Source organism: Maniola hyperantus, chromosome 14 (assembly GCF_902806685.2).
Source record: "Maniola hyperantus chromosome 14, iAphHyp1.2, whole genome shotgun sequence".
NCBI classification, from domain to species: Eukaryota; Metazoa; Arthropoda; class Insecta; order Lepidoptera; family Nymphalidae; genus Maniola; species Maniola hyperantus.
The window spans coordinates 9,477,079-9,765,436 of record NC_048549.1 but is presented as its reverse complement, the minus strand read 5'-3'; the positions used below and the strand labels follow the sequence as shown (position 1 = coordinate 9,765,436).

Here is a 288,358-nt window from a genome sequence, read left to right as displayed (position 1 = left end):
AATAATTGGGTAGCCAACATGGTTGACCATGTGATCCATTACAAATGTAAGCGTGGCAATTACAAAGATGAATTAGCCCAGGGATCCATAAAATCAAGTTGATTTGCGCCGGTTTGAACAGCTTTAAACCTTTAAACCCAATCTAACCGATCATGATTTAATAATCGCCAGCACGGATCTCCTCTCAGAAAAAGAATGGTTTGGCCATGTGCGGATTGGCAGACTTCACACTTGAGAATATTATGGAGAACTATCAAGTATCCAGCTTTACCTACCCGTAAAAATTTCGATAAAATTTGACCTTTTACTAATAAAATTGTATTAGAAATTATGTCATCCATTGCCAGACAGTATGGTAGCAACCCCCTGCCAGACGCCTTTAAAGTTTAATAAATTATGAACATTTAACTGTGACTGACGGGAGTTCCCACAAGTGTCTGGCAATGCCTGATGTGAAAAATTGACTTTATAGTTTGACGTAAGATTTTTTATATGATCCAAACGTTTGTTTGGACATTTATCCAAACAAACGTTCCTACCAGTGTTGGGGACAAAACGCAGATAAACTTTCAGCTTTTATAAAATAAGGAAGGTCTGGCACGTGCTAAGTCTCTCTCTAGTTGTAGCTACGTAGTCAATCATCGCCCGCGATGCGTAGTGGCGTAGTACAATAATCGGCCGCCGACAGTCGGCTTCTACGCATAACGTAGCAAATTAGCGGTTTGGTGGAAAAGAAAAGTTCAATAAGTATCTTGTATGGAAAAGCAGTAAATTGCGTAGCTTTCGTTCACAGTCAGCGGCTGACAATACGTTGGGTGTAAATGCGCGCTAAAGTTACAGTCTGTTGTAAGTGGATTCGAAGACAACAAAGTTAAAAAGTAATAAAGACTTTATTGCCCTCGTAATAATATAACTCACTATCTTATCTCCGTGGTGCCATTAACTAGCACTTGGAAAACGTAATTCAGTGAATAACGCGTAACATTTAACTCCTCACGCGCCATTTTAACTTTTTGTGTCAAATTTCATATCAAAAGTACGATTTTAGTCCTTATTTAAAAGGTGCCGTACTTTTGCCATGGCAGCTGACCCACAGATTTTAAATGGTGGGTGAGGAGTCATTTTATACGGACTATTAAGTACCTACTCATTTATTCATGCAGCACCTACACTTTGTTTATACCGTTACAAGTAAGCCTTTGGCTGCGATCTCACTGAGCGGTAAGTGATGATCCTGTCTAACATAGCAGCAGGCTTGGAAGGGGCATGGCAATTTTGTTAAACCCATACCCCATATCAGTCTCTACGCAGTATCGTACCGGAACGCTAATAAGCCATGATTTTCTTCTTCTACCGACGCTTCTTTTTCCCTCAATTTTTGCCCATCATGCCTGAAGGAGGTGGTTATATCTGAAGCTGAGATCTATAGAGTGTAGACACTTTGACTCTGCCATTTTGTCAAACTTTGACATTCTAAAATCCCTAGGGATTTTTAAAAAGGGGAGGAGCTTTTTGATTTATCGGGATAAAAAATAGCCTATACCCGTAATCCGTATAGGTACGGAGCGTAAGATACCTCTTAACCTATGTCATTTACCGTTATAGGTACAAGCTATCTCTGTAGCAAAATCTTGAAAAGCTAGCAGACCAATAGGCAGACAGACACAGTTTAGCATTTATAATAATTACTAGATTATTCTCGCGACTTCGTCTGCGTTGACTACACAAATTTCAAACCCCTATTTCACCTCCTTAGGGGCTGAATTTTCAAAAATCATTTCTTAGCGGATGCCTACGTCAAAATAGCTATCTGCATGCCAAATTTCAGCCCGATCCGTCCAGTAGTTTGAGCTGTGCGTTGATAGATCAGTCAGTCAGATAGTCGCCTTTTCGTTTTATATATTTAGATTATATATGGATAAATATAGGCTAGTGTTTACACCAAATTTTCATTAAAATATTACCGTATTTGGCTCGTTGTTCACTTGTTTTGCATGTAAAATACAACATTTGGCAAATTATCTAATGAGATTCATATAGTTTGGTCAACGTCGACCTTTCATAATCATCCTGATTTGCTAGCTCTATTTACATAGACAATTATTTTAACAAAATATGTAAATTTTAGTTAAGGTTGATTTAACATGTTGTTCCCATGTTTTCCGAATCTAAATCCCAAAATTAATAACCATCATAATAATATATGATAATATGATCAGTCGAGAATCAAATAGGTAAATCTCAGACTTTAGTCAGATACATTGTGTAACAGATAGACTAACAAATTGTTTGCTAACTTGCTGATGCCTTGGATTTTGTCCGCGTGAATTTAGGTTTTTAAAATTTTGTATGAACTCTTTGATTTTCCGGGATGAAAAGAAAGGAAGAAGGAAAACTTTTTATTTGATAACCAATGAGCCTCAAAACTCGATTACATTAATCTTCCATATCCACATATATTCCATATACGAGTAACAATATATTTATATACTAGCTGATGCCCACGATTTCGTCCGCGTGGATTTACATTTTTCAAAATCCCGCGGGAACTCTTTGATCTTCCGGGATAAAAGTAGCCTATGTGTTAATCCAGTTAATCTATCTTCATTCCAAATTTCATCTAAATCCGTTCAGCCGTTTTTGCGTGATTGAGTAACAAACATCCAAACATCCACACTTTCACATTTATAATATTAGTAGGAAGTAGGATTAAAGTAAGAGTAATGTGTGGCCAAATGAAGATCTCCCACTCAGCTGCAGCAAGCTGCAGCGCTGGTTTTCAGTGGGAGCCTTACAAAGTAACCTATGTCTTCTCTCAAAGGGTTTGTTTTTAGGTTTGACTTGCAAAACAAAAAAAAAACAAGTTTGAAATGATTAAGTCATTATAATTTTGTATTCAGTTTATTAAGCTACAACTTTAATACCCCCAATTTTTTAACAACGCGAGTTTTATTTTAGCGTTCATAAATTATCCCTTTTCTCCGCAAATGTGTCGCTAGCATTTAAAAATCCATCATAATAAGTGGCAAGTCACCGCCACGCCATTTATATGCTGTCAGGAAGAGCGACAGTCCAGCTATGTGGATTCATAATAAAATTAGTTACATGGATAGAGAAGTGATCCACTTTTTATAACAATCTGTGTAATAATACTAGTATATGAGGGGGGCAGTACATCATCATCAACAACCAATAGACGTCCACTGCTGGACACAGGTCTCTTGTAGGGTCTTCCACACGCCACGGTCTTGCCGCGGCCTGAATCCAATGGTTCCCTGCGACTCCATCTGTCCCTATCTCTCGCCAGCCTGGTCCAGGTGTTTCCCGCTAACTCAGCAATGTCATCGTGCCAGCGACGCCTCGGCCGGCCTATCGGTCGGCGCGCGTCACATGGATACCTATGCAGAATTTTTTCCGTCCAACACCCAGTCAAATATTTTATTTGCAATATATCGTGAACTTTTACAAAATCTAGTATAGTTTTTTTATATTTTCTTCGGCTATTTTTTTTTGTAGTATCATATCAGTAATCATTAGTTTTCGTTCTTGCTAGCGTTCTGGTTACATCCTGTATAAAATTTACGCTTGATTCCACCATTCAAATAACAAACTCCGATATATTCTCATTGAAATGTAGAGTACAAACGTTCGTCCCGCCATATTCGATTGTAACACTACCGCAAAACCAATTACAAAGATGGATTACGCTAACTACCTACAGATTCGGGCTTCAATTTGTGGGATATATTTTAATCCCTATCCACGTATGGTACGTGAATGATTGGCTCGAATTTTGAACTCGATCCCGTTAAATGAAAATTAATTTTAGTGCGGTAGTGTAAATTATGAAATCTATATTGATGAGCAGCGATACGTTCGGGATATCTTTTACAAATGAGACAAGCTCATTTTCAAAGCTTCCGTACCCAAAGGGTGAAACGGGACTGGGGCTAGAATTCATTATTAAAGAAAATAATTTAAAAATTATGATTTTTTATTAATTTTTAACATAATTAATTATTAACGTCATGCTGTACGGAAGGCGAATAATGACGTCACAATCCGTAAACGACAATTAATATTTTTCAATTATTTAAAATAAAAATAGCTGGAATTTCGGCTGGAATTTTTTAAAATGAATAATATTTGTTTTTTACGTATTGTGACGTCATTAATCGCTTTCCGTTGCATGCATGATATGCAAATATCATAATTTATTAAATTATTCTCTTTAATAATAAATTCTAGCCCCATAAACTACCACTATACAAAAAATCACTTCATGTTATTACTACAGTCCGAGACCCTATTACCTGGTGGTCATAATGCAGTCTAGGATGGAAGTAGGCTAACGTGAAACGGGTACGGCAGTTTAATTAAACCTGGGTGAATTTTAATCGTACCGCACCGTATGGCTAAATCGCTTGGCGGCACGTCTTTACCTATAACTAGTCTCGGCCGAAGCCTCCAGAGACAAACGATAAATTAGAACGAAATAAATAACGCATGCGGAATTCCGCTTTTGTTCTTGGTCTTAATATTTTTCTAATAATTATTAGACCAAGGACAAAAGCGATTCACGAATACCGCCACTAAACACACCAGAATATTATGATAGTACACCAAACAAATATTGATTTTTTACCTTAGAATCTAAATTTTAATTTAATTTTATATTTGACCTCTGTAATAATATGGGTACAATTTGCCTGAAATAAATAACATTAAATAAAATTATTATTAAAAGCGGAACTCCGCATGCGTTATTTATTTTGTTCTAATTTTTCGTTTGTCTCTGGAGGCTTCGGCCGAGACAATGTTATGTATTTAACGCAGTTCAATTAAAACACAACATCAAAAAAGGCTTTAAAAGCGAAACCAAACGTTTGTTACAAATACATTTATTTACAATGCTTTTGAAAAATCTGGATTTATACAGCTTATGCAGATGCAGCGGTTTTTCGTTTTGCTTGCGATCATTATTTCGTTTCAATGTTTACCTACCAACTGTTTTATCACTATCGATATTACAAATGCGAATGTGTGTTGGTTTGTTAGTTTGTCCTTTAATTACGTCGCAACGGAGCAACGGATTGACGTGATTTTTTTCATCGGTATAGTTAAAAACCGCGAAAGTGGCATAGGCTACTTTTTATCACAGAAAATCAAAGAGTTCCCACGAGTTTTTTTAAAAACTAAATCCACGCGGATGAAGTCGCAGATAACTGCAAAGTGATCTAGATGGCATTAACAGTCGCTTCAGTACTGAGTGAACATACATATCACAAACGTCACTGGCAGCAAGCGAAACCGTGGCCTAGCGGTCAAGGCGTCGCGTCGGGCGCGAACCCAGAAGACGCCGGGTCAGGTCCTGCCGGTTTCGCAATTTTTGATATGTATTTAAAAATTATTTAGTGCTTCTATTTGTGCCTAGCCTCATTATCACAATATATTGTTCCTCTGGGGTAAACAGCCTTAAGAAACATTTCTTAGGTATAAGTAGGGTATAACCAAGATAAATAAAAGGGTAGATATGACCCATTTCAAAAAGTCACGTTTGTTAAGAGGGCGTAAAATGTCACATGCAATAGTGTTCATGACATTTCAGAGATGGCCGAATATTTAAAGGTTATCCAAATGAGCTGTGATTTATGTAGACATTATAAAAACATGGTGTCATTCGGGGTAGAATATTATTTCACGTAAAGGTTAAGAGGAGCTTGATATTATGAATTTACTAATAGGTACTTCTCGTCTGAGTTGGACGTTTAGAATAATTTCAACTTTATTATAATTTATGCATAATATTAAGAAGAATCATCATCCAAACCTGCGCGACCAAAGGGACTACGAAGCGGGAACGTCAGCCGCGCAACGGTCGCCTCCCACGATATCAAAGGTGCCATTCACAGTTCACACTGACGCAACAACAGTCGCATAGATGTGCACGTAAGATTCGCATCGCTGACGTTCCTGCATCACGTTCCGCATCCCGCATTCATTAACGCGTAGGAAGCGTAGCCGTAGCTTTAGCATGACCATGTCCCATGCGCTATCACAGTATCAGACATTATAGTGCGGTGGCGGGTGGCGACATTACCTTAATACGCAATGTGTCAAAATGGGACATCTCCACACCTAAGTAAGTCATACACACTGACACATAAGTACCTAAACACTTCCAAACGAAGAGATTTTCGCAGGCTAACGGCAATTCCTGAATCCAGCGGCTCCCTGCAACTCTTCTGATGTCGTCCATCCACCTAGTGGAGGATCTTCCAACGCTGCGTCTTCCGGTGCGAGGTCGCCATTCCAGCACCTTGGGACCCCAACGTCTATCGGTTGTACGAACTATGTGCCCTGCCTATTGCCACTTCAGCTTCGCAACCCGTTTAGCTATGTCGGTTATTCTAGTTCTCCTACAGATGTCCTCATTTCTGATTTGATCACGTAGAGAAACTCCAAGCATAGCTCTCTCCATCACCCGCTAAGTGACTCTGAGCTTTCAGGTGGATTCAGGCAGCGCAAAACCATGGCGTGTGGAAGTCCCTACAAGAGCTCTATGTCCAGCAGTGGACGTCTATTGGTTGATGATGATGATGATGAACGGCAATTACGTCATCCGAGTTCTATCCGTCATCCGTGAGAATACCAGCGACTATCTACGACATATGTCATAAGCTCCTATTCAAAACAAAAAGGAACGTATTTTCACGGACTCGGATCGGATGAGTGCGTAACCGCCGTAATGTTACTTATAGCTGAGACTTGAATCCACCTTGAAACACTGTCATACGTCAAGGAATAAAACTGATGACAAGTAAGCTCACGACTTGTCCCGTAGGTAATCATTGTCTTGGTGTCGTGCTAAGGTACCGCAATTTCTATTATCCCCAGTAAACCCCTACCATATAAATAGGGTGAGAGCAATGCACAGCACCATTTACACTTAAAAGCTTAGCGTTTGAAATGCAATTGGTTAGGTCGTTTTAAAAACCACATAAGTCACACAATTTGAATTTTTCAGAAATCAATAAAAACTATGTCATTCACAAGTAAACGAATTTTGAAGGACTTTTTTGGACTAAATATAGTTTTTGATATTTATAATATGATTGAAATATTGAATAATCTTTATAATTTTGAAATAATAATAGTTGAAAAACCTGCAAAACTGTTCTTGACTTATGTTGTTTTAGCAAGAAACCAATTTGAACAAAACAGTTATGTTTAATCAATATTTTGAAAGTTATAATCTATGAACATGTTATTTAAAACATCTTCATGATTTTATGACAGTAAGTATCTAATGATATATTTTATCTATCATTCTCCTCTTCAACATTTGCAGGCTTGCTAAATATTATGTTATTATAAAATTACATATATACTTAATGCTCTTCTAGAATGATATCTTGAACACATTTTGTGCTTGCTTTGCTTTGCATAAGTACTGAATGTCAATTACGCGAAATTGTTTGAAGAGGAAGGAATGTTCTGACTAGTGACTTACATGGGGTTCACTCAGAATATGCGTTTACTTTTAAGGAAGCGTTTGCATCAATAAAAGTATTTTTGAGAAAAACTTGACTTATGTGGTTTTTGAAATGACCGATTGAACTGGTAAACTAGGAAGGCGAAGCGTTGGCTATGAAGTGGTAATCACCGAACTTTGGCGATAAATTTATGTTTAAGTTACTTAGGTCAAAATTGTTTCTAAGTTTGTCATCAACTAAGCGTTGTAAATTGGATTTTAATGCAGTTTTCAGCAATATAAATGTATAGAACATTTTCACGAAAAAAGTTTATACATACAGGTATCATACATACAAATCGCCTGTTTCCATCTACAACGCGTTATTTCAAAACGTTGATTTTTGAAAAAAAAAAAAAGAAATTTGTTAGGTCTATAGACTCTTATAGGATTTAACTTGAGAGATAATAAGTCAGAATACATTCATACTCTAATTATCTTCTGACGGTTTCACTTCTACTTTAGTTTGTCCTTTTTTATGATACGGATTTAGTCTATACAATAGGAATCCATAGGTTACAACTAACAAAAAAAAAAAGAGTTTTCATACTAAATTTTCAAAGTCCATTAGCACGGAAAAGCATTCATCATGCACCCGAATGCTTTCGGAAAATGCTTTTATATTTTTGAAATCATATCAAGTTTTATGCCTTGCCTGAGTTATGCGGGCTGATTAAATTTCAAGGGCTCTTAATGGCGTCGTAAATCAGTACCAACACCCGCTCTATTTCTGATGTGGAGTAAGATGATTCCTTGAGCGGAAATGATAATATATTTATAATGTTTTTCGTTTATAAGCTTTCTTTTATAGAGATTTTAAAAGGTTTATGTTTCAAATGTTTGGCAATATCTGTATAATATTTGTAATATGTAAAGGGAAATGGTGACTGACTGACATGACTGACAACGCACAGCTCAAACTACTTGAACGATCGGGCTGAAATTTGGCATGCAGATATTCGTAATATTTAGTTTTATTGGGTTATTACTTAAATTTATGGACTTAAGCAAAAAAAAATTAATTTTAAAGTAATGCTAAAAAGAACTATGAATAATTATTCAAATTAAGAACAATTTTGTTAATGCCTAGTTCTTGAGCGGGAATAACCAGACATGTGTTTATAGTTTTTTATTCCGAAAAGGCAAATCAAAGATTCAATCTGAAAAGGCAGATTTTTGTAGTCTTATATTGGAATGCCTTATATTCATGTCCATTGTCCATTCCCATTCATCCTTTGTACGTTTGGATAAACATGTTTTTATAATACTGTTTTGTTCTCACTGTATAGGAGTTTTCAAATAACAAAAAGATACATAGTACAATAAATTCAAATAAAGAATTGATATGCGTAAATATGCAACTGAATATCTGAATCAAAATATAAAATTACTGAAGGGAAATTTTCAATAAATCTGGACTTGTTCATGAACAAAATAATAGCATTTTCAATTTTCAGAGTAAGATATCTCTACCAAGTGGGATATGATATGAAGGGATTTTACCTGTACATTCTAAAACAGATTTTTATTTGTTCTTCATGAACGCACAACGCACCGCGCAATGTCTCGCGTCTTCTTACCTTACGAAACCTTAGATTCAATGGTATGACAGGTGGTTGCTGGCGGTGCAACACATTTTGCTTTTATCAACGGTCAAAGTTTAATGGTAACCATACTATAAATTTAACCGCCTGTCATGCAACTGGACCTTAACAGATTTCTTACCAAATCCTTTCAAGTTCTATAATTGCAATTTCTGTCTTATAGCTTACTAGATTCTACCCTCGTCTTCGTCCGCGTTAATTTGGGTTTTTGAAAATCCCGCAGGAACTCTTTGATTTTCCGGGATAAAAATAGCCTTTGACCTTCCCCGGGACGCAAGCTATCTCTATACCAAATTTCATCGAAATCGGTAAAACAGATGGGCCGTGAAAACCTAGCAGACTGACAAACAGACACACTTTCGCATTTATAATATTAGTATGGATATACACAATACATAGACCTTCGTTTCTATCATGCTAAAGTGAAGTAAAAAAAAGAATAGAGAGATTATCGTAGATGCAATAAAATATCTTAACAAATTTATCGCCCACAATATCTCAGAGATAAATCGCAATCACACACCACGCGTTTAAATTAATTGCGTTAATCGATACCGAATTCAAATACCAAGCCAATCATTCATGGTGGTATACGTGAACAGGGATTAAAATATAACGGCTAACAAATTGGAGCTCCAATCTCTACGCAGTTAGAATAATCCATCTCTGTGATTAGTTTTTGTGGCTATGTTACAATCAGCTGGGGTGTATTTTTTGTGCGAAAGCTTTAGTACATACTGAATACCTATAAGCTTTTAACCATGTCGACTAATGGTAAGAAATATATTCAACATATTCCTATATACACGAATGGTAGAAATTTGTATTCAACGTATCCCTATCTACACGAGTATAATATAAACGGAGAAACATACTAACTGACATATCAATTTATAGTTCAAATTGGTGGTCCTCTATCCATACCAATCCATACTATCCATACTTAATATTATAAATGCGAAAGTGTGTATGTCTGTCCGTCTGTCTGTCTGCTAGCTTTTCACGGCCCAACAGTTCAACCAATTTTGATGAAAATTGGTACAGAGTTAGCTTACATCCCGAGGAAGGACATAGGCTACTTTTTATCCCGGAAAATCAAAGAGGTCCCGGGAGATTTTTAAAAACCTAAATCCATGCGAATGAAGTCACGGGCATCATCTAGTAGATTCATCAACATCATTATCATCATCAACCGATAGACGTCCACTGCTGGACATAGGTCTCTTGTAGGTACTTCCACGCGCCACGGTCTTGCGCCGCCTGAATCCAGCGGCTCCCTGCTACTCGTCTGATGTCGTCCATCCACCTAGTGGGGGGTCTTCCAACGCTGCGTCTTCCAGTGTGAGGTCGCCATTCCAGCACCTAGAGACCCCAATGTCTATCGGTTTTACGAACTATGTGCACACATCTAATAGAGTCTAATAGTAAAAATCTGCTGCAGAGCCGAAAAACCTAAACTGCTATCCAACAAATTTTTATAAAAAAAATTGGATACCTACTGTTTTCATATCCTGCAACTAAGCTATTACTCTTCTTGACATCGAAAAATTGTGTAGCGCTGACTTGCTTCCTATTACGATGGGTTTTTAATGGAGACACATTTTGGAGGTGTGATTTATGAACATTAAAACAAGGATTGCTGTAACAAAAAAGTAAAGAACATCGAGTAGATTATTGAAAGTACATGAACATAATATAAAAAATTGCATTACTAACTGACTAACAGACAGAATTATAGTTGACAACTAATAAATAGGCCTTCAACGCGTAGAAGATAATTCTGAACTTTTAAAAAATTCAAATTTTTATTTAATTTTCTACTAGCTGATGCCCGCGGTCCGCGACGCGTCCGCGTGGATTAGTTTTTAAAAATTCCGTGTAAACCATCGATATAAATGACAAGATATGCCCAAGCGTACAAAAATTTTCACGGTTTTGGAACCAAATAAGTCAGCGCCACCTCTTAGATACTTAATGAACGACCCATTTGAAATCCAGACGTCACTGAGGTTGAATTGGTGCAATGGCCCTGTCCAATAGAAGTAATATATTAGTCAATGGTGTAAACTCTTTAATATTTTCCGGGACCAAAAGTAGACAATGTCACTTTCTGGTCTTTATCTATAGGTATCACTACAAAAAATTACTGCGATCCGTTGCTCCATTGCTACGTGATTGAAGGACAAACAAACACACTTTCGCATTAATAATATGTGTAGCGATAGGATAGGAACTATTTCAAAATACCATCGGAAACGAGATGGACAAAATTTGCCCCAGGCTGAACTATGCCTATCATGAACTTAGTGCCACGACTGCAAAACAATATACTACTTTTTTTTTCTTAAAATAGAAGATTTTTACTATTAAATGGCAGATATATCATCTCTGTACATTCTGGGGCACGCCTCCATACAACTTTTGTCCATCTCCTTTAAGGCGCTATAAACAGCTTTCTCGAAATATAAAAGTAATATAACTTGATACCTTATTTCAAGCTATTCCCTGAGCGACGATTCAAAACGCTCTGGAGCTAGAAGTGGTGACGTCACGGTTTATAAATCATGTTTAATAGTCGTGGATAATGCTGCGCGGTAGCTGCGTAATTTTGTGGCACTAGTAATTATTACACGCTTGAGATTCATGTTACACACAAGCAAATACTCAAAAAATTTTTTACAAAAAAAATAAAAACCGACTTCGATACACAAACACTAAAAATTGAAAAATAATTTAATTTATTACCGAATATATTATGTATACAAGAGTTAATATAGTTCCATAATAATACTTTTTGGTGCCGGTGCCAATTAGCTTTAGCTGCGCGAATCGTCTAGACTTCATATTTTAATGAGACTCCACAATGGCACCTCATTGGCACCGACCTTGGACGATTTAACCTATGGACTTGTAACGCGCCTAATATTACGAATAAAAATTTCTGTCACTTTTGGTGCGGGACGAGGAAACACTACATAGACAACTTGACACACTCACTCAACAAAGGTTTGTGTCATTATTAACACACACATATCTAAATCTTCAACACTACTACATTTTACGCACACTAATAAGTTATATACATCAACATACAAAGACATTACGAGTGTAAGACAGTCAAATTGATTTGCGATGCTACCGTATCGATATTTTAAAATATATCGATAGTTTTTCAGAAACAAAAGTAGAAGTAAGAAATTATTACTCGTATTTAATTACTTAAAACCAGTGTTTGGTAAGCGTAGCGTATTCTTGCATACATTCACCTCACTTAATAGGTAATTATCCCAAAAACTAATAATGCAACGTAAAAATAAGAAAAATATTTATTTAAAAAATATGCACATACTTTTTTACTTATTTTATATCATTTTTAATCTTTTGTATTTTTTTATATAACGAAATTTTCATTTAAAATTTCGATAGTGAAAATGTGCTTATTAATGACTTATATTATTATATAACACACACACACACACACACTTATATTATTATCACAGAAATCGACCAGTTTTATTACAAGTATAGGTAGCGAAAAAATTGTGGTAATTAATAATAACTATTCTTTACTTGACTTGAAGACGGTAATTTAGTCGTTAATAATAAAGAAAATGTTTACATCGATATCGATAATCGAACCGCAATCACTATCGTACTACTACGTAATTTCATGCTGTTCACGCGTATTCAAATTTTAATCTAATTTGTATTTATCGAGGGTTGCAATTGTTTAGAAAAAACAAAATATAGTCTCGTGAGGAGTATGACTCGTTTCTACCGAATTATTACGTACTCAATTACTGAATCGGTAAAGTTCTCGATTGTTATTTTATTATAATAATTTATGTAATTTAATTTATAGAAAGCGTTTATTACACCAAAAATACTTACTTATGAAATGAAATTCCATCTTTTTGTAAATTTGATGTGTTTGATTTGTTCTTGCACTCACTAACGGCACAAACAGGCATTTTTCACCCAGCGTGTAAGACGTCGTCACACATCGAAAACGATTCTGACAATGACAAAATCGATTCCGCAAACAGTGTTTATAAACGCAGTGGATTAAAAATCCATTTCTATTGACAGAGGGGAATAATCATGCGAGGCGCGTCCTTAGGTTAAATCGTCCAAGGCACCGACCCCAAAAAATATTATTATGGAACTATATTAACTCTTGTATACATAATATATTCGGTAATAAATTAAATTATTTTTCAATTTTTAGTGTTTGTGTATCGAAGTCGGTTTTTATTTTTTTTTGTAAAAAATTTTTATTTCACAATTTTTAGTGGCCCCATGGAATTATGCTATGACTGGTTAAAAATCTACTGTTTACGAAGCTATTACACTGATCGCGAGCAATTTACTCTTATCCGTTGAGGAGTTTCAGTATCTATCTTCGAAGATGTTCATCAGATCTTCACCAAATTTAAATGGGACCAACTTTGAAGTATACCCTTTCAAACAAAAAAAGAATTTTCAAAATCGGTTCAGGCGTCTTCGTGTAATCGGGGAACATACATAAAAAAAAAAAAAAAAAGATTCCGACGAATTGAGAACCTCCTCCTTTTTTTGAAGTCGGTTAAAAAGGAAGATTTAGTTAGCTGATGCCCGCGACTTCGTTCGCGTGGATTTACGTTTTTCAAAATCCCGCGAGAACTCTTTGATTTTCCGGGATAAAAAGTAGCCTATGTCTTAATCCAGCGTATAATGTATCTCCATTCCAAATTTCAGCCAAATCCGTCCAGTAGTTTTTGGGTGAAGGAGTAACACACACACACACACACACACACACGCGCGCGCGCATACAAACTTTCGCCTTTATAATATTACCTATAGTCGGGATAGTCGGGATAAAGGTGATTGCAGAAGCAGGCATTAAGTACTTTTAACGAGCTTAGTATTTCATGACCTATACAGGGTGTAACCAGAACGCTGGAAAAAACGAAGACAGATGATAGTATCTACTGATGATTACTGATATGATGCCATAAAAAATGCGAAAAAAGATATAAAAAATCCTATAAATAAAACATCTGACTGACACTAGAGGTCAACGAACGTTGCGTAAGTAGGCCCATCGGAGTCAATGCCGCATCGTAGGCATTGCATTGACCCGAGTTTTGCATGCTGTACGCAAGTTTGAAAATTGCGGGGCCGTCTGTCTGCCTGTCTGTCTGTCTGCTCGCCTTTCACGGCCCATCCGTTCAACCGATTTTGATGAAATTTGGATTGGATTTTTAAAAACCAAAATCGCGGGCATCATCTAGTACCTACTGAATAAAAATACATATCTCTTTCGGCATTTGGCAGTAAGTGAACCGTGGCCTAGGTCACAAATCCTGTTCTCTGCGTCACGTGTCTCTTTCTACACGATTCCACACGAATAACTATAATCAGTAATTTCAGGCTCTCTGTCTCTTGAAGCATGGATGCATCAAATTGACTCTCAAGCCGCGTGACGTCACGGCTTATAAATCATATTTAATCGTCGGAAATAAACCTACGGGGGCGCTACGTAATTCCGTAGCATTCATTATTATACACTTGAGAATCCCGTATTCCGTTACGCTCAGAATATTCGGTTCAAAGTCTTTACGCGGAATTCTGGGCTCCTGTGTTACGGTTCAGCGGTTTTGAATTACATAATTGCTGCACGAATATTTTCATAATAAAATAAATTATTAATATACTTATTCTTTTGAGTATTTCGCTCAAATAAAAAATTCTCTCTCACTCTCTTTCTCTCGAATAAATTGAACGTAGAGGAAAAATTAAGTGGAATAAGCTATCTGTATGGCAAATTTCAATCCGATCTGTCCCGCAGTATAGTTTGAGCAATGCGTTGATAGACCAGTCAGACAGACAGTCACCTTTTCGTTTTATATAATACTAACTTATGCTCGCGACTTTGTTCGCGTGGACTTCACAAATTTCAAACCCCTATTTCACCCTCTTAGGTGTTGAATTTTCAAAAATCCTTTCTTAGCGAATGCCTACGTCATAATAGCTATCTGCATGCCAAATTCCAGCCCGATCCGCCAGTAGATTAAGCTGTGCGTTGATAGATCAGTCAGTCAGTTAGTCAATCAGTTAGTCAGACAGTCACCTTTTCCTTTTATATATATTAAGACTAACTTATGCCCGTTTCAAACCCCCATTTCACCCTCTTAAGGATTGAATTTTCAAAAATGCTTTCTTAGCGGATGCCTACGTCATAATAGCTATTATTTGCATGCCAAATTTCAGCCCTATCCATCCAGTAGCTTAAGCTGTGTGTTGATAGATCAGTCTTGAAGAATTTGTTTTGTTAAAATAAAGATCAGAAGCTAACGATATAACACGGATATCGAATAATGGTATAAAAATAACCACAAAGCAGAAAGTAATCCGTCGGTCGGTCAGCGGTCTATAAATAACGACGTTATTATTACACGAGACTTAACCAAAAGATAACATCTTAAACCGAGGCTTGTTCCTGTGGATTCCAATAGACTTAATTACAAGTAGGTAGTCGATATTCGTCCTTGTATTATGTATTTCGGTTACAAAATACAATAAGTGGATGAAAATAATTACTTACTTATTATGATTAACTTTTGGGCGTTCGTAAAATCTTTTGCGTACCTCCTATAGTACGCGACAGGTCGAAATAGCAATCGGGGATTTGCTAAATAATTGCTATCTCGACCTATGTACGACTGTCGCGTATGCCTACTAAAATATTTTTTTTAAACTTTCTATTAGTTTCACTATTTCAAGCCACGGGCATCAGCTAGTGTTAAAATAAAAATAATTTCTTAGAAAGGCTTAGGCCCCAGGCTTAGAATTTTCCACCCTTTACCATGCCCTTTACATAAATCAGGGTTAAGTAGGTAAACCTAATTTTTTCAACTCGCAAACTGAATAATAACGATGTAAAAACAGGATACCCAACAATATAATTTTGCGGTTTTTCTTAAAACGGTCCTCTTTTAAATATTCATCCGATACTTCTAAAGTTTCGTACCCATAATCTTTGTTAACTTTTCAAAGTTGTTCGGAACTTCGCGGACAGAATAAACAAATACGGAAAACTGTAAATCTTCTCTTGTTGTCTAAGATGTTATATAGTATGCATTTAATTATAGAGGAAAACAAAATAGATCTTTCAGTCTCAACATTATGAGAAGGGCTTGCTTGCTCAAGGCATAATCAATTCTTGCACTAGTTGCAACTTGCAATAACTACTTAAGTCAATTAACCCAGGAATGCCCGAATTATTTTTTTCTTGTTTTTCTTTAATTTGGACTCGGAATATTGTTCAATTAAGGGTCCTTAATGACATGATTTTAGTCATTTTTTTAAATAAATGGGAAGTTAGAAAAAGCAACTTGCAATAACTACTTAAGTCAATTAATGAATGTATGCCTAAAGTATGACGACCATATTGTTATCTTGGAAAGCACTTACTTAAATCATTTGAGTCGTGTCGTGTCGTGTCGTTGGTCTGGTTTATTGTATTTTGGTGTGTTGGAGTTTTTTTGAAGGAACCCGTTGAAATTTCTCAACATTCGATCTTATTGCGGGTCTAAGCCATTAAAGAAGCGTACATGCTAAACCAAAATTCTAGTTTGTAATTCAATCACATTATAGGTACAGTTTTATAAAATGTTCGCGACTTCGTCCGCGTGGACTACACAAAATTCAAACCCCTATTTATCCCCTTACGGGTTGAATTTTCAAAAATCCTTTCTTAGCGGATGCCTACGTCACAATAGCTATCTGCAAACCAAATTTCAGCCCGATCCGTCCAGTAGTTTAAGCTGTGCGTTGATAGATCGATCAGTCAGTCAGTCAGTCAGTCACCTTTTCCTTTTATATATTTAGATAAGTAAGTAGCTGATTTCAGCGACTTAGTCTGTGTGGATCTGGGTTTTGGATCCATTGGAATTTCTCAAATTACTTTCTTACTAATATTAAAATTTCATACTTTGAAAATTGTAGTTTCAAAAATGATTAACATTGGAAATCTGTTTTGAAACATACGTTGTGTTAAATGTAACTAATCTTATCTAAATTACTTCAAATCCTGATCCAAGAGTTATTAGCTATCAGAAATTGTCGTTGTTTTCGTGATAGAAAACTATGAGCAGTCACGATATTGTACGGATCACGATTTGCTTGTAAACAGTATATATGAACTAGGTGAGCTTAAAGCAATAAGTATTTGTTTACTACACCCTTTACATGAAGTATTAGCTCTTTATAAGCATTCTAATGTAAATTTAAGTGTGCGACTCTTATTCCTTTATAATAAGGAAGATTTGGTTTTGACTGCAATCTTACCTGATGAAAATTAATGAGGTACGATGTAAAACACTTAGGGTGAAATCTATAGAGCGCACTTTGACTTTACTAAGACAAGATTCAGTTGAAACGAGACAGATTTATGCCGCCAGTATAACGCTGTCTCGTTTTAACAGTGTCTTAAGTCTGAGCAAAGTCAAAGTGCGCTCTATAGATCTCAGCCTTAGATACCTACTCAAAAAAGGGTTTACCCTTTATTCTACAAGCATCTAAGTAGGTAGTCTGGTAATCGTTGTAGTGAAGAGGTATATTTAAAGCACTTGCATTGCCTTTAGCAATCTAAATATATAAAATGAAAACGTGACTGACTGACTGACTGACTGATCTATCAACGCACAGCTCAAACTACTGGGCGGATCGGATTGAAATTTGGCATGCAAATAGCTATTATGACGTAGGTATCCGCACGTAGGTATCCGCTAAGGAAGGATTTTTGAAAACTCAACCCCTAAGGGGGCGAAATAGGGGTTTGAAATTTGTGGACTTAGTCCACGTGAACGAAGTCGCGAGCTAGTAAATAAGATAAAAGGAAAAGTTGACTGACTGACTGATCTATCAACGCACAGCTCAATATACCTACTGGATGTAGGATGATGAGACGGGCTGGGCATGCAAATAGCTATTTTGACGTAGACATCCGCTACGAAAGTATTTGAAAATTCAATCCCCAAGGTGTACTACGTAGTAGTACTTCCAACTTCTTTAGGTAAAATAGAGGTTTGAAATTTGTGTAGTCCACACGGACGAAGTCGCAGGCTAGTGCAGTATATTTTCCACTAGATGAAGCCCCCGACTTCGTCCGCGTGGATTTCGGTTTTTAAAAAAACCCGTGGGAACTGTTTGATTATCCGGGATGCCTATGTCCTTTCCCGGGATGCAAGCTATATCTGTACCTACCAAATTTCGTCAAAATCGGTTGAACGGTTGGGCCGTGAAAGGCTAGCAGACAGACAGACAGACACACTTTCACATTTATAATATTAAAGTATGGATTATTTGCAACCCATGGTAGCCGCGTTGGACACATTTCCGTCACATATTCTGTTGGTTTAAACTTTAAAGTATCACAGCGGATCCCAAAGTAAACTGTAAACATTTACATTATCCAATTCGAGGAGAGCGTTTAATCATTCGGTAACTGCAACGATCGTAATCACGAAATACTCGCATGATCCCAAAATAAACGCAAAAGCATTGATGCAAAACTCCAAAGATATACATTTGTTAGACAGATTATTATTATTGTAACTTGTAAATTTTACCAATTTTACATCCATATCCATGTCTGTCTTAATATTATCAGTCCCCATATTATAAATGCGAAAGTGTATTTGTTTGTTGGGTTATCCTTCAATCACGTCGCTACGGAGCAACGGATCGACGTGATTTTTGCATGGATATATTATAGTTAAAGTGTAAGAGAGGAGAGTAACATAGGCTACTTTTTCTAAATCCAAGAGTTCCCACGGGATTTTTATAAACACCTGATTTCACGCAGATGATGTCGCGGGGATCAGCTAGTTATTATTATTATAAATGCGAAAGTATGTTTGTCTACTAGTTTTTCACAGCCTATCTACATATTTAACCGTTTTTGACGAAATTTTACACGAAGATAAAGGTATCTTATGGAAAGATATAGGCTACTTTTTATCGCGTAAGATTAAAAAAATTCACGGGATTTAAATAGAAACTAAATCCACGCAGACAAACATCGTGAGGAAACCTGCTTGCCTACAAGGTATGTGAAGTCTGCCAATCCACAAGCCAGCGTGGTAGACCCTTCTCGTTCTGAGAGGAGACCTGCAGTGAGCTGGCGATGGATGCATCATGATGATTGAATAACGGAGACTGTATGTCTAGAAAAAAGCTGTGATAGCCTAGTGGCTAGGGCGTCCACCTCCTAATCGGAGGTCGGGAGTTCGATCCCGGGCCTCTAACTTCTCGGAGTTATGGGCGTTTTAAGAAACTAAATATCACTTGCATTAACAGTAAAGGAAAACATCGAGAGGAAACCTGCATGCCTGAAAGTTCTCCATAATTTTCTCAAAGATGTGTGAAGTCTGCCAATCTGCACTTGACCAGCGTGGTAGCCAGTGGTGGTGGTGGTGGTGGTGGCCAGGTGGCCAAATTCCGTCTCAGTCTGAGAAGGATTTTTGGGCATAAAATCATTAGTATACAATATCATCACCATGATGATCAATTTATCGCGTGCTTTTTAGTAAGCCCGCGGTGTGTTGATCATCATGATGACAATGTATACTAATGGTTTTAAGCTTATTTCGTGATTTAACGACATATTTTAATGTAGATAACGGGTACATACCATGATAATTAAGTCCCATCTTGACCACGACCCGTGTAATTGGGTTGAAATATCGACAAATAAAAACATCAAATAAATCGTGGTATGTATCCGATATCTACATCAAAAAAAGATGATGATGTATGTCTAGAATTGACTATATCAATGGGCCATACGCATCAATCAACACGGGTGTAATGTGGGTGTAATGAACCGCGAGCTTAATATCGCTTTTGTAATGAACATAAGACTGGAGTGAAAACAAATAGCCTCAATTTCTCAGCGGGTAAAGGAGCGGACTGAAACTCAAAAGGTCGGCGGTTCAAACCCCACCCGTTGCACTATTGTCGTACTTATTGGAATCGGAATATTCTGAATCCTAATCGAATCGGAAAAAATAATCTCATCTGAAAGCTTCCGTGGTGTAGCTAAGTTACGTAAATAGTAAAAGTTATATTAAGACAAGGTTTTAGTGGAATATTAATTCTTCGCCTGTGCAAAGCCTAGGAGGGTCGCTATCGCTAATATTTATAAATTATTAATCATTAATATTAATAAATAATAATAATAATAATAAATTTATATCAAAGAATTATCACAGACAGCTATACCAACGCCAGCTTATTTCTACAAAAATATGTGATCAATTTATTTCTATCATAATATCAGGATTCGATAAATTTTAAATTACTATCATGCTTGTCTGACTTATTTTATACAGTGTCAACTAATTAGCAATTAAACGGAAATTACATTGACGAAAGCTTTTAAATGTTAATACCAAACACGAAAATTTTAACGATCTTGTACCTATTACTCCGATAATAATTTTCATTTGAAATGAGCCAATTAATGGAATTTGTAGGTATAATTACGTAGTTCACACAGTACGAAGGGTTAATAATTAAGTAGGTAAGTATTATGTATAATTGGTACGAAATTGTAATTTGTACCGTGATTGAGGCAATGATTGCGTCGAGAAAATTAACCAACAGGTATTAATTTACACGAAATTGGGACAAAATAATCTGTACAAATGAATACTTGTTAAGTATTAGGTATGTCTTATAATGTGCCGCTATTCGTGTAAATTGGTATGCCGATTGAGAAATTAATGTGGGTATTAGAGCTTTAATGTAGTATTAAGAGCGATTTATATAAATTATGATCGTTTAAAAAACAAGAAAATGCTTGCTAGCTTTTGTTAATAATACTATTTATCGTTATTAACTATATACATAATTTCCAAGATTATGGCTTACATTTTAATAACTAGTTCTTTTATTTCTATAAATTATATACCTATCTTTGAATTTGGAGACCTCTTTTTAAGATCTCTGTGTAGTATGACTCATTGCTGAGGAATTTGCCTTTCCATTAATCACATTATAGTCTCATAATATGTCTTAGGATAGTAGGAAGTCCAGGTCCTTCCGCACATGAATCAATTATGAGTCCTATTTCAACTCTTAGGTCTTTAAAATGACCTTGGTTCAGTAGAAAGTTCATCGAAAAACTCCTCCAAAGAACACTGGTTACCCGGTTAATAATAAGGATATAAACCGGTCAAGTGCAAGTTGGAGTTGTATAAAATTTATGATTTATTTATTTATTTATGTATTGGAGGGTTCCGTACCTAATATTGTACTTACTTAGAAGAAATAACACTTTTTAAATATTTTTTTTGTGCTGTGACTACAAATTCACGTTTTCCGATTTTCCCTTCACTTATGCTTTACGGCATTGCTACCTGCCAAATTTCATGATTCTAGATCAACAGGAAGTACCCTATAGGTTTTGATTGCCACGGGTCTTGACAGATAGACAGATGGACAGACCGACAGACAGGCAGTAAACGAAGTGATCCTAAGTATAAGGTTTCCTTTTTTTCTCTGGAGATATGGAACCCTAAAAAGGTATTTATAAGAACTAGTTACAATATTATATGATGATAAATAGGTACAGGTTACAGTATCAATACTCAATTGGTATAATACCTGAGTATAAATCACTTGGAATTAAGCTGTCAGTACTCAATGCATCGAGATAAACCATACGCCGACCTTCGGTAGGCGTTTGTGGTCACGACATTCCTACAATTACTGTCCCATGTTGTATTGGTAAAGGAAGATAATGTTTTTATTAATAACATACTCACCTTGAGCCGTGATAGCCTAGTGATTAAGACGTCGGCCTCCTATCGAGGGGTCGGCAATTCGATTCCGGGAACACGATTCTAACTTTTTGGAGCTATGTGCGCTTTAGGTAAGCAGTTATATTTTAACGGCAAAGAAAATCATTTTATTTTATTTATTTACACTTAATTGCACACAACACAACGTAAACATTGAAAAAACATACAAGGATCTTAATCTAATAGCTGTAGCATGCAAAGGCGGCCTCATCGCTAAAGCGATCTCTTCCAGGCAACCTTTGACGAAAGGAATCACGAAAGCACGGGTTGGTGCGGCAGCCGGAAATCATCCTGAGGAAACTTGCATGCCTGAGAGTGAACGATCTCCTCTCAGAATAAAAAGGATTTGGGCATAATCTACCACGTAGGCCAAGTTCGGATTGGCAGATTTGACACACCTTTGAGAACATTATGGAGAATGTTTATTTATTTTATGTTCTCAAAGGTGTGTCAAATCTGCCAATCCAAACTTGGTAGACGTGGCCAACGTGGTAGACGGAAGTGGTGGTGGAACGTGGTGGTGGAAGCCCCAAACCCCCAGCCCCTTTTTTATTCTGAGAGAAAACCGTTCTTAGTAGTAAGCCAGCGATGGATAAGCCAGCGATTGATCATGATATCGATAAACATTAAAGTGTAACTTACTAGATGTTACCAGTGTAATGCCCTGACAGGGCCTCATGTAAATATAGCTTTAAGTTATGTAGCTTTAAGTATTGTACGATTGTAAGATGTACACAAAAGCAAATGAATCAATGAAAGTGACTCCGTGTGGATTTAGGTTTTTAAAAATTTCGTGAGAACTCTTTAATTTATTGGCATAAAAATTCCCAGGTCTTTAACTTTATCCACACAAAAAATCACATCGATCCAATGCACCATTGCAACGTTATTGAAGGACAAACCAACACACAACCCCATTTTTGAATATATATTATCTGTAATAATTTGCTAATCCAAATTTTCATGCATAAAGTTGCAAGACTGCATTGCGGCTCCTTGGGGTTTACAGTTTACTCTTGCTTCTATCCAAAACTAAATATAATATTCATATATTTTATTTACTTTTTCTCTTTCTTTAGTTCTTTACAATTCTCTAACTTGGCATGCAAGTCGTATGTCAAGGGTCCTTGTGTTTCGTCCAAAGAGTTACTTATCCTAGATTTTTACAAAACGCCTAGCCTGTTCTGTGCATTTGTAGCTCGAAATATGAGGTCAGTGCCATGGTAGCAAAAAACAATAGTTATATTATATCACCACACGAGTAGATATATCTCACTACCCATGTAATAAAAACAAAAGTGTGTTTGTTTGTTGATTTTTTGGTTTAACGACAAAATCAAAATCATTGTTTTTAGTAGTATATTATATCAATAATTAAAAGTACATTTTTATAACGTAAAAGTTATAAATCATCAGGTATCAAACATTCTTTCCTCGTGGTATGTTTATTAAAACAACTTTTTATTGCTGTAACGATGAAATATTGTGCGTCGTTATTAACAATGCCCTTAATAAATTAATTGTATCCGCAGGGCCTGGGGCGTACATTTGAAGAACTGCCGGCAAAATTGATATAAATTTAAAATTATCGTTTCCGGAGAAGGTTTTAGCGGTTACTTAATAGGACTGTTATTTATTAGGAAGATATATTCAAGCCGGCTTATTCTATCCGTAATTATTTCGTAAACGAAAATTATAAAGATTAATTCAATTTTAAATAGGTATTTAAATAATTAATAACGAGAGATAGTGAAATAATCTTAAAGATTTTACCTAAACGTAATTTGAAAGGCGCATTGAGACAGATTCGATAGGGAGCGGAGTGGCACTCCGCCAGGACAATGCTACTCTAACATTATTGCTTCTACTAAAGTATGCTGGTAGTATTCTATAAACGCACAGCTTTAGCATCACATCACTACATCTCTCGCAGCACCGCAGTGACCACGACCCGAGCAATTGGGTTGAAATATCGACAAATAAAAACAAAAATTAATCGTGGTATGTACCCGTTTTATACATTAAAATATTAGCATCAACGCTAAAACAGCGACGAAACGGACATAATATCTGAAACAGCTGTTGCAGATGGACTCAAGGTAAGATGACTATTGAAATTGAAGCCATGTCACTAGAACAATGTTAAATATGCACGTGGAAGGAGAAAAGAGGAGAGGACGGCCAAAGAAAAGGTGGAAAAATTGCGTAAAAAAGGATATGATACTTACTAGAGCAACGATGACCATTGAAGTTGAAGCGATCTAATTCGCTGATCAAATCTACCAATTGGTAGCTATAGCCATAACTAGCTACACCTCACTGCTGGAAAGGCAGTAAGCATCACACTTTGGCGTAAGTATCACACTTTTCTGCTTCAACGACGAACTCAATGACGAGTTCATCGTCTTAGAGAATGAATCGACTGGAAGATGTTTCGTCTTGTGCTATTACAGTGTTAAATTGAATTCTAATTTCAATGCCTTCCTTCTGCCAATATGCAAATGGAGTGGTGAGAAGACTTGTTCCCTGCGAATTGTATTACTTCATTATCTAATCCAACTACGGGAGAATTTATAGTCTACATACCTACTCGTGTTGTCCAAATATCCTTAGGTCTACTCTGGATCTGTATTCTGTATCCTTAAATTTACTGAGTAGGTATCTATTACTTACGAGATTTTGGAAAATAGGAGTTTCATATACACCAAAAAACTTTTAACTCTATCATGCTCTAACTTTTTTTCTCTATGAGTAATCTTTATCTTTGTAAAGTGACAATTGCAGGGTTCTTATAAAGGCTGTTTTAGCCTAGTGGTTAGGACGTCCGCCTCCTAATCGGAGGTTTGGGGTTCTATCCCGAGCATGGACCTCTAACTTTCCGGAGTTATGTGCGTTTTGAATTATTAAATATTACTTGCTGTAACGGTGAAGGAAATCATCGTGAGAAAACCTGCATGCCTGAGAGTTCTCTATAATGTTCTCAAAGGTGTGTGAAGTCTACTAATCCGCACTTGGCCAGCGTGCCAAACCCAAACCCTTCTCATTCTAATAGGAGACGGACCGTGCTCAGTAGTGAACCGGCGATGGGTTAATCATGATCAACATCGTACTAGAATTGGAATATATACGTTAAAACAATGTGTTCATGGTGCAAAGTGGTGTCACGCTGCACGATTGCTGCAGTAGTGGAATGTGTGTTATTCTACCATGCAGTCCTGTCGCACGCCACAATATCGCAGCATCAATATGCCATCTCAACCTGTCGCATTGCACGCCAGAGCAATCTCTGGCGTACAGTACGCGGCAGAAAACGATGTAGATCGGCTTTAAGAATGTCATTTTGGCTTTGTAGAGCGTTGTCTCACTCACACCTATATAGAAAGAAAGAAAGAAAGAAAGAAAAACGTTTATTTTTTAAGGCTGTACCACACATTACCATTATTAGGTTAGGTTATCCCGGCGCCTCTTATACTTGAGTAGTAAAGTCAAAAGACCTCAAGTAGAAGAAGCGCCGGAATAAACCATGTCATGTGTGGCACAACCCGAAAAAAAAGGTCCCTACTCAGCATAAATGCCATATGTCTTGCACAAGTACAAAAACATACAGCGCTGGTTTTCAGTAGGAACCCTAATTCGGGTGGCGCCACGGAATTATTTCAATTGTACTTATCTAATCTATCTATTCTATATGTTAATAATATATACAAATTCACACATATTATACTTACTTATATATATATATATACATATATATAATATATGACGTTTTGTCGGTCTCAACGACACAGACAATGCTCTACAAATCCACTATCTCCTTCTAAAGGTCGATGTACATTATTCTCTGCCGCGTACCGTAATTGAAGTTTTAAATGAGCATCGTTATACTATAAGTACGCGACAGGTTGAGATGGCAATCGGAGTATGAGGCGGAGGGACGCCCCGCACACCCGCACGTCACCCGCGCTCGCCCTAACCGGGTTAGCGCAGAGGCTATACGGGGCATTCCCTCCCCGATTGCCATCTCGGCCTGTCGCGTAAAACTTCAACTACTTAAATTTATTGCAGGCTGACTCCTGCTCTCTATTTTTTGTATTCTATAGAAATAGATTAAGTTAGACTTATTTCAAGTTTTAGTAACACAAACGCGTTCTAGCTCAGAACTGTTGCGGAATAAATTTGAATTTCTAAGAATCGTTCGTTAGCTAATTGAACGTTTAAGGCAGTTCTCGTTGCATTAAACAACGCATGGTTAATTGAGATCCTTTTGATTTCAATTACGCAAATAAGTAGCGACCAGAAGACATTAATTGGTGGAATTATAAATTTACCCGACGATCTCTATGTAATACGAACCAGATTAAATGTCATCATGATCAACCCATCACTAGCCCACGACTGAGTACGGGTCTCCTCTCAGAATAAGAATGGTTTAGGCCACAGTCCGCCACGCTTGCCTAGTGGGAATTGGCAGACTTCTCACACCTTTGGGAATATTGTGGAGAACTCTCAGGTATGCATGTTTCCTCAGGATGTTTACATTCACCGTCAAAGCAAGTGACATTTAGGCTGAAATCTATAGAGCGCACTTTGACTTTGCTCAGACTTAAGATTGAGTTAAAACGAGACAGATTTATGTGAGAGATATAGCTCCGTCTCGTTTTAACTCTGTCTTAAGTCTAAGCTAAGTCAGATTGCGCTCTATAGATCTCACCCTTAATTGCTTAAAACGCACATAACTCCGAAAAGTTAAAGCTACTAAAACTGTGGATCGAATAGAGTTGTTTGGCTTATTTTAAAATGCACAATTTTTAATTTCAAGTTCCAGCTCGTTTCTTGTTTTGAACTTTATATTATTCGTATTCAAAATATTGAAAATATACAAAAGATTTGAACTGTTATACTAATTCTTAAAAACCGAAATAAAAGAAGCATAAATCATTTTGCAAAATTTTTAAGTGAAGACGTCAAAAAACAATTACTGTGTTAGCAGTCTGGCCCATCTTGCAAAAAATAAAACAAACAGGAGGAAAACCACATCTTATTCTTAATTATGATAACATTAATTATCATTTTGACAATTTGACTTTGACCCCTCAATCATTAAACAAGTATTCATCAGGATGATGCTGCAGCCACTCTGGTATTACAATGAAAAAAGTCTGTATGTTATCTTTTTAAGCCCAAATCACTAAACCCAGTTTTATTTTCAGAAGAGCTGTGAAGTGTCTTAGCCCTTAGGCGCTTCCCAGTCAACAAAGTGCTCCATTCATCCATTTGTTTTAATTTTTGCTATTAGATCCCCATCCAAAATGTTTGAAATTTCGCTTTATTAGTAGGTATACCACGGATCCATCAAACCATATAACCATGAAAACATTACACCGACTATACAAAAAAAACTGATGAATTGCCTAATGGCAAACCATTTACATACATTTGATAAGCTTTCCTCTCTTACGTAATGATTTTAAGTATCCTAAATTCCGAACCGTATTAATAGAATATTAGCATTCATGAATTCCTAATACAACAAGCCGAACACAAATCCTAAACTATAAATACTTCAGCTTAAACAATGGGCTCGATATTCCCAAAGGCAGATCAGAATGACGGATAATATAATTAGAAGTAATTCCACTAGAATAATAGAAGGTGCGCCAAAGGAAATGCATTAGTCCTTTAACTGATAGGTAGGAGTAGCGCTTCGTTTACGATGCAGGCGGAATATTAAAGCTATTTGATATTGAGTACTTACCCGCTGCGAATGCTGTGTAATATAGTACTATTGAGGTATTAATTACTGAGATTCGATACTATGTTAATGTTGTTATTATTGAGTTATGAATCACCAATTTCCAGATGCGTCAAGCTTTTAATAATATTTATATTATTTAATTTTTTCCTTTTTAGTACATCGAAGTCTTGAGTTAAAAAGTCTTTTTACGTTTTCTTTTAGCATCTAAGAAGTTTATGTATCTTAAAGTTGCTCCTATCATGACTCATTAACTTAAAAAATACATATGTTGTGATTGTCTCAGAATGGTTTACAATTTGAAGCAAATTTTTAATTACTTTTGCATTCACTTATAATATTTTAATTTATACGGCTGATAACTTCATTATATTATTTTCACTTACATTTAAATTAATTATTAATTTAATGAAATATTATGTTAACTGATTAAGTTACATATTTAGGTATTTGTTACTGTAAGAATAATAATTATGAAACTTATTAGCCATTTAACACCGTTTAAAATAAATCGCACACTGGTTTCTATCACGTTGTAATAAAAGCTAAATTCCCAGTAATATCACAACGTTATCCCGTAATTCGCTTACCCGCATTATGCTCATGTAAGCCTAATGCCTCGATAATGCGATGATTAACCTCGCCTTATTCGTGTCTCGTAACTCGTAGTAGTTAGCATACATAGATGTGCTGTGTAAGCACTGCTATGTAGGTATACTTTCCTGGTACATGAATGCAGTGCTTTGAGCCATTTTAGGCACATAATGAGAGATGTGGGTGAAACAGACCAATAGGGTCGCTTTATTTTCATAGCTTCGTTAAATCATAGGGTTAAAATAGGGTTTGTGTTTAAGGGAAATTATGTTCCTGCGGGGTAATTACGTATCTCGCGACAGGCTTGCGACAGGCATAAATCTCTCGATCATTGCTGTCAAACGCCCGGCTCGAGAGAGACAGCAATAGCCACAAATCAAAATAAGAAGAGAGACCGCAAATGAACTGTCGCATTGCCACTGCTGTCGCGTTGCTGTCGCTACTGCAACGTTTTACGTAATCACCCTGCCGATTCGTAGTGGATTGGTGTGATCTCTGAGTAGTAAATCTTTTTTGTCTGTTGGATAAAATTATCTCGTTTTGTTTTTTCACGACTGCTCAAAAACGCTCTAGCATCAATGACTAGCTGGGAGATCTATTTTGGCGTGTTCCGGTAATGCAGAAGAAAAATCATTCCCTGCTTTATCAAGCACGTACTAAAAACTTTCTACTGGCTCTCGTGCCGTTAAGGACACGTATAGTTTGGATCGACTTACGTATAATTACGTCTATCGCAAGACTGTAACACTCCAAGCTAATATCTTTGTGTGTCGTCAAAGGTACACAAGATAGGTTCGAGTTTGAATGAAGTGGCACTTTGCCAGCTCAGCGTCAGTTGCTTACGGTACAGGGTGGCCATATTGTGTTTGTGTTTATGGGAATGTATTCCCGATTCACAGTTGGCTTGGTGTGATCTCTGAGTTTTTTTTTTGTCTATAGGGTAAAATTATCTTGTCTTGTTTTTACACGCGACTGTCCAAAAAAGGAATGTTCCTAATGTTTTCAAGTTTCATGTATGTATGTATCTATGTATATGAGTTTTTAGGCTTCCGTACCTCAAAAGGAAAAACGGAACTGTTATAGGATCAATTTGTTGTCTGTCTGTTTGTCTGCCTGTCAACCCATAGGGTACTTCCCGTTGACCTAGAATCATAAAATTCGGCAGGTACACGTAAGGGAAAAAATCCAAAAATGATTTTATACAAATTATTACTTAGGTACACTATTTCAATTTTAAGTTGCCAATCACGATCACTTAAAATTATGTTGTAGGATAGCAATGTTACTACGGGAAACACCAAATAAATTATTATTACATTTACTTGTAAAATTAGTAACACATCGGTTTATGATAGGTTTATGATCCAATATCTCTGAGATAGGAGCTCTCTTCGCGTAATCCCCGATTGCGTTGCGCAGAAGCCATAATATATTAGCGGGAAATACGTTCGGTAAGTCTATTTGAGGATTATGGTTCTAGAAATCAGAACTTTAGAACCAACGCGTGCAATTGCCGTTTTATACCAATCGGGATCGATCCCCTGCAATAATAGGATATTTTGTTAACGACTCTAACTATGGATTATTGACTTTTTTACTTAGTGCCTACCTACTTAGTTATAGTTAAAAGGTTTGATGCATAGACTAATAATTATTGGTTTCGTTACAATGGTTTTAAAAATGCAACAATAATTCAGTGTCTAACACTGAATGCTTTCCACCGTTTTTATTTGACATCGTGCATCGGTTGGTTTTATTTTACATAGCTGCTTTACTGAAAGACATGATAATTATTTTTCGTAGACAATCTTCATTGGATGTCAAATGAGCTCGGTGGCATTATTCAGTGTTAATAGATACTGAGATAGCGAATCAGTAGGCAGGTACTACGCCCAAAACGTATTTTTTCTAACATTTAATGTTTTTCAAGCTGTAACTAGTTTTTGATTACAAAAATAATCAAAATATATCAGCCGTAAGTAGCTATTTAAGCTTGAGCCATTAACTTACCACAATTTTTAACGTTTCCAAGCTTTATTAGAATCCAGACTGCTACACAAACAAGTACCTAATCGCATTAAGCTCATGTAACGCATGAGTAATGTGGTGATTTGTCCAGTCTGTATTATTGTCTCGGGCCATAAACTCGGCTATCATTTGTTGTTACTACATAGACACACGGATTACATTGCTTCATAATGTTATTGTAGCCGTGATAGTAATTATAGTTAACATGTCCGCCTCCTGCTCGGGAGGTCGGCGGTTCAACCCCGGGCACGCACCTTTAACTTTTTAAGCTTGCATTTTAAGCAATTAAATATCAATCATACCAGCTATTAATATCACTACCCCTATTATAAATGTGAAAGTGTGCTTGTTTGTTGGTTTGTCCCTCAAACACGCCGCAAAGGATCGACGTGCTTTTTTGCATGGATATAGTTTAAGACCTGGAAAGGGACATATGCTACTTTTTATCCCGGAAAATCAAAGAGTTCCCACGGGATTTTTAATATCCTAAATCCACGCGTACGAAGTCTCGGGCATAAGCTAGTAATATAATAAATGCGAAAGTGTGATTGTTTGTTGCAACAGAGCAAAGTATCGGCGTGTTTTTTACATGGACATAGTTTTTACATGGACATTTTCATGGCGACCATTTTGAAATTTTTATTATTTTTTGTATATTGGCAATAGAAATACACATTCAAGGAAAATTCAACTCTCTAACTATTATAGTTCACGAGATACAGACCGCTGAAAGACGAACGGACTGTGGAGTAATAAAATCCCGTTGGCACCCTTCGGGTACGGAACTCTAAAAACCGCCCGAAAAATTTACAATTCAAACTTAAAATTGATTGACAGATGTTTGACATCTTTGTGGTATTTACGAGGATAGCTTTAATAAAAACTTAAAACTGTAATAGTAACTATATTTCGATGTTTTTCTTTTGAAATCAACAATTTATTAGGTTATCATTTTAAATTATGACTTTAGTCGCCTTCAAGATGATTAAAAGTAATTTATTAATGCTTAACATAAATTTAAAAACAAGTAAAATTTTGGTAAAATAGCATACTTTGTAAATGCTCATGTAATCGCACTGTATTTTATCGATAACGATACCGTAATCGACATTGAATCGTATCCTTCTATCAAACGTTCTGAATTGCACGACAAAAAAAATTCGATACGAGATCGATACCAAATCGTATCGACACGGTATTTTATCGAAGGGTTCTGAATCGCCCTGCTGGAGAGTGGCATAATATGCTACTTTTTATTCCGGAAAGTCAAGAGCGAGGATTTCAAAACCCTAAATCCACGCGGGTGAAGTCGCAGGCATCATCTACTACTTATTTATAATAATAAATCGACTCTTAAGGAATTTGTTTATCCACCTTTTTAACAATTCTATATCTTTTGACACTTGAGCACTTTGGAACCCCGACGTCTATCGGTTTTACGCACTATATATATATATAAGCGTCAGTCACCTTTTATGTGCTTAAATCTTGTGTATCCAGCGCAACAACACGGCATCAATCTATTTTGCATAGAAATTAAAACTCTGCGAGTGGCTGATAGATCACCAATCTGACGAATATTGCTTTCAGTTATGGCTTCAAAGTCCATTAATGTTTAATGATAACGCATTTGATGCGGTACAATAATGCTGAAACACACTTGTAATATGCAACTCTAATAATAAACTCTAAATGTATTAATTACCAGCTGATGCCCGCGACTTCGTCCGCGTGGAATTAGGTTTTTCAAAAATCCCGTGGGAACTCTTTGATTTTCCGGGATAAAAACTCTCCAGGTCTTATATATATATACCCATGCAAAATATCACGTCAATCCGTTGAACCGTTGCGACGTGATTGAAGGACAAACCAACAAACCAACAAACAAACACACTTTCGCATTTATAATAAGGGTACTGATGACCACTATAATATCATCTTACAAATTAAAATTTTGACCATCAGTAAGCGTAAAATTTTACCTAATCTGAATAAATAATTTGAGTTTGAGTTTCAATAATTAGATGTTCTAATAGGGACCGAATTATCTACCGGTATTTTTTCATCGACCCTTAGAAATAGATTTCGGCTTTGTAGAACGTTGTTTCTGTCATTCATACCTATGTGACGTTTTGGGGGTCTCAACGACAGAGACAACGCTATACAAAACCGCTATCACTTGCTACAGGTTTCTGCCGCATACTATAGTAGATAATATTAGACTACTTTGTGGGCTTAGCGGCTTTTTTGAAAAAGAAACGCAGCTTGGGTAGCGTGTTATAAGTGTGCGCGGCCTACAGTTGGTCACTCTGGGATTCATTAATATTGCAGTAGGTATAATTATAGATGGCAGAGTATTAAAATAAATTAAACGGCACGCTGTCAGTCTCGGTTATTATCAATTACTTTTGTATTATCAGTTTTCAATTTTTAGATTGAGTACCTACCAATGCATGAGATTCATTGTAGTAGGTTTACCACGGATTTGAGCCATAATTATTGAGACTTCCGTGCTCGCGGCCGAAACGATTGTTGCGAGCGACGGACGCGCCGCTCCTGATGCGACAAGACAATACTACTTCTTCTCAGACCAGGGCGCGTTTAGAACCCTCAGAGCTTTAGTTTATTTAACTATCACCATTACATCATTATCTTACAACTTTCTTTGGTCGCGACCTTCTGAAGTCTATCTTTAATTGCATGTGCTCAATATGTAATCTTCTTTTTGCCCATGAGTAAATTTTTCATTAGACTCATCAGATTATGATCAAAATAACAGTAATTATTTTCATTCTTAGGGCGTTTGTGCAGTCATCCGTATTCGGTTCGTATTTGTGTTTTTATGTGAGCAAAAATACATCGCTCCGTTTTATTGCTTACACACGAATACAGTACCCGTAGTACAAGATTTTACGTCTTACCAAACGTTGCTAGAATTCGAGAGTCGAAACACAATAACATCAAAGTAAAATGGACCTAAAGAGTCCATGGAGTAAATGGAGAGAGAGTAAGAGAGAATTGAAGTCAAATATTCAATGCCACTGATTTTAATTTCCCAATGTTTCCGCTTGGAGCGGTGGCTGTAGAAGTGTAGACAAACTTGAGCTTTAAAACAAGGCATTTAAGATCCAGTTTACTGTAACGCGGAAGTATTTCGACTCTCGAATTTGGTTTGGTTTGGTGAGACGTAAAATCTTGTACTACGGGTACAGAACCGTACGGAATACGAAATCCGTATTCGGTTCGTATCCGTGATTCTTTGAAGTGGCCGTCTTACAAATATGTGCTCATTCGATTCGTTCTTTTACGGAATCCGTGATTTCACGGATGAGTGCACAAACGCCCTTAGTCGTAATTAATAAGGTAGGCATAAGATTATTTTCATGCAACCGTTTCGCACCCGATTTTGGTGATAGCCACCGATATGCCAACTGCTTAAACTGCTCTCTGAGGCACGATGAAAAGTCTATAGTCTATACTATCCTGGATTTTTCTATAGTGCAAATGGTTACCCCATTAAATTGAATAATAATTTCAATGACTTGCCGCATACACTATAATAAATGGAATGGTCCAAACCTTGTCCAACCAGTCTTATTAATGTGTAGAACTGCAGATAGCTGTTTTTTTTTACCCTACCAGAACGAGTTTCCTACCCTCTGCACTACGAAAATCCTGTATTGCAGAATGTAGTTACAACTTTCTTAAACTAAGGACTTCTAATACATTATACCTAATACATATTATTATACTAAAATTGCATCTAGCACAGTCTTGCTAGACGTGTGTTCGCCTTGTAGACGCGTTTGTTCTAAGCTAATATGAGTTTTTGGTACGCAAAGTTAAGATAGTAAGTGCCACTGCAGTATTTGCTTATTAAAGTAAGTATTTGAACAAAAACAGTGAGCTGTTTTTGTCATAAAATAGACAAACTTAAACATTTGTTTGGAATGGATATATTTGGTGTTTCTAGTGTAACGGGTATTTTATTGACGCCAGATCATAAATCCATCCTAATATGAGTGCAAGCTGTGATAGCCTAGTGGTTAGGACGTCCGCCTTCTAGTTGGAGGTCGGTCGATCCCGGGCACGCACCTATAACTTTCGGGGCTATGTGCGTTTTAAGTAATTAAATATCACATGCTTTAACGGTGAAGGAAAACATCGTTAGAAAACCTGCATGTCTGAGAGTTCTCCATAATATTCTCAAAGGTGTGTGAAGTCTACCAATCCGCACATGGCCAGCGTGGTAGATTATGGCCAAAACCTTTCTCACTCTGAGAAGAGTCGTGCTCTGTAGTGAGCCAGCAATGGGTTGATCGAGATGATCATGAATGCCAAAATGTGGCTATCTGTTTGTTTATCTGCTAGCTTCTCACGGCCTATTCGTTAAACTGATTTTGGAGGAATTGAGCACAGAGATAGCTTATATCCCGGGAAGGACATTTGGTTAATTTTTGTCTCGAAAAGTCAGAGAGTTCCCAGGGGATCTTTTAAAAAAATGCATTCCACTGAAGAAGTCGCGGAGATCATCTATTTGGCACTGAAATAGCTTACTTCTGGCTATTTAGTATCCCGGAAAAATCAAATAGGGATTGGATTTTACCATGCGATTTAAAAAACGATACTCATGCCGACGACGTTGCTTGTATCACCTTCATATTATTACCATTAAACTTGACTTAGTAGTACGTACGTACTTAAACGTAAAACCTCGTTTCGAGCTCTAAGCATTGCGATAGGAAAGAAGTTTGGGGAAGCCTTTAGAATAGAATAGAATAGAATGTTTTTTTTATTCATATAAACTTTTTACAAGTACTTATGAATAGTCAGGTAGTTTTAATTTACCACTGGTTCGGAATGCCGTTCCTACCGAGAAGAACCAGCAAGAAACTCGGCAGTTGCTCTTTTTAATTTTTCAATTTACAATGTTATTATACCGTACTATACAAGCCATTGCAACCCCGTGCATTGCTGGAGCGAGTCAAATCCAAGCTTTTTTATCGTTTACATAGTCTGCGGCTGTATAATATGCTTTTTTTAGAAGCATACTTTTAACACATTTTTTAAACTTGTGTAAAGGCAAGTCTAAAATTGCTTGTGGAATTTTATTAAAAATATTACACAATTCCCACAAATGACTTTCCCACCTTCCAGAGGCGGAGCGCAGGAGTAGCTAGCTTATTTTTGTTTTATAAGAAACCGGCCAAGTGCGAGTCAGACTCGCGCTCCGAGGGTTCCGTACTACAATCGTATTTTGTCGTCATTTTTCACAATAAATCAAAAACTATAACTATGTTAGCGGCCTAATAGCTTTGAAGCGATGTCTGGCAGGCAACCACGTGGTTATCGTAACCATCGTGGGTAGGTGATAAAAAGGTGATAAGTGATAACAAGAGCTGACAATAATAATTACTATGCGAGAATATATTAAATCCTTGAATATTCAAACCTCACATCTGCACCGTAGATAATGATTATAATTAGAATGTGAATAATAGAAGGTGTGGCACTGGCAAAGGAAATGCTTGCACTACTCATGATGCATTTAGGACAACTTAACGTTACTTAACCTGTGGGCGATAGGACAAAGCATTGTGACGGTTAAATTGGTTACAGAGAGAGAGCCCGCGAGGCCCAAACCTTCGTTATTTTACTTAAACTAAAAATTTCTCTGCGATTGTCCCCAACACAGGAAGGAACGATCAGCGACTACGAAGTTTGGTGGTGGAAGACTACGAAGGTTGGAAAGCAACCATGAGGTTGCTTTGGGAGATAACAGGTAACAAAGGTACTTTTTAAAGGCATCTGGCAAGGAACCCCCTTTGCGGTTGCCACGACACTAAAGCATCTGGCAATGCATGATGTGATTTCTAATAATATTCCGACTTTATACTTAAACGTAAGATTTATAACACATTCGTTCCTGTTATATCCTAAAGCCACTATAATCCAATCTTCATAGTTGCAGATCGTTTCTTTCTATGTTGGGGATAATACACAGAGAAACTTTCAGCTTTTATAAAATAACGAAGGTCTGACCATCGCGGGCTCTTAGCCTATTAGGTTACACCTATATTGCGTTACTGTGTCTAATAGCGTAATATTAGTGTCCGTGTTCACACACGAATTCGCATAAATTCTGAAATCAGGATTCGGTATGCGAATATGCTGTAATTTGTGCTAACTTTGGTAAACCGCAGACATAAGTTGATATATAGACAATGATAAATACTAGAGATAGTTTATTGGATTGTCCTTGTCAAATGTGGGACCATTTGACGCTAGGTAGCTTGTTGTCGCCTATTTTTAGGGTTCCATACCTGAAAAGGAGAAACGGAACCCTTATAGGATCACTTTGTCGTCTGTCTGTCTGTCGGTCTGTCAAGAAACCTACAGGGTACTTCCCGTTGACCAAAAATCCTGAAATTTGGCAGCTAGGTAGCTTTTATAGCAGACATTAGGGCAAAAATCTGAAAAGCGTGTATTTGTGGTTACATCACACAAAAAAAAATTGTGGTCATGAACTAATAAATAATTAATATTTCCAATTTTCGAAGTAAGATAGCTATATCAAGTGGGGTATCATATGTAAGGGCTTCACCTGTGCATTGTAAAGCAGATTTTTTTTAAGCATAATAGTTTTTGATTCATCGTGCAAAATGTATATCGACGATATTAGGCATATTGTCGATTCAGGATAAAGCCAAAGGTTCCCTCACTCTAGTTTACTCTGCCTTCACTCAAAACAAGTTTCAACAAAAATCTGTTATAATAACTTTGTTGTGATAAATAATACATTGTTATGGAGAAAGAAACATGGCGAGCATCTGTATAAATCAGCATTAACTTGTCAATATTCTGTTATGAGGCTTAGCGGGTTAAGCTTTAAATCCCTTCGTAATGTGGGGTTTTTCGCAGTGCAGCTTTTTTATAGCGTCACATGAAAACTGGGTTAATTCTCTTCGATCAGTGGCGTGTGCAGTGTTTGAAGTCAGGGTAGGCATTAGATAGGTAGGAACCTATTTACTGGCAGGTCATAATGAAAAATATGCATTGAGCTATTATTGAGGGGTAAGCAGTGCATTTATGCCTCTATGACCCGCACGCCACTGTCTTCGATGAATGGTTATCATTTTCAAAATGTTATGTGAAATGATTCTGTGAAAACGTGATGACTTTTTATGGCTAGCTAGGAGATTCCGCGGCTTCGCCAGCGTGGAATGAGGTTTTTTATATCCTGTGGGAAGGTGGGAAGTAGGTATTCATATTTTCTGGGATAAAAAGTAGCTCATGTCCGTCCCCGGAATGAAAGCTATCTTTGTATCAAATTTTGTCAAAATCGGTTGAATGGATGGTCCGTGAAAAGCTAGCAGAAACACAGACTGACCATAATAATATTATTAAGTACCTATTATTTTACTTCGTGCAAACCAGCATCAGCATCTTACCGTATCTGAGCCACTCGTCTTCGCTTGACTCCATACGGGCTACCAAATTTTTGGCGTCTACACTATCACTTGCTCTCAGTGCTGCTATTCTAAGGTCCGCGCACGCAGGACACTCAAAAATCGCATGTCTCGGGGACTTATACCGACGCTTGTTTTTGGACAGGTATAGCAAAAGCCACTTCACCACATAAAACGAAATAAAAATCAACGAAAACCTTTTTACATTAAAAAAGAATATAGCCGTTGGTATAAACCGCATATCTTTGCGACTCTCTCATGAATAGTGTATAAAGCCGCATAGCAATTTTTATTAGACGCAGACGGGTAATTTTTTTCCCCGTACAGCTTTGTAAATTCTAGAGTTTATATACGTGACTGAGCAGACACAAAGGTTGTACAGACGAAGATAATCATGCTTTTGTAGGAGTGACATGCGTGTTTTTGAAAACTTACAATTATGCGAATGAATGAACGACTAGTAAGATTGATTGATTGATAGTAAAATTTTAAAAGTTGAGGATTTCGGAAGGGACCATTATAATGCTAGATGAACACTCTCGACTTCATCTGACTTCATCAAGTTTTAGTTTTTTTTTAAATCCTGTGGGAATTCTTTAATGATTTTCCAGGATAAAAGTTGCCATATCCGTCTCTGGGATGCAAGCTATTTCTGTACCAAGTAGGTAATTAGATGATGCCCGGTATCACATTAGCGTGGATTTAGGTTCTTGAACAGTTCTTAGAAACCCTTTTATTTTCCAGGATAAAAATTATGTAAGTAAGTAGCCTATGTCCTTCCTCGGGATGTAATCTGTCTATGTACCAAATTTTGTCAAAATCGATTAAACTGACGGACCCTCACTGAAAACTAACCCACAGACAGACATACACACTGTCGCATAAGTATAGTGTGTTTTACATCATTTCTAGGTACAATATTTTTTGAGGCATTATAGAAATCATCACCATCGTTCAATAGTGTGCGGTGTCACGAATAGAGTCACTTTATTTTTTACGGCTAAGCTCTGATAGCAAGCTGAGCTTGTAGCGATTCTATTAGTCTCGTCTCATACACATCTCTCGCTTTCCTTTAAGTATTTAGTCGTTATGATTACCAATGTACAGACTCTATTGCACTTCATTCACTACAGAGCACGGGTCTCCTCTCAGAGTGAGAAGGGCCATAGTCTACCACGCTGGCCATGTGCGGATTGGTAGACTTCACACACCTTTGAAAACATTATGGAGAACTCTCAGGCATGCAGGTTTCCTCACGATGTTTTCCTTCACCGTTAAAGCAAGTGATATTTAATTAATTAAAACGCACATAACTCCGATTAGTCAGAGGTACGTGCCCGGGATCGAACCCCCGACCTCCGATTAGAAGGCGGACGTCCTAACCACTAGGCTATCACAGCTTCCATTGCACTTAAGTTGGTGTTAAGTCCGTTTTACTGCAGAGCAACACAGTGCAACATTGAAGCATGGCACGGGGCTGCATGCAATAAAAAAATTAAAATGTAGCAAAGAATTGTCGGAAGATTAATTTATACGTTCTGTATAATATATTATAATTCTACAGTACAATGTTGTTTCAGCATAAAAACGACTACCGCATGATGCATAAGGCTGATGTTCCCATTAATAGATTTACCTATGTGACACAAACAAATAGCCGTCTTATTAATAAAAGATATTCAACATCAAAGCAAAGGGCTTAAACTACGAACTAGAAGCAAAAGTTTATATTATCATTTACATAAAGCGGAATATTAAAATAGAATAACGTGCAAACCGTAACTACTGACCGTAGTATTAAAATAATTAACGTACAACTTGTTAACGATGTTAAAATTATTCCAATATGCGGCGGAAAGTCGTAACCTATTTCACGATGTTAATTGTTAACCATCACTATTCAAAAATATTTATTCAACGGAGCATTGCACTAATTTATCCAATTGTATAAAACTATTATTGCACGTAACTAAATTATAGCTATACCACCATATTAGAGCTAACGCAAACGCGCGACAATATAGCATAATATAATTATTATGACATATAATTTTCTACAAATATGTCTATTGAAATTGTCTACTTAGTGGGCTGTAAAGTCTAATAGGTTAGTAATAGTGAAAAAAATTGATTTCAGTATGAGATATTATTTTAAAATTCTTATGATTGAAAATGATTTATATTTTAACTAGGTGATACCCCATGACTTCGTCCACGTGAACACACACAGGCAAGCATAGAAAGTAACCTATGTTCAACCCCGGCTGCTATCTCTGTACCTTTCATCAAAATCGGTTAAGCAGATGGGCCTTAAAAGACAGATAGAGACACACTTTCACATTTTATAATATCAGTATGGATTGGACGCTGTTTTCTTTAAATTATAATAATTAGAGGTATTATTTTGGTTCTTCTTAAAATAATATTTCATAGACATTTCAAACATCCGAATATCCAAGCATCCACACTTTCACATTTATTAGGATTAGGATCACAGGTCATGCAAAGTTAATGCTAAGAGAAAATCATAGTTCAACAAAGTTTTGGCAAACTTCGAACATAGATTTAGGACAAATAAAAAGTCGACTATCTAAGTTAGGCCCTATATATCATTCATTTACGTGATGTTAATTCAGCTATATCGGGCAGACATTATTTAATAATTAAATTCATTGCATGTTACACAATAGAATTAAAGTTTAGTGGTGTAGAGCAAAATGGCCAATTTTGTGAATTCATGTAAACACAGTAGGTTTGCACTAATGATAATAATTAATTTGTGTGTCCCAATTTGGATATAATAGTTGGCAGTTTTTAGCAGAATATGTTTCTGCTAAAAACTGCCAAAAACTAAACTCATAACTTAACTAGGCTGTTTTACACCAGAGCAACAACATGCGACAAAATGGCATGCTAGAAATGGAAATATTAATTTTGCAGCAGTCTAATTTATGCTGAGACAACAAAATAGCGCTGTAGAACTGGAATATCGCAAGTCCGACCAACATTCTTGCTACATTTAAATAACTGCCCAGTTGTCCTGTGGCATGCCGCAATATCGCATTATGCGATGTAACAAACTTTAGTAGTTTGGAGTTATGTTTTTTTTTTTTTTTTTATAAAATAGGGTCCTAAATGCGTTCTAATTTTAATACAGTCGCTCTTTACACTGTACGGTAGGGAAGACTACCCGTGCGAAGCTGGAATGAGTCATCTAGTAATCGAACCATAAATCATATAATAATCGATATCTAATACACATATCGATTATTTTATGGTTGTACAATAATTAAAAAAAAACGCTGCCACCGTATATGTATTTATCATCGTACTCTAAATCCTTTATTCAATGAAAAATATTTTTCTAAGAATAGTTAAAGTAGAAAAGTAACATAAGGCATGTTCTTGAGTACAAAAGGGCTCAACAAAACTAATAGAATTGTAAATTAGATGATTTTCATGTTTTATTGATGGTAAACAGCTGTGAACAATCAATGTCGAATGGTATTGCGTGAATTTTATCGGAAAGCATTACAATTTCATGAGCGGCCCTTAAATAATCGGAAAGTCGATTTTATTACGAGCTTTATTATTTTAAACGGAGCATTCGGTATTCTCATGACAGAGGATGTAATTGAAATCAATTCATCTGTGTATTTAAGCCTATTGACACACGATTAATTAAGATAACCTTTGGGAAATGCGTCTAGTGTTAAATCAACGAAGACTTCTGGGTTATGACGTGACCTAGAGTGAGGCTGTGGCATTGTTTGCTACAGAGCACATCAATTGGTTGCGCTGGGTAAAAAGCATTGACCTTCCTTTGGCCTTTTCGTTTCGTCCGTGTCTGTCATTCGGCATCTGATTAAACCTAAAGGCTCTTTTACGCCATAACAACAATTGCGACAATGAGGCATACTAAAAATGGAAAAATTAATTATTTTGCCACACAAAGCAGCATGCGGCATTCTGTTTTATGCCGAAAAAACAACGTGCTGTACAATTGATACGGCTTGTACGGCATGATGGTTTGTTTGCCTATGATTCTTGCTAAATTTTAAATTATTTTACAATGCAGTTGACCTGTGGTAAGTATATCGTAAAGTTGCACTATGTTGCTCGCGCATAAAATGATGAACTCTCAAACTCTTACTCAAGGCAGAAGAAGAAAAAGATAATTAAATTATAGATATAAAGGTGCTCTCTGTTACAGGAATAACCATTTTATTCAAGTAATACATTTATCTTGGTATATCTTTACTCCTATTATACCTAGTACGTGACTTATGACTGAAAAACTTATTTAAAGTTTATGAATGCACCAAACTTATTGTAAACTGTAAATATTCTTCTTTAATAAATAAATAAATAAATACAATACAAGTCGAGATGGTTATCGGGGTATAAGGCGGGGGAACGCCCCGCGCACCCGCACGTCACCCGCGCTATCTCACTCGCGTTAGGTTAGCGCGGGGACTGTACGGGTGTGCGGGGCGTCAATACGAAATAATTCTACTAAGAAGACGTCGTCGGCAACATAATAGAAAGGAAATTTTATTAAAGACAAAGACCTCTCAGTAAAAACTTAACAACTGACTTGCTTGAATGGTGGAGGCATTCATAAGAAATGACTAATAGCAGTGTCACATAATAGCCGGTTCACGTTATTTCAGTAGCATTCCAGTCCTATTTAATTCAGCTACCAAAATAATGTTAGCAGTGGTTTTGATTCCAGTGGTAATGAACCCAATCAACCATTTAGGCCATACTTTATTAAAAACTAAGTATATACCTACTATATCATTGATTCCTTATATTTTCATGGCTCAATCGCTGAACCAATCTCGATGAAATTTCATACAGAGATAGCTTATACCCTTGAAAAGGACATAAAATCTAAAACAATTAAAGATCACCCATAGATTGTTTTCAAAAACCTTAATCTGCATCTATAACTAGCTCTAACAATGTACAGCAACGCACCAAAATGAACTTGCAAGACTGAAATAAAATAAACTCAACAAGAGATCAATCCAGCTATCTTAAATCCAGTATGAATTTGCTATTTGAAAATATAATGTAGGTACATTATATTTTCAACAGAGTTTTCTTTCTGGAAATGCCATAAAATACTTACCTATTTGATATTCAAGTGATTGGAATTTGGATTCACTAGAACAATGTGAATCAGCGATAATCTTTGTCAGCCCTTACGCCCTGATTCTCATAATTAAGTGTATAGTTTCTTTCATGTAGGCAATCAATCAAATTTAAATGATATCAACGCTGTGACTGTAAGAATGATAAATTAACTTTAATAGATTCAGTCGCCCCCTTCATTTGACTAAACCAATTTTATGTGAACGATAGCTTGAATTAATTCCATTTAATGTTCATTCGATTGGAAATGTTGTAAAAGATATAGTAATAGGAGCATAAAACTAATAATTGGAATTAATGTCAAGTAATGTTCAGTTTAATGTTCCTAAATCTAAATATTGTTTGGTTAGATGAACATAAAATTTTCTTTTTATAGTGACTGTATAATATGAGCAACTAATTCGGTTAACGTACGGGCCAGGCGTGTTCCATTATGTAATAAGACGTTATTATTTGATGATATTATTATAAGGGCGTAGTGTTTAGAAATATAGACTTCTAGCTAATGCCCGCGACTTCATCCGCGTGGTTTTTGGCTTTTAAAAATCCCGTGGGGACTCTTTGTTTTTTCGGGTTAAAAAGTAGTCTATGTCACTTTCCAGGTCTTTAACTATACCTACCCAAGCAAAACATCTCGTCGATCCGGTGCTCCGTTGCGACGTGATTGAAGGACAAACCAACAAACCAACAAACAAACACACTTTAGCATTTATAATATGGGTAGTGATACTTTTTATATCTGCAGCTCAAATAAAATCGGTGCTGTATGTAGACTTCCGAATACAGTTCTACAGATTGTATTGATATTTTGTTAAGAAAATGCAATCCGGGCTAGTTATTCAATGGTTCGTAATCCACCATAATCAGCTAAGGTAAAACATAATATAACCATATCATCAGCATCATCGTCATTACACTACTGAGCACGATTTTCATATTCTGAGAAGAGTTTTGGCCATAGTCCACTGGGTGGCTAAGATCGAATTACAGCTAACTTCACATACCATTGAGAACTTTATATGGTGAACTCTCATGTATGCAGGTGTCGTCACAACGGTTTTTTTCACCGATAAGGCAATTTGAGGGGCCTCCTATTTGGGCCTAATCTCAACCTAATGGTTAAGATAGCCTAGCCTAGTTGGTGGTGACAGACAAGTTGCTATCACCACAAATTATATACATGTAAAATAAAGAAAAAGAAAGAAGAAAAAGGTTTTAAATTGAAAGGACGGACAGAAGATGCTTTAACAAAGCTCGTCATCATTAAAGTGACCTAAACTATGGAGGTCTCTTTATGATAGCTGTTGAGCCCGCACTTGACCAGCGTGGTGGACTATGGCTAAACCACTTCTAATTCTAAGAGAAGATCTGTATTCAGTAGTAGTCAGTCTCTAACCGAACTGAATAAAGAGTATTTTGAATCAGATATCGTAATCAACTATGATAGCCTAGTGGTTAGGACGTCCGCCTTCTAATCGGAGGTCGGGGGTTCGATCCCGGGCACGCACCTCTAACTTTTCGAAGTTACGTGCGTTTTAATCAATTAAAATATATCACTGGCTTTACCAGTGAAGGAAAACATCGTGAGGAAACCTGCATACCTGAGAGCTCTCCATAATGTTCTCAAAGGTGTGTGAAGTCTACCAATCCGCACATGGCCAGCGTGGTAGACTATGGTCAAAACCCTTCTCAGTTTGAGAGAAGACCCGTGCTCTGTAGTGAGCCGGCGATGGGTTGATCATGATGATGATGATCGTAAGCAACGTCGAAGATTTGAAACCAATTCTGAAGACTTATGGCGCAAGCCAATGTAAAATAAAATTAATGCATTAACATCAAGTGCCCCAGTAATCCTGAATGTTTGTTCTGCATTTGATCGTCAATCATGTCAGTAAGAACGACGATAACGAATATGGTTTGATGCAAGTGCATTGTTTGATTTACTTATCTTTCAATTCAAAGAAAACCAAGACCTTAAGTTAATTTTAGAATACTATATTTCGAAAGGATATTTTGAAAGAGGACGAATACTATATTAATTGGAATACTATAAATTGAATACGATGTTTGAAGCGCAGATAGCCTAGTGGTTAAGATGTCAGCCTCTTTAAAGACTGAAGGGTCTGAGGTCCGATGCCGGGCACGCATTTCTAACTTTTTAGAGCTATGTGCCTTTTAAGCATTTAAATATCACTTGCTTTAACGTGAAGGAAAATACCTATTGTGACGAATCTTGCATGCCTGAGAGTTTTCTATCCATTATTTCTATAATATCTCCATTTATGTTTTCCACAATATTTATTTGTATCTACCACTTGCTATGCATGCTATGTATTACAGTATAAAACACAGTTCACAGGCCCTATGTTTAAGTAACGGAACTCTTGAAGTGATTATTCAATATTTTATTAACTTATCAGTTATCACATTAGCACGTACCTACCTAAGGCAAACCAACAATTTATTTTTATATCTTTCGAATATCAATTCGGTTAGGTACTATTTTCAGAATAAAGGTAGTGTTACATACGTAGTTTCAACTTCACAGCTCAGACAGACGGACAGACGGACATATTGGCAAACGCACAAATGGACATCTGTACTGGATGAAACTTTAAGGGTTTCTAGTTTTACTACGAAACTAAAAAAGCACTATGATTATCTTTTCTGTACCCACGCAGTGAAACGTAGGCGTAGCTACTACCACAGAATATACATATAATAGCTACTACATAGGTAGGTATAGAACGCGACAGGTCGAGATAGCCAACGGGGCGGGGACGCCCCGCACACCCGCACAGCTAACCCGGTGCGGGTGACTTGCGAGTGTGCGCCCAAAAGTATCATTGTGTGAATTTTGTAGTATAGAAGCAGGCGTTACTTTTCGGAAATCCATGATATACAATAAACCAAAAGCTTAATTTGCTATAATCCACTGAAACAAGTTGAATCTGTATGGTGCAACATGCAGCTTGCGATATGCACCGCCCGCCATCCCACTGCTAAACATGCAGGAAAACCAGCCACTAGCATCTCCTGTCGGGGCGAAACGTGCGTCGAGTGTGTTTTGGGATTGGTGCTGCGTGGTGGTGGTGCATATTGCTTGCCTGGTGGCTGGTTTTCTTGCATGTTTAGCAGTGTGAGGGCGGCCGGTGCATGTCGCATGTTGCATGTTGCACCATACAGATTCGACTTGTTTCAGCAGATTATAGCAAATTAAGCTTTTGGTTCATTGTATATTGTGTGAATTGACCTTTAATTAATTGGTCACTTCTTCTTCTTCCTTACCTTATCCCACGCTACGTGGGGTCGGCACAACATGTCTTCTTCTTCCACTCATTCCTGTCATTCGTGAACGTATTATCCACTTCTTTTTCACGCATATCCTCTTTCACGCAATCCATCCACCTTTTCTTTGGTCGTCCTCTCCTCTTTTTTCCTTCCACATGCATACTTAACATTCTTCTAGTGACATGGCTTTCTTCCCTCCGCATTATATGCCCATACCATGCCAGACTATTACCCCTCATCTTTTCTACCACTGGCGCTACTTTCAAACTACCCCTTATATATTCATTTCTTATCTTATCCATCCTTGTCACACCACACATCCATCTCAACATTCGCATTTCAGTCGCATGTACTCGCCTTTCATCCGTCCCTTTTACCGCCCAACATTCTGAACCATACAATGTGACAGGTCTAACGACTGTTTTATAGATTTTCCCCTTAAGTTTAAGGGGCATTTGCGGGTCGCATGTAACACCTGAGACCTGTCGCCATTTCATCCATCCCGCATTCATTCTATTGTTCACGTCTCGGTCAATATTACCGTCGTTTTGGAAGAGCGAACCGAGGTACCGGAAATTGGAACAAACAGGTAAGGTTATGCCATCTAGCTGATCCTTAGGCCAACACTTTCCAATTTCTCTTGCCAGCTACATAGTCTGTTCTGGACTTCGGTCGCATCTTCTCCGACAAGCACAATGTCATCGGCAAACAGCATGCACCAGGGTGCCTGCTCCTGTATGTTTGACGTCAGAGCATCCATTATCAGGACAAACAAGTAAGGACTTAAAGCCGATCCCTGATGCAAACCTACTTCCACATTGAACCTGTCTGTAACTCCAGCTTCTGACCGGACCCTTGTGCTTGCTCGTCTATACATCGCTTTCACAAGCCTCACGTACTTCCCAGTCACTGTCACCTATAAAAATAATGACACGCATTACCGGAAATCGTAAAACGGTAGCGTTCTATCAATAGCTAGTAGCATTAACGGTTACAACTGTGTTGTACAAACAATCCATTTGTATGTATAAGCGATATTTTATCTTATTAGGTTTATCGGAATATGAATCGTCTTATTATAGAATGGTCGCAACTTGCAACGAGATACGAATATCAATCAATCAGAACTACAAAAGCAGCGATAAAAGAAAGGAAAACCGGTTTGAAAAGCTTCAACAAAAATTCGTAAATATTTGAAATTTGTCACAAGAAATGAAAAAAAGATAAGTAAATGCAAAGTAGCCGATAATAACAGTAAAACCGATAAAAGTCAACAAAAATAGATCAACGTCCCACAAAAAACAGTTATACAAAAATCAGGTATAGGTAGTATGCGACAGGTCAAGATGGCAATATAATAATAATAAGACCTGTAATATGACCAACTCGCGCCAACTTTTGTTTTTTTCTATGGGTAGTACTATTAGTGTATTTAATGCCTACTAAATCAAACTAACAGATTAACAAAACCCACACACATTTTCACATAATAAGATAATGAGCTACAAAATGACAAAATGAGTCAGGCTTTTGAAGATACTATAAAACAGTTTTAAAAGTATAAACATACCAGAAGTGAAATTAAATATTAATCTAAACGGGCTTATCGTGAGTTTTGCCTTTTATAATAACCTAACTGCAATATTAACTTGATTAGGGCAAAATAATTGCTATTCCAACCACTCAATCAAAATGGCGACCTAAACACAAAAAGCATATTTTAATAGTCGTTGAATTTGCCAAGTGAATTTCGACTTCAATTGTTCACTATGACTTTAAACCGAGCTTCAAACATTTAAAAGAATAAACAAAGAACCTGGCGGTCTAGACACGCCTTGTTTCTAGACAAGACACAATAAGACCAAAATCACGAACGTAGCAAGTTTATTTTAATTCGCAACAAATATTAGCTGCGTTCCTAATACTCCTAGACATAAAATGAACGATTAGAATTGATCCGACACGACGCAGTCAGTAATTGTGTCAACACTATGCCTTTCATAATAATTATATGTTGTACTATAGTTGTATAAAGGTATGCGCTCACTTTATAGTATACTTTGTCCTACTGTAATTAGTAGGTATTCAGGTTAACGAACGTGACACCGAAGTATATATAATACTTCAACCTTTTTCTTGCCATCATCTTCATTATCAACCAATAGATTGTTGGACCCACTGTTGGACTATTAGATACAGGTAGAATTTGATCAAAAACTTAAATAAAATTATTTAAGTTTTGTTTAATTGTGTTTGGGTAACATTGTAACTTACAAATAAACAGTACCTAACTTATCTGGAATCATATTTTACAAGAAATGAATGAGTGTAAAAAAATTACAAGTCGCAAAAATCAGTACCCTTATTATAAATGCGAAAGTGTGTTTGTTTGTTGGTTTGTTGGTTTATTGGTTTGTTGGTTTGTTGGTTTGTCCTTCAATCACGTCGCAACGGAGCAACGGATTGACGTGATTTTTTGCATGTGTATAGATGAAGACCTGAGTGACATAGGCTATTTTTTATCTCGGAAAATCATAGAGTTCCCACGGAATTTTTAAAAACCTAATTTCACGCGGAAGAAGTCGCGGGCATCAGCTAGTAGAATATAATAATGTCAAGTGGTATAAGCGGTATTAAACTAATTAATTCCAGATTTTTCTGCTAGAGTGAAAAAACATAAAATTAAACGTACGAGTACTACTTACGTCAAAATTTGATGTAGACGTACTTATGTGTGCAAGCCGTTCAGACAATAATACGTCCAATATCATATTATAATAATATCCTTGTAAATTATTGAACGATGTGTAGTGGGTGGTGACCCTAAATCGATTAGTATTAACACCTCGTCATTTTAACAAGAAACGTGTCCATAAATAATGGACTCACGCCAACAATCTCGATGATACACTGGTATTACTTAATACCACAAGTATTTCGAAATGTATAACAAATTCATGAGCTATCATTACCATTGATAGACATAATAGTGAAAGGGGTCACCACTATGTTAATACTACATTGATTTGCAAAACGATTATAAATAGGTAAAGTCAAAGATAAATAATCTATCTAAATATATAAAAGGAAAGGTGACTGACTGACTGATCTATCAACGCACAGCTCAAACTACTGGACGGATCGTGCTGAAATTTGGCATGCAGATAGCTATTATGACGTAGGCATCCGCTAAGAAAGGATTTTTGAAAATTCAACTCTTGAGGGGGTGAAATAGGGGTTCGAAATTTTGTGTAGTCCACGCGGACAAAGTCGCGAGCATAAGCTAGTGCAATATATTATTTCTCTTGCAGGTCTACAAACGAAGTGTGACAGCAGCAACGACCAACGTACAGTACCCGTAGTACAAGATTTTACGTCTCACCAAACGAAACCAAATTCGAGAGTCGAAATACTTCCGCGTTACAGTAAACTGGATCTTAAGTGCCTTGTTTTAAAGCTCAAGTTTGTCTACACTTCTACAGCCAGCGCTCCAAGCGGAAACATTGCGAAATTAAAATCAGTGGCATTGAATATTTGACTTCAATTCAAGGCTGTTTAGGTCCATTTTACTGTAACGCGGAAGTATTTCGACTCTCGAATTTAGTTTCGTTTGGTGAGACGTAAAATCTTGTACTACGGGTACTGTAGTCGGCAGGAAATATCGTACATCAGATAGCGGTTTCGTAGAGCGTTGTCTCTGTCGTTGAAACCGACAAAATGTCACATAGATATGAGTGGCAGAGACAACGCTCTACGAAACCGAACCGAACCGAATGGTAAAATAGGGGGGAAAAGTTTTTATAGAAAAGTTTTAACTATTGTTATTTTTACTTGAAATTTGAAACGTAGGTTCTTTCTAGAGGGTAGGTATCAGATAAGAAATAATCTAACTAAATTCCCCCCCTAAGGGGGTGAAATGGGGGTTGAAAGGTTGTATGAATGTTCTATGGTTTTGAAGTTAGAGATATGAAAATTGGCATTTAGGTATTCTGGGTTTTGTGCCTTAAGGTGAGACTGAGTGAGTAGGTAAGTGAGGCCTTTTGCAGCGGGAAATATTTCTGATCTCATGAGAAAACAGAAATTTTACGCGGACGAAGTCGCGGGCAACTGGTAGTAGGTACATAAATGTCTTATTCATGCTCCTAGGCACTACCCATTCTCTACTTTGCACCTTTTTTATAACCCCTGTAAACGTTTTCTGTATACTTTCCAGCGGCTACAAGGGAAATATTTAAAGCCAACGGCCACATACCTCCGTGTTATCATAGTTTATTTCGCACGGTTTCCAAACTGTGCAAGCTCTGGCCAGTATGTTTTGACCTCCTTAGTTCCGTGTGGTTCCGTTCAGAACATACAAAATGAAGCCTAATAGGGTAAGCTTGGTGCCAAGTTATGTTGGACACTACTTGGCTTGTAGGGTAAGGAAGTACATCTTTACGATCCTTGAGGCAACCGCAGCGTCCGTAAACATATTTCATGCTCGATTTTACGTGCTCCCATACAATATAGTTTGGTTAATAATTTAATTTCAATCTTGTCCCAAGGGTTTTGATAGTATTATTATGATTAAACTTACCTATTTAATTTTCATAGAGAGATATTCTTAGATTTCATAGCTAAACTTGGATCATCATCAACTACAGCCGATAGACGTCCACCGCTGGACATAGGTCTCTTGTAGGGACCTGTACACGCCACGGTCCCGCGCCGCGCCGCCTGAATCCAGCGGCTCCCTGCGGCTCGTCTGATGTCGTCCGTCTACCTAGTGGAGAGCATAGAACGCAAAAAAAATGCACAGATGATCTCTTTACAACCTAGACCTAGGGAATAAAGAGGATCTAACTTATAATAGTGCCGAGCGAAGCCGCGGGCGGTAGCTATACTTACTAATTTACTCGAGCGTACAAATCTCATGAGACCATAAAGATGTCGAATAATGCTTTTAAGAAATTTAGAAATTTAGTAGTAATGCACAAAAAACATTAGGTACTTACCTACTTACGTTTTTGTTTTAAACTATAGATATCTAATTTTATAGTTGAAGTTAACGTATAATATATTAACGTATAATATATTATACGTTAATATATTATAATATATATCGATATAAATGACAAATTATGGTCAACCGAACAAAATTTTTCACGGTTTTGGAACCAAATAAATCAACGCCACCTTTTAGATAGGTACTAATGAACGACCCGTTTGAAATCCAGACGTCACTGAGGTTGCATTGGTGCTAAAGCACCACTGAGTTGGTGCCATTTTGTTTTTTTCAATAGATAGACAAAATAGAAAGCGAGCGGCTACAAGGGAAATATTTAAAGCCAACGGTCACATACGAAGTGTCCATACGAAGTAATATATAAGTCAATTGCATATCATGTTGCAACGTTGTTTCCTAGCACGTATAAACTGTGTTTGTTAAAATTTAACTAGCATCAAGATTGTCAAAATGTCATGTCGTTGGGTTTGGGTATATAGAGCCGAATTATGTATTCCGCGTGCCAACATTACACAACACATTCTTAAAAAGCTATCAAAAGCAATCTACTATGTTTGTTGCAAGTTGTACCAATATTGCGATATTGTTTATTAAACCATTGTTTTGGTTGTGCAACGTAAACAGCACTGGTCACATACGAGGATACACAAAACACATTTATTAAGTCAATATAAATAATTGATGAATTTCTTAGTGACGAAGTTGCGTGGAAGCAATCGGCTGAGCATTCAGTTGCCCACAAGATGGCGAAGTGAATCGTTGCATTGATAATATTGTACAGAACTTTAGAAGAAGATAGCAGATTTGTAGAGCGTTGTCCCTGTCGTTGAGACCGATAAAACGTCGTATAGGCATGAGTGACAGAGACAACGCCTTACAAAGCCGAAATGTCATTCTAAAGGCCGATGAACATTACTTTCGGCCACGTACTATAACATTTTATGATGTGAAATCTTATAAACCTTACAGTAAGACGTTCTGCCATGTGGTTGTAATCGCGCGTCGTGAGATTTTGTGTATGTCCAGACCTTTACACTGCAGATACCACGTAAATTTAACGCAACTAAATTCCGAAGTTATTTCGAAACAATAAACCACCTCGTAAAACAGCAAGTTATTTTATGCGGCCCTAGAATTTTATACCATATTTATAACCTCCAGAATAATTTCCTCCCTACATTTAGGCAATGGTCCGACCGCCGCGCCGGCGAGAAAACGACTAACTATCGGCGATTTTCTCTCTTAAGAAATGCACAATAAATGTACATTCCGTGTAAACGAAAGATATGCATCCTATCAAAAGTTGCTCTCTGACTGTTCACACTGCCGGCGCCGACTCGCTTTACTAGATTTGTCGCTGAGCGACGAGCTTTCAGAAATAAACTCACTCAGCGATATTCGTCCAGCGATGCTCGCGCGCTTGAACACGTGTGATTCGCGCGCAGGTTTGCACCGGACTGAGCGACCGCGGGCGAATGGCGCGAGTAATCGCTCGTCGCACTTGCACACTCGCTTATAGCCCGGCGACAAAACTATCGAAACTACACACTCGCTTCCCATCATCATCATCATCATCAACCAATAGACGTCCACTGCTGGACATAGGTCTCTGGTAGGGACTTCCACACGCCACGGTCTTACGCCGCCTGGATCCAGCGGCTCCCTGCGACTCGTCTGATGTCGTCCGTCCACCTAGTGGGGGGTCTTCCAACGCTGCGTCTTCCGGTGCGAGGTCGCCTTCCCGCTGATCACCAACTCGTTTATAGTTTCTAGTTCTACTCGTTTCTCGTTCATCGTCGGCGGTCGGACCACTGCCTTATGTTCGCAAGAAAAGTTTACGAACACGCTCCCATAACGCTGATTGCCGAGAGCGATCCTCTGGGAACTCCTAACTCCCACGGAATCATGGTTAAGATTACATACAACAAAGTTGCGTAAGAAGCAGGCGTTATTATTATACAAGGAACCAAAAGCTTTATTGTGCTTGTAATCCGCTGAAATAGATCAAATATGTATGGTGCAACATGCAGCATGCGATATGCACCGACCGCCCTCCCACTGCTTAACATGCAGGAAAAGCCAGCCACCAAGCAAGCAATACGCACCACCACCACGCAGCATCACACAGCAGAGGGAGGGTGGTGGCTGCACCATACAGATTTGATCTTTTTCAGCGGATTATAGCAAAGGCTATTCGTAGATTCAGCATCTATACTAATCTATAATAATAGATGAAATTGAAGTATCTGTCTGTAATTTTGAAATAACTATCTCATATTAAGGTTATATGGTTGTTTGAACTGTACCATAGTGAATCACACGTTTTTTAAATTTTTGACTTTCTGTCTGTTTGAACGGGCTGATCTTCGGAACGGCTGAACCTATTTGGACGGAAATTTCACAGACTTAAGGAGAGATTTAAGGAGAGATTTAAGGAGTAACATATGCTACTTTATTAACCGACTTTTAAAAAAGTAGGAGTTGTGTTTTTCTACCTATGTACACCGAAATCAGCAAGATTTCTGAACCAATTTGCGTATTTTTTTTTATCGATACAGAAACTTCGAACTTGTATTTTGGAAAATCAAAGAGTTAAAATAGTTTTTATTTCTCGTTCAAAATGTCGAAAAAATAAGACTGCAGTATGGAACCCTCGGTGCGCGAGTCTGACTCGCACTTGGCCGGTTTTATTATATTGTCAATTGTCATCGAATAAAAAAGGACAGGGAGCCAGAGCTTATATTAAAAGGCCTTTCTGAATGAAGCAAGTCTTGTTTTCAAATCATGGTTCCATGCCCATTATGATAATTATAATATTATGGTATAGATACACTACTACTAGTAACATAAGCCGTAAATTCAAAATAAATCTCTCCGCATTTCTAAACAATATCATATTATTTAAATAACATAAAATTCACTCTTTTCATTTTTTGCTCGTTATCTTATCCCGCGCTAGGAAAAGCACATCTTTTAACATTTTTCATATTTTTTAACATAAAATTTCACATTCCTGTACAATTTAAAAGCTTGATACATTTGAAATTTTATATTAAAAATAATGCATTAAATGTTATTTTTGCTTATAAAACTAAAAACCTCATGCGTTCCGTGGTCTCGTGCAAACAAATTGTGCTAATTTTTTTCCATGTAGATGTATGTAGCGTGCTGTAATTGCATGTAGTTGTATGTGAGTTTTATTATACAAAAACTTGTTACGGCTAAAATTACCTAATATACTGGATAGTAACTAGTTTAAAATCAAGTTTAGTATTTCCCTGAGGCTTATTAAAAGAACAACTCGAAAATCCATACCAACATTATAAATGCGTAGGTGTGTCTGTCTGCTAGCTTTTCACGCCCCAACAGTTTCCGATTTTGATGAAATTTGATACAGAGTTAGAAAAGCGCGCGGAAGGACATAAGCTACTTTTTATTGTAGAAAATTAATGAGTTTTCAAAAACCTAAATCCACGCGGATGAAGTCGTGGGCAATGATTTTCTTAGCAAATCACAATTTAACCCCACAATTTTGCAAATATCCTGATATCATTCCGAGTATTATGAAGAACTCTCAAACATTTATTAACTGTACCTCAATAATGTTCAATATTTAATTGTTTAAAACGCATATAGCTCCGATAAATTAGAAGTGCATGCCAGGAATCGAACACTGAAAAACCCGAGATGCTGAAATCTTAATCACTAGGCTGTCACCGCTATAATTTAGTTATACTAGAAACATCAAACAAACTAGGAAACGTAATTACAAATGCAGTCACAAAAGAGGTCCGTAACGCGAATTCGTATAAACATACCGCACACGGCACGCTCGCTGTGACACGTTTCAACGCAGTCGCAGCAATCTAAATTGTAATTACGAAGCTACTAATGAAAAGGCAAATTACAGCCTTTCGTGTGACGTATATTCCTGAGACTAATTTGCGTACGTATTTATTAAACTAAAAACCGTACTGTTGGTGGAGTAGTAAACGGAAGGATATGGAAACAAGTCGTACTTAGTTAAATAATTAAAAAATATGACTGCCCTGTCTAAAAGCTATAAGTAAAATGACTTCCTAATTACCGCAGCGCACTGCACCGCACCGCAGCGCACCGAACCGTATCCGCACAATAGTACAAAAAACAACACTTTTCAATTTTGATTTTATTTTCATGGCGGCCTTTTAAAAAAAATATGGTTTGTTGTTATAGCATAGTCTCAATAGAAATACATGTTTCTGTGAAAATTTCAACTCGACCTATTACTGTAAGTCCGCGACAGGACGAGATGACACTCGCACGGCCCCCACGCTAACCCGGTGCGGGCGAAGCGCGGGCGTTGTGCTGGTGTGCGGGGTGTCTCCCCGCCTCATACCCCGATTTCCATCTCGATCTGTCGCGTACTATACATGAACTATGAAAATATTAAACTAGTACTTTTTTGGGCAGCTTTTTCCGTGGTCGTATTCCACAATAGATATCATAATTTAGGAACAGTGTCCATTTACACAATAGCACCGAAACTCAGAGGGGCTCAAATTTTGTCACCTAAAAGGACGCTCGTTTGCTGTGTCACTAGTCACCAATTACAAGTCTGATTGCTGTGGCTAGGATAAAACTGACTCCGGAGTCCGGATATCGTACGGGGTTCGTCCATGTGAATATTCGCATGCGAGGTCTTTTGTGATTGTGATATGATTTTCCCCTAATTTTGTCGCATATAGTCCAATGACGTATTTGGGTATATTAATGTCACATTAGCGATCTGCGTAGTGCGTAGTGGATGTGATGAAGCTGTCAAAACTCAAAATTAGTATGAAACTGGAAATCAAGTTGTAAGCAAAAACTATTTTTTATTCGGAATGATCCGTTAATCCGTAATTCTTTACTTAGAGGACTGATGACGTTATTGGTGTAGTGATTAACATGTTCGACTGCAGATAACGAGGTCCCGGATTCCATTCCTGGGTCGGGTCAAAAAAAGTTTTTCTGTACAGAAATTCTCAGTACCTACTAGCCCGGAGTAAGGAATTTGGTGTTCCACCCCCATGCTTGGGAGAGCACGTAAAGCCGTCGGCCTTGCGCCTGATCTCTCGACGGTAGTGTTGGATTTGCGCCCCACCGGGTTATGAGAGTGAGGGAATAGAGGGTGCACCTGCGTTTGCGCACATACTTGTGCACTACAATATCTGCCGCTAATCGAATTCGGCAATTTTTGCTAAACTCTATATACCTACAGATTAGCCGCCGTGACCGGGAGAACATTATTAGGTACTTACTACTTTTCCTTTTATATATTTAGATTATTATGAAAATACAGTGACTTCTAATAACGCCAGAGATCAAAACAGCCTGGGCGGAGCATAATCACGAGTGCAGTCACAAAAGACGTTACGGACGCAAATTCGCATAAACGAAGCCCATTTGGCGAGCTCGCCCGTGACACGTTTCAGCGTGGCCGCAGCAATCAAAGTTGTAATTAGCAGCTAGTGAAACAGCAAATTAAACGTCCTTTCATGTGACAAATTTACGTGAGACTCGTTCCGAGGGGGTGCTATTTGGTAACTGGACCCAATTGGGTGGCGAAACTAATTACAGTCTAACTGTTCTAGAATTTTAACGAGTGGAATGAGTGAGATAATTTTAAAGGCGACTTGGGAATTACGAAATAGGTCATAATTCCGTTAAGTCTGAGTTCTGTTCCACATTAATATTCTAGCAAGTAAGCCGGGAAGTGGACGTAAGCATAGTGATACCGAGACTTATTTCGAGGCGAGGGTGTTATTTGGTAACTGGATCCAATTAGGCGACGAAACTAATTGCAGTCTAACTGATCTAGAATTTTAACGAGTGGAATGAGTAAAATAATTTTAAAGGCGACATAGGAATTATGAAATAGGTCATAATTCCGTTTAGTCTGAGTTCTGTTCCACATTAATATTCTAGCAAGTAAGCCGGGAAGTGGACGTAAGCTTAGTGATACCGAGACTTATTTCGAGGCGAGGGTGTTATTTGGTAACTGGATCCAATTAGGCGGCGAAACTAATTGCAGTCTAACTGATCTAGAATTTTAACGAGTGGAATGAGTAAAATAATTTTAAAGGCGACATAGGAATTATGAAATAGGTCATAATTCCGTTTAGTCTGAGTTCTGTTCCACATTAATATTCTAGCAAGTAAGCCGGGAAGTGGACGTAGGCATAGTGATACCAAGACCATCGATATAAATGACAAGATAATAATGGTCAAGCGAACAAAATTTTTCACGGTTTTGGAACCAAATAAATCAGCGCCACCTCTTAGATATACCCGTTTGAAATCCAGACGTACGAATGATTCACGCGATTTTAAAATTTTATTATCTTGTAAAATCGCTACCACAATGATAAATACGAAGGTGTGTTTGTTTATTGGTTTATTGGTTTGTTAGTTTGTCCTTTAATCACGTCGCAACGGAGTAACGGATCGTCGTGATTTTTTGCAGGGGTGTATAAGACCTGGAGGGAGACATAGGCTACTCTTTATCTCGGAAAATCAAGAGTTCCCACGGGATTTATAGAAACCTTAATCCACGCGTACTCAGTCGCGGACATCAGCTAGTACTGTAACAACATGAAGACAAAAATATCGAACATTTTGAGAATAATAATTATTATTTGGTGCGAAAATAAATGTGGTCATGGGGCAAAATCGTTCCTGGAGCACCGAAATTCGGAAGCAGAAACCGATTGTCGTATATCGCTTTGTTTCGTGTTGACGAGTATCGGTTTTATGTTTTGCGGGCTGTAATTAAAGCAGATAATTAAGCAATCATTTGTGAAGCGAGAGGCGGTTGTTCTGTGGTACTTTGGGACAAATAGTTAATACGATTTGGTCGATGGCGATACGAGGAGTAAATTACTTTTGTATATATTAGCATTGGCTTGTTTACTCTATCATCATCAATATCAACCGATAACCGTCCACTGCTGGATTTGGTCTCTTGTAGGTAAGGAAATGACCTCTACTTGCCACGGTATTGCGCAGCCTGAATCCAGCGGCTCCCTGCCATTCGATTGATGTCAACTGCCCATCTAGTGGGTGTTTTTCCAACGTTTACTCTATAAGTACTATAGTGTTCTTATATTACCTAATAGCTTCGCTCCAGTGGAATTTCAGAAAAATCCTTAGTGGTGAAATTTTCATAAACCAGTATAAACCTATATGTCCATATTATAACATTAATTGCTTTAATAAGCAAGTGATATTTAATTAAAATATTGATTTTAATTTAATCTGATATTAATATGATATTTAATTAAATAGCCTCAATAGCTCAACCGGTATAGGAGTGGACTGAAACCGAAAGGTCGACGGTTCAAACCCCGCCCGTTGCACTATTGTCGTACCTACTCCTAGCACAAGCCTGACGCTTAATTGGAGAGGAAAGGAGAATATTAGTCATTTAACATGACTAATATTCTTTAAAAAAAATTAAGTAGTTCAAACGCACACTGAAAAGTTAGAGGTACGTGCCCGGGATCGAACACCCGCGACCTCCGATTAGGAATGCGGACGTTCTAACCAGTAGACTATGACAGTTTATATCATTACTAGATGATGCCCGCGACTTCGTCCGCATGGATTTAGGTTTTTCAAAAATCGCGAGCTCTTTGATTTTGCGGGATAAAAAGCCCATATCCTTCCCCGGGATGCAAGCTATATCTGTACCAAATTTCGTCAAAATCGGTTGAACGGGTGGGCCGTGAAAGGCTAGCAGACAGACAGACAGACAGACACACTTTCGCATTTATAATATTAGTATGGAATATGGATTATGTATAAAATTAATTGTTATTTTACTAACACCAAATGGATTAATTAATGTCGCTCTAATAAATAAATTGATCGATTGATTGATTTTATCTATTCCGTGTTTGTCAATTGTCAATACTACAAATATTGGACGTGGTTTGACGAGTTAGTTTTATATTTATCACACCTATTGAACAATAAGATCTAGCGCGCACTACGGTAAATTTCCGTACTTTTTTTCCCGCAAAATCTGTGAACTATAGAACTATATAGAAGCGCGCGCACTGCGGAGTTAATTTCGCACCGGATTTTCATAGATTTAAATAAAAAAATTACGGATTTTAAAACGCACCGCAACGCACGCACCGTAGTGCGTGTTAGCTCTAAGTGTAACCCCAGCAGCTGAAGCACAATGTTAGAGTCACGCACACGAAGGGTTCACACACATTTTGAAATTTTTATTATATTTTGTTGTTATAGCGGCAATAGAAATACACATTCTCTAAAAATTTTAACACTCAACCTTAGGTAGTGTTAAAATTTTCAGAGATTTTTTTTACGGTTCACGAGATACAGCCCGCTGAAGATAGACAGACGGACGGATGGACAGAGGAGTCTAGTAGTGGTAATAGGGGTTCCGTTGGCACTCTTCGGGTACCGAAACCCCTAAGATACGGCCCTTGAAACCCACACAGTTGTTGTTTTCCTACAGGTCTGACTGCCGCATACAAACTCCTTTAGAAAAACACACAAGTACAGTACGCGGCCGAAAGTGATGAACATCGGCAACATGTAGAGCACTCATACCCATATGACGCTTTGTCGGCCTCAACGACCGAGACAGTGCTATAAAAATCTGCTGTCTCCTTCTAAAGATCGATGTTCATCTCTTTTAGCCGCGTACTGTATGAGGTAGTCATTCACAAAGAAACCCGTTAAGTGAATACGATTTTATCGACACTATTACACAGTAGCTATTTATAGAAAAAAAAATCAAACATTATAATGCATCGGTGGCCTTATAATGTCTGGCTTACTGACCTGCGGGTCGCTCCGAGCCCTATTCCGTATTACATAGACATACTAAGCTATACAAGCACGACTCGATACGAAGAAGTTTACTCTTTCTCTTTCAAGTTTCAAGTCTCACTCTGTACCGTATGAGAAACATCAGAAGGTGTGTTTGTTTGTTGATTTGTTGGTTTGTTGGTTTGTTGATTTGTTGGTTTGTTGGTATGTTGGTTTGTTGGTTTGTTGGTTTGTTAGTTTGTCCTTCAATCAACGGACCAACGGATCGACGTGACTTTTTGCATGGGTATAGTTAAAGACCTGGAGAGTGACATAGGCTACTTTTTATCCCGGAAAATCAATAAGTTCCCACGGGATTTTTAAAAAACTAAATCAGCTAGTTATTTTATAATATTTTATTGATACAATAGAACTAAATACGTACTTACGTGTCTCAAATCCAGGTTCTGCATGGACGCTCTCATTATACCAGCATAAGGTTCATTTAATCGCGCCATGCTTCACACAACGCGACGCGTAACGCCTGACATCTGAACGAGACCTAAATATGCGAAAAAAGTGAAACTTCTTAGATTGAAATCAAAGCACACCTAAAAACTAAATTCAAATTAAATTAATCCCTTGATTATCATTAGCATAGATTAGTAATAATCCAGCGCTCCAAGGCGTGGCGCCGTATCTGACTAACCAAGCTCTTAGGTGTGTACGTTGATTCACGCATGTTTTTGTCGTTTCGTTTATTTTAGTTACACCGAAAAAATCTTCTACCAAACCGAAAGAAGGTGCACTTCTTAAATCAAACATCATTTAGCTTCGGTGACCGTTTTAGAGTCTAGCTTACTGACCCGCAGATCGCTCCCTGTAAATCTGATGACTTAGATTAGATGACTGAAATAAATGGTCTTGTAGTGCAATAGTTAGGTATCCCCTCTGTATAACATGTAAAATTTAAAAGACTGGTTTTTTTCTCTTGTTTTTGTATGACTTATTTAATCAACTTTTTGACTATTATATAATTTTTGAAGATTTTGTAATTTATATGTACATGTTTCTAAAAATTTAACCCTATTAAGTGAAATCTAATATTAATTAATATTCATATTAGATTTGTAACATTTATTTATTTATTTACTCCGTACTCGCGTGTTGCATACATTCTGTGCTACACACATACGACTCGCTACGACGACGTTTACTCTTCTCTTTGAATAAACTCGCTCTGTAGCGTAAGATAAACATTATTGCACAATATTTTATTGATATAATAAAACTATAGATAAACACTTCAAAGAAAAGTTTTGCATAAACGCTCTCACTATATCAGCATAAGTTTATTGACCGCACAACCTACTACGCAACGCTTTGCATCTGACCAAGACCTAAGCTCCCACCGAATACGCAAAAAAATTGAAACCTTCTTGGATTGAAAACAAATGAAATCAAAGCACATCTAAAAATTATAATCCTTCAAATTAAAGCAAACCCTAAATGATGATTAACATAGATAGGTGCGGAGGTGCGGCGCCATATCCTAACCAAGCTCCGTGTTGATCACGCATGTTTTCAACGTTTCCTTTTAGTTACACCGAAAAAATCTTCTACCAAGCCGAAAGAAGGTGCACTTCTAAAATCAAACATCATTATACTTCGGTGGTCTTTATAGAGTCTGGCTTACTAACCCGCAGGTCGCTCTAAGCTCTAGTATTCACGTATTGCATACATTCTATGCTATACAAACACGACTCGCTGCGGCAATGTTTACTCGTCTCCTTCATGTCTTCAATAGACTATCCCTTTGAGGTAAGAGAAACATGATTGTAACTAACCATTGATATGAAATACCAATATATATTATCACTACCATAAAATATGGAAAGTGCTTGTTTTATTGGTTTTTAATCAATCACGTCACAACGGATCGACGTGATTTTTTGCTATGTGTATTAAAGACCTGTAGAGTGACAAAGGCTACTTTTATCCCGGAAAATCAAAGAGTTCCCCACGGGATTTTTAAAAACCTAAATCCACATGGTCATCAGCTAGAAAGTTATAAATCGATAGTATGTCTGTTGCAAGGCATAAATTATTAGAAATAGAGCGCTATAAAAACATGAAAGCTCTAAAATATCCTGATTAAGTATCTACCTACCTATGTCATTTTACTTTTAAACAAGACTGACATTAATAATCAGATTGCGCAACAGAAAAGGCAATGCACAAGGATAAAGGGTCACTTTTCCGAGTTAGAATTTTTCGAAGGTTCCTGTGTTTCCTATCTATAAGTTCGTATATCAATGTTTCCAATACAACAATTCAAAGCACAAGTCACCTCGCCACAAAGCGCTTTCAATGGAGCACATTTCAAAATCCCCTCAATAAAACAAAAGCAGCCGAAAGAGGAGAGAAACTTTTTCAATATCCCCTCATAACAATAGCCTTACTTTTTTATTCCTATCCAATCCTTAGTCGCACCCGGTATAACAAAGATATACAGGCTGATTAAAAAATATACCCGTAATATATGGGCCGCATTCAAAAATGGAATTGGGCGAAAATAAAACCACAATGCACTTTTCATTTCCTCGGTCCATACACGCACGCATTTACGCACACTAAACGACAGTACGAAAATATACTCTGTGTGTATCGTCCCATATTCTAGCTCATCTCGCTGGGTTCACTATGCCGACTCCAGGGGAAATTGCGTCTAAGCGTGCCGGGTGAAAGTCGCTTTTCCGATATGGTTACAGGGTGTTGGAAGGGCGTCGCGTAAGCTACGGGCCACGTGCACCTCCACAACTTGCGCTTAGTTCTTCACGAACAGTGTGGGAGGTTAGTACGCTACATGAATAATATGTTCCGTCAATGTCATGCGCTTTAGCGCTCGCGAAAAAGCGTTTTCGCTGACGGCCTGCGGGTGTGTGCCGACCACGTGATTTTGACAGACGAAAAGCCGGCCTTTTCCATTTGTTGTGAAGCGCCTGTGACAGTGATTTTTTCCCGATAAGGCAATAAACGCCGATGTTTTGAGCGATGTCCGAGCCCGTGTGAGATCAAAGGAGCTGCATCAAGGGTGTCAATTAAATATTACTAGGGCAATCTACGTTCGAGATGGAGTGTGCTCGGTGAGTACGAAATGTTTATTAAATAATGGCCTAAAGCTTTTAGATTTTATTGGCTGTTTATAGCGTTTATTAGACGATTTATCGTTCGTTGAAATATTGCGCCCTTTATGTTTTAGCGTTGATAAAACATGTACCTACTTATTTAAGTAGTCATAAATCTTTTCGAAGATGTTTTGAAACGATATCGGGCACTCTTCAGTGTTACATCCACAAATTTTCAATCGACAAGAAACGTTCTTCTAAGGACTCTACATTGCATGAGAATTTTAGCCATAAGTCTGCGGAACCCATAATATTTCTACTAAGTATTTATTTGAGTTGAAGTTCTCAGGTAAGTTTCACAAGGTACCTAACCAAAAATATTAACCCTATATAGGTACCTACCACCACTCTACATGGTTTGCTTTACATATTAAATATTATATAATTCACAATATTCATACCAATTATAAACATAATTGACTAACGTTGTATATTTTAGCAATTTACAAATGAAAATTTCCACGCACCTATGTACATAATATTTATTTTAGTAAAAAATCAGTTGTACAATTAGTTAACATTTACTCAACAAAACTAGGGTCGATTTCGGCAAACTTTTGAACATTCGATAAGCGATATTACACAACTATAATAGTAGGTATAGATAAGCTATCTATTTGTGATACAAAGAGTGTAATGAGCCATTCCGCATTGTTTATGTATAGATAGTGTACAGTGCGCATGCTCCGCTACATGTCAACAAACTCAAGACATAGGTTGCTATCGTTGCTATGCATTGATATTAATTATTACCAAGGTGCTACTGAACTTAGGCGGTTCGATTTTAGTTTTGCTCTAGCTCTAGAGACTCTAATACATTGGCCCAATGCATTCGGCCAATACCGATCAACGTGTATTTAAACGTTTTTTTGCGAAATGCGCCATGATCCTTAGATCTTTGTGATTTCGGCACCAACGACTGGATCTCAGTTATAATTAACTAGCTTATGCTCGCGACTTCGTTCGCGTGGATTACACAAATTTCAAACCCCTATTTCACCCCCTTAGGGGTTGAATTTTCAAAAATCCTTTCTTAGCGAATGCCTACGCCATAATAGCTATCTGCATGCCAAATTTCAGCCCGATCCCTCCAGTAGTTTGAGCTGTGCGTTAATAGATCGGCAGTCAGTCAGTCAGTCCGTCACCTTCTCCTTTTATATATTTACTAGCTTATGCTCGCGACTTCGTCCACGTGGACTACACAAATTTCAAACCCCTATTTTACCACATAGGGGTTGAATTTTCACTGGCTTTAGGGGAAAAATCTGAAAACCATGAATTTGTGGTCACATCACACAAAAAAATTAAATTGTAGTCATAATTAACTAATAACTAATAATTAGTATTTTCAATTATCAAAGTAAGATAACTATATCAAGTGGGATATCATATGAAAGGGCTTCACCTGTGAATTCTAAACAGATTTTTATTTATTTTATGAATCATAGTTTTTGATTTATCGTGCAAAATGTCGAAAAAATGCGACTGTACTACGGAACCCTCGGTGAGCGAGCCTGACTTGCACTTGGCCGGTTTTTTATTTATTCAGATTTGTACATGTTAGCCTTGGACTGCGATTTCACCTGGTGGTAAGTGATGATGGAATCTAAGATGGATGTGGGCTAACCTAGAAGGGGTATGGCAGTTTTTATTAAAGTCAAGCGATTTAGAGTTCCAGTACGATGCTGCGTAGAAACCGATAAGGGATATGGTACTGTTTAATAAAAACTGTCATACCCGTTCAGGTGCGAGGTCGCCATTCCGGCACCCCGGAGTTGGGACCCCAACGTCTATCGGTCTTACGAACTATGTGCCCTGCCCATTGCCACTTCAGCTTCGCAACCCCTTGAGCACCGGAAGGCGCAGTGTTGGAACACCCCCCACTAGGTGAACGGACGACATCAGATGAGTCGCAGGGAGCCGCTGGATTCAGGCGGCGCAAGACCGTGGCGTGTGGAAGCCGCAACTACTGTTGTACCCTCTATTTAATAATCACTAAGAAATAATTTATTTTTCATGTAGTCAAATACCCAATTTTACTCAAGTAGACTGGCAGAGACCTCGCTTCGCTCGGTCAAAAAATGGTACTCGAACGAAACCGGGCGGCACCGCTAGTTAGTTCTATTTTATTATTTAGGTGCCGTAACTTTCGACACCTAAGTATCCAGTTACCGAGTTACCGACGCCTACATAACCCGCCTTCTAAGTTAAATACAGCAATCATAAATCTACGTCTGAACTCAACTCTCACATCATAAAGGGAGGTTACTTTTCATAATAAAGAGATAGCAATGAATACAAATAGCTTTATTGTAATGCTAAGTGCTGACTGGATTCGCCTATTGATTTTATAGCTACTGAGAATAGTGGCTATGATGTAATAATTGAGTGATGAGTAACTATAGGTATGCAAATTCGCTGTAAGTTTATTTTGTCTAGTACTACTTAGCTGATGCCCGCGACTAGTGTGCAAAAAGATAGACATAATAAATGTTGAAACCTGATGGAGTGCTTTGGCTTCCATACCTAAGTACTAGGAAAACCTGTGTTACGGGCACCGCTGTCTCCCCTTGGATCCATCAGTTACCTAAACCGTAGGTACCAATTTTTTGGCTATTTTTTATTAGAATAACAATATTAAGTAGGTGTGTGTGTGTGCGCTTACCGTAATAGGTAGAGGGCTGAAATTTCACAGAATGGGTATTTTATTGCCGCTCTATAACAACAAATAATAAAAATTTAAAAATGGCCGGCATGAAAATGAAAAAAAAAAAACTAAGAAGTGCTATATTTTGATGTACCTATTTCCTCTTCCGCGATATGTGTTTCCTACCAATTACAACCCGGGTATCTTTAAAACAAGAGTGAATAGGCATCTTCTAGGTAAACGCGTCCCATCTTAGTCCACATCATCACTTCCCATCAGGTGTGATTGTGGTCAAGCGTATACCTATAATGAATAACAAAAAAAAACCTATAATGGTACGGAAGTAACCCTTCGTATGCGAGTCCGACTAGCACTTGATCGATTTTTTTTGTATGCTAAGTAGGTATAGGTACCTATGTAGTATAGAAATTAAAAAAAATATGGTTTATTTATTGTATGCATGATGCATCCTACAATTAATAATAATTTAAGACTTTAACATACATAAAATATTAAATAAATATGTACAATAATTTATTTATCTCTACTGGATAGAACGGTTCTAAAAATGTAGGAATATTAAGTTTTGATAATGCTCAGAAGGTAATAATAATTAATCAACTATAAACTATGATGTTCCGAATTAATAAACTATGAATTTAACATTATCTTCAAATTTTGTAGTAAAATGAGTAAACTATAAAATTCAAATTTAACGGCTATTTTACATCAAATAATTACATGCAACTTGATAAAGATAGCATCGAATATCGAATCGCTTTTATCTTTCGACCACCCGGAAAATCTCAACATTCAAGATTCCATAGAGTAGGTAATTCATACAAACAAACAGCAACCCAACTTTATACGTGACTCACGTCTCACAACGCACCAACATTGCCACAGTGTAATTAATATAACCGGTATAATAGTCAACGCTAAAACTAAAACGCTTCCCCCGGGCGCCATCTCCACGGACGAGAGAATCGCGGCGATACTCTCGCTACATGAGAAGTAACTCTGTGGTCTCGCCGCGCCGTATGTTAAAATTATTTACAAACTATCGCCGCGATAGTATCGCCCTGTGGAGATTGTGACCCATAGAACTTGCATCGAATTTTGTCACACTCATACGGAGGGACTATCGCCGCGATTCTCTCGTCCATGGAGATGGCGCCTTATAAGTCTTAATCCATACTTCCATACTATTTGCCTAAATGCAAAAATATGTCTGTCTGTCCGGGGATGTACATAGGCTGTTTTTATCCCTTTTATCCCGAAAAATTTAAGAGTTCCCATTAGAATAATAAAAATTATTCTACTATCCGGGTTAGTTAAACTGGCCAAGCTGGTATCACCGATACGAAAATATTTATATTGTAAGTAGGTACCTACCTACTACATGTATGTTAAAAGTATGCCAAAAGGAGTTCGATACCCTTTTTCTCCTGACCCGTTGTGATTTTTCAAAATCAAAGAAAAATTAAAGCGCAAGTGGTTTGAGAGCAAAGATGCGTTGATTGCTTACAGCTTTGAGAAATTTGAAATGTCTCAAAAAGAATGCTCATTGGTATTTTCTTAGTAGTAGGTACAGACGAATGGAAAAGTGTATACGTGGCCAGGGTGAATACATTGAAAAGATCGATATCACTACCCCTATATTATAAATGCGAAAGTGTGTTTGTTTGTCCTTCAATCACGTCACAACTGAGCAACGGATTGACGTGATACATGGGTATAGTGTACCTAAGACCTGGTGAGCGACGTAGGCTAGTTTTTATCCCGGAAAATCAAAGAGTTCGCACAGGATTTTCAAAACCTAAATCCACGCGTACAAAGTCGCGGGCATCAACTAGTTGAAGAATAAAAATCATAATTTATGAGTATCTAATTTCTTTTGGCATGACCCTCGTACCTATACGTTTTGTAGAGCAGTGACATGCTACAATGATATAAAAGTCAATAAACTATTGTGCTAAGCAACATCATATTGTAAGCAAATAAGATTATTTTTTGTTAGTGCAAAGTTGATATCTAATTATCTTAAAAATAACTAAATACGATAACTCATGGCTCCAATTATTGTAATTACTAATTTATTGTTAGTCGTGGGTAAAACCGAATGTCGCTATAAAAAGTTAACTAGAGTAGGTATTGTTTATTTTATTATCTACATCCACAAGAGCTGTCAGTTTTGTTTATACATGTCATTAGTTTTATTAGCGATACGTCCAATGTCTTAAGAGTAAGACAGACGCGTGATACGCCCAAGCTGGAAACGAGCTGGAAACCAAATTATTTGTGAAGACTATGACACCACAATAATATTTATAGTCCGTACAAAATGACTCCTCACGCGCCATTTTAACTCTATGGGTCAACTGTCATGTCAAAAGTACGGTCGTCGGTCACCTTTAGGACTAAAATCGTACTTTTGACATGAAATTTGACACAATAAGTTAAAATGGCGCGTGAGGAGTTAAATTTTCTCTTGACATACGTGAAACGCAAAACTCTATAAGTATTGAGAAGTTTTAATTAGTTGACTGTTGCGTGTGGGATCGGTCAATATAACAAAATATTAAAATATTGTCATAAAGTTTAATTTTAAATTTCTTTACCACCTAAAATATCTCTTGTAAAATCACTTGCTTGCAAAAATATTTGAAAGTATTTTAGTCAAAACATATTACTTATACCAAGAAAGAATACCTATAATTATTTTATTTTATCATTGTCAACTACACTGAAAATATAAATACAATATTTTTCTATGTGCTTAATTAATTTTACTATGAAATACATTACGGTTAAAGTTTAAACACATCAATTAATGCTATTTATAATAAGCAATTTACATAATTTTGATAGCAGTATGAACTTTGAACTTCCTAGTAAGTAACGAGTAGTAGTAAAATCTGCGACAGTTTTTGAATTCACGACGAATTGCTCTATCACTCTAGGTCTCTAATTAGTGAAATAGTGAGATTCTGGCTATTTTCGACGAAACTCCTGTCACGAGTATAATTGCCAGGATTGAAAGCAAGAATTCTTGCCAATTAAAAATTAACAAGAACACGATGTTGTTAGAAACAGGGCTTTCGTTCGACACTACCAACTTGCGTAAAATGAAAGCCTGGATAACGAACCTTTATCTGGCGTCAAAATATTAAAAAATATTGTTATTAGGCATATTTGTGGTTTCACATAAAACCTACAAATATCACAAAAGACTTTCCTAATTTTTCTCATTTTATGTTTCTAAAACACGGAAGGGTGGTGCTATTTGGCTTTTTAAGCAACTAAAAAAGAAATTTAAATTCCACACATATATAACGGTAACCCCGTCCGGACGATTACGTGAAATATTTATCAAAGAACTAAGATTATACCCGAAGAACACGCAAACCAAGACTTTTTTTTAAAGTTCATAAGACTTTTAACTATACAGGATGTAACCAGAACGTTAGCTAAAACTTCGATAGCAAATTTTTCTTAACTAACCGCTGGATTCAGGCGGCGCAAGACCGTGGCGTGTGGTAGTCCCTACTAGAGACCTATGTCCAGCAATGGACGTCTATCGGTTGATGATGATGATGATGATGATTTTCATGTTGTTACAGTTTTTTTCAAACAAATAAAAAAATATGTAAAGGGATAAAGCGTGTAGCTACAACTGCATGCAAAGGAGTCGTTATTTATGAAACTTTTGTTTAGCATTTTGTCATCTGTTTTATTTCACACGGGGAAATTGCTGTGGCTTAAATTAGAACTCCTGGAAAAACAGACCGTTTCCATTTGAGCAATTTAATTGGGTTAAATTTAGGTTATGCAATATTTTCTCGTTACAAAATAATTATAGTCGACTTACTTTTAGGATAATAAAATTTAAATAATATTATTAATCATTTTGGAAATTATAGTGATAACAGAAAATTCTATTATATCGTACCCTTATTGCAAAAACCGATTATCTGCACCAAAATTTGAGCGAAACTTTTTGAGATTATAAGTATTTGAAACTTTAACGATACAAAAATTAATTATAATGATATCAATTTTTAAACACTTATCGTTTTTATAAACAAGAAACTATTCAAGAAACGTTAAGTAGGTTAATAATTAAAAAAAACTTTCTAGATTTTCAATAAAAAGAAGAAAATAACCGGTAAGGAGCTCATTTAGTTGGTTTTTCCTGACTGTAGGAAAACTACCATATTTTCAAAATTACTGTTCTGGTAGCTCTATTGGCATTTTTTATTTATTCATTTGCTTTGGATAGTAATAACCATCAAAACAAAAATAATTTTAGTTCAACTATAGCCAGTACAGGTGTAAAATAAATATCTTTAGTTGCTTTTGGCTGAAGGCAAAGTAGATTTTATTTAACTTTGTACGTACTAACGGCAGCACCCCACGATTTTTTACACGTAATGGGTAAATTTTAATAGCCTACGTTATTCCTTATAATCTCAGCTATCTTTAAAAGAAAGTTTCGTTGAAATTTGTCTAGCCGTTACACAAATTAACACATTTGAACAAACAATCTATCTGGTTTTATTATATTAGAATAACTCTGTCTGCCCCTTGGATTCATCAGAAATTCAGAAAATGCACTTCCTCTTGAATCACTATCTACTGATGAAAACCGCATTAAAGTCTGTTGCGTAGTTTAAAAGATCTAAGCGCACATACATACGATTACATACAGTGGGACAGACGGCGGGAAGCGACTTTGTTTTATACTAATGTAAAGATATTAATAATATTATAGATTTAATTAAAAAAAACAATACTTTTACAAAAATATCTTTATTTAATATTTAAATAAAAAAACTGGCCAAGTGCGAGTCAGGCTCGCGCAATGAGGGTTCCGTACTACAGTCGTATTTTTTCGACATTTTGCAGGATAATTCGAAAACTATGATACATAAAAATCTGTTTTAGAATGCACAGGTGAAGACCTTTCATATTATGATACCCCACTTGATATAGTTATCTTACTTAGAAAACTGAAAATACTAATTATTAGTTCATGACCACATTTTAATATTTTTTGGGTGATGTAACCACAAATTCACGGTTTTCAGATTTTTCCCCGAATGTCTATGTAATGTGCTATAAGATCTACCTGCCTGCCAAATTTCATGATTCTAAGTCAACGGGAACTACCCGGTTTCTTGACAGACAGACATACAGACAGACAGACAGACAGACAACAAAGTGATCCTATAAGGGTTCCGTTTTTCCTTTTGAGGTACGGAACCCTAAAAAACGTAGTTTATTCTTCTAAGCTAGACAGAGAACATGTGTCATCAGTGTCAGAGAGAGTTGCAGCTGGCAATCGATCAACACTGCTATCTTCAGTAGCCAGAGACTGGAACCACCCATGATACTCTTCCGGTATTACACATTTATTGCATAGATTAATTAGATCCTTCTTCTTAGCTATGGATATAGGGAGACGTCCGCTATATAGTTGTTGTAAGGGTGGAAAGATCGTTATCTTTCCTGAACTGGATGGTTGTATACGCTTGTTCTTGTCTTGTCGTGCTTGTCTTGTGGCATAACCATGGTTTGCAGGTGAAGAGGTCGTTGGTCGGCCCAAGTTGGTTTTCATGGACGTAGTGATGTTCAAGATCATAAATTCATTGGACATGTCATAATTATAGTAAATCTTATTATCTCCTTTCAGATACTTCATTCGTTTAATCTTGAGCCAGTTTACTTTGTCTCCTTCTGTGTTCCTATTTCTATTTATTATAATAGTCTCTGCCAATACCTTCAAATCTTTAAATTCATTGTATTTGAATTCTTTAACATGGTAAGCGTTCTTTGTAACATTCTTACCTTCATGTTTATAAACTTTTTTAGACCTAGCCCGTTTAAAAACATTTATCCAGTCAGACATACAGTAGATGTCACAATTTTTCCTTGCAGTTTCTATGGCGCTGTGCATGGAGTCAGCTTCCATGTAGCTGTGACCGGATTCGAGGAACTTGTGTTCTATTACATCTAGGTGTGTGTCCTGCATCATGATCCACAATAGTATGGCGGCAATATACTGATTACGGTTTTGACCGCCACACGTATCAGAAAACAAGCTGACTTCTTTAATATGCTTTGGCACGCATGTGGTTAAATAATGATGTAAAATCGTTCCGATTTCAGCGCTACCTTTTTTACCATGCACTTCATTCCAAACAAAACAGTAAGCTTCATTGGGAAGTGCGTTTTCGTAGATGGTTAAATTGTAAAGTGTCAATTTTCTTGTATAATAGAGAAGACCCACATCAGTACTGGGAATTTGCAATATTGCTTGTAAATCAAACGAAACTGTTAAGAAATCAGTTTCTTTTTCAGCTCTTTGTTTATCTTTTTGTTTTTCCCGATTACATGTTTCCTTCCTTTGTATATGTTCATCATAATCTTGCTGTAGTTTGCCTTTTTCTTCGCCGTCGGCACGCTTAAATTTGGTACATAAAAGACATTGGTCTTTCTTAGGCATAAAAAAACCTAAATTAAATTCTGTAGAGAAAATCCTTCGATATGTCATTTCTGATACAATTGGTTCGTTATTTTTGTTTTTACATTCTTCTACATAGAGAGCGTACATTTTGCTTAATGTAAGCCCAGTATCTAAATATCTGCGTTTCAACTTCTTTCGCACATAGTGACTTTCCATGCTAGGAAATGATGCTATGTGCTTTTTAACGGCTTCTACCATCTCAGATGACGTTTTATTTGGGGGCTCACGACGTCCGCGCGGGTCCTGTCCTTTTGAGTACTGTCCCAAACTATTGCGGTGCTTTACAGCATCTGCTATTACATGCGGTGAAATGCTTAATGTTCTGCAAAAAAAATCTTGGCACACATTTTTTTTCTCCCCTTCAATTATAAAGAAACATTGTTTACTATACTTCCGCTGTGTAGATCGTTTTCTATTCAAAAGAATCCTCTTTGTAGGTTTGACTTCAATAATACTTAATATAAACTGTTTTTTTGAAATGTAGTCTAGGTTCCAGTATTTCCTGCACAATTCTTTACGAATATTTTCGGTAACATGACTGTTACAATCAAATTTGCACTTAGAACAGTTAATAGGCTTAGGGAGTTTTGGTTCTCGATATTTCATTTTAGTTACGTATGGTAGGCCTTCAGCTCTACGTCTTTTCGCCAGATTCTTTTTCCATGTAGCTGGATCTTGTCGACTCCATCGAGAGCGTGGTTGTATAACTTTCCAAGTTAGTTTAAATATGTCTTCCGTTATTGTTTGGGCTACACATTGGGATTCATTATTTTTAGGAAGTTGTTTTGGTTTGCCAAACAATAATGCTATAGCTTTACTTCGCATTTCTTTAATATTTTCTTTTTTATTTAAACATCTGTCTGGATTTAACAACTCATCCAACTGTATTAATTCTGAATCCTCAGATTCAGATGTAGTAGGATGATGTAGATCAGCAGGTAAATACGAAGGGTCCTGATCTGAAAAGTCACCATCAAAAAGAGATTCATTTTCGCTTTCTTCCGTTGGTTCGTGATTTTCCATAGTTTGTTTTGATGAAATGTCAACTGTAATTGAAAGTAAAAGAGTTGAAGTTAATTGTACAAAAAATAAACAATATTATTGGATAGGATGCTAAATTTAAATAACTTCATTTTCACACATTCCTTTCATCATAATAATAATATATTCAAGTCAGCTAACTTGATCATCATCGTACATAGCTAAGAACATTCTCCCTTAAACCAGCTTTCAATTGAAAAAACTGCATCCACATCAGTCCACCTGGTTGCGAGCTACGTTGCCACTGACAGACAGACAGATGGCTTCGAAATACCTATAACACTGTAGTCATGTTTGTATGTTTGTTCCTGTGGCCATACTAGGATCTAAACACACCACACATATACACACACACCTGTCTGTTTGTCTGTTACGGGAAGGGTAAAACCGCGGTGCACAGCTAGTTATATTTAAAGTGATTTTAACTTAAGTAGGTACCTACCTTCCACTGTCGTAGAAATTGGCAAATCACACGTCATCAACACTGTTGGTTTAGACTGACTTAAATACATATCATAAGCTTGCGATAGTAAGTCATCATTACACCAAAGATCATATTCTGTGAAACAAATCAAACTCGTTAGATATTATTTCGGCAGAACAATACTTTTCAATTTTGTTAGCAAAACCTGTTAGTACCGGCTTTATAACCTAAAGATTTAAATTATGTGACTTACCTTGGTTTTCTAAGGAACTTTCAAGTGTTTTTTTTTCATCATCTTTAGAGATACTCATTTTATAAAACTTCACAAAGATAACGAATACTTAATACTTTGTTTTTTCCTATTGTTTAAATACGAGACAATGATAACCGCAACGCTCGACAATCGGCGCACGATTAAGAACAAGCGCGCGTTGAATGTAGCGTGCGCAAGAGAAGGCTATACATGGATAGTCGGTTTTAACCGAAGCTAATTCGGAAACTGTCTCACATGTACTTAATGAAAGAAAAAAGTAAACACAGATAATTGATAGTAGCTGAAGATATTTGGAAACCGTCGTAGCCCAGTTATACAGTAAAAGTGAGCTATAGTTATCTAAGTTGTTTTACCTGCAATAATTTTAACCAAATATGGTGTTTTATTATTCTGCAAAAAGCAACTAATGTTGTTTAGTTTGTTTTACTGGTAGATACATCAGCGATTTCTAGTATAATAATAAAAGCTAAAACCAGTTACCGCAGGTTAATATGTATTAACAGAATAATAAGACATAAAAATAAATCAAGCAACTACATCTGAAAAGTGTTATAATACGAAACATGGTTTTTGTGGTATAGATTTATAAATCTAAAGTATTTAAATGAGTTTAGTTCTTTTTTTAGGAAGATAATTAAATCATACTTGAAGGTAGTTGCTTTTAACCCTAGCTATCTCCGTAAAAAAGCGTCGTAACAGATAATGGGTTTTACCTGTAGCTTCGTCGTGACTGGAAGAGTCGATTGGCATATTAACCTAATTTTGGTACAAAAATGCAGATAATCGGTTTTTGCAATAAGGGTACGATATAAACTTCAACAATCAAAATAAAAAGTTAAAGAAAAAACATTTAAATAAAACTAAAATAAAATTTTTTTCCGGTTCCGGCCGTCAAGCGATAAAGTTGTGTTGTAATGTGTCTCCACGAAATAAATCAAATTTGCTGTGAAAAGTGCGATTAACTTACAAAAAACACTGTACTTCTTTAAAAATAACATCACTCCACTTAACGACGTAATTTGCTGTGCGCGAAAGTGAATAATAACATTGAATTTATTGCGAAAAAGTTTTGTGTTTCGAATAAACAGTTAAAAATGTCAAATCTGAAATGTCAATCTGAAATATAATAATAACAATAGACTCCAACCGTGCTACCAACATAACCACGCAAAACACCCAAGAGTATATACTAAATCTTAGGACACGACACGACATTATCCAGTAGTGTGGCTAGCTTATAAAACAAAATTACCACTAAGTGTTACACTACCTAACTACAAATACTCCCACAAAATGGATAAAAATATGGAATTACTGTGGGCAAAGTTAGAGGACAAATTAAACCAACAAACTTTAACAATAACCACAGCAGTAACCACAAACGTTATGGAAGCGTTAAATGAAAAAATGGAATCAATCATACAAGAAAACAAAAATTTAAAAAATCAACTAGCAAAGCTCGAACAAAAATTAAATCAAGTCGAAACAGAGAAAAGAAAAAATAATTTGATATTTTTTGGCATTGAAGAAAAGGGAAAAAAAGAAACCGAGCTAGTGGACTATATCAAGGAAATTGTTGTAGAAACGGGACTACATTTAGATAGTCAGGAAATAAGTAATGTTTATAGAATCGGATCACAAACCAACAAAAATCGCCCTGTTGTAGTTAGTTTAACAACAACCTGGAAAAAGCATTTGTTACTTAAAAATAAGTCCAACCTTCCTACTGGTATTTATATCAAAGAAGATTACTCTAAAAACGTACTAGAAACTCGAAAGCAGCTGCAACCGAAAGTAGAAGAGGAACGAAAAAAGGGTAACATTGCATATATAAAACACGATAAACTTATAGTTAAGAAACCAAACGACCCAGGCCGCGAAAAAAGGAAGAGGGATCAGACAGGTTCGCCGCACTCGCCTACGCAAAAGAGATTAAACCCGAACTTCGCAAAAACATCGTTCACAACTGGTGCAAAAGAAGTAAAAAAGCTTAATATTAATGACTATGTAGTACGCGGAAGATCATCTTCGTTATCAGAGATTCCAAAAAACAATTAACTGCCCTCGATAGCCGGAACAATATAATTAATAACTCCATAATATTTGAACCAACACAGAACAAAAGCACCCCAAGCCGGCTAGTCACCGTGGGGGAAGACGACTACTACCCTCCAAATGTAAAAATAAAACAGCCACCCAGAAAACATCGCCACAAGGATATCATTCATATAGTCACATACAATACACTTTCATTAAGAACAAACGAGAAACTGTCAGAACTTATGATGGCATTAAAAAATATAAATTGGTCCATCATAGGATTAAGCGAAGTAAGACGCTTAGGAGAAAGCATAGAAGACCACGGAGACTTCATCCTATATTACAAAGGAGATACACCTGGCAAATATGGTATAGGCTTTTTAATACGGAAAGAACTAAAAGATTACATAAACGAATTCATAGGTATATCAGAACGCATTGCGATATTAAACATAAAGTTGCCGCCATCAGAAGAAATGTGGTCTATCGTCCAAATTTATTCTCCAACTGAGCAATCTACTAGCACAGAAATCGACTTCTTTTATTCCACTCTCACGGAAGTCATCAAAAACCACACACATAAAAACTTGATAGTTATGGGAGATTTTAATGCCCAAATTGGTAGCAGAAGAAATGGAGAAGAGATAGTGATAGGCCCTTACAGCTCAGGCAGGAGGACAAGAAACGGTGAAAAATTGATTCTGCTGGCATATGAACACAATCTTAGAATACTAAACAGCCAGTACAAAAATCGCATCGGAAACAGATGGACATGGGTATCTCCAGATGGAAGTTACAAGAACGAGATAGATTATGTTCTTTCCAATAGAAGTACAGCTTTCAAGGATTGCAGAGTAATAAACAATCTAAATTTCAACAGTAACCACAGAGCACTCAGAGCCAAGCTTGTACAGGATACATACAAGCACAGACCGTTCAAAGTTAAGACGAAGAATAAACACACACTGTTAGACACAAAAGAACTAAAGGATAAAGCGGAAAACTTTATTGGAATCACAAAAAAAACTTAGCACCCAGGATAAATATAATAAATTGCTAGAACTTTTGAATACAAAAACAAACAAAAAAACATCTGTGGATGGAAAAAAGAGCTTGCCATGGGTATCAGACAAAACAAGAAATCTCTTAGAAGACAGAACCAAACTAATTAGTACACCAAACAAGACAAAATACATCAGAAGGCTCATAACTGAGACTAGCAAACTTATAAATATAAGCATACGAAAAGACAGAGAAGAATACAGATTAGAAAAGCTAGAAGAATGTATACAGAAAACAGGAGGTGCCAAGAAAGCGGTCAAACAATTGATTGAAAAACGAGATTGGATACCTAAAATGCAAGCTACAAGCGGCAAAAATGTAACCCGACGTCCAGACATAAACGCATTAGCCACAAATTTCTTCAAAAACTTGTACTCGAGCCAATGCACCTTACTCTCAACAGATCTGACAGGAGAGGACATAATACCGGAAATAATGCTCAGCGAAGTGGAAAAGGCAATAGCATCACAAAAAAAGGACACCGCTCCTGGTTCAGATTGCATCACAAACGAGTTTCTTATAAAAAACAAAAATACTTTAGCACCCATACTCCAATATATATTCAATGACGTCGTAAAGAGTGAGTCAGTCCCAGACCAGTGGACAACATCAACAATAGTTCTATTGCATAAGAAGGGAAGCAAAGGTGACATAAACAACTATAGACCTATCAGTCTAATGTCTAATATCTACAAAGTCTTCGCTAAAGTCATTCTTAGCCGTATAACGAAGGTACTGGATGAGAATCAACCGAGAGAGCAGGCAGGATTTAGAAGTGGTTACTCAACCTTAGATCACATCCATGTAGTCAAACAAATTTTTGAAAAGAGTAAGGAATACAACACTACCTTCTACTGCTGCTTTGTTGACTACAGTAAGGCATTCGACTCACTCGAACATGAAGCGATCTGGCGAGCTCTTCACAACCAGGGGGTGGAAAATAAGTACATAAGATTACTAAAAAACATCTATAGAAACAGCAAAGCAAAGATAAAACTAGAGAAAGAAGGAAAAGAAATAAAGTTAGGAAGAGGCGTCCGCCAGGGCGATCCTGTGTCGCCTAAACTATTTACTGCGGTCCTAGAAGAGATTTTTCGCCAACTGAACTGGGAACAAAGCGGCATAACAATAAATGGCGAAAATCTGTCACATCTGAGATTCGCAGATGACATCATAATCTTTTCTCCAACCAAGGATAATCTAGAGAGGATGCTAAATGAACTGGATGTAGAAAGTCGGAAAGTAGGATTGATTATGAACGCACAAAAAACCAAGGCTATGACAAATGGGACGAAAGTGCCTATAAATATCAAGAATAACACAATTGAATATGTTGAAGAATATATATATCTGGGCCAAATCATATCAATAAAAGACCTAGCAACCAAAGAAATAGAAAGACGTATAGGAAACGCATGGAAGCAATTCTGGAGTTTCAAAGAAATATTGAAAAATAAGGAAGTAAAGATGACCATTAAAAGAAAACTTTTTAATACCTGCATCTTACCAGTGCTTACGTATGGCTGTCAAACCTGGTCCCTGACTAAAGCCCAAAAGAAAAAACTTGAATCATGTCAGAACGCCATGAACAGAAGCATGATGGGAAAAAAACTGTCAGATAGAATAAGAACAACAACAATAAAGAACTACACAAAAACAAAGGATGTTTCAATAACAATTAGGAACCTTAAATGGAAGTGGGCTGGGCACACAATTAGAGGACAAGATAAATGGAGCAAAACAGTAATGCACTGGTACACAGGACATTTAAAAAGAAAAAGGGGTAGACCAGCACAAAGATGGGTTGATGATATCCGAGAAACAGCAGGCGCCACATGGTCTAGAACTGCTGGCGACAGAAATATATGGAGGCAATTGGAGGAGGCCTTTGCCAAAAAGTGGCAAACAGACGAACTGTAGGCTATCGAGGCAGTACAAGACTTAATAAATAAGAAATATAATATATTATAAGTGTTAGAAATAAGTTACTTTAGAAATAATAGTTATGTAAAATCGTGTAGTTTAATATTTTGTAATCTTGTACCTATTATTAGCGACTAACAATTATTACTGTAAAAATGAAACGTCTGAATAAAGGCTTATTTATTTATTTATTTATTAAAATAAAATTAACTAAATCTAAAACCTCATCGAGACTACCGCAGCGAGGCCTATAATAATATATTATCATAATATTAGAAAACTAGATGATGCCCGCGATTTCGTCCGCCTGGATTTAGGTTTTGAAAATCCCGCGGGAACTCTTTGATTTTCCGGGATAAAAAGTAGCCTACGTCCTTCCCCGGGATGCAAGCTATCGCTGTACCAAATTTCGTCAAAATCGGTTGAACTTATGGGCAGTGAAAGGCTAGCAGACAGACACACTTTCGCATTTATAATATTAGTATGGATATGGATATTTATTAATCATTTAGGACACACACATTTTCTCAGAGGTCCCCTTCATCATACATAAGTAGACAAGGAATAACAGGGAATTTTTTCGATATTCTCGCGGGAGCGAAGCCGTGGGTGGTCGCTAGTCTACATTATAATAATCAATGCAAATTAATCATTAATTCGCTTTCGTTTGCTTATGTTATAAAGTCAAGGTAGGTTGATGAACTCGGAAGAAATTATTACTCAGGGTTATTTATAAGCTTCGAAGCTGTGATAGCCTAGTGGTTAGAACGTCTGCCTTCTAATCGGAGGTCGGGGGTACGATCCCGGGCACGCACCTCTAACTTTTCGGAGTTAAGTATGTGCGTTTTAATTAATTAAATATCACTTGCTTTAACGGTGAAGGAAAACTTCGTGAGGAAACCAGCATGCCTGAGAGTTCTCCATAATATTCTCAAAGGTGGAAGTCTACCAATCCGCACATGGCCAGCGTGGTAGACTATGGCCAAAACCCCTCTCACTCTGAGAGGAGACCCGTGCGAGTGAGCCGGTGATGGGTTGATCATGATGATGATGATGATGATGTTATTTATAAGCCATCACTCTCGAGTCTCGAATTCTTTCTTGCTTTGAATGAAATGTCTAGAAAGGAAGTTGTGTGTCATTGAATTAATTTATAATCATTACATCATTAAAATATTAGTAAAAGTGAAAATATTGTGCCATTTCATTTATCACGAAAAATGTGGGAGTGTAAAATAAAAAAGTTAGGAAAATATTTTTCCAAACACTTAAATTGAAGAGTCAAGCCATATTATAATTATTTTTAATCCACAAGCGCGAGTGATTGAAAAGTGGTGTTCCTGTTCGGAAATAGGATTAAAACAAAAGTGTGTCTATTTTTAATATCCCTATGGCTTGAGACGATTCATGTCTGTTAGGACACCTGCTATTAATTTTACATACCAGTTTGGTGATCTTTAAATGTTTACGAAAGTTCAGAGCACTGTATTGTTGATACTGATGAGACATATCAGCTGTGAGGAAAGTGGCATCTATCAGCTATCTATAGAAATAGGATTACAAAGAGGAAAGATTTGTTTATTTTGTGTTTTTTTATTTAAATTCAGATACAAGTTAGCCCCTTGACTGCAATCTCACCTGGTGATAAGTGATGATGCAATCTAAGCTAGATGCGGGCTAACCTGGAAAGGGGTATGGATGGCAGTTTTTAATAAACCCGTACCCCTATGGTATCTACGCGGCATCGTAACGGAACACTATCGCTTGGCGACACGGCTTTGCCGGTAGGGTAGTAAAGTAACTAGCCACGACCGAAGCCCACTAGACCAAACCAGAAATTTAGAAATTATAAAATTTTAAACCCCTGCCGGGAATCGAACCCGGGACCTTCCACATCGCTTAGACCACACCAGGGACACCAGGGAGGTCGTCAAATGTCAAATGTCGTCGTCATGTAATCGATAAACTCTGTAACTACTACCATATTTTTTAATAATTACTAGAAAGCTAAGATATCTACTTATCTATTCGCGACAGGTCGAAATAGCCTCCGCGCTAACCGGTTGCGGGAGAGCGAGACTGACGTACGTGTGTGCGGGGCATCCCCCCGCCTCATACCCCGATTACCATCTCAACCTGTCGCGGACTATAGATATCCAAAGTAAAAATTACTCGCGAATATTCGCGAACTCTGCCTAATCTATATCATAAGATAATTCTTCGACACGTCGTTTTGAGGTGGGCGTTCAAGGTCAGTGTTAGGTTAGTGTATCTCCACTTTTTATCTGAAGGCTGAGATTGAAGGTTTTCGTTAAGAACCCTAAACTGATTAAGCTGATAAAAACGCTGGCACTCGGCAAAATGGCATCTAATTTTAATTGGTTAAGGTATATTATTATCTGAAGCTCGAATATGTAGGTAATGATGTTGTTATTCGACGAGGGTTAATTAGTTTTTAGTTTTTACAACGGTTTTTTACTTGTAAATTTAATATCAATAAATTTGATAATAATATTAAAACTTGGCTTGACACACGGCCGTGTGTCTTGATTAATATAAAATAATAGGTGTTACTAATGATAACGTCGCGATGGCTTATTATTTCGATTATTCCGATTAACTAGATCGGGTAAGCGTATATACAGACAGGCCGCATTAGAACTGAAAGCTGGCTGCAAAATTGCAGTTTTGGTTCGGTTTTATTTCAGTTAACACAACTGTATAGCGACCGACATAGCTCAAAGGATTAGCGCGCTGAAGTAGCAATGGGCAGGCCATGTCTGTCGCAGAACCGATGGCCGATGGGGCAGACGTGTTCTGGAGTGGAGACCGCGTACCGGTAAGCGCAGTGTAGGACGACCCCCCGCCCGCTGGACCGATGACCTGAAGAAGGTGGTGGGGAGCGGTTGGATGAGGAAGGCGGAGGACCGTGTTTGGTGGCGCGCTCTTGGAAAGGCCTATGTCCAGCAGTGGACGCAAACAGGCTGATGGATGGATGGATGAACTGTATCGCAACTGCTGCCCAATGCGCAGCATGCAGTGGAAACTGCACGCGGATTGTGCAGTCGATCTGCATTGGCATTGCAGTGAGTCAACGGCATTATAACTGCATACGAACTGTAATTTTGCAGTCGGCTTGCAGTCCAGATGCAATCTGTATATACTCTATAATCTATATAGACACTGAGGGTGAGATCTATACAGCGCACTTTGACTTAGCTTAGACTTAAGACAGATTTAAAACGAGACAGAGCGAGACAAACGAGATATCTCTCACATTAATCTGTCTCGTTTTAACTCAATCTTAAGTCTGAGCAAAGTCAATCCAGATTTCAGCCTTAAACCCGCAACACGTGCAAGAAGTGCAATCTTACAATTTGTATTTAAGAATTTCAAACTTACGTTACGTATTTTACAGTAGGTACAGGTCGTCTTTTACGCAAAAATCTTTACAGTATAATCCCGCGTCTTTTAGTGAAAAAAATCCCGCATCCTACTTTGGACCAAGATAACCTTAACAGGTAGATAGTATATTTGTGCTCTACATAATGTAATCGATACAGCAGTTACACATTACATCAGGCGTTCCGGGTTCGATTCCCGTCGAAACGTGTCACGCGTACACTAACGATACACTTTAAATGCAAGACACAGGAAGACCGTTAAGCTATTACCATATACGTGTACTACATTCGACATAAATCTTAGTCATTTCCTGAAAATAGTGACAAGCAAGCATTAAAATGTTGCCAAGTAGGAACCTATTAAGTAAGTAGGTATAATACTTAATTAAATTATAAATAAAGAAAACTCATCACTAATTCACCTTCAAGTGAGATGGCAATGGACATTATACAGACAAATATTAATACACACTAATATTATAAATGCGATAGTCTGGCTGTCTATCTGTCTGCTGACCTTTCGCGGCTCATCCGTTCAACCGATTTTGACGAAATTTGGTACAAAGATAGCTTGCATCCCGGGGAAGGACATAGGCTACTTTTTATCCCGGAAAATCAAAGAATTCCCACGGGACTTTTAAACACCTAGATCAACGCGGACGAAGTCGCGGGCATCAGCTAGTTAAGTATATACCTATTAGGATTTAAACTTACACGGGTTTAAAAAGTAGGTAAATTCTTGAGACTTTACTTGAAAACTGAATATTTTAACGGAAATCTGGAAAACCGCAGAGATGATATTATCAGTTCCTAGAGTTCCGGCCTAGAGTGTATATTAACAAAATTTCATTGAGTTTGATTGGTTAGTTTTCAAATGAGAGCCAAATTACGTTTGTTAGGAGCGCACTTCGAGTAAACTCCTCTTAAATATCTGGACATCTTCTAGGTCATTAACTGTCTGTCAGTGTAATTTCTTCCACCGCCTTCAATTTTAAGAAGCCGAAGAAAAAATCGTTTGTCAATCCCGCGTCTTTATGTAACAGTAATTTCCCTTCAAGAAAATTCCGGGGAACGAATAATATCAAAGGCTGGTGCTTCTTTTATGTCCCTGTTAAAATGTCGGAACTCGGCCTAGACGATGATTTATTACATTGTGCTTTCGATATTCTAATAAAAACATTCTTATGATGTAACTAGATGATGCCCGCGACTTCATCTTGTGGATTTAGGTTTAAAGAAATCCCATGGGAACTCTTTGAATATTCGTGATAAAAAGTAACCCATGCAAAATAAATTAAAATAAAATAAAAAATCACGTCGATCCGTATCTCTGTTGCAATGTGATTGAAGGATAAACCAACAAACCAAGAAACCAACATATACTTAATCAATACACTTATAATCAAGATTAATTGCGCTGATTATTTATTTTAAATATTATGTACTGTGTTTGGTTGCAATAAAGCTTTATACTACTAATAGCTTATGCTTGTGACTTCGTTGCATGGATTACACAACCCCCCCTCCCTTTTTTACCCCTTTAGAGATTGAATTTTTAAAAATCATTTCTTAGCAAATGTCTACGTCATAATAGCTACCTGCACGCCAAAATTCAGCCCGATCCGTCCAGTAGTTTGAACTGTGCGTTGATAGATCAGTCAGTCAGTCAGTCAGGTTTTTTTCCTTTTATAGGTATATACAGACCCCTTCTAGTATGCAGCGATGCGAGTGTTAAAATAGTGACCACTGTAAATAGTGAAACTGGATTGTGAGTCTTACTTATTCACAATCCAGTTTTCATCAGATCGTGGCATCGCACTAAATATAATCTTGCGTCACTGCGAAGATGATACATTTCACGCTATTAAGGGATTAGTCATAGACAATGTTGTGAGTGGACTACTGGGACGTTTAATTTTATAGTGCATTAAACAGTTTAGAAATGGCGAAAATAGGTTAATGTTGTATAACAAATCTTAGTGTTTTATGTTTATTTTGCTAAATTATATACGTATTATACAAAAGTGACACTCCGTTTATTAGTCTGCTAGACAATGTCCGCAACTTCGCTCGCGTGGGTTTATTTTTTAAACCCAGTGGGAACTCTTTGGTTTTCCAAAATAAAAAGTACCTTATGTCCGTCCCCAAGACGGAAGCTATTCTCTGTACCACGTCAAAATCTGTTAAATAGATGAATCGTAAAAAGCTAGCAGACAAATAGACAGACAGTCACATTTTCGCATTTATAATATTAGTGTGAATTATTTAGGTAAGCAATATTAGAATGTTGCGCATTGGATTCTCAAGTAATTTCTTGAAATTTTTAGAAGACCTAGGTACCTAATAATTTCAATAGCTTTACGTCTTGGTAAAATTGGTTTCAAAAAATTCGTAGGAAATCTTTGTTTATCTGGATTAGAAATTTTTGTGTTCGAGATGTTTTCGTGTCATATTATTGTCTGTCTCCAAGCTTTGTGCCAAATTTTTATGAAATTGATTGAGTAGTTTAGGCGAAAAGAAGTAACATATAAACCAGCAAATAAACAGACATGTTTTCGGATTTATAGGCAATATTTCAACATACTGATACTCTTTATGTACAAGTCATTGCAATATTTGCAGTCAGGTGTTAGCATTAAGCGTGAACCCGTGAACTAAGTGTGCTTAACACTTTTGTATGAAGTAATAATTGTATGTATAGGGCATTAACATTAATTATTATTGATGGTGCCAAACAAGTTTGCAATCTCTCTGTGAGCCTGTTGTTGGGATAATAATATGTGATAGAGGTTCTCAGATCTTTTCACACACTCAATTTCAACTGTTAATTTTAGCTATTATATCTATTATGGTCATATTAATACTGGAATCGACAGCTGAACGTGCTTTCCAAAGCTCCAAAGAATCGAAAAGATTGTTGCTTACCCATGACAATCGACAGATATGTAGTTGCTTCTACCTACCTATTGTAAACTAGATGATGAACGACTTCGTCTGCGCGGATTTGAATTTTTTAGGGTTCCGTACCTACCTCTAAAGGAAAAACGGAACCCTTATAGGATCACTTTGTTGTCTGTCTGTCTGTCTGTCTGTCTGGCTATCTGTCTGACTGTCTGTCGGTCTGTCAAGAAACCAACAGGGTACTTCCCGTTGACCTAGAATCATGAAATTTGGCAGGTAGGTAGGTCTTATAGCTGACATTTGGGGAAAAATCTGAAAACCGTGAATTTGTGGTTACATCACACAAAAAAAATGTGGTCATAAACTAATAATTAGTATTTTCCATTTTCGAAGTAAGATAACTATATCAAGTGGGGTATCATATGAAAGGGCTTGACCTGTACATTTTAATCCTATCATTTCGACGCTAAATTCAAAATTCAATGTTTGGTATTTAGATGATGGGACCTTAGGTGGCGAAGTGAACACAGTTTTGGACGATCTAAGCAGTGTTATATCAAAATTTGAATCTATTGGCCTAGAACTAAACTTTGATAAATGCGAAATATATGTTCCAAATTCGTTTTCGGCTGATTCTAAATTAGATATTTTAGAGAAATTCAATATGTTGGCTCCTGGTATTAAAATTTTAAATGATGAGTCACTTCGTCTCCTAGGGGCTCCCGTACTAGATGCATCAGTTCCTCAATTTGTTGAAAATACTATTTCAAAATTTAGTAGTAACTCCCACCGTCTGTTTGAAATTAATCCACATATGGCTCTCACAATATTGCGGTTTTGTTTATTTGTTCCAAAATTTACTTACTATCTAAGATGTTCTCCACTTTGGAAATTTAATACTTTATTGGACAATTTAGATGCTTTTGTTAAAAATATTCTCACTAGTATTCTAAATTGTCCAATAAGTAATCAAGCATGGTCCCAGGCTTCTCTTCCAATCAGGTATGGAGGTCTGGGAATTCGCAAAATTTCTAGTGTTTCGCTGCCAGCATTTCTTTCCTCTGTTTACAGTACACACACTCTCTATGGCAAGATTATATCCAATTCTTTGGGTTCCATAGAGGTGTCTGGCTTAACAGAGGCAAGAAATGAATGGTCCATGCATAGTCCCAGCCAAGTGCCGGTTTCTCTTTCTTCCCAGAGACAGTGGGACGACATTATTTGCAAAACGACATTTGACACTTTACTAGCAAACGCAAATTCTAAAAAAGACCGTGCTCGTCTTCTCGCTGTCTCTGCAAAAGAGTCCGGCTACTGGCTACATGCTCTTCCCTCTGCCAACCTGGGCACTCTGTTAGACCATACGACACTTTCTGTTTTGATTGGTCTTAGGCTTGGCGCCACAATAAACCAGCCTCACCGTTGCCACTGCGGTGACTGCGTTGACGCCTTCGGCCACCATGGGCTCTCCTGTTCGAGAAGCGCTGGTCGCTTCTCCCGCCATAGTACCCTTAACGACATCATCCGGAGGTCCCTTGCCACCGCCCATGTGCCAGCTGTACTAGAACCTATTGGTTTGGCACGTGGCGATGGCAAGAGACCTGATGGTATGACGCTCGTACCGTGGAAGATGGGCAGGTCGCTTGTTTGGGATGCAACTTGTGTAGACACTTTAGCTGCATCCCACATTCAGGCGACCTCCTCTATGGCGGGTGCAGCGGCCATCAGCGCCGAACAGGCCAAAAGGCGCAAATATGAAAACCTCGATGGGAGCTTCGTATTCGTGCCTTTTGGTGTGGAGACCTTGGGGCCGTGGGGCCCGGGGGCTCGAGCTCTTTTTGAAGAAATTGCGAAAAGAGTTATCGAGTCAACCGGGGACCCGAGAGCTGGCAGCTACCTTGGCCAAAGAATTAGTTTGGCCATCCAAAGGGGTAATGCTGCCAGCATCTTGGGTACAATGCCTCGCTGCGGTGGTCTCGATGAGGTTTTAGATTTAATTTAATTTATTTTAGTTTTAATTTAATATTGTTTTCTTTTTTTTTAGATTTAAGTTTATTAATAGTTTATTTGTTTCCATCTTCAAGTAATTATTAAATAATAAAAATTAAGATTTTAATACAGATTTTTATTTATTTTTATGCATCATAGTTATTGAATTATCGTGCAAAATGTCGAAAAAATACGACTGTATTACGGAACCCTCGTTGCGCGAGCCTGACTTGCACTGGGCCGGTTTTTTTTAAATCACTACACTGCCTGATAGCGTAGATCTCCGTTTGCTATGACAGATCGAGAAAAGCTTGCAAAACGAACGAACTGGTGATTTTCAGCTCATTCAATAAATAATCAATTTTATGTTGTGTTGCCAACAGTATGGAAGTATGGCTCTAGATAGTGGTCTCAAAAAGTCATCAGCCTAACTCATTGTTACAATATGAACTAGACGACGTAAAGAATTTGAATATCTTGGCGCGAGGCGTCCCACCGAGATGAGTCAGGTGGTTTGCCAGGACGTGATCTGAATGCCGTGCCTTTAGCATTCAAGGAACGACCTATAAAAACCTGTTTTTAGTGGAGGACCGTAATGAATTTTACTTTTATATGACCCACTTTGAATATAGTCCCGTTTAAGTTATTTTACGGTTTGTTTAAGGGTGAAATACGGTCTTTCGAGCCATGAGGATACTTCGTTGGATAAACACTAAACTTGTTGTTTTTGTTTGCTTTATTCGAGAGAACGTTTTACTTTATAGTTAGTAGGTACCCATCTACTACTGTATAATTCATGGACTTACTAGTACTCAAAGTAGTTAGCAAATATTGACGGAAACTACAAGGATGCTATTTTTGGAAAGTGTTTGTTATTGATGGTAGATTTATAGACCAAAATATAGATTATACCTGGGACCTTCGTCCGGTGTAGATTTAGGTTCTTATAAATCCCGTATGAACTGTATCCATTCCAAGAATGCAAGTTGTCTGAAATAGGTACCATTTTTCAAAATAAACGGAATGGTTAATCGGATAGGCTATGAGAATAATCTTCTTCTTCATATGATGCCTTTCAGCAGTCAGTTGTCTAAGCTTCTCGTTGTCCATGGCTAGTTCTCCGACTGTTTTTATGCCAGTCCCATATCCCATAAGTTACGTAGCCATGCCTTATTCTTTCTTTATAAGTAAGACAATAATACCTACTGGAGGTACCTATATTATAAAAATATTGCAGCTAGTTTTGTAATCCTATTATTATTTGAATAATTTGACATGAAATAAATGTAAAACAGTAAAAAATAAAGAATGTTACACCTGCAATGCCACTAAGAGAAGAATACTTAAATGGTACAACGCAATACCATGTTTTCTACTGTACCATTTAGATAAGTATTTCACCAAACTACTATCGGTGACGTATTGCTTTCGATTAAAACAGAAGTAAAAGACTACGATTTAGATAAAGCGAAAAATATTTTCAATAGTTGGTTCACTGTTAGTTGTTAATTTCGTATCTTTATTTCTACGCCTAATGGTTGTTGAAGCATTACTTAAGATAAATAATTACTTTCTCTACACAAATTTTAATGGAATTCTTAACATATTTTAAGCGATAATTTCATTTAATTGGAAATGGGAATCGTTTGTTTTGACTGAAATTAATTAAGTAAGCATTGTGGCACCTAATTAAAGAAATTATAATTACTTAATTATGAAATTTGATTATTTCGGTTTCAAGATAGACTTTGATCATTTATTTTCTCTAAAACTTGCTTGATTAAAATCCTTAGATCGAACCTTATGTTTGAGTCTAATTGAAATAACTAGAACATCGAAAATATTAAACACATCAGTATTATTTAATTAACATGTTTAAATAGCGTTTAACCTGAATCTACTACAATAAAATTTATGGTAAAAAATTTTTCTACATTCGTAAGGTTTTGTCTAAAATTTCACAAGACATTTTTTTTAATTTATTATAATCATCAATATCATCGTCATCATGTATCGTCTTTGATATAAACGAAACTAAAAGAAAACTAAAGAAAACCCTCAGTTCCCAGCATATAAGAATAATAATCTCCAGGTGAGAATAAAAACTAATTATTATAATTTTCCAATTAAACAAGAAAAACTTTATAATAATTACAGAACTAGATGATGCCCACGTCCGCGTGGATTTAGGTTTTTAAACCCCCGTAGGAACCCTTCGATTTTCCGGGAAAGTAGCCTATGTCATCATCATTTACCACCAGGTGATATTGCAGTCAAGGGTAAACTTGTATCTGAATTTAAAAAATGCCCTTCCCCGGGATGCAAGCTATCTCTGTACCGAATTTCGTCATAATTAGTGGTGGTTTGATACATCCGGCCGCGAAAATTCAAATTTTAGTCAGTTTTTCGAAAATAGTAGACTAATCATGCATCGAAGTCTTATGGTAATGAGTTTTGCGGGCATAACATTTATGCATCTACATGTTTTTCCATAAAAACTTTGGTCAAAAATACTCATTTACTGCATATTTGTGCAAATCTGGGAAAATTCAGAAAATTATCTTTCAGGAACAATCAAACCTTAAACGGATGAGCCGTGAAAGGCTAGCAGACAGACAGACATACACACTTATTTTAGCATTTAAACTACCGTGAGTGATTTCCATTCTAAATAATATCTGTCCCGGCTTTACTCACGTGTGTAGTCGACGTTAGCCCGACTAGTTTCGAACCCATACGGGGTCCTTTTTCAAGGGAGTCCGTTCGCGCACGCGCCGCGGTTTTGACCAAACGTTGACTACACACGTGAGTAAAGTCGGGACAGATATTATTTAGACATACACACTTTTGCGCTTATAATATTAATATGGATTTATTGAATGTTAATTTTATATTTTACACGATTTACCTTAAGACATTTGATATTCCGAGTGTCACTAGTCGTATATGAAGTTATAATAAGCAAACTTAACGACGTAGAACGACTTGGGTGACAAGACAAATGATGGCACGCGTCCCGAAACGTCCCGGAATCCGTGATAATAATATGCTTCCCTGGTTTTTAAGTAGATTGATCCTGTGACACTCATCAAGAGCGAAGATGAGCTCTTGTTATTATAGGGCGTATAATTATTTTTCTGTATAAGTATATGTATAAAAGGAAAAGCTAACTGACTGATCTGTCAATGCACAGCTCAAACTACTGGACGGATAGGACTGAATTTGGCATGCAGATAGCTATTGACACGAATATAGATAATACATAACAATATTAAGAACATTACGATAAGTAATCGTAATAAATCGCAAATATGTCTACAATAAAAGCAAAATTTCATAACGCATTATAAATTCACACAACATCTAGAGTAACGATAGTTTCCACAATCTGTCCATTGTCCCAGGATCAAAAGAACTTGGCGCACAACCTCCACATACAAAACATACAAAATGCTATATTGCAGGCAATTCGCTCCTACGTGACCTGTGTGCATAGTGGGAGCAAGCTCATTAGTTCCCACGGAAAAATGTTTGGCCAAGGAGAGTTGAGGAAAATTTGTCTACTGTTTATGGAATCCTAGTAACATGGAAAGCTCTGTTTTCTTCCTCTATCACGCTCCTAGTAGGTATTGTAACCACGTTGGGCTATTTCTAATTTTAAGGTGCTGAACGAAACGGTTTGATTTCACTTCTTTTTTTTTTACTCCGGACGTATTGGCCCACTGAATACAAAGAACTCATATTCAAACAAAACGGCCTAGCTATTTATTAGACATGGAAATAAATGCATAAGTGTACCTACCTACTTTTCTTTTTTTCTTGTTATAAGTTTTATGTCTGAATCAATCTGCAAAAGTTACACAGGTATCTTGCTTTAAAGATGGACGAAGAATACTAAGTAGATAGTTTTAATCCAGGAAAACTAAGAATTCCCACAAAATAATTATCTATTTTGGTTTCAAGTTCTCCTAATCACAAACATTAAGCTTCAAGCAAGATTTTCAAGTGATTTATTTATTTGTTTGACTCATGTACCTATTGCCAAACAGCCATTTACATTTCGAAATTAGTACCATATTAAAATGCATATACTGCACGTTTTCTCACCAATATTTGAATTGACAAGTATGTGCAGGGTGCATGTAAACTTAATTATATTACTTGGACGAGGATTTATCTAGGTCGAGAATGTATAATCCTAGTTATTACCTTGGCATCACTAGCTCAGAAGGTGTTAGTAGGAACGGACATAGTGTCAGAAGACTAGTTACTTGAACTAAATTTAGCGTTTAAACTATCGCGAGTACCCACCTTGTTAAATAAAAATGAATATAACTATCATCTATTTTGGCGTCTGATTGAAGTTTGAGATACTAAAAATAGCCTTTTCTAATTGAATTTCAGTAAATATTATAAATATTGAATAGATATTATGAGATTACCAATTTGAAGAGTCCAAAGACCGCTAATTAGAAGTTAAGCATAAAGCCGCCAAACGTTTAAAAATCTTTCAAGAGCACTTTCAAAGGACTTTACATTTTAAGTTCATTTAACTCCATAGTAATACAAACCTATAGCTTAAATTTTATGAAGAACTTTGATTATACTTGCTTAATACAGAGACACATCTTGTAGTAGCTTGCATGATTGCTCTCATTTAAAGGATTTAGTAGTATGGAAACGTATATTATAATAATTAAGACATGTTAGAGCGAGCTAAACCATTGCCCCAGTCGGATTCCGGACGAATTTACGGTTTTTGATGATTTCAACCATAAAGTTTGCCTTCAAATCTAAAATTAAAAGCAGTTAGTCACCAGCAAGTAAGAACTAAAAATCTCACGCATGACTTGGAGCTACGGAAAAGCCTACTCTTCAATCTCATCTCATGACTATATTCCACGGTGAGAGAGACCACGGAGAGAAGTTAGTACCATGGGGGTATCTCTGTTACGTAATTCTATACAAAATATTATAACAGAAACAGAGTCAGTGCGCGTTAACCATTTTTGACACCAACCAATCACAAAAACTATATTTGTATTGTATTTTAGAAATCATTTTCAAAAAAATGAATTTCGAATGTTTTTTGAAAACATAATATTTGTGATTAGTTGGTGCCTCAAAATGGTTAACGCGCATAGTTTCTTGCCTCCATCTCCATCCATCATTTGTACCTATGGGATTACGTACGAGCCCTATAAATACTAATTTCTCTCCGTGGATAAAGTAGATATAGTTATCTATTCTAGGCGCCTTATTAGTGCGTGCAATATGAAACAGGGCGTACCCGTCCGTGTAGACAAACGGGCAAAGTGCGTGATGTTATTAATGGCCACGTTTTCTCATATATAATGTGTTAATAGGGCATTACATAAGAACACATTTTGAGCGCTGCGTGCCCTAATTATTGTACAGTGTAATAATTATTAATTATTGCGCTCTTAAATTAGGTACCTAATAGTAATAACAGACCTCTAATATAACATACACTAGATGATGTCCGCGACTTCGTCCGCTTGGATTTAAGTTTTCAAATAAATCCCGAGGGAATTTCATTATAAGTATCCTATGTCCCGGGATGTAAGCTAACTTTTTAAAATAAATAAAAATTAAATTTAAATTTAAACGAGACAAATTTATGTCAGTCATATAAAGTAGGTATACTGTCTCATTTTAACTGTATTCAGATTTAAATTTAAATTAAAGCGAGACTATGCAGCGTATAGCACTGTTTCATTTTAACAGCATGCTTTAGTCACACTTAAATTAAAATTAAAACGAGACTTTCAGCAATACAGCGTATAGCACTGTTTCATTTTAACAGCCTGCTTTATTCACACTTAAATTTAAATTAAAACGAGACTTTCAGCAATACAGCGTATAGCACTGTTTCATTTTAACAGTCTGCTTTATTTAAATTGAAACGATACAAATTTATGTCAGCATTATAGCGTACTAGATGATGCCCACGACTTCGTCCGGGTGGATTTAGTTTTTTAAAATTCCCGTGGGAACTCTTGGATTTCCCGGGATGAAAGCTAACTGTTTACCAAATTTCATCAAAATCGGTTAAACTGTTGGGCTGTGAAAAGCTAGCAGACAGACAGACAGACACACTTTCGCATTTATAATATTAGTATGGATAGCGCTGAGCAAAGTACACCCCTTATTATAGATGTCAGTATTGTGCTTGGGTTGCTAAGTGCCCGTATGTGAGGCAATTTGTAAGACATTATTTTCATACAGGAACTCAATCTTAGGACATGTTAATTTAACAAAGCGAGCATTTGCATTACTGAACTTGTTAGGCTGTATCAAAATAATCTAGCTAATTGGCCTTAAACGTACGTTGCATGTCTCGTTAGTGGCGTAATGAATAATCAAATCCTCGTTAGAGACAATAATGAACGTTGGCCTGAGCTTAAAAGCCCTGTGGGTTTATTTATCATATTATCTCAAATGTACGCACCACGCGTAGGTGTTTACCTTTAACGTGTAAACTTTAGGCATACTGAAATAATTACACTAGACGGGTATTTATTAATAATGCATAATGCACTTTGAATATTAAATTATTATCGGATTTATGGTGAGAACGGATAAAGGGTAATTATAGAAGTATTATTAACAAGAGATTTGGCAACGTTGGCTTTTAAGTCGATGAAGGTCGAGAGTTAAAATTTACATAGAATATGTATGTCTACCAATCCGCACATGGCCAGCGTGGTAGACTATGGCCAGACCCTTCTCACTCAGAGAGGAGACCCGTGCTCTGTAGTAAGCCGGCGATGGGTTGCTCATGATGATGATGATGTATTTCTATCGCCACAGCTATAGCATTAAAAAATAATAAAATCAAAATAGCCGCCAAGTAAACTAAAAAAATTACATAATCTTGTACGATGATACGGAACTCTTCATGTGCGAGTCCGGTTCGCACTTACTCGGCTTTTTAAGCATAATAAAATTGTCATCAAGTGCGAGCCTATCACGCAATAAAAAAAAAATCATGCTACGGTGCTACAAGTCCCGCAAATTGCTATTGCGCGGGAACCATGTCTCATTGACATGAAATTATGACGTCAGCTGAAATAAAAATATAGCATCAGCTCGAAACTTCAGTCTAGTGCTGACGTCACCAAAATGGCGGCCACGCACATTAGCAATTTGCGGGAATTATAAAAAAGACTGCATCGTTATTCGCTATCAAGTCAGATCAGTTAAGTTAATATAAAGTATACGTAATTATTTCTTTCTGATAAATATATGTTATAGTAATTACAATAATCACAGTCTCGTTTACTGTAATGCAATCTTATCTGTACTTACTGTCTCCCTTATCGTCTATAGAGAACCCACGCGATGTCTTAAGGAAGATTCACACGACAAAAATAATAATATGATTTTGTATAACTTAAAAGCGTTCATCTTTAGAAAATAAGTTTCAATCGAAGTGAACATCATCATGACCCACCCCGTCGCGCACCCACAACTGAGAGAGGGACTATTATAGTCAACCACGCTGGACAAATGTGGATTGGCAGACTTCACACACCTTTGAGGACGTTATGGAGAACTCTCAGGCATGCTGATTTCCTCACGATCTTCTCCTTCACCGTTAAAGCAAGTGATACTTGCGCTCCGAAAAGTCAAAGCCCGGAATCGAACCCCGACTTCCTGAGTCGGAGGCGGCGTTGAAATAAGTACCTATTTAATTAAAAATAATTAAAGGCTTTTTGTTTTGGTGTTTACTGATTTGATCACAAAATTGTCATGCTTAGAGAGACGCGTTATTTTTTTGAATATCCCAAACCGTATACCACTGATTAACTATATTTTCTACTGACAGACAAAATAGGTGTTTGATTGATATCGATCGTCAGATTAAAATTATCGCCAAAAATGTCAAATATTTTTTAACTTAATAATTAATAAGCCACTTTATCTTATGGATTGATCCCGGATTAAGGCCAAGATATACGATGTCTGTTTAAAAGAATGGGCGAGTTTCCGGCATTTTATTTCGTTTGATTCAAAATACCGATGCAGTGGTTGCAGTCTTTATCAAACCAAGTATAAGCCTAAAGGTTAGATTAGGTTTCGATGGTATGGGGTACCAGCCAGGTAAGCTCCCCGTGTTGCGAGTCCCTTCCGGGGTAAGAGCAGCGCCTGGGCCGGTGTACCCTGGTAACATGGTTAACAAATTTATCTTCATGGGATATTGTTGGCCATGGCTAATTGAGCTCGCGGGGATGATGATGATAATGATGTTCCTTTAATACCTAACCTATTGCTACTCGACCGTGTAGGCGTGTGTGCTATTTCGCTAGGGCAGTGTTTCCCAAACTTTGTTCTGCCATGGCCCGGTAATTTTTACATTGCCTCTTCGTGACCCACTTAACACTTTAAGACCCAAGCAGCCCCCCGATTGTGTAAGAAAAACGTTCATCAGTATTCATCGTTATTGCAATCGTCAAAAAATACTGCGATTTGATAGGTTAATTCGCTGTTTACATTTTTCACAGCCAATCAAAGGGCAGAATTTGTTGACGATGACGATAACGATGGATACGTTTTTGTTACACAATTGGGGAGCTGGTTCCATTTGGTAAAATAATACACATTTATTGATAGTAACATTATCGATAGTTGGTAATATTTTTAAAACAATGCGGGAATGTTGTGACCCGGGATTTTATTTTGATGGTCCGGTACCGGGTCGCGACCCGGCAAATGGGAAACGCTGCGCTAGGGCACTCAATAGTAAACATCGTCAAGAAAGCGTGTATACAGAGCTTAATGAAAGGTCGCGATGTAAGCGTATGATGTAAACTTCGTACAATTTTAATGACCGTAAAGTTCATCGACTTGCTAGTTTATTGCCGGTCGTTTTGCAGATGGATTTTTTATGGGATCTAATTTAGAAGTTTGCTATTTTAGCGGTGGACGGAAAGTTTCTCGTTTGATGGAAAACCGCCTCCGTATCGGAAAGTTGCGAAAAGATTTATTAAACGTAGAAATTGCTAAGAAGGCCTAGGTAATAAAGTTTTAGATCGTTCAATCAAACAAATTACATTTTTCTTTCATATTGAGATCAGTTGAGGTGGTTTTATTAAGATGAATGGTATTATAATTTATAATTAACGTACAAATACGTCTCTATTTACACTGTCTGGCAATGCATAATGGCCTAATACTACTCTGAAGAAAATATAAAAAATTTGACTTTATACTTTGACGTAAGATTTTTTACCTGTTATGTCCCAACGATCCAAACAAACATCCAAACGTTCCTCCCAGTGTTGAGGACAATAGGTACGCAGAGAAACTTTCAGCTTTTATAAAATAAGCAGGGTCTGGCAGGGTCTGGCTTTCTCTCTCTCTCTCTCTCAATAATTTTATTCTTAGTGCTTATTAATTCATTGTTTACAATTATCTTTTGGTGTTAGTACAATAAAGCATATTTAATTCAATCTTCTTTCAATATTCCAAAGTCAAAGTCAAACTCAAATAATTTATTCAAAGTAAGCCATTCCATTCAAAGGCATTTTAAACCTTTAAATAGCATATCTCATAAAAGAATTAGTAATGAAAGATTCCAGAATTGACACTCCCACGTTCACTGTAAAGTTCACAACGAGTCGAATGATACTCGATAATTATATTATACAAATGGGAATTCCACCCACGCGTTTTGTACTTTCATTAAGGGCCGTAGCAGATGCGATGCTTTTAGCATCTGTGATCGACGATTTAGTTGTGGGAGCTCGATGCTGTACTTGAACGCTCCACTCCGCACACATGCCTACAATCTCCAGTCGCAGTGATCAGGTTGATTTTATTTATTACTAGCTGCTGCCCGTGACTTCGTTCGCGTGGATTTAGGTTTTAAAAATCCCATGGGATCTTTTTGATTTTAAAGCATAAAAAGTAGTATATGCTACTATCTTTATCTATGCAAAAATCACGTCGATTCGTTGCTCCACTGTGGTGTGATTCAAGGACGAAACATACTTTATAATACAGGTATTGATTTCAATACAGCACGAAGGTATAAATTCGCCAAAATGCAATGTATGGTACATCGCGAAAACATGCTATTTCAATACAACAATCGAACGCAGAAAGATGTCGTTTGACGTCTCAAACGTCACATGCAGTTCCAAAACTACCGATCGCAGATCTATGCTAAAAGTATCGTGTCTGCTATGACCCTAAAGGTATTCGATTATTGAATTATTACTCTATCAATCTTCCTAAACCAATTTCTTGTTTATAGCACGTGGGTTGTTTAAACATTTCATTGATAAATTGATAAAGATTATCGTGCAATGAATGGTTTAGTACGCTCAGACATAAGGATGAAACATGACTATATTTTTAAGAAAAATGAAGTTTAGACATATTTAAGACACGGCTGATATTTTCTTCTCTTCTTCTAACAAAAAATTTACGGTTTAAAGAAATCCCGATCGTAGATATTCGAGAATTCTTTACTTATCACAATGAATAATTCAACGTGTAAAAAGATTCAACCGGGGAATAGAATCAGAAGGGAGTAGAGTAGATAGAAAAGCAAATACAGATCTTTTCTAACCACTTTTTAAATTACAACTTGATTGTAAATAACTTCAATTTTTTGTATTTTCCTTAGGTAAGTATATTCTACAAATCACATCACACAAGACTCTGTTCGACAGGATCAATGTTGATAATTTAATAAAACGCTTAATATTTCTGTCATATTTTATTAACTTACTACCTAATGTTCTACCTACTGTCGATTATCGAGCCTCAATAGCTCAACCGGTATAGGAGTGGACTGAAAACCGAAAGGTCGACAGTTCAAACCCCGCCCGTTGCACTATTGTCGTACCTACTCCTAGCACAAGCCTGACGCTTAATTGGAGAGGAAAGGGGAATATTAGTCATTTAACATGGCAAAAAAAAAAACACATAAAAAATACATCTTTAAAAAAAAATTATATAATAAAAATATTAATTTACGTTAGGAAGTCTTTCACAGTAACTATAAAATATATTATTATTATTCAAGCACTGAGCAAGTTATAAATTTTTATATAACATAGTGCTGTTAAATAAGTTTGAAATTGAATATTATAGTGTAAACAAGCATGTTAGAAAATTAACTTTACCACAATGTTTAGGTATGATAAAGTATTTGATTGTTTAGGTAAGGCACGTGAATAAACTTTTCGCTGAATCAATATATTTTATAACTTTAATTTATTATAAGGCTGGTCGTTTCATTCAATTCTTTTTTAATTTATTACTAACTAAATAGGTATGCGCTTGAATGCTATCATAATATTGTGCCAAAAAATATATTATTTCAAGCTAATGTCGTTCTCCTATTTTCTAATTTTCCATAAAAGTTTACAAACAAAATAATGCACATGTACACACAACAAAATAAATTAAGCACAATCAGCTATAGGTTTTACGAGACAGATCGAGATGGCAATCGGGGTGGGGACGCCCAGCCACCGCGCTTACCCGGTGCGGGATAGCGAAGTTTTTTTTTTATGGGTGTCGTATAGACTTGTCAAAAGGTAATAGAGAGTGACAGTTAGAAATGTTACAAACGAGAAATAACGTTCCACATCAGTATTTCAATCGATATGATGTACTAGGATTCTGATGATACTACATACCTACCTACCTACATCCAAATCTGTACAGGCATTTAGAAGTTTTGGTGGAACAAAAACTCACATACATTATGCATACATGAACCCTGAAAACATTACACTCCTTTTTGGACAGTCGAGTAAAAACCCTTTTTTTAACAGGTACATAATATCTAACTAAGTAGCTGATGCCCGCGACTTCGTACGCGTGGATTTAGGTTTTTAAAATATCCCGTGGGAATTCATTGATTTCCCGAGATAAAAGGTAGCCTATGTCACTCTCTAGGTATTTAACTATACCCATGAAAAAAATCACGTCGATCCGTTGCACCGTTGCGACGTGATTGAAGGACAAACCAACAAACCAATAAACAAACACACTTTCGCATTTATAATAAGGGTACTAATTCCAAACACCCAAGGTAGTTGTTATGCCATAGATCTCGAGATAAGCGGAAATGGTTGATGCCAGTTAATTATGCAGGTAATGTGTACTCATAAGCGTTAACGTTTTGAGGTAAAACGATAATCTGAGGTGATTATGGCCTTATCGAGCTTGTATCAAATATCGGGTTAAAGTATACGTCGCGCCAGTTAGCATTTGGGTTACTGGTTGCGGGTAGCATATTGGTTTTCATAAAGTTAACCGTACATTATCGACAAATTACTTACAGTGGTCTACTAATTACTATTACAACTACTTGTGTTTTATACGTGTACATAGCCCATTTTATTAATTAGGTTATAAAATGATCAAGGCTGGCATACATAAATGTAAAAGTCTGATAATAAAAGATTTAAAAAAAACCGACCAAGTGCGAGTCAGGCTCGCGCATTACCCTTCCATACTACAGTCGTATTTTTTCGACATTTTGCACGATAATTCAAAAACTATGATGCATAAAAATAAATAAAAATCTGTTTTAGAATGTACAAGTGAAGACCTTTCATATGATACCCCACTTGATATAGTCACTCACTTCGGAAATTGTAAATACTAATTATTAGTTCATGACCACATTTTTTTTTGTGCTATCTAACCCTAAATTCACGGTTTTCAGATTTTTCCCCCAATGTCAGCTATAAGATCTACCTACCTGCCAAATTTCATGATTCTAGGTCAACGGGAAGTACCCTGTAGGTTTCTTGACAGACAGACAGACAGACTGACAGACAGACAACAAAGTGATCCCATAAGGGTTCCGTTTTTCCTTTTGAGGTACGGAACCCTAAAAAATTATCAATTTTTCATTATACATATCTTACACCCGGCTATACTCACGTGTTTAGTCGACTAGTTTAGAATTTAATATTATTGAATACTAGCTGACTAGCTGATGCCCGCGACTTCGTACGCGTGGATTTAGGTTTTAAAAATCCCGTGTGAACTCTTTGATTTCCCGGGATAAAAAGTAGCCTACTCACTCTCCAGGTCTTAAACTATACCCATGCAAAAAATCACATCGATCCGTTGCTCCGTTGTGGCCTGATTGAAGGACAAACCAACAAACAAACCCACTTTCGCATTTATAATATGGGTCGCAGGAATGCAAAGTGGTTGGATATCCGTACGAGATGCTCTCATAAAATTAATGTAGGTACTTACATAGATGTAATTATGAGGGATATAAAACTCAAAATTTTGGTGGGATTCCATAGTTCACTCTGGTACGCGTATCTACTAATAAATACCATAGTTTTTAAATGTCAGATTAATTTAATGTACTTAATGTAAAATTCCATTGAAATAACTACTATGTAAACCTTGTACTTAATGAACTTGTTGAATCAGTGTACGCAAAGTAAAACTTGTAACAAAGGGCCTCTCTAATGAGTATGCTGAGTTGGTAAACCCATCGCTAATTACATAAAACTTAACTGAAGAAAAATGTTACGGCCCGTTTACACGGAGGCGGTAATTGGTGCCAGTGAGAAAAGCATTGTTATAAGACGTAACCTCGAATTTATTTACTTTGAAGTGTGAAGTGTAAAAGATAGTTATGTTTTAGGGTTCCATATCAGTAAAACAAGAGACCTATAGGTATACTCGTAGTTCCGTCTAGTTTGTCTGTCTGTCTGCCCGTGTGTTCGTCGGTCAAATCTAGGTATCGCACAGACACAGAGGTACTTATATTTAATTTTTTTTTAATCAGCCCCCCAATTGTGTAAGAAAAACGTATTCATCGTTATCGTAATCATCAACAAATTCTGCTCTTTGATTGGCTGTGAAAAAAAGTAAACAGCGAATCCACCAATCAAGGGGCAGAATTTTTTGACGATTACGATAACGATGAATAATAAGTGTAATAATAAGAACTCTTGTTTAATAGATTATGTAAGTAGGTATCTATATTATATTCTCTGTGTTTGCAATGTAAATTGTAACTTGAAACTTATCCCAAACATTTACCGCAGAGCAAAATTTGTGATAAGCTTGTTAATTAAATATAAACAAGGTAAAGTTTTCGTAACCACAGCACAGATCCTCGCGTTTGCAAACGCGTATGTATAAATATAGGCTCAATATAATTTTACGAAATAATTACAATATTAGAGTCGATGTAACTTGTACCTAATAATTAGTTTATAACTATAATCTAATAGGTATCAAGAATAATATTACTATAGAAAATAATATCATTTTTACTCACCGCTAGCTGCACAGATATTTTCGTAAACCTTTTTTTTGTAGAATAAAAAGTTATAAGTAACCTTGAATTTGGAACTAAAAAATTGTAAGTACTATGAATTGTTTGAATTTCAAATCCGTTATTAATTTTCCTGAAGATACTACTCGTTTAAAATAGTTTAGTTTCCGTGAAATTGAAAGAACCATCTGTTTTTTGGTCGCAATTCACTAAAAAGTCAAACTATTACAAAAAATAAACGATATTTTTTTAGCCACTTAATTAGATATTACAAAAACCACGTTTAAACTGCTTCAATTAATCCTATAAATAATGACAATATTATGATTCTTAGAATTTACCTTCTTCTCGTAGCTGCAATTGCTTGTTTACATCTAGCTAATTAAGAACGTTTACTGAACTCATAAATTAATTAAAATTGATGGATGAACTTTTGTGTGCGGTTGAATCAACGGGTTACAATAGTTGAGACTGATACGATAAATCTATCTTTCTAATCTTTTTTTGAGGATTACGCGCGTCTATAATAATAATTTACGAAATGCTTGGACACAATTTTTCAGATATCCTAAACGGTTGGACATAGATATTCTAAACGGTTGGACATATTTTTGCACATATTCTAAACGGTTGGACATATCTTTGCAGATATTCTAAACGGTTGGACATAATTTTGCAGATACTTATCCTACATGGTTGGACATATTATTTTTGGAGATATTCTAAAAAGTTGGACAATTTTTTGAAGATGTTCTTAACTGTTCTAAATAGTTATGTCATTTTTGCAGATATTCTATAATATGGTTGGACATAATCAGGGGGCACGGCAGTGCCCCCGCCAAGACGAGCCAAACTAAAGGACGGGGCACTACGTACCTTTTCTCGAAGCGTTTCGTCGTATTTTCGAGCATAATTTTTGCAGATAACATCAAGGATTAGGCAAGACATAATATTATGTACATAAAACGTTGGTCAAGATGCTAAAATTTTAGACTTTGCACTTCGATTTGCTTCTACTCTGTGTCTGTGTGTCTGAATTCTAAATGCTCAATAAAAAAGTAGAAAAATCTGATAAGCACTTACTCGCTTTTGCTCGCGACTTTGCCCGCGGGATATGATTCCCGCCTGAGTGCAAATACTTTATGCAGTGATAAACTATTATTCTTTGAACCTTCTTTTACGGGCTAAGATAAAAATGATAAGTATGGATCGGCATATTGGCTAGTTTTTCCAAGTTTTATAGATTCCCTCATTAAAAGTTCAGATAAGGTAGGTACTACTTTCGAACAAATTAATACCCAGATAACTCGCTTTTGCAATTTATGTCAATGATAATATAGTAGATATAGATAATTAATATTGGTAGGTAGTAGAAATATTAGCAATTCAGATGAATTGCTAATTCTTAGCACCTCAGTTCGAAATTACTTTTAAAGACAATGACAAATCGTCTGCTCGTCTGTCATCGCACTATCGGCGAAATTAAATTCGCTCAAAGCCCTAAGTGCCTCCCCATGACTCCCCACGACACGCAGCCGTGCGCGGGGCGGCATGCGGGGCGGCGCGCGATATTAATACAAACGTATAGTACGCGACAGGTCGAGTTGGTAATCGGGGTGGAGACGCACATTACACCCACACAGCCCCCGCGCTAACCCAGTGCGAAATAGCGCGGGTGACGTGCAAGTGTGCGGAGCGTTCCCCCAGCTTCATACCCCGATTGCCATCTCTACCTGTCGCGTACTAGTTTAGACTTCTTGAGTGTGAATGGCAGCTGCGAAGTTCGAATTATATCAACATTGTGAATTTTAATGAACTTTAGTGAGATTTACTAATACGACATTTTATTTCAGTCGCTTACCGCGCCGCTCTAAGCTCATAGAAAACTTGTGGACGGGCTGAGTGCCGATCACGTTTCTTATTGCTAAATTGCTACACTTGATATTTACATAAACATAATTAATTTCTAGGGCTGTCTCAAATACCGTTTAACGTTTCGTAGCTTAGAATACGTAATTGACAATTGACTTTTGAATTAATATATTGTAATAGTAGGTACCCATAGGTAACTACTTTTACTTTCATAACGTACAGATATTTATTTTATCAATAAGGAGTTAGATTGAACAACCAATTGACTGGATAACCTGAAGGTACATTAATAATTACACTTCCTGGAAGAAAAAAACAATATCATATAAGTACTCGTATATGTAAAACAATTAGGCTGTCGATCCAGCGCTTTTATTTAAAGCTCTATTAAAGCATTGAGTCAATTAAGTTTCAAAAGCTCATAAATCCACAAAATTCCACAGATCGTTATCTAGTAATACGTTAATTATTATTAAATAACCAAACACTATAAATTATAGAGCGACAGTTCGGTCAATTGAACCCAAAGTTTCCTGCAGTACGTCACGATTATCGCCGCTAAATAATTAGCTGAGTCCATAAATCAGCCGCTCTAGATATCGTCTGTTATCGATGAGTCAGTGGATACCTATTGGTCAATAGTTTTACTATACTTCTTGTTCGATGTACAATATTTCCTGCCGGCTACCGTATAAATGTTTTTGATTTCATGACAATACATATACCTATGCTTCAGTTCAATTCATTGTTGTTTTATTCAATACCAGAATTAGTGAATATAATATCACGATACGACCTACACGAAAATAATAGCATTTTTTGTTGCGCACTTGCGGTTGTGATAAAAGTAAAAAAAAAATTACAAAATAATTAATTTTGAAAGAATGCTACCAAGATTCACTGGAGGGACAAGATAAAAAAATAAGAAAACCGGTCAAGTGCGAGTCGAACTTGCATATGAAGGGTTCCGTACCATAAAGTTCACTCATCTTACTGTAATTAAAAAAAAAAAAGTTATGGCGGCCACTTTATATTAGAATATTTATTAAGTATTTGTTGTTACTTATAACAGTAATATAAACACAATCTGTGAAATGTATAACTCTACCTATTACGGTTCATGAGATACAGTCCGCTGACAGACAAACAGACGGACGGACTTATTATAATTTTTAGGGTCCCGCTGTCGCTTGGGTACGGAGCCCTAAAAATTATAACACACGATGATGTGCTGTTAAAAAAAATTCAACGTGAGGTGTGAAATGTCGATCTGATTTGCTTCCAGTTTCTGAAAGGCTTATCAAATCAACGGATCTAAAATAGCTATCAAAGCTGACAAGCAGTCAATGTTTAAGGTCTTCGCACACTACACAGGATTTTTTTTAACTCATTAATGTGATTAAAATCTATATTCTGGTACATTATGTGCCAACAGGCCCTATATAAAGTAAGTCTGATATTATATAACTGTCATCATAGATGATTTTGAATAAGACAGGTTCAAAGACTGTTATTTTGTTCATTAACTGTCAATATGTAAAATAAACCAATAGGTTTATTGTAAACATATATAATTCAACTACATATATGAAACCCACCGTTTAGTTAGCTCGCTTATTTTGTAATAGATTTAATTCCCGGTGTGAATAAATTAACTAGAGAATAAGGTAGGTATACAAAGACGCTAAAGCTATGTGAGCTAAGTTAAGCTAACTTAGTTTAGCTCGTGGTGTGGCTCGCGCCTTCAGTACGGAAACGGATCAAGATATAACAGAAAGAAGAAAAGAGGCTTATTATTTGAAACTCCTTAAAGGATCTACAGCTTTTATCGCAGTTTTATTCATTAACAGACCTAAGCAGCTTTCTTTTTTCTTTCTTTCACGAACTTACTCTTCTTTCATAAACTTAATAAAACAAGTAAGTATCTACATTTCCACTTTGCATAATATCTTGAATGAATAGGTTTTCTATTGAATAGTAATTTTGACACGGCCAACGAATTACCCAAAAACCTACTTTAACAGTCTTCGTAAAGTCTATATCATTAAACGGACCACCCATTATGTAATTTCGAGGAAAAGCACTACCCAAAGACAGAAACGTGCCTAATAGGTAGTTTTATTATCTAACTAGCTGATGCCCGCCACATCATTCGCGTGGAATTAGGTTTTTTAAAAATCCCGTGGCAACTCTTTGGTTTTCCGGGATAAAAAGTAGCCTATGTCACTCTCCAGGTCTTTATCTATACCCATGCAAAAAATTACGTCAATCCGTTGCACCGATAAATTATTTCTCAGTGAATATTAAATAGAGGGACTTCCAAAATACGTAAAATCCACATCCTTGTTAGTTTTATGTGTGACAACCATTTTAAATTATCGATTAAACTAAAAAACACGTCAAATGTTTGTGATATCAATATTTCATAGAATCTCTCATATAAATTATATCTGTCCCGGCTGTACTCACGTGACAAGGACCCCGGATGGGTTCGAAACTAGTCGGGCTAACGTCGACTAAACACGTGAATACAGCCGGTACAGATATTATTTATAATGGAAATCACTCACGGTAGTTTAAACGCTAGAATCTCTCATACTAAGTGCGCGTTTTGTCGCCAACGGATTGACGTTGAAGTTACACATGGTCTCTTCTTGTAGAATAGAATATCTCTATTTATAAAAATAAATCGCTAAATGTGTTGCTGATCGCAAATCTCGAGAACAGCTGAACCGCTTTCGCTAATTCTTTTTTATAATATTCCTTGAAGTACGAGGATGGTTCTAACGGAGAAAAATTTAAAAAATTGCCTAAAAATGAATCGACTGTTAGGCGGTACGAAGTTCGCCGGGGCACCTAGTAATAAATAGAATAGACATTATTTTTATTATTTTTTATTCATATAAACTTTTATGACCTAACTTTGAAACATCAAATCTACCACCGTGTTGCAATTCACATGCGTAAATTCTTATTTTTGCACCGACTAACAAACCCATTTCAAAGAAAATGTTATTTTGAAACGCTATTTTGAGGTATCTTACCTATTTTAAGTTTACTGTACATTCTCTAAACATCTCCTTTTCCCACACTTTAAACATCTTTGAAAGAATTTTCAGAATCGGATAATTAGTTCTGTAGATTACCTCTACATACAAACTCCCTACCTCTTTATAATATTGGTTAAGATGAGCTATAAAATTGCAAGATGCCTAGCAATTGTTATAGCCCATCTATACGAAAGCATGAAAGTAAATAAAACAACACTGTTCCGTATATTATTAGGGTGTGTCCACATTCTATCCGCTCGATCGGAGAGGTAATTGCTCTGAGCTATTTGTGTAACCCTTTGAAAGATATATTGCATCTTTGTTTAATAGAATTAAAATGCGATACATTGTATTGTGGTATGTTTCCGGCTCTGGCGCAACGGTTCTATTTTCACTTCTTCATCGTAATGTCCCTGGTTCAATTCTGAATTGAATTTTACTGGATTGTACTCTGTAGTAATAAAATGAGATGATTTTTTGTATAGCGGTAGTTTATGGGGATAGAATTAGTTATAAAAGAGAATATTTTTTTAAAAACCATGAATTTTTTATTTCAGGGTTCTGTACCTCAAAAGAAAAACGGAACCCTTATAAGATAACTTTGTTGTCTGTCTGTCTGTCGGTCTGTCAAGAAACCAACAGTGTGCACTTCCCGTTGACCTAGAATCATAAAATTTTGCAGGTAGGTAGTTCCTATAGCAGACATAAGGGGAAAAATCTGAAAACCATGAATTTGTGGTTACATCACACAAAAAAATGTGGGCATGACCTAATACCATGGTCTAATTGGTATTTTCAATTTTCGAAGTAAGATAGCTATATCAAGTGGAGTAGGTACCATATGAAAGGGCTTCACCTGTATATTCTAAAACAGATTTTTGTTTATTTTTATGCATCGTTTAGAATTTTTGTGCAATATGTCGAAAAAATACGACTGTAGTACGGAACCCCGTTGCGAACCCTAAAAATGTTTTTTCTTCCACACACACATATCTTTCGTTATAAAAACAAAAGGTACAAAATTAGTACCAACATGGTACCGGCTCGATATCACATTTTTTAGTTCTCCAGTTCCATTAGTATTTATAATGGCATTTGTATGGGATTGACATCACGTGACTCATGGAAAATTGGTTCAGAACCGTCGGGTCGCCGTTTCTATTCTATCAATCGACAATCTCCAAACATTTCCCTGACAAGTTGCTGATAGAGAATCGTCAGTGCTTTGTTAGAGTTAAAATTGTTGAAGTTTGCATGTTATCTAAAGCCAATTATACAGCGTAGATCTGTTTTTAGTTTGATTCGTTCCTATGTTGTCACTACGTAGATCCCGGTACATTACGCGGCAGAAAGTCATGTGCATCAGCCTTTAGAATGACACTTTGGTTTTGTATAGCGTTGTATCTGTCACCCATACCTATTTGTCTGTCTCAACGACAGAGACAATCCTCTAAAAATCCGCTATCTCCTTTTAAAGGTCGATGTACATTATTCTCTGCCACGTACTGTAAATTATTTTTCGGCTACTTACTATTAAGTTGAGTTCCGATTGAGTTCAAATTTTGCAGACAAATGTGGATGACAATAAACAATCATGGTACCATTATAGAGAAAGAACCAGTGCGTGCTAGACCCTTGTTATTTTTTTAAACATAAAGTTTTTCTGCACATTGTCCACAACACTGGGAGGAACGTTTGTTTGGATCATGGCAGGTACTTAATAAAGGTGTAAAAAATCTTACGTCAAAGTATAAAGTCTAACTTTTGTTTATTTTCTTCAGAATAGTATAAGAAATCACGTCATGCATTGCAGACACAGTATCGTGGCAACTCCCTACCAGCCACTCTTAAACTTTTTCGGTTTCTACAGGGCATCGAACCGTAACGCTAAATCGCTTGGCATCATGGATTTGCTGGTAGGGTGGTTACTAGCCACGGTCGAAGCCGGACCATACCAGAGACAATTTAGAAATTACAAATTCCCAAATTGCCCTTACCGGGAATCGAACTGACTGGAACCTCCCCTTATAAGAACAGCGCTTACCACTGCGCCAGTGAGGTCGTCACGTAACTTTGAACTATGTACTTTACGGTAGGTAAATTATTTGCGCTGACAAAAAAAGTCGCGTGCGCACGCAAAACTTTTTATAGCCCATATAGAGTTAATAAATCAAACAATCAAAAATCAAAATCAAAACCAAAATCTCAAGTGATATTTAAATTGCTTGTGTTCGAGATTGTTCCCCCTAAGCACCGACTCAAAATTTTGACCTCACTGGTCGACTGCAATGAACGCGTCGAAAAAATGCGACTGTAGGTACTTGATAGATGTGTACCTAAACATTTTAAAAATACCATTCATAATCCTTCTGATCTCTTATGTTTGAGATTGTAATGTGCTTGTTGAAGAGTGGGTGATTGTTTGAAATCCGAGAGTAGTGTACATTAGTGAGTGTGTGTCTATCTTTACGTCGTTACTGAATCCTGATCTATTTTGGAGTAATAGCTCAAAGCTATTTTGGGTTGATTGAGCTTTAGTAGACAGCTTACATCCGGGATGTTTGAGAGTAGAGCATTTCTTTTGAGCATATCTAGTTAGATATTTACTGCCTCCCTGAGTGCTGTAGTTTTATAAGTGGGATGGGGAGGTATCTGGTCCCACGACCTCCATTTGGGAAAATAAACTTTCTAGATTAGCACAGGTAGCTTCGGCAGTGGCTAGTTACCACTCTACACGTACACATCGATTAGGACTAGGTATAACTTACATTAAAACTGTCACATTTTGTTCCGATTTCAGCCCCATAACTGTTGACTGTTGAGCTTATGGTAGAATTTGCGTTACGCGTCAGCGACATGCTACGGCGATACGCGACATTGCACAATGATTACTTCTCAAGTTGAATAGAATTAGAAATGGAAAGAGTTTTTATTCAAATAAACTTTTGCAAGTGCGTTTGAACTGTCAAAAGAATCTACCACTGGCAAAGAATTTCTAAGTACTACTTCGTAGTACAACTGGTTCTAATGCCGTCGCATGTCGCCAAAAGTGTCGAGTCTATGTCGAGTCGCTGTCGCTTAGCTCAAATTCTACATTTACTATGGCTGTAAGGATAATATTAGATGCTAAACTTCAATGTGGCTCTCATATAAATAACTTGTCGCACAGACTTAGTTCTGCTGCATAAATATGCGGTTAAAAAGATTCACCAGTTGACAGGCATAGAGACGGCGAGACTAGCATGTTTTAGTTACTTTCACAGCATTATGTCTTATGGTATATTTGACTTGATTATTATAATACATTCAGCCCATACTATTGGCGAAAAGTTTTAGTTGTAGTTCAGAGCTTTTATTACCTACTTAACTCCCTAAAATGCAAACATTATATTATAGCTCTTACAGTTTATTATGCAGACATGCAATTACTCGTAAGTTAACCTTTGCAAAATACGTGTTATTGTAAATTATTTGTCGGCATGTGTGGGAGTGAAACACAAACCATTCGCCCGGATGTAACAAATGTTTTGAAATCGATGCCTATTTTAGATTTTCTCACGCAATCCCAATATTTGAATCAACGCTAATGACTTCATTTTGCCCTTAACTGTTGGTTATAATAATAATAATATATTTTATTTGAAACTCTATAATTGACCTTAATTAACCTAACATCGTACTATATTTCGCATTAGTAGATTCTTCTATTATTGATGACTTTCTTAGCGGATGCCTACGTCATAATAGCTACCTATCTGCATGCCAAATTTCAGCCCGATCCATCCAGTGTTTTGAGCTGTGCGTTGATAGATCAGTCAGTCAGTCAGGCACCTTTTCCTTTTGTATATTTAGATTTACAAGTAAAACATTCCTTTTACGACAAGAAAACACTCACATAATTTTAATCTTTTTTATTGAATCTCGCGAGTTGTGAGGAATCTCAATAGGTATGTACACCATTGATACACAAATAACCCAAGATACCGATGCAAAATCATCAATCATCACTTATTATTATTAGAAAGGTTTTATTAATAATAAGTGATGAATGCGATAGTGTCTGTCTGTCTGTTTGCATATATGAAACCTTTTCAAGAAGAAGTATGTCCTTCCTCATGGCTACTTTTTACCCTGAAAAGTCATAGAATTCACAGAAGATTTTAACAGGCCATTCGTTATACCGATTTTGACGAAATGTGGTGCAGAAACAGCTTGCATCCCGGAGATAGACTAATCTTTAAAGTTTAAGATTAGCTAACTTTTATCCCGGAAAATCAAGGCTTCCCACAGGATTTTTAAAAATCTAAACCAAAACGGACGAAGGTGGACATCCTCTTACTGTATAAAAATGACATATAAAAAAGCAGATTTGTTGAAAATATTTTTTTGTATGCGGAATATTATGGTCTATAAGAATTTGCAAAAAAATATACTAAACCATACAAATCACAGAAAGGAAAAACTGCCATAATAAGACACGGCGTTTGTTGTTTGTTAGTAAGGCACGATGCATCTTTTGTAATTGTTAGTCATTGAAGGTACTTATCTACAATTAAATGCAGCACGGACCAAAAAAACACAGAAGAAAAAGTGGTCATAGCTTCAACGTCGATATAAATTGTAAAACAATCGGGCAAAAGGTGAGACGGGAGATTAAAATTCTTTTCCAAGCAATTGTACCGTAAAGGAGCCCCGCAAAAAGTTGGATGGAAGCCAACAGGTTTCCTCAGACGCAAGACAAATGGCTGGCTCGAATTTATTTATCGAGGGCAGTACTGATTTCCTAGTTTTAAATCGGAATCGACTTCAGCTGGTACGGTTAATGAAAAGAAAACGGAGAAATTGAACCTTTCCTGTCTGAAAAATTCGTATTTCGTATATTGGCAACTAAACTGAAATAACTGTATGTATGTATCTAAACTTCTTTATGGTCAATAGTAGTCACAACATTGTTGGCTCCAGTCGGATCCTTGACCTATGATCATACAGTAGGCGGCAGGAAATATTGTACAATGACCTTTAGAAAGAGACTTCGGCTTCGTAGTGCGTTGTCTCTGTCCCTCATACCCATCTGTTTTGTCGTTCTCAACGACAGAGACAACGCTCTACAAAACCACTATCTCTTTTTAAATGTCTATGTACAATATTTTCTGCCAGGTACTGTACATAATATTGACAAAGAACTTTATTCGTCATATTCGCTGACCAAAGGTTATCACATTTGGTCACTCCTTCGATCTAAGTATATTTTAGCCGATGCAGATGGGCATTTTTTCATGGGCAGCCGGACATAGGTTTCTTATAGAGATTTTCTCACGCCACGGTCTCCTGGCTATCATCTCCACGCGGTACGAATGCTCTCGATCACTTATAGCATCTTTATTATTTCTTAACATATTATTATGTTGTTAATTTGTTACAATTCAAACACTAAATAGGTTAATTAGAAAGAGCAAATATTAAATTTAATCTCGTTAACATAAATTACGAGAAAGCTTGACTATAAACATATTATTATTGTCCCTCAGATGACAGGTAGGTACCTACTAAGTAGTAAAGTATGAACCTTATCATTATAATACATCAATAATGAATTGAGTAAGTATAATAATTGTTTTGTATAGCTCATAAACAATTTAGGTTTCCGTGGACATTTTATTATTGCACAGGTTTATCTTAGGTCGAGTTATACTATTAAATCAACTATGTTATTGTAACTAGTAAACGTGTCTGAGACGGTACTTATACAAAAACACTTGGTTTTATGGATTGCTCTAATTTTTTAGTCCCGGTATTATTTCCATGAACTAACTACTTTTGAATCTAAACAGATCTACTTTCTAGATTGAAAAGCAGATCTACAATCTATATGTACTTATAAGGTAGAACTTGACATTACAGTAAGTACTTATATCACAGTATAAGATACAAGATAGCCCTTCTGGTGACAGAAGGGCTGGCTCATTATTGCGCAACGGATCAGCTTGGCTGTCCAGCGCGAAAATCCAGCCAGTATTCTTGGCAACATTCCACGCGGGCATGATTTGTATAGTAATTAGATAAGACTAGCTTTAAGTATTATTTTAATATTTTTCATTTTAAAAAGTATTTGGTAGTTGATATCTTCGCTCGCTAACTGACCAATCAAAAAGTGTACGATGGTACCCAACAGGGGTATTTTCTTCATTTTTTTCGGAATAGTATTAGAAATCACGTCATGCATTGCCAGACACTTCGTACCACGGCAATGCCACTGGAGTTAGCTCAACTCGTTCCTCGTCAATCGTCGGCTGTCAGACAACTACCTTATCCTATTGCGGTCTCCGTAGTGAGTGATACGTTGCTTAGATTTATTTGAGGTCAAGAAATATTGATGACCAGGCCACCTGCTCGTACTTGTTGTGACAGCCAATTATTTCTTTAGCTTCAAATACGCAAACTAAATTTCCACTTTAGCAATTCGAAACATGATAAATTAATAAAAGGGTCTCTTCACAATTATGAGCATCATGATTTAAAGTGAAGTGTTTTTAGCTGACTAGTTCTATTCAGCTTTAAGTATTTATAGTCCGCACAAAAAGACTTCTCGCGCGCCGTCGTTTTAGCTTTGTGAGATTTACGAAGGACTAATTGTACTTTTGACATGAAATTTGACACAAAAAGTTAAAACGGCGTGTGAAAAGACATTCTTTACGCATTATACTTGTTTCAATCAAAATTAGAAATTTCATTAGCTATCAACTGCTGGACATAGGTCTCTTGTAGGGACAACCACATGCGCCGCCGGCTCCATGCGACTCGTTTGATGTCGTCTGTCCATCTGCTGGGCGGTCTGCTAAGGCTCCACTTACCGATGCGAGGTCGTGATTCCAGCACCTTGGGTCCCTAACGTTTATATTGCGACTTCAACTTCGCAACCCTTTGGGCTATGTCAACTATGTCTGTTACTCTGTTTCTTCGACGGATCTTTTCATATCTGTTGATAACGGGTACATACCACGATTAATTTGAAGTTTTTATTTATCGATATTTCAACCCAATTGCATGGGTTGTGGTCACGACGGGACTGCGGTGCTGCGAGAGATGAAGTTCGAGCTGTCATGGGCAGTCATCATCATCATCAACCAATACACGTCCACTGCTGGACATAGGTCTCTTGTAGGGACTTTCCACACGCCACGGTCTTGCGCCGCCTGGATCCAGCGGCTCCCTGCGACTCGGCTGATGTCGTCCGTCCACCTAGTGGGGGGTCTTCCAACGCTGCGTCTTCCGGTGCGAGGTCGCCATTCCAGCACCTTGGGACCCCAACGTCTATCGGTTGTACGAACTATGTACCCTGCCCATTGCCACTTCAGCTTCGCAACCCGTTGAGCTATGTCGGTTACTCTAGTTCTCCTACGGATCTCCTCATTTCTGATTTGATCACGTAGAGAAACTCCAAGCATAGCTCTCTTCATCGCCCGCTGAGTGACTCTTGAGCTTTCTTATATGAGGCCCATAGTTAGCGACCATGTCTCGGATCCATATGTCATTACTGGCAACGCGCACACATGTGCAGTAGCGACAGTTAAACTACGAAATAAGCTTAAAATCATTAGTTTTCATATCTGAAGTGATTTACGCTATAATTTCCACAAACACTCCATATTTCTATCGCAACTTTGTTAAACATTCTTCAGTTACTTAATACATCCTTGGAACAAGTTCTTTTCATGTATCCATTGTTCTATTAAAACAGACACAAAGGCTTTGTTGAAGGCATCTGCGCAGTTGAGATAGTTGAGGTTTTGCTCACCTTAATTTACATGAATAGTTTATGAGGTGCTCATTTTAAAGGTATTTTATGTATGCTTAACTAAGTGGTTAGAACAATATGGATCCAAGGTCCCAGGTTTGAAACTAGGTAGGTTTATAATATTATTATATAGGTTACATTATGTGTAATTTTATAAAATTACTATCTGATCCGCCCGGCCTTCGCTTGGGTGGAATTTAGAAAATCAGCGTGGGGGCGGAATTTCCAAAAATCCTGAAGCACGTATTTTCTTCATTTGTAACCAGCAACCAATTATCATAAAAATAACTTGAAAAATGACGGACTTTCATATAAACATTCATCCCCAATTTAACTCCTTTTTCAAATTCAAAAATTATGAAACACATATTTTATTTTTAACCGAAAGCCAAAATATCAATTTTTATCGATGCAACTTTAAAAATGATGGACTTTCATACGAACTTCCATCCTCTTTTTAACCCCCTTAGGGTTGAACTTTCTTTCAAAAATCCTTTCTTAGTGGGTGCCTAAGTTACAAAAGGAACCTACTGCTGAAATTTCATGTTTCTATCGCCATCCAGTGGTTTAGGCTGTGCATTAATAAATCAGTCTGTCAGTCAGGAGTCTTTTTAACAATACTAGCTTATTCCCGCGACTTCGTCCGCGTGGACTACACAAATTTCAAACCCCTATTATACCCCCTTAGGGGTTGTATTTTCAAAAATCCTTTCTTAGCGAGTATCTACGACGTAAAAGCTATCTGCATGCCAAATTACCGCCCAATCCGGCTTGTAGTTTGAGCTTTGCGTTGATAGATCAGACAGTCAGCTTTTCCTTTTATATTTTTAGATGTTGGCTATAAATAGACACCTAGGTATTAATTGCTAGGGTAATTGAAGTTCCCTTACCTTCATTTACAGGAACAGTTTGCGTTAATCATTATAAAAAGGCATTTAATGTCGTCGCAGATCTAGACTGCAGCATATAAATTACGCACCATCATTTAAGTTCCAGCGAATTAAATATTCATTACACTTAATAGCAATTCTATTAAAGTTCCTGCCAATAATATTAATTTTAGCTGAAAATATTAGACTAGATAATGCCCGTGACTTCGTTTTCGTGGATTTATGTTTTTAAAAATTTCGTGGGAACTTCGATTTGACGGGATAAAATTAGCCTTTAACCGTGTCTGAGGCACAAACTATCTCTTACCAAATAAATTTAGGTGACTTTGCCATTCTTATTCCTTGGGAGCTGAGACCCTTTGACATCTTCTGGGTATGCGAGTTGTAACTAAACTGACGAGGTCTTAAAAAACTCTACCCTATTTTTCCTTCGAATCTTTCCAAAGGTTACGGTTTAAATTAATTCCCTTAAAGTGGCACGTGTATCGTATAGCAGTAAGACCCCTTGAAATGTTGTGTCCATAATAAACCAAGAACTTTTAGAGTATCGGAAATAATGAGTTCATCAGGCCTAAACGACTTTACGGAGTTCGCGTATTGGAAGTAGGCATTCGAGTATGTCTGACAAGACAAATGCCGTTCTGGTGCAATTCAAAATGTGCGTTCACGTATTGAACCGCGTTTATCAAGCCAACGACTTTACGTAGTTCGCGAATTTGAAGACTTCTTGCTCCAAACTGCTAACCCCTTTGGGATAGAAGCTTGGAAGGATGGCATCATTTACTTGGGGAATTAAAAGTAAATGATGGTACATAGCCCCTCCGCGCCATGTACGGTGAGCTTCTGCCTTCCCTTAGTATCCTATGACACTAAGTACATAAAATACCAACGAACAGTAGCCCCCCCCCCACACAACGTCATCATTTGATAAACGGCGCAACGTATGCAAGCATACTTTAGAAAGAGGTGCGTGCCTCTTATGATCCCACGATGCAGCCATAGCTGATACAGCATTTTTAGAGTGGTGCTCTCCCACTACAGACTTGTTAATAGGTTTCAAGGAGAGTCAGACTCACTGCGGGAATATCCACAGGCCTTAACCCAACCTTCAATATTTATGTATTGGTATAATAATGTTGCATTTATATTGTGCGTGTATTCAGTAAACACCACAAGGTGGTTAAGCATTCCAACGAATGTCAGAGTACAAACAGTACAGCAGCATTACCTGCCCACTGTGATTGGTAGCTATTAAAACATGCTAGAATCAACTCAGCAAAGGATTCACAAAGCCCGAGATACTAGGTTCTCCTTCATATAAGAATCACAAAGCATCAAAGGCACTGGGTCTCCTTCGCATAAGCGTCTTCCAACGCGCTCCAACGCATACCAGCAAATAATTCAAAAGTAAACACAGGATACCAGAACAAGACAAAACCAGAAATAGCCGTATGATCTGCCATCGCTAGCCAATCCTATTCTAGTTTCCAATGTAATTAAATCCTAAAGACGAGCCAGGCTCACTGCAGATTTAGTACATGGGCCTACAACCCAATTTAACATCCACTATACTTGAATGCAACCCCATTAACATACGTTCGCACTATGTGTGAACGCACGCCGATGTAATCACAAATTCAAACATAGCAAACTATTGTCAAGAATGAACAAGGCTCACCATGGCATCTACAGGCCTAATCCCTATCTAACATCTAACTGATAGTCAGATGCCAAACAGAGCCAGGCGCACTGCGATACAAACGCCGAAGCGAGGGAGACTATATCCACAGGCCTAATCCCATCTTCAGCATTTATGTACCTTGTAAGTGTTTGCGATCACCACGGAGTGATAGAAGTCTTCAGAAGAATGTCAGATAGTTCACTAATAACACTGAAAGCCATCTCAAGCAAAGATTCACCAAACACATCCCGAGGGACGCGCGGTTTTCTCCGCCTAAGCAGCCAAATTGTCAGTTCAACCATAAATCGCTCTCAGACTTTAGAAAGTATCGCCCTATTATATAAGAAATGTATCCTTGTACTCAAAGTGGTCCCATTCTCAAATTAGTATTCTTTATTATAAACCTCATGTGTCGCCCCAGCACATAAGTTACAATAAGTAAATTATATTTTCTATTTCCACATCGCCGTTTGAATAGAGCACGCTATGAGCGCCACTACGCAACGACGAGCGCGCACACTCACCGTCTCGACCGACGCGCGCGATGCCGCACGCAACGCTAGTTCAGCAATGAACGCTCCGAGCGCTATTACGCTTTAACCAGCGCGACGCGCACACAACGCCTCGACGCGACCCTGCACATCGCTGTCTGTCTTCGCTCCCAATAACCCGTGCGGCGTAAATCCTCGATTCCCAATGTTTACCAACGTTATGCGTTATGAGTTAAAATTGAAACTCTTAAAAGTGAACCTTTATATTCTTATGTGAAATACTTTACTGCTGATATGTACTAACCTAATTTCGATAAATTTATAGCAAAAATTTTGTACTATTTTGCATATTAAAATTTTATAATATTTTAGTATGCCAGTTGAGTATCGTTACAGAGTCCTCTTGTGTCCAAAACTCATATACTTACTTATAGTACGCTACAGGTCGAAATGACGATCGGGAAGGGTACGCCCCGCACACCCGCACAGCCTTCACGCTAACCCGGTGCGGGTGAGCGCGGGTGACGTGCAGGTTTGCGAGGCGTCCCCTCCCCTCATACCCCGATTGCTATCTCAACCTGTCGCGGACTATATCTGGGTCGAAACATCGATAACTCAAAATTATACAGGTTGTAACCAGAACGGTTACAACTAGCAACAGCTACCAAAAACTTAGCGTTACTGATGTTTATACTACCTAAACACAATCCAATACTAATAACCATTTGCCTCATTTAGTGATTTTAGTGATTTAGTATTCTTCAAACCCGCAATGTATAGCGTGCAAAACTTTGCCAATACCCCGCCTACGACGCGGCATTGACTCTGAGTGGCTTACTTACGCAACTTTCGTTGACCTTTAGCATCAGTCAGGAGTGTTATTTGCAATATATCGTAAACTTTTACAAAATTATAGGATTTTTTTATAAATTTTTTCGCGTTTTTTTTTGTTTTGTCGTATCAATAATCATCAGTACGATCACAGTGTTCTGGTTACACCCTGTATTGTCCGATAGGTACTTTTAATTTCATTATGTAGGTATGTGAACGTGACAATTTTCTACAACAAGAATACGAACGAGTTTATCATTATAAAAAGTAAACGGTCTTGTATACTTTTACGTTTTGTATACTTTCCTGCACTTCCAACGTTTCCATCATTCTTAACTTGACGTCACAAACGACGTTATCATAATATCGTAAAATCCCGCTTTAATGAATTCACTCCTTACACTTAATTTACATGAAGTGTTAGCAAAACGGCTTCCTTCAACGAGGTTTTCATATTCCGCTTTACGTTCCAAGATAATACTCGTTATAAATGCAGTAAAAGTAACACGTATCCGTACTTACCTTAGATTTTATCTGCGCTAAATTTTTTGACTAATTGACTTTACCAGCAATTTACCAGCATATAAGTAGGTACAGGTTTTCGCACCGAAAGCTCAGCGTTGGGAGACCTCCCACTAGGTGAACAGACCGTCTGAGGACATCAAACAGTGTCGCAGGGAACCGCTGGATTCAGGCGGCGCAAGACCGTGGCATGTGGAAGTTCCTACAATCTTGTGTAGGTAATAGGTATAATAATATTCTTCAGCTATGAGGAATATTAATGAAAATAATATTGACATGTAATTGCGCGAGTTTGCATTACCGATTCCGCTAATAATGTAAATCAGCGATAAGGTTATCTTAGGCTAAATCTAAATAATTGAATTATTTAGTAGTCATCATCATCATGATCAACCCATCACCGGCTCACTACAGAGCGCGGGTCTCCTCTCAGAGTGAGAAGGGTTTTGGCCATAGTCTACCACGCTGGCCATGTGCGGATTGGTAGACTTCACACACCTTTGAGTACATTATGGAGAACTCTCAGGCATGCAGGTTTCCTCACGATGTTTTCCTTCACCGTTAAAGCAAGTGATATTTAATTAATTAAAACGCACATAATTCCGAAAAGTTAGAGGTGCGTGCCCGGGATCGAACCCCCGACCTCCGATTAGAAGGCGGACGTCCTAACCACTAGGCTATCACTGTTTAGTAGTAACTAGTCATTTATTTTAATACTAAGTACTGAATAACAATAACCATCAAAACTGAAAATTTGAGTTTTTTTTTTTTTTTTTTTAATTCTTTATTATCAATAAATATTTTACAAAACATATATAACGTTATAATAATGTTAAACTTAAATTATTTAATACTTACAGGCTAAGTCGCGCCTCTTAAAGTTTATAAAGGAATCAAAACTGAAAATTTGAGATTGAAAATCTCATTAATCACAGCTGGTAGGTTCGCGACAAGTCGCGATGGCAGTCGGGGTATGAGGCGGGGGTACGCCCCGCACACCCGCACGTGCCCCACGCTAGCCCGCACCCGGCTAGCGCGGGAGCTGTGCGGGTGTGCGTTCTCACCCCAATTGCCACATCGACCTGTCGCGTACTACACCTACTTATAAATTCCGAAAACCGGTTTTAGAATTTTATTTTAAGTACTACGATTTTCAGGTAAGTACCTCATTTCTTAGCAATACCTCCTACCGAGTAATGAAATCAAAATTAATGAAGTTTTTAATATTGTACTTAAGGTTTTACGAACTTTTCCAAGATTGAGGGCTTGTTATTCGAAAGACATTTTCATAACAATATGAAATCTCTCTTTAATAGATCAGCTCCTAATTCAATTTGCATGAAGTATTTTGCAAAACACGTTTCTTTCACGAGATTTTAATATAATATTTACTGTATTTTTTTGCTTTATTATAAGAACTTCCTCAAAAGTATCGAGGTAATTAAATTACCTAAAACTTGACTTTTTATAATAATTTTGAAAATTAAGAAGTTTTTTCTTCTCAGTTTTATGCTCGCTGCCTGTGCGTACTTCTTTTAAAGAATCTTTCATTCTTATCATCATCATCATCGTGATCAACCCATCGCTAGCTCACTACAGAGCACGGGTCTCCTCCCAGAGTGCGAAGGGTTTTGGCCAAAGTCTACCACGCTGGCCAAGTGCGGATTGGCAGACTTCACACACCTTTGAGAACATTATAGAGAACTCTCAGGCATGCAGGTTTCCTCACGATGTTTTCCTTCACCGTTAAAGCAAGTGATATTTTAATTACTTAAAAACGCATATATTTTAATTGATTAAAACGCACGTAACTCCGAAAAGTTAGAGGTGCGTGCCCGGGATCGAACCCCCAACCTCCGATTTTAAGGCGGACGTCCTAACCACTAGGCTACCACAGCTTCATTCTTATAAAGATCTTGAAAGTCTAGAGATCTAGGGTGTCAATACCACGTATCGTTATAATTTTTAATAGAAAGAAAAAAAAGAAGGGGATTGGGAGTCACAACGGCTACTGATTGATGTAACTTGTTAAAATAATTTTAAATTAACGGTTAAACTCAGTAGGTGAATAAAGGCCTTATCGATTTTATTTATAAGTAGAATACTTCAAGGAATACAATTTCGAGTCAACGATTGTCAGTTCAGGAACCTGAACTATTAGTAGGTACCAATGAAAATGCTTTCCAATAAATAATTCACTCGGCAAACCGCGCTCGATAAACCGCCGACTTAGAAAGCACTTAGGTATAGCTTTGGTCTAAAACTAAATGTAACCGCAGAAATTGTTTTAGCATCAGTATAATTTATTGAAATGCCATAAACCATTAATGCCTTAAGACTTAACTTAAAAAGTTTCAAAGTACATTATTATAATGTATAGTGCGACAAGGCTCTCTTGGCACTTGAATGACATTGACAGGGGGGCGCTGTTGCAGAACAAAGGCTTAGAATATTCAAACAAGAACAAAGGGGACACTTGACGGCAACGTTAGTTAAAATTTCCACCACGCGGTAAGATAGCCTTGTCGCACTGTAGCTACGGGAGTTAAAGTGATGACATTAAAATGTACACTGATATTGAATTGTGTGTAGGTTCCAGTAAACTGGAAGAGCAAACTTCGAAATACATCAAGAACCACAAAAATATAAATATCAAGGGTGTCTTCGAGGTAAAAGAAAAACATTGATGTTTTGGTCCAGATGTTTTTTTTGTACCAAAATGCATATTTTTGTATACCAAGTCTAGGTCTAGAAAAATTGGCAAAATATTGGCCATCAAAGTTTGTATATCAATATCAGTAGTTCCCATAAAATTTAACTATTCAGTGTTCAGCATTTGAAATTCTTCATTTATTTTATGTTTATGTTGCATTTGGACGTTATTAGGCCAACCGTGTCTACGTGACGTCACAACATGGTCAGCCTTATTTATTCAAACCCTTGCCACCAGTATAATTTGGCCCGTAAATAATAAACAGTAGAACGATTACGCAGCTCTACGAAAGGCGGGCGGTATTTATAAACATTCCCGCGGTTTGATAATCTCATTAAACATTTTACTGGTGTTTTAACTGCCCGTTAAGAATTCACAACGAGCCTCTATTCGTCCTTAAATAAGTATAAAAAAGAAGGTTTATTTACAATGAAGTTTACGACTGTCCCTCTCTGTTTTATATTTCAGACATTAATTAGAAGTTTTAATATTCCAATTTAGTACGCCTATGAATTACAATAACAACATTTTATACCATAAATTGGGTAATGACGACAGTATAATAATCACTAAAGTTACCTCAGAAATAGAAATATGAAATTTTTTATTTCAATAATTTTTTGCACTGCATGGCATAGTTGTGCGCTCATTTGTGTGGCGTGTTTATAGAAAAATGTGGGTGTGACTCAACGGGAAAATAAAAATCCTTTTCCAGAATCCTTGAGTCCCAATGTGACTTAAGAGGTTTTTTACCCCGTTGAGTCAAACTGTTACTCACGGGAGTGTGACTCAACGGGAACAAACCATATGGTATAGAACCCTCCCGCACTTGACCGGTTTTGTTTTTGTCAAATAACAATCTAAATATAGACAAATCTTCTCAAACAACTTTGTCGTTATACATTACTCTTATGAAACCATTAACGTTAATAAAATAAGAATCATTAAAACACATGTATCAAGATAGATAACACCAATTTTATAGATGTGAATAATTTCGAAACCGTTGCATAATTTCAGTTGTACAAACGCGGATGTATCTATTCCAGTTTTAATTAAAAATGAGACCGGACTCGTTGAATCAGCAAGGAGTAGGTAATTAGTTCATGCATTTCCGCAGTAATATTTTTTAAGTTTTATAAAGTGAATGTAGACTAATTTAAAATGGAACTTTGAAAAGCTGTAAGGTATAGTAGCTCTAGTTGTTAGGTTAAGATTTGCAAGCTGGACAATAAGAAATGGTTTAGAATACGATATACCCGTGGTGTTTCAGGTCATGTTTTGGAAAATTATAGTACTTGTCTTGAAAAGTCTTTCTGTGGCTGAAGACAATAACTTTTTTACTAAAGACAAGTTCCAAATTGACTCAATCAAGGGTCGAACTTTAGACTTAACAAGGTGTCACTGCATATCTCAGAAAACAATTACATAATTTTCTATGCACATTTATTATTTAGGTCTATTTCCAGTATAGGTAAGCTTTTGTGCTTTCTTGGTGTGCAGTATATCGACCCGAGGCCACAGAATAATATAATAGTACCGAGGCGTTGTTTGAATTATTTATTGCAATCGCTAAACCATTTTATCGGCAGCCATTGTATCATCTTGATACGTACAATGACATTAGTTCCTACCTAAGATACCCAAGATACCTACCTCATGTCTTTCCACCATCTGCTTTCAACGCATCATTCATGAAGATGCAAGCAAACGAGCAGACGGGTTACCTGAAGTGATTACCGCCGCCCATGAATATTTGCAGCATCAGAGGAACTGCCGATGCGTTGCCGGTTTTTCAGGGAATTTGTTAGTCCGGCCTTTGAATAACCCCATGTTGTAATCTAGTGGGAACACCCCCGATGGGAGTTGGTTCCACCGTTTGCGTGTGCGTGGAAAGAAGGATCTGGCACAACGGACGGTCGAAGTGCACCAGACACCCAGGTGGTCAGATGAGGATGAAGTATCAGAGAGCAATGACAAAACATTGTCACAGTTCACGTGTTCCAAGTTAGGGAACTTGTAACAAAACATCGACGCTTCGACGACAGGCGTCAAATATTCCTACATTTGACGCTAGGTAGCCTATGAATCGCCTATTTTTCTTTGATTTCACGCTACCCATTACCTAGTATGATAACTCTATGCTACCCATACAATAGCCTAATATTTGACATAAATCGTCGATTTAGGCAAATAGTTCCCAAACCAAATTCCCTTACTTTAGTTCACTCTGACGTTGTGCCATAGACTTGTTAAGCTTATAAATATCATGGTATAGGTACAAAATTAGTATTCAGTGATGAGTAATACAAAAGATACAAAGCGCACGAGAGTAGACGAGTAATCGCTTTACAGTACGCGACAGATAGTAATGTACATATCGGCATTTAGAATGACATTTCGGCTTTGTAGAGCGTTGTGTCTGTCACTCATACCAATATTAGTACATTACTTTCTGCCGCGTACTGAACAAATATGACCTAAGTGTTGTAGTTTAACGTCTCCACTTTAGATACGGAAGTACGGATGTCCACTGCTAAATCATTCCCAATGATTTAGCCACCCGAGGTCCTTAACTTTTCTCATCCGGCACTTTCTGCCACCCTCTTTATGTCATCTGTCCATCTTGCTGGAAAGTGCCCAACTCTATGCTTACTTCAAAACGCTTATTTGTTGTTGTGTTGTAAGAAATAAGTAAACAAGGCATAAAAACAACTGATAGTACATTTTTATTCCCCAAAGCGCAAACCATAGCATCTTTCTGAAAACGCCGGCAATTTTAGTGCCTATCTCGAACCCTGAGTAAAATGGTCCTTATTACCCCCTGAAAAAAAGTAAACAACAGATAGTTACATTTATTCCGCGGTTTCTCCAAAGCAAAATGGCGCTTAAAAACGAAAACGTCAGGCCCAAAGTGCCCCAAACGTGCCAATAACCCGCACCTCGCAATAGATAAAATTTTACTACATCGTCTCCTCGTTCCCGATTGCCTTTTTTTTAATTCACGCTCTCTATTCACGTCGTACCAATTTCCTCTACGGTTTAACTGAGGCTGTATATCCAGTTGTCATAATGTACTAAGAGAATCTGCTAAAAATTTTATAGGAGACATTTGACCCTGGTCTATTGCCTCATCTGGTGACAGAAGGGCTAGCTAATTTTCCGCGCAAAGGATCAGCCTGGCTGCCCACCGCGAAAATGTAGTCCTGTTTCTTGGAACCATTATACGTGGGCATGATCGTTTGCTCCATCTTTTAGGAGTTTCTCTATGATTTTTTTAAAGTATTTATGCTAAGTATACCTTACCTGAGGAAAGAAGTAAGTATAGCGCTCTCTCTGTTACTTAATCTCATACAAATGATAGAAGCAAAAATCTTAGTGGGCGTTAAACATTTTGAGTCACCAACCAACCACCAACATGTTTTCAAAAATCATTCAAAATTCAATTAGAAAACATAGTTGCGTTTGTGATTGGCTGGTAACCAAAATTGGTTAGCGCCCTCTGAGATTTTTGCCTTTACCACTTATAAACTTTGAAAAAATCATAGTAAAACTCCTAAAAGAAGGAGCAACGGGAATTTTACGGAAACAAAATTGCAAGTAAAACGTAGCTCCCATACAATTTTAAGATCATCTCAGCGATTCCCTTACATCACCGTTTATAGCACAACAAACATTGGTTACCTAGCACGTCGTTACGCTGAACGAGATAACCCGAATTCCGGGCGGCGTGCAACTTTATATGGATATTTATGGCCATGCCTTTACGACCCAGTTCATGTACTCACCTTGTATGGAGGAAATTTTCGGACCAAATTTTCGTACCAAACTTTTTTTTAATCCATAACAATTTAGCCCTTGCCTTTCATCGGGTGGTAAGTGATGGTGAAGTGTATGATGATTTTACATAAATATCAAAAATTGCGGACCGGCAGGAATCGAACCCGCATCACCTGGGATCGCGCGCGACGCTCTGACCACTAAGCTACGGCTCGCTTGCTGCCAGTGACGAAATTTGTGATAACATGTATGTTCACTCAGTACTGAAGCGACTGTTTATGCCATCTAGTAGCGACACTTTTGCAGTTATCGAAACTACTTTCAAAGGCCCATATTAATTTACAATAGGTCCTAAAAAAACTATAAAACTACAAAAATTAAAATTATACATATTATCTTAGTTATTAGACAAACTATAAAAATTATAAAATAAAGTCTTAAGGTGACGCAGGACGTTCGACCGAAATTGGCAGCGCACGTGGGTAACATGTTTGCTTTTCACTTGACATTGTATGAGAAAGTTGAGAGGCACGATGATTTTCACTGAAATCAAGCGCGCGAAAAGGGTTTAGGAAAAGTATTTTTGAGAAAAAACTGCTGAATATGAATAAATAAACTACGTCTAATGATAAATTGTTTTAGAATTTTCATATTTATAATCTTATTTATTTACGCCCAAAGTTTTCATTAATTTAGTGTTAAAATAGGAATCTTTTGAGCCTCGTAACTTTTAAATCAATATTTTTTTCAATGTTTTATATATCAATAAACCTAGATAATGACGAGATAAATCGATATAATTCTTAGTTTTGTGCGTACAATATCGAATATTGTTGTAATTTCCCTCCTACGTTTGTATGGAGAAAGCACTGAACTGAGTCCCCTTAAGATGTTAGCGGGCTAACTTGGAAGGGATGTGGCGGTTTTAATTACACCCATACTCCTTTTCGGTTTCTACACGACATCGTACCTGAACCCTAAATCGCTTGACGGCACAGCTTTTGGCGGTAGGGTGGTAACTAGCCACGGTCGTAGCCTCCCACCAGACCAGACTAGAGTCAATTTGGAAATCATAACTTCCCAAATTATGAGTAACAGAGACAACGCTCTACAAAGCTGAAATGTCATTCTAAAGGCCGATGTACATTACTTTCGGCCGCGTACTGTAGTTCTTGTTTTATCATACCTTGTTAATAAAACGTGAGCCTGAAAAGTCGTCACTGTATGTAACTAGGTAAACCATTTCTTTAGAGCTTTACCAAAAGCTGCTAACGCAATATACACCGACACGAGTATCAAATTAAAATCTAGCTTAGTACCCTGGTTTCACGCTATAAAGGTCTTGCCACACAAATACTTTTGACTGTAAAATTTTTAATCACTTAATTCTAGGCGTAGGTTCCTCCATCTTAGGCTCCATCATCACTTGCTGATGGTAAGTAATGATTGTAGTCTAGGATAAAAATCAGTACCCATATTATAAATGTGAAAGTGTGTTTGTTTGTTGGTTTGTCCTTTAATCACGTCACAACAGAGCAACGGATCGACGTGATTTTTTGCATGGGTATCGTTAAAGACCTGGAGAGTGATATAAGCTACTTTTTATCCCAGGAAATCAAAGAGTCCCCACGGGATTTTTAAAAACCTAAATCCATGCGTAAGAAGTCGTGGGCATCAGCTAGTCCATAATATACTTATGAGTAGATATCCTAGAGATAGAATATCATACATCTATCTTGGTTTCTACTCGGTATCATACCAGTAAGCAAAATCGATCGATAGCTATGCCAGCAACTTCTTGTCCTATGGTATAGTGTTTGGTCTGTATTTCGCTTATCCTATAACAATTTTTGCATATGACTGCATAGATTGAGGACTGAGGTTATCTTGTAGGAAACATTTTTCCGAGACAAGAAAAGTGTAGATATAAATAATTTAAGTTAACTTAGCTGTCGCATTAGGTTACCCTGTAATGATAGTTTTAAGTTGTCAAAGAAATAAATAAATAAATAAAAACTAGATCTGTAGGGCGATTGTCTAAAACCTGCATCAATCATTATTACAATCTCAATTGTTCTGATTGGCTGAATTTGTGCCATTCTTGTTGCAACAATGCATTGTAGCCAATAGTGAGCGAGCATTAACCAATCAGAGATGATTGCGATCGTGACATTGTAGCTGTCAAACAACCGCGGTAGGGCCACTGATCTGTTACTCTGTTGCTTTGCAAAAGAAATACTAATCAACCAAAGCACTTGAGCATTCAAAATATCAGTATGGATTACATTAAAATCTCTATGGCTTCCAAGGGGCCTGATTGATGTAGAGCTATAAATAAAACATTATTGTACTTGTCTGGCGAAAGTATGTCCAATGTCCATATTCTCATTCCTTTAGTACACTTTAGATGCATATGTGGTAATACCATAATGACTGGGAAAGCCTGTTAGGACCTTGTTTGGAAAATGAATTCGTAAGCCGCGCCTGAAGCAGTTTCAATGCTGACTCTCTGCCTAGAGGCTATATTTATTAAGACATAAAAGTTCGCATACCCTTACGGCGATTACGCACTGCACTCCCGTTATCCGAGTTATATCCGTCATCCGTGAGATTACCAGCGATTATCTACGACATATGTCATAAGCTCCCATACAAAAAGGAACGTATTTTCACGGACTCGGATCGGATAAGTGCGTAACCACCGTTACTCTATTTAGCGAGTGTATAATCAACTTTGGAAACTTCCTTTGGTGTACGTATAGGGGCATTATTTTTTCTGTTTGAAGTTCAAAAAGGTAGAGCTATAAGGTAGGTACACCTAATTTTCTGACGTCCTGCGCCTGATCTCTCTTTGGTCGTGTTGGATTGCCGTCTCAAAGGACTATGTCTTCGCGATTGGCTGCTCTGGCAAAAATTTGGTTAGTGTAGTGTGTGTCTTTGATAATCTTTGCCACGGTTCACTTAAGCGGCCGCGATAACCAAGAGAGTCGCAGGTTTGAATCCTGCCGAATCTGTAGTTATTTTTGATATGTATTTAAAATTGTTAACCCTAAAGAAAACTTAAAAAATTTCAAACAGAGGAACATTATAATTTTTTTAGTACACCCTAGTCAAAACTTTCATCAATAATACCCCTAAAAAACTGCAATATGGATAATTTAGTACCACCCCTGTAAAATAAATAAAAAAGCAAACCTTTCAATGAATTAAAAATCTAGAATAGATACTTCAATGAATGTTTCTTACCTAAACATAAAAGATATCGGAATAAACAGAAATACCTTATATTAAAGATTGAGTAAAATCGAAAGTGTATGGATCCATAAAATCAAATTGCCTTGCCTTCGAAATTCTATTATAAAACCTTTTATTCGCCTCGTTTACCTTTATTCATTCTTGGTTGGATAAAGTTGATCAAATTATTTTCTTTGTTCTAGATCTATTGAAACCCCCCCGATAGAGCGTTCAGCTAGATGATCCGTGCTATTCTCGAAACCGTTGTTTTCGTTATTAAATTTGTTATTAAAATATTATCATCACTCATCAATCGTCATTCGTCAGCTCACTACACTCACCGACGACGAGTTGAGACCAAGTGCGAATTGGAAACTCTCAAACATCCAGGTTTTCTCACGATATTTTAAAATAATAATAAATTAGATTATTTTCCGTAGGTATGTGTAATGTAATTTTATTATGATACACAGATACCGGAAAAAATAATAATTTCATCTTTACCATTGAATTATTATGTACTAACGTACTCAGCTATGGTCTTTTGAATTCTCTTATAATATAATAAAATAATATTTGGCCGTAAACTATTTTACTAACATCTGACTGAACTGGTTATAATCATTGCCATTTACTTGCTGAGTGTAGGTAAATAAATTAATTATTACAGTTTAGTATTTTAGTTTCGAGTCACAATATGCCATACTTACCCATTTTAATTAGTAACATCCCAGTTATTTAGATAGGTGACAAAAGCTGTTTTGCCCTGAACCTTCAAAATGTTAAAAATAAAATTAAAATATTATATTATTATGCTTCACTTAAGTTGTAATATCTGTAATGAAATGCTGTAATGAAAATACATAGCAGGAAATTACGTGAAGCGATTTCGTTTAACATTTTAACAGCGATCAAACGGTATTAAGAGCTTAAAGTAATTTTCGATAATTTAATTAACTTTTACGCACTTTACGTTGTCATTCAATTAGCTACTAATTTTATGGATCGCCATTAACGCTTTATTGAATACATTTTTTTTTAAATTCCCATACAAGTTAGCCCTTGACTGCAATCCCACCTGGTGGTAAGTGATGATGCAGTCTAAGATGATAGCGGGCTAACCAGGAAGGGGTAGGTATGGCAGTTTTTAGTAAACCCATACCCCTTTGGTTTCTACACGGCATCGTACCGGAACGCTAAATCGCTTGGCGGCACGGCTTTGCCGGTAGGGTGGTAACTAGCCACGGCCGAAGCCTCCCACCAGACAGGACCAGAAATTTAGAAATTATAAAATTCCAAACCCCTGCCAGGAATCGAACCCGGGACCTCCCACTAATAAGACCACAGCGCTCACCACTGCGCCAGGGAGGTCGTCAAAACATTTTCGCGTCATTGGGTTAATCTTTTATGCGCAGATATATTCATTGCAATTTATTCTTGAAAAGCTTCTCTTGTATAAATTCCCCAGTTAATGATATATTATTATAATAACAATACTAGCTTATGTACGTGACTTCGTCCGCGTGGACTACACAAACAAACCCCTATTTCGCCCCCTAGAGGATGAATTTTCCAGAATCCTTTCTTAGCGGATGTCTACGTTATAATTAATAGCCACCTGCATGCCAAATTTAAGTCCGATCTGTCCAGTAGTTTGAACTTTGCGATAATAGATCAGTCAGAAACCTTTTTCTTTTATATATTTAAATATTATGTTCGCGTCATTTGGAAAATCTTTTATGCGTACATTTCATTGCAACTCCTGAATAGATTTTCCCGTAAATCCCCAGTTAATGATATATAATTCTACTTGTCATTTGATATTTCTGATTGGATTTAATCCTAGTTAATAACCTCATTATTGAAATAAACCTTAATTGTACTCTATCACATCCATACTACGTACTACTCATACTAATATTGTAAAAATATATAAAAGGAAAACTTGGATCTCGTGGCGAGCCTGAATGCTCGCTGTACTAAACGAGCGCTATATGGTAACATATCTAGTATTATTGCGGTACATTCAAATGATTTAAGTCAGTCTCCATCTTTATTGTTCCGTCGAAAACTAGTTCCTGACCAGTAAAAGTGAAAAAAGTGAAACAAAAATCAGCTCCAATTTACCAAATGGGTGTAGACGAAGCCAATAACAGTAAAAAGTTCGAAAGCTACCGAATTCCACTGGAACGGAAATATCAACAATTTGCGCGACAACGTGAATAAAATTTTTGTTATCTGTAAACACAAACGCGGATGGCGTTAAATGTCTAACGCAATTTGAACTTGCACTACCTCAAGTGGTTTTGGACCACCTACATACGGACCACATTTGAAGCTGTCGCAATTAGAATTGCCTTTTCTACGTAACTTTGTTTTATCTGTCAAGTATAATCTTCAAGATTTTCTCTAACTTGTACTTTCAAATCAAGAGTGTTTATTTTATTAATTAATTTGAGGTATTGTCTTGAGGAACGGGTTCCAGTCCAGTCATATTTTACTATCGATCGGGCATGATTGTTATCAAGCGCATGCTTATACTATACCACAAATATATGTGCAGAAAAAGAGTTTATCAAAACAATATTATATTCTTAGATTGTAGGCGGTAGTCGCCTATAAAAGCGAGGTGCGCCCAAGTATGAGGCTCATTTCGCTGCTGATTTTTGTGCTGTAATCAACGTGGTCTGGTTTGAATTATGTTTTTCTTTATTTCCGACTTTTACTTTTTGTGTCTTACGTGTTAAATTTTGTTCCAATCATTAAAAGTTTGATAATTGTAAAAGTATTTGGTTTTGTGTTAATAAATTGTGTTTTTTTTAATTGAATTTTACTTCCGTACCTAAATTCAGAAGTGGGATTCCTATTCAATAGCCCACTATAGTTAAAATCTAGTCACTGACAATCAGTTTGCTTAAATTGGAACAAAATTCTAACCTTTAAATTTTTGTTGTTGTTCTTGTACGATGTCGGATCGCGGGTATCGTAACCGCGATCGTAGCCGTGATGTGCCGTGATCAACATCGAAGTTCTCGAAGCAGACCACGTGGATGTGAAACAGCAGGGCCTAGATGTAGGTCGCGAGATCACGCACTTAGTCGTGTTTTTATCCAAACGTTGCACTCAATAATGAATCAATACTCCGCGATCGAGAAAAACGTGTCGAGACTTGTCGAAAATAGTTTAACCTCGGTAGTAACTAAACGCGAGTGTAATATTAATCGTCTCGGTAACACTGTGACCGTTCAAACAGAATGCAACACTCCCGTTTCTGCACCTTGTTCCGAACAAGATGAAGTTACTGCAATTAAATCTTTAGAATCAAGTACCTATACCTTTGGCTTTATGGCTAAGCACGTATTGGCCACGTGAACGAATCTAGTTCAAGTGTTCTTGTCCAAATTGAATTTTTGTCTAAAAGTTTTCACGTCTACCCTACGTGTTTTTGTGAATTAACAATGCCATCGTCTAAATCTGCTAATCGATTTAAGTATAAAAGTAATCCACGTAAATTGAATAATGAACAAAGGCGTGCTAAGTCGGTGTCATACAATTACTGGAACGTAGTGGAATTAACCAGGTGAGATCCAACCATGTCTTTATTTTTGGTCTCGATTTTTAAAGATGTTGATGCATGGTGTAAAAAAGTTGATCATGTTCGTAACTTCAACCGATGGCATAGCCGTGTGGTAGTTTCGTAAAGTGGAACTTGTACAAAGGTTTTTGTTATGATCAGTCTTAGATCAATTTTAAAACGGAATTTATTCCGCTGTGTCCACGAGAGGTCGATATTGAGATTAAGAACATCTACGGCGGTCCATTAGTCACTTCATGAAGTATCTCACCAAGATACCCGCAATTTAAATTCGCAGTTTAAGACTAGAAAGCGTAGTCTTAGTCATAGTACTTTCCAATCACGCTGTTTTCTGAGTGAAAATTAGGATCACAGAGTGTACCTACTGTACGAAAAGTTAAAACTTATCGAAAACCAAAAACATCGGTTTTGATGCAGTTTGTTCTTTTTGTAAAAAGAGTAACCGTAATGTAGGTAGATGAGTTTTTGCTAAACAATTATTTTTGCCACGAGATAACAAATTGAGTTTCCACAAGATTAGAAATCAGTCTTCATGTGGTGTTAGATCGTTGTATGAATAGGTGGATCTGTCGTAATAAGGACTGTACTAAACCAACTGGGAAACACTTATATTCGAACACGATTCGAACATAGTCGAACATAGTCGAACATAGTGCTCACATTTATCTTTCTTTTCTCGAATGTTCCGACGCAATGCTGCACGCTTGGCTGCGGGCTTTGGAATTCTGCATGAGAGCGAGGCTGGCTATGCTCTGGCCTGACGCTGCGCTGGCGTTGCTGCTCCGTGCCGCGCCGCTGCCGTGACTTTCTGCGCTCTGCACGAGCGTGACGCTGCGCTGGCGTTGCTGCGCCGTGCCGCGCCGCTGCCATGCCTTTCTGCGCTCTGCACGAGCGTGACGGTGCGCTGGCGTTGCTGCGCCGTGCCGCGCCGCTGCCATGCCTTCCTGCGCTCTGCACGAGCGTGACGCTGCGCTGGCGTTGCTGCGCCGCTGCCGCGCCTTTCTGCGCCGTGCCGCGCCGCTGCCGCGCCTTTCTGCGCTCTTGGCGAGCCAGACGGCGCGCTGGTGGTACTGCGCTGCGTGCGCCGCTGCGGGCTACGGTGCCTCTCGTGAGCATGGTGGCTCACTGGTGTTCGGTGCCAAGCCGTGCATGCTGCTCCAAGCGTCGGCGCCCTTCGTGAACGTTTCAGCTCACTGGTATTGTGGCACGATGCCATGCGCATCGTGGGGCAATACAAGCGCTGCCAAGCCCTTGTACGAGCTGATTGGTGAGAATGTTCTTTTTTAAAGTTAGTGTCCATGATTTCGATAGGTATGTGTTGTAGTAAATCACGTTACCTACGCATACCGTCTTGGACTTGTGTTTCGTATAATATGCGAGTCAGTGACGCACTGTAGTGCGTTCGTAAATAATGTAACGTGGGTAGATTCAACTCTTTTAGAAAATCTGATAATTCCCGTTACCGATTGTTTCCGATTTTGCCATTTTGATCAGATTCATTTGTTAGGGTCAGGCGAGGCCGAGTCTTTAAGATAAGGCCATAACGTAGGTAAAGTCCTTACCCCTTGAGTACATCAAACAAATCTGGCAATCTAAGATCTAGCTGGGTACTTTAGGCGCTACGTTGAGGAGTATGCTATCCAGACAGCCTGCCTTGCACGTCTGTCGGAAAAAGAGGTTCCTTTTCATTGAGGCCAGAGCAGGAAAAGGTATCTCAGGACATCATTCGGCGAGCTCCTCACCGGTCTCCCCTCGCGCACCGCACGCCGACAGCGTTGCGGCGCCAGCTGCAAGTCTCCGCAGAGAAGATCTCACGACCTTTTCTGGCTATGACGGCGGACGAGGACGCCGCATAGTCAGGAGAGGCCGTCTTAGATTGTAGGCGGTAGTCGCCTATAAAAGCGAGGTGCGCCCAAGTATGAGGCTCATTTCGCTGCTGATTTTTGTGCTGTAATCAACGTGGTCTGGTTTGAATTATGTTTTTCTTTATTTCCGACTTTTACTTTTTGTGTCTTACGTGTTAAATTTTGTTCCAATCATTAAAAGTTTGATAATTGTAAAAGTATTTGGTTTTGTGTTAATAAATTGTGTTTTTTTTAATTGAATTTTACTTCCGTACCTAAATATATAGAATTTTACGGCCCTAGGTAAGGACACTTCTGATTTACTTCATGGCATATATTCGGCAAGGCGCGTTATGCTCGTGCCAAAAAGAAACAACATTACAAAAACTAAATGTGTTTATTTTATTTGCTATCCTTAAGCAAGTTAGCCTATGTTAAAATCCTGCTTGTATAAATATTAAACAACAATACACTTTATTAATATTAACAATAAATTTGTATTTATTTTTTTAAATAAGTAAATTTTTATAATAATAATACCTCATAATAAAATTAAAGTAGGCCAGCTTATAACATAACCTAACTGATAGATAAACATGGTTTACCGAACTTAAACGTGGTCCGTGTATAAGCAGCGTTAACAAGCGCGCAGTAAACGGAACAAATATTTGTATAGACGCCCGTTCTCGATCGAACACCCAGCCGCAAGCTCGATCGGAATGAACCGCATCCTTCACTCCACAATAGACCATATTGCATTACAATAGATACCATAATGTCTTGTATAAATGCAATGCTACTTATGCATACGATAGAGTCTGGAAGAAAGTTGCGGTGAGTGTGTAACTTTGTCGCTTCCAGTCAAGGAGATTTGATCTGTGACAATATCTTTGTGCCAAGTGTTTCTTATTCTATCTTAGAGGTCTGTGGAGGCTGTAATGTATTGAAATGCAGTGAATTTGTTTGTACATTATGTTGGTAATACATGGACTAACTTTATGAGATAAAGAGTTAAAACGAGACAAATTTATACTTACATAAATCTGTCTCGTTTTAACTCTAAGTAAAATCTAAGTAAGTAAAGTCAAAGGACGCTCTATAAATCTTAGCCTTTATCGGTTTTTTGAATTATGTGTCTCTCCCACTGCCACTTTAGTTGAGCTATGTCGGCTAGTCTGGTTCTCTTACGGGTCTCCGCAATTCAGATCAACTCCAAGCATAGCTCTCTACATCGCCTGCAGAGTGACTCGTAGCTTTCTTATGAAACCCATAGTTAGGCCCCTATGTCTTAAATCCGTATGAACTTCATAATATATGGACCTTGTTATTAGCAGCCATTGGCATATTTCATTCATTTTGTCTGTTGTGTATTTTAAAATGAACAGTAATATAAATAAAAAAGTACGGTTCAAAAGTTAACGTGCATATCTTTATTAACCAATATTTTATACATCAGAAATCCGATTCGATCCGAAAATATAACCCGCTGCATCAGATGAGATGTCACTCATCAAAATTGAACGGATATTATAATTGTTGCTGGAAAACGCGGAATCGGCAATGGACATCGCTGAATTTTAACTGATGTTTTTTATTCGAAAAACAAGCCAAGTGCGAGTCAGGCTCGCGCAACGAGGGTTCCGTACTACAGTCGTATTTTTTCGACATTTTGCACGATAATTCAAAAACTATGATGCATAAAAATAAAAATAAATCTGTTTTAGAATGCACAGGTGAAGACCTTTCATATGCACTTGATATAGTTATCTTACTTCGAAAATTGAAAATAGGTACTAATTATTAATTCATATGACCACAATTAAATTTTTTTTGTGTGTTGTAACCACAAATTTACGGTGTTCAGATTTTTCCCCGCATGTCTGCTATAAGACCTACCTACTTGCCAATTTTCATGATTCTAGGTCAACGGGAAGTACCCTGTAGGTTTCTTGACAGACGGAAAGACAGACAGGCGGACAACAAAGTGATCCTATAAGGGTTCCGTTTTTCCTTTTGAGGTACGGAACCCTATAAACTGTTTTCCCGAATTCCTCGACCTGTCGCGAGAGATACAACTCGTCGGTCGAACAACACCGAGGCACATCAGAGGTGCGAGGCACCCGCGCTAGCTAGTCGACACTCCCAATAGTTGGTTTCCCCAAAATGTAACAAGCTAGATTAGATAGATAGATAGATAGGTAAAATAATGTTCCTGATTATTCAAATTAGCTACCACAATCCAAATCGCTGGTCATTATTATTGTTTTAACATTTAGCGATAGTTTTCGGTTGTTATTATTGAAGGTATTACTGTTAACATTATTTCGACACATATTTACTAGGATTACATTAAACTATGGTGGCAAACAAAACATTGCAAACATTTGCACTGTACGGTACAATACAAAGCTCATTGAGATTGAAATGAGCTATTTATTGCTACACGGAATGGCCTTTACTGGGGTTTAGTGTTTTAGGCAATTTTCAGATACAGCGGGTAAACGCTACTTCAATGGATATAAATGACAAGACATGGTCAAGCGAACAAAATTTTTCACGGGTTTGGAACCAAATAAATGAGCGCCACCTCTTAGATACTAATGAACGACCCGCTTGAAATCCAGACGTCACTGGGGTTGCATTCGTTCTAAAGCACCACTGAGTCGGTGCCATTTTGTTTATTCAATAGCCCTGTCCATACGAAGTAATATATGAGTCAATGGCTACTTCCTCATAATTCCCATATTAGTTTCTGTGAACACACCTTTTTAATATGATAAGAAAAATAAGTCAAAAGCTTAAAAAACTTGCACTGACAAAAATGTGACATGTGGTTGAGATGGCAATCGGGGCATGAGTCTTGATAGTGTGTTTCAACTATCAAGACAGTACGGTTTACCCTTGAAAGGACTATAAGATCATACCTTGACATGACAGTTGACACATAGAGCTAAAATGGCGAGTGAGATCTCACAATGTAAGCATTAAACGTACCACGATTAATAATGATGATTTCAAATTATTAATATTTCGGGCCAGTAGCATGAGTCGTGGTCTTGACGGGATGGCCGTGTCAGGGCAGTTTATGAAATCCCGATTTATTTTTTAAACTCGAACGCTGCATACGAATGCAGCCTAAACTGATTTTCCGCATTTGAACCCGTAACATCCGCAGCAAGCGCGAAATATTTTTACTGCTGTTACGTAAAGCTTTCTGTACGGGTGAAAATGCGAAAACGAAATCGTCTTTACGATTTTGTTAGTTGGTACGCAAGCAATTCGTTTTTAGGACCAATTCTCCGTTTATAAGATAAAAATATCAATCTCCTGTTGTGTTTGATCTTCGAAACTGATACCCACAGAATCCAGAGTAAATATAGAAGTGACAGTGTCTACCAATCCGTACTTGGCCAGTGTGGCCCTTCTCATTCCAAGAAGGGGCCCGTGTGCAGTAGCGGGCTGGCGATGTGTTGATGATTCTAGTGATAGAAGTGATAAAGTAATGTGTAGATAATCGCCTCGCAGTTATCTGTGAAACACCACGACGTTATTGCTAAAATTCATGCGTATGTGTATAGCCTTACAGTTTTATATAGTCTATAGTATCCAGAGGCGTCTCTAGCCCTTGTGGCGCCCGTGTGCAACCAGTACCCTGGCGCCCTCTAGTCTAGTAGGAGCAGGGTCAAAATGGAATGCTAACAGTTATATTTTGAAACGGAAATTCGGATGCAAATGGTGCAATTTTAAATGATGACGGCGTTGGCCATAACACGAGCGCAGGGTCTTTGAGAGCGCCGGCATCGACGCATCTATGGAGGTGTCGCATTAGAGGGCGCTCGGCGCCCCCTTAGACCCGGCGCCCGTGTGCGCCGCACACACTGCACCATAGGTAAAGACGCCTCTGATAGTATCCAAAGCAACATAATTCTTTCAAATTACATATAATATATACTCATTCTAAAGATCGATGTACATTATTTTATGTGCCGCGTATGTGGTTTAATCCCATCCATAAATACATGCCCTTGCTCGAAAAGGATAACGTGAATACCAGTAGTTCCGGCAACCATATAAATGAGGTGTCACTGTTTACCCTACCCGTCTGTACAGGAAATTAAGTGGGTATTAAATGTAACCGCAGTTACCGCTTAAACTTGGTCACATTACATGGTATACCCTACCTAGTGGTACCTACCTCGAATGTTACTAAACAGCTAAACAGAAGCTATTATTTATCCAGCAATGCTATTCTCTAAATGCGAGCTCCAAAGCCTTGCTTTCAACGCTGATGATGGAACGTATCTTACATTAATATTCTGCTTTTTATATGTTTTTCTGTACTAATTTTGTGGCGTACCTACAATAAAACTGTATTATTTAATTCATTTATCCAAACTTAATGCGTCTGTTTATTTGTCTGACTGTCTTTTCGTTACTCAACTGCTGAATCAATCTTGATGAAAAAACAAAGATAGCTTACAACTTAGAGACGGCATAAAATAAAATAAAGATATTTTTGTTCCATTAAATTTTTACGAGTACGTTTGAATGGGCAAATGCATCTACCACTGGTTCCGAAAGCCTTGCCATTGCCTTGGATACCTTGATGTCGGAAAAGTTAAAGAACTCACGTGGAATTTTCGAAACCTAAATTCAGGCATAATAAGTTTCGAGTAACTGCGAGTTAGGTATAAATACCGAAACCATTTGTTAACTTTTCACAAAACACCTAAACAACTTTTGTAATTTGTACCTTGCCTTTGAAAAATAGTAAACTAAAAAATGAGATTCCGTTCAAATCAAACTTTCGACGGTGAATTCGACGGCGAATAAAATATGTAGTTTTAGAGAATAGGTAAGCACTGCAGTACAAAATTCAAACTGCGCTTATCGTGATATTTGCCCGATTTAAATATTTGTTTTTTGCATTAAATTCGTATCATATGAAATTTGAATTCGAATTACCATAAAAACAATTTATAATAATTTTACGATTCACATTAGTTTAGTTACTAAATGCGAATTAAAATAATTGCATTGCATGCTTATGAATAAAATGAAAGCTAAATTGTTAAGTACCTACCTATATTATAAATACGAAAGTGTGTGTTGTTGGTTTATTGGTTTGTCTTCAAACACGTTGGAGCAACCGATTGACGTAATTTTTTGAATCGGTAAAGTTAAGGATCTAGAGAATGACGTTTGTGTGGTTTAAGTTTTAAAAATCCGTGCGAACTCTTTGATTTCCTGGGATAAAAACTAGCCTATGTCACTTTCCAGGTTTTTAACTATACCTACTCCATTGCGACGTGATTAAAGGGAAAACGTTTATTTCAAGTCTGGGACCCATATAAAAACATGTTGATAATTAAAAATTAAAATGTTAAAATGAATGAATAGTCATTTTGCGTTCGGGATCGTGTACCCTTAGCCAGTGTTTATAGAACACATTGTCAGGGGATGCCTGAGCGACGACTTTAATCATTTTATTATTAGAATTACGGACGGTTTCCCAGAAACCCGCAATTCTATTTCTATTTCTAAGTAAACTACTAGGTAGTCGTATCTAACCTGTACAACCTGTATTCGACGTGTAATTGAAACCTCAAGCGATTCACTGCTAACTGAATTAATAAGCAGCACAAGGGGCGCGCAATGCCTTTGTGAGTTACCATACCTTCCGTACCTGTACCGCACAAAGGAAGATATGGAGAATTAATAATGCATTATAGGAAACTGACTTTGGTAAACTGCAATCTCTAGGTGCTCTATCGGTTTGATGAAATACGGTAGATTAATCCTTGCTACTTGGAACAGATACCATGTTATGCTAATGCTACGAATAACATTTGTGTAATATTTTATTCGTAGTGCGAATGGCGTCGATCCTGATGTTCTTTTTTCTAAACTAAATTTAAAGTATCTGCATGTTTTTCACATTAATATTGTTAAAAAAGACAGAGCACGGGTCTCCTCTCAGTGTGAGAAGGGTTTTGGCCATAGTCTAGCACGCTGGCCATGTGCGGATTGGCACACTTCACACACCCTTGAGAACATTATGGAGAACTCTCAAGCATGCAGGGTTTCTCACGATGTTTTCCTTCACCGTTAAAGCGAGTGATATTTTATTTCTTAAAACCCACATAACTCAGAAAAGTACCCGACCTCCGACTAGAAGGCGGACGTCTTAACCACTAGGCTATCACAGCTTCATCAGCACAGATTTTAAATTTAAAAGACTAAGTTTTTAGTGCACTCTCCAAATCTAACAGACGTACTCAGAGTCGCTTAATCGTTGCTTAAGTTTAGTTAAAACAAGACAGAGATATATCTCTCACAGAAATCTGTCTCGTTTTAACTCAATCTTAAGTAACGGTTAGCGACTCTGAGTACGGCTTGTAAGCAATATAGGCTCCGGCTGGCACTTAAAGTTGCGAGGTTGGAAATTAAAATATTAGATTTGTCAGTCCTTTTCTTATTGGTAAAAAAAAGAGGCGAATACTCTTAGTTGCGATCAGAATCAGTACGTACCTAACACTTGTCTTTTTAGTTCTTACAAAATCTTAGGCGCACTAAACCTGCCGATCCCATTACAGTTTTTGTAATAATGATACCAGAGGTTTTGACAGAGGCGCCTGAAAACACTTTACCAAATAAATAAAAGTTATTTTATTAGAGCAATAAATTCAAAATTGGAACATTTAGAGAAATCGGAGTTAACATAACAAAACTTTTAATAATTTACAATGTTTACTTAACAAATAAATAAACGGTTCAAAATCACAAAAGTTGGTCAAGCGTCTCTAATGGCCGAATAATAACACCATATTTACACAGAAATCATTCGCACCTACGCGTTTTTCCTACATTTAGAGGCATTATCGCTGCATTATCAACTATTCCGATTGCTTAATCGCTTTGTCTGCGACCGATTCAAACCAAGTTTAAAACGGTATCACTGAAATAGACATCAGTAGCTCAGTACCCTTATATTATATATGCGAAAGTTTGTTTGTTTGTTGGTTTGGCCTTCGATCACGTCGCAACGGTGCAACGGATTGACGTGATTTTTTGCATGGGTATAGATAAGACCTAGAGAGTGACATAGGCTACTTTTTATCCCGGAAAATCAAAGAGTTCGCACAGGATTTTTAAAAAATCTAATTCCACGCGGACAAAGTCGCGGGCATCGGCTAGTAATATATTTAAGTATATAAGTGCGTGATCGCTCTTTAGTCGTTTCGTTGCAGCCTGCATACAATATTTGAAAAGCACTTGGTTCTCGAACATTTACAAAATATCGAACGCAATTTCGGTTCTATAAATCTAAATCAGTGGCTTTTAAAGTGAATTATTATGTTCATTGAATAAACAAAATAATGAGCCTAGTTTCACAACTACGCTACTTACAACATGAAAATAATCTAGTATTCATTTTAGTGGACCAGTTCTCAGTTTCAAATGTGAGGTACGGTACATATTACAAAACAAAATAAATCAAAGCAATATAAGCATATATCAAAAGACTAGCTTATGCCCGCGACTTCGTCCGCGCGGGCTACAAAAATTTCAAAACAGTATTTAGGGGTTGAATTTTCAAAAACCATTTCTTAGCGGATGGCTACGTCATAATAGCTATCTGCTTGCCAAATTTCAGCGCGATCCGTCCAGTAGTTTGAGCTGTGCTTTGATAGATCAGTCAGTCAATCAGTCAGTCAGTCAGTCACTTTTTCCTTGTATACATATATAATATATTATAGATAAGCCGACTGAATGATATAAACAAAAATAAACATACAGCTGAAATCGTTGGGTCTAAAAATGCGTGTAAGTTTTCTCTGTAACTCCCATTTAGAAAAGATATTCAGAAAATCCACCCGAGTAAAACTGAGGTGGGTCAGCTTTTATACAGTAACTATAGAAAACTCATTAATTAAGTAAAGTGTTTCACAGTCAAATGACGCCATCACGGTCAGAGAGCAAAACGACGTAAGTAACAAATGGATTCTAATCAAAACGCCCTCATGTTCATTCAAACGCAATCGCGTATATAGAACGTAATTGACGCGTGTCGACTGAATAGACGGGTAACATAAACATTGTAACGCGTCTAAGGTGTTGTCCTAATACAACGCGATTACACGATCCTCGCAAGTTCGCACGAATTTTACTCGTACGAATGCGCGATCTAACATACCAGACTGGGGCCGTACTACTATCGCTTAAAGTAGTAATGTATCAATATTGTTTTGACATAAAACTTTTTTGCAAAACTTGTTTGAAAATGTTAAAACAATATTGAAACATCATCACTTTTAGTACGGCTCCTGATCTCGAATAGGTGTCATAATTGGCGTTCGTTCGATGATCGCGTATTCTCGTTCTATTTGACGCAAGCACGCGATGGTCGCGTCGTTTACTCGCGCGAAGATCGCGTAATCGCGTTGTATTAGGACAACGCCTTAAGCAGTGTCTTAAGGCTGTCATACACGACATGGCATAGTATGCAAATGAAATATAAACATTATTGAATTAAAATAAATGCAAATGTTTATTGAATTAAAACATGTTTATTATAATAAATGAATAATAATTTAGAATACAATATAACTCCCACAAAATGTCTAATGCTAGTGCTAATTGTATTCATGTTCAAAATTTTTTCAGATATAGGACATAAGAAATCAGGGACAATGGAAATTCAACTCAAATGAAATTGCCACACTGGGACTCAATATTTCGTAAACTTTCGTCTACTACTACTAAAACTAGTCGTTTTTTTTTCTCTTTTCAAAAACTAGAAAAAACCTCATAGTTAGTAATGTTAATTACCTATGAAACGAGGTCCCACTCAAAGGGATATGCCAAAAATTATTTTCTACTCTCACTTCATGATCATTTTATTCAAAATCTTCAAGTCCCTGAATAAACTGATTTTGATATTTACATAATTATGTACAGACGCACTGAACTGAGCAATAAGAGAAACTTGCTTTACAATAAAAATGGTATGTTCTCTTTCCGTGCCTCGGAAATCATGAAATTCTTGTACTGGTTACTTTATTATCACTAAAATTTGATAATCAGTTGAGTGCAGATGGCAGTCGCTTGATAAAAACTGGTAACTGTCAATTATGGGTTATAATAATGAGCAGACCCTGGTTTAATATTGCGAGAATAGGTACGTAAAGATACTATATAAGAGTATATTCAGACGGATCACACCACAACCAAACCATAGCGGTATAAATTTAATTTAATTTAATTTAAAACAACTTTATTGTTACTAAATTTACAGAGAGTAAGAATACAGGATACACTTAAAAAACAAAGGGCGACCTTATCACTAAAGTGATCTCTTCCAGGCAACCCATACTAAAGAACTTATAGAACTGTAAGACGGGGAGTCGCAATGTAGTTATAAATATATATATATATATAAATGTTGGGCATGCAGTGGCACTACTAAATATACAGAGCAGAAGTCGCATGTGAATTAGTTCTGCTTCAGTAGCCTGAAGTTGCGCTGTCGCGGCCACATATTACTATTTGCGTACGGTAGTCGCGATGGCTGCCCGTTGACTTTATTGCGACAATAATTTATTGTCGTTGCTATATTTTTTTAGCAGAGAAACCACGGGCCAAATTTTTTTTAGTGTTGCTGATATTGACCACATTCAAGTTCATGACAGCCCACTTTTAGGCTGTAATATGAGTGAATGGAGTATGGACCTACGTGTAATTTGATTTCCGAAATGCTGTGGTGTGTATTGTTATAGTTGTGGCCTGTCTAAAAGAACCCTAAAGTTCTACATCCTACGTTCCACCTACATTGTATATTAATGGGAGAAAATATAGCAGATCGATGCACGACAATCGATTTTTTATCACCGTATTTATTACACTTTACAATTCAACTGTCAATTTGATAATATTTAAAATTGTAATATATACCTATACCTACCGACGTTGGATATTTTGTAAAAATTGTTATGCATGTATGTTTTCTCTTTTAGACCTGTTTACATAACATTATAGTAAGTATCGATTTTATAGCTTGTTCCATTTATATTTTTGAAGTAGATAAAATAAGTTTTATTCCAACGACTTTTATGGTTTTGGTAATAAAATGGGTCCCAATGCTCATTTCAAAAATCAAGACACCCGAACATTTACGCCACAATTAATGCCCCGATTTGGCTGAAATAATGGAGATAGCTTATACCCTGAATTAGCACATACTACGCTATTTTAATAAAGTTCCCGTGTTATTTTAAAAACCTATAACCTTGCGGACTAAATCATGGGCATCGTCTAGAAGTTTAATATATTTGGAGGAACACGTTCTCTACTGTAGGTAACTGCCGCTACTAGAAAAATGGTTTTTTAAATATTTATTTACATGTATTTACATTTTTTTGTATGTCAGCCTAGAAAAATGTTGTCAACAGAAATTCTAGAACATATTTTCCACTACCGAAGTGAAGCAATGTTTTATACAAATAGACAGGCCGATGAGAGGTGTAATCTTATCTGGGATGCGATTCCGACCCTATTTCCATACTTTCATTTCCTCCATGAAAATAGCGTCTAGCGTGAAACTGACGTTTGATTTAGTGGGTATTCGGAATACACAGTGTGTAACCAGAACGCTAGCAAAACTTATCGTTATTGTTATACCAAGTGCCTAAACGCAATCCAATACCAACAGCGTGCAAAACTCAGCTCAATTGTGTGGCATTGACTCCAAGTGGCCTACTTACGCAACATTCGTTGACCTCTAGTGTCAGTCAGATTCCTATTTTTTTTTTTTTTTTTATTCACATACAAGTTAGCCCTTGACTGCAATCTCACCTGGTGGTAAGTGATGATGCAGTCTAAGATGATAGCGGGCTAACCTGGCTATTATATATATTTATATATATTTCGCATTTTTATGGTATTATATCAGTAATCACCAGTACTATCACCTGTCTTCGTTTTTGCCAGCGTTCTGGTTACAGCCTGTATATGTAATAAAAGGAATTGACTGACTGAACTATCTACTACACAAACAGACGAGTCATAATTTGAGATTTTACATAATATTAGTTTTCTTTATAACGTGGCCCACTAATAACATATTTTTTAAATTCCACTCGACCGAAGACGGGGTTGATGAGATAGTTTAAAAAAAACTTTTAAGTGAGATTAAATAAATAAAAGAGGTAACTACTTAGATTTAAACTTTGAACTAAGTCAGGCAAACAAAAACATTCCTTAATACTAATAGCACTATAGACTGATCTGCTCCGTATTTTCTATGCACATAAAAAATAAACGCATCAAAACAATATTTAAAAGTAATCTCGGCATTACCAAATTAGTGCATTTATATCCCCGCTTTAAAACGTAATAGACAGGCTATTAAATGCACCCATAGATAAACATAATGGCTTTTTAATATAGTTTTAGAAAACTAATTTCACATTTATTCAATGCTCCCACACGCACATGCATCCCTTTAATAGATCCCGCATTAAATGAAGAGTGAAAGTTCATAAGATCTGAATGGTAAAAGACAAACAGGGAACGTTAAATAATGACTTCTTCATTACTATCGGAAATAACGCTATTAAACTTCAGTCACTTGTTGATGTTAGGGTCCTAACACACGGCACTACAGCCTAACGTTTTTTAAGACAGTCGCAGTTTTAATAAAACGATAGACTGACACACTTTTATTAGACAACTACTAATATTATATGTTCCTTAGTATCATTATTAATGATTTCTGTAAGTATTTAAAATACTAACTATGTGACGGTTTTTACGCTTAACCAAAATATCATCTTATTGTCAAAATTTAAAAAATTCAAATTTTTCTCTCCGTAAGAACCATCCTCGTACTTCAAGGAATATTATTAAAAAAGAATTAGCGAATTCGTTCGAATCGGTTCAGCTGTTCTCAAGATTTGCGATGACCAACACAATTTTATTAGTGATTCATTTTTAAATTATAGATTTCAGGATAAAGCCGAAAAAACAACTGCTACTTATAAAAAGTGCTATTTTTGAATTTCAAACGGTACTTAGTCTGAAATACTATCGTTTACTAGATACAATTATTTTTACTCAATACGTTTTCAATAACAGTTTCATTGTCCGTAAACAGAAAATTGTTTAATATTGTCTTGCTTTCTATAAAATAATTAAGATTAACATAAGACAGTCAGGTCAGAATGAACTAGAGGAGGGAACTCTCAGTTTGATACTTAATTAATCAAATACTAGGCTGTGGAAATTAAAATCACAGAAAAATAGGGCTACTTTAGGGCTATCTATGTAAAGGCAATGAACTAACATTTGACGCCTGCCAGTGATGTCGAAGCCTCGATGTTTTGTTAGAAGCTCCCTAACGCGGTGTCCTGCGTGAAAGACGAATACGACACGACGCGACGCGATACGACGACGCGACGTAATGCGTCCGCAGACTGCCATATAGGCCGCAAGCACGGTATGCCGTTGAGTTGATCGCGTTCGTCGCGTGCGCAGCGTCGTGTCGCGTAGTATTCGTCGCTCACGCAGGACACCGCGTAACTGTCGTGAACTGTGGTCTGGTTGTACACTCAGGACCTTACACACAATTATACCGGTAGTCGAAGGTTAACAGCATAGTCATCAATCAGCCATTATCAACGGGTGGGTCCATTCAAAGGGTCACGACGAAGCATTGATTTAAAACATTCTCAGGAACTGAATGAAATTATTTGTACATTATAGAGGTTCCGCGTAAAATTTATTGCATTGCTAAGCGGCTCCTTCCGCGTGATAATTGCATTACTGAACAACAACCCATTATTTTCCTCCAAGAATTTGCGTGTGTATTACGTAACTCTGATGCAATCAATGCGACGGGTTGCATTTAGAGATTCGTATAGTCCGCGACAGGTTGAGATGTCAATCGGGCTATGAGGCGGGGGGATGCCCCACACACCCGCACGTCCCCCGCGCGGGTAAGCGCAGGAGCTGTGCGGGGCATTCCCTCCCCGATTGCCATATCGGCCTGTCGCATACTATACCTTGTTGGTTGACTTTTGTGCACTATTTTCAGAGGTAGAGTATACCAAAATTAATATACAAGCGATAATGAACTATTGGGATGAATGTAACTTTGGATAATTATAAATGGGCTTGAATTTAGAAAACATGTCTTGTTTGCAAAGCGTGTCTGTACATCTTTTAGAAAGGTTATTCAAGATCACGCAACGAGAAAAGCTTTCCTTGACAAGCACGAAATCATGCGGTTCGGCTAGTTCACAGACAAAAGTCCCTTATCATCGTTCAGGTACTTGATATCGTGGGTGGTCTACACTTTCCTCAATTTCACCATGAGTTTCTCTATCGACGTGATTGATCTACTGTTATTTCGATTCGTTACATAAATAGAATTCAGCCGTAACCATTTTTGTTGCCAAGTATGGTCTTATGTCTGAATCATGTTTGGGCGTTTCGTTCAAGAAGATTAAAACGTGGGTTTTTAAGGTTCCGTACCTCAAAAGAAAAAAAGAACCCTTATGGGATCACTTCTTCGTCCGTCTGTCTATTTGCCTGTCTTTACCTATGACCTATAATCATAAATTTTGCAAGTAGCAATGTCTTATAGCACAAGTCCGAAAAAATTCAAAATCCGGAATTCGTGATTACATCCTGTCCATCACAAACAAAATAAAAAGTTTTTTTTTTCTTTTTTTTTAAAAAGAACATTAGCCATGTTAAATGACAAATATTCCCATTTCCTCTCCAACTAAGCATGAAGCTTGTGCTAGGAGTAGGTACGACAATAGTGCAACGGGCGGGGTTTGAACCGTCGACCATTCGGTTTTCAGTCCACTCCTTTACCGGTTGAGCTATTGAGGCTCTAACTACTTATACGCGATGGTAAGAAACCGTTCCCGTGCAAATCCGACTCGCACTTGACTGGTTTTTTAATACAGAGTTGGAGTTATTCTTGACATCTGGGTTAACGTTAATCTATACATTTGTATGTATGACGAACTAGAGCCCGCTAGGTGCATTTGTATGTATGACGAACTAGAGCCCGCTAGGTGCATTTGTATGTATGACGAACTAGAGCCCGCTAGGTGCATTTTTTTAAATTTTCATATAGCTTTAGTCGGAGTTTTTAAGAAAATAACAAAACTAGAATTTAACTGCGATGAATAAATTATTATTTCAAAACATAAGCTTACGGACGTCAAACACTATCCGCAAAAATATCCTCCCACTCACGATTGGGAGTATAAATGAAATGAAATGAATACCTATATTATTCACTAGCTGATGGCAGCGACTTACGCGTACGATACGCGTGGGTAGGTATAGATTTTTAAACATCCCGTGGGAACTCTTTGACTTCCCGGGATAAAAAGTAGCCTATCTCACTGGCCAGATCTTTAACTATATCCAAGCAAAAAATCACGTCGATCCGTTGCTCCGTTGCGACGTGATTGAAGGACTAACCAGCAAACCAACAAACAAACACATTTTCGCATTTATAATAGGGGTACTGATTTCGAATTTCCCATTAGGCCATTCTGTTTACAATGATTACAGATTCAAAGGCTATAAAGAGCTGAAGTAATATGTACCAGCCCAAACAGCCCTTATTATTAAACCACTACACAAACACACTTTCACTTTTTTTTTTTTTTTTTTAATAGATATAGCGAGCAAGCGAGCAGGCGGGTCACCTGATGTTAAGTGATTACCGCCACATTCACATTTATAATACGCTATAAATCGTAGTGATTTAGGCGATTTATTGGTATAGTACACAACATGTCGAAATGGCATTCGGGGTAGGAACGCCCCGCACACCCGCACAGCCCCCGCGCTAACCCGTTGCGGGTGAGTGCAGGTGACGTGCGGGACGTCCCCCCGCCTCATACCCCGATTGCCATCTATAGATAGATTTTTAATATCAAGCACTCAAAGTATTCTGTATCTTCACAAATTGTAGTAAAATAATGCTGTATCTACACTATAATATAATATATAATATAATATTATAAAGAGGAAAACTTTGTTTGTTTGTTTGTTTGTTTGTTTGTTTGTTTGTTTGTTTGTTTGTTTGTTTGTACTGAATAGGCTCAAAAACTACTGGACCGATTTTAAAAATTCTTTCACCATTCGAAAGCTACATTATCCACGAGTAACATAGGCTATATTTTATTTTGGAAAAAAATAGGGTTCCGTAAGATATTTGGGTTTTTCGGACACAAGGTGTAAAAAATCAACCAGAAAAGTTACTTATTTTGCGTACGCTGCCTAAACTATAAAAGATAGAACCATAAAATGTTCTAATTAATTGTAGATCTTATAAATATCTACAAAAAAGTCCGCGACACACTATACCCATCTATGTCGAGTGAGGCACAGCAACCATTTTTTTATTTAAAAATCTTGAATTTTTTTTGGACTACATTTAAACGCGTTTATTTTACTCATGCTATTAATCCTTATCAAAATAAATGATTTCATCACTAAGAACAGTTTATGGAGATAATATTTGGTCTTTGAATGATTAAAATTGGACGTTTGGTTTTGAAGTTATGGCGAAATTAAAATATTACGATTTCTGCTGCACGGCCCGTTGTATTATATTATATAAAGAGGTAATGTCGTTAAGTTTGTTTGTAGGGGTAATCTTTAGAACTACTGAACCGATTTTAAAAATTCTTTCACCAGTAGAAAGCTACATTATTCCTGAGTGACATAGGCTATACGGGATCTTTAAAAACCTAAATCTACGCGGGCGAAGCCGCGGGGATCAGCTAGTATTATATAAAGAGGTAATGTCGTTAAGTTTGTTTGTAGGGGGTAATCTTTAGAACTACTGAACCGATTTTAAAAATTCTTTCACCAGTAGAAAGCTACATTATTCCTGAGTGACATAGGCTATACGGGATCTTTAAAAACCTAAATCTACGCGGGCGAAGCCGCGGGGATCAGCTAGTATTATATAAAGAGGTAATGTCGTTAAGTTTGTTTGTAGGGGCTAATCTTTAGAACTACTGAACCGATTTTAAAAATTCTTTCACCAGTAGAAAGCTACATTATTCCTGAGTGACATAGGCTATACGGGATCTTTAAAAACCTAAATCTACGCGGGCGAAGCCGCGGGGATCAGCTAGTGAGTAATAAAGTTGTTACTTTGGTGTTAGAAATCAGTACCCTTATTATCAGTACCCTTATTATAAATGCGAAAGTGTTTGTTTGTTGGTTTGTTGGTTTGTCCTTCAATCACGTCGCAACGATGAAACGGATTGACGTGATTTTTTGCATGGGTATAGATAAAGACCTGGAGAGTGACATGGGCTACTTTTTATCCCAGAAAATCAAAGAGTTTCCACAGGATTTTTATAAACCTAATTCCACGCGGACGAAGTCTCAGGCATCAGCTAATAATACATATTTCTACTGTAACACCAATAACCTAAAACATGGATAAACTTGTCACTAAGTGCGGACCATCAACCATTTATCTTACGGTGACAACGACCAGTGTCACCAGCTGAGAGAGCGTTATAATACACACAGCTTCATGCACTCCAAATCCTGATTCTCAGAGAATTATAACCTTTATTATAAAACCAATAAAGTTTATCTCACAAAAAGACACACGCAAACCGTTGTTGTGGGTCATAAATCTTGGAATATCTCAAGTGGTATACAGTAACCGTGTTGGTAAATTCGTTGTATGGTCACAAATATAAATCTTCTTCTCATAAACGTAAAAATAAATATGAGCGTGTTCTCTACGACACAGTAATAGAATAGTGATTTATAATAAAGCCAGTGGATATCTGCAAATCTCTTTTTGAATTTATTGAATTGAGTTAGGGAACTAATTAAATTGAGTCGGATTTCACCAAACTTTTGACACAGGTACCTATACAGCGACAGAAAGAAAGAAAGAAAGAAAAGACGTTTATTTATACAATTGTGCCACACATCACAACTTAAAGCTAAGAGCTGGTTATTCCGGCGCTTCTTCCACCTGAGAACAAGCAAAAGAAGCGCCGGAACAAACTGTCATATTGTGTGGCATAACCCGAAAAAAGGGTCCCAGCTCAGCATTATGCTGTATGCCTACAATACGTTACTGATTCGATAATATCTTGTGAGAAACTAATAAGTAAATGAAAGTAAATGTTAATTGTCTATTCAAAATTAATCAGGACTAGTTTTAACGTAGGTACCTAATCTTATTTATTTTCTTTTTCAGATTACATTCCTTATTACTACGTCGATTGACTTTTGAGTGAGTATCAAACACATTTCTCAAGTTAGTTATGAAGTAAGTAGTAAGTAGTTTTGTATACTTTAAGGTATGAGGCCGAACCACGCTGCACGCAGTAGCGCTGCCGCAACAGTGCTGTCACCAGCTGTCACAGTCCTGTCGCGGCACTACTGGTCCCATAGAGATAGTACTGGTCCCCATACAATCTCTATAAGCTTATATGACATTACATTCCGAGCTAGGCAGCAATGTTCCGCTACATTGCTGCCGCGACATTGCTGCCTAGCTCGGAATAAAATGGCGGCCACGCGCATTAGTAATTTGAGGGACTTATACAGCTGCATACTACAGGTAAAGTAAGACTAAATAATATAACAGTTTGGCGGCAAAATATATTATGTACATCAGTGAAACTTTGTTTATAACTTTATCTTGACACTAGAAATGAGGATCTGCCGAGTCTTACCAAAATTTAGGGGTCCTACCCCCTCCCAGGGGGTATGGGCAGGGAAATGGAAAACCAAACCATGTACCTATGTTTCTGTGATTTTCGAAGAAAACTATTAAAGCTAAGACAAAACGGTCAAAAGCTAAAATTAGCTCCATTAAATAATTATTATCATAGTATTGTCTGTGCTGTATACCTACGCAAAGTCGTTTGCAGCGTTGACTACGCGTGACAATATCTTCATCTGATCGAAAAGCTTCTTGTGTTTATTTGAGCGATGGCATTCCAGATTTCTACTCAACATTCTAACCTTCAACATCATTAAATATACCTAACTTTTGCTAAAAGAACAGTCACAGTAGAGATACTCTTCCATCTTCTCTAACTCGATTCATCGCTCACGCGACGTCGTTGGTGACAAATTTTGCTCAAAGATTGTTCACCGGACTCAATTTGCGGTGAAATTAACGGGAAACTCCATTCAGCAAGTTGTTGAGTTCGGCAACGTCTTAGGCTTACTTCATACTGGCGATGTGACGCAAAGTAAATACTATGAAGACATTTTACTTGTGACGATTAGTGTCAAATATTTAAATAAATGGCATTGCCGTGAGCGCGAGAGCGAGAGGCAGCGAGGTTAGTCAATGCCTAGCCGATGAGTTGCCAGTCGCTAACGAGCAGCCGAGATGTGCGCACGTAGTTGCTCAATCCGCCCCCGCAATGCGGAAACAGCAAATAGTGTTTTGTTTAACACCAAATACTTGCCACAATGATAAAACATCACACCCTTTTCACCACCTAAATGCCTGGTGTACTTTGACCACCCGTTGTGCCATATCTTTTTTCACGCACATGCAAAGTGTGATACCAACTCCCTTAGTCGATTCACAACATGTTATTCAAGGTCCCACTAAACAAATTCTTGAAACTCGCTCGCTCGCTTGCACATCAACAATCTTCTACTTACCGAATTTTAGCCACGGTCGCCAATCAAGATAGTCTTACCAACTAGGCAGAAAATAATATTGTACTTCGCAAGGTTGTGTGCACACACGGGTGCACTCTCTATTCCTTCACTCTCGTAATTCGATAACACTAAAAAGTGGTTAAACGCTTTAGGTTTTACGAGCTCTTCAAGCACAGGAGTAACACCACCAACTTTACAACTCTTTCTCTCTCTCAACTCTCAACTCAACTCAACTTTCAACGTTACTCGGCCAGAATTTCTTGACAGAAACCCCATGATCTTCAGCCCGACCCGAGATTCGAAGCCGGGATCTTACGGACTTCAGCTGAATAATATTAGCCAATAGACCAACGCGATATTCAAACACCTATTTACCTACCTGCAATGTAAATTCTTATTATCATCGTCTCTGCGTGTCGCCCGTGTGACCAGACCCTAAGATAATGGATTTAACGCCCACGACGTCCTATCTGTAAAGACAAAAGATTCATTGTTTCTTAAGTGAAAATTTGTTTGCATCTGCGCAAAACTGACAATTTCAATGTGATTTTAGTCAGTTCCTTATCTACGCGTCACAACGTGCACAAGTTTAATCTTCTACATTCAATCTCAATTCTGATAATAACTAGGTAACTTGCATGCTCCCTGGTCTACTAAAGAGGATCTGCATAATATTATTATCATTGGTAACCAACCATACCTAAGTGACGTCACCAATATCCTGGTCTTGAGTGGACTGCGTTCCGTTGGTCCCGTAAAAAAATATTTTTAGAGAGTACCTACCTAAGTACTCATTACTGAAAAGTAGGTATCTCAAGTCATGAAACATATTACGCGCGTAGTTAGGGACTTGATAAACAATGTAGCTAGCAAGCGCCGCGAGTGCTTGGACGGAAAACTGAAGACGAAATGTTTGGCGCTCTACATAATATTATATGCGACGAAATACAACCAGCATTCGCCGTCTCATTCGAGTACGGGGTCCTCCGGTGCGCTTGCAGTACCAAATTCTTTATGGTTTCAAAGTCTACCACACACAATCCTTCGCCTGTCGCATTTTCAATTCCCTCCACCTTCATCAACTGTCGGTCTTGCGAGTTCAAAGTTCGTTCCCACAGCTGTGCTTACCGCTCTGTGGTCTTCAAGGCTGGTATTTTCGTACTACATGATTTATGTCTCTCGATCATACCTCGATCGCCATCTCGATCTGTCGTCTATAAATGTAGTAGGTACGCATGTCAACGTGACGTCAAAGTTTGAAGATTCGGCGGACTTAATTTGCGAGGAAATCACCGGGAAAATCTATTCAGAAAGTTCTAGAGTTCGGGAATTCCTAACATAATGGACTTAACTTGCTTGACACGTCTTGCTTCTAAGACAAGAGATGATAAAATTTATCGTTGGCAAAATCTGCCTAGATAATTATTATTATAAAGTTAAATAATCACGTCTGTCTATTTAAAAGTCCTAAACTTGAAAAGAACTGAAGTTTATTCAAGTTTTTATTCATAGAGTGAAGTTTCTTAAATCCATACTTCCATACTAATATTATAAATGCCAAAGTGTGTCTGTTTGTCTGCTAGCTTTTCACGGCTCAACCGTTAAACAGATTTTGATGAAATTTGGTACAGAGGTAGCTTTACATCCCGGAGACGGATGTAACGGACGGATCCCGGAGACGGAAAATCAAAGAGTTTCCACGGGATTTTAAGAAACCTAAATCCACGTAGACGAAGTCGCGGGCGCCATCTAGTTTTATATCATTTCAAAACTCATAAGTACCTAGTATATGTGTAGTACAAAAATAGAGAATACTCCGAACCCAATAAGTACGGACGCTAATTTAACCGCTCCATTAGCATTAGATCTCATCTTGAACTGCAGGAAGCGCTCTCTAATTTATTACTATTGCATTGATAAAACTAAAGCCGGTCACTTCGATGCATTGGTGACCTGCAAATTGTACTTACTCAATTATTACATTAACATACATATATAGGAATCCAGAGAAATTTAAAAAAATCTACCTATATTTATAATTGTGCCACATCACTTGTTTTAACGGTGAAAAAAAGGAAACCTGCATGCCTGAGAGTTCTCCATAATGTTCCCAAAGGTGTGTTGAGTCTCACTCGGCTCACTACAGAGCACGGGTCTCCTCTCAGAGTGACAAGGGTTTTGGCCATAGCTTACCACGCTGGCCAAGTGCGGATCGGCAGACTTTACACACCTTTGAAAACATTATGAAGAACTCTCAGGCATACAGGTTGCCTCACGATGTTTTCCTTCACTGTTAGAGCAAGTAATCCATACTAATATTAAAAATGCAAATTTTGTCTGTCTATCTGTCTGTCTGCTAACCTTTGACGGTCCATCCATTCAACCTATTTTGACGAAATTTGGTACAGAGATAGCTTGCATACCGGGGAAGGACGTAGGCTATTTTTTATCCCGAAATACCAAAGAGTTTCCACGTGATTTTAAAAACCTAAATCCACACGGACGAAGGCGCGGGCATCATCTGGTATTTAATTACTTAAAACGCACATAACTCTGAAAAGTTAGAGGTGCGTGCTCAGGATCGAATCCTCGACCTCCGATTAGGAGGTGGATGTCCTAACCACTGCAGTTACACATTCTATCACATTATGTGTTATACAGGATGCAATTTATTTTCTCTATAAGTACATTCACATAATACGTAAACAACTTTACTGACATTGCATTGCATTGGTGCCTTGCAAGCGAAAACATTTTGAATTTAACATTAGGTCAAAGCGTACATTAATCTAAACGTCATCGTGGACAAGGATGATTTGACATGAGATATAGCTACTTTAAATAGAGCTCTTTTCATTGCACTTTCAAGAATAAATCCCTGTCAGATGGGAATATATTGCACGAATGCGCAAAGATACTTGAAGCGCATCCTGTAGAAAAAGGTAAACGGCATAGAGTTAAAAGCTTTCAGACTATGTCTTATAAAATAAATAAATTGAATTGTGTGTGTGTGTTAGATTTTGAAATAACTGCCTTATTTTACTTATAATAGGTACGGTTATTTTCACACCATATTAAATCCCAAACGCAAGTTTTTTTTTTAATCTCTGTATTTCTGTATTTACAAAAATGGCACAACCGATTTTGACGGCAGGTAGTTTTATAATCGTAGGATAGAGCACTAACCGAAAATGTTGAAAATATATTCTTAAAAGTAAAATTAATATCTTTACTTAATTAAACTATTGCCTGTACATATTATATTCGTTATTATAATATTATATAGTTACTTTATCTATTTAAATTACGTAGTTATTTAAACTGATCTATGATCAACTTTGTCGGAAAACCGAGAGCAAGCTAGTAATTTAGAAAACCTAACGCAATATTTGAAGGTCATCGTAATACCATAAAAATAGTTACTAGAATATTTAGTAATTAATCATTATGAAAGGAATACGTGATCTACGTAATCAAATCAGAAATGAGGAGATACGTAGGAGAACCAGAGTAACAGAGTAGGTAAATGGCAATGGGCAGGGCACGTAGTTCTAAAAATCAGGAGCTGGAATGGCGGCCTCGCACCGGACAGCGCAGCGTTGGAAGACCTCCATAACTGGACGGACGACATCAGGCGATTCCGCTGGATTCAGGTGGCGCAAGGCGGTGGCATGTAGAAGTGCCAACAAAAGACCTAGATGAACCCAGCAGTGGACGTCTATCGGTTGTTGATGATAATGATGATGATCAAAGGAATAAATCATATTCGGAGTCCACATCGCTTCCAAGATCTCAGTTTTCATAAATGACTTGAAAAAGGATATTAAGTACTCCCGCCAGGATAATATTATAAGAAACGAATGGCCTATAAATAAGAGCAATTTCTCTACATTTAATGCCGAATAAATGGTTCTACTGCAAATTGTACGAGCCTTGGTATTAAGCCGCTTAAAAGTAGTAATCGGTAATAATATCAGTGTACCTTAGGTAATGCTTAGAACATAAAATAACCAGACTTAAGTATTTTATTGTTGCGAGTATTTTCACTGAGACAGGTGAGGACTATGATATTTTCTTTAATAAGTTACAAAGGAAATTCTTTGACCTGTTAACCCGGAGGTCATTGCTAAAAGATCACATTTTCAACCAATCGCGGAATCGAGCATCGGAATAGCAACTAAATCGCCTATCACTGATGCTAAAACATCGTGTCTCTCTCTGTCTGCTATGGTCCTAAAAACTTTAGCGCCATTGTTTTTAAGTACAATAAAATTATTTATTATTAATACTAGCTGATACCGGCGAGCCGCGACTTCGTTCATATGGATTTAGGTTTTTAACAATCCTTTGGGAATTCTTAGACTTTCCGGGATAAAAAGTAGCATAATGTCACTCTCCAGGTCTTTAATTATACCTATCCAAAAACGCCGATCCGTTACTCCGTTGTGACGTGATTGGAGGACAAACCAATACACCAACAAACAAACACACTTTCGCATCTATAATATGCGCAGTGATTTAAGGAGATATTCATCGATGATAAAATGTTCAATATAAATTAAATATCGTTCGACTTAATAATTATTGGTGTACAGTTGATATATCCTTTACTAGTTAGTAGGTAGGTACCTTCAGTATTAAAAGCTCATGAACGACGAACGTATCTGCATTCAAAGTAGTTACGTCTTTTACACTCGCGCTGAAGAATAATGTCTTTGCTAAGTTAACTTCGCAGAAACTAATCATGTCTGAATTTCTCCGAGGCAGCTTTAGTCTCAGAAGTATTTATCTAAATGAGCAGAGGCATACATCATGTCGAGCGTGAGACTATAGAATTAAATCAAAGAGAGCTTATGAAGGGGGCATGCTAATTAGATGAGTTCAAAAGCTTAGGCACGCGAGATGATAACTCGTCTTGAATAGCAATGCGTGTTACGTCTCTTCGCGTAATTTCCTATAGAAATTTGGAATAGGCCTCTACTCGAAGCCAATTCAAAAAGAGTGAAATATACTGATTCCCGTGGAGATAGCAGGTAGGTTTTACTTCTGTAGTAAGGTATTTGGGGAAGAAAAACCGGCCAAGTGCGAGTCAGGGTCGCGTAACGAGGGTTCCGTAATACAGTCGTATTTTTTGGACATTTTGCGCGATAATTCAAAAACTATGATGCATAAAAATAAATAAAAATCTGTTTTAGAATGTACAGGTGAAGACCTTTCATATGATACCCCCACTTGATATAGTTATCATACTTCGAAAATCGAAATGTAATTTTCTATAGAAATTTGGAATAGGGCTAAAAAGGAAAAATAATAGACTGTTTCTGGCGTTAGCTTAAAAAATACAACATTTTATGATGAGAATGTATTGTTTCGATACACGAAACAATGTTGTCAAGATGGGCCTTCGAACTCGTGCTAAGGTTAAGCCATTAAAAATGTATTAGCACACAAGATACTATATGATTTATATCTCTGTATGTATTCCGAGCGCAGGTAATTATTAACATAATTATTCTCACATGCTCGCGTTATTCCAAAAACAATAGAGGCATGTGTCTGACAGTCCATTAAGCAGCTGCTATCAAACCCGTCCCGATACCGGTTTATTAATGACCCACGGTCGAAAATATATAGTGCATCATTTTGCACCTCTGTTTTCATAACGACTCATTAAACTTTAATTATCTATGTCAATATGTTATGATTATGTATTTTTCTATTGAATGTCTCCCTTATTTTGTAAATAAAACTTTTATTTTTATTATCGGCCCCACTATTACTTGTTTAAATTTTTATGTATAGTTGAGTCGTTTGTTTGTATTTGTATATTATTATAGTAGTTTGTTTATGTTGTGTCGCCCTAGTTGTATGTAGTAAGCTGTGGATAGTGTAGTGGATTTCATATTTGTCCATTTTGTTAGATTTAAGTCGTACTTAGTTTTAACTTTTAATAGGTATGTAATTGTTTACTGTCCCAAAAAAAACGATTTGGGATTATATTGGGATTCCCAGCAAAACTATGTGACTACTAACTATTTATAATTGATGCCGCGTGATTTGGTATTTTAAAAAATCCCGTGGGAATTCCTTAATTTCCTGTGACAAAAATACTTATTCCATATTCGTATCGTAAATATTTGTGCTAGTGTCACTTGATCTACACATTTCTAAAGAAATCTGGAAAACCACAGACACGTTATACCTATTATTAACTTCAAGATTAAAAATAATTCTAATCATGGTATAACACTTAAATATGAAAATTAGCATTCTAAAATATCGCCATAACTACCGTAACGAGGCAGGGTGCCATAAACGCTGGCTGCCTTACCTCATCAATATGGTGACCGACGTAAATGCCAGCTTCCCGGTCACCCGTGAATTCCGCGAGACGGGATGACAGGTCCTTAAAAAAGGATCTAGCATTCAATTCTTCAAGTTATACAATAATAACAACTTCAATAAGAACTTTCAACATGTCTATAAAATTTCATTGAATTGGGATTGGATATTATTCAAATGAGAGCCAATCTACGTTTGTTTAGAGTGCGCTACGAATGAACTCCTCTTAGTTTTTGTGCATATCACTCACTGGATGTCCAACAGTGTGAGATACAATTCAACATCCACAGCCTTACAAAAATATAAAGATCTACATAATGTTTACTGTCGCGTAAATAAATATTTAAATAAAAAATCTTCCATAAGCAACTTCCTATTTCACAGAGACCAAAAGCTTGCGGCATTCAAACTTTTAAGTACATAAAGTCACTCAAAACTGGAATACGTAACCTTCCTCCTTACACATTCTACACAGATAAAACTTCATATCGGACATTATTCATGAACAGAAAACAAATATTTTAGAAATAAACTACAGGCAAACTAAAACAGTCAATGCTTGGGTTACCCATTGAACCGGTTACAATATTCTATTTGCAATATATCCCGAGCACATTTTACTACAAAATACGATTTCAATACCGTTTGAATTGAGGATTTCTCTTCAACAAAATCCACAGCGAATCTCTTGGGGTGCAAAGAAAATTTTTATATTACGCTTTTATATTGTAACGTATCTCAAATAGCTGGATTGAAATAGAAATGCGTTGTTATATTCAACAACGTACGCCTTTTAGTGGAATTGACTTATACATTATTTCCCCATACAATTTTTTCAAGCTTTGTTTTGTATATTTAGTACCTATCTGCGTACTTTTAAAAGCTTTTGATTGCTTTGACTTCTTCGGATACATATATTTGATGGAAATTGGTAATTGATTTTTCGATACTTACTGTCCGATTGAACTAAATGTTAATTTAAAATTTGGTAGGTAGGTTCATTCTAGGGGGTTTTTACAAAATTCTATCACAAAGTCGTATCTATAATAGTTGTGTGAAGTATTCCATAGTGCTATAGGCCATAGTTCTTAGCATTTCATACCATTTGGTAACCATGGAACTCTTATGGTAAGATTAAGTGAGTAAGGTGAGGCCTTTTACAGTGTGATTTTTAAATCTCATGTTATATTAGAAATTATACGCGGATGAAGTCGTGGGCAACTGCTAGTTATTAATATGGTAGTGCGTTAGGAAAGAATATTGCAAACGTTTTTGTCTATCTGTCTTCATGCGGATTAATTTCCTAAACGACGAACATAAAAATAAATAATAATATCGGTCTCCCTAACTAAGGTCTAAGGAACAAATTGCGACACCCAAACTGGGTATCCATAATACTTTGTACATACTTAATATGATGTAGTTTATGGAAATGCAATAAATGAAAATTGAAATTGATAGATTTAATTTGTTGAAAAGACTTATAAATTATTTTTAATCAATTTTGACCAGACACTCGGATTATACTTACAAGGCTTGATCTAAGTATTTTTTTAGGCTGGAAAACCCATGGAGTTTATTTTAAAAAAAAACATTATTCCGCGTTGATTAAAGTTTTATGGATTAGAAGTCATTACAAAAGTTATTATAAGTATAAAACTAGTGAGTATAATTGGAACACGGATCATTAATATACCACTATCGGGCCACATGTGATATCACCTGCTTAATCGACTGTCATACACACGACTCTATTGTTTATGGAATCAACCGCACTTGGTGGTAGACTATAGCCAAACCCTTCTCATTCTTAGAGGAGATCCGTATTCAGTAATTATCAGAAGGGTTAATGATGATGATGACTACGGCACACGGTCCTCCTTCTTCATCCACTCAATTCCCAGTTCCCACCACCTCGATTCAATGAAACAGTGAGGTTACCCCACGTTGCCGGTAAACGATCTCTACTCCAAATCACGTCTACCCCAGCGGTCATATTTTTTACTGTCCATGCCAACAGCTGTAGAGACTTGAATTTGCTAATTTTAGGAGATAAGTGTGTACGGATGCCTCAATAGAAGATTAAATTTAAAGGAGGCGCAAACACAGAACAAACGCCATCATTGCGTGTAGAGTTGTTCTTGAATTTATTTTGTTTTGTTTATATACGCAAAGAGAATCTCTATTGCTAAGTAAACTGAACTTTATCTGATAAAGTTCAGTTTATTGTCAACGTTTTAGAAAAGACTCGTCGCGTCGGTGCATCGGCTCTTCCGCAATGTGCCTTAAGACTAATAGCATTAAAAGTGTAATTAAGAAAACTACTTTTGTACCTACCTACTATAAATCTTGAAGCTATTAAGAGTGTCTTCATACTTGACAATTCTAACAAGCAATGATAATAATGGCTTAAGTTGTCCAATGATATACGACATCCCAGACTGACGTAAGTGTTGAAACTGATATTAGTCATATAACTTTGTTTATTTCTTGCAAGGCGTAATTTCTTAACTGATTTGAAATGCTTTCTACTGTAATTAATTTTTTTTTTTTTTTTTTTAAGAATATTGGCCATGTTAAATGACTAATATGCCCCTTTCCTCTCCAACTAAGCGTCAGGCTTGTGCTAGGAGTAGGTACGACAATAGTGCAACGGGCGGGGTTTGAACCGTCAACCTTTCGGTTTTCAGTCCACTCCTTTACCCGTTGAGCTATTGAGGCTCTCAAGCTCTTGAGCTGCATTGTATTCTATTAGTCTCATTGCAAACATTGGTGGTCAGGCATACTTGATAAACTATAAAGTGGCATAACAATAAACGTTTCATTCACAAACAAGTGTGATAAAACAACCTTTCTTTCGACTTTTCATCGCCTTAGCATTTCAATAGCTGCGAAAAAGATGTACCATACTGATTATGCTTAGACCGCAGCAGGTTAAATACAAGAACATGTTAGTGCAAAGTTTCATAGTAAAGATTACGAAACACACATTAAAACGGCACATCTGTGAGTTGTATATCATTACCATCAAACTCACAAAATCTGTGATTCATTAACCTATTTATACGGAACGGGACACGGAAAATATTTAATATATCTTACTTATAAATAATTTGACCAAATAAAATAGAAGTTCCGTCAAAAATGCTAGTCATCTGATATCGGCCTTACTTATGCCCGGTTTACATTATTCAACTCCAGTACTTCAGTAAGATCTCTTGAACACTAGACCAAAGTTCAATTCAGTTATGAAACTTCTAACAAAACATCGAGGCTTCCCCTACACGGGCTGGCGTCAAATTTTACCTATATTTAACGCTAGGTAGGTCTATGAAACGAGTTGTATTTGATTTCACGGGCTATAGCCCAATATTTGACAGATGTCGATTTCAGCATCAAACCGAGAGTTTTCTCACTCTAGTTCACTCTGGCTTGACTGCAATGGACGCCATTGTTTGCAACTCTGTCTTGACTCAAAAGCACTTCTATTATATTATTTCTTTGAATAAAAATATATTTAAAGCAAACTACTATAACATCTAGATTGGAGTGCGCATGCTTGACTGTCTCTCAAATGACAATTTACAAGCAATTTTGTTAACTTAATAATTATTCTAGTAGATATTCCGCCCTGTATTGGATCACTATACTAAAATGCTACTGTGGTAATGTGAACTGGGCATTACAGCTAAGAAAGTGTTCACATCAGTTTAAATAATTAAGAACCGTCTGTTGCCCTTTGATCTTTGAAAAGGAAATAAAAATCCTCCGAGAGTAGAAACGTTATTACCGCTTAATCATAAATCTAAATGTGCTCGCGCTAATCATTTTCGTACTACGCAGCTGGTATTAATTTGTCTGAACATTCACACTGCACGCTGCACTCGCATAAAGGAGCCTTTTGACTGGACTTTTTCTTTTTAATTTTTCGAGCAAAAGTCTTATGAGTTATGCCCCTTTGCTTCGTGAACGTTGATTTGAGATGTAATTGGAACTGATAGAGGGTTATGCGAGCGTCAAGTATAGAATTACTAAAGAGGTTTCGTGTTTGAAATATCTTACTCTAGGAGATTGTTGAATATTTTTAGCATTTGGAGTTGCTGTAGGTTGTTCCTTTTTTTGTTGTTTAATTATGTTTTTTATTGTTAACGTTTTGTACTGTTTTAGCATTAACTGAGAATTTTTGAAATCGTATGAGTAGTTTCGAAGATACTTATATTTAAATGCGAAAATGTGTCAGTCTGGCTATTTATTTTTTCACGGCTCAAACATTGAACTGATTTTGACGAGGCACAGAGGTAGCTTGTACAGTACGGGGTCGAAAGTAATGTACGTCGACCTTTAGAAGGTGATATCAGATTTTTAGAGCGTTGTCCTTATCGTTGAGACCGACAAAACGTCATATAGGTATGAGTGACAGAGACAACGCTCTGCAAAGCTGAAATGTCATTCTAAAGGTCAATGTACATTACTATCTGCCGCGTACCGTATCTAGGAAACCCGAAACAGATATACTTAGCATTGTTTTTGTTCCGTAAAATTAAAGATTTTTTTAAAACTTAACAGTGGATGCAGTAGGCATCAGAAAGTAAATAATGGTAAGTAGGTATAATGAGCAGTAACCAAAAACAAACTATCGTACGTCACTCGTATGTAATACGAGTATAACGACGTCATGTAACTAGAACAATAGCATAAAAATGGGGGAACAATAGACACAGGTGTACAATTGTTTATCTTTTAACTAGGTACCGTTATCAGAACAATTCACGGTTCGTCAACTACTGGATAAAGTTCACAATGAGGTGTTAATGAAGTTAAGTTTGTTCGAGATGGAATTATTGACCTAAATGTTTAATGTTTCTTCGTGTAAATAGGGTCTTGGACTGTAGTAATAAAATGAAGTGATTTTTTGTATAGCGGTAATTTATGGGGCTAGAATTAATTGTTAAAGAGAATAATTTAAAAAAAACATGATTTTTAAGATGAACCAATTTCATATTACAAGATTTAAAGTTATCCTTTTTGTGGGAAATGTTTTATCTCTGGTAACACCGAATTCCATCGAAAAAATCAGAGTATACTTCTACTGACTATCAACATTAATGTGAATGATCTTGATTTTTGTCTTCATCATAATTCTCCCTACGGACAAGGACAGCGCTAGATTTACATTTATGAATATTAGCCACATGTAGTGATAGCAACAGATTAATAAAGGCGTTAACGTCGGTAGTGAATCTGTTCAATTATTATTATATTATTACTGATTCACGCCTTAGCAATTACTGAGATCAAAGGGTTTACCTAACTCCTGGCAGCTACCTCAATTTAACTACACAGTTAGGTACTAATTTCAAGGCAATTAAACATGATCATTAAGTACATTAACACTAACTTCGATAGCGGTTGTATAAACTCATGGGCCACTAGGCTAGTAATTTTTTGTAAGAACCCTACTTGATTTTAAAAACTGGTCAAGTGGTAGGTAGTTACATCTACTTAGTTTTTCAAAAAAAACAACCGGTCAATATTTCGTAAACGGTATATTTTTCCAAAAACTGTCTACGAAACAAGATATCACTCGAAATAATTTCTACAAACCAATGTTTTTCGACTCTTGTTTTTCATATTTTAGGGAAATATTTTTTTTAATCTCTATGTAGCAACATGTAACATACTTTATGACTGTGTTTTTCGTCTTTATAGCTCTAATAGTTTATTTTTAAAATAGCTATGTATTAGACGTACAAATTGGACGAAACTAGGGTTCCTTGTTTACTTCGAATCCCTAAAAACTCATTCTCACCCATTATTGTTTTTCTGAGTTACCAAGTTATATTATAGTGTTCTACTATTAGCTCCAGTTTTCATCATTAATTTTAGTGTAATAAACAAAAAACGTTCCAAGAATTTTTTATCCGTCATTTTAATGGCAGTTAAACATAAACTGATACCTATAAATGCTAAAAGAAGTGGTCATAATTATTACCTTCGTCCGGAGTGCCTTCCCGAAGAAGACGTAGTAGGTGCCAGATCGGAAGTGGTCGCCAAGCCGCAATATTCCGTTAAAATTGATATCATGGTCTCGGTAAGGAAGTGCTACCACATTTTATGTAGTCGAGGTTCGCTAGGTTTCCGCCTGTTTTGCATACTTATTTCAAAGTTTGCTTATTTGCATGAGCTGGTTTTTTCTAACTTTTGGTACCAGAAAAATCTGGATATTTAGTGATAAAATAACCCAAAAGCGTCAAGATAGTATTTTCATTTTAAATAAACATCCCTTTTGTTTAGCTAATATTTATTATAAAAAATATTGCATCAGGATTAAGGAGTTGGAACATGAAGCTCAATCACTAAACTTGGTTGTATACCTACCCATAATTTCAATTCAAAATCGGCATGCAGTAGGTACCTAGTGCGTCTACCCAAGCGGCATTGGCCGGACCGCATTACAGCGGCGCTGCGCGTTGCGTCGCTTTGCTTCAGAATAATAATATTTTCTATGAAGCTCTGTAGTTGTGCTCTAGTATAACATGCACCATACAAAATGATTGAAATAATGTTTTGACGATTTGTGCCGCGCTGCGCAGCGCCACTGTAGTGCGGTCCGACCTTTAGGCTTAGAATTTGGGATCAAAATTTATCTGAGAAGTTCCTTAGAAGTAAAAAAATCGTTTATTTCAAAACTTAGCTCATAACACAGTGTTACTTAGTACAATTTACTTAAATGTCAGTCCAACTTATAAGTAATCAAAACTACAAATGCTGGCCGTTACGCTGCGTTGCGCGTTCGGTAGAAGTTGTTAAAAATCTATCACAAGATTTGAAACTAATAAATTATTGAAAGTGAAAAATTAAAATGTATACATGCACACGGCCCTATTAATTGAATAGAATAGAAGGCGAGTGTAAAGTCTCCTTAGCGTTCCTAATAGCTATCTTTGCGCTTTGCCCCTTTTGTCAATTATTAATAACAGAAGATTGTTCTAGTCTAGAGATTTTTTAATGAGTCATTTAGCCAGTAGCTGAGACTTTAGAGCTTATGAGAGAAAAGTAATATCTTCAGCTGCTCAGAACTTATAAAAGTTTAGGTCTTTACTTGAAATGAAGAAATGAATCTCGACTCTAGCTTGAAAAAATGAAAACTGCAATTTCGTCATCATGAAAATAAAATTTAAAAAATCAACTTCAATAATACTAATCGAAAAGAAATTTATCTGATTGACAGATAAGAGCCATGTGGCCAGCGGGGTGATTCCCTAACTGAGTGTCTAACACTGAAAGATAGTCACCGAGCTCATTTGACATTGGTTGGTTCTACATTACTGCTTCATTGAGTGATATTAATTTTTTTTTGGCTATCATTTAGAGTCAGACACCAAGTTAGCGAATTAGTAGGCAGGTGAGATTACAGCTAAGAGCTAACTTCTTCTTCTTCTTCGAAAGGTAGGTAACTTGAAAATATTTTTTTATTTTACCAACTTTCAATGTAGGTAGTCATTTTTCAATTTAAATAAAAGGTGCATATTAATTGTTCGTTTGTTTGTTAAACTGAATCCCAAGCACACTCTAACATTTACCGTGCCAGAATTCTTACTCCGTAAGTGGCAAGGGTCAGGTTGGGCCAAACATTGGCCTTTGATCTGTACTGTGCGAAAGCTGTGGCAATTAATTACGAACTAAATATTAAGATTAGTATTATATAAGACTTTAACTCCGAGGAGAGAAGCGGCTTACCGAATTATTACCAGTACCTATCTTATTAAGTATTTTAATCTTGTTGGTATATCAAATAGTTCAATTACCATATTTCAGTCTAGGAATATTTACTATACTTCTTACTTTACTACTACTACTACTTTTACTAGTTTTTTACCGAGGCTTCGTTTGCATAATTTATAGTCTACTAGCTGACGCCCGCGACTTCGTTCGCGTGGATTTATATTTTCAAAACCCATGGGAACTGTTCAATTTTCAGGGATAAAAAGTAAAAAGTAGCCTATTTAGCTACACCCGTGCAAAATATCACGTCGATCCCTTGCTCTGTTGCGACGTGATTGAAGGACAAACCAACAAACAAACTCTCTTTCGGATTTATAATATGGGTAGTGATATAAAATGGGTTGTCATATAGATTTTGGTAATACGGGGAGTGATACTACTCGGGTATTATGTAGCTATCTCAGGTTGAAAGGATTTTCAGAATAGGATCATTAGTTTCGGAGTTTACCCCCTAAGTCCAAACTTACCAACGTTACCTCTTTATAATAAAATAGATTTTAGGCACGCAATCGTTACCTTACAAAACGGTGCCATATTACGTCCAGATTTCGCGAAGCAAGAAGGAAGAAATAAGATTATGTTCTTGAAATCAGAGCATCTCATATTTTTATTCAATTAAACTTTTACAAGTCTTTTGAATCGTCAACTGCATCGTATCATGCATCTACATCATTGTATTTCCAACTTAACGTCTGCTAAAATCGTATAGATACTGTAGTTCTAGCTCCAACGTGTATGGTAAGTGCATCTTAGGATTAAGGCCTTCAGGCTTTAGCCCAATGGATCCACGACCCCAAGGTGGTGAAAAGCAGGTAAAATGAAGCCATATGTTTGCGCTCTGGAAAAGGCGTATTATATTCAGCAGAGAACACATACTGGTTGACGGATGAAGATTACAATCAAATGAAAATCAGCAATCCATCGCCAAAATTTGGATCGCATCTCCATTTCCAGTTTTGGGTCATCATTGTAAACCAATGCTGTCGCCAGACCACACAATCCTAATAGATAGTAAAGACATCGATAGTCCATAAATCAGACTTAAACTGCAGATCGACAAATCAAGTCGTAATCTCGTCCGACCCAATAGACTGGATTCTCTACTCCGTAATCGGTATTCGTGTCACGACTAATAGGTTCGAACGATAACCGGGATCGCTTGCATACTACATGATGATAAAATTATATTGTTATCACTTGTTGTTACTTTGTAGATTACTTGTGAAGTTCTAACGGGGCTAGCGCTATTTATAGCAAGTGTTACTGGGAAAAAAGAAAATATTTACTAAACTAGAAGAACTGATTTTAGATGGTCTCTAGCATGTAGTTTCAACCATTTGTCAGCATCTATGTTTAAGTATGGTTACTTGTATTTATTTTGCAAAATTTCTCGAAAAAATAAGTTTTAAGTGGTTCAAAAGATAGGATTCTTTCTTCCCGTCAAAGTTTTAACTTGAAGTCCCGTCCACAGCAGGCCGGTTTTAACAATGGACCATGCATCTGAAGCACATTAAGCTTATGGTTCAAAAATACGTTAGAAATAAGCGATGTGCAGATAACGATCAATAGTAGAATTCGAATAAAATCGAAAAATGTTTCTAAAGATCCAAAAATAATCACAGAAAGAGGCTTATTAAATCAAGGGAGTAGCTCACAAGCACCATACATCTATGATTAGAATTCCCCTTAAATTCTAAGCGTTTGATATCCCCATAAAAGTCGCATAAATACGTCGTTTCACATGCTAAAGCCTAATTTTGGACTACTTCTACTTAAATACCCGCCTGGGAGTGGTATTTAAAGTATGTTATTTTAATTTTATGGCATTGTTTTGTAAATGTTAAGAACCCATTATTACTAACTAACATATTTAAATTCTTCTGATTTTCGGAAAAGGTTATAAGGTTATATTATTTTATTAGTTTTCGAACTATGAATTGTGAAATTCGAAATGAGAGAATAGATTAAACAAGAATTTAAAAAGTTTTCACTTAAACCTGACTGTCGTTTGCTCTGCATCATACTCGTATCTGAGTATTTAATAGTAAGTTATGAGTACGTGGGAGATTTTGATATGTAATTTTAAATACATATCAAAAATTGCGTAACCGGCAGGAATCGAACCTGCATCTTCTGGGTTCGCGCCCGATGCCTTGACCACTCGGCCACGGTCTCGCTTACTGCCAGTGGCGAAATTGGTGATATGTATGTTAACTCAGTACTGAAGCTACTGTGACCTTGAAGTGTAGGTAAAACTAAAAAAAATTATAAAAGATTTTGATATGTGTTCTAAATTATTATTTTTTTATAAACTTTTTTGAAGTGTTAAAAACACTATGCAAATTCGTACGAAAATGCATCCAAAGTGTGGTTTGTACAAAATCAACAGTGCCTAAAACCAAAATGTGATATGTACAAAACTATAATTGAATAACGTGTTAAATGTTTTCGTATCGGTTATGCTAGCCCTGTACATTGCAAAACACAGTCACCACCTAACGTAACAACCGCAAGCAATGCAAATTATTTATTAGTTCGTCTACCCTAACTAAACGCCAATTAGCGCTACTTTCTTAGCGCGAAACGTGCCAACTGCCTAGTTTTCGTGACAAACAACAATCAATCTCGAACTTTTCCTTATCTTGTAGCTGAATAGCTCCTCACTGGCTTGAGCTTATTTTATTGTAGGTAAATATCTATATAGTCGTAATAGTCTAGAGGTCCGGACGTCCGCCTTCTAATCGGAAGTCGGGGGTTCGATCCCGGGCACACGCCTCTAATTTTTCGAAGTTGCTATGTGCATTTTAAGCAATTTTTCACTTGCTTCAACGGTGAAGGAAAACACCGTAAGGGAACCTGCATGCCTGAGAGTTCTCCATAATGTTCTCAAAGGTGTGTGCGCATGCAAACTGGCCAGTGTGGCGAAGTATGTTCACCGTTCTCATTCTGCGAGGAAACCTGTGGCCCTTGTGTTGTTTGACAGCTACAATGTCACGATCGCAATCATCTCTGATTGGTCAATGCTCGCTCACTATTGGCCACAATGCATTGTTGCACCAAGAATCGCACAAATTCAGCCAATCAGAACAATTGAGATTGTAATAATGATTGATGCAGGTTTTAGACAATCGCCCTGCTGCTGCGCGATTGCGGGAGAATGACAGCTAAAATGTCACGATCGCAATCACCTCTGATTGGTTAATGCTCGCTCACTATTGGCTACAATGCATTGTTGCAACAAAAATTACACAAATTCAGCCAATCAGAACAATTGAGATTGTAATAATGATTGATGCAGGTTTTAGACAGTCGCCCTACTGTGCTCAGTAAGGCGATGGGTAGATTATGACGATAACGATGACGATGATAGTAATCTTGTCAGCGACTAATATCTGTCCGTATGTCGTGTATATACCAAGGGCTTATAGTTTGTTGATCATTAAGTTGCGGCCACACAAAAATATTAAATGTAACGTACAGGACCTAACACACAATGCCTAAAACATTGAGCTGTAAATTCGAAAAAAAAATCCATAATAAAAATGTTATACATACAAGAAAAAGGAAAATTAAATCAATATAAGTAGATGCGATTTTTAGACTCAAAAAGCTAAAAATTAAAAAAAAATTAACAAAGAGCTTTGCATTTATCTAAAGTTGTTAGATACTAAACTTGTTTTATCAATTCAAAAATATTTGGGTTAATCTGAACTAAAAAAAATCTCCAAGTCTATTTAACTCGTTTATGTCAAATAGCTAATCTCAGAAATGAGTGTTATCAGCTAATCTGGTTAAACTCGATAACCATAATGGATTGCCGCGATTTACATATTGATTGACAGTGGGCATACTGCAACTTTCGTAAGAGATTTATGATGTTCTACTTCGATAAACAATATTACATGCCAAGTGAGATGGATAAATATTGATAGCGGCTTTTACGCAGGTGGCTCTTCACATTTCACTATTTTTTAAGCTTCCGTACCTCAAAAGGAAAAACGGAACCCTTATAGGATCACTTCTTTGTGTGTCTGTCTGTCAAGAAAACTATAGCGTACTTCCCGTTGACCTGCAATCATGAAAAGACCACACATAAGGGGGAAAAATCCGAAAACAGTGACATTTGTGGTTGCATCACAACAAACAAATTAAAATGTGTTCATGAACAAATAATTTGTGTTATGAACCCTCAAAGTAAGATTACTGTGCCAAGTGGGTATAATACTCTTAGTAACCTTGCTACTATCTGAAATCTGTCGCCTCATAAATAGTGCCTCTTACAGATCCACATCGATAAATATACCTACTTAATTGATCTTAAAAGAAAAAGATCGTGTTGAAATGAGACTTTTAAACTTATAAACGAAATATTGTTAATCTGTCTATTTACTTCTGAAGTTGTTCGTCACATCATTATGAATCTGCTGGGCTTAAGCTCTTGGCAATCTATCTTTTAACTATATTCTAGTAAGTATAGTTATATTCGCTTCTATATTGTGTTACAAAGGCTCACGCTGAATTATTATGCTAATGCGTAGATTGAGATAAACAGCTCGTTATCCCGTTTAAATTCTGTTATGCTTTGCTTGCTGTGTTGTGATAGATCCACTGACCTACTGTGTAAGTTTCTATTGTAATTTTTGGAAAAACAAACTATAAAGCGTTAGTACCTATTATATCGATGGCAAAGTGTCTTAGGGACTGATTCTGATGGCAACTAAATTTTAGAGTATTCACATCTTTTTTTCACCAATATAATAAGACAAGGACAGGCAAACTTAATTTTATTCAAAACTGTCAAATCTCGTGACTTTAGGTGCCAGTTTTGAGTATAGTGTTTAAATATGTACAGTATAAGTCCCGCAAATTGCTATAGCACTGGAACCATGTCTCATTAACATCGAAATGACGTCATTTTGACGTCAGCCGAAATCAAAGTATACCTTTAGCTCGAAACTTCAGTCTAGTTATTAAAATATATAATAAATAATATATATATATATATATATATATATTTAATTTAATTTAAAATTCATTTCTTAATTTTAAAAATAAAAAATGCAGATTCTTCTAAATTTAGTTTAGAGAAAGAGATCAGAGTCATCGCCAATAACTTGTACATGCCGAAATTAACGTTTTTGGTTTAGTAAAAGGTATTTCTAGATTTTAATGTAAATAAAAGTTAGTAACGTTTCCATTACTACCAGAAGATTTGAAGACATCGCAGTCAAGGGCTAATTTACTATCGAATTAAAAACATTTTCCCACCATAGCTAGGACTAGAATGACTCATTATATTAAAGAAATTATTATGCTTGGACACATTTTATTTTAATTAATTATGTATTATCGTTTTACAAGTTTCCATGTTTGTATTGCAGGAGGTAATAATTATACTCTGAGATTTGTAACAGATACCGTATTTGGTATGTTCAGTAAAGCTCGTGATGTTTTAATAATATTATGATTTATCTAGCGATTTATTTCACGATCTAATTTATGATTGTCGTGCAACTGTCGTTTCATAATGCCTTATACGTGGAACCAATAAATAAGCTTATTATACCCTTATACTTAATGCTTTTGTACAGCTTTAATGTAGATATTCAAATAAAATTAGCTTAAAGCTCTTGAGAAAAGTCTATTTCAAAACTATACATGTGACACATGAATACTATTATCTTAATGAGAAAGCTACTAAGGTGGTGCAAAGTTTAGGCCTTAGATTAAGGAACTATATATTTAGTACGCTATAAGTCGAGATGGGAATCGGGGTAGGGACGCCCGCACAGCCCCTGCGCTAACCCGGTCCGGGATAGCGCGGGTTTGTGGGGCGTCTCATACCCCGATTGCCATCTCGACCTGTCGCGTACTATAGGCAGTATGAATTTTCTTTTCAACTCTGGAATAAACTTATTTTAATATTTTCGGGGCTATGTGCGCTTTGAGCAATTAAATATCACTTGCTTTAACGGTTAAAGAAAACATCGTGGGGAAATCTGCACGTCTGAGAGTTCTCCATAATGTTCTCATAATGTTTTCAAAGGTTTGTCAAGTCTGCCAATCCGCATTTGAGAAGCATTGGTGGCCTATGTCTAAACCTAAAACCTTCTCATGCTGACCCGTACTCAGTAGTGGACTGGCAAAGAATTGTATGTCATACATATAATTTATTCTTGCAAATTAACTATCGCAACGAAAATTCGTAGCATCATTGAAATATAGGGAAGGTTTAACTCGGACTTAAAACTCAATTAGTATTCAATACAAATGTTTTTAAACAGCCTTGTTTGTAAGCGATACACGACGATACGATTATCGGTACAAGTGAAATGGTACATTGTGTAATATAAACAATGATCCTGCCGCGGCGTTTTTTAACCTTTTTTAGGGTTCTGTACCTCAAAAGGAAAAAGAAACCCTTATAGGATCACATTTTTTTCTGTCTGTCTGTCTGTCTCTCCGTCTGTCTGTCGTGTCTGTCAAGAAAACCTATAGGGTACTTCCTGTTGACCTAGAATCATGAAATTTAGCAGGTAGGTAGGACTTAAGTAAAGGAAAAAATTCGAAAAACCACGAATTTGTGGTTAAACACCACAGAAAAGGAACTTTGTCACAAAAAATAATTTACTAAATCACATATAGATGGCCCAGTCTGTCATTAACTTGCAGTGTACTAATCTTGCACGATGGTACGGAATCCTTCGTATACCAAGTCGGGTATCATAATTGAAAGGGCCTTATATTCTGTAGATTCTAAAACAGATTTTCATTTATATTTTCCTACGCCTAATAGTTTTTGATTTATCGTGCAAAACGACATTTTGCACAAAAGATACGACTGTAGTACGAAACCGTCGGTGCGCGAGTTTAATTCGCCCTTGGCTTGGCTGGTTTTTACTTTTGTTGTGTGGTCCGAACTCATTAGGACAATTTGTATGCAACTGCGTCGTGTATAACATATGTGGACATATTCTGGAAACAATGATGCATTTAGATATTTTGTTGTTCGTGTACCGCTTGACGAATGTTCCCTTGTTTTATTGTTGACTAGCTTATCATCCTCATGATCAACCCATCGCCGGCTCACTACAGAGAACGGGTCTCCTCTCAGAGTGTGTGTGGATTGCCAGACTTCACACACCTATGAGATCATTATGGAGAACTCTTATGCATGCAGGTTTCCCGGCTTAGCTCGTATAGAATATCTGAAAATCCTTTTTGGTAATCTATGTATGTTATAGAGAAAACCTTAATCAACTTCTCAAACTTAAAGACCTAGTGGTTTGAGCTGTTTAGGCTGATGATGATGATTTGTCTGTTTGTTTTGCCGTTTTTTACTCTCAGTAGGTACGTTTCCTGTAAAAAAAAACCTTACAACCGAACTTAACCATTTGAAATACTGAAAAGAGCTCGTAAAGTTTATTTTCCATTGAAAAACATTCCGAATTGAATTTCAATAGGGTATTTTTGTTCAAAAAGCGCAATTAAAACATTGAGCCTTCATTGACCTGGATTAAGCATAAATTAAACATGAATATCAAGACCGCATGTAAAATGCCATTGGGTAGCTTAATGTTTTAATATTTCAATCCGGATGTATTCTGTAATGATAGTGCTGGACGTTGCTCGCGCATTTCGCTTGATTTGCATGAAAATAGCTTGAATTGTAAAGCTATCGGCGGGTCAGATGACACAAGCGGTCGTGATACTGTCGGTGATATTAAATTGTCGTTTTTCTGGTAAAAATGAAATCAAGGGAACATTATGAATTTTTGAAACGCTGAACAATTTTGAAAATAGTCCATATGCTAATAAAAAAACCGGCCAAGTGCGAGTAAGACTCGCGCAACGAGGGTTCCATACTATACAGTCGTATTTTTTCGACATTTTGCACGATAATTCAAAAACTATGAATCATAAAAACAAATAAAAATCTGTTTTAGAATGCACAGGTGCACCCTTTCATATGATACCCCACTTGATATAGTTATCTTACTTCGAAAATTGAAATACTAATTATTAGTTCATGACCACAATTTAATTTTTTTTTGTGTGATGTAACCACAAATTCACGGTTTTCAGATCTCCCCCCGAATGTCTGCTATAAGACCTACTTAATGTCCCGATAGGGATCGCTTACAGTAAGTAGGTATAAGTATTTAAAGGATTCGTGAAGAGACTGTACATTTTAATGTGAAGTTTCAGTTCAGTATTATTATTAAAATAAAACCGGTCAAATGCAAGTCGAACTCGCACACGAAGGGTTCCATACCATCGCACAAGATATTATGTACGATGGTACGGAACGTTTTGTGTGTCAACGCTGGGCTTTCCGGCTAGGCTTACCCAGTTAGTCAAAGGTCGTACCACATCTATCTCTTATACACATATTACGCACAAGCATTGTCCGTTGTATAATATTTATTTAAAATCCATAGCTATAACCATGTCAAGTGTTGCAAATCAAAGCCTACTGAGTATGCGAAGTAATATATTAAAGTAGGCTTCTTGAGTGCTATAATAAAGCTAGGTTGAAATCCTATTCAAAGACAAGATTAGGTCAAGAACTATAGAAACAATCCTTTATAACTATTCATTTATCATTAATACAATGAGCTTATGAATTGCCAAGAAATCCCATGAATGTTTAATAACACTCTTTCTGCATTCAAGGTGTTTACCAGATTTGGTTCTAACGTCACGTTTGGTTCTGCAGCCTTTAAGTACAATAAGAACGACAACGCTTTCGCCAAAGGCTGCAACAGTCCTTTTCATGTTACATTACAATACACCTAGCTATGCAATAATAAGCAGTTAAGTATCTTTATGTGATTCCTAATACATGCAGATAATCTAATGTCACTGTTTCAAATCTACTTACTCAAAAGGTTAAAAGAATTATTAAGGTCATATCGCAACATAACGGAAACCTAATAATATCATAAATAACTTAATACAAAGGTACGCTGTTGTAAAAGTTAACTTTCACCTTCTCACATTAATTTGTGTTAACGTATGATATATGTAAGTAATGTGGGAGTTGAAATAAGTTATCTAAACATTTGGCTAATAAATTTTGGTAAGCCTTTTTATTACGCATCCCGCACAAACGCGGAAATGTAGAACTGCCAATTTTAGTAGGCCTAACAAATATGGGGTGCCAGGTAACTTCCCAGTGTGCCCGGGTGCTACTGGTCCCTTTTGGATACGTCCGAGAGGAAGAGCAGTATTCGAGCCGGTGCGTGTGCCCCGGTAACATCAGTACCCTTATTTTAAATGCAAAAGTGTGTTTGTTTGTTGGTTTGTTGGTTTATTGGTTTGTCCATCTGATTTGTGTAACGGATTGAGGTGATTTTTTGCATGGGTTTAGATAAAGACCTGGAGAGTGACATAGGCTACTTTTTATCCCGGAAAATCAAAGAGTTCCCACGGGATTTTTAAAAAAAGTAATTCCACGCGGAAGTCGCGGGCATCAGCTAGTGGCTAATAATTTATCTTCGTGAATATTATTAGCTATGGCTAATGGGGCAGACGTGTTCTAGAGTGGAGACCGCGTATCAGCAAGCGCAGTGTGGGACGACCTCCAACCCGCTAGACTAACGACCGAACTGGGTGGATGAGGAAGGCGGAGGATCGTGTGTGGTGGCGTGCTCTTGGGAAGGCCTATGTCCAGCAATGGACGCACACAGGCTGATTGATTGATTGATGGCTAATGACCTTGCAGGGGGGAGGCTTCAATTCAAAACATTAAAAAAAAATCTAATGTAACCACAAATTCACGGTTTTCGGATTTTTCCCCTTACGTGTGGTCCCCGTGTAGTCCCCTTAGGTCAACGGGAAGTATCCTATAGGTTTTCTTGACAGACATAATGGACAGACAGACAACAGAGTCATCCTATAAGGGTTCCCTTTTCTTTTGAGGTACGGAACCCTAAATAAAGTAGATAAAAACGATCTATCTTTTCAATTATGTACTTGAAAACACAATTCGTGCTCAGCAACCAGTTGGTCAATAAATTAATTAGGATCGTCTGTGGTCTGGATAATTGATACTGTCTAGGTTTATTGTCTGTCTGATCTCAGTTAACTGACCGAGTAATTGGTATTTGCATCTGAAAAGGTCATTAACACTGGATTGGGGAAACGGTATGCTAAACAGGGTATTTGTGTAATGGTGTTGACCGTGGGCAATATAATTAGCAACACTTGAATGTGCAATGAACCAAAAACTTTATTTGCTGTAATCCGCTGAAACAGGTCGAATCTGTATGATGCAACATGCAGCACGCGAAATGAACCGCCTGCCCTCCCACTGCTAACCATGCAGGAAAAGCAGCCACTCGGCAAGCAATACGCACCACCAACACGCAGCACCACACAAATCCCAAAACACACTCGACGCACGTTTCGCCCCGACACCGGAGCATCCTCAGAAGATGTAGACCTTACAATGCACAATTGCATATCATGGACTTCCGCAAAGTGACGCCTGCTTCTATACAACACTTGAATGGATAAACAAATCTTTTTGAATTGATATGACTCTTGAATGGATAGACAGATACGTCTTATGAAGCTCCATCTTAGGCTGTATCTTCACTTGCCACCATGTCTGATTGCAGCCAAGCGCTAGTCTATAAATTAAAAAAAAGCTTCATAGCCATGTAAAGGTACGCTTACACGGGCAATTAAAATTCCGCAATTCCAGGAATTTTGGTCAATTAGGACGTCACGACCATATGAAACAATTCACTGCAATAACCTGTAAATTTCAGCAATGTTATACGAAATAATTGCTCCAGATTGCACGACTTGTTGCTCCAGATCGATCCATACGCATTGCCGCGCAACAATTGCTCAAAAACTTGCCCACGTAAGCGTACCATAATAGACTAAAACCGCTTTAGATTCTCAGTTATTATTGTACCGATAGTTGTATCAGTCCACGGTCTTATTGCGAATAGTTACGGACAACACCTCAAGAAACTGTCATCTGTTGGATCAAAGGCAGAATACAGAAGACAGTAAATACTTCTTGAGACGCCACGAATAGTGAGGCGGTTCCTACCAGTAGGTATATTAGATATAGGACCCCGCCGCTAGTAGGGCCCATTTAATAATTTTTGTAAACATTTTTTTAAATTTGATTTATATGAGTATCGATACTAATGTTATAAATGCAAAAGTCTGTCTGTAAGTCTGCTAGCTTTTCAAGGCCCAACAGTTTAACCGATTTTGATGAAATTTGGTACAGAGTTAGCTTGCAACATGGGGAAGGTCATAGGCTACTTTTTATCCCGGAAAATCAAAGCGTTCCCACGAGATTGTTGAAGGTCATCTGTTTAACCGATTTATATGAAACTAGATGATGCCCGCGACTTCGATCGCGTGGATTTACGTTTTTAAAAATCCCATGGGAACTCCGGGAACTCCTCCCATGGTAAAAATTGCCTATGTAAAATTCCGGGATGCAAGCTACCTCTGTACCTACCAAATTTCATACAAATCGGTTAAACTGTTGGGCCGTAAAAATCAGTGGACAGACAGACAGACAGACACACTTTCGCATTTATAATCTTAGTATGGATTTGGTACAGACGTAGCTTGCATCCCGGAAATTGACATAGACAACTTTTTTATCCCGAAAAAACAAAGGGCTCCCACGGGATTTTCAAAAACTTGAATCCACGCAAATGAAGTCGCAGGCATTATCTAGTCTATTGGAAATAAACAAGAGACTGTGTAGTGTACCACATTCCTACATCAATGTATGTACCAGAAGATTCTTCAACAAAGCGAGCCCCTGTCAAACCTATTTCAACGCTTGCTCAGATGAATTTGTACTTAACTTTTGTTTCCTTTCCCGATTAATTCTAAATGATTTTGAGTTTAATTAAAACTTCCATACAATGCCAGGCTAACTTGTCAGATTTTGAGCCTCAATAGCTCAACCGGTAAAGGAGTGGACTGAAAACCTGAAGGTCGACGGTTCAAACCCCGCCCGTTGCACTATTATCGTACCTACTCCTAGCACAAGCCTCACGCTTACTTGGAGAGGAAAGGGGAATATTAGTCATTTAACATGGCAAATATTCTTTTTTAAAAAAAATGCCAGGCTAACTTGTCAGATGCTCATCATCATCATCATCATCATCATCATCAACCAATAGACGTCCACTGCTGGACATATGTCTCTTGTAGGGACTTCCACACGCCACGGTCTTGCGCCGCCTGGATCCAGCGGCTCGCTGCGACTCGTCTGATGTCGTCCATCCACCTAGTGGAGGGTCTTCCAACGCTGCGTCTTCCGGTGCGAGGTCGCCATTCCAGCACCCTGGGACCCCAACGTCTATCGGCTGTACGGTTGATGGCTGTACAGCTCACTAAAATACAATCACAAAAAATAACCAGTATCCTCAGTCAATCGTCAGATTAGTCGTGATTGCTTTGTGGTTAAGACATTCGCCTCCCAAACGGGAGGTATTGGGTACGATCCTTAACGGACTTATGTGCGTTTTAAGCAATTAAATATAACTTGTTTTAACGATGAAGGAAAAACATCGCGAGGAAACTTGCATGCCTGAGAGTTCTCCATAATGGTCTCAAAGGTGTGTGAAGTCTGCCAATTCGCACTAAGCCAGCGTGGCGGACTATGGCCTAACTTCTTTCCACTCTGAGTAGAGACTGAGCCGGCGATGGGTTGATCATGATGATGATAAATTGAAATGAAGATTGAAGTAAAACAAATGAAAAAAAATGAAGATTGAATTAAAACAAAATACGAAATGAAAAAAAATAAAGTCTGTTGCTTATGGTTACTTATCACGAAACGAACCCTTTTTAACGAAACGTTAACGAAGATGGATTACATATTACATTTCTCCATACACACGGTGAATACCAGTCACAAGATGCTTCCAAAACACACAACCTGTAACTGGAGATCCTCCTATTAGAGAGAGAGCCAGCGCGTGCCAGACCTTGCTTATTTTATAAAAGCTGAAAGTTTCTCTGCGTATTGTCCCCAACACTAGGTTCGGTTATTTATTTGGATCATGCTGGCTTTGGGAGATAACAGGTAATAAAGGTCTAAAAATCACTTACGTCAAAGTGTAAACTCTATTTTTTTTTCTTCGGAGTAGTATTAGAAATCACGTCATGCATTACTAGACACTTAAGGGTGAGATCTATAGAGCGCACTCTGACTTTGCTTAGACTTAAGACAGAGTTAAAACGAGACAGAGCTATATCTCTCACATAAATCTGTCTCGTTTTAACTCAATCTTAAGTCTTAATGTGGGGGTTGCCACCATACAAAGTGTCTGTGCAATGCATGACGTGATTTCTAATACTATTCTGAAGAAAATATTAAAAAATTAGATTTTATACTTTGACATAAGATTTTTTACACCTTTATTACGTGTTATCTGCCAAAGCCACCATGATTCAAATAAACATCCGAACAAACGTCCCTTCTAGTGTTGGGGACAATACGCAGAGATACTTTCAGCTTTTATAAAATACTAGCGACCCGCTCCGGCTTCGCATGGGTGCAACGTAGATACTAATGTGGTGTCAGATATCTACTCGTGTGGTGTCAGTGAGGAGATTATTATAGGCGCCGCGGAACCGCCGTAAATCATAAAATTGAGTATTGTGAGCCAACCGTCAAAGATAAATGTATGCTGTCACGGACTTTTTTGTAAAACTTTTTAAGAGAAACAATTTCAACATACATTGTTTTCATGTAACTTTGACCATACAGGCAGCGCACGCCTCGGAAACTCACAAATGAGAGGATTTTTTCCGACCTAATTCACATTATTTCAATTTCCCTAGGGATCTCTAATTTTTTGATAATAAAACTATACATATAAACCTTCCTCTTGAATCACTCTATCTATTGGTGAAAACCGCATTGAAATTCGTTGCGTAGTTTAAAAGATCTACGCGTTCATACATACATACAGACGCGGGAAGCGACTTTATTTTATACTAAGTATGTAGAGAAGGAAGGTCTGGCACGCGCTAACTCTTAGGCTGTATGTAATATACCGCTGTCAAACCCCCTTCAATGTTTGGTCTGAAGGATTCGTATTCAAAAGTTTGGTTTTGCCTTTACAATAATTGAAATATAGAGATATCCTTTTCATAAATTGATAACCTACGTCAATTATAATCAAGAACTAATATTGTAAAGTAGAAAATCTGTTAAATTTTCACATTCTATTCTTTTCACTGAATTTGGAGAGGCACAGAGATAGATAGCTTGCATCCCGGGGAAGGACATAGGATTTTTAAAAAACCTAAATCCACATGGACGAAGTTACAAGGATCACCACTGACTACTAATACAGCGATAGTTTGCATCCTGGAAATGGAAAAAGACAACTTTTTATTCCTAAAAATCAAAGAGTTCCCACGGGATTAACAGAAACTTGAATCCACGTCGACACAGTCGCAGGCATCATCCAGTTAAATAATAACCACAGTGAAATTCTTACTGTAATTTTTCAAGTCAATAGATAGGCCTCAAAAGTCATGATCCGCCACTGTACATTATTCTCAAATGACGCAGGGCACTGTCAAACCTTCCTCAGCATCATACAGTGATGGATTGGTACGTACGACTTTTGTTCCCTCCCTCGATTAATTCCGCCCTTGTCTAGGGATGTTCCCTTTAATTAATTGTCAGACTGAATGACGTCACTTCCGCATTATTGAATGCCGATGTCGAATGTAAAAAGGAACAGTGTTTAGACGCGATTGGTCCAATTTTCATTTAGTCCAAGTCACCTTTTCGTAGTTAGTCCAATTCCCGGTTGGTCCAATTCGTGATTGGTTAGATTCCCGGATAGTCCGATTTGCAAAAGGTCCAATTCGAAAATGGTCCAATTCACATATACTTAGTCCAAAATTTATGCCCCAACAACTTTGAAATGATGAATCGTATGCTTAAAAGTCTCTTAGTAACTCATCATCATCAACAACCTATCGCTGACTCATCACTGAATACCTACACGTCTCTCCTCAAAATGAGAAGGGTGTAGGCCATTGTCTACTATGCTGAACAAATACGGAATGGCAGAGTGGTAAATTATTTGACGATTCAAAAGCACTCGTAAAAGTTTACTTCAATGAAAATATATTCTTTTCTATTATAACACCTTTGAGAGCATAATGGAGAACTCTCAAGCATGCAGATTTCTTCACCATGTTTTCCTTCACCGTTGAAACAAGTGATTTTCTGAGAAGTTAGAGGTAGAACCCGGGATCGAACCCTAGCCCCCCCTTACCCCTCCCTTACCCCTGTCTAGCTTATGAAAGTGAAATTAAACAGAACGTAATCTTCATAGTGAAAATGTAATTATTTTCACGTACGTTATTATTAAGTACCTCTACTATCAATTTAGAAATCTTTAAGTTCAAGAGTCATTATGTGCTGGTTTGATTAAACAAATTATAATCTTAGAGCATCTTCTACAGCCTCCTACTAATGAATCTCAGTTTAATTAAAAATTGGCTCTAATTAAACATCCAATTAAATAAAAGCCCTTTTAAAGTCCTAATTAAGAAATTACACTTGACACTCATTCAATGTAAGCTTAGTTCGAGTTCGTACATCTCGATAACGTTTATAGATTTCGAGTAGGTATTGAAATATTCAAATCAACAAATTGAAATGCGTCAACATAAATTTAATCAAAGTGTAATTTATTAAGTAATTGTAACACTCATCTAAAGCCAACGCCAAAAACAACACACAACCTTGATGTTTGTAGAGGAGCCGGCTTTATACTACCGACAAAAGTCGTGCCACCAAGCGATTTCGCGTTCCGGTACGATGCCGTGTAGGCATCGATAAGGGGTATGGCTTTAATAAAACTGCCATAGCCCTTCCAAGTTAGCCCGCTTCCATCTTACACTGCATCATCACTTAGGTACCACCAGAGATCGCAATCAGGGGCTCACTTTTTAACCGACTTCAAAAAAGGAGAAGATTCTCAATTCGTCGGAATCTTTTTATATAATCAACTAGCTTATGACCGCGGCTTACTTTATGATTTTCCGAGATTAAAAGTAAGCCTATGTCACTCTCCAGGCCTTAAACTATACAAATGCAAAAAATCACATCGATCCGTAGCTCCGTTGCGACGTGATTGAAGGACAAACCAACAAACCAATAAACCAACAAACAAACACACTTTCGCATTTATAATATACTAGCTGATGCCCGCGACTTCGTCCGCGTGAAATTAGGTTTTTAAAAATCCCGAGGGAACTCTTTGATTTTCCGGGATAAAAAGTGTCTAAAGCCTATGTCACTCTCCAGGGCTTTATCTATACCCATGCAAAAAATCACGTCAATCCGTTGCACTGCTGCGACGTGATTGAAGGACAAACCAACAAACAAACAAACACACTTTCACATTTATAAAAAGGGTACTGAAGTAGTGAGGTAGTGATTGAATAAGTCTGTGCTTGTACGAAGGGTCCTAATACTAGCACTACATAAAAACCATAATCGTTAAGCACCAAGTGATTTTGCAGCAAATTGGTTTATACAAACAATAAGCCTAGTCATGGAAGCAAAGGTCGGGGGCGCTGAACTGCGATTATATGAAAGGAAATTAAGCAATAGCAAAGTAATAGCCATGAATGAAGCCTTAATTTGAACGAAAATAAGCGTGAAATGAAATATTATATAATGGCAGTTTTACCTTTGACTAACTAGCTTCGTAATGATCAAATGATTGATTTATGAGTGTTTTAAATTGGGTTATGGTTAATTCGTACTTTCATTTTCTTTTCTCTCTACTAGTTTTTTGCATGTGACTTCGTCCATATCTATAGCTTATAGGAACCTTTTTTCCGGTTAAATAGTATGATAGGATACCAATAGGTACATAGCTACATTTTCATATTAATTCACTAACTCATCTCGACCTGTCGCGTACTATATACACCTTCTACACAAGAGGGAATAGTCATCTTCTAGGCAAGCGTGCCATAAGCGCAAGCCCATCACGTAATAAAAAATCTGGCCAATCGAAACGATGAAACTCAATCAAGTCCATTTATTTCGTGAAGCGGGTTGAAAGAAGTGTCGATTTGCAATTCAGATTATATTCAGCTACAGCGGGATGAAGTGCGCTTTAATTGATAGGTGAATGAATCCAGGTGGGCTATAGACTTTTGATTCGATAAAATACTGGCCAAGGAAAAAATGTTTGACATCCAGATCATAATCATGATCAACCCATCGCCGCCGGCTCTCTACAGAGCACAAGTCTCCTCTCAGAGTGAGAAGGGTTTTGGCCATAGTCTACTCGCTGGTCATGTGCGGATTGGTAGACTTCACACACCTCTGAGAACATTATGGAGAACTCTCAGGCATGCAGGTTTCCTCACGATGTTTTTCTTCACCGTTAAAGCAAGTGATATTTAATTACTGAAAACACACATAACTCCGAAAAGTTAGAGGTGCGTGCCCGGGATCGAACCCTCGACCTCCGATTAAAAGACGGACGTCTCAACCGCTAGGCTATCACAGCTGCTTGCATATAAATCTAAATATGTAAAAGAAAAAGGTGACTGACTGATTATATGTTGTTTCAGGTACATATGGCTAGCACTTGTATTATGTTTGACGACGTGTGCAGCCAACGACGGCCTTTTTGGATCGAAATATCCGAATGGTAAGTTTGTTTACATAATATGTGATTATTTTGAAAAAAGCGGTGGTTTTATTGTGGTGGTAATAATCGCAGTACTATATAATCATCATCATCATCAACAACAACCGATAGACGTCCACTGCTGGACATAGGTCTCTTGTAGGGACTTCCACACGCTACGGTCTAGCGCCGTACCTACTATATCCGTTTGCCTACAATTATAGTATAACTTTTGACGACCTCCCTGGCGCAGTGGTGAGCGCTGTGGTCTTATTAGTGGGAGGTCCCGGGTTCGATTCCTGGCAGGGGTTTGGAATTTTATAATTTCTAAATTTCTGGTCTGGTCTGGTGGGAGGCTTCGGCGGTGGCTAGTTACCACCCTACCGGCAAAGGCGTGCCGCCAAGCGATTTAGCGTTCCGGTACGATGCCGTGTAGAAACCAAAGGGGTATGGGTTTAATAAAAACTGCCATACCCCTTCCAGGTTAGCCCGCTATCATCTTAGACTGCATCATCACTTACCATCAGGTGAGATTGCAGTCAAGGGCTAACTTGTATCTGAATAAATAAATAAAAAAAACTAGATGATGCCCGCGCCTTCGTCCGTATGGATTTAGGTTTTTAAAAATCCCGTGGGAACAGTTTGCAACAGGTCGATATGACAAGCGGGGTAAGAGGCGGGGGGGACGCCAAGCACACCCGCACGTCACCCGCACTATCCCGCATCGAGCTAGTGCCGGGGTACTGCGGGTGTGCCGGCCGTCCCCACCCTGATTGCAATCTCGACCTGTCGCGCGCTATAACCTACTTACATGATTTAAAGTTAAGTAAAGTAAAAAAATAATCCATGGCCATTCGGTCTTCGAAATTTGTCCCGTAACGGCTTATTGCCTCTCGTGCACTCGCTGGCAATAAAAATGTACCTCGTAAAACGAAAGGGTTGCGACAAATTTTAAGTCTGTAAAAATGAACGACGAAATTTCCTGGTGAAAATTGCAAAAATTGCATGGAAAAATATATTAACCCGTAGTAATTATTTCATCGCACACTGAAAAAAAGCTTTACAATTTTGTTCAACTTGATCACTATCATCATCATTAACCGATAGATGTCCACTGCTGGACATAGGTCTCTTGTAGGGACTTCCACACGCCACGGCCTTGCGCCACCTGAATCGAGCGGCTTCCTGCGACTCGTCTGATGTCGTCCGTCCACCTTTCCAATTTTCTCATAAATAAATACAATTCCCTGTAATCAAAGATTATATTAACTAATCACTTCTGTATTGAAAAATCTTTAACTGCTATGTATTCATTAGATTGTGACTTACTTACTAGTTAATGATTCGACTTGATCCCTTGAGAACTCTTTGATTTTTGCGGATAAAAGTAGGCTATGTCTTTCCCCGGGATGCAGTTTCTTTTTTCAAATTTCGTCAAAATCATGAAATTATTGATATTTCATGAAATATTTTCATTCTTAGTTTTCATTACCTTTGGCTATTTACTTTAATAAAACGGAACTAAATTAATTGTGTAAATTTAGTAGGTAGAAAATAACATACTGGGGCCAATTCTCATGTACACAATCTCTAAGCTAAACTAAAATTACACGTCTAAATCTATTGCTATCCCTGTCATAATGTTGCTTGCGGTAAAGGATAGCACTAGATTTGACCTGTTAATTTAGTTTAGTTTAGTGATTGTGTACAAGAGAATCAGCCCCATTGGCATTTCCAAAAAGCTAAAAATAAAAATTTATTTCTAAAAACAAAATTACAAATCCGTTTTGTTATTTTTCGTCTTCCCCAAAAAAAAAAGGTACCTAAAGAGATTTGTTTGGGTATATTCAGTAACTGAAGTTTCAGTTTTACGGCGAAAGACAGTTCCGCAGTCATTCGGTTTCCTTCCTGAACAGCTGTATTTAATTAAACACGTTTGGTTTCTTCAGTTCTTAGCGAAACATAAAAACTTTATCTCTAACAACGTATTTACTCGTACAATAAATCTTTTGAAGTACAACAAACCACAATAAAACAAACTTGTACAGTAACCTAGTTGTAACGATAAATTTGTACTGAACTAGTTAAAAAATTAACACTTACTACAAACAATGCCTAAAGGTGTGGACATACAAAACGCAACGGCAGCGACATGTGACAGAAACATGTCCAAAGCGACTCCAAGCAGTCGTTGACCGAGCGAAGTGAGGTCTACGAGTCTAAACTAATCCATAGTTTTCATTTTGTTCGTCCGTCCATCCGTTAAACTATCAGAGTCTTGTTCTGAATGAATGCACTATTATATTCCCAATAACTTCAAATTCCCAAGTAATGTGTAAATCAACATTTTGAACCCAAAAAACAATGAATTTAGTCAAGTAAGAAATAAAATTAAACACTTTTTCACCTGCGAGAGAAAAAGAGAGTGCTTGCCTGATTTTTTGCTGGTTTTTTATACAAACTACAATTGATCGATAGTGCTAGCACCGACAATTTGAAATGTGTGCTTGTATTCTGTTCCTTGTCGTACAAATCTTACATGCATACGCGCGCGTTTTATGTGATGTTCTAATATACATTTACCGTCGTGCGTTGCTGCTTAGCGCTTTGTACATTTCCAAGCCTTTAAACTAAAAGAAGAGCTGTAAAGTGACCATAAAATAAAGATACGTTTTATCGCTTTCCAGATATCCCGGAATACGACTTGCTGCACGCGATCGGAGTTCCTTTCAGCAATCCGAAAACCCAGTACTTCGACGAAGGCCTTGACGGCTTCCCGGCGTACGGACTCAAACCTGGCTCCGATATTAAATCACCGTACAGGCTGTTCATGCCAGAGAAACTGTATGCGGAATTTTCAATAACCGCCACTGTGAGGCCGGCGAACAAGGACGGCGGGTTTCTCTTCTCTGTAGTCAATCCTTTAGAAACTGTTGTCCAATTGGGCGTACAATTAATACCTTCTGGCCCCGGTCTAACCAACATTTCTCTTCTATACACCGATGCGAATATATACGCTCTAAGTCAAACTATTGCGTCCTTTGTCGTCCCGTCCTTTTCTAAAAAATGGAGCCGGTTTGCGTTAAAAGTAACGACTGATAATGTGACTTTATTTCTGAATTGTCATGAGTTTGATACATTACCAGTGAAGAGGAACCCGCAAGAACTGGTCTTCGACTCAGCATCGACGTTGTATGTGGGGCAAGCTGGACCGCTGATTCGAGGTGCTTTTCATGTAAGTAATTTAATATTTTTACAATACTGCGGTCCTTTTTCTAAAAAAGTAGTTTTTGAGTTATCACCAAAAACTTGGGATTTTTCAAAAACTGATGTTTCTAATGCTTTTAGGAAGGTTTTAGTTTCTTCTTTTTAAAAATATCAGTTTTCCTAAATTCGTAAGTTTTTTGGCAGTAAACCACAAGCTTCTTTTTGCTGTAAGCCATTTTTTAGAAAAACGATGGGAGAATTTACCTCTTTTTAGAGAAATTAAAGACTATCTGAATTTTTTTAACTAACTATTGGTTTTTAGTTTCCTATCTTTACTTTATTATAAAACATTTAATTAGTATGGTAATTAAGCCGCCTTGCCACTTCTCTAGAAAACAGTTAATAGAATTGCAAATGCTCGCGCTTTACTTAAAACTAACTGCACTCGAATTGCAAAGCAAGAATTAAAACTACGCTATTGAAGACAATATCTGCGCTATTTACGTTAATTTTGAACAAATATATTTTATAATGCACATATCAAATAGCAAAGCTAACGATAGTAAAATTTTTACTATCGTTCAAATTACATTGTGGCAACGCGACTTAATTTTCGAACAAAACGTTTACGATCACAAACCGTTCTGACAATTTATCGATTGTTAAATATAAAGTTTTTTGGTATTAGGTATATTTACATAAATTACCACTATAAACTTTGATGCATCATCACTTAGCCTTCGTCATCACTACCTTTATAGTTTTCAATTGAAAACAATTACTAAGCCTAGGCTTTATAGTAAGTGAGCCAGTGCGTGCCAGACCTTAGTTATTTTATAAAAGCTGAAATTATCCGCAACACAGGGAAAAACGATCCACAACTATGAAGTTTGGATCATGGTGGCTTTGGGAGATACCTACCTTACAGACACCTTAAGGGCGTCTGGCAGAGGGTTGCCACGATACCAAATGTCTGGCAATGCATGACGTGATTTCTAATACTATTCCGAAGAAAATTTAAAAAATTATACTTTATACTTTGACGTAAATTTTTTACACTTTTATTACCTGTTATCTTCCAAAGCCACCATGATCCAAACTTCGCAGTCGAAGATCGGTCCTCCCTATTTTGGGGACAATACGCAGATAAACTTGCAGCTTTTGTAAAATAACGAAGGTCTGGCACGCGCTGGCTCTTAGTCCATTACCACTTTTCTGAAAAACACTTCGAAATATTGCAATAATATTATGACGTTCTACTGCAATCTAAATTGCAAAGAATGAAAATTGTGACATCTAAAATGAAAAGACAACTTCCAACAAAAACATAGAAACCAAAGTATTAGTATCTATAGTTCTATACCTTGTAGTAGTGACCATCCCTTTCACGTAAAAAGATCGCTGAACTTAACCTGCGCAGTAGGCGATTTAGCGATGTTTTTGGTATATAATAAAGTGAGAAGTAACGGCGGGAACACCTGCTTGTACTGCCGTGCTTTGGTTCGTTCTCGTTTCGCAAGCTTTTGGTAAAAGCTGTACAACCTTAATATTAATATACTTATCTCTGATACAATATCAGAAGAAAACATAATCAGAGAAAATTATTGTAAGCCACTAATTTCTGTCTTGCGCTATAACCATAACGTTCAGTCCATTTAATTTGTGTAAGTAGGCATCGTTATAAAAAGACATTGTGTCAACACGACTTAATTTACACGGTTATTTAACACAAAATATCGTAATTTAAATATAAGGAATAAGATTTTATAAAACAAATCGTCTGGGAATTTGTGGATGATAAGAAATCAAATTATATTATGGAAATTTGAAAATTCACGCTATAAAACATAGTTAACTATTATTATTTATTAATTACCATAGTTTTTCGTAAAAATGGGTAAAAATCGCAATAGGTTCCTAATATGGATTGGCGATACAACTTAATACTTAATGATTAATATTTTTCAATGCTCAAATTTCGTTAAATAATTGCGATCGACATCATTGTATTGTAGACATTTTTTTGATTATCATTAGTTTTAGTACTTAGATACTTTTTTAAATTAAGACAGTCATTAAACCGCTTTGTCACTGCGTAGAACACGGTTAATAGGTCTACTACAACAAACTGTACCGCAATCTAATCTAACCGCACCCAGATTGCATATAGGGAATTAAAACCACGCACGTGCATGCAAATGAATCTTTTTTTTTAATCATTAAAAATACCTATAAATTCATTGATAACTACAATTGGAACGTCTTTATGCAAAATATAGAGGAAAAAAGAGTTTTCCTGAGACGAAAAAATTGAAGAAACCATATTTTTACAAGCTTATATTATACTAGCTTACGCTCGCGACTTCGTCCGCGTGGACTACAAAAATTTCAAACCCTATTTCACCCCATTAGAGGTTGAATTTTCAAAAATCCTTTCTTAGCGGATGCCTACCTACCTAACCTCGCCTGTAAGACTTGCATTGGTCGGCTTATTTGTAATTGAATATATTTAATTCAATGCAAGTAACACACAATATAATCAAGAAAGTAAGAATATCCTTTTATTGGCTTTAGCTGTGGTTTTATATCTTGCAACGTCCAGCTTTAAAAAAAATCATGATAAGTGTTCATTGGTTACTTTTTGCATAACCCTATCCTATAATTAACAAAGTGTCGAAAGACAACGACTGTAGTAACTTATTTTTACGATTGATCAAAGCAGCACCGGCGCGGCTTAATTTCAATATTGAAATTCACTTCCACAAATCAAAAGTCCGATTTATTGATCGTAAAAGAATATCGTCAATTAAATAGATTGACGGTTTAATTCATTATTACAAATCTTTAATTTTTATGAAGGCTATAAAGAACATTGTCACAGAGGGAATAAAATCTTTGGTTTAAGTTACCAAATAGGCTCGGAGACGGTGGTAAAGATCTTAAGATTCCAATCCATACTAATATTATAAATGCGAAAGTGTGTCTGTCTGCCTGGCTGTCTGCTATGTTTTCACGGCTCATCCGTTCAACCGATTTTGATGAAATTTGGTACAGAGATAGCTTGCATCCCGGGGAAGGACATATGCTACAGGAAAATCAAAGAGTTCCCGCGGGATTTTTAAAACCTAAATCCACGCAGACGATTTCACGGGCATTATCTAGTAAATAAAAATCATTTGGTTTGCGTATTACTCTAACTCAATACTGATCCGGGACGTCCAATTAAAAAAATATCATTCTGATCTGATCTATAATCACAAGTAGGTAGGTATAAAAGTAGTACTATTTATATGGGGGGACAGTGTGAAAAAGATAGCACCAGTTTTAAATTTGTGAACTTATCGCTCTTTATTTCTTCTTTCTTTAATACGACTTACTTGTAAATAATTCAAATATAGGTAATACGTGTAATACATAATAAATAAAAGAAAATCTACATACCTACGTAAAACAATATTTCCTAAAACCTATATTTAAAAGATTTATGTACAAATTTAGTATTATCATATCAATTAATATCAGAGTAAATAATTGTAGCCGTTAACCCTAAAGTAACAGAAGATACAGAATTTAAAAAATGTTGAGCTACTCTCTTAGACTATATCATTCACTTATCGATCGGATATCCATTACAAGTTGAGAACTTTTCTATTAAGACCGAGTTGGAACTAGGAAAGTAACTTTTTTCGTTTCCTCCAACTACTTTATGTAATTACCCGACATCTAGGTGTTTGTGACAAGAGTTCCTTAGTTGTTTCCAAACTGTATGTCGTCGATCACTTTTTCACTTAACTATAGAAAAAGTGTTGCTTACAAAAATATTCTAGGAATAATAGTTGTTATAGAGCCAAGAGAGATTGCGTTTTTGACGTCTGTCAGTTACATACAAACACGAGAATTCAACATCAGGGACAGGAGTACGCATATACAAGGTTTCGCATGAAAACAAAATCGTAAAATGCTGGCGGGGGACAGGAGAGAATGCTTCTTTGTGATTGGTGGACTCAAAAGTCACGCAAACAAGACAATATGCGGAATAAGGGTACCAAACGGCCGTGGACCGACTGGAGAGTGACAGGATATTTTTAGCCCAGAAAATCTAAGAGTTCCCCGGGATTTTTAAAAAAACTGATTCCACGTGAACGAATTTGTAGGCATCAGCTAGTTGAAAGTATTTTAAGAAAAATAATTATGTACACTGGGCATAAATTTATGTAATGACAAGCTTATTCTCTAAAACGGAAACTAAACTATCTAATCTAAATTATATATTATAAATTATAGTGCTTATAGTGTTATCACTTATCACAGTGTACATTAAATAAATAAATAATAAATAAATAAACTTTTATTTGCTGGGATGTGGGTACATGTAGGTCTTACATCAGTTTAGGCACACTCACACCTTACACACTTTGGTCCTGGTGTGCAAATGGTTAATGAATATTATAACATTAAAATTCATTCTAACGAATTCTGGTTCATTGTAACGAACAATGGACCTTACGAGGTTAAGTGCATGTAAAATGTGGCGCTACTAAAGTAAACTTCAAGCAGTACTTCAAAGCGAACCATCCCCTGGGGTCTCTAATTACGTATTTGTACAACAACCGAGCAACACGGCCTTTAAACTGTTTTGTGTAATAAACTACGAGATAACGACACCATCAATCACGGTGGTTAGAACTGAAATAATGCTTTTGCTGTATTCCTTGTGTGCGAACTTATTACACATGGGGTTGGGCTACGGTTGCCAAGGGTCCAGCTTTAGCCGGACATGTTTTGGCTTACAGTGCGACAAGGCTCCCTTGGCACTTGAATAACATTGACAGGGGGGCGCTGTTGGAGAACAAAGGCTTAGAATATTCAAACAAGAACAAAAGAGGCACTTGAGGGCAACTTTAGTTCTGATTATCGCCACGCGCCAAGATAGCCTTGTCGCACTGTATTACAGTCGTGTCCCGAAAAATATTTACGTATCCAGTTCACCCTGTCCGCCTTTTGTCCGTATAAAGCCTTTCAGGAAGACGTGAGACGTTCTGCGGTACCTGTAAGTACGCGACAGGTAAGATGACAATCGGGGTATGAGGTGGGGGGCGCCCCCGCACAACCGCACGTCACCCGCGCTATTCCGCACCCAGGTTAGCGCGAGGGCGTGCTATACGTTGTGTGTGAGGCATAGCTTAGTATAGGTACACCGTGCAGCCAAATTAAACTTACTCTGATATTGGTGCCGATTCTCTAGTACACAATCACTAAACTAAACTAAATTAACAGGTTTAAATCTAGTGCTATCCTTTTTCGCGAGCAACATTATGACAGGGATAGCACTAGATTTAGACGTGTCATTTTAGTTTAGTTTAGAGATTGTGTACAAGAGAATCGGCCCCATTATCTGTGAGATTATGTCCATTAGAATTACCATCTCTCACATTCTAAATTTTATTAAATAATAAGTACCTAACGGTTGAAAATTTTTAGGATTTATATATATTTTATATTTGGTTTGGATTATATTTCGTTTATTAAAATCGTATAACTGTTATAGAAATATTTAAATATTATCTTAATTTAATTGTAAATAGTATGAACAGTCTGCCTAGTTATAACAGGCATATTATAACCTGCTTCCGTTATGTTATGTTACTTTACATTAAATAACATAACAGATAGATTTTCTACACTGAAATAACGATGTAGGGATCATTAAAACAGTTTACTCACAAGCTCTTAGACTGTGACAAAAACGAAGTAACAATCCATGTGAACTGAATATTCACTGGTTCAGCGTCAAGCGAAGCATATTAATTTAAAAGCGTCGCTTTTAAAACCTTCCCACTGTGTTAAATCTAGGACAGAGAGAGAAAAATTTTACTTAGTAAGTTTCTGAATGGAAATTTTTCTCCAGTTCTCTAGCTGGGAAAAGATTATCCTATATTAGAGCAATCTAGCGCTTAAAGAATGAGCTCTATAACTTAATAATAGTAGTCTAAGATAATGTGATTTATCTTGTAACACCTTTATCATAAAACATTAAGTAAAACTACGGAAACATTATATTATTGTAAGAACGAACTCATACAAGGTATGAATAGACATCTTTAGTCAAGCGCGCTTCAAACTATACCTCATAAGACAGATTGTCGTACTAGGTACAAAGACAGTGTTCAATTTTTAACCGACTTCCAAAAAGGAGGTGGTTCTCAATTCGGCCCGTTTTTTAGGGCATTTTTTTATTTGCGTGTCGAAGTAAAGTAAAACAATTCCATTTGTTCTAAATTCTAATTTCGCTCTTTTTTGTCGAATTGCCTTATCGGTTGTGTGTATAGGTAATAGGTAGGTACCTAAATAATATCTTGATACTACCTGCTATACTAATTACTAATAGGATTTCAGTTTTACCTCGTTAAAGCTAAGTTACACGAAATTGAGTGGTAGTGAACTTATCCGATGCAAATTGGGAGTGTCCCCATAAACTTGAAGATGTGATGATGCAACGCGATCTTGTTGAAGTTCGCGAACTTTACCTCAACTTGGACAGCTAGTGAGAACTCAACTTGGATAGCTAGTGAGAACTAAGAAAAACAAACTAAGCGCTGGCTTCGTTACAAAGTTAAGACGTGATTAGAGATCTGGTTCTGAGATGTTCGATGAACAATTAATTTTATCTTATGATACTCATATTACCTACCCATACAATAGAAGTAGAGCCATGATAGCCTAGTGGTTAAGACGTACACCTCGTATTCGGGAGGTCGGGGATACGATCCCGGGCACGCACCTCTAACTTTTCGGATTTTTGTATGTTTTTGCTTTAACGGTGAAGGAAAAGATCGTGAGGAAACTTGTATACAGGGCCGGCTTAAGTGCCTGCCCTGTTATTAAGATTTCTGTGAGTACCTAGTCCGCGACAGGTCGAGATAGCAATCGGGGTATGAGGCAGGAGGACGCCCCGCACTCCCGCACGTCACCCGCGCTCGTCCACACCGGGTTAGAGTGGGGGCTGTGCGGGTGTGCGGGGCATTCTCTCCCTAATTGCTATCTCGATCTGTCGCGTACTATACCTACTGTTAAGTAGGTATTTTAATCTAACCAAGAAAATCTTGCATAAATTGACAATGACATGAGCACTTCTGCAGGAAAAAAATCCAGTGTAGGTAACTATAATACTTGACCTATCATCATCATCATCATCAACCGATAGACGTCCATTGCTGCACATATAGGTCTCTTGTAGGGACTTCCCCAAGCCACGGTCTTGCGCCGCCTGAAACCAGCGTCTCCCTGCGACTCGTCTGATGTCGTCCGTCCACCTAGTGGGGGGTTTTCCAACGCTGCGTCTTCCGGTGCGAGGTCGCCATTTCAGCACCTTGGGACCCCAGCGTCTATTGGTTTTCCGAACTATGTGCCCTGCCCATTGCCACATCAGCTTCGCACCCCATTGAGCTATGTCTCTAGTTCTCCTACAGATCTCCTCATTTCTGATTTGATCACGTAGAGAAACTCCAAGCATAGCTCTCTCCATTGCCCGCTGTTACCCGCTGAGTGACTCTGATCTTTCTTATGAGGCCCATAGTTAGACGACGTCTATCAGTTTTATTTACATATTCTTGACATCTAATAGAAATTTAAATAAAAAATTGTAAGCGCAACTCACTCTTGACCGGTTCTCCTTTTCTCGTGTAAACAACTTTTAACTAGATGAGATTACAACGCCCGACGATAATGTCTGTATTTTCACTGCAACTGACTTCCTCTGCAATTTGCGCCTGAGGCTACAATGCGGTTAAAGTCAAGATAATATTTTTTGACTTCTGTTTTTTAACCTGCATCTTGTAGGAGAGGAAGCTTTAATACATCAACATTTCTTAACACAATAAATTATTATTAAACAAAAAAAAATTAAATAATGCCCGCGACCGCGTTCTAGTACTTTTTTATTTAATAGAGATAGCAAGCAAACGAGCAGGCGGGTCACCTGATGTTAAGTGATTAGTGATTACCGCCGCCCATGAACATTTGCAGCACCAGAGGAACTGCCGATGCCGACCTTTCAGGAATTTGTTGGTCCGCCCCTTGAATAACCCCATGTTCTACATAACCCACAACCAGATAAACAGCTACTAAACCAACGAGGCAGCTAGGCAAGGAATAAACAATGTCACTTATCACCTTAAGTTTAGAAGGAAGCTCAAACTTAGTTTGTTTTTCCTACTTCCACTAGAAACTGGCTATCGTAGTACTAGTTCAGGTAAACTTTTGCGAACTTGGTCGCCTTTTGCATAACCACCTTGTTTAGGTACGTTACAGTAGGGCTACCAACCAACCTCTTCGTCTTATGGCTTGGCTATTGCTTTTTTTATCATTCACAACCGATATCGATAATTACAGGTATTTAGACGGAGCGACTGCCATTTAAGATTAAAAGAGTATTAGTAATTAGGTTTTAAACAATGTTTACTCATAGGCTATTTGAAATAGTTACTCGCAGTAAAAAACAATCAAAATTCATAATGTTGGAACTGGCTGTAAACTAAATTGTTTATATTTAAATATGTTCTTATTCTTATTTTTTTTCTAAGAGTTTTTTGTTTTACATTCGATGACATATTAGCTTACTTCAAATATATATCTCAAACAGGACGTCCAAGTTTTTCTTTTTACTGATATTTTTCCTATAAATTCTAAATATCCCAACACATAAAATAAACTGAAATATTTGAAAAAAATTACTACATATTGTTCATAAACTTTGGCAACCCTAAAGTTACATGCCAAATTGCATCGGATAAGTTAGGTAAACCGTAACTAAACTTAGGATTTAAATATAAATTATGCATGATTTAGTGATATCAACTAGCAGTTTGTAAACTTTAAGCCAGGTCCCACAGCTGGGTAAAATCCACATTATACAGGAGAGAATGATACGTACTTTTATCGTTCGAAATTTCTATACTTACCTAGATTTACCATCCAAGCGTCTTCTTTTCAAACCTCTCGAACACAAATTAGGATAAAAACAGGCGAGATGCGAGGCATACTTTAACCTGCTCAACTGAAGACGCTGTATAAACCTGCCTCAGCCAGAGCCATGCCGTTCAATGGAGCTTCCGGCGAGCCATAATTTTCTGATTCCGGACCCAAATGAGACTGTACGAACCACCTTTAGAGAGGGAGGGACGAACGAAAGTATCCATTTGAGCAGACGCTAAGTTTTTCAACATTAGCAAAAAAACTTTGGAAATGAGGAGGTTTCCAGGCAATGTTCGAGAAAATTTTCATAGATGGCGCTGAAAACTACAACCACTAAAGATGGAAAATAATACCTATATCTATATGATTTATGATTTAATGTTCAGGTCGTGTCAATCAATGACATAGATGAAGAGTAAGAGCTAGCGTGCACTGCAATTTTCCTTACGTTTCATTCCCCACAAAATCTGTGAACTATATATAGAAGTAATTAATTAATTTCGCATCCGATTTAAATTGAAAAATTTACATCGGACATAAGGGGAAAACCTGAAAACCGTGAATTTAGGGTTACATCACACAAAAATTCAATTCAATTCAATTGTGGTCATGAACTAATAATTAGTATTTTCAATTTTCGAGGTAATATATCTATATTAAGTGGGGTATCATATGAAAGGGTTTTTACCTGTGCATTCTAAAACAGATTTTAATTTATTTTTATGCATCATCGTTTTTGAATTATCGTGCAAAATGACGTTAAAATACGACTGTAGTACGGAACAATCGGTGCGCGAGCCTGACTCGTACTTGGCCAGTTTTTCACATTTTACTTGTAGATACGAGTACGCCAGTACAAGTAATGGCTTAATGGCAGAGGCAATGGACCGAACACATACCATTAACGTACACACCATCAAGTTTTCAAGGAAATTTCCACTCCTGTGGTTGCATTACATACTCTAAATGTAGCTTTAGCCATTTTTAAACGAGCTCGTTCTACATTCTTTTCTTTGTAAATGCATTTTTGACTACGAAAATGGTTCAATGAGGCTAAACTGAGTGTAATATTTTCAGGGTTCATGTATGATGATGTAGGTTTGTGAGTTTCTTTGTGCCACCATAACTTCCAAATGCCTGAACCGATTTTGAAAAAAATCGTTTTGGCAGAGCAAATTGTGTATTTAATTACTACTTGTTTTTGTGCATCGTTTTATTATATGGGTAGGCTCATGTTTATGATATTAATTAATACGGGCCAAATTATTTGATAGACTGATAGGAATACATCAATAACAGTGTTTACTTTTTAACTACTTACTTAAATTATAAATTATTGTTAATTACATTGTTATCGAGATATTTTCAGCCATTTGAGAGAAATTTTAATGGAATTTCCAATAAATATGTTATTTAGGTAACTCCGAATTAGAAATTGGCAAAGTTTCGATCAACATTGCTGTCTTGATCAAGTCTTAACTATTTTAATCAGTTGTGATACAAACAAGGAAGTGCCAAACAGTCAAGACTTATTGACTTTAACTTCACATTTCAAAAGAACTTTCTCGTCAAAGGAAATTCTTATCCTACGAAATACGAATTGAAGTTAATTATAATATCGGAACCAATTTATTATTCGTAGGTACCAACATAATTAGCTCAATCATGTGCCACAGGTATCGATATTATCACACAATAGGTATAAGTCCCGCAAATTGCTATTGCGCTGGAACCATGTCTTATTAAGATCGAAATGACGTTATTTTGACGTCTGCCGAAATAAAAATATACCATCAATTGGAAACTTCAGTCTAGTCATTTTAATGCGCGTGGCTGCCATTTTAGTGACGTCAGCGTCACTAAAATGGCAGCCACGCGCATTAGCAATTTACAGGACTTATACGCGTTCCCGAAATATTTATGGTATCGACAATATAATATCAATTTGGCGTCCGATTCAGTGATACTCTCTTGCTATTGACTAAAATGCATTGTTGCAGCAAAATACCATTAAGTCAGCCAATCAAAACAATTGAAATCATACCTTTTAAAAAAAAAAAGAATATTAGCCTAGTTTATAATGCTAGGAGTAGGGTACGACAATAGTACAACGGCTGGGGTTTGAACCAGCGACCTTTCGGATTTCAGTCTGCTTCTTTAACCGTTGAGCTATTGAGGCCATGATTGCTACGGCTTTTCCGTAATCGACCAGGTGAGGCTTACCGACGTAGTTCGACAAGTAGGTACGATTTCAGGATTGCTATCTCTTGTGATAGTCACTCTCAGGCTTACACTATCCCAATATTAGCTATCACTGTTGCAGCAAGAATACAACAGAACCACGATTTATGGTATTGGTACTTTAACACCTAATTGTTGACCTATGACCCCCCCACGCACGTGCTTATGTGAGTTTATGGAAGTAGCACGTACTAATGCAAGACATCCCACCCACATTAACTCAAAACCTTTTTGACTTCTAAGGAGGCGTCAATTCAATTTACGATGTAGAGAGATTGGCAGCTTTTGTTTTATTCGAGACGCCCTCTTATGTCCGAAATAAATCTTTTTAACAGTTTTTGTGTAACACGTTATTAAATATACCGTTTCTGAATGACTTTATTACTTTTGCATTGTATTTTTTATAACTTCATGGTTCTTATCTAAATCTATATATATAAAAGGAAAAGGTGACTGACTGACTGACTGATCTATCAACGCACAGTTCAAGCTACTGGACGGGTCGGGCTGAAATTTAGCATACAGATAGCTATTATGACGTATGCATCCGCTAAGATAGGATTCTTGACTCATATGACTCTTCAAGGACTCTTGAAATTCAGCCCCTAAGGGAGTGAAATAGGGGTTTGTGTAGTCCACGTGGACAGAGTCGCGAGCATAAGCTAGTTTAGGTATAAATTTGATAATCTAATAAAACGGCTACTCACGTTCCATTTTTATTGTGACGTAGATAATAATAATTAGGGACGAAAATTACGTGGGGGAAAACTTCTTGTTTCGTTTAATTTTCGGATCGATGTTTTATGTTCTTGGCTGAATTTTTATCCTTGTATATTTGCCAAATGTGAGGTTTGGGTATCATCTCAGTCTAGATCGGCCGGTTGTACCGCGAGCACGTGGTAACGTAGATAATTACACGTATCTTTTGCGAAAGTCATCGCGTCACCTAGCGACGTGAGCGTACCTAATCTGTGACGCCGCAACGTACCGAGCGTTGTAAGCAAACGCACGTGGCCGAACCGTTATGAATACTTTTTTTTTTATAAGAATATTAGCCATGTTAAATGACTAATATTCCCCTTTCCTCTCCTACTAAGCGTCAGGCTTGTGCTAGGAGTAGGTACGACAATAGTGCAACGGGCGGGGTTTGAACCGTCGACCTTTCGGTTTTCAGTCCACTCCTTTACTAGTTGAGCTATTGATGCTCTAAGGTTATGAATACTTACCGGTTATATAATGAATTTAGAAATATTTTATTAGCATGATGTTAAGTGAATGATAATAATTATTACGTTATTGTAATATTATTGCGCTTACATGATTAGGTTCTAACTTCTATCTATCCCATGTAGAGATAGATATAGTTTTACAATACCATTTATAGCGATAACAGTGACTATTGCAATTTTTCTGATTGTATTCTTTTTGTAGCACTATTTAAATATACCTTACGAAGTTACGACATCTCCTACCAGCGCAGCGTGCGGTTTTATCTAACGCAAAGATGGCAAAGATACAATACCTACTTGGAATATTTTTTTAATTAGTTTTTAATTAATTAACTATTGTATTTTATGAGTTTTTCTCTGTAACATAACTGTATTGATTGTATTGTGGCGAAGTTTATTTTCGCCCAAAAAAAGAATATTTTTGGGGTCTGGTCAATACATTTTTGCCATCGATGATTTTCGCCATTAAAAATGAGAGATTAACTGACTGACATAAATTAATGTAGAGCTCAAAGCTAATAGTCTAGAAACTTGCAATATTTCCATGTAGGCTCTTCTAAGTATATATCTACCTATTCGTCAACCTCCCTGGCGGACTGGTAAGCACTGTGGTCTTATTAGTGGGAAGCACCGGGTTCAATTCCTGGCAGGCATTTGGAATTTTTTAATTTCTAAATTTCTGGTCTGGAGGGAGGCTTCGGCCGTGGCTAGTTACCATCCTACTGGCAAAGCTGTGCCGCCAAGCGATTAAACGTTACGGTACGATGCCGTGTAGAAACCAACGGGGCATGGGTTTAATAAAAAAAACTGCCATAACCCTTCCAGATTAGCCTGCTTATCACTTACCACCAGGTGCAGTCAAGGGCTAACTTGTATCTGAATAATAAAATGAAATAAAAGTATTATTATACTTAATGCCTCATGCACCCATTCTTTGCGCTACCTACCGCTAAAAATAATAATTTTAGTTTACTTTAAAAAAAGTAAACTGAAATGATTATATTGAATTTTTTAGAATATATAATTGGAGTATCGTTCTGACCAAAATATGCTTTGGCGATACTGTGTTCGTGGTCTGTTCCATTTTTATGACTATTCAAAGCCTCAAAGCATTGTGGCATTGTTACATAACTGACAGTTGCTGGATTCTTCGAACATAATATTTTGCGCTGGATAGAAGTGTTGTCTTAGTACAAGTTTACATAATATCTCGATAACGTAAGCAAACTTCGAGAGTTGAAATACTATAATATTAGAGTAAACCAGACTTAAGGATGGCTCACCCTATACCGTGTCGGGCCCGAGCCGAGTGTCGGCCGTGGCACGATCACCGAGCCGGTTCCATTACAAAGACGACCTCGACCTCGACCGAGCACTAACCGTTGCGCCGTGGTGCAGTATACTCGTCCAAGCAAAAATAGTGTAGACTACAATCATGTTGAATTTTGACGATCTGGAATTAGCGGCTATCGCGATCGCTCTGGACGATGAAGAATTTGATAAATCTTCAACTACAAGGGGACGTGCAACAGACCATGACCGAGCTGAGGCGGGACCGAGTTGTTTCCGAGCGTTGTCCGTTGCTCGGCCGTCACTCGGTTGCCGCTCGGCATAGCGTGAGTGTGTCCATACAAAATATATGTAGGTAATATTAGTTGACCGTGCTACGGCCGACGTTCGGCTCGGAGCCGACACGGTATACCGTGAGTCATCCTTAAGCTCACTTGTTTTTACATTTTATTTCACTTATACATTTACAGAAAACGCTCCAAGTGAGAACTTGGTAAAATATAAACCGATAGTTAATTACTTAAAAATATCTTCAAATTAACCACATTCAGGTGAATCACAATTCACCTTTAGTTTAAGTAACCCCAATTTACATATTATTGTAGTATTTCGATACTCGAAATCTATTAACGTTGTCGAACTGTGCGAGCTTGTGCTAAGGGTACTGAATAGTGCTTGGCAAGCGCGGGCAATTGTGACCTATCTTATGAATTTATTATTCGGCCAAAAGAGAGGAAAAAAGGTCAAATACTGGCACACTATGTTTGAGCGATTATTTTGTAAAGTAGGTCAGCTAGAACAGCTTTTTTATTAATTTACTAGCTGATACCCGCAACTTTGTCCGCGTGGGTTTAGATTTTTATAAATTTTATAATTTTTCGGAATAAAAAGTATGTCCGTCTCCAAGATACGAACTACCTATTAGCTTTCGAATTTATATATCAGTATAGATATTATATTGAAGTGATTTAGAACTTTCTAAGTGATCTTATAACCCATAGAGATCGCTGTTGTTAATCTGTTGTGACTTTAATAAAATTGATTAAAGCCTTACAAAGTTACAAGTTACTTCGCTGAGGAAAAAAGATTTGCCGATTTTTTGCGGAATAAGGGCACCGTTATAAAACCAACTCGGTATTATAATATGTTATACGGCCATACTTTAAGGTTAAATTATTGAACTTCTTATTATCAGTCAATATTATTATGTTACCATAATTAACCTTACTATTTATGGCAAAATTAAAAATGCTATACATTTGAGCCTCAATAGCTCAATCGGTAAAGGAGTGGACTGAAAACCGAAAGGTCGACGGTTTAAACCCCGCCAGTTGCACTTGTCGCACCTACTCCTAGCACAAGCCTGACGCTTAGTTGGAGAGGAAAGGGGAATATTAGTCATTTAACATGGCTAATATTCTTTAAAAAAAAAATTAGAGGCACCAAAAATAATATTATTCTCTTTAGAGTTCAGTAAATAATAATCGAATAAGTCGTTTTAAAAATTCAAGTCCATTTTGGAACAACATTACATCTATCATGTTGCCACAGTGAATATTTTATCGTAACGTTATTCAGTCCGAGCTGTCACATTTACCGATAAATATTCGTTTTGAACGGGAACCTACCTATAGTTTTACTACTTTTTTGCTGATATATTTTTATAACGTTTATATATAACGTTATTTATATAACGTTTTATTTTATTTTCTTCACACATTAAGCCTCAGTGTTAAACATCTGAGGCTTGATATAGTAAATAAGACCTTATAAAAATCAGTATTTGTCTTGTCTGTCTGTTTGTTACCCATGCGCTCGCGTATCGATCAACTGTTTACTCGTAAGTCTATTAACTTTTGCACAGATGTTCTTTTAAATAATTTTCTTAAGTAAAGTAAACCTACACTTGAAAGAACTTTCGAAACAAATTTTAAATATGTACTTATCAAAAATTGTGAAACCAGTGGCCCTACCGCGGTTGTTTGACAGCTACAATGTCACGATCGCAATCATCTCTGATTGGTTAATGCTCGCTCACTATTGGCCACAATGCATTGTTGCAACAAGAATCGCACAAATTCAGCCAATCAGAACAATTGAGATTGTAATAATGATTGATGCAGGTTTTAGACAATCGCCCTACAGATTTATTAATAAAGGTCAGTGGTCGAAGCGCACAAGTTTTCATTACATTTCGCTCGTTTAAATGCCTCAGTCGAAACGCACCCTAAGGCTAGAGCTGCCAAAAACCGTCGATAGGAGCTGAAAGTCACGAATTATATTCCAATTACTATCCCCTTTTTAAAATCTCTTACAGCAACACTTTCACTGTAATTAACGTATTTTAGCGTAATAAATTCAATGGAGGCGGTGCAAACGGTTTATCTGTAAGTAGGGTGACCAGATAAATAAATGATTTTAATGGATTTTATGTAAAACGATAGAGCCTAGAGATTTTTCAGGTAAAATCACAGTCAAGTTACTCCTTAACGGCAATCTCACGATCAACTTGAAAGAGGCATAGCTATGGTAGTAGAAGGCTGAGTCTAGATAATTAGCCAGACCGGAAGCTTCCCACCAAAATAGACTTAAGACACTTGACCGTTGACCTAGAATTATGAAATTTGGCATTGTCCAGCCGATTAAACTAGTGCCTCACTATTAAGGAACATGGCGCTCACTTTAAGTCAGTCAGTGAGTAAATCAAAACTTTTTAGATATGCAAGTGTCCTCAGTTTCCCATAATTAGTCAATCATAATGGTGATCCTACTAGTAACTGACTTAGTGCGGCGCTTGAGATAACGAGGTCGGACCCGCAGACTGGGCGACGCCGGTATATTGACAGTGGAACGCGTAACGACTACCACTGGTAATCGATTCGAACACGATAAAACTTCTCGAGTCGATGTCGAGCCGATTAAACTACACTGTAGGTACCGACGACATGATGTTAGTATAGGACCCTCTCTGTTACGTAATCCCATACGAATGACTGAGACGAAAATCAATCAATCACGAACATGTTCTGAAATAAACATTGGAAATTAATTTCGAAATTGTTTGCAAAAACATTCGAAATTCATTTTTAGGGTTCCGTACCTCAAAAGGAAAAACGGAACCCTTATAGGATCACTTTGTCTGGCAAGAAACCTACAGGGTAGGTACTTCCCGTGGACCTAGAATCATGAAATTTGGCAGGTAGGTAGATCTTATAGCTAACATTTGGGGAAAAATCTGAAAACCGTGAATTTGTGGTTATATCACACAAAAAAAATTAAATTGTGGTCATGAACTAAAAATTAGTATTTTCAATTTTCTAAGTAAGATAACTATATCATAGGGTATCATATGAAAGGTATACATATACCTGTGCATTCTAAAACAGATTTTTATTTATTTTTATGTATCATAAGTTTTTGAATTATCCTGCAAAATGTCGAAAAAATACGACTGTAGTACGGAAGCCTCATTGCGCGAGCCTGACTCGCACTTGGCCGGTTTTTTTTTTAAAGTATCAAACTGACCAACTCTCGAGATATGAGAGCAGCTTTATACTGAGTCAATACATAAGTCACGTATCGTACAATTAAATGTATATAACAAAAGACCATTGCTAGGGATTAAGCTCCCCTAAGGAAAATAAAACCCGTCGCAGTTCCTCCGAGCCTGTAGCCACTCGGATAACGAGGTCAGCATCGCAGACTAGACGTCGCCGGAGTTATCGACTCCTACAGCTGATGCTGCCAGATTCCAGTAACTTGTAACTAGTAGCTACTCTGTGAGCGGGCGAAGTGTAGCGCCGAAATATTTCTCACCGTTTTTTCGCGATTATATTATAGTACGTGTTGTGCTGTGTTAAAAAAATTAAAAAGTAGACAGTTTGAATATATAAATAGATATTAATATCTAATATTCTAAAATGCTATATAGGTATAATTTTAAAAGTTACTAAAAATAATAAAACGGCAAATCAAATCAAATCAAATCAAATATTCTTTATTGCACATGTGGGTATGTATGTATATACAGATGTTACACTTATTATAGTTTCACCACAAATAGCCATATTATGGCATGCAAAAAAATAAAACTAACTCCTAAAAACTAAAACCAACTTACTGACTTAAATTACAATTGAATTATCTATTATTACTATTATTTAATACAGTTAATAATTATATTTTATACATACCTACTAGATTTAACAATATAATACAATACAATTTAAAGACTGCTAATAAAATAAATAAAAAATGCTACAACTTATTATAAATTTGTGTCTGTTAAATACTCTTTAATGGAATAGTATCTTTTATGTAGTAAAAATTCTTTAATTTTATATTTAAAAGTTTTAATGTTTAGCTTTCGGTCAGCCAATGATGCTGGTAGTTTATTGTACAACTGAGGTGCCATATTAAAGATACTATTACCAAAAAGTGCGGTTGTATGTTGCATAGGACACAGTTTATTCTGTCTACGCTCATTCTCAGAATATACGGCGCAGTGTGATTCCGAAATCTTTCTCTCTGTTTTCGCGCGATCGCATTAGATAGGATTTGACTATTTTAATACGTCGGGTTTTTTGTATAAAGAGTGAGAAATACAGGAAAGAGGGGTTTATAAGGCTTCGGGATAATTACCGATACCTAATTTAGAAAAAGCAATTTCAGCAAATAAATATTTACTTTACCTACTTATATGAGTGGATCATCATAGGTAAGGAAACCCAACAAAGTGAAATAGGTTTCTAAAGTTTATACAAATCACATAATTCCATTAAAATATTATTATTGGTGTTTTAAATTATACAGAGATTTATATTATAAAAGCTAAAATTATTAATTGTAAATCTGCAGGGCATTAATTCAAATAAGTAAATAGCATTAATAGTTTAAATGAGATGATCTAATATTTGCATTCGAATTAAATTCTAACTCGTTGGCCGCAATAGAATCAAACTAATGCAAATATCAAATTCATCGGTGTTGTTTATAATTAATTTATAACATTATGTTGGTTTGTTCTAATGTTTTAAATGCTAGACTAATTGCAATTAGATATTTAAATTAGGTATGGATTTTATTCGGACAAAATAATTTGAATATAATTGGATTTTTGCGTTGCGTGCTAATTATTTATTTCACAAAATATGACACAGATTAACCTCGTTGGTCTATTGGCTAGCTTGAGCAGGTCATGAGGCTATTCTGTCAAAAAGTTCTCAGTACTAGCAGCCCGAAGTAAGGAAGTTGGCAATGTTAGATCCCTTGTGCCGGTTTTCGGTCGTGTTAGATTGCTGTCCCACAGGAACATGAAAATAAGGAAATAGAAAGTGCACCTGTGTTTGCGCACACACTTGTGTCATAAAAATAATATCTTCTGCTTTTTTGGCCGATGAAGTTGGCCGTCGTGGCCGAACTTTGGTCGAGAGGAGGAATATTTTACAAAGTTTCAGAGGCGCTGGCTATAGATTGAGGTGGTCCTTTTAACTTTGACATGTTAGTTTGACGCATATAGATATGTAATCTCGAACTAAAACTAATAAGTACTCATATTCGCACCGAATAAAAAAAGATGATAATAATATGAGACTATATTCTACATTGAGACTTCGTAGTTCCAACATTAAATCTAAAGTTCAAGATCATCCAAGTGTTTGTGGGTCTCTCAACACGAGTTAAATTCCACTTAACACAATGGAGCTGCGCCAAATCCATCGCCAACTTTGGAAAGTTGTGCTCAGACACTTGACACGCTTTAAAATACTTCATTCCCGCAACCTCTCCCGATATCGGATTTAGATCTCCGTCTATACATTTTGTCTCCAATAATATAATATTTATGGCCTGCTTGGATTCTGGGTGAGCTCGGCTGCCTGAAGTGAATCGGTTGGAAGCTACACCAACAACAGTCAATAACGTCTAAGTGCGGAAAAGAGACCCATGTCAGAAGAAGAAGACACAATTTGTCGTCGTTGTCAGTTAATAGAATTCCTGATAACAGTCTCTTGCAGAGACTTCCACACGCCATGGTCTTGTGCTGCTTGTATCCAGTAGTTTCCTGCGGCTGTTTAATGTCATCGGTTCACCCAGTGGATGATCTTTCAACACTGCGCTTTCCGTTGCGAGGTCGCTTATCGGTTCTCCGTGGTTCTTTGAGACATGTGCTCCGCCCATTGTCACTTCTTCGTATCGTAACTCGTTGAGCTATGTCAGTTGGTCTAGTGCTCTTTATTTTGGACTGTGCTCTTCCCTATTCACTTGTATGCAACTCGTTGAACTATGTCAGTTTGTAGGTAAGCTGTGTCACTGGTTCTTTTACGGATCTCCTTAATTTTGATTATAACCATTTGGAGCAACGACACGCAACTCTCTTTCTCATCATCATCTCTAAGCTTTATTATCTGGTCTCTAATTAATTATTATCGTATCTCAGAGGCACCTCTTTAATTACAAAATATGTAGGAAAAATCTGTTTACTCTCCATTTCATTGTATCTGTGTGCATCATTCGATTGAAAGTTTCAAGGTGTATTGGACCCCGATTCACTAGAACCTAAGATGTGACTTAGGCAGGATATTATGCAAGTAAAAGCGAAAAAATCTAGTTAAAAATATTAACCTTCTTCTGGTGCAGTTGGCTAATAATATTCTTCCACACCCATTCTACATCCTAGTTGAGTAACTGTACAGTACCTATTTTAATGTAAATAACGGGTACATACCACGATTATTATTTTTTTTTTGTAAGAGGGTAGTTCGATATTGCCCTTGACAGCTCGAACTTCATCTCTCGCAGCACCGTAGTCCCACCGTGACCACGACCAATTGGGTTGAAATATCGACAAATAAAAACGCCAAAATATAATCGTAGTATGTACCCGTAATCTACATTAAAATATGTCGTTAAACCACGAAATAAGATTAAAATCATTAGTGTACAGTACCTACCTATACTAAATCGCGTTTGTTCTATTTTGAAATCTACTGATATTCCTGGGCCAAGTTAATTTTCAAACACATATAGCTTGCGATACCTTGACTTGAAGCAAATATACTAAATCATGCTGTATACCAAAATGTCAATATCAGGTGCTAAATCGGTATTTTGAGTTATTTATGGGCGGCTCTACTTAGCGCATGATAAAAGGGACTAGAAATAGTTTCGTGCCAATTTGCCACATGTGAGGTTATCGCATTCAATAGTTTCGATATTTAATAATACTGAAATGTATAAGGTATATCTTAATAATTCACATAGGCGCTACTTACCCCATAGACCAATAGTACTCCTCTTACCCATGCAAAGTTAAACAGTAAACTAAACCCACATAATCCGAAGGCAACATTACTAGACACTTTATAGAAATCAAACCCAAAAATAACTTAACGATTTTTTTACTAATTAAGAAACAGTGATTGTGCAAGAAAAACTTGTTACTCATTATTTTTTATAAAAATTATTATGAAAATATTTTAAGAAAATTGCTGAAAAAATATTATCCCCCTCTGAAGTTCACCTTTACGCAAATGCTCAAATTAACCGAAACCTTTTTGGCTTAAGCAACTTAATTCCCCGTTAAATTAACCCATTTGAATTATCAAACTCGGATAAGGCCGGCCGTAAACGAAATTAATTCCACGACAACCAATTTCAGTGTGATTAGTATGAGATTTTACATCTCACTAAGCAACGTTGATGGAATTCGAGCATTGAAAAACAATCAGAGTAAAATAGACATAAAGTTCCTTGATTTAAAGACAAAAATTTAGTAGCATCGATTTTAATTTCGCAAGATTTCCGTTTGGAGCGCTGGTTGTAGATGTATTAGCAAACTTGAGCTTTAAAAGAAGCTATTTACGGTCAATTTTACATTGACGCTTAAGTCTTTTGACGCTCGACTTCTATCAATGCTGGTGAGATGTAAAATCTTATACTAAGGTCACAGCCCACAGGCGTCCAGGCATTGGGACCGGCTTAATTGCCTTATTCGTGTCGGGGTGTTGTGATTTGAATAACTACACAGTTTTAATGCCCCTTTGTTTCTCTCTGCTTCGTAGTGAGGAGTTGAGGACCACTGGGAGTCCTGGTGCTCGTGATTCCTTTAAGGAATTTAAAAAACTAAATCCACGCTTACAAACTGAAATCGCTAGATGATACCCCTAACTTCGTCCACGTCGATTCGCGAAGTCGCAGGATCGCGAAAATAAATTGATAATTTCACCAATCACCAAAGTTGTAAAGGTGACTAAAAATTTAACTAATCCTGAGAATTTCAGAAAATCAAAAATCGTGTGTGATGAAACTTTATTAATTACCAAAAGCAGTTGTGAGGTAGATAACGCCTGTGTCAAACTTTATTAATATCTGACAACAATGTTTACACAAGGTTAAGACGAATACCTACTCTACTAATATCTAGATTCAAACATGAGACTAATAAAATTCTGTCGTAGGTAGGTATAGTACGCGACAGGTCGAAATGGCAATCGGGAAGGGAACGCCTCGCACACCCGCACAGCCCCTGCGCTAACCCGGTGCGCTTGAGTGCGGGTGATGTACGGGTGTACGGAGGGTTCCCCTGCCTCATACCCCGATTGCCATCGGATTGATGATTGATCTAAATCTAGTGTTGTTTTCACAGAGAGCCTATATTAAAAGCGATAACAAATAACTATCCCTTTCATAAGATTAGAAATAGGTACATATTTTAGAACTGTGATTTTAATTTAGTTTAGAAATGATTGTGAACTACGGAATTAGCCACTTTGAGGTAGATTATTACTATAGCACTTTGGTGCCTTTATATTCGATATCACTGATAAACCTCAGCTAGTTCTATCTTTGATCTATTATATTCCTAAGTATTTGAATAATTTTAATATAAATATTAGGTAAACCTAATAGAAGAAAGAGATTTAAATTAGATTATGTAGTTAATGGATTTTGATAATTTTGCTTTCTATAGAGAAAATACATCAAAATAAAATTTTGCTATAACATTTATGCAGGCGATAATTTTAAATTTTTTAATTTCTTGTACTAAGTACGTTTTCCTGAATGCATTTTAGTTATGTTGCAGTAATAGGTTTCTTTAATTATATTCTTTAATAAAAAAATAAAGATTTTAGATTAAATATAAAATTTAGTTACCTTTTTACTAGCAGACCCGCGTCGTATTGAGTCCGATTCGCACTTGACCGGTTTTTATATACGAGTAAAATAGGCTCTGACCCAGTGCAGCTTCGCTTAGGGTGAATCCACCCCTACTATTCATACCGACTATTTATAAAAGCGAAAGTGTGTCGGTCTGTCTGTCTGGTAGCTTTCACAGCCCATCTGGTTAAACGATTTTTACGTAAAGTACAGATATAGTTAGCACCCTTTTTATTTTAGCTTTATTAGATTAGCATTATAATCCATGCAATAGTTCAGCACAAAACAGCTAAAAATAACCAGTGTACCAAGTTAATAAAATTACCAAATTAAATACGTGAAAAACAGTGAACTGCCTTCGAAATGGCAATGGTGGTGTCAAGCAAAACGAAACTGTGCCTGTTATCGTTGTTTATGTTAGTGTTCGTGGGCGTTGGACTTGCCGTTGTTTCTACACTGGGACTGTTACATCAGGAGAATGGAGAGATCCACACACTTGGTTCTACTGAGCAGTTAATTCAGCCGGCACCACAAACTTTAAACAGTCTAGTAAGTATTAGTGATGTTCCTACTAACTTACAGTACGCAGCAGAAAGTAATGTACGTCGGCCTTTAGAATGACATTTCGGCTTTGTAGAGCGTTGTCTCTGTCACTCATACCTTTGTTGGTCTCAACGACAGAGACAGTGCTCTCCTTCTAAAGGTCGATGTACATTACTTTCGCTGCGTATTGATACATACTGATTTCTATATACGATACCATACCTATTTATGGGTTCCATTTAGCTAATACCTAGCTCAAACTACAATCTTACAAATAATGACAATTACCTACCCAAGAAATTGTACCTATTCATTTATTTCTTTTTACTATATACTGTATCCGCCGAAAGAAGTTAGTAAGTACCACAGAGTAGTAAGTGGGTAAATAGTCTCTGGTAAGTATAGACCTGCAGGCCGATTGCGAATCGACTGCATCTATCATTTAATGACAGCATCAATGTCAAAATATGGTTTTCCTATCACGGTTCGGTGAGACAGTCCACAAAGGATAGATGTGGACAAAAAAATGTTTTGACAGTTCATTTACACTATCGATAAAATTTATTGTATGAAAAATGCTATTGCGGACGCGTTTTGAAGTTTGATGTCATATAAGAACCTCGACAAATGTTACGTCAAATGAGGTTTTCATTGAAACAACTCGAGAGGTGTTTTTATCAGTGACATAAGCTATCCGCAAATCGTTTTACTACTCATATTAATTAAAATAAAGTTATGAAAGGGATTAAAAAAGGCTATAGTAATTCTTCTGCTAGATAAGAAATCAATTATTAATTTTAGAAGCTAGTATAATAGTATAAAAGTATTTTTAGATTAATGTAAGTCTCATAAGTACTTTTAAAAGAATATGTGATGACTCTTTCATTAGTAGGTTTGATGCACAGAGTACATTAAATATAGAGGTATACTAACACTGAGAAATGAGAATCACAGAGTACTTTTTACACGCACCTATAACTTCTTGGAGAACAGTTATGTGCATTTTAACTAAATAATTAAATATCATTGCTTTAACGGTGATGGAAAACATCGTGTGGAAACCTGCATGCCTGAGAGTTCTCCAAAATGTTATCAAAGGTGTGTGAAGTGAAGTCTACCAATCCGCATTTGGCCAGCATGGTAGACTATGGCCAAAACTCTTCTCACACTCAAGAGAACCCTACTCTATAGTGAGCCAGCGACAAGCTGAACATAATAGTATACCTTTGACTCCTTTGAGAACAATATGGAGAACTCTCAGGCATGCAGATTTCCTCATATGTTTCCTTCACCGCTAAATCAAGTTAAGTATAATTAATTGTTTAAAACGCACATAACTCTTAGAGATGCGTACCTAGAATTGAACCCCCAACCTTCAATTATTCAGAGGTGGACATCCTAACCACTAGGCTCTTCGGGGAACTTCTAAAATTATTCCCCAAAGTAATGTCCAAAAGTCAAATCATTTTCTGATTTCATTGATTTAGCTTTGGAAATTACTTTGGAATTTAAATTATTTAGGCAAATAAAACAACAGTTTGATGATTTTTTATGTATTCTTTTATTAAAGTAGATTAGATTCTGACATTTTAATTATATCACCATCTGCTTCTTATAAATCTAATCTGGCACCGTTCATTATTTTATTTGTCTCTGCACGGGGTCCAAGAGCTCGAGTTCACAACATATCCCAATCCATATCTTTGTCAGGATGAAGAAATGAATGCAGCACTGTATCACCTTTGCCTGAAAAAAAATTATGATAACTGAGTAAGTGACCACTGTGTTGCTTAATCTATACCACTATGGCACTACCAGCTTCTGTTTAGGTATGACGTTGTCTGCGAAGACTTTAGAATCAGTGTATATGGTATCTTTGTTACTAATTTAGCTAATCCAAATTGTTTCTTTAAATATTTGTGGTGCGAAGGAGTAAGAAACATCCAAACTTTCATATGAAGAGGAAACATACTCGAGAAAGCACTTGTAGTGTGGAGGTACGTACTATGAAGTCATAACCACCAGTAGCAATGGACTCAATTTGTATAATAGGTACTTTATGAAACGCTGTTAAAACTCCTCTAATTTTTCGGAGTTTAATACCATTGTAACAACTAAATATCACTTGCTTAGCTGTGAAGGAAAAGGAAGATCGTGAGGAAACCCGCATGAGAGCCTTTACTTGTATTGAATGATAACGTTTGTTAACTTACGAGTTCTAACTTCCAAGCAGCCACAGTCCGTCAATAAGGGTCCCAATACTTAGGCAAATCAGTGCCCAGGCATTTGCGTATAAGTTCAGTGAGAAAAACTAAGTCTCCGGAGTCCGAGGAGCAAGCAAAGTTGCAGAATTAATCACAAAAAACAAACGCGTAAACTAAGGAAAAACAACAAAAAATTGTACTTTGTGGTCTGGGGTTCTAAATAGTTACCACAGACTAACTACTTATTTGTAATAAGTAACGTAGCCAAATTTAGGAGACTGTTATGTCCATGTAAATTGCTAGATTACCAAGTGATTACCATAGATATTCGATTTAGTCGGGTTATAAATAGGTCCGTGCTACCAATACGTCATCAAAATGTCGATAATGACCAAATGCGATATAGTGCATTAGTCGTCCGCGATAGCAAATTTATCAACTGTAACGATCACGATTCTTAAGGATATTTCTATTGCGATGTCACATGTCAGTTTACGGCAATCGGCCTGCAGCTGCTCGATTGCGGTAGAATGACAGCTACAATGTCACGATCGCAATCACCTCTGATAGGTTGACGCTCGCTCACTATTGGCTACAATGCATTGTTGCAACAAGAGTCGCACAGATTCAGCCAATCACAATAATTGAGATTGTAATAATTATTGCAATGCAGGTTTTAGGAAATCGACCTACCGGCTTTCTCTGTTACGTAATCCCATACAAATGATAGAGAAAGAAATCTCAGCGGGTGCTAGCCATTTTGAGGCACCGACCAATCACAAATGAAACTATGTTTTCTAATTGAACTTCGAATGTTTTTGAAAACGTTCTTGTGATTAGTGAACTCTGGTGGTGTCTCAAAATGGTTAGTGACCACTAAGATTTTGTCTCTATCATTTGTATAGGATTACGTACCAGAGAGAACGCTATACTCTTTCCGCGGAAAGAGTAGATATAGGTAGTATAAGTAGGTATACTATAACATGAGTGATTTCAAAAAAGACCATTTAAGAAAATATATTACACCCTTTGACGACCTTTTTGTATTCAAACACACATTGTACAAGATTTGGGGGTTGGCAATCTACAAAAATGCAATAATCTCGGCTCGAAACACGCTCCAAACCTTCCCCAAATCACTATTATACGGAACAAATGACCGGGGATCCTAATATATTGGTACAATCGAAAGCGAATAAAACCAGAAGTCTTTGAGGCGAAACGATAACTCCAATAGCGGAATGACTATCGACTAAAATAATGTGTAAGTCCTGCAAATTGCTAACGCGTCTGGCCGCCATTTTAGTGACGTCAGCACTACACTGAAGTTGCGAGCTGATGGTATATTTTTATTTCGCCTGACGTCAAAATGAACATTTCGATGTTAATGAGACATGGTTCCAGCGCAGTATCAATTTGCGGGACACATTATTTCAGTCGATAGATCTAGTAAAGAATTAGATACAGTCACTTTTGTGTCAGGTCACCTTGGCACGCGTCGCATCTTGACAAAGGCGCCGCGCAACTTCAAACCAGTAGTTCGACTCCAAAGCACTCCAAAGTGTACACCCGCAGGAGAATTCAGCATCTATAGTAGGCGACAGGTTGGGATGGCAGTCTGGGTGGGAACGACCCGCATATCCGCCCAGCCCCCGCGCTGAGCCAGTGCGATTCCCCGGTTGCCATTTTGACCTGTCGGGTCCTATACCTACTCATATTGTTCATTATTATTAAACATCCCTAATTATTAAACCTATAATATATATAGGCCCTCGTGGGCCTATTTATTTAAATCTTACCAAGATTCAAAGCCTATAAAGAGCTGGTGTAATGTTTACCAGCCCTAACAGCCCTTATTACTAAAGTCTAAACCTATAATATTACTCATGGACCTATTTATTAAGATACTAGCCGATGCCGGCGACTTCGTTCGTATGGATTAACTTTTTGAATATCCCGTGGGAACTCTGTAATTCCGGGATAAAAAGTAGTCTATGTCACTCTCCAAGTCTTTGACTATATTAATGCAAAATCACGCCGATCCGTTGCTCCGTTGCGACGTGATTGAAAGACAAACCAAAAACCCAACAAAGAAACACATTTTCGCATTTATAATAGGGGTAGTGATTCCGAATTTTCCATTCGGCCATTCTGTTTAGTGTTTACAATGATTACAGATTCAAAGGGTATAAAGAGCTGAAGTAATGTGTACCAGCCCTAACAGCCCTTATTTTTAAACCTATAATATTACTCGTGGGCCTATTTATTAAGATCTTTCGAATTTTCCATTAGGCCATTCTGTTTACAATATTTACAGATTCAAAGGATATAAAGAGCTAGAGTAATGTGTACCAGCCCAAACAGCCCTTATTATTAAACCTATAATATTACTCGTGGGCCTATTTATTAAGATCTTTCGAATTTTCCATTAGACCATTCTGTTTACAATATTTACAGATTCAAAGGATATAAAGAGCTAGAGTCATGTGTACCAGCCCAAACAGCCCTTATTATTAAACCTATAATATTACTCGTGGGCCTATTTATTAAGATCTTTCGAATTTTCCATTAGGCCATTCTGTTTACAATATTTACAGATTCAAAGGATATAAAGAGCTAGAGTAATGTGTACCAGCCCAAACAGCCCTTATTATTAAACCTATAATATTACTCGTGGGCCTATTTATTAAGATCTTTCGAATTTTCCATTAGGCCATTCTGTTTACAATATTTACAGATTCAAAGGATATAAAGAGCTAGAGTCATGTGTACCAGCCCAAACAGCCCTTATTATTAAAACCTATAATATTACTCGTGGGCCTATTTATTAAGATCCTCGGAATTTTCCATTAGGCCATTCTGTTTACAATGTTTACAGATTCAAAGGCTACCGAACTTTTATTTTACCTAATATTGTTACTTGGATTTATCTTGGTGTAATAACTTGGTAGGTAATCCGGAGGGTCTTTATAGTTGAGATTATGTTTTTGTAGCTACTTCTAAGTCTCTCGGTTGAATGGGATTATTTCCATTGTATTGGGAAAGAATCGTCAATATATGTAGTACGACACCATGTTATTTATGGAATAAAGGTATGTGAAAGCTTGCGCTAAAAATATAACTACAGTACGCGGCCGAAAGTAATGTACATCGGCCTTTAGAATGACATTTCGGCAATGTAGAGCGTTGCCTCATACACGACGTGTTGTCGGCAAAGAATTTCTAAGTACTACTTGTCGGTCTCATCTCAACGACAGCGACAGCACATGAGATCTACTCGTGTGGCGAGAGTGCTCTACAAATCTGCTATCTCCTTCTAAAGGTCGATGTACATTACTTTCGGCCGCGTACTGTACTCGTATAGCCGAATAGTTACCTATTATTTAGGCAAACCCTCTACACTTTCTTCACCGGACAATAATATGAAGCCAATGATCAAAATAAATAAAAAATACTGTAAGCTAATTTGGTATTTCTCCTCATCTTTTGTATAAAACCTTATGTATTTTGACGACCTAGGTAGATTTCATGTGAAAAATGCGTGACTATAATCTGTACCTATCTAGATATTTGTATAACCTATCACGCAGACTTCTGATATAGGTTAGGTCCGATCTTTAGTAATCTATCACGCCCCGCCCTGTTACAGTTCATTTGTATTGCTCACGTCGGTTCCACTAAAGCCTTCAGTAGCTCAGGTCTATGACAAGATGAGTAATTACTATTATACGGCTTTACATGCGTGTTTGGGATAAATTTATACAGTAGAGAATATAATTGTCTGGTAACTGATTCATATCATATCACTAATAAAAACCAGCCGTTCCTATTTTTACCTACCTACCTGACGATGACGATTGACGTCACGAGCATCATTTAGTGATCATCACAACGCGCAATCACAAATTTTAATCGCCATGCGTCACTGAGCTAACAGACTTCGACAGGAGACAGGATCGATTTTTCGTATTTGGAAAGAGGAATGAAAGTAATTTAGGAATGAAAATAAAATAGGTGTTTGGCTCAAAGGCTGCCGTTTCGTCCCCTGGAACTTGAGATATTTAGCTTTTCTTTGGTGGGGAAAATGCACTTACGCATGCCGCACAAAAGCGGGTATGTCGGAGTTGGGACCCACTGCCACAGGATACCCACTAAAAAACTCAGCGGCACAGTCCGCGTCAGGTATAAGGCGACTCAGGATGCCGGGTGTCGAATGTGACTGAGACGACCCGACGCGATACCTAGCTACGCATTCAAAGCCCTTTAGATATTCGAAACTTCAGTCAAGCATTGGCCTAAGATTTGAACAAGTATGTGTATCTTACAATGTGGCTGTCCCTGCATCGGATACCGTGACACTTTTGCTAATGACTTGCCAAAATAGAACAAAAACACGAAGACTGAACTCTTCGATACCTACTCGAAAGTTGGTCTAGACACGGTGGTAATTAGTTAAAGCTCCTCTGCAATTTGAACTATGCTGTGTCAAAGCGAGCTGGCGCGGACAGACCGCTTAATTACTGCAGATCGAATGTACTAAGCTTTAGCACTTCTAACTACCAGCTTAGATTACTTGTTTTGAACTAAAGACACAACTCTACATTTTATGTTAGGTTTGGAAAACCTAATCTAATTAGTAGCTTTAGATACCTAAGGGTTTGTGAACTTTAGTGGTTTCAAAGACGATTATTCAGAGTTCAAAGTACCTTGGGATTAACTTTTCAAATTAATGTTAACATTGCGTTAATCTGCTAAACAGTGAGACCCTTTCGATCTGAATGACTGTTAACCTTAATTTTAAAAGAGTATTTACATTTGGAGCTCAGGCTAAGGGTTCTTATTCACTATGGATACTTATATTTGTACATATATTTTAAATCGTATTTTTATAAACTAAAAATTATACTTACAAACAAGATAAAGTTGAAAACTAACACCCGACTACTACGAAAGTCTTAATAGACGCTGAAATACTACAGTACAGTAAAATTGTTTTTCTGTCGCTTGGTATATTTCAATGTTGTGGTAAATATACCTATTTATATTTATGAACTCAAAATTTTTTCCTCTTTCATTTGACATCCCACTCGATACGATAGCAAAAAAAAATTTTTTTTGTTACCCCACTTTTTTAAGTGCAACATCCACCGTGTTAATTTTTTTCATTTAAAATGTAGTTTCATGTAAAATGTAAATGTAGGTATTATGTCACCTAGATTATAATAAAATTATGACGTTTTAATTTTATCATATCATCTCTGCGTAATCTGATCGGTCTTCTGAACACTGAACTGCATCAATGAACGGGCACCGTTAAACGTACCTAGTTGAATAGATTGAAAGGAAACTTTCAAAGAAGGTATCCAGTAGTAACTAAGAAGATAGCGAAAACTTCTAAGATTTAATAATGTATTAATAAACGCAGTCAGAACCCTGCTCAAGTTACATAAAGTTGAAACTGAAGCTAGGAGTTTATCAGCAAAGTATAGACTTTATACTTTGCTGGCTCCTGCGTCAACTTCAGTGAGGTGTAACAAACTTATAAACTGAAACTGACACCTATAAATAGTAACTGATGTTTCTTGACACCTTTCTAGTTAATAGGCTACTTGACTCATATCTAATTTCGTCCAATAAATGATTATTTATTATAGTATTTTGCTTAAGACGACGAAATATATCAATAACAATTATTAAAAACGCAGGATGGATATATAAATCCAATTTAAAAAAATACAATTTTTATTTTTATTTGAAACGCAGAAAACGCTGTCAGCCATGATGTAAATATGTAAACAAAGAAATGTCATCCCTATGTCACGCGTGGACTAACGTAGTATCCATATATATAAAATTTAAAGTCTGTAAAAGTTTGTCAGGACTTTAAATTATCTACTTATTATATCAAAGCACAGCCTAAACATCTAAACAGCTGGTCCTAGATACATGAAATTTGGTGGGTGTGTTCTTTGTAGGTAAAGAGAAGGTAAAGGATTTGGAAAGGATTGTTTGAAATTCCACCCCTGAGTGAGTTAAATGGGGGTTTGAAATTTATGAAGTCCACGCGGGCGAAGTCACGAGCATAAGCTAGTTTTTATATATTTCTAAAAACTCATAGTAAACGTAAAAAATTATCGTTTTCTCTTTATAAATTGAATAAGTTATTAAGTAAGACTTACAACAAAGTGATCTTTGCAAAAATAAATTTGGGTTGCAGTCGTTAGTCATATAGGATCCCTTTAAGCAAATCTTCGCGTGTTACGTATATTTATTTCACTGGGCACTCTAATCCACAACTTTCCTGTGGTCTTTATCGATGCGTTTTTACATTTTCGGATGATACAATAACGATAATTACTATATTTTTCATGTAAACTAGTATAGAAGTCATGTTTATTAAACTTTGGGAGGTTATGCTGTTGTTTACAAATGCATGACGTCAGAGCACAGATAATCTATCGGCCAAACATGGCCGACAGTGTTTTCACCTGTCTAAGAAAAATATATTTTTAAATTAAAGTTTTACGGTTTTTAGGGCGCAAAAAATATAGTGTTAATTTTTTTGATCTAATAGGACAAATATTAACCATTTAAGACCTACTTAAAAAAAGTGTCAACTAGCCTATTGGTCGAACGAGTTTTACACAAATAATTACTATAGCTTATGAAAAAGTTATCACGTCATCTATCGTCATTGGTCTGCTAAATATGTTTCCGCCAATCTCTGCTTTGGTTGATACCGGTCCTTGTGCAATTGCCATTGTGGCGGTTACCACAATAGAAACTAGATGGCGCTGTTCAATCGATGACGTAGTCCCGAACAAATGTACTGCCGATAGTAATCGCACTAACGGAGTTTTCTGCAATCTGGACTATATATAGAAGTTTCAAGACATAACCGTCGGCCCAGCTGGCGCTACCGAGCACAACCAACCGCTCGGTGGGAGATCTCCCCTTTGGTACGGTCGAGCCTGCACACCGCTCCCGTACATTGGTGACCCCGACGTGATCAAGAACAGTCGCACACCTCAACAACCGACGAAATCAAGAATGGTCGCACACTACAACAGCCGACGTCATCGAAGATCAACCGCACACCGCCGCACTCCGCACTGCGCACTCAACGTGATCAAGGGTGATCGCATACACCGCAACACCTTTGGATCACACACCGCAAGCCGACGTCTCCTCCAAACTCCAAGTCTACAAGCAGCAACAGCAAGCACATCGAGGCCTGTAAGACGGATGTAGCCACAGCTTCGGGGCACAATGGCCCTGCACTCCATCACCAGCTACAAGCGTCCTGGTCTACCGCTTCTCTGGTTGGTTAGCAGCCATTGCCCTTCCTTCACACGCCTTCACGCTACAACGCCACCTCTCTTCACTGCTTCACACTACGCGTTCGTCTCGGAGGGGAGTGATGTGGCGGTTACCACAATAGAAACTAGATGGCGCTGTTCAATCGATGACGTAGTCCCGAACAAATGTACCGCCGATAGTAATCGCACTAACGGAGTTTTCTGCAATCTGGACTATATATAGAAGTTTCAAGACATAACCGTCGGCCCAGCTGGCGCTACCGAGCACAACCAACTGCTCGGTGGGAGATCTCCCCTTTGGTACGGTCGAGCCTGCACACCGCTCCCGTACACCATTATAAATAATGGCAATGGAGAATTGTTGAAAGATATTTTCAAAATAAATTATTCAACATTATTGGAACCGGCGCAGGTTTAACCCTTTTATCGACATATTCGTTCCGTTATGAAATATTCCTAGTGGGGTCCCCTCAACCCGCGATAAAATAAAAAGCCCGTAAAATGATTTTGCAGAAATAATACTAATTTTACCACGTACATGATTTATTAAGGTCCGAACGGTGTGATATTCATGCCTTTCACAATGGGTTTGACATGTAAATAAAATTGATGGCCTGCCGGTTTTTGTAGATTATTCTAAAATTGAAGAGTTATTGGGAATTTTTCGGCGATATGGAATTTATTGACTGGATTTAGTCAATAAATTACGGTTTTTGACTACAAAACTCAGGCTGAAATTTTGTAAACTTTGATTTTTAGTGATCCGTACCCGAAATGACTCTATTACTAAGTCTCCGCTGTCCGTCCGTCAGTCCGTTTATCTATAAATTTGCGGGCATCATCCATTTGATACAGATACAGGCTACAGCTTGTATCCTGGAGACGGACATCTTCTGATCTTTTTATCCCAGAAAATCAGTATTTCCATGGTTCTTTTGAAAAACCTATATCCACGGCAGAAATCGCGTGCATAATCTAGTTTTGATATAATGTATGAAAAGTAAAGACCTTTTTCCGCTAAAAATATTTTAGAAACGCCTTATTCCTGAAACAATTTCAGATAATATTTGAACGGATTTATGATTAAACATTCCAACAGAGTGAGCGTTTCATTTCCAAATTCTTGATCAAATTACACTTTACACGGGTTTAAAAGGTGAGCAGCCTTTGTGGTTTCTATGAAACGAGAAGATAATTATTTGTTTAAAGCATAAACAAAGCCAATTTATAAAGGTCAAGATGATTATTTTAAAATTATTTCTAAAAATAAATAATTAACAGTGCTTACCCTTATTAGAAAATCGAAAGTGTGTTTGTTTGCTAGTGTTAGTATATTTCCATGAAGACATCGGTTAGACTCCTATTCGTGAGGTCAGGAGGTCCATCCCGGGCACACCTGTAACTTTTCGGAGCTACGTATGTATAGTACGCGATAGGTTGGAATGGCAATTGGAGAGGGAAAGCCCCGCTCACCCGCACAGCCCCCGCGCTAACCCGGTGCGGGCGAGCGCGGATGACGTGCGGGTGTGCTGGGCGTTCCCCCGCCTCGTGTACCCCGATTGCCATTTGGACCTGTCGCTGATTATACGTTTATATCACTTTCTTTGAGGGTGAAAGAAAACATCGTCAGGAAACCTGCATGCCTGAGAGTTCTCCATAGTGTTCTCGAAGGTGTGCGAAGTCTGCCAATCTGCGCTTTGTCAGCATGGTGGACTATGATTATTCCAAACCCCTTCATTATGAGAGACCCGTGCTCAGTGATATGCCGGCTATGGATTGATCATGATATTTTATAGCCCGAAACAATTGTCCGCTGTCCAATTTTTGGTTTGACTTAGATAAATCTTGGAAGGTATCGATGTCAAAAATATTTCAAACTCACTGTTTATACCCATAGGATAGGAGGAATCATTATTTCAAAATGCATTAGATACAGATTAAAATGAACATCCATAATCATTTCTTAATCTTGGAATGCTATCAATCCTCGGATTTGACAGTAAGTAATACCGAACAGGAATGGGATTTACGGCCAGTTTTAAAAAACCCTTAAGCTTGGATTGTTTATCAAGACTTAAACGGTGTCCAGGTAGCAAATAACACTGGTCGGTTATGCGTTCCCTTAACTTAGGTTGGTTTTGAACTTAGTGCATCGCCGCGTATGCGTTGATTGACACGCATCCTCTCGCATGCGTGAAATTTTTAATGTGCTTGACTGAGCGTTAAAGAAATTAATTCTTTTTTTACTGCTATATTATAACTTAAATTAAAAAAAACCTTAATCAATAAAAAAATAAGATATTACTTAGATATATATTTTAACAGCATTAAAATTATTATGAGTATCTACTACCTATATTATTTAAATTACAAATTGAACACTAATTACAACTATATCAATTCATAATAAAAATTGATTAATTTATGTATTTCAACGGTATTAATTAGCTTAGCTGCGTCGTGTATAAGTTGCTTTGACTCTAGTTTTCTGAGCGAAATTTCTTCTTTGCTACGTGGATTTCTTGCCCTTTTGTAGCTTAGGCGTTACTAGGCAGAAAAACAATCTTCTCTCAAAAATAAATAATTACTTATACCTTTCTGCATCAAAATACTTACCTACTTACAACATTTTAAAATCAAACGACTCAAAATATTAAAACATCAAAACGTTTAAATGCTACATTAAGTACAATCGAATCAAAAAGCTTTTAGAGAAATCTTTAAAAAGTTTTTCAAAGCGTATGAAACATTACGATCGATGAATTGTCAGACGGTATGGAGTGGATTTGGGTACGTGTTCTAACCCTCCTTGTGGTACAGGGTGCTTTTCAAGAGTTGAAGCTGTACGGGTCACCTTCTCAAGCGGAGGTGCAATGTGTGAATACCTATGAGGTAAGTCGCTGTTTATTATACTACTTCATGTTTAAATAAGTTATAAGTAGGTACCTATCTTAAAAATATTGTTTTGGTTTTCTTTGCTATCTGTACTTGAGCGATCACTTGTTCTAAGTAGCCAAGTGTCTGATTTTTCATTGTGACCCTCGGGGCTTGGACGTCTAAATGGAGCATATTTTGAGTATTTCATAGCTGCTGTAAGTGTAGGAAATCTTGAGATCATATTGCTGTTAGAGAGGCTATATGCTCAGGCGATAAAACCAAATGAGCACATTTATTATACGAACTAGTATGATTGAAGAAATTACGTATTTTTTTGTTTACATTTAACTTCAAACAAATTAATGTGGTAGTTTACTTATACTCCCCATTTTATCTCTCTAGTAAATGTCTTATAGTTAACTGTTTGTTGTCATATTTTTAAAACATAAGATTTAAATATTTTCGCCATTTTAACAGGAAGTAATCCAAGGCGGCGATAGCGAAGAGATTGATATTGACAATTTTTTGGTGATTATTTTAAAATTATTCTGTTTATGTTAGCATTATTTCACTAATTTTTCAGCGTTATTCTTGAACACATTTTTGACATTTACGATACCTTGTACCTAACTAAAGTCGAATACTTACCACACAGAACTACCAAATGAGAATTAGAACATGATTTTTTAACAATTTTAATTTTTTTGATAAATTACTTATAGGTACATCTTACAAGTGCAATAAAAGATCAATAGTTATGAAATTACATTCAGTAATCATTTAACCCTTCCTCAAGACGTTAGTTAGTGATACCTACTGACACTAAGGTGGGTCCAAAATACCCTTAATAAATTATTTTAACCCTCTCTTTTCATTTTCTTTTGTAACATTTCGATTTGTCTAATGTGTTTTAGATTAACGCCAGTAACACTAAACTGTGGCGTTCGCTACTAACACAATGCATATGTGGATGTCTAAAATTAACCTGGGGCTTAACAGTTTGTGTGGTTATGTTTTGTTTTCATTTCCGTTGTGTTTACTGTAAGTTTGTTAATTAACTCAAAATCTGTTGTTAGTTATTACCTACTAACTCAATGTCGATCAGATAACTAATTTTGATCGGCCAATATTGCTAAGTTAATAGAATCAAAATAATATCGATATTTAAAACATTTAACATTTCTTAGGGATGATTTACACCAGCACGTAGCGAACGCAGGCCGTGCCACGTACGACGCGCGGACGAGGCACGGATTCAAAACATCACGAACATTTTATATGAAATTTATGCTTCACCGTGTGGCATCCGTACACGGACACGGACGTGTACCACGTGCTGGCATAAATCATCCCTAAGGGCGTTTGTGGACTCATCCATATTCGGTTCGTATCCGTGATTTTTTGAAGTGGCCGTCATTCGTACATACAATTCGTATTTTTTTCACGGATCCGTAAAATCACGGATGAATCGGTGAGGATCGCCCTTAATCTTAAGTAGGTATATTATATCACAAAATTTCTATGTTATGGGTTTGATTGTCAGAACAATATTGACTCAAATATATGTCTACTGGTTCTGGTCTACTGTCAACACATGTTCCTTGATGTCTTCATTTTCCAGTCATAAGATTCTATAATTTATAAGATAGAGATAGAGTATTAATGTTTGAATTGTAGAGAGTAAGTAGTTACGAGTGTATAATGCGTGCAAAATGACTTCTCATGCGCCATTAAATTTTCATGTCAAAACTACGATTTTAGCCCTTATTTCAAAGGTGGATAACAGTTAACCCATAGAGTTAAAATGGCGCGTGAGTAGTCATTTTGTACGGACTATAAACTACATTGAAGAAGAAAGTTAAAACCATAAATTACTTAAATGACTCAAGTAGTCAAAGAATGCGGCAAAATTCTTAACAGTTAAACAGACGTAAAGACAAACATTCTTTATCAAGAATAGATGGTCTCTTTAGTGAAGATAAGCGTATTGCAAAGGTCAATGATCGCTCTAAATGACATGAAATGCGAGCGATGTATTATTGCAACCATTGTTATTAAGAACATCAAAGGAGTAGGATAGATTCCTATCTCTTTTGAAATAACGGTCTTATTAATAAAAATTGTTATGCTACGTTGTCCGTCTACGTATGTGCTACGAATTAAAATCAATTTAATGCTGTCTACACTATTGTAAAAGTTTTTTTTACAAAAATGGCGAGCAAACGAGCAGGCCGCCGCCGCCTGTGAGGGTTGACACCTCCTCACACCGCCCATGAACATTTGCAGTACCAGAGGAACCACCAATGCGTTGCCCGCCTTTCAGAATTTTGAAATTCAGGAAGTTTACCTAGGTATTAGAAAAAGAATTATTTCTATTCTATTCTATTCTTGGCGAACCGAGCATACGCGAGGCATGTAAAAGACAATTCGTATAGCATATACGGACTTAGGAGCCTGGAACGAACATCTTTTAAGCTGGCGACTGACCTGTGTCATTTTAACATGTCATCATCACCAATCCACCGCTGGATCATTACTCAGCACTGATCTCCTCTCAGAATGAGAAGAGTTTTCGGCCATAGTCCACCAGGCTGGCCAAGTGCGGATTGGCATACTACACATATTATAGTACCTACGCGACAGTCCGAGATGGATTCAGGAAGGGAGCCCCGCACACCCGCACATCACCCATGCTAACCAGTGGCGTGCTGGTCGGTCATAGAGGCATAAATGCACTGCTTAACCCAGTTATAGTAGCTCAATGCATATTTTTCATTATGACCTGCCAGTAAACAGGTTCTCACCTAACTAATGCCTACCCTGGCTTCAAACCCTGGGCACGCCACTGATGCTAACCCAGTGTAGATGAGCGCGGGTGACGTACCCCAGCCTCATACCTCGATTGCCATCTCAACCTGTCGCAGATTTATACCTTTTATAACATTATGGAGAACTGTGCAGTTTTTCTCACGATGTTTTCCTTCTCTGTTACGTCTACAGTCTACACTTGACATCGCGACCAGCGGGATGATTGGCTTACTCAGTTAGAGACTGATTAACTTATTTAACACTAGCTGATCCCCGCGGCTTCGCCCGCGTGGATTTAGGTTTTTAAAGATCCCATATAGCCTATGTCACTCAGGAATAATGTAGCTTTCTACTGGTAAAAGAATTTTTAAAATCAGTTCAGTAGTTCCAAAGATTACCCCCTACAAACAAACTTAACGACATTACCTCTTTATATAATAGTATAGAAGAAGATTGGTTGGTTTTACATTGCTGCTTCATTGAGTGATATTTAAATATATTTTCGTAGATAACCTTCAATGGATTAAAAATAAATGTCAAATGATTTCGGTGGCTATCATTCAGTGTTAGACACTTAGTTAGCGAATGCTGGGAGGCTCCCCTCGCGCTCGGCTCGTCAAGTGTAGAGCCTGTAGAGTAGCTTAACAATAAAGTTATGTTAAGAATACAAAATTTTAACAAAATATTTTACGCAAAGATCCAAATATCTATTATGAATCCTTAATTTTTAAAAATAGGTAGGTAGTTCCTTAAAAAACTTATATTAAAATTCAAAACATAAAACTATTTACATATACCAAATACAATGCACGATTCTTATTAATAAAACACAAATCATTTTGCACTCTCTATTTACGAAACCTGAATTAGTTATATTTTCATAGCTGATATATTTTGTATAGTTTTGTTTACCTAAATCTATTCCCAAAACAATTTATTTGATTCGAGTCAATAACCTCATGAACTTTTGTTTTTCCTAAAAACATCCCAAAACTACGTGGTAAATGTACAAAATAAATTGTTGTTAAGGGAATCCACGGAATATTTTCAATAGCTATTAATATTGACTCTGGCACGGAAAGCAAATAGACAAGGTCGTATTCCAAACAAATTGTTATTTCGTTGCTCGAAGGAGGACTGACATAAAGGTCAGTTCACACTAAATTCGGATGTGGATGTAAAAAATTAGTAGGTACATCACTAAATATAAAGTTCACTAACAAGATTTACACTTTTTTACTAAATAATTGCGTGTGTGTGAAATTCGGGTACCATAATGGGTATTTAAACAACATCTTAGTCCATACTAATTATTTTAAGGGTTGAATAACAGTCAAATACATATTAACTTTAATTACGTACTACTTTAAAGTATAGAGTCCTTTCCATCTTTATGCATCTATCAAGCACCATGACTAGTCTTTGATTCATATTTTCAGATTAATTAATTTTTAGGCATGCCACTGAATATTTTATTATGAGAAAAATATAATTAGATAGGTACTTGGAACGTATCGTTGAATAAACACAGTTTATGACTTGTAAACTTTCAAAAGAATCGATTGATTCGTAGTGGGGTACAACAGGCATTTGTAGTAGTTTCTGATCAAGATCTCTTTGAATCACTGAGCCAGCGAAGTAAGTCCCTACGTAATCACAAAAACTACTCACCGTACTAAATGGAGACCGCATACTGGTAAAGGCAGTGTAGAACGAACTCCAGCCCGCTGGACTGATGATTTGAAGAAGGTGGCGGGGACACGCACAACAGACGGAAACGTTTAAGTGAGGAAACCAGCCCTGAGCGAAGAAGAATAAGAAGGTGGCGGGGACACGCATAACAGACGGAAACGTTTAAGTGAGGAAACCAGCCCTGAGCGAAGAAGAATAAGAAGGTGGCGGGGACACGCACAACAGACGGAAACGTTTAAGTGAGGAAACCAGCCCTGAGCGAAGAAGAATAAGAAGGTGGCGGGGACACGCACAACAGACGGAAACGTTTAAGTGAGGAAACCAGCCCTGAGCGAAGAAGAATAAGAAGGTGGCGGGGACACGCACAACAGACGGAAACGTTTAAGTGAGGAAACCAGCCCTGAGCGAAGAAGAATAAGAAGGTGGCGGGGAACGGGTGGATGAAGGCGGAGGACAGTGTTTGGTAGCGTGCTCTTGGTACCCACGTCATAATAACTATCTGCATACCAAACAGCCCGATCCGTCTAGTAGTTTGAGCTGTGCGTTGATAGATCAGTCAGTCAGTCAGCTTTTTCTTTTATATATTTAGATGGAATGGTATGAAAACATACTAAATCCGTCTCCATACTTAGGTGCTATTATTTCAATAAAATCGGAGCCTCAGTGTAAGCGATGCCTCGTGTTTGTTATATCTACATCCTGTGCCATATCGTTGTTGACTCTTGTACTAGATAGCGAACCTTATCTACTTGAGGTCCCCTTATATTTTCAGTCTATTGACTGTCAAAATTCGCGAATTCACTTGAACCGATAACAGTCTGACTCTGTAGTCTGCCATATTTTTCATCAGGTAGGTAGGTATACTTTGTCATTAAAGTAATAAGTGGAACTAGGTAATATTATATAATATTGCAAGTTCGGTTTCAAACCACGTGACAGACAAATAACCTAAATAAACAACGCCCTACAAAGATAAAATGTCATTCTAAAGGCCGATGTTCATCACTTTCGGCCGCGTACTGTAGATTTTCTCTACGCTCCAACCGGAGGGAAAATATAGAAAATAAAAATGCCACCCAACTGAAGCCGGGATAGTTAGCTAATCATATAAGAAGGTATATAACGAATTCACCAAATATGCACCATATAAATATTACAGTAAAAAAAGTTGCACCATATCTGCCATGAAAACAAACTTCCCTTCTAAACACTTCATTAGATAAGCGTGAAGACAGAATTCGGTGCTTGAAGTTATTCATATTCATACATATCCAAATAATCCCGGGGCAGAATTACGTATTCTACGCGCACCCGGCTTCCGATTCTGTAATCAGACGTCTCAAATCGCTTCATTTCAAAATTCTACAGGATGTAACATAAATATTGTTTTCAATATCCAACAATTTCCTGAAAGGCCGGCCTCTGGTACTGCAAATGTTCATGGGCGGCGGTAATTATTTAACATCAAGTGACCCGCCTGCTCGTTTGCTCACTATTTTTGTATATTAAAAAAAGCTTTATGTTTCTTACTTCGTTGGACCCTGGAGTCGGAAGGTCCTCGAGTAGGGACTGCATCTTAACAAACATAGTGTATGACCCCCAGTCAGTTGGAGCGACGACATCCAGAATGTGACATACATCCGTTGGACAGGATGCGAAAATTAAAACACAAAAAATATTTCCACATATTGTGTCCGTTACCGTTACGTGACTTTGAAACCATTAAACCGATGTGCCTCAAACTGGGTTCATTAGCAAAGCAATAATGCGAAGATGGTTTTAGACGAAAGAGAAAAAATAAATACGAAAGTATTTTTAGCCATGCCAAATATCAGCGCGATCGGAGACCGCATACTGGTAAAGGCAGTGTAGAACGAACTCCAGCCCGCTGGACTGATGATTTGAAGAAGGTGGCGGGGACACGCACAACAGACGGAAACGTTTAAGTGAGGAAACCAGCCCTGAGCGAAGAAGAATAAGAAGGTGGCGGGGAACGGGTGGATGAAGGCGGAGGACAGTGTTTGGTAGCGTGCTCTTGGTACCCACGTCATAATAACTATCTGCATACCAAACAGCCCGATCCGTCCAGTAGCTTGAGCTGTGCGTTGATAGATCAGTCAGTCAGTGACCTTTTCCTTTTTTATATATATAGATAACTAGCCTATCCCCGCGGCTTCGCCCGCGTGTATATAATATAGCCTATGTCACTCAGGAATAATGTAGCTTTTGGTGAAAGAATTTTCAAAATCGGTTCAGTAGTTCCAGAGATTACCCCCTACAAACAAACTTAACCACATTACTTCTTTATAATATTAGTATAGATAATGATTACAGCAGTTAATATCGTATGTTGGTATGGTATCTACCTACCTACCAACTTTCAAGTTTCAACAGTGTACTGTAATTACGTGGAAATTCTGAACAGCCTATACAAGTGATGTCGACAACCTTTGTTCGATGTTGACACTTGTACTGTTTCTACCCTCTAATGACTCCTCAGATGAATGCTATTGTATGGCCCTCCTTGTGAGTAGGTACTTAATCGTTGTCTATCTCGTAAGCGATATAATTAACATTTGTTTTATTTTTTTAGAATTATCTAACAATGAAAAAGAAAATAAATCTGCATAAAACGTAATTCATAACATAACATTATACTTACTTAAACTATCAATTTTTATTAATAAGACCGATATTACGTAGACCCAATACAATATATAATATATACAATATATATATATATATATAGAAAACCTAATACAATATAAATCTACACTAATATTATAAAGAGGAAAACTTTGTTTGTATGTTTGTTTGTTTGTACTGAATAGGCTCAAAAATTACTGGACCGATTTTAAAAATTCTTTCACCATTCGAAAGCTACATTATCCACGAGTAACATAGGCTATATTTTATTTTGGAAAAAAATAGGGTTCCGTAAGATTTTGGGTTTTTCGGACACAAGGTGTAAAAAATCAACCAGAAAAGTTACTTATTTTGCGTACGCTGCCTAAACTATAAAAGATAGAACCATAAAATGTTCTAATTAATTGTAGATCTTATAAATATCTACAAAAAAGTCCGCGACACACTATACCCATCTATGTCGAGTGAGGCACAGCAACCATTTTTTTATTTAAAAATCTTGAATTTTTTTTTGACTACATTTAAACGCGTTTATTTTACTCATGCTATTAATCCTTATCCAAATAAATGATTTCATCACTAAGAACAGTTTATGGAGATAATATTTGGTCTTTGAATGATTAAAATTGGACGTTTGGTTTTGAAGTTATGGCGAAATTAAAATATTACGATTTCTGCTGCACGGCCTGTTGTATATATTATTATATAAAGAGGTAATGTCGTTAAGTTTGTTTGTAGGGGGTAATCTTTAGAACTACTGAACCGATTTTAAAAATTCTTTCACCAGTAGAAAGCTACATTATTCCTGAGTGACATAGGCTATACGGGATCTTTAAAAACCTAAATCTACGCGGGCGAAGCCGCGGGGATCAGCTAGTATAATATAAACAAAATTAACTGTTTATACTGGTTATTCTTGATTTTGTATGAATATTATCGATCCTTGGAATGTTTTACCGTTAATAACCCTTACCAAAAGTCCCTAAATTAAATAACCCTTTCTAAATGTCTCTGTGTGCTACTCACAAATACTAACCACAAAAAAAACGCTTACAAATCCTTATCCACCTAACCCGCATTAACACAAACCCGGGATAATACCGCTTGATTACAAAAAAACACATAGGTATTATGCTCAAAATTACTGTACCCTTAGTATAAGACTACGTCTCACCAAACGTTGCTAGAATTCGAGAGTCGAAACAACATCAAAGTAAAATGGACCTAAAGATCCTTGAATCGAAGTCAAAAATTCTATGCCACTGATTTTAATTTCGCAACGTTTCCACTTCGAGAGCTGGCTGTAGACAAACTTGGCAGTTACGATCCAGTTTACTGTAACGCGGAAGTATATCGACACTCGAATACTATCAACGTTGGTGAGACATAAAATCTCGTACTAAGCGTACTATATAATTAATTGTTGGACACAGGTGGACCAAGAAGAAGGTGACTCCGAAGGGTCAGGAAGGTATGGAACCATACCCCCCTTCCCGCCTCCACCACCCGGCCTCGATGGTAAAATAACTTTGTTTTATTTTTTAAATGCATAATATTTAAAAAGAAATTTAAAAAAAAGTAATAAGTACCTAATTTTTTTGATTTTACCTGAACTTAGTCTCACCCAAGGTCGAAATATTTTTACATATACTTTTGAAGCCTCGTTGCTGTATCTGCTGGTTTATGTAACAATTTTTTAATAATACGTTTGATGTACTAGTGCTACAAATACCTACCTTAATAAGGATCAAAACTTTTTTTTTCGTAATTAGAAATCGATTTTTCACTAACTTTGCTACAATTTAATGTAGTCTAGGTGAACCCTGTTTTTTTTAAATAGAGCTTCACCGTATAGTACGCCAGAGGTCGAGATGGCAGTCAGGGTGGGGACGCCCCGCACACCCGCAAAGCCCCCGCGCTAACCCGGTGCGGCATAGCGCGGGTGATGTGCGGGTGTGCTTGGCGTCCCCCTGCCTCAACCCCGATTGCAATCTCGACATGTCGCGTACTACTTTACACGATTCTTTTAGTATCTGCGATCGGCGATTTAATATTTCTTTTCAGAAGCTCATAGTTATTATTGAACTTTAAACTTCACACATTTGATAGATGGGATGTATGTAGATGGGACTCATTCAAATGCAAGGTGAATAAAAGACTGACATCTGGCAACAAATCCAAAAGCAAGGAATCACTAAAACGCGATGTAGAATCGATGCATTCGCAAAATAGCTGAGCCCGATGCTAAAAGTATCGTGTTTAAGTTATGTAGGTACTTTGGCCCCAAATGTATATTTCTGGCCTGTAGACACAATAAACTACTGTAAGCATTACAGAGCACTATAAGTTATATCAAAAACCTATTACGAGGGACGGTTTCAGAGAAGAGACCGTGCGGTTACAGTGTTTGCCCGGATTAACGACTGTTTGCTTTACGATACGTAATTACCGAGTGACTTATGAACCCAACTACGCTATTAACAACTTTCTGTTTACATCTTAAGGGTGTCTTAGGTTACTATATTACGTTTACGTTTAATGACAACTAGCTTGAAACTGTAATAAAGTATACTCGTAACTCGTAATAGGTATGACGAGATAGGAGTCGCAAAAACGATTACGTGAGGGGTAGGTTTAAGTGCTATTTTTAATTATGCATTATTATTTTCAGGATACCCGCTGCGGCTTAGAGGTGAAAAAGGAGAACGGGGACCAAGGGCAAGATATCATCAATTTACATTTATTTTAATTCCATATTTTGTAGCACATTTTAACTAAAAGTATTTTTTAATTTTTAATAGGTCCATATTAATGAAAGTTAATTAATACAGATTTCAAAAGCGTGCCGGAAAAAATATTCATTTGTTATTTCAAATGCGTAAAGATTTTTAGATGTGAAAAAACGCTTTATAAATCTGGCGTGAATGTGAATTAATCCGGGAGCAAATAAAAAGCTTACGAATGAAAAAAAAGAGACGTGTTCGTTCGCCGGTTAACAAACATGTGGGATTGGAAGTTGGAACGCAAAATTCGCAGTTTTCACACAAAGGGCGGCCTCCATTGTTTTGCCACTCGATTTATTGTCTGTAGCGCCCGCCCCGTGTGCTTTCTTTAGTCACCACGATTTGGATACAACATTAACTGCCATCGTACCCAATCCTATGAACAGAGCATGGTCATTGCAACTAACTTCTGCATAATTAATAAGGCTGGAAACCTTCCACTATATTTGACGAGGAAGCTAAAATTAAACAATAGACCACATAATTTATAATACTGCACACGTGTTATGAACTGGCTAAGTTCAGGTGAATATTGTGCTGAATTATTAATATTCACCACAGAGTACTATGTACATAGGATATTCACAGAGTACCTACAGTGTTTCTAACTTTGGAATTTCATTTCATGGGATATTTATTGGTCTACCGTTACTCGCCGATGTAACGCTCGAATCCGAGCATTACCATTACAAGCAAATGCTCCTGGTCAGTACGCACTTTTATATTCTATCTTTAATTGGTCAATAGTGAACGCAGAACGCAGAGCTCTAACTCAAACTTTTGACTATAAATATTTCTTATAGCAGTCTTTACAGGGTTGGTTCCGACATGAATAATCCTTACCATGCGTCGGAGTAAGATCGTAGTCGAGTCGTACTTGATTAGAGAAAAATATCGTAACGGATTCGTATCGCATGGCTATACACGCTCTCAACGCCCGTACCATGATATAGAGTCATTATACAGCACTTAACACTGTTTTGATCATCCGTGCCTGATGGTACTCGTGCGAAGCCTACTCGAATTGGTTTGTAGCATGATTGAGTTTACCATTGCCGATATTATCTAGCAGGCGCTTTATGTAATAAAGTGTGATTACAGGTGATTTTCGTTTGATTTCATTTTTGATAAAGTGTTTTGTATTACACTCTTCAAATGTTACATTTACATTTTTATTGGGGTACAAATCTATACTTGTACTCGCGACTTCATCCGCGTGGACTATACAAATTTCAAACCCCTGTTTCACCCCCTTAGGGGTTGAATTTTTAAAAAGCCTTTCTTAGTGAATGCCTACGTCATAACTATCTATCTGCATGCCACATTTCGGCCCGATCCGTCCAGTAGTTTGAGCTGTGCGTTGATAGATCAGTCAGTCAGTGAGTCAGTCACCTTTTCGTTTTATATATTTAGAAGAGAAACAAAGGGGTAACATAATTACTGGGTGAGACAGTTTGTATGTATGGGGTAATCTCCGGAACGAATGATCCGATTATGAAAATCATTTTAATGATAGATAGCTATGCCATAAGCTACGAATAATTATCACACGGGCAAAGCCGAAGTCTACAGGTACTAATATTATATAGAGATAAAGTTTGTTTTCTTTGTAGGAAGTAATCTCTGGAACTACTAAACCAATTTTGAAAATTCTTTCACCAGTAAAAAGCTTCATTATTCCTGAGTTACATAGGCTATATTTTATTTTTAAAAATAAATCCCTACGAAAACTGTAATAAGCTACCTACCTACTCTATAACCGAATTAAGGTATGACTGAGCTCACAGAAATAATTATACTTATTTCTTTGTCTGAGCCAATCATACTTTATCTGAGTACCTCACCTTATCAAAGAAAATAATATGTTAATCGCTGTTCTTGCGTGAAAGAGTAATAAACCTACACAAACATACACACACACACACAAACACACGTTTTATTTGAGTTATAATACTATTATTTTTATAGGGTCCTCCAGGAGAGTCGATACGGGGGGCCCCCGGGCCACCAGGTCCACCAGGGGCTCCAGGCCAACCAGGCACCACGGCTCTTGCAGAAATCTCAGGATCTGGTGATGACGTAAGTAATTATAATATTATATACTGATATTATAAGTACCTATAGATATTTTAAAGAGGAAAGATTTGTTTGTTAGTGATAAACTCTGAAACTACTGAAATAATTCTTTTATACCTACATACTTCATACAGACGTAACATAGGCTATAAATTATATAAAGCAAGTATTTAATAAAAATACAAACCAGCCTTTAACCATTTCAAAACTGCAGTTTAGGTAGCCTGTAGGTACACTATTTTAGTATTGAACAAAGTTATGAAAGTGGCGGGAACAAATTTTCCACACAATGCAGTTACAATATTTGACCCTTTCCAGAATATTCGTACCAATTTCCTGAGTGTTACTTCCAAACGAAGCAAGAAAACTGCGGTTCAGTAAATTTGTGCGATCATAACCAGTGGCGTAGCTAGGCGTGGGCAAAGTGGGCCCTCAGGCCCCACGGCCTCGCACTCAAAGGTGCCTCGCGCTGAGAAAATTAAAATTCAAGACCCCTTTAGCAATACTTTCAATCGTAACAGGTTTAGCTGCAGAAAAATAATTACAAATTTTTAATTAATAGAGGACATCAGTAAAGCAAGAAGCCGAAAACATTACTTTTGTTAAAAATTAAATCACGCAAGTTACAAATAAAACCTTTTTTCAAATCGATGTACCTACTTAAATATATGCATTTCAATATTCTCCCACCGCGCATTTATATTTTTTCACTATTATGAGTAAGTACCATGTTGTTTCAAAGCATTTTTGGTTGGAAGATCTTGGTAACGAAAGAAATGGGGCCTCCCTGATGCGATTTCGGCAACGTCTATATTATTAGTCTACGCTACGCCTCTGATCATAACTTGGTTTACTATGCACTTGGCACCACTCCAATGCTAGAACTGAAGCAATCGATTCATTTGCTCTTCGATGGTTTTTGTCATAACGGAATGATGGTAGTTAGCATGTTCTACACGTTATGGTTTCATTTCCCATTCATGGAGATAGACCTCATGAAATTAGCCCATTAGATCTCTGGAATTTAAGATAATAATGATATCTTGAAATCATCATCATCATCATCATCAACCAATAGACGTCCAGACATAGGTCTTTTCTCGGGGCTACCACACGCCACAGTTTTGCGCCTCCTGAATCCAGCGGCCTCCTGCGACTCGCTTATTTTTATCCATCCACCTACAGGGGGTTTTCCAACGCTGCGCTTTCCAGTGCAACGTGATTGAAGGACAAACCAATAAACCAACCAACACACTTTCGCATTTATAATATGGGTAGTGAAATATGGGTAGTGACAATGTGGGTAGTGATTAGTGTGATTTATTGAAAAGCTGTGATAGCCTAGTGGTTTTTTTTTTTAAACTTGTCGCTGTGACAAGTGTCAGCGCACCCCTGACAAGATGTCAGAGACAAGCCTAGTGATTAAGACGTCCGCCTTCTAATCGGAGGTCAGGGGTACGATCCCGGGCACGCACCTCTAACTTTTCGGATCTATGTGCGTTTTAATTAATTAAATATTACTTACTTGCTTTAACGGTAAAGGAAAATATCGTGAGGAAACCTGCGTGCCTGAGAGTTCTCTATAATGTTCTCAAAGGTGTGTACTGTGTGAAGTCTAACCAATCCGCACATGGCCAGCGTGGTAGACTATGGCCAAAACCCTTCTCACTCGGAGAGGAGACCCGTGCTCAGTAGTGAGCTGGCGATGGGTTGATCATGATGATGATGATGATGATGATGAAAATCCAGGAACTGACCCACTTATTAATAAAAAAATCAATAAGTTTAAATATTTTCAAAATATAAAAATTGTATTGAAATGAAAACATAATATTTCCACAATCTCTTTTCTGAAAAATCCTTCGTTGTCGTCAGCAATAGGGTATTTTACTCTTTTGAAAAGTGTTTTAATTTGATCCTAAAGTGATAATAAGCCACCAAAAAAATTACATATTGCGTTTTAAGTTTTTACAAGAACATTATTGTCACCCAGTTAAACTTTGCAACTCAACTAATTGCCCGATAACCGGCTTCCTTACCCTACTTTATAGAATGTTACAAATGTAAATGTCGGACATAAACATAGTTAATTAAGAAAATACTTGACCTTTAAATTTTTGGATTATCAAGGTTTTTTTGTTTTTATAATAAGTATTTTAAATAATGTAGTAGGTATTTAGGTAATTTTCCATTGTTTTGATTTCGGTAATCTAAGTAGGTAATTACCAAGATGCTAGTCATATAAATTTTAATCTTTGCATGCAATCTGAACCAGAGGAATGTGGTAAAGGTTCGTATAAGTACCTACTAAATTCTGCAATGTTTTCGTGTTGTCCTGTGTACCCAAAGTTTATTCTTTCTAGCACATGAGTAGTACTTGTACTATAGTCTCATCTGTAACGTAGGCAAATCAGGATCAGGAATATCTAGACCAATACTAGACCAAAGGAAATCTTTTGTTTACAAAACGCCGTATTTTGCAACTTTTCGTCATAATATTATCAGTACCCTTCAGTACCCTTATTATAAATGTGGAAGTGTGTTTTTTCGTTGGTTTTTTGGTTTGTTGGTTTGTCCTTCAACCACGTCGCAACGATGCAACGGATTGACGTGATTTTTTGCATGGGTATAGATAAAGACCTGGAGAGTGACATAGGTTACTTTTATCCCTGAAAATCAAAGAGTTCCCACGGGTTTTTTTTTTTAAACCTAATTCCACGCAGACGAAGTCGCGGGCATCAGCTAGTAGGTTACATACAGACGGGTCACCGTATACCTACTCCTACCTATCTGGTAAAAAATTCCTGTGCACGTGTTTTTGATTAGTATAGGTACCTACTATGTGTAATCAATTACGTTTAATTAACACTTCTTATCTTTAAATTAATACAAGTTGTTTGATAAAAATATAATAATATTGTTATGTAGCATAATATTATGTACCTAGTTTACTAAATTTAGTAGTCGTGCAGAAATATATTTGAAAGGATTATTATTATTTACTAGGTGATGCCCGCGGCTTCACCTGCATTGATTTGGGTTTTTTAATATCCTGTGGGAACTCTTCAATTTTCCGAGATAAATAGTAGCCTATGTCCGTCCCTGGGATGCAAGCTACCTTTGTACCAAATTTCGTGAAAATCGGTTGAATGGATGGGCCGTGAAAAGCTAGCAGACATACACACTTTTGCATTTATAATATTATTAAGTATGGATTTGGTCACCATAATATAATGTAATAGTCTACTAAAACTTGCTAAACTTGAATCCTGGAATCACCAAGCTACTTGGTCTTACTCATCCCGGTAATATGCTATAGCCCCAAAAACTTAACTTAAAATTCAGAAATAACCAATCCAAGCAAACCTTGATTCGTCATCATGATCAACCCATTACCATCCCACTACTGAGTACGGGTCTCCTCTCAGAGTGAGAAGGTTACTTGCTTTAACGGTGAAGGAAAACATCGGGAGGAAACCTGCATGCTTAAGAGTTCTCCATGTTCTCAAAGGTGTGTGAAGTTTGTCAATCCGTATTAGACCAGCGGCCCGGCAGACTATGGCCTAAACCCTTCTCACTCTGAGCCTTGATTTTTTTTTCGTATACCTATTTCGAAATATTTTCCCTAGTATAGGACTCTAATGCTTACGACCGCGACTTCACACGCGTGGAGTTAGGTTTTTAAGCATCCCGTGGGAGCTCTTTGGTTTTCTGGGATAAAAAGTAGACTATGTCACTCACCAGGTCTTTAACTTGTATCCATGCAAAAAATCATTGATCCTTGCTACGCAACATCAAATCGCATCAAACACACTTTCGCATTTATAATAATATGGGTAGTAACTCGAGCCTATATGTATAGCGTAAGGCCACAGAGTAAAGATAGGGTCTTCCTACCTGCAGCTCAACTTAGAGTTAACAACATTTCTCCTTCCCTTCTTGCAGCAAATCTTCGGAGAGAACTACTCATCAGGTGGTCAGTGCGCCTGCAACTCTAGCGTCATACTAGCACTACTCCAAACACATCCAGAGCTACAAGGTCCACCTGGACCACCGGGCATGGTTGGAGCTGATGGTCGAACTGGGGCACCGGGAATCGCTGTAAGTATTTAACATATCGCTTCGGTTCGGTGATAGCCGTGATAGCCTAGTGGTTAAGACGTCAGACTTCTATTTGGGAGATTGGACGATCCCGGGCACGCACCTCTAATTCGGAGTTATGTGCGTTTTAACCAATTATATAGATAACACTTAATAACAGTGAAGGAAAACATTATTAACATTATTAACATTAAAATAAAAATTATGAGGAAAGGCATGCCTGAGAATTCTCCATAATGTTCTCAAAGGTGTGTGAAGTCTACTGATATGCACTGGGCCAGCGTGGCAGACTATATACTAAGTCATTCACATTTTGAGAGTAGAGCCTTGCTCAGTAATGGGCTGGCAATGGGTTGACCATGATGATAATGATTAGTCACCTGAAATAAATTTAAAACGACCTTGCAGAACATTTGCAATATAAAAAGAATTACCCCAGTGTGTTTATCCGCCCTTTGAATTACTCCATAATATTATTCCATAATAATAAATGGATGGATGGGTAAAACTTAGTGCGAACATTACAGAAGAGAGCTGGTACTGAAACCCAATTCTGAAGATCGTAATGTCCTATGAACGAAGCTGAAGGAACCTAAAGCAATGTGTCAATGTCAGGACATGATTATTGTGCATAATATACCGTTCAAATCAGTAATATTTGGACCATCCATTAATTTATATGGAATGTTCAAAGCTGTGACTGGATCGAGACAACATCATATAAAAACTAAATAACCTAATTAACCTTACCTGTGGGCTGTGACAGGGTCAGCCAGGAATGCCTGGAGAACGTGGACCAATGGGACTAAGAGGTGAAAAAGGTGACAGAGGAGACGACGGTCCTCGAGGACCGGAAGGTCACTCTGGTCCCAAAGGTGAACCGGGTGTTGATGGACGACCAGGCATTACAGGTCCTCCCGGGCCCCCCGGACTTCCAGGAACATCTGACTATAGTAATTTTGAGGTAAGTGCCCACATGACTATCTAGAATTTTTCAAGTCTAGCAGAAATTCGTATTGAAATGATACGATGCCATCTGCATGGACAATACGCCGTCCATTGTCTGTTTCACGCGAAATTTCAGCAACTTTTACTTGCACTTGCACATTTTAGAGCCACTCAGAGAATGTCCACATAGCTGCTTGAATTTGTCGGGTGGAGATTGAAGCAGAATTCTGGTATTTACTGCTGCTCTCACATTGGAGAGAGGGATAATGGATACGGACATCTAAAAAATTGTTTTACATACAAATAATGCAGATGTTTTAAAAGATTAATTTCGAAGAACGACGAACGAAACCTACATGCAGGATGTAACCAGAACGCTAGCAAAAACTTAGCGTTTTTGTTAAACTACTTAAACACAATCCAATGTCAATAACCATTTGCCTAGTTTTGTAGTTAAAGTGATTTAGTATTTTTCAAACCTGCAATGTATAGCGCGCAAAACTCAGGGCAATGCCCCACCTACGACGCGGCATTGACTCCGAGTGGCCTACTACGTAACGTTCGATGACCTCAAGCGTCAGTCAGATGTTTTATTTGCAATATATCGTGAACTTTAACTTTAACTTATTTTATTTTATTTTTTCTTTATTATACAAAAAAAAAAAAAAACTATCGTACAATTTTCCTATTCTTACAATTTACAACATCCATTTCAATGTATTATTTCTTATTTCTTCTTTTATGTCCTATATCACTTTAAATTTAAAAACTTTAAACACTTTATTTCATTTTATTTATCCATTTACTCGCCAACTTTATATATTCTATGCCACTGACGTTTAGGTAATATTTAAAAGGCGGTCACTGAAAATCAGCGTTGGGGCATCTGGTACCTCAGATATTTGCTCTAGAGGTTTGTGTCTGAGGGGCCCGACGTCTCAACACAAGCTGAGTGGCCTACCTGTTCGAGGTGTTGCACTGCTGTACAGGACGATATTGCCTACACCATGTACCACCTATATACCTCGAATAAACATTATACTATTCTATTCTATTCTATAACTTTTATAAATATAGGATTTTTTTTTGTGATACCATACCAGTAATCATTAGTACTGTCACCTGTCTTCGTTCTACCAGCGTTCTGGTTACACGCTGTACTTACTAATTTGTTTCAATTTAAAAACGCATGCCTTTATCGATTTTTCGGAAACTATGAGACTTATTTATCATGAAAATTATTTGTAATCAAAGTCGATTAAATTTATATCTACGATTGATAATAATGGTAGGTAACCTCAGATTACCGCTATCACAAATTTTATCTTACCACCAAGAATGCTGATGTCGTGCCTAAAATAAAATATGCAGATAGAAATAGAGAATAGAAGAATCTAGTTTAAGATTTTTAAATTAATTTTTGTCCTTGTGCAGTCAAATTGGAAGCCAAGGCAAATATACAAGGTAAGATCTTCGTTATGGATTTTCAGCAGTAGCTTATATCTCTCTCTAGCATGTAGCCTGAATGTAACCATAATCTGACTTATTATTCTAAACCCATATTTAACACATTACTATCTAGTGTTTAGGGTTCCGTACCTCAAAAGGAAAAAAGGACCCTTATACGATCACTTCGTTGTCTGTCGGTCGGTCGTGTCTGTCAAGAAACTTATAGGGTACTTCCGTTGACCTAGAATCATGAAATTTGGCAGATAGGTAGGTCTTATAGCACATGTAAGAGGAAAAATCCCAAAACCATGAATTTTTGGGTACATCACCAAAAAAAATTAAATGTGTTCATGAACAAATATTAGTATTGTCAATTTTCAAAGTAAGATAACTGTACCAAATGGGGTACCTGTACATTCTAAAACAGATTTTATTAATTTTTATGCATAATAGTTTTTGATTTATCGTGCAAAATGTAAAAAACATACAACTGTACCCTCGGTGCGCGAGTCTGAGGCCCGGCGCCCATTATCGGCATCGGCACGACTGAGGATTTTAGGTGGCAAATAGCAATATACATTAACATAATGACAATAAAGTAGAAATTTCCATTATATATGGTCGTTATAATAAAAATACCGCTTCGGTATGCTTGAGGCTGCTGTATCGGCAGCCTTAAGAATGCTTCGGGATGCTTCGGCATCCTTCGGTACGCCGCCGGCGCCGAGGCACGACTCGGGGATAGCTTCCAAAGGTTGTTCACCCAAAATCTTGATTGATTAGATTTCTCTTCTTCTTCAGCAAGAGCTGCTATGAGCACTAGATCCCAGTCCACCATATTAAATACAACTCAGACAACTAGCTTGTAACAACTCTGAGACTGTTTTGACGAGAAATACGATATTGAGACGCTTCGGCAAGCTACAGGACGCGGCATGCTGTAGGACGCCTCGTCATCCCTAAAAACGTTGCAGCATGCCAAAGCATAGTTTCCGACAGTGTGCGCTTGCATGTAGGATGCCGAAGGATCCTGTTCCTTGCCGATGCCGATAATGGGCGCCGGGCCTGACTCGCACTTGTCAGATTTTTTTTTTGGTTTTTTCTAAATGCAAAATACAACACGGACAGTATGAATTCATTTTTTGGGCATTTCATTTTTGAGTAACTTAATCATATGTAAGCAAACTTTTGTAATGTAGCATGTTGTAACAAACTTTGGGATGATGATCGACTATAATCGACCAAGTATTATAGGAACATGCTTCGATCGTCTGCGTACCTCAGCGCCACAAAAAATTTGTATGCATGTATTCACTCACATAATCACCCTAATGATAAGGTCGTCCTTTGTTTTTTTTTTTTAAATTTTGTTCCAAAAACATTTACAATAAAGAGAGAAAGATAGTAAAAGTGGACAGGGAAGCACTTATCTCTATGAAGAGATCTCTACCAGTGACCCTTGGCAGTGCAAGGGGTTGTAGAGGGAGTAGAATAGGTACCTACAAAAAGAAGATAGAAAGTTATTCATGAAAATAACGCAATAGATACTGTGTAACATTATATAATATACACATTAAAACAACTTGCATAAACATACCTACTTATTACAAAACTATTTATAATATACATATACTTAAAGTAACAAGTACAAGGTGTTTTAAGTATCTTTAAAGTTTAGTTAAATAAATAAAAAATAAATAAAATGACCCTGAGCGCCTTCTGTCGCATCATCGCACAACACAGTAACGAATTATGTTAGTAATTCCTTGACGGTCAAGGCTGTCTCTTTGTGAAACGAGCTTCCCTCGCAAATTCATCGTGCTGAATCCCTTAAAATTGATGTCAAAGATCATTACCTGTATCATCAGTAATTCAGTAACGACTTATGTTTATTATTTAAATCTATTTATATGTATAAATACCTGTGTAGTCTTATGTGTGTTTATTATATTTATTTTGTACTAGCTGCCCTGGCGAACTTCGTTCCGCCTAACAGTCGATTCAAATTTTTAAATTTTTCTCTCCGTAAGAACCATCCTCGTACTCAAGGAATATTATAAAAAAAGAATTAGCGAAATCGGTGCGGCGGTTCTCGAGATTTGCAATGAGCAACACATTTGGTGATTCATTTTTATATTATAAATACATTAGTGTATTAATATTATGTTAATATTATATTATATTGTTTAGTTTATTCCACTATTAGTATTAAGGTTTATCATTATATCACCTCCCACTGTCCATTTGTTCGTTTTCTCGATAGCGTTAAGGTTGTCTGTCTGGAAGAGATCGCTATTTAGCGATAAGACCGCCCTTTTGTACCTACATAATATTCTTAAGTTCCTTTTTTTTGTAACCTGTCATTTGTGTTTTGTGGTACAATAAAGTATATACATAGGTACAATACATACACAGTGTCTGCAAGTTTATATAAAGAAATATTTGTTTTCAACAAACAAACCACTTCAACAAACTTTAGAACGACTTTCGCTCTTGATAGATGTACATCGGGGAAGGAGGAGATAAGGAAATTTATTATAGCGCGTCGCCAAAAGTTTGCGCATATCTGAAAATAATTTCTCTGTAGTCGAGTAAATCATTATAAATTTTGGAAGAGAAATTTGTTGTTTCACTTAAAGTTTCATTGTTTCCACGATAATAAAGTTGGAAATTCTAAAACAAATTAAGTTTATTATTCATCTACCTACTACAAGATACTGCTACTCTACGTCTGGATAAAGTAAGATTTAGAATATAATAAACAAGTAAATTAACATACATACATGTAAGTTAATTTACTTCTACTGCTCCACTTAAAAGTAATAGGTAAGTTTGCCAACTTACCTATTACTTTGAAGTTTTATTTTACTTACAGTACCAATACTAATTCAAAATTGTTAAATCCTGCATCCACACATTTTTTCTGCAGCGACAAAAAATGTATATATATTATTACGATTTTGTCAACCACCCTTTTTAACATCAAATTAAATAGTTGGCTAGGATCCAACTAAATTAAACTGGTGTCCAAAGATGAAAAAAATCGATTAAACTTTTGAATCGTCAAATGCATCTCCCACTGGTTTGGAATGCCTTTCCTACCGATAAGAACCAGCAAGAAAATCGGCGGTTGCTCTTTTCAAAGAATAATTACAGTATTAAGAGATCGCATATGTCTACTACAAGATGTTAACCTAAATAATAATGGGTACCTTAGCCTATTAGTTATGTAACTATTAATTCATCTTAGTGGATCGGCAACTAAGCTGCCTACTAAAGCTAGTTATCCTATTGTAACCATGTATGACATTTGTATATATCTGATTAATTTGATGCAAGCAAGAGACCATTAAGCTGATTTCGTACTATGGGTTATAAATTGTATTATAGTCCGATCAATATTGGCGTTCCCAACATTCGTACGAATTTTTACTAAAAAAGTTTCGGGAACGCCAATATTGACCGGACTATAATATAATATTTTATGTCCCGTATAGTTTGAAATAAGCTTTAAACCTTGATACCTATCACCTAATCAATCAAAACACTAGGACCACGGAAATCAGAATTAGGAGATAGGATGCCAGTAATCATATCAAAAATTATGAAGATAAAGTAAAAACATTGAATTATAGGAATCATTGTTGGGATCCTACGGTGGTGCTATTGGCAGACCAGGGGCTCCGGGACCTAAAGGTGATGCAGGTCAGCCAGGACCCATCGGATTGCAAGGAGAGAGAGGATTCCCTGGCCAAAAGGGGGAGAGAGGTTATCTAGGACAAACCGGACCTAAAGGAGACCGTGTAAGTCAAAAACATTAAAAGAATATTAACTTAATGGATTCTTGATGACTACAGATACCTTGCCTGATTTCGAATTGGGATAGTTATTGAAAACGCTTTTTAATGCTCAAATGGACATTAGAATAACATCAAAGTGCTATTAAAATAAATTATAATGTTATTTATTTTATATTAAAATAAATTATAATGTTATTTATTTTAAATGTAAATGCTAATTTATTTTAAATGCGATCCTAAAATTTTTAAAGATTGACCAAGTGCCCACTAACAATAGAACTCGCAGAAGTTTCTTCGAGTTTTTACACAGTATAAGTCCTTGTACTGTGTAAAAACTTGAAGAAAGTCAACTTTAGCTTCGTTTAGCAAGTAAAACTTGCTAATTTAATTAATGCTGTTAATTTTTTCATGGAAGTTAGAGTTCCATTCTAAATAATAGGGGAAAACATTTCAATTCTAGTTAAATCTCGTTGGCAGATTCAAAACAAAGTTAGCAAACATAAGGCCAGTACCTATATCTACATAGTTTTTTCATTCGTTTGATTGTAGGGCTATACGGGATCCAAAGGTGACCGAGGAATAAAAGGCGATCGAGGCACTTCAGGATTAGATGGTCGACCTGGACTTCCAGGAGCTAACGGGCGATTTGGCGAAAAGGGGGAAAAGGGTAAAAAAATCAACAAAATAGCTAAAATTACTTATAAAATATTGATATATATGCTTTACAGCTAGCAGCTACACTTTAAGGAATTTATTAACGCTAACTATATCTTGTTCATTCTAAGTGAATACAGAGGTAGTCACTTAGAATGAACAAGATATAGGTATGTGTTTCAACGATCGAATTTATCAACGATAGCGAGATCTAAAATCTCACTAATGTACAAACTTGTTCTACCAGTACCAATAAAAATTTATATATTTTTAAAGAAGGTCAATAGAATATAGAAAAATCGACGTATATAGCAAACTGTGGTCAAATCGGTCATATTGTGTGTTATTATTCAAAGGCATTAATTATAGGAATTTAAAGGCATTAAAATTATGGTGGCGTTAGACCGAGAACTGTGGGTTTCCGCTAATTCAGAAATTTTGATTTATAGTTACCTGCACGGCTAGCATGGGCCGAAGATAAAAATTATATCCCCCGATTTTATCCACTGTAGGCGTCAGGAAAAATGAGCTGTCTGTCTGTGTTACCGCACTGTTCGCCATTCATTTGTTTGTTTCCCACTCTATTAAAAAACTATAACACTGTTGTACAGACATATCCCCTCTATAAATGTACTTGAAAGCTTTTTACCTGACACCAACTTGTGTACAAAATTCTACATTTTCATCATCATCATCATCATCATCATCAACCGGTAGACGTCCGCTACTGGACATAGTTCTCTTGTAGGGACTTCCACACGCCACGGTCTTGCGCCGCCTGAATCCAGCGGCTCCCTGCGACTCGTGTTATGTCGTCCATCCACCTAGTGCGGGGTCTTCCAACACTGCGTCTTCCGGTGGGAGGTCGCCATTCTAGCACCTTGGGACCCCAACGCCTATCGGTTTTATGAACTATGTGCCCTGCCCATTGCTACTTCAGCTTCGCAACCCGTCATTCAATGAAATTCTTCATTTTAAAACGGTATAATTACTCTTTAGGTGAACAAGGAATACCCGGTCCACCAGGCCCTCCAGCTTTGCCAGTAGGCGTCCTCGCTTCAGAAGAGTCAGAGTTCCTATCAGCCGGTAGGTACGATCTTGACAATAATGACCTCATTATAGTAAAATCGACGGTATACGCTAGTTAAACGGTAAAATTGTTTCAGGTCGACTCCAAGTGACCAAAGGCGATAAGGGCGAAAAGGTTAGTGAACGATAAAATGTGATTATAAAATTTCAGTTCATTTTATGGACTGAGTTTGTATGCTTACTCTTTACAAGTACATTCCAAACACTTTTTATTAGTTGAAAAGCGTGGTTATATCTACGAATAACAACATTTATATTAGGTATATCACACCAAATCACTAAATCACCTGAAATTACGGTTTTGCTTTAGAGCAACTAGCTACGGCTAAAGTTTCGCACTAAACCTGACCGTTTGAAAATTAGGATAGATTTCTAAATCTTCTAAAAACGTTGAGAAAATCTGGCATTAAATTGATAAATATAAATTAGTATGACATGCATAGTTATTACATAGATCTATTTTTTGTAATCTGTGTTTTGTGGTGCAATAAAGAATGTACATACAATACATACATAATTTTTTATTTTGAACAGGGTGAAAAAGGAAGCAATGGTAACGATGGTACTCCAGGATTTCCTGGTAAAGATGGGAAGAATGGTGAACGTGGCGATATCGGTCCATCGGGAATGCCTGGTATCGCAGGACCACCTGGCTCATCAGGCTTGAAAGGAGATAGAGGAGAACGTGGTCCTCCTGGTCCTGTCAGTATAACATCAGCTACCGGCTCTGACATTATGACTATCAAGGTATTTATGCTTCTGGTCCTTCTTTCTTCTAGTGCTTCTACTATATTATCATTAAATTTTACACAAATGTGTGTTTGGCTATTTTTTCGCGCGACCCACATAGATTAGTAGACTTTGCGGGTTAGCTAATTCTCAGTACAAAATTATTCAATCAGGCTTAAATATTGCTCCAACTTTAGTCAAAATCAATCCTCTTGATGTCGAGCACCAGCTTTAGCTAAATGTAACTATTTGGATAACTTAGTGAACCTATTTACCTACTGGGAATACGCAGATATTTAGGAGTTAACCAAGAGTTAATCAGAACTATTTATTTAGGGCGAAAAAGGAGAACCTGGCTTAAGGGGTCGAAGAGGAAGGCCAGGTCCACCAGGTCCACGTGGACCACAGGGTCTGCAAGGTATACCTGGTAAACCTAGTGACAAAGGTGACATTGGTTTACCCGGATGGGCAGTAAGTTTGCTTTAAATATTTTGCTTACAAATAATATCCACAAAAAAATGAATGGTTTATAAAGTATATTATAACAATTATTAATTTAGTTTAATTTGTTACATGCTGATCAGAATATGAAGGTACTTATAATTAATAACATTATGAGCCGCAATAGCTTTTCATTTTAGAAATAATAGCCTTTATAATTATTGAAAACAATATTACAGGGTCGGCCCGGAACATTAGGACCTCCTGGCGCTCCAGGACTCATCGGACCGAAAGGAGAAAAAGGCGATCCAGGAATAAACATTTTAGATGCTTCTATTGTAAGTTTCGTTTCCATAGTCTTATTTAAATAATAATAATACGTAACGCCTTTGGTGGGGGTTTCATCTTATCACCTCAAGCTTGAAGCTATCGACTAGACTATTAGTACATAGTCTGGCACTAATTCAAACCTTAAAAACTCAATGTCTTTTCATTAATCTTTAATCTCAAATACACAAACTACGGTATTTAGATACACGGAAAATTTTATTACAGCACAAAATGACAAGTGCTACACTAATTAAAGTTGTCTTAGGCGGAAACAGGAGGTAAAAACAACAGTGGTCGGTGCACAAAGCAAAACAACTAATACACAAAAAACATATAAATTATTTTATGATGATGTGCTTGTTGATTGAGAGTATTACAATCAAACTTAATTAATTGTAGAAAATTGCTTTAACAATGCAGTTCAAAGGCGAAAAAGGTGATCGAGGCTACGATGGTACGCCTGGTCCAAAAGGGGCCCAGGGTCCACCAGGCCCCGCTGGACCACCTGGCCCTAAATCTGATCCAGTCCAGTTTGTACCCGGGCCACCTGGACCACCTGGTCCTCCAGGACCACCAGGGACTCCTGGAATATCAATCGTTGGACCAAAAGGTGAACCCGGTGTCAGCTTCGTTGAAGAATATCCGGTACATGGAAGTACAAAGTACTATGGCAAACCAGGTGGGATGGGCTTTTTAATAATTTTCTGCTCAATCTGTTTCACTTAGTATCTGCTAATTGCCAACTGAAAATATTACTTAAGTCCCTAGATTTTTTTTAACAATAGTGGCGTTACTCAGTAGTTTTTTCTTTAAATCGTTACAATTATTACAATAGGTACCTAGTACCTACCTATATTGCTTTGTCTGACATTCTCTTATTTAATGCACGCTGCTGGATTTAGTTGTAAAAAGTCCTTTAGACCAACTGAAAGAAAAGGCTCTGAAAGAATTACATGATCTGAAAGACAGAAATAAAGAAAATCCACGTAAGTATATTTATCACGATTAAGTCTTATCGGTTGACCTTTGATTCATTGAAATTGAAATTGGAATTATTTATTTCAATTTTAATTATTTATTTATTTCATATTATTGTCTAGAGTTGCGAAGTGCTTATGTAATTTCTTGTTAAGCTTACCTCTTATAAAGTGTTAGTAATAAATAATAATATATAACATGTTTGCAGCTTCATCCAAATCGGAATCCAGGGCACACCATGATGAGTCTAATGCTAGTAAAAATATATTAGGTGCTGCAGTATTCCCAACGACTTCAGACTTGATGAAGGTATGCCAACTTTTATACGTATCCGTACTTCTGTACCTAACGTTATGAATCCCGTGTGTCTTTCTCTTTATTTGTTTGTTACCGGGAAACAAAAGCACAAAATAGTGTGATAAAAGGTTTATACAGATTTTCTAAAATCTTATCTGCTTCAATGAAAAATAAAAGTACTGAACAGTGAGATAAAAAGGCTAGGTACCTAAGTTAAGACTTCATGGAGAGAAAAATAACACTTTATATTTCTTTTTCGATATTATGATGGATCTACGACAGATTATGCAAATAAAAATAGATTAGAGAAAAGATTATAGAATATTAATATGGAACGTAACGAACGACATGTGATTTTCAGATAATAAAATTGATAATAATAAGTTTTATCTTTACTTAATTGTTGTCTATTTAGCTAGCCTCAACAAGTCCTGTGGGCGCACTTGCGTATGTGGTCGAAGAACAGGCTTTATTCGTCAAAGTCAACTCAGGCTGGCAGTATGTTATGGTAAGTTACCTTTGATGCCTTTATTGATATTTTGCAGACTTTAGTAGATACATAATATACTGGGCTATGCCTAAGAGAAAACGTATAAGTAGTACATGCAAAATCGCAAGTTTCTAGACCCTTTAAGTTTAAGTCGTAAAAACCACGTTCTTCTTTTCAATAGAACTGTCTAATATTATAATAGACTGTCTAATATTAAAGCCCTATTTTAAACCCTGGGGTTGAATTTTCAAAACTCCTTTGTTAACGGATGCCTACGTCATAATAGCTATCTGCATGCCAAATTTCAGATATATAATATTCAGAATAGATCAGTCAGTCAGTCCGGCGGTCAGTCAGTCACCTTTTCCTTTTATATATTCAGATTTAGATTTAGATTATTCATTCAATATTACATTTTAATATTTATTTTAAAGTTGGGGTCACTGGTCACTCAAAATATACCGGTAACTGCTGCCCCGACTCCAGCTACCCCGCCGATGCCCGCAGCCAGCCTGGTGCATATGCCGCCAATATCGAACATGATTGACAACTCCATACCTATGGGACCAAGCGTAAGTAAACATCAGACAGGACATTATAATCTCGGTAGACCTGGAGGGCAACAAAACTTGAAGACTTAGAACATTTAAATTTCTATAAGACGCAATGACGTAATTCCATTCCTCAAGCAAACCCAACCAAGCTGCAACAGTTGAAGTCTCAGAATCTGTAGAACTACTTATCTAAAGGCAACTTCAAGACTCATCAAGACTGACGAACATTTGAAACGTTTGAATTTCAATTCAAATTTTTTAAGTTTTTATTTCATGGTCTGGTCAAGATTGAGATCACTAAGGACTTAATAAATTTTCTTTGTTTTATATTTTATGTGGCTAAGTGAAAGAAGAGTGTGTGTGTTGAGAATACTGCGCCTTCTAGGCAAGCAAGCTCCACATTAGGCTACATCATCAACCGTGGTGTGTTTTTTTTAATTTATAGACTAGGGCTTGGCTGCAATCAGATCAAGTGATGATGCAGCCTAAGATGGAGCGCGCTTGCCTAGAAGATGCCGTTTCACTCTTGACTTGAAGGTACCCATATTAAAATTGGAGGGGAACTGATGCTGGAAGCGTTATCTTAACCTAGCGGTTTGAATTAAAAACCAGCAAGCAAATATTTTCGTACATGTCCGTGAAATTTTGAATACATACGGGTGCAGAACTTGGCGATGCCTTGTGGTGTGATAGCAGTTAAGCGCATCACTATATAGTTAAAAAAAGTTTTCTTCTTTTTTATTTGTACAGCTTCGTCTGATAGCTCTCAACGAGCCTCTATCGGGCAACATGCACGGTGTACGTCGAGCAGACTATGCTTGCTACAGACAAGCGCGGCGAGCTGGATTGAAAGGAACGTTCAGAGCTTTCCTTACTAGCAGGTTACTTTTCTTCTAGACTAGTTTTAGTTATCGCTCATTACATCATAACAGATCAAGACCTATTCAGGAATTCTTCTTCGCAATAAAATACTTCTACTTTTGACTTTTCTGTTCTAGACTAGCTTTAGTTATCACTCCTGGGTTCTATATTAAAATCATAATATCTTAACTCATGAAAGTCAACTTTATAATAGATCAAGACTTTACTACCGGTTTAGGAAGCAGATTATGATTATGTCAATGTAACTAACCCTTCTATTTTGGGGACAGCAAAATGGAAGGACCAATACTTCCCTGCAACTTCGTAAAATTCTTCTATTACATATCTCTCTTCTAATTCTCGGTTTAATTCCTATGGCTGAAATAAATTTTCATTCCGGATGTTATAAATACCATTTTCTAAATAAAATTACTTATATAATTTAAGAAGCTTACGATTAATTTGTCTTTCAGAATTCAAAACCTCGATGCAACTGTTAGATATGCTGATAGACACTTGCCTGTTATAAATATACAAGGTGAAACGATCTTCAAATCGTTCTCAGAGATATTCGATGGCAACGGCGGAACTATGGTGGGGCCTTTAAGAATTTACAGTTTTAGTGGAAAAAATATTATGACGGATTCAAATTGGTAAGCAACTTAATAGTAGGTAGGTAAGTACATTTATAACGTAAAATCCAAAATCATTAATATTTAAATAGATTCTTGTAATGGCATATCGCAAAGAGTGAAAACAAGAAATTACTGATTTTATTGATATTGAATAGATACTATTTTGGAAGATACAAGGAGGCCTCATGGAACTGATATCTAAGAAATTCAAATTATTATTGAACCGTTCATCCGTAGTCATATTGGTGTATATCCCACTCTATTCATCCGGGTAATAAAAAGTGGAATCATAATGTCACCTGTGCAGCCAGTAAATCCAGTATTTTTTAAAATTTAATAGAATTTGAAGTAGGTACATACCTACATATATTATAAGGAAGGTGTAACTAGTTTTAAGTAAGCGCTTTTAGTTTTCAATGTTTATATTTTTTAAATTTTAATTTCGATGGCTTTGAAATCGTTCGCTTGGTGAAATAAAGATGATTTCAGGCCTCAAAAGTTAATATGGCACGGCTCACATGCAAGCGGTGAGAGAGCCCTCGACACCTTTTGCGAAGAGTGGCAGAATGGGGATCCAACGAGTAGGGGTATGGCGGCCTCACTTTACTCCCATAAGCTGCTCTCGCAGGAGAGGTAATATTCACACTATTCATTATATCCATACTAATCCATTCTTCTATACTAACTCGTTGACCTGAAGCCCATATAACCGAGAGGTTGGTGGGGCCATGGGAAGTGGAGGGTTGTCCCCTGGTAACCCGTTCAGTTGGCAAGAGAATCACCGCCGGTCGGCCATTGCTTAGCACAGTATTACTACTTGGGTGCTATGAGTTCGGTGGTGGTGGGGGAATTTTTTTTTTCGTGGTGGTGGGATTTTTAATAGATAACTTTAATAATATTAACAACTGTAACTTTATCTGTTATCAATTACGATATGTAGGTGATAATAGCACACGAGTAGATATCCCTAATAGTATTTAGAATATAGATAATCCGGCGTCCGTGGTTCCTGCCATAATATGGCAGGAACCAAGGCATTTAGATTATAGGTATATTATACCTATAATCTAAATGCCTTCAAGACAACAGTGAATCGGCATCTTCTAGTCAAACGCGCTCTAACCTAGACCTCGTCATTGCTCTTTATTAGGCACCTAACTAGGTAATATACAAAAATACTAAATAAGCCGCAACTTTTTTCTTGCAAAATTTTACCTTTAGGTACAAAATGATAGGCTTAGGTAGTTCGGGACAAACCACTAGTTTTAATAAAACGAACCGAAAATACTGAATTAAAAAACACAATAAAAATTTTGGCAGTTTATATCATAATATAATATTAATACTTTAATTAGCTAAACTAAATGTCTGTTTTATTACATTTTATATTACCTTAGTATAGTTACAGAAAATATTTTAGAAACATAGGTAATAAAAATAATAGGTAAACTTTTGTAGGCATTATTAAATTTTATCACCGAATTTTATTACATTTCTCATAAAATACCTAAATAAGTAATAAGCATAGTCAAGAGCAAGGGCGAATAACAAGTTTTTGTTGAAAAGTTATCAATTTATTAGGGTTCCGTACCTCAAAAGGAAAAACGGAACCCTTATAGGATCACTTTGTTGTCTGTCTGTCTGTCTGTAGGTCTGTTGGTCTGTCAAGAAACCTACAGGGTACTTCGCGTTGACCTAGAATCATGAAATTTGGCGGGTAGGTAGGTCTTATAGCAGACATTCGGGGAAAAGTCTGAAAACCGTGAAATTGTGGTTATATCACACAAAAAAAAATTGTCATGAATTAGTAACTATTTTCAATTTTCGAAGTAAGATAACTATATCAAGTGGTGATCTTATAGCTGACATTTGGGAAAAAAACTGAAAACCGTGAATTTAGGGTTAGATCACACAAAAAAAAAATTGTGGTCATGAACTAATAATTAGTATTTTCGACTTTCGAAGTGAGATGACTATATCAAGTGGGGTATCATATGAAAGGTTAACCTGTGCATTCTAAAACAGATTTTAATTTATTTTTATACATCATAGTTTTTGAATTATCGTGCAAAATGTCGAAAAAATACGACTGTAGTACGGAACCCTCGTTGCGCGAGCCTGACTCGCACTTGGTCGGTTTTTTTTTATTAAAACGATTAAAATTACCTACCTAGCTGATACATAACTATAGTATTCATATCATATACTTAACTACACGATTTGTTATCAGCTATCACTAATATCTGATAATGATAGTAAAAAATTACCTGAGAGTGTAAAGTCGTATGTGGAAGAACTGGTCGGATTATTATCCCAAGAAAACCCATACCTACTAAGTATTAATGTAATGAAAATCACACTGCAGAGAAAGATTATAATACATTAATTTGCATAATATATTATGAAACATAGCATACCATTGGTACTAGATAATGCTGGCGACTTTGTCAGCGTAGGTTTTGGTTTTTTCCTCCCGTAAGAGCTTTTTGATTTTCCGGGATAAAAGTAGCCTTATTAGTGCTAATTCCATCTTCGGGTTCTAAGTTAGCTCTGTATGAAATAGATGATGTCCGCGACTTCGTCGGCGTGGATTTAGCTTTCTTAAAATCCCGTGTGAACTGTTTAATTTTCCGGGACAAAAAATAACCCATGTCCTTTCCCGGGATACAGGCTATCTCCGTACTAACCGTCAAAATCGGTTACATGGATGGGCCGTGAAAAGCTAGAAGACGGAAAGACGCACTTTCGCATTTACATTATTAGTATGGATTTTAATTTAATGTTTTTTTTATTTAAGTTTATTTAATAGAATAATTGTCTATTTAATTAATATTTTCCTATTTAATAAATAAATAATTTAAAACAAAAAATAAGATGGAAGTATATATCGTTAATACTTTGTATTATTGGTTTTTGTACAGGTACCCATGCAACAACCATTTCGCAGTGCTATGCATCGAAGCCACATCACATATGAATATACGGAGACGAAAGAGAAACACGCTAAGGTACAAGGAACACTTTTAAAAATTCAACTCTAAAGTTTTGTAAATAATACGTAGGTAACACGTAAGTAAGTTTTCCTTTAATATACCTATATAGATTTATTTTTGCAGGTATAATTTAACATCCAATCTAGATGAAGAAGACTACCTATACAATGCTGAGGAGTATCAACAACTACTCAGCGATATATTTGCTCAACCTTTTAGGGAAAATTAAGACAATCTTTTCCTATTATAATTTAAATTATTTAACCAATATAACAAAAATGCCTCCATACTTTCAGTTACCACAACTAAGAAATACTTACGAGTATAAATTACTGTGGCAGCCTAGTGGTTAGGACGTTCGCCTTCTAATCGGGAGTCGGGGGTTCGATGCCGGGCACGCATCTCTAACTTTTCGGAGTTATGTGCGTTTTTAAGTAATTAAAATATCACTAATTGCTTTAACGGTGAAGGAAAACATCGTGAGGAAACCTGCATGTACAATGTACATGTCTCTATAATATTCTCAAAGGTGTGTGAAGTCTGCCAATCCGCACATGGCCAGCGTGGTAGACTATGGCCGAAACCCTTCCCACTCTGAGAGGAGACCCGTGCTCTGTAGTGAGCCGGCAATGGGTTATGATGAGAAACTATGCTATTCATTAAACGCTATAATATTCTACAAGAGCAATCTAATAATAAATAGTTATTTTTATGGAAAAATAAATTTCGCGAACCAGTAGTAGTACCTACCTTACCGCATTGCTCTGTCTCAGAACAGCGCGGTTGTCACGTGTCGTGACTCGTGATGTTACTCGGTCACTACTAATGTTTTTCACAGATTCGAGTTTGTGTCAAGATATATTTTTTTATCCAAAAAAAAGTGTCTAGTTTTCCAAAACATACAAGTGTTGCCGATAGCATAGTCACTTAGTCGCGGCTCTAAAACCACCAAAATTTCACCGTGCACATAAGGTGTGAAGGCATTATAAAATAATAACTTACTCAATTTGTGTATGAGATTTTTAACAATAAAGCTTGGTGTTCATATGAGATTCCTATTAAAGTAGCTCGTATTACGAAAGTTATCACAATTTGCTTTAGTACAACATAATATTTATATTATGATTTATGAGGCTTTATTAACTTAGCATCGTACAGGAAGTCGCTCGATTTTTCAACTATACACTGTGTGCTAACTTTTAAGGCCTACAAAGTTGACCTTGCCTGCGTGTTTGTAATAATCTGCACGTGTATTGTATTTCATTTTTAGGGTTCCGTACCTCAAAAGGAAAAACGGAACCCTTATAGGATCACTTTGTTGTATGTCTGTCTGTCTGTCTGTCTGTCAAGAAACCTACAGGGTACTTCCCGTTGACCTAGAATCATGAAATTTGGCAGGAAGTAGATTTTATACTTGATATTTGGGGAAAAATCTGTAAACCGTGAATTTAGGGTTAGATCACACAAAAAAATTAAATTGTGGTCATGAACTAATAATTGTATTTTCAATTTTCTAAGTAAGTTAACTATATCAAGTGGGGTATCACATGAAAGGTCTTCACCTGTGCATTCTAAAACAGATTTTTATTTATTTTTATGACATCATAGTTTTTGAATTATCCTGCAAAATGTCGAAAAAATACGACTGTAGTACGGAACCCTCATTGCGCGAGCCTGACTCGCACTTGGCCGGTTTTTTGCGTCAACTTTGATTATCTGTTTGGACCCATTACAATGAGCTCATTTAAACTACTATCTAACCTAATTTTTGTCTAATTCCTTGATAGGTTGGTTTACTTTAACCTTAACCACAGACATTAACTGATAAATTATTATCATTGTTCATTTACGCATCGTCTTTCTTGATTAAAGAGACACTTTATTCACGTATTTTTTGTTGTTTAGGGCCATGAACTCGGATTTCTAAAAGCTAGTTTTTCAAAATTGAATCCTTGTTCGACATTTTGGTACTCACACATGTCGATTTTTGTCTTGCAACAAAATGCAGAACTTTAAAGTTGTAACTCTAAAGTTCTAAGTCCGGTGTACCGAAATATTGTAGGTACTTAGGTAATGTAAAATCCTGTTTGCGTGATACCACCTGTAAAATATCAACGTTATTTACTTACCTACTAATCTTGATCATAATATTAATTTCTACTTAAATTAATATAGCAAATGACTGTGTGAAAATCGAAAAATCTCTTTCCGTGGAAAACCACTAATCACTTTAAAAACACCGACCAAATGCGAGTCAGACTCGCGCACCGAGGGTTCCGTACTACAGTCGTATATTGTTGACATTTTGAACGATAGGTATATCACAAACTATTATCGATAAAAATAAATAAAAATCTGTTTTAAAATGTACAGATAAAGCCCTTCCACAATAATATGATACCCCACTTTGTATAGTAATCTTACTTGAAAAGTGTTTTTTTGTAGTGTAACCACAAATTCTTGGTTTTCAGATTTTTCCCGTTATTATCTACTATAAGACCTACCTATCTGCCAATTTTCATGATTCTAGGTCAACGGGAAGTACCCTGTAGGTTTTTTGACAGACACGACAGACAGACAACGAAATCCAATAAGGGTTCCGTTTTTCCCTTTGAGGTACGGAACCTAAAAATGATTCAAAAGTAGCAAAACTGCCCACCTCTAGTGTAAACGGAGGAAACCCACTGCGATTTTTTTGTTGAAATTGTCCTTTGTCTTGAAAAGTTGACTGGCTAAGTAATTTATTTGTTTTATGGGTGAGGTAATTGGGGCCAAGTTTTGAACCTGGTTTACCTACTTTCCATTCGTACCTTTATAGAAATATTTTACCCAATTAACTGATAAGTTGGCTTGATTGTTATCCTACTTATTGATATACAAGTACGCATGCAGAATAACTAAGTAAGTAAATTCTTTCCATGTGATGTCATTTGGGTTGTCTCTTGTCGACCATCCCAGATTTACTAAAAGTTGGTACTACTTAGATACCAATCTACAGTTACAGCTATAAAGAGACTTGGCATTTAGCCGAGTTTGTGGCTGTTTCTCCTCAAACAATCCTTTTGAGTTTTCTCAATATAGGATAATGATAAAATATCTACTTTGTAAATACTGTGCGGTAGCTGAATTTAGATTGTTTTATAAATAACACACTGTATCTATGAATATTTAAATCTGGTAAATTCGTTGCCAAATATGACATTCAATTTTATACTTTTTAAAATTAACTTAACTTATTCGCCTTTTTTAGCTGTGGTCTACATTCGGCAATTCAAAAAAAAAATATATTTGTAATATTCGATTTAAATGTAATATTTAGTAATTGTATTAAATTTTTGTGATAATATTAGTGTTTATTTGAGATTGTAAATATTAATTTGTAATGTGCTTAAATTAATTTACCACTGTAGCATAATTATTGATATATTTATTTGATATAATTACAGTAAATATTTAATTTAAGGAATAGGTAATAATTATGTAGAAACAATATTTATCGAAGAAATATTTAAAGTATGTGTGTTAAAACTATTCTGCTTTGAATGCTTATAAAATACAAAATTTATAATGTAAACTGTCGAGTAGTGGAATACCTACTCAATTAATATTATAAAGAAAACGTCCGTAGTATTCAAATTTATATTGCAGCCTTATTATGAATAATTTTATCAAACACTATAAAATCTATTTATTTCAAGTGCAATTTCTATTCACTAACATAGATAGTTTTCATTTCGTTCTAAGCAAAAGTTATATTCTTAATTAAATATGATGCATAATATTATTATGTGAATAATGTAAAAGTAACTTATTATTTCGATATCCGATTTTTAATCATAAATAAATAATAATACTTACTTAATTTTTATTTTTACAAGTATGTGTTGCTGTTATATAAAAAGCCGTTAATTGCAAACAATATTTTTTGAGTTATCGCCAATGAACGTGCGAATATAAAAAAAAATGTTTCTAAAATTGAATGTTAGGTTAGTAGGATGCAGAATTTTTTTTGAAATATGTACTTTTTGGCGCTAACTCTGAAACTTTTCTTACAGTTAATGGCTTTTTAGCTATAGGTCGGCAGTATGTTCACCATTTAGTAATTATACTTTTATAATAATAAATGCTAGGCACTAGTCGATTTCAGCTGTGTTACTGTTTTTATACAAAAACTCAAACAACGATCTTCAAAATTAAAATACCTATATAATCACTCATCTCTTTTTCTTATTCTGTGTCATGTTTCTTATTGCTGGAGGTCATGACCACAGTCACGTAATTGTGTAGATATTTTGTAATAGCAATTCGTCGAACTCTTTTTTGTTTCATGTAATGTTCTCTATAAATTATTCCATTATGTAATGCAGTAAAGTCATTCCAGTTCAACTGGATTGGACGGTGCTTAGCTTACATACTTACCTAGCAATTTGAATTTTTTACAATAAAATGAGAATGCTTATTTAGTAAGTAAGTACCTACAGGAAAATGTCTTCTTGTTTTAAATATATAATGTATTAAAAACGTGTTATAATGAGCGTTGGTAATTTTTATTATTTTAAATTCAAAACCTTTACCATTGTTTTTGCGAAAATAATTTAAAAATTACCTATAATTTTGATAACAACATTCTTATTTAAATTGTTATTATAAATTAAAACAGTTGTTTTAAATTATTGGATTTTAATAAAGCAAAGTATAAAAAAGGCATTAAAGAAACCTATTAATATTTATTATAATATTGTAATAAATGCGAAAATGTGTCGAATACGACACATTTTCGCATTTATAAAAAATAGAAAAGCCGTTTTCCGAGCCGTGTTCGTTTGATACTATTTTTTATAACGGCTGATCTATACACCCATTTCAAAGGAAGGCACAAAACTCATATTAAACTATCTGATAAAGGGTCATATGAAACTTGAGAAATGAAAAAGTAGGTATACAATATTCTAACTAAATTCATACGAAGTCGCGGGCAAAAGCATTCATGCGAACAAGTCGCGAGCAAATTAAGCTGGATGAATATAAATATTTCTTAATTAACTATCGGATCTACATTATATTGCCCTAATAGCGATTGAAACCAAAGAAAAATTAAAATATATTTACTATATCGTATAAAAATAGTGATACCGCCAGTAATGTTATACCTATTAATAAACATTATAAGACATGACATACCAACAAGCATTTATGTACGTATTTTAGTTCTATACGCTTTTCGACATCAACTAAGCATGTAATATACAAATGACTGTATTTATATTATATCTACTATAAGAGTAAAAGTTTTTACGAAAAATAATGTTTTATTTTCCTTCAAAAAACAATAAAAATATTTTCAAAAAAACCGATTTCCAAAACCACTACAAAGAAAAAAATTTATATATTTGATTTTTGTGTGGCTTTGAAAGTCCATAGATTTAGGTTTTAAAAATCCCGTGGGAACTCTTTGATTTTCCGAGATAAAAAGTAAGTTTGTTAGTGTCTGGGAGGCAAGCTGACTCTGTAAGTACCTGCCGTTTTTCAAAATCAGTTAAACTGATGGGCATTTAAAAATCCAGTGGGAACTCTGAATTGCCGGAACAAAAGTAGCCCGTGCCCGTATCTGGAATGCAAGCTATCTTTGCAAAAAGTTTTGTCAAAATCGGTCAAACGGATGAACCGTGAAAAGTTAGCAGACATACAGAAAAAACTAACCCTAATAGGATCAGTTCGTTGTCTGTCTGTCGAGACCCCTTTTCTCAGGAACGCGTGGAGGTATCAAGTTGAAATTAATATGGAATACCTACTCTGATCTACAATTCATTGGAGCTGTGAAGAAATCAAACTTCTATGTCAACGCAATCGAAAGACAAATATCATCCGGTTTTAATTAGTTATCTAATTCTGAATTTAAGTATTACGCATTGCGTGCGCCTTTTTTGGCCCCAGTTCTCGTCTTCCTGCTGATATTACGAGTCACCTCTTTCTACAATGATTATAGTTTTGACGTTAGTATAAAATTACTAATGGTTCATCACCCATCAATGATTAGTTAGTTAGTTAGTTAGTAGAGCACCAATCAATTCTCTTCTTCTCAGTTTAAGTGGTAGTCCACCGATAAAACCTTCCGAAACTATCGCCATGGGATCCGGTATGGGTTCCAATTTACTTTTTTCACATGGTTGTACGCTGAATTTTTGAAGTACAGCAGCTATACCGGCCATTGCTAAGAGTTTTCCTAGTCTAGCAGCTGGAAACATAAAAAATAGGTAATTATAGTACCAATTATTTATTAGACACTCAAATAAACGATTATACGAAATCATAAAATAATTCATATTTAGCATGAATCTGTCAATCTGCACTTGGCCAGCGAGGTGGATTATGGCCAAACCCTTCTTATTCTGAGAGGAGACCCGTACCCATTAGTGAGCCGGCGATAGATTTTTGGTGATGAAGATGATGAGGAACAGCGATTATTAATGTCACATACACAAATTAAACTTCGTAGGGCCGACGCTTACATACGGACTGAAGTGGAGTACTCTTTTTTTTCATTAATTATATAAGTAAAATCTTAGGATTTATACACCTCGCTATAGGTTCAAATTAATATTAAAAACAGAACACGGAGCACATGCAGTGCGTTTGAGCGCCTCGTGCGTCATCGCCATTGTACCGAAGTAAATAAAACCTGTTATTTAAAAAATGCTGCATCTTGGGTCTGTCAGTATGCGTTGCGTCTAAGATAGCTATGAGTTGAATTTATCATAATAAAATAGTTCGTACTTAGATATTCGACTAATATTTAACTAACCAATGCAAGCTCGTGGACCTTCCCCGAACGGCAAGAAGTAATTAGTTTTCATGTCTTGAGCACTCGTGAACCTGTCGGGATTATATACATCCGGGTCATGGAAATATCTTTCATCTCTATGAAAGGCTTGGATTGGTATAATGACTTTCACACCTTCATCTATCGTCAGTCCAATTTCAGGAAACGTGTAGTTCGGCGTAGTACATTGGCGCATCAAAAATCCAACTGGTGGATACATCCTCATAGCTTCGTAAAACGATTTTTCTAGATAATGCATTTCGTTTATAGCATCATACGTAATTTTGTTATTATACTTTAGAAGAACCCTATCGATTTCTTCTTGTACTTTCTTTTGATGATCTGAATTAAATGCAAGCTGGTGCAGTGTAAAACTAGAAGATGTTGAAGAGGTTTCAAAACCAGCGCCAAAAAATAGAAAAATTTGAGCCGTTAGCAATAAATCATCAAGTTTGAGCTCAATTTGTTTAGCTGTCCCATTTTCGTCTTTTTGTTCCAATGATTCTACTGAAATATTTCCTTCCTTTTTTAATTCCAACATTAAATCTATGAAATCATTATTGCCACACGGACTGTAGTTTCTTGCCTGTAAAATCTGTTTCACTAATGCACAGACCGATTCCTCTAAATCTGGTGCCAAAAAGTGTATATTTTTGCATAGTTCAGGAAAAATGAATTTCAAAGCAGCTGCAACCGCATCTCTAGGTGTTCTATGGAATATTCTTTTTCCAAGTTTTCTGAATTCCGAGTTTTCATTATTCAAAGAATCCATATTTATACCAAAACCACAAGCTCCGATAAAATCTGTAGTGTACCTTGCCATTAGCTCTCTTACATCATAATGATCTAAATATTCGACTTCTTCTGCTAACAATTGCAGCTTTTCTGCCCTCTCAGCTATTATAGGAAACATAGCCTTAATTTTACCTGTACTAAAAGCCGAACCGAATCGTTGTCTTATTAATCGCCATAAATCTCCGTCAGCGAAAAATAAATTTTTCAGTAAAGGTTCAATCACTGTTTTATGTGTATTAAATCCTCTGGCATAAAAGTGCTGGAAATCGGTAACTAGAATTCTTTTCACTAAATCAGGATCTCTTATTACGAGCTCAGGTGCAGTGCTTCGAAAAAAACCGACTACCTTTTCTTCTGGGTATTTTTTGTATATTTCTGTTGCAGTCATAGCGTAGCTGCTTTTTTGAAAGAATTGTTTAAAATTATTCCCAAAGTATGGTAAAGGATAATCATTTTTTATTCCACGTTTCTTCCAATAACCGAAAGTTCTTATACCATACAAATAAAAGATAATCACTAACAAAACTAAAATGTAAAGCATTTTATTTTATAGGGAGCTGCACTCTTTGAATTTTAAATTACACTGATGCACTGGAACTTGTCTTGAAGCCGACCACAACACAATACGCGAGCTCGAGCAGGCAGTCACTGACCGAGTTCCGTACAAGGGTGATTCTCACTACCTGACAAATTTAAATCTCATGGACCTACAAGGACATGAAATCTTTAGTCAAATATTTTTTTATGTGAAAATATTATAATAAAGCTTAAATCTAGTCTATCTAATTACTACATAAATCATGCCCGCGTAGAATGGTGCCAAGAATACTGGCTGCATTTCCACGCTGGACAGCCAGGCTGATTCGTTGCGCAAAAAAAGAGCTAGCCCTTCTGTCACCAGATGAGGCTATTAATCGCGGTGAAATGTCTTGTAAATTTTTTTTAGCACTGAGTCAAATTGTAATAAAAGGAAATGAAAAAAACAATGTTTTGTGAACACCCTGACCACATGCGTCCCCGACGCTGCATGCACTTGCAAGCACCTTCAGTAAAATTTAAATAAATATTTTATTAATTACGTGTGCTATGTACATAAGACCTGCCAAATTTCATGATTCTAGGTCAACAGAAAGTACCCTACAAGTTTATTGACAGACAGAGAAACATACAACGAAGTGATCCTATATATGGGTTCCTTTTTTCCTTTTCCTAAAAAAGTGTTCATCAAAATAATTTTAATATTCCTAAATATATTTTGATATGGCATATATTACACGAAATATGTAATTAGTTTTCTTATAAGTTGCATATCATTTTCTCATGTAAAATATTATATTAAAACCCTATAAAATAAAACTAGCACAATTTAGTTATAAAATAGTAGTAATCTCATAATTTGCAAAACATATATAAACACATCTAAACTAAAACTTGAACACGTCATTTAAAACGATATAATGAGTTCGGCAGAAACATAATAATTGTATGTCTTGTAATAACAGTAGTCATAACTCTTCAGCAGCAGCTTTAATTTATTCTGTGACTCCTCTTTCACTCAATTTTCTTTTATATTTTGTCGCCTTTAAAGTAATAACCCTATTGATTTTTACATGATCAGACATACTTATGCTAATAAAACATCTAACTGCAGACTAATCAGTATTTAAAAAGTATATTCTGTAATTTGTTTTATCACCCTGCGTCCATCATTTCATTTTAGTTCCCTTTTTCTCAATTTAAGTGGTAGTCCACCGACAAAACCTTCAGCAACTATAGCCTTAGGATCTGGTATAGGTTCTAGTTTACTTTTTTCACAGGGTTCAACATTGAACTTTTGTAGAACAGCAGCTATTCCTGCCATGGCTAAGACTTTTCCTAGCCTAGCACCTGTGGACAATAAGATTACCTTTTAAAATTTTAGTATCTACTCAAAGTAATTAATCCACATTTCTTTTCATTTTGTAAAGATAAGACGCCTCTAAACTAGATGCTTCATATCAAACAGAAATCTGTATTTTTTATGTTTTAACATCAATGATTACTTTTCTAGTATACCAAACAAAAACATTGCAAATTACGAAATTATGTTAGCATTGCAACATTTTTTTTCTAGCTATAAATAAATTTTCAATTAAGTTCATAAAAGCCATAATTAAACTTACCAATGCAAGCCCGTGGACCTTCTCCAAATGGCAAGAAATAATTGGTTTTTAGGTCTTGAGCACTAGTGAATCTGTCAGGATTATAGACATTTGGTTCATGAAAATATTTTTCATCTCGATGAAGGGCTTGAATTGGTATTATTACATTCACACCTTCGTCTATTGTAAGACCTATTTCAGGAAACGTATAGTTTTGTGTAGTACATTTACGCATCAAGAATCCAACTGCTGGATACATCCTCATTGCTTCGTAAAATGCCTTTTCTAAATAATGCATTTCGTTTATAGCATCATATGTAATTTTATTATTATGCTTGAGAAGAACTCTATCAATTTCTTCTTGTACTTTCTTTTGATGATCGGAGTTAAATGCCAGCTGATGTAATGTAAAACTAGAAGTCGATGAAGATGTTTCAAAACCGGCGCCGAAAAATACGAAAACTTGCGCAGTGAGTAATAAATCATCAAGTTTTAACTCAACTAATTTTGCTGTACCATTGTTATCTCTATACTCTAAAGATTCAACAACATTTCCTTTCTCTTTTAATTCCAACAATAAATCTATGAAATCATTAGTACCACAAGGAGTATAATTTCGTGCTTTCAAAACATGCTGCACTAATGCAAAGACTGATTGCTCTAAATCTGGTGCCAAAAAGTGCATATTTTTGCATAGTTCAGGGAATATAAATTTCAAAGCACCTACAATAGCATCTCTGGGTGTTCTATGAAATATTCTTTTTCCAAGCCTTCTGAATTCCGAATTTTCGTTATTCAAAGAATCCATATTTATACCAAAACCACAAGCTCCGATAAAATCGGTAGTATACCTTGCCATAAGCTCTCTCATATCGTAATATTCTAAATGTTCAATTTCTTTTGCCAAAAATTGAAGCTTTTCTGCCCTGTCGGAAATGAAAGGGAACATTGCCCTGATTTTAGCTGTACTAAAAGCTGAACCAAATCGCTGTCTTATCAATCGCCACAAATCTCCATCAGCGAAAAATAAATTTTTCAATAAAGGTTCAATCACTGTTTTATGAGTATTAAATCCTCTGGCATAAAAGTGCTGGAAATCAGTAACCAAAATTCTTTTTACTATATCAGGATCCCTTATTACGAGCTCAGGTGCTGTGCTTCGAAAAAAACCGACGACTTTTTCTTCTGGGTATTTTTTATATATTTCTGTTGCAGTCATAGCATAGCTACTCTTTTGAAAGAATTGGTTAAAATTATTACCAAAGTATGGTAAAGGATAATCATTTTTTATTCCACGTTTTTTCCAATAACCGAAAGTTCTTATACCATACCAATAAAAGGTAATAAATAATAACAAAACTATAATATAGAACATTTTTATAGAACTTGGGGTTTTAAATTGCACTGTTCATACAAACACTGGAACAACGAACAAATATCCGAATTCGTAGGTAAACGCGAGAATTTATGTGAATTCCGTATAGGCACCAATATTTCTTTCGAAATCTAAAATGTATTACCTGCTCATAGCATCGCGATCGGTCACTCTCTATACAGGTACTCTTTAGTAACAATCGACATTATTATCTTGAGTAATTTTAATATTTTATCGGATCATGAATATTATCTTTTTAGTCAGGTACGGTATTTTTGCGATAGTATTGTGATAAAAGAAAAATCACAGTGTAGTAGTAAGTAGATTTTTTAAATGCTCTGCCTTGAGTTTCGTGGCCAAGCTTCTTCGAAATTAAATAAAAAAATAGTCAAATGCGAGCCGAACTCGCACAGGATGTGTTCAGTTTTTTTTATTTTCACGGTGCCAAATTTAAAGTTATTGGAAGTATTTGTTGTTATATTAGAAATACACCCTCTGTGAAAATTTCAAATATCTATCTATTAAAGTTTACGAGATACAGCCCGCTGACAGACAGACGAACATTTTAATGACACAGGCACATAAATAATATTCTATCTATATCATGGATGTAGGAGTTTTCTTAAGTAACTTCATCTGGCTACACATACATATTTCAAACTGTTCTCATCTTTCAAAAATAATCTCAAAATGTAATTTTACAATATAGCAATGACTTTACGTAGACAGGTCTTCTGCTCAAGGACTTTTTGATTACTTGATTACAGCTTATTACTACAGTTTAATATTACGAGTAGTCAGCAATTTAGTACAACTAACGATGATAAATGACGAATGACGATGCAGATAAGATGGAAACACGGTAACCTAGAAGAGATAAGTATCATAAAGTATACATATAGTTGCAACATACAGTAGGTATGCTAAACTTCTCGGCTTTAAAATATAATGGTTTTGTCAGCGTACCACCATACCAGACTTGGTCCCTTCCCTAGCCCTAGTATGACATTCAAATCGAATGTAGGTTCTCCATATTGGCCCATTCTTCTTCTTCTTCTTCTCGAGTCGACGGTCACCTCAAACATGGGCAGCTCAAAGAGCCGCAACCGCGATAGCTAGGTAGCCGTCGTGGTGAAAAGATTAGTCAGCCTACTGATTTTGTTAATGTAGTAGCTGCTTCCAGGGACGCCGGGTGCTTGTGATCGGTATAAAACTCAGCACCACGCGGGGAGGCTCTTTTCATGTCCCCAATTGGCCCATTGAATTCAGCGAATACAAAAGCTGGTTCCAAAGATTTTTCAATATTTTAATGAAAATCCACAAAAGTCGTGAAGACGAGTTGTCGTGCACTTTCGCCGAGTGCGTATCTGATATAGGCGAAAGAGTTATGGTCATAGTTTAATAGGCTTTTAAAGATGATTTAATCAAAACCTTTTGAAAACTGCAGATGATTAAGCTCACTTCTTGTATAGGTTAATAGGTAGATATATCTCTCATGTGCAATGTAAACCCAGTCAGTTATTAATCTACCTATTATCACGCTGTTGAAGTTACGTTGTCGTTAACCTTTGACCACCAAAAAAAAGAAAGTGCAACGCTTAAGTCAGTATTTAAACCTTCATGAAACTTTTGTTCAAATTTAACAAAATAATGTTAATTTGGGTAAAATTTAATTAATCAGAATCCCAACAAGGTTCAGTGTACAACACAGACTTAGCTTAGTAGTTAGTGGTGTTCAATATACCTAGTAGAAAACAGTTTTCAACACCTTGCCAGAACACTAACGTCTGTACCTACTTGTTTCCAACTTGTTAGCTTGCTAGTAATTACATAGAACCTTTCCAATTTAGTTTTCACTTCTCAAAAGAATAGTTGCAAGCCGGACTCTCGGACTCCTAATTTCAAAGGATTTGAAGTTACAATTAAGTTGAAAACGGCAGCGGTCTAAAGATACCGAGTTAATTACTTTTGCAATCCAAGCTAAGACTGCTCACTTAGACGCTAAAATTTTATTTTACTTACTATGTGATCCTATTTGGCCTTATTTTCAGTCTGTTATTATGTAAAATTATATTGTATGTATCGCTGTTGATTGCAAATAAACGAATAAAATAAAATGCCCGTGACTTCGTCCACGTGAGTTTCGATTTTTAAAATTACTATATATTTTTAAGATACTTGAAAGACTGAATACTGAAAGAGTCAGGCTACTTTTTAAAGTAGCCTATGACCTTCACCGGGATGCAAGCTATCTCTGTACCAAATTTGGTTAAAATTAGTTAAACGGATGGGCCGTGAAAAGCTAGCAGACAGACAGACAGACAAAAAAGTGATCCTATAAGGGTGCCGTTTTTTCTTTTGAGGTACGGAACCCTAAGAATCATGTTTTTTTATATATCTATTTATTTCTAATTAACATTTGCCGACCTCACTGGTGCAGTTGCGTGGTAAGTACCTATTACTGTGCTCTTATACAGGGTGTTTGTTAATCAATAATCATATTATAACATGATAAATGAGGTAGTGCCACAGATTATTTTATTGTCTCTGGTAGACAAATGTTCAAACGACCCTTCGGTTCACTAGTTCATACCCGCGATCAGCTGTGTGTAGAGTTGTTACTCGTACATAGTCAAAATCTTTTATTTTGCTGAAATATGGTATACAGGATGTAACCGGAACTCTAGCAAAACCTTAGCGACATTGTTATACTACCTAAACACAATCCAATACCAATAACCATTTGTCTTATTATGTAGTTTTACCTAATGATTTAGTATTTTTCAAACCCGCAACGCAAAACTCGGGTCAATGCTCCAGCCACGACGTGGCATTGACTCCGAGTGGCATTGACTCCGAGTGGCATTGACTCCGAGTGGCCTACTTCCGTAACGTACGTTGACCTCTTGCGTCAGTCAGATGTTTTATTTGCAATCGCGAATTTTTACAAAATATAGGTTTTTTTTTTCGCGATTTTTTTGTGCTATCATATCAGTAATCATCAGTGCTATCACCTGTCTTCGTTTTTGCTAGCGTTCTTGCTAAACCCGGTATGTATATTATTTACATAGGGTCTTAAAAATTAGGTAATCACATATCCTGCCAAGTATGGTGTGGAAAATCAATGCGCTGTGGACTTATTAGTGGGAGGTCTCGGGTTCGATTTCTGGCAGGGGTTTGAAATTTTATAATTTCTAAATTTCTGATCTTGTCTGGTGGGAGGCTTCGGCCGTGGCTAGTTACCACCCTACCGACAAAGCCATGCCGCCAAGCGATTAAGCGTTCCGGTATGATGCCTTGTAGAAACTAAAAGGGGCATGGGCTTAATAAAAACTGCCATACCCCTTCCAGGTTAGCCCGCTTCCATCCAGACAGCATCATTACTTACCACCAGGTGAGATTGCAGTCAAGGGCTAACTTGTGTCTAAATAAATAATAAATAAAAATCTTCCTTTCGCGAGAACAACTTTTGCTAGACGTTCCACACCCTATATCTCAATCTCAAACACGCTCAAATCTGCAGCTTTGTTGCAAATTCTTGTTAGGTTACAACATCTCACAGTAAAAAGATAAGTAACTCATACCATTACAAACTGGTTGAATACTTACGGCAAAGATGTTATAAATTAATTTTATCTCGGTAAATCAAGGAAATCAACCACAGGATTTTTAAAAACCTAAATCCACGCGGACGAAGTCGCGGGCATCATCTAGTCCGTGATAATTACAACTCTCTATAAAACCTATTACTGGTCATGAAATACAGCCCGTTTACAGATAGACGGACGGACGAACAGACGGACAGCGGAGGCTTAGTAACCGGACAGGGTCCTGTTGGCGCTCATTCAAAATCATTTTTAACCGACTTCAAAAAGGAGGAGGTTCTCCATTCGTCGGAACCTTTTTTTTTTAGCCTCTCGGTTTGAAACATAAAGTGCTTAAACTTTCGCAGGCGCTCGGGCTGTGACAAACGAACTGACCATCAATCATGACCAGGAATCAGCTTAGCTTATTAGGTACATGTAGCCTCGATAGCTCAACGGTTAAAGGAGCGGACTGAAAACCGAAAGGTAAAGGACCTACTCCTACCACAAGCTTTACGCTTAATTAGAGGGGAAAGGGAAATATTAGTCACCAATTAACTTGCTAATATTCTTTGAAAAAACTTACTAAACCTGCCTGCCAGCCTGCTGGCTTTTCACGGCCCATCCATTTCACCAATTTTACGACATTATGCATTTTTGCAGTACAGAAATAGCTTGCGTCCCGTGGAAGGACATGGGCTAATTTTAGTCCAAAGAGTTCCTACGTCATTTTTAAAAACCTAATGAGCTAATGTTTTAGATGTCTAATGGTACCTATATCTAATTACTAAGCCTGCCCGCCCTGCCTGCCTGCCCGCCCTGCCTGCCTGCCTACATACCTGCCTGCCTGCCCGCCTGCTAGTTTTTCACGGACGATCCGTTTCACCAATTTTGACTGTACAGACTACAGAGATAAGGAAAAGACACAGAATACAGGAAAGGACACAGGCTATTTTTTGTCCCGAAAAATCCAAGAGTACCTACCTCCGGGATTTTTAAAACCTAAATTCACGTTGATGAAGTCGTGGACATCATTTAGTCCACCACCAAGTTTCAGCAAGTTGTAGCAATTTTAGAAAAATGTGTGTAAGGTCTTGTAGCATTTCCGTTTGAAGCATAAAGTGCTCCTCATTATTTCCCAGGCGCGGCTCGCTGTGACAAACGCCTGGGTCGCCTGCACGCGACGGCTATAAATTCACCTGAACGTTGATGGTCTAGTGCATTTAGAACTTTTTCCGCTACTATAAGCGTTTTCGAGATTGCATCCTTGTAGAGTACCTCGTGAGCATGTCGCGTCGAGTTCCCGCTTGATTTATTACGATTTTGGAGTTTGACAGGTTTGTTATGACGCGAAAATTACAACATTGAGATAGCAATGCTACTCTGCTACTACTCTCCCCCTCTGCATCGTATTCCTCATTGCTGAGCGCCGTCACTCCTATTCATTACTAGTCTTTTTTTAAATTCAGATACAAGTTAGCCATTGACTGCAATCTCACCTGATGGTAATGATGATGCAGTCTAAGATCAAAGTGGGCTAACCTGGAAGGGGTATGGCAGTTTTTATTAAATCCATACACCTTTGGTTTATACACAGCATCGTACCGAAACGCTTAATCTCTTGGCGGTACCTACGGCTTTGCCGGTAGGGTGGTAACCAGCCACGTGGGAGAGGTTTTTTAGCCTTAAGCTCCAGGGCACTGATAAATGGAGACTATGCCATGAGTCTGGAGAGATTCTGATGCACATTATTTGCTACTGCTCCGCTCTAATGCATACACATAATATAGCATCCACCGATATATAGGAAAACACATCGTACATCCGGCGGAAGCTCCTCTAATTCCAGTGATTCTGTACCTGCCGGTCACAAATATTGGCACGGAACTTTAAAGTTGGTGGGGATCACAATGAATCCAAGACAGTTGAAGTGATACAGGAAATTTAAAGACCTGCACAGTCCCAAAAAGCAAAGAAGATTCCTCATTACTGGGCTCGTGATCCCTATTCTTTAAGTAATCATAGATTCATAATGGTAGGGGTTTTTTAGGTTACGTTGTGATAATAACGCAGTGGGCTCCCAGATTCTCATACCTACATCATATCAAAAACAGTTCCAATATTATTTTAACACCTAATTGTAGAGAAATTCCTACTGTAAACTGCGAAAGTTAAAATAATAAGATCTTGATTAAATATAAATTGAAGAGCATTTTGTATGAAGTGAAAAATTGTGTTTCAAATTCTACAGGCACTATTTTTGATAAGGTAATAGCACAGAATATAATCATTATTATAATAGTAAGTGTGACATGCTCACTTTGTGACCAAGCCCCTATAAATAGATTTGATTAAATAAAAAAGTACATAGTAACTATGCAATAGTAAGTAGAATCCAAAAATATTCATCTAAATATATAAAAGGAAGAGGTGACTGACTGACTGACTGACTGATCTATCAACGAACAGCTCAAACTACTGGACGGAACGGGCCGAAGTTTGGCATGCAGATAGCTATTGTGACGTAGGCATCCGCTAAGAAAGGATTATTGAAAATTCAACCCCCTAGGGGGTGAAATAGGGGTTTGAAATTTGTGAAGTCCACGCGGACGAAGTCGCGAGCATAAGCTAGTGTAAACTAAAAATGGTGATTCTTATGCCCTGTCAAGAATTTAAGTAACACCAGCAGTGAGCATGATGCCAAGAGTCAAAACAATAATTTTCTACAGGAATGGAGTCATAAGTCTTGGATCCATTTGTCTGTAATTTTTTCCTTTTAAGCGTTTCAAAATGGTTTCAAGACCCATTCACTCAACAGAACTACTCTTTTCATAAAGATTACGAAAATAAATATTATTTTTTCTGCATTCGTATGTAGTAGACGCTAAGACGTTTTTCGTTTAAAGTTCGCCAAACTTAAAGTAGTGGTTAAGTAGTTCTTACCAACTTTACATTTTGATTCTACCAACTCCGACATCTGAGTGAATGAGCTGTCGAAAGTCTAAAGTTAATGGAAAAGTTTTATTTAAAAAAAGTTCTAGCCGATTGCATTGGTCTTTTATACTGACGAGTAATGATGTAAATTTTGCTTTTGAAATGAAATGATACGTCAAATATTTATTTAATCTAAATGAAGACTCTACTACTGATTCTGAAAGAAAATTCTACTGACAAGAGCCGGAAAGAAACCAGCTGCCTCCGAATTTGTATAGGGGTTTGAAAGTTGTGTAGTCCACGCGGACGAAGTCGCGAGCATAAGCTAGTTTAAAATAAATCATGATGTAGTAAGTCGTGGACATCGTGTACTTTCGTAGAATAATTACTTAATGTCTTTATTTTTGCAAACTTTGCAAAATTCCCCTTTCTGGTACTTATTTGTTATATGATAACATTTTAATTTTAAATAATCAATAACCAAACACGTCTTTTTTTTTTGTTGGATTTTTTTCCACTTTTTTTTTTTTTTTTTTTTTTACTATTTTTTTTTTAATACAATAAAACTTAAGGCTAGCCTTATCTAATTACTATATAAATCATGACCGCGTGGAATGGTGCCAAGAATACTGGCTGCATTTCCGCGCTGGACAGCCAGGCTGATCCGCTGCGCAAAAAATGAGCCAGCCCTTCTGTCACCAGTTGAGGCTATTAATCGCGGTGAAATGTCTCGTAAAAAATTTTTAGCACTAAGACTCCATGGCCCCAGGGTCTCCACGGCAAACGGCACAAAAATGTAACTCTCTATAAGAGAGGCATACTTGCGCCGCTTGCCGTTTTCAGCTGTTTCTGCTGCGGCTCCCGGTCTTGATGCTGTCTTCCTGATATGACACGGGGCCAATGTGTCAACGCAAGTTGCGTCCCACATTAGCGCCCGTCCCCGTTCCCAGGGAACCAGCGTCAATCCATCAGGTCTCTTGCCATCATCCCGACTAATCCCTGCCGGCTCAATGAGCGCAGGAATATTTATGGTGGCAAGAGCTCTTTTAATTGTATCGTTAAGAGAGCCATGCCTAAACAGCCTACCGGAGCTCCTTTGGCAAGAGAGTCCGTGGATTCCAAATTTATCAACCTCTTTTCCACACGGACATCTGTGCTGATGGCACAGTGGTGTTCCCAATCTGAGACCTAGAGCCACACGAAAACTTTCGTTATCTAAAAGTGTGCCGAGATTTTTTGATGGCAAGGCATGCAGCCAATACCCAGATTCCTTTTCGGATAATGCTAGAAGCCTGGCACGATCTCTGTCACTTGTAAGATTTTGAACCAAATTCGTATGTGTCAGTTGAACCAATGGCAAATCCCAAAGTTTTTGTGTAGTACGTTCCTTCGGGATGTCGACATTGGGACATCTGACCTTCCAACTCTCTAGGGCCTCTGCGGCATAGGTCAATGATGAATTGGATTTGAGAATTTGAGAGCTAAGCTCTTTTATACTATGCACAGAGGACAGAAAAGCCGGAAGAGCTACACTGGAAATTTTCCTCACGCCGATGCCACCGTACTTGACCGGTAAAGTTGCTTGGTTCCAGGAGTGCTCATCAAAAGTTAAATTTAGAATTTGTTCTAGTGTACTTTTAAGGGTGGCATCCATGTTATCGAGTAGTCCATGAAATTTCCAAATTGGGCTCGCGCGGAGAATGTAAATTAATTTAGGTACAAAAAGGCAATATTTTAGGATCGAAAATGCAATGTGAGAATTTAGAGTGCCCAATTTGTCGGTATTAGCCGAAAATGTTCTGACTTTTTGATCCAAGAGTGGTTGTATGGATTCATTATAAAGAGGAGCACCGAGAAGGCAAAGTGAACGTTTATCAAGTATTTTAATATTAGGTGAAATTTCATTGAATAATTCAGAGGCCAATAGAATTCTTTCTTGCGACAGTTTTTCTGTAAAAAACAATTCGCATTTCGAAAAATTAAGTTCTAAACCAATTTTCCCAAACTGTTGCTTAATATGATTAAGATCTTTTAGAACGTCATCCACGTTGCCCCCAATGGTTCCATCATCAAGATACCATATGTTAAATTTAGATGTTAAATTTGAGATATGGTTATGGATCCCTAAGCTGAACAGGGCCGGACCTAAAGGATCCCCCTGCTGAACGCCTACAGAAGACTTAATATCGCTATCTCCAAAGAATAATTTAGAAGCAGAGCTGTAACATTGCCAAACATATGGGTAAATTTCAGGAAGTTGCGTTGAGACTTCTGTCAGCAAAGTTGCCCTGTCCAAAGAATTAAAAGCATTCTTTACATCTACTTTCAGCAGTACCTCAACCTCGCCATTCGTTAAGAAAGTACGAGCCGAATGAACTGCTGCTTCACAACCTCCTTTACTGCCGAATCCAACTTGAATAGGTTGGAATTTATCCTTTAGGGTAGAGACTATGTGACTACACGCTAATTTTGACGCCAAACGGCGAAAAGTGCAGCCAACAGCGATGGGACGGATGCCACCATCTTTCTTATTATATTACGTCTTGATAAGATAATGTTGGCTGCGATAAAACAAATCAATAATCAATGTCCAACAGTGCTCACATTTCCTTCATAATCCCGATGTATGGACGCATATAGATAATCCGAATACAAATGATAAATGGATACAAAACCAACTTTACATCCGTTTTATCATAAACAGTTCGCTAAATTCAATGAAAAAGTTCAAAATAAATATAAGGAAATGCTAAAGAAACTTGAGAAATCTAGATCCATTGATGCGTTAACAACCTTAAACGGTGATTATGAATACAAAGAAAAAAAATATGTCAGTGTGTGTGATTTAACTAATGTGGTTGAAAATTTGTATACGAATGAAATCGGATCAAAGTGTAATCTTCAAACTATAGATTTTCAAGATAAACACAAAGATGTTACTTTTCAAGAAATAATTGCCAAGAAAGCGTTTATCACTGAAACTGATTCATTACTAAGCATAAGTGACAAATTTGATAGTGACAACGAAGGTGATAGTCCATTTGATAATAATCATAACACTAATTTCTTTGGAAACAATGATTTCAAGACGAGTCTTGAATCGTAAGTTATAAAGAACAATTTTAAGGTTTATTAATTAAATACGATGTAATTACAATATTTTCTGAGTAAACATATTATTAAACTAGCTGACCCTGCGAACTTCGTTCCGCCTAACAGTCGATTCAAATTTTTTTTTTTTTTTTCCCCCACGATTTAGGACTTCAGTACTTTGCAGCATCAGGATTGAGGAGTTAGGATCCGAAGTTCAATGATGTAGCCTATGCTTGGTACCTAAAATATTTTTGCATCATCCGCAGTTCCTGAAACATTATAGTTTAGGAGTGCTGTACCCTACATCATCAGGGTTGAGGAGTTGAGACTTGAAGTCTGAGAATAAAGTCGTTGCTTGGTACCTACAATATGAATTCACTATGAACACTTCCTGAATCTTGATAACTCAGGCGGGCAGTAACCCTGCAGCATCAGGATTAAGGAGTTGAATCCAGAATTTTTTATGTGACCACCACGAAAACTTTTTTTGATGATTTAAAAAAAATTGCAAATCGGTCCAGAAACCTCGAAAAAATCGATGTAGAAAAAAGAACCACCTCCTTTTTGACAGTCGGTTAAAAACCGATTACCTTGAAATATTTACGGATCAATTTTTAAAATATCCCCTTTCTAACAAAAAAAGAATGAATGAAATCGGACTACGCGTTAATGAATTACAACTCAGTATACATTTTAACTTTCATCCCCTCTCCTACGGGAACCATGCTGAATTTCGGGATAAAAAGTATCCTATATTCTTCCTCATAGTATGACCTCAAATCGTACCAAGTTTCATTGGAATCCATTCAGTAGTTTCAGCGTGATGCGCGGCCGTGATACAGACAGACAGACAGACAGATAGACAGACAGACAGACAGACAGACAGACAGACAGACAGACAGACAGACAGACAGATAGACAGACAGACAGACAAAAATGAAAAAAATTACAGTTTTGTGTTCAGTATCGATTATAGAGTGCCCTCGAAAAAAAATTTCAAAATATCTTCAATGTACAGAATTTGACCTGTTACAGTTTTATTATAAGTATTGATTTTAGGTTATATTATTAAATTTTAGGTTAAATGAGACCAAAGAGAGCGATGGATCATCTGAGCCCTACACGCCAAAAACTAAATCGATTCGAAGTAAAATAAAGTCAAAACTAAAAAAGAGACAAAATGAAAAGGAACTTAAAGAAAAACTGAAAAGAAAAGAATCCCGGGACAAAGTTGAAAACGTACGTGCAAACGATTTGAATTAATATTTTCCAATTTACACTTAAATAGGTGCTTACTTGCAAGTTGTATTAAAATAACTACTTATTAAGTTATTTTGTTTCACAGTACGTTTTATCTAATACAACAAAATACAATATAACCAAATCAAACAAAAGAATTAAAATAGCAACAGTTACTATTGCATTAATTGAAGTCACAGGATTAGAAGAGATAGTTGAAGAAAAATCACGTGTCTTATTATTTCGATTAAGGTAAATAAATAAAGTTCTATCCACTTTAAATGCACCTGTGTTTTGTTATTTTTCATTAATAAATATGAATTTTTACTTTTAAGGTTAGGTGCTGATAAACGAAAATCCAAGATAGTTAAATCAAACACTAAACTAGTGAAATTTCAAGAATTATTTAATTTTAATTTATTCGAAGATGAACACTTATTAGAAATTACTCTGTGGGATAAAGAAGTATTTATTGGCAGGTAAAAGTATTGAATAATCATTACTTTTTGCTATAAATAACGGCAAATCGTGATGTTTCTAACAAATATATATTTTTTCAGAAGCGTGCTAGATTTGTCAGAGTTGAAAAAGGAAAAAACCCATAAGATGCACATGAACTTAGAAGGAGAAGTTAAAAACTGTCAAACATTAATTCTTTTAACAATAAGCGGAACAACCTTGTTAGATACCCTTTATAACGACAGTGAATCAGAGAAAATGAGGAGAGAATATTTATTACAAAAGAAATATGTAAATAATTTTGATAATAATATAATTGAAATGCATCGCATTTTATAAATCTAGCAACCACCCACGGCTTCGCTCGTTGAAAATATAAATCTTCTTTATTTCTTATTCAGTAGAAATTTTGATAAATCCAGCCTTATTCCTTGTCTGTAGACAAGGAATAAGGCTGGATAAAGAAAATCTCTCTGTAAAATTTTAGCTGTCTAGGTCCTTCGCCCGCCCAAGGTGTTGGGCTGGGCATTGATGAGTCAGTCAGTGAGTCACAGCTTTTCTTCTTATATGTTTTGATAGCTGGTAAAAAACTCTCAAAGGTCTTATTCTTTTCAGATTTGGTATCGCCTTTGTGATGACTTTGAAAATGTAGGTTTTCTTCAAGTTATAGTTTACGGTGCAAAAGGTCTATCGGGAAATGACTGTTTCTGCTCTCTCAAGCTCGACTACCAAAGAGTACAGACACAAACTGATTACAAAACAAATGAGCCAAGCTGGATGAAGATATTCTCATTGTAAATATAAATATTAGGATTTATGCACCGTAATTTTACGAAATTACTTTTCTATTTTTATAATGTAGTGGAAAACATAACATGAAAAATCTATTGAAGGAATTTCTTATCAACCATATTACATCAGATCAGATATCTACACAAGTACACAGTATTTACTATTAACAATCCATGTTAACAATTAATTGTAGGTACCTATATGTAATTCTAATAACTTATATCTATATTTCAGTACTATCACTGATATTACTTCTATTTTAGAAGTTATAGTTGTAGACGAAAAGAAATCCGAAGAAGTTGGAAGAATTTCCAAACCATTACTGCAAATACAACATGGTCAAAAGTGGTATGCACTTAAAGACAGCACACTTAAAGATAGAGCTAAAGGCAATAATCCAAGGATTTTACTAGAATTGAATGTAGCTTGGAATCTTGTAAGTATTTTTAAAATATACTAGCTTATGACCGTGACTTCATCTTCGTGGACAACACAAATTTCACACCCATATTTTACCCCCTTAAGGGTTGAATTTGCAAAAATCCTTTCTTAGCGGAGTCTACGTCATAATAGCTATCTGCATGCTCAGCCCGATCCTTCTAGTAGTTTATGCTGTGCGTTGATAGATCAGTCAGTCAGTCAGCTTTTCCTTTTTTAAATAGATTAAGCAATATTTCAATAATGTAATGATTCATTCTAAGATTCTATTGTTCATAGATAAAAGGTGCAGTCCGCATAATGAATCCAAAAGAACCAAATTATTTAGAGACAGATGAAAAATTAAACAGGCACGTCTTTACGAAGAATCTGTCAAGAGCTAAAGCTGTTACAAAGTGGATTACAAACACGTTTAAAATTTATAAGTACGAGATAAATTACTTTTTACAATAATAATATTAAAAGTTGGATATTTGTTTGTACTTAGTTTTAATTAATAGTGATATTTTGCTAACCAGTTTCATAGTAAACTAATCATAGTAAACTAGTACTTACTCTCATTTAACAGCCATTGCTCTTGTAAGGCTAACTAGTATTGTAATTTGACCTCCTTAACAAAATGTAAATATTTTCAGAACCTGCTTTGAATGGGAATCAATGAAATTGAATGTTGTGTCCTTGATTATTTGGCTTATATTTTGTTTTTATGCAAAAATGTGGATGATGCCTCTTTTATTACTGATACCATTTTTTTGGTACAAGCCGAATGAATATACTTTAATAGATTGTAAGTTCTCGTCATTATTTTATGTGTTTGTCCTCGTATGATATTTAATTGAAGGATTTCATTCCACAGGGAAAACAAAATTAATGCATGAGATACTTCCAGAGAACTCAGATGCCAAAAATGAAAAGGTAATAACTAAAAGTTACAAACTTATTTTGGAAATGTGAGTGATTTATTTTTATTTATGCTATGTATTTCTGTCTTGAATCATTAATTTATTTTAAGGAAGACAAAAACTCATCCATAATGCAAAAAATAAACAGTATCCAAGAAATAATACAATCAATCCAAAACATAATAGGAAAATTAGCAAGTACGGGCGAAAGTATTAAAAAGTGAGTTAAATTACATGTCATCAGTTTAGTATTAGAGTATAAAATTATAAGTATGACCTACTTATTAAACGCAAAAATTATTCTCTTTCAGCTTATTCAACTTTACAGTTCCTTTCGTTAGTTTTTTGGCCATATTTTCGCTCTTAGTAATAGCATTCGTCATGTACTTGATACCTTTTAACTACATTTGCATGATTTGGGGTATGTATTCCATTAAGTGTAAATCAAGTAATATAAAATTCGTTGAATTTTTAATTTTATAAAATGAGGAAATATACCTACTCAATTTTTTTTCAGCTGTTAATAAATTTGTGAAAAAAATATTTCGTCCTGACAGAATACGAAATAATGAAATGATGGATTTGCTCTCTAGAGTCCCTGATGACGAAATTTTGGTAAGTAGGTTAGGTATCTAGTTTTAGGTACACTATATCTGTGTTGCAGGACTCCATAGGTTGTTGAACTACCCTACATAAGTAGGAAATAACTTTTTATCGAGCGATTGCCTCACATGATTTATGCAATTGTTTTTGTTAGGATGCCCACCCGATTTTGTTTTGGCATGCAATCAATTAATTACAAAGTAAAACAAAAAAATAATAAACTTTTATTTTCAGAACGAATGTGAAGAATTACCTCTCGGTCAAATATCAGACGATGACGAAAATTGACAAAAAAGAGATCTGAATTTTAAAAAAAGAATCTTTTATGTAAATGTGTAGTGTTTTGAGTTTAATGTATAATTTGTTTTGTTTTACTACTTATTTGTATTTTTTAATAAAAAATGTGTTCAACACAACTTTTGAGTAAAGTGTGTGTTTAAGTATGTAATATTAACATTGCTTATGGGCGCGTTACTTATTATTATGAGGTGGGAAGTTTGTCATGGATCATTAATTAATTATTTTTAACCCACTATTGATATTTAGTAGTTGTTAAAGTAGTAGTTAAAAAAATGATTTAGTATAAACTGGTATAAATAAGTCTTATTTAATAATTTCTCTAACAGAATAATATTAGAATTAGAATTAGAATTAGAATTTGTTTATATTGGGCTTAATCGGTTATCAGCGCGAACACAGGTTTCAATTTACTAAGAAGCATTATAACAGACTTGTTCGGTTGTGCGTAAACATATTCAATTTGTATCACAATGTTGCCGAATATCTCTGTCTCTCTCTCTCACTTTTGAAAAGCTATTATACCTAATATACCGAAAATAATAAGTACAATAGCTTATAACAACACATTAGTACATATTAATTTAGCCTTCTTCATCGCATCATTTCTTACACTTAATTAGAATGCTTAATTGAAAAATATTTCATTACATAATACATATTGATAATATTTGTTGTATAAATGATACCACAAAATAAAAATTTCTATACATCATTTAATTTATATACTTATCATAATAATTTAATCTACATAAACTCATAACATCCAATAATAATGTAATGAATATAAAGCTATTTTATAAATAAAAATCACAGGCTAGGTATATTATGATGAAATAACAATTATAATTCCTACAAGGCTATGCACATTTCCTATTAAAGTATTCATCTAAATAATTATATCCGATCCAAGCCTTTCAAACTCGTTCGCGAAGTAGATCATATCTTTGCGATCAAGCGCGGAGTTCTGAAAAACAATGCGGAAAAAGTTTACGAGATTTCCTTGTGGCTGATACGTGACCATCATACTCCCTTCCTTTATCATTCGTTCCTTTATTTTAGGCGCTACTTTGTGTAATCTTTCATCGTAATCCGGCTCGTTCTCGCAATCTCGAAGACACTTAGGAATATACCAGAACATGATATTAGTACACTCTGGTTTCTGGATTACCAGACGAAAGCCTTCTCTCTGCTTAATATGTTCGAGGAAGTATTCGGCGTTATCGAAGAGTTTGTCGATATGTTTTTCAAATCCTTCATTTCCTTTCGCCTTCCACATAAACCAAAATTTTAGTACATCAGCCCTGCGTCCGCACTGGATATGTTTATCACCAGTGTCATATGATGTATCGTAAAATTTATCTTTTTGGAAGAGATACTGTGCATCTGATGAATGCGCCGCTTTAAGAACATTCTTGTGTTTGAGTAGGAAGGTAGAGCATTGTTGTGGTGCAGCCAATAGCTTGTGAGGATTCCACGTCACTGAGTCTGCCCTGGAAAAATGTAATGACATTCGATCAATGACATTGCTTGTTACAAAAGCTAAAATATTCCTAGCATAACAAGATAGATTATAATAAAAAAAAATATATTTATACTCAAAAATACCTAAGTAATGAAGTGCCTATAGTTACTATATATCAAAACCTTATCAGAGATATAATAATTAATTAAAATCGGTTATCTAAGTATTAATCTCTTCTACTTACAACTCAATTCCGTTTAATAAATTCCTATGTTTCCTCGACATTAATGCGCCACCTCCCCACGCTGCATCTACGTGTAACCACAGATTATATTTCTTGCACAAATTGGCTATGGGCACTATAGGATCAAAGGCTCCGAAGACAGTTGTGCCTGAAGTAGAGGTCACCAGGAAAGGCGTGGCTCCGTCCTCTAATGCTTCGTTGATCTTTCTCTCTAAGTCACTGACATCCATTTTACCATTTTCGTCAGCTTTTACTAAAATACAATTGTCACTACCAATACCCATAAAGACGGCCATCTTTTTAGTAGAATAGTGAGCTAATTCTGAGGTGAAGAGCACTAGATTTGGCACTGCATAAACGCCTTTATTCTGAAACATATTAATACTTACATTACTAAAGATAAAAAACAAAAAAGCAGATTTGGAGGATATTAAAATCATTGTTCAATTGTCACTACATTTTTCTTAGTGAATGTTAATTTAAGGAACTTGCATAGTTGACCTGACCATGAGTCGACCATAAAATTGTTTTACAGTTTTTGACAACAACTTCCACTCAGTAGATTTGTAAAAAGTATTTGCATGTAGGTCTTATAAACGAAAAAAGACCTTGTAGTTTTATGATGTGTAAAAAATTATCAAAGCAAAGCAATTTTATGGTCAACTGTTGTTAAGTCCTTTAATGACATTTTATTAAACCAAGGTTTATAAGACACGCGAAGCAATAATAACCAGATAACGGGGTGAAGGTGATCACCAAACGCTTCCAAAACAATAGCATTTTTCTGGGATTTAATAACGACTTTACAATAAAATTAGAAGTTTATTACGCGCATAAAAACCCAACAGACCATATTGTATCGTTGCGAAGGACAATCGTAATTGCTTATTGCACATTTTTTTATTATGAATGTATCTAAATAAGTATATATTAACTTCCAAGTTTTTATATTGTTTATTACGTATATTTCTGAGTATGGAATCACTTAGATTGGTTTACCTGTTCTTAAGGAAACTATTTTTGTCATTCGCAATCTTTCTTACAACTACACTACCACTGTTACCACTAGAATAATTCGGTTCTTTTTTGCAATAAAATTCAGTTACTTCAGAGCCAATCAAGTATATTAACAGCTCTACTAGCGTGATCAATGCACTAAGTTATTTAAAGATCCAGTATTTCTCCCATGAAATCTCTCAACACTATTAAGAGTAACCCTTATTAATCCCAGTTCTTTTTAAGTTATATTTTAAATTCCATTAAGTACAACTCAAGTGATGCCACAGTCACAAAATATTGTTATTATAATAAATCTCTTACTAACCTTAATCTCTGGATAAAAGTGGAACCGTGCGCAACTAATAGCATAACCGTTAGCTATTGATCCTCCAGGACAAAATATTCCATCGCCGTCTCCTTGAGGCCAGCCTACGATCGACCTCATTTCACGAAGGACCTCTTCTTCCATCAAAGTGAACACAGGCGCTACCTCATAGGTGTAGACACTAGGATTCAGGGCATCGGTAAGCCATTGCCCGACGAGACCATAAGGATCGACCGATGAAAAAAGCTGGTTCACAAAGTATGGGTGCGCCGTGTTGACAGAGTAGCGCGCAACCTAGAAAGAAATTGAAAATAAATGGATTTAAATAACTGACTTCAATGGCTACGTAATATAAGGTTATTTTTAAAAACTGATTTGGATTCTCAGAAATGATATAAAATTATTAATTTATCTAAAGAAGGTAGTTTGATAAAATGGATGTTTAACTCATTCGATGTCATATAATCTGTTGCTAGGAGGGTATCTGGAATGAATTTGCATAAAATACGGGTGTTGTGAAGGTTTTTATTTTAGTCTCCTTCTTGAAATTCGAAACAATTTTGCATGTTATCTGGCGGATACTGCACCCCGTCCAATTTAAAACAAGATTATAGAAATCGGTTCAGATTTAGCAATGATTTATAATAATATAACATTACCAAAAAATAAATACCTACCTATCATATCAACTGAAAAGTACATCAGTAATGGATTTCATAATGCAAAAATTGGGAGTCTGGAGGACCACCGAATATCACAGTGCTTTTTTTTTGGAATTTCAAACTATTTTGTAGTAGGTAAGTACTATCAAAAATTAAAATTTCTTTATTTATATATTAAAACCATTAACGTTCGTTTAGTTTTTACATCTATCGGCATTCCGAGCTAAGATTAGCATGTTGGTGACGCAACCTTGAAGTTTTCACGCATCCCAAAATCTCTCAATGCGCCTATAGCAGTTTTTACTTCAAATAATAAAGAAAGTAATAAGCAGAATAATAAAGAAATCTCTAATTAGTATGAGTTTGGCAATAAAATTTATTGTTAGGTAGGTACAGTCAATGTTTGTCGCACTCAATAGGTTTGATAAAAGTATCTACTTACTTAGGTACTTCTAAAATTACAAATAATAGTCCTACTATTTATTTAAAATCTATACTAATATTATAAAGAGGTAATGTCGTTGTGGCGGGTAAGGGGGCGCAACTTCATCTTAGCGCCCCAATTGTCAACCTCACCTGCACGTGGTGCCCCCTGCCAATTAGCAAACGAGGATATGACGACCGAAGAATGGCGGTATATCCATTCCAAACAGCTAGGTAAATATCACAGATCGGGAACGGGCAGCAGCGTCTTTGATGCAAAAAGCCTAGCCCTGCGCTGACCAACCCGCATGCCCAGCATGGTCAGTATGGGCAATACTCCCAAGAGCTTGGGAAGGCCTATGTCCAGCAGTGGACGCAAATAGGCTGATTGATTGATTGATTGATTGATTGATTGATTGAATGAATGTCGTTAAGTTTGTTTGTAGGGGGTAATCTCTGGAACTACTGAACCGATTTTGAAAATTCTTTCACCAACAGAAAGCTACATTATTCCTGAGTGGCATAGGCTATATTATATACACGCGGGCGAAGCCGCGGGGATCAGCTAGTGTTACAATAAAACTACACGTGCTCGTGGAATGGTGCCACGAGTTATGGCTACATTTTGACGTTGACAGAGAGTTAACAGGAGAGCTGATCCTTTGCACAAAATATGAGCCTGCCCTTCTGTCACCGGATAAAGAAATTAATCTAAAGCTATTTTTATCTTTAGCACTGCTCAAAAAATAATTAATGTTTCTGTAATAAAATTCACTGACGTATAAAGACGTAAATGAAATATTTCAAAAAATTAAAGCAATAATTTAAAGTTAGAGCTCAACAATTATTTACGTAGAGCTAATTGATTTCCTTTTTTGTGTTGCATCTAACCTTTTCAATGTTATTTAGTTTTAATCTTGATCTATAATTATTTCGATGCAATTACTTTTTGATGTTTTGGTTTTGTTCTTCTCTGTTAAGGAAATTAATAATTACATATAAAAGATTTAATTGAATGATCCTTTGATTCACAAAGAGCTGTCTAGATAATAGATCGCTTCATATAACACCGTCTTTGTGTGATTTATTTTTTGTGGCAAAAAAAAAATCTCGCTACCTGCGGCATTTTTCGTCAATCACTAGATGATTCCCAAGACTTCATCCGCCTTAACTTAGGTTTTCAACAATCCCAAGGGAGCTATTCGATTTTCTAGGATAAAAAGTAGTTTATATCCGTATGTCCTACTGGATACAACCTACCTCTGTATGAAACTTTGCCAAAATCGCTGTGAAAAGTTAGCAGACAGACAGACACTTTTTCGCATTTATAACAACAAAATGGATTTAAGGGTATGAATACTTACATCAGCCATAAAAGCCAGCAGTTCCTCATGAGAAGCAGGCCCATCCCGAGGCTTCAGGTCTATCGCCTTCTTGATATCCTCAGGAGCTGACCACTCAACAACTTTCGAAGTTCTCGAAGCCCGACCAAAAACCACCCTTTCTACTAGCAGATCAACCGCCCGTCTAATAAAATCTTCATGTTTCGATCTCTCGGAGAGACTTTGAAACAGGATTTCTTCCTTTCTTTCTTCCCCCGCTACAATTATATTTGAATCAGCTGGCATGTTTATTTGTTTATCGAACAACTATACAAAAGCTATTTTTTATTTTGCGTATGGTTGCGGGCGGCCGCTGCCATTAGTTATGCGGTTTTGGTCCATAACCGTACGGGTAGCCTTCTTAAATACCAGCGTCAGCATCAATTCACTTTATAAGGTTATTATTATGCTTTAGTTAGTGCGGCCAGCAAACCTAATTATTATTTATAACAATTTGGAATAGGGCATGAATATATTATATAATATGAATGAATACCTGTAAGAATATAATATTTTTTTTTAATCACTAGCCTAGGTAACCACGGATAAGTATAATTGTATTTATGGTACGGTGTTATAAGTTGAGTAGGTATGTATACTTTTCTAAAACAATCAATAAGTATTTCACTTATAATATTAGTTCATCCTACTTATTTTAAAATTAAGTAGACTTTTTTCAAATAAATAATACCTACATAAATAGTACAATAGTTTAATTTATGATTATAATAATATTCTATCTCCGAAAATGATTACCTAAACCAGAACTACCTACTTAGCCTAGAACTCACCATTTCAATTATTTTAGCGTTTAAACTACCGTGAGTGATTTCCATTCTAAATAATATCTGTCCCGGCTGTACTCACGTGTTTAGTCGACGTTAGCCCGACTAGTTTCGAACCCATACGGGGTCCTTTCAATTATATCTAGGCCTAATGCGGATTTATATTTTTCTTGCTTAATCAATAAATAACAACTAAACTCAACTTTTATGCATAATTTACGTACTTAATTTTATTCATGTTTAATAGAGCTATGATTGAAAATGTAAAAGTGAATATTAATTACAGATTACTATGCACTAGAGTTTCTAGCGTCATTCAGCAAGCTGAAGATGCAAACAAAATAGCTAATAAGTAAGTCATTTTACTGAAGTGTTTTAAGATTTAATTAGATGAGTAAATTCCAGTCAAAATTATAATTTTGGCTGCGAGTTCTATATTAGAAAAAAAAATTAGCTCTACCTAACTTTTATGTAAACAAATATTGCGGAAATCAAACTGTTAATCTAAGTACTAAGTAGGTACCTAGAAAATTAAATCGTTAATTTTTTGTATCAAACGCGGAAATTTTCTTTGTGCAGTCAGAAC

At 36.8% G+C, this 288,358-nt stretch overlaps 7 protein-coding genes across 15 annotated transcripts; 3 read left to right on the top strand and 4 right to left on the bottom strand.

The window, feature by feature from the left end:
* Positions 1–62,938: 62,938 nt before the first annotated feature.
* Positions 62,939–259,762, top strand: LOC117988160 (collagen alpha-1(XVIII) chain-like). 9 transcript variants are annotated; one of them, XM_069503080.1, is made up of 30 exons: positions 62,939–63,239; positions 151,385–151,420; positions 184,564–184,643; positions 187,310–187,857; positions 223,605–223,676; positions 224,139–224,189; positions 232,241–232,325; positions 233,479–233,525; positions 235,559–235,669; positions 237,942–237,956; positions 239,612–239,767; positions 240,534–240,731; positions 242,150–242,179; positions 245,800–245,967; positions 246,514–246,631; positions 247,618–247,704; positions 247,785–247,822; positions 248,242–248,454; positions 248,773–248,907; positions 249,117–249,215; positions 249,628–249,886; positions 250,110–250,193; positions 250,394–250,494; positions 250,898–250,990; positions 251,407–251,544; positions 252,277–252,407; positions 252,861–253,040; positions 253,512–253,655; positions 255,944–256,030; positions 256,139–259,762. In XM_069503080.1, the coding sequence occupies exons 1-30, from the start codon at positions 63,226–63,228 to the stop codon at positions 256,242–256,244; spliced, it is 3,624 nt and encodes a 1,207-aa protein (XP_069359181.1). In that variant the 5' UTR covers positions 62,939–63,225; the 3' UTR covers positions 256,245–259,762. The 9 variants fall into 9 exon arrangements, with proteins under 9 accessions (XP_069359181.1, XP_069359182.1, XP_069359174.1 ...); XM_069503073.1 differs by lacking the exon at positions 62,939–63,239 and adding an exon at positions 65,739–65,875; XM_069503081.1 differs by lacking the exon at positions 151,385–151,420.
* On the bottom strand, positions 71,210–74,233 carry LOC138403272 (uncharacterized). The gene is made up of 3 exons (XM_069503142.1): positions 74,176–74,233; positions 73,941–74,057; positions 71,210–73,503 (listed from the first exon to the last, which is right to left on the bottom strand). The coding sequence occupies exons 1-3, from the start codon at positions 74,231–74,233 to the stop codon at positions 71,210–71,212; spliced, it is 2,469 nt and encodes an 822-aa protein (XP_069359243.1).
* Positions 75,490–79,412, top strand: LOC138403271 (craniofacial development protein 2-like). Its single transcript, XM_069503141.1, has 2 exons — positions 75,490–76,118; positions 76,208–79,412. The coding sequence occupies exons 1-2, from the start codon at positions 75,490–75,492 to the stop codon at positions 77,265–77,267; spliced, it is 1,689 nt and encodes a 562-aa protein (XP_069359242.1). The 3' UTR covers positions 77,268–79,412.
* Positions 259,763–261,660: 1,898 nt separating the features above from the next.
* On the bottom strand, positions 261,661–264,267 carry LOC117988542 (cytochrome P450 6B7-like). Its single transcript, XM_034975695.2, has 2 exons — positions 262,818–264,267; positions 261,661–262,250 (listed from the first exon to the last, which is right to left on the bottom strand). The coding sequence occupies exons 1-2, from the start codon at positions 264,169–264,171 to the stop codon at positions 262,057–262,059; spliced, it is 1,548 nt and encodes a 515-aa protein (XP_034831586.1). The 5' UTR covers positions 264,172–264,267; the 3' UTR covers positions 261,661–262,056.
* An 889-nt stretch (positions 264,268–265,156) lies between these two features.
* Positions 265,157–267,174, bottom strand: LOC117988541 (cytochrome P450 6B7-like). Its single transcript, XM_034975694.2, has 2 exons — positions 265,793–267,174; positions 265,157–265,517 (listed from the first exon to the last, which is right to left on the bottom strand). The coding sequence occupies exons 1-2, from the start codon at positions 267,144–267,146 to the stop codon at positions 265,342–265,344; spliced, it is 1,530 nt and encodes a 509-aa protein (XP_034831585.1). The 5' UTR covers positions 267,147–267,174; the 3' UTR covers positions 265,157–265,341.
* Positions 267,175–276,257: 9,083 nt separating this feature from the next.
* LOC117988583 (multiple C2 and transmembrane domain-containing protein-like) lies at positions 276,258–281,880 on the top strand. Its single transcript, XM_034975740.2, has 14 exons — positions 276,258–276,766; positions 277,837–277,996; positions 278,103–278,248; positions 278,332–278,475; positions 278,557–278,746; positions 279,071–279,249; positions 279,482–279,683; positions 279,965–280,110; positions 280,321–280,472; positions 280,542–280,600; positions 280,698–280,807; positions 280,899–281,008; positions 281,105–281,202; positions 281,425–281,880. The coding sequence occupies exons 1-14, from the start codon at positions 276,327–276,329 to the stop codon at positions 281,476–281,478; spliced, it is 2,190 nt and encodes a 729-aa protein (XP_034831631.1). The 5' UTR covers positions 276,258–276,326; the 3' UTR covers positions 281,479–281,880.
* Positions 281,881–282,183: 303 nt separating this feature from the next.
* b (glutamate decarboxylase-like protein black) lies at positions 282,184–287,336 on the bottom strand. The gene is made up of 4 exons (XM_034975743.1): positions 286,970–287,336; positions 284,521–284,814; positions 283,197–283,564; positions 282,184–282,980 (listed from the first exon to the last, which is right to left on the bottom strand). The coding sequence occupies exons 1-4, from the start codon at positions 287,231–287,233 to the stop codon at positions 282,377–282,379; spliced, it is 1,530 nt and encodes a 509-aa protein (XP_034831634.1). The 5' UTR covers positions 287,234–287,336; the 3' UTR covers positions 282,184–282,376.
* Positions 287,337–288,358: the final 1,022 nt, after the last annotated feature.

What these genes read in the sequence shown, in the direction of transcription:
- LOC138403271 (XM_069503141.1), top strand. Translation starts at nt 75,490, where the DNA reads ATGGATAAAAATATGGAATTACTGTGGGCAAAGTTAGAGGACAAATTA. An exon ending in GGTTCGCCGCACTCGCCTAC is followed by an intron (nt 76,119 to 76,207) that starts GCAAAAGAGATT and finishes ATGACTATGTAG; the next exon opens with TACGCGGAAGATCATCTTCG.
- LOC117988160 (XM_069503073.1), top strand. Translation starts at nt 65,772, where the DNA reads ATGTTGAAACCTGATGGAGTGCTTTGGCTTCCATACCTAAGTACTAGG. An exon ending in CAGGCTGGCAGTATGTTATG is followed by an intron (nt 250,991 to 251,406) that starts GTAAGTTACCTT and finishes TTTATTTTAAAG; the next exon opens with TTGGGGTCACTGGTCACTCA. An exon ending in ATTATGACGGATTCAAATTG is followed by an intron (nt 253,041 to 253,511) that starts GTAAGCAACTTA and finishes AGATGATTTCAG; the next exon opens with GCCTCAAAAGTTAATATGGC.
- LOC117988583 (XM_034975740.2), top strand. Translation starts at nt 276,327, where the DNA reads ATGGATACAAAACCAACTTTACATCCGTTTTATCATAAACAGTTCGCT. An exon ending in AAAGAAGTATTTATTGGCAG is followed by an intron (nt 278,476 to 278,556) that starts GTAAAAGTATTG and finishes ATATTTTTTCAG; the next exon opens with AAGCGTGCTAGATTTGTCAG. An exon ending in ATTTATTACAAAAGAAATAT is followed by an intron (nt 278,747 to 279,070) that starts GTAAATAATTTT and finishes TATTCTTTTCAG; the next exon opens with ATTTGGTATCGCCTTTGTGA.
- b (XM_034975743.1), bottom strand. Translation starts at nt 287,233, where the DNA reads ATGCCAGCTGATTCAAATATAATTGTAGCGGGGGAAGAAAGAAAGGAA. An exon ending in TGCTGGCTTTTATGGCTGAT is followed by an intron (nt 284,815 to 286,969) that starts GTAAGTATTCAT and finishes ATTTCTTTCTAG; the next exon opens with GTTGCGCGCTACTCTGTCAA. An exon ending in ACTTTTATCCAGAGATTAAG is followed by an intron (nt 283,565 to 284,520) that starts GTTAGTAAGAGA and finishes AATATGTTTCAG; the next exon opens with AATAAAGGCGTTTATGCAGT.
- LOC117988541 (XM_034975694.2), bottom strand. Translation starts at nt 267,146, where the DNA reads ATGTTCTATATTATAGTTTTGTTATTATTTATTACCTTTTATTGGTAT. An exon ending in AGGTCCACGGGCTTGCATTG is followed by an intron (nt 265,518 to 265,792) that starts GTAAGTTTAATT and finishes TATTGTCCACAG; the next exon opens with GTGCTAGGCTAGGAAAAGTC.
- LOC117988542 (XM_034975695.2), bottom strand. Translation starts at nt 264,171, where the DNA reads ATGCTTTACATTTTAGTTTTGTTAGTGATTATCTTTTATTTGTATGGT. An exon ending in AGGTCCACGAGCTTGCATTG is followed by an intron (nt 262,251 to 262,817) that starts GTTAGTTAAATA and finishes TTATGTTTCCAG; the next exon opens with CTGCTAGACTAGGAAAACTC.
- LOC138403272 (XM_069503142.1), bottom strand. Translation starts at nt 74,233, where the DNA reads ATGAGTATCTCTAAAGATGATGAAAAAAAAACACTTGAAAGTTCCTTA. An exon ending in AAGTTCCTTAGAAAACCAAG is followed by an intron (nt 74,058 to 74,175) that starts GTAAGTCACATA and finishes TTTGTTTCACAG; the next exon opens with AATATGATCTTTGGTGTAAT. An exon ending in AATTTCTACGACAGTGGAAG is followed by an intron (nt 73,504 to 73,940) that starts GTAGGTACCTAC and finishes TTTCAATTACAG; the next exon opens with TTGACATTTCATCAAAACAA.